The 232,153-nt window shown below is 45.0% G+C and overlaps 2 protein-coding genes across 6 annotated transcripts; one reads left to right on the forward strand and one right to left on the reverse strand.

The window, feature by feature from the left end:
* The first annotated feature begins 94,017 nt into the window (after positions 1–94,017).
* SHISA8 (shisa family member 8) lies at positions 94,018–138,220 on the forward strand. The gene is made up of 4 exons (XM_053251266.1): positions 94,018–95,470; positions 122,381–122,508; positions 129,789–129,938; positions 134,844–138,220. The coding sequence occupies exons 1-4, from the start codon at positions 94,908–94,910 to the stop codon at positions 135,215–135,217; spliced, it is 1,215 nt and encodes a 404-aa protein (XP_053107241.1). The 5' UTR covers positions 94,018–94,907; the 3' UTR covers positions 135,218–138,220.
* Positions 138,221–152,842: 14,622 nt separating this feature from the next.
* SREBF2 (sterol regulatory element binding transcription factor 2) lies at positions 152,843–221,775 on the reverse strand. 5 transcript variants are annotated; one of them, XM_053254309.1, is made up of 20 exons: positions 221,669–221,775; positions 204,540–204,929; positions 198,578–198,759; positions 191,217–191,357; positions 188,510–188,578; positions 185,529–185,753; positions 184,042–184,156; positions 183,105–183,286; positions 182,059–182,251; positions 179,157–179,338; positions 178,456–178,729; positions 177,341–177,510; positions 176,371–176,539; positions 175,702–175,822; positions 174,762–174,871; positions 173,429–173,561; positions 172,397–172,565; positions 158,641–158,826; positions 157,555–157,666; positions 152,843–156,403 (listed from the first exon to the last, which is right to left on the reverse strand). In XM_053254309.1, the coding sequence occupies exons 2-20, from the start codon at positions 204,925–204,927 to the stop codon at positions 156,183–156,185; spliced, it is 3,342 nt and encodes a 1,113-aa protein (XP_053110284.1). In that variant the 5' UTR covers positions 204,928–204,929; positions 221,669–221,775; the 3' UTR covers positions 152,843–156,182. The 5 variants fall into 5 exon arrangements, with proteins under 5 accessions (XP_053110284.1, XP_053110279.1, XP_053110282.1 ...); XM_053254304.1 differs by lacking the exon at positions 221,669–221,775 and adding an exon at positions 221,414–221,659; XM_053254307.1 differs by lacking the exon at positions 221,669–221,775 and adding an exon at positions 221,151–221,372.
* Positions 221,776–232,153: the final 10,378 nt, after the last annotated feature.

Consider the following 232,153-nt stretch of genomic DNA (forward strand, 5'->3'; position numbering starts at 1 on the left):
TTACAGCAGACAGGGCTCAAATGTTGTTATCCATCCATATGCAAACCAGGGCAGAGACTGCTTAGCAAAGGGGACAATTCATGCTTGCCACCACAAGACCAGCTCTCCTCCTCTGTCTGCGTCTGTATGCCTGCCTGCATGTGAGTTGCCTAGGACAGAGGTGGTGAGTGTGGCAACAGCTGCTCTCACCACTTTGTGTGAGTTTCCTCAAACATATTTTTCAGTTCCTCTTCTTGAGAAAGACAAAGATCTCACCATCCTCCCCTGGCAAGACAGAGTCCCTGTTGTATGCTGAACACACAATTCAAATCTCTGCTTGGGGACAGATGCAGGAGATCTTTACCTGGTTTTTGCAGGCAGCTGATTTGTAGTACAACTAGGAAAGCCTGAGAAAATTGCAGTGGCAGTTCAGTAATGGAGGAGAAAAAGACATTATGAATAAGCACTATCTATCAAGCTCAGAAATCAGCTTCCTCTATCCCTAGAACTTTGAGAATGAGTTTGCAAACAGAATGGCTGCATTTGCATGTAACACGGAACCTCGGGTCCAATGGACCCACAGTTTTGCAGTTCTGTGTCCCCCTTCCCCCACTCTTGCATCTGAATTCAGATGTTCAGGAGAGTAGTCTCACTGCAGTCACTGAGAATGCAGAAAGGTGGGGGAGCTGGCTATGTGGGCTTCCTTCTTTACAGAAGGACAGCCTGTACAGCCAATCATGCCAAAGTTGGGGAAGGAGCTTCCTCCCTCAACCACTCTTCCAGGGCCAGCAGCCTGCGTTTCCAAATTGGGATGTACCACAGGGTGCCTGGAACCTTGGGTTGCGGCGACGAAACACACTAAAACCGAAGGGCTCAGACTGGAGTTCAGTTTTGTTCCTGCACCCGACTCTGTTTCCCTGCATTCGGACATAATGTCCACAGAACCTCAGGCCTATTCAACTGTGGTTCCACATTACATGTGAATGTGAGCATTCTGTCTTTAGTGAGGAAAAAAACTATGGATTGCTTGAGTGGGTGAAGGTAGCACAGTGCTGTAAGATATTCCCCATAAGGGATGGGGCCATAACTCAGTGGTAGAGCATCTGCTTTGCTTTGCTTTGCTTTGCTTTGCTTTGCTTTATTTATTTATTTATTTATTTATTTAACAAATTTTTATACCTCCCAAAACTCACGTTTCTGGGTAGTTTACAACAGGGACTTCTTTTGCATGCAGGAAGTCCCAGGTTCAATCCCCGGCAGCGTCTCCAGGTAGGGCTGAGAAAGCCTCCTGCCTGAAGCCTTGGAGACTTCCAAGGTGCATACTATGTGCATATTATACTGAGCAAGATGGACCAACGGTTTTACTGAGTATAAGGCAGCTTTCTATGTTCCTCTGACCATTCCACCCTTTTAAAAAGTCACATATGAATCTGACAGTTTCAGAATGTTTAACAGGACAGATAGCTAGTCCATCCAAAAAAAACTTTCATGGTGCCCTCTCAGTACCTTACCAATAAGAATCTCAGATAAAGAAAACGATTCTTTTCTAATTTCCTAACCACAGATCATTGGGGAAAACTCATGATATCCACAACACCACAGCAGAATGGAAGACAATGCCACAACATTAGTCCATAACAGCTAAGAGATGGAATGCACCCTCCTGCCACCAGGTGGCAGTCCTCTACCACATGCATTGCCACAAAGGCTGCCTCAGGTAGACTTTCTGCTTTTTCAGTCCCTGGATTGTCCACCATCCCAAGCAATACAAAAGTTGGTTACCTGAATTAAGGACAGCATGGACCTGGTAGATTGAACCTGAGTGCCTACAAAAATGGTCAGTACTGTGAATAGTACTCCCACTGAGAATCTGTTCTAGGAAGAGAACAGAGATATAATTATATAGACTAATATAATTATTACAGTACTAAAGAAGGAGTAAAACCTCACTGCAGTTGTCAGGACCAGAGTTCCCTATAAGCCGTGCGCACATGCACACGTTCACAAGTTTTTTAAAAAATGTCTGCTCAGTTAATTTTAGATCCCGCTCAGGCTGAATCAGGAAGCCCCCCCCTCTGAATGTACATGCACACACACTACCTTGATACTGCTGGCCTGAATAAAACTCATTCTTGCACAGAGATGAAAAAAACACTGGTCAGGACTGATGAGAAAGGGGATGGTTCTTCCTTGGTCCCTCTTTCTCCACCACTCATGTAGATACATGGTAGCTCAGAAATCGAATATCAAAGTCTTGCTCAGTTGAACTGTGTTTCCTGCAGCATTTTTGCTGTTGCTGCTGTTGGTCTCTGCACATTTTTAAGGTAAGTTTTCCATAGGAATCCAGTACCTTTCCACCTCTCTCCGCACCTTCATTCCCACACTCTAGGGGTGCATACCCCAAAGCACTTAACACAGGTATATTAACCATAGGTTGTTGATCCCCATATTATCACAGTCAGGGTGGTTAAAGAATGCCAGTGAATAGATTTTTCTCACTCTGTCAGCACATACCCCTATGTGGAACTGAGATTTAATCTCAGTTGATGACTATAAGTATGGAACTAGGGAGCAGAGGTTCTTCTGGAGAGTTAAATAACTTGTAATGAAATATTGTGCTCTTGTGTTTTGGCGAGGAGAGGGGCATCTGGAGCTGGGGAGTAGATGGAGCTTCCACATGCCACCACAGATCCCACTCCCTAAAAGAGCTGGAAATATCATAGAGAAAATCACCCACATGGTGATCTGTTGACCACATGGTGATCTGGAGCAATGTTAAGTAATCATTCTATACATGGAGGCTATAATATGCACAATAGTCTTTGTTCTCCATCCCTGAAACACTCATCTCTGCCCAGATCCATTTCCCTCAGAGATGTCTAGATTGCCATAAAGTTGCAGATTTATCACTGCACACCAGTACACTCCTGATCTTGTGCCATCTGTACATTGGCACAAACATCCAAACTGCTGACTGCACAATCATTTCTCTGGCATATGCATCACTTGATGAGTGAAGCTGATGCCAAATCAACCCTTGCTAGAGCGTCCTTCATTTTAACAATACAATGTGTACCTCTGCCACTTGCCTTGCAACTGGTGACGTATTAAGAGAGACAGTGCTGAGATAGTAAGGAAGCTGAAGAGAAGGAGAGCTCAGAAGTAGTAATCTGCTGAGGAACAACATCCTCAGCAGGAGAGATATCAGGAGAGAGTAGTTCTACTATATGACTCACCTGAGCATCTAAAAACAATTTTTTAAAGTAGCTCTTCGATAACCAATGACAGGCTTGCCAACTGTTCTAGCAGCAGCAGTTTGCATTTCCTATCGTGTCAAGCAGAGCTACAGTGTTATCCAACTCCTCTCCAAATTTCAGAAATACAGATATCAGAAATACATCAGGGGGGAGAAAACAAATAGCAGCCACACACACACTAGTCTTGCTGCTTTACACTTATAGACTGGCTATCTGAGAAAGATTAGCAGGGATAAAAACTGCTATGGTTTTGAAAGTGTTCTCCCTTCTACTGTACAAAAAGGTCCTTAATTAATAGGGGTTAGATGCTGAGATAGCTCTAGTGCTATATATTTAGATTTATAGCCATCAGGACAATTACTACCAACGTTTGTCGATTCCTATCACTGTTCACTTACTGCTGCTGCTATTTAAGATATGTATTTTACATCTGATTGCACCAGTTTTGGGGAGATTTGCACACTTGCAGCTTGATCCAGTGGAGGGCAATGGGACCTACTACCAAATAAGGGAAGAGCTACAGGTTCCACACAAACTCCTTTTTAAAAAACACCCCACCCTGACATACTCCTTCTAGGGAAAAGCAGCTTGGAGAGGCAATTTGGAGCTGAGAAGCAGTACAGGCTGCTTGGCCCAGGGGCGTAGCAAGGTTGAAGTGGGCCCAGAGACAAGATTTTAAAATGGGCCCCTCACTGATATACACACACAAACACACTTCACAATACATAGTGCACTCACACTCACATTCCCATTATGAATACAGTGAATATCTGGTTCACATTGAATCTAGTTTTTTTTACTCTCTGTTCCTGCTGATCTCCAAGAGACTCAACATAATTCATAGGGGGTGCAACACGGGCGGGTGGGGAGTCATGTGACGTGCCTCTGGGGAGGCCCTCGAGGCAGTGGGGCCCCAAGACGACTGTCTCCCCTTGCCTAATGGTAGTTACGCCCCTGGCTTGGCCCTTTCTCACCTTCTGCTTCCTGCTGCAACTCCCTTCTCAGCGTGTCTCCCCATGCCATTCCATGCCAGTTGCAGACAGAGGTGCACCTAGGTACTTTTGGAGCCTGGACCTAAAGGCCTTTGGAGGCCACCCCACCTTTGCAAATTAAGCATCCATGATGCAAATTAAACAGCAGCATCCTCAGCTGGGCAACCACACCACCCGAGTCAGATTAAAGCAGAATGGAGCGGGGGGGGGGGGGGCTGTGGAGGCCCTAGACTTCAGCCCAGAAGTCCAGGTAATGGCAGATTAAGGCACAGGCAAAGGAGGCGTCTGCCTACGGCGGCAAAATTTGAGGAGTGGCAGTTGCCTCTCTGGGAGCTGTGGTAGCTGCAGGGAAGGGGGCACGCGAGGGGAAATCCCCCCCTTTTTGTCTCTAAAAATAACTGCTGCCATGGCAGGATGGGGGCAGTGTAGGTGGTTGGATGCAGGTAGGATGGAGGGGGTGAGGAGGGAAGAGTACCCCCCTCTTTTTTTACCTTTTCAAGAAAGTGCTGCTATCCATGATTTCCTGCTGCGGCAGTGGCAGTTTTTAGAGACAAAGGGGGGGGGGATTTCCCCTTGCGCACCCCTCCTCCCTATGACAGCAAAAATCCTATTTGCCTATGGGCGGCAAAGAGGTTGATCCGCTCCTGAGTCCAGGGATAAGAGAGCCTCTGCTTGCAGATGTGCATCTAAAATAACACAGAGAGAAAAGCAGTTGAGGAGAGTTGTGGGAGAAAGCAGTGGTGGGGAGAGGGTGATGTGCCCCTTCTCAGTTCCAAATCACCGCCTGAAAAAGCCGCGTTTCCTAGCAGGAGTGGCCACTGGGGGATTCTTACACACCTTTGCATGTAGCATTTAGTTCTGCACTATGAGCATGCAAAGGATTGCTGCCAAAGAATCATCTCCTGGAATGGGGCTTCATGAACAGCAAGCCAGTACAAGGCACAAGACAAAGGAATAGGTGGATGTTTTTTGGGTAACCTTTATTTTAAAAAAAAAATAAAAAAATCTTGCAAAGGCTGTTTATTCAGTGTCAGGTTTTTCAGAGCAGATGACTTCATTCCTAGAAATAATCCCCCCACTTTCCCTGATTGTAGATATATGTCTCTCTCAATTAATTCTAAGTTCCTTAGAACTTTCAGAGTGGCTCTTTATTCCCTGTTGTTCTCACCAGTGTAACTGTAAATTGGAAATCTAGTGTTTTTTCTGCTTTTGAATATTAATTTGTTCCTTCACTGATTTAATTGTCTGAACTGCCAACTTCCTTTGCCTAGCCTGTCCCCACCATGCCAACTATTAAAAATTCCCACCCCACCCCTCATCATCAAGAATTCATAATTTGTAAATTGCCATATCTTTATTATTATTTTTCTCCTTAAACGGCTGCAGGGAAAAGGCTGGCTGGTTCCGTGTGCCAAGTCTATAGGGGGACAGGGCCTTCCTGATATCTCTCATCAACATCCGTCCATAATCACTACCCACTGCGTAATGACAGTAATTAGGAAGAGCAAAAATGCCTAAGGACTGGAAGAGCTGACAGAGTTAGGGGAGCCAGATGGTGTTTGCACTTAAGGGAGAATTTAAAAAAAACTCTCTAGTTAAGTCAGCTTTCATTTCCTTTATTTAGTGTCACAATCAGTTTAGTCATACAGAGCCTACAAAAGGACAGGTAGTGCGGGTCAACATACAGCATGCCTGGTTGATGCAGAAGTGTGGATATATATCCAGCATCAACCAGACCCAGACCCTGGCTGATTAATTAGCATAATGTGGCCCATTCCCACTATTAGTAGTAGTAGTAGTAGTAGTAGTAGTAGTAGTAGTAGTATACATATTCATATGCCATTTGTCAACAAAATGAAAGTTCTCAGAGTGGCTGACATAGCAAAATAAAAATGAAAAGATGGTTCCCTGTCTCAAAGGAGCTTACACTCAAAAGCAGATACCACAACAATCACTGGAAGAGATGATGTGCCAAGATGAATAGGGACAGATGTTCTCTCCCTGATAAATGTAAGAGAGCCACCACGTTAAAATGTGTATCTCCACCCAGTTAGCAGTCTATTCCTGTGTGCTAATACTGAGGTGGCCAGCCTGACACTTTGCAGCTATCTTTAGACTACACATTCCTAAATTGCAGCTGGGGATTATGGGAGTTGTAGTCCAACAGCAGCTGCAGAGTGTGAGGTTGGCCAACTCTGGGCTAGTAGCTCCTAGTTTATGGGGGACAAAGTGTAGTGCAAATGTGGAAAAGACAGCACATTCTTTCACCTGAACACTGGCACTTAACGAAAACTGAATGTCTAGTGTGGCAAAGCCATTATGGCGCATTAGTGCTGTTCCTTAACATTGTTATGGCAAGGGAAAGGGTAAGGCTGGGAATGGTCACTTAAACTGTAACACATGAACTTTCTATACATAGCGCCTGTTCTCATGATCACAGATACCTGAGTAGGAGGGGGTTAATCCAAGAACCTGTGGTTGTCTGGGGCAGTGGGAATCCTCCCCACCTAGCAGCACCAAACCTGGGTAGCCCAGCTCCGCTAACCAGGTTGAAAGTGAGGTAGGACAAGAATAGAGCTGTTCTACTTTCCCCCTTTGATTAGTTCCCAGGGAGCTGAGCACAGAGTCCTGCAGCTTGCAGGGCCGGGCAGAATGGAGCTGCTACAGTACCGAGGGCTGCTTCTCTGCTGCTCACGCAGTGCATCGTGAGATAGCTGGAGGCCTCAGTTCCTGATTTCAGATCAGGAGAATGCTGCTGCCTCTTTCATGTGGGCACATGAACTGCAGAGCCAAAAGCAGCACTAGTCATCTGGGAGCAGGAAGGTAGGATCTCGCCTTCCCTCCAACCCACTCCCATTTGGCCGTGAGAACAGCCTCATGGTTTTATATTTCAATAGACAGGTTAAATACATACTTACTGCACTTAAATATAGTTAAATGTATTAACACATGCAAATGTGGAGAAGCAGAAGGGTTTCTTTTGCTCTTTCTCTGCAAAGTTAGGTTTAGGGTCTTTTGAAACAACAGTCATTCTATTCAGACATTATGCTGAGCATATGTCCAGATGTCTGCATACATATACATGTTGTGGTGTGAACGACTAAATATGTGTTCCTTTTAAAAATGAAGTGGGTTCCTCAAATGGAAGTGTACTGCTATACATGAGCTCAACATAATGTGTGAATAATAGTATGTGCATGCAGTTCTGTCCATGTGTACATTGTATGTATGTGTTGAATATAATATGAATAGGACTAGTATCTTGGCCATATTGCATCCTGGAATTGGCACTGCTGGACAGCTGTTGGAGGACCAGGGCCCACAGAAGTGCCCACTTCCCCGAAACCATCACTGTGCCCATATTCACAGGCGAGAGGGAGCCCATGTTTGCCCTCTCCCCATGTCCCCTCGGAGTGAGATAGATAATGAAGAAAATAGGGAGGGGTGGAGCTGGGGGCCCACAGGAAACGGGGAGCCCGAGTTCTTTGAACTCATCTGCTCAATTATAGCTACAACCTTGCCTTTGTGAGGTGGTAGCAGAGCAACCCTCTTGGGGCCCACCCTGGTGAGAGGGGGCCTATGAAGGGCCATTCACTGAGTTTGCTAAGGGTCACTAAAACCGAAGCAGACTCCCAAAAAAAATCAAGCACAGTCTATGTGGGCCCTCTAGGTAGACATAGAAGCATTTCCAGTACAGTACTGTTCCACCATTTCATTTCTTGTCACTCCGGAAGCTGACCATCATGGAGAACAAAATGACTGCTGTTGGAGCAACACTAAAGCTGTGGCACAAGATTCTACTTCACCTCCGTGTAAATGCATCCTGGACTCCCAAAGGAATAAAGAACTGACAATACATCTCTCTAAACCTCAGTGATATAAATATCTTGCCTGCTTCCCATGTCTGGAACTTGTGAGATATTTAAAAAGACCTGGAGAACAAAAGCAGAGATAGGCCAGGGTGAGATTGGCTGGCTGGCTGGTTCCCTGGTGTGGGTGGAGCTCGAGTGTCACCCCACACCCATAATTAACTGGCTGTGTCATTTGACACTTGTGTAAGAAAAGACTGCTTCTTTCTTAGTTATTACTCAGAAGATTGTTGTTGGGGATGATGACATATCATGCAACTGAGCCCACCACACACTGATGCAATTGGGTTGTGGAAAAGAGGAGGGAGAGAGGCTGCTGTTGGCTGCTTTATCATGTGCTGCTGACTCTGTGACAAAGAGGCTGTAGTTGGCAGAGAGGCTGCCATGGGCATTGTACTGCCAATGGGCTGCAAGGAGGCTTTCAAGTCTCCAGCTACAAACACACTTTGATCTGGTTTTCAAAATCCCGAGGCTTCCTTGTGATTGCTTCCAGCATTCGTTAGCTCCTCAGAATACTAGACATGCCAAGTCTATTGTTTGGGTAGGCGTAGATTAGTATTAGGGCTGATCTTCTTCCCTGTCATCTTTGAATCTTGGAGCATAGTCATCCACACAGCAGTTTTTTTAAGGGGAGGGATGAGTCCTATTTTGTATTGTGTTTGTAGGACTAAAGGAGGTTTGCCACGAACACTGCATGCATCAGCGTGGGAGGAGAGTGCCAGAGATTATGGGTGCTAGAGACAGGGACAGAGACTTGGTTATAGCCCAATCCTGGCTTGTTTACTAGAGTAAACAAGTAAAGTAAAGTAAAGTAAGTACTAGAGGTCTAGAGGTCTAGATACCCGAAATCCGGAATGCTCCAAAATCCAGACACCATGCCATAACAGCAACAACAACAAAAGCTTCAGCTCACTTTAAAAATCCAGTCAAACCGCCTTCCCCAGGGCCAGGGCTGTCCCGCCGCCGCCTCCTTCAGGACCAGGCCAGGCCATCCTGCCTCTGCCCACCCCCACCCCCCACCGCTGCCATTGTTGCTCACTGCTGCTGAGAGACCCAAAAGGACCAACAGAGTCACACTTTGAGGCTATTCATACGATGGGGCAAAATCGGGCTAGCGGAGGGTTTGTGCTTAGCCCGGGTTTGCGGAGCGAGTGCTCCGCAAAACTGGGCTCTCTGATCGTGAGTAGCCACAGCACGGCTCTGCGGTGCAGCTAATCATGAGTAGACACCCAGAGGGGAGGTGAAAAGCCACCTCCCAGCTCCGGGGGTCTCTCCAATATGCCTTGCGTGCTCGAGCAGGGCATACTGGGGCTTCTGGGGGCCGTGCGGCCCCCGAGCTCCCCAGCCCCCGTCGGCTCCATCACAGAGACGACAATCATCCCTCCCCACTCATGTGTGGGGAGAGCGGGCTTAGCCTGCTCTCCCCACTCACTGGAAGAAACCGGATCTCACTGATCGTGAGACCCGGTCCTTCCTCTGTCAATTCCCAATTGGAGATCATCCATCAGGCCGACCAAGGCAGTCTCCACCCCATAACCCACCCCAGGGCCAAAAAACCAGTCTGACTTTGAAATGGGTCTAGACTCTAGATAATCAGTTTCCGCCAAGACTGCCTGGAGCTGAGAGGCCACCACCCTCTCAATTACCTTGCCCAGCCATGGGAGGTTGGAAACAGGCCTATAATTGCTCAACTCCGAGGGATATAATGCAGGCTTCTTTAGAAGAGGTCTAATCATTGCCTCCTTAAGACAAGGAGGCATCCTGCCCTCCCTCAGAGAAGCATTTATGATTTCCACCAGGCTGTCTACAACAACCTCCCTGCTAGATCGAACAAGCCATGTTGGACAAGGGTCAAGAGAACAAGTGGTAGGCCTCACCGCTCCAAGCAGCTTGTCCACATCCTCAGGAGTCACAAACTGAAACCCATCCAGTCGAATCACATAAGAGGAGTTGTTGGGCACCTCCAGCTCAGACATCAAATTAATTGTGGAGTCTCCATCTAGGTCAGCCCAAATCAGAGAGATTTTATCTGCAAAAAACTCTTTAAACACATCACAGCGGGTAACTGATGACTCCAAATTCTGGTTCAAGGGAGGGGGAGCAGATACTAGTCCACTCACAACCCTGAACAACTCCGCTGGATGTGAACTCGCAGAAGCAATACAGGCAGAAAAGAACCGCCTCTTTGCCGCACGTATTGCCTGAGCATTTTCTTAAAGTGCCCTTATTAATTTCCCTCAAAGTGCTCGAACCACACTTAAAACTGTGCTTCGGGCACATCCCTAATCCAGATCACATGTAGTTTGGCCCTAATGTCCCTTGATCATATTAACTTAATTTTATATGTTTCAGAAGCACAGACTGAGCAGGCACAAGGGGCAAACCTTTGGATAATGCAAATGAATCTTCATCAGCAAATGTAGCTTAAATAAATCTTATAAGATGTTATCTACACACTGTTTATTGACGGGGAAATTAGTGAGGGATTTTTTTTACGGTGAAAGCAAATGTTATCTAATATTAATTATAAGTTTCAAGTAATTAGTTCTGTAATTGAACTAGGAATATTAATATAATAACAGATGAGAATGCTCTTTTGAAAGGTCATCATTTACAGGGAAAATCCAGCGTAGAGCTCTCGGCCCAGTGGCAGATCATGAGACTGCATTTGGGGATCAGCGCCCGAGTGCTCTAACATGCACACGCTCTGCTAACCATCATCAGCCTACTTGTGAGAAAGTCTGGGCTGGAACTATTGAAAAAGTTGTGCACCGCCCAGAGCCTTTTGGATGAGGTGGTATATACATGTAATAAATAAACAAATAATAAAGTCCGGAGCTTTCACTAAGCTTTAGCTGTTTCTTTGCACTAGATTCCAGTTCCTTAAAGATGAAATAGTATATCATGGATGCCTAGAGGATTAAATGCTACAAATAGAAAATCATATACAATGGCATCTTCTACAAAGTCTTTCCCCAAATGGCCATTGCATGCCATTTACTGCAAGGGCACCCTCAGGAGTAAATGGCCACTTTAGAGGTGATTTTTAGCAAGAAAATGAGGCAGGAGCAAAAGATTAAAGCCTCCACTCATCCACACCATGGTCCCAATCTGGATTGGGGCTGTCTTTCCCACAGTTGCTGATTTAAAGGGGGGAACCACATATTGGAGTTGGTGGTATGTTTAATACCTTGACCTTAGATAAAGAGAAGGTACACATCCTCTTAATGTAATCATTAATGTTAAACTGAACGTTTTATTAAACCTTTCCTGGAATATGATTGGTTAACAGAAGTTAAGCATATATCCCAAAGATTAGTAGCCCTTCTGATGAAGAATTTTGTATGTGCCTGATGCTTCAAAGATTTTACGAGAGTCAAGGAGACTGCTGAAGGGTTCCATATACCAGGTCAGCAAATAAGTCTTCCAGGACTCAACCTTTAGTACCATGCCATTGCAAACTATCTCAATAAATCGGCTTCATTATTTAACAATACAAACTATGTCCATAGTTAGAGATCACACCCAGCATTCCATTATGGCTCTGTTTCAGCCTTCACCTACAAGTCACATGTGTCAATGTAATTAGAGTGTTTGTTTGTTTGTTTTAATTTTTATACCACCCAAAACACAAGTTCTCTGGGTGAGACCCAGGTTCAAATCAAATCAGAACTGGGGAGACCCAGGTTCAACTCCCCATTCAGCCATGAAACATACTGGGTAACTCTGGGCCACTCACTGATCTCTTAGTCTAACTTACCGCACAGCTATGTGTAAGTAAGTAAATGTTCATGGAAGAGAGTGTGTGCACACATTCTACATCGGAGAAAACCTCTTTTTCAGTGACTACTTAGAAACAACAGGCAGGGATGCCTGGTCCAAACCATGGTCCAAACCATGAGGGAGTTCCTGGAACTTCATAAGTGGCAAAAAAGGGCAAATTTCACCAAGTGTGCCTTTTCTGCAGAAAGCAGAGGGAGAGGAGAAGCTGCATCTGGTATGTTAAGAACATACCTTCAGGACCGCCTCTCCCACCAACTTCGACCCGCCCTGTGAGGTTGTCTCAGGTGGGCCTTCTCCGGCTGGTGGGATGGCCTTCTTTGTTGTAGCCCCCTCCTTATGGAATACCCTGCCTCCTGAGATTCATAATGCGACCTTCTTTCTGTCCTTTAAGAAGCTTTTGAAAACTTATTTATTTTGCTAGGCTTTTAGTTTTCAATGTCCCCCCTTCTCCCCCCCCTTTCTCTTTTTTTTCATTGTTTTAATTTATGTAAACTGCCTCGAGTCTATGGAAGTCAGGCGGTCAATACATTTGCTAAATAAATAAACAAAACAAAACAAATAAGATCAGCCCTGCTGGATCCAGAATCCTGTTCCCCACAGTGGCCCACCAGATGCCTCTGGAAAGCCTACAGGCAAGAGCGGAGGGCATGTCCTCTCTCCTGCTGTTGCTCCCCTGCAACCGGTATTTAGAGGCATCTTGCCTCCAAGGCGGGTGGCCGTAGTAGCCTACAGCCATCAGACTAGATTAATGTTCCTCTTTATGCCATTCTTAAAGATGGACCTGGCACTCCTACAACCAAGTTATCAAATATGAAAGCTGCCTGTTTTAGACCATAGCTAGGTCTTCTGGCTTACAGTCCCATCTATTTCCTTGAAAGTGACAGGGAGAAGTGGGTCTTATTCTAAGTGACAGCAAAAGTCCAGGCTCCACAGAGTCCTGGCTGCCAAGGGGGAACAAAAGGTTTGAATTTAAGCAGACAGTGAACAAAGGAGTGAGGGCTAATTATAGGATCATTGAGGCTGGAAGAAAGAGCCCCTTAATTGGTTGTCTAGGGGTGAGTGGAGAGAAGAGATGAAAAAGCTAAATACTGAGTACAGCTCTGCCTTGGGTACATGAAGGGAAAGGGAGGAAAGAATCACTAAATAGGAAGGTCTGGGAGGAATACATGCTAAAAGGGGAAGGAAACTGTTCAGGGTCTCCAAAAAGGTACGATAAGAATAAGATGGAACCGCAGACTACACAAAAGCAAAGTGAAACTTTATGCAGATTTGGCTAGAAATATCTGATAAGAGGGAGAAATGAAAAAAGGTGATAGTCGGCATTACCAAGATCACAGAGAAGCATGCAGATGTACATATTACTACAACAAGCAGATCCAGAACAAGCAGATCTAAACCACTTCCTAAGTCTCAACCTCCCACAATGAGTACCTCTGTCTTGCTTGGATTCAGCTTCAGTTTGTTCTCCCTCATCCAGCCCGTTACTGCCTCCAGGCAAGCCTTAGGAAAGCTAGGCCATTTCCTGATGGAGTTGACATGGAGAAATAGATTTGGGTGTCATCAGCATACTGATAACACCCAGATCAAATCCCCTGATGATGTCTTCCAGCAGTTTCATACAGATATTAAAAAGCATTGGAAACAGTATGGAGCCTTGTGGGACTCCATACTGGAGCTCTTGTCTTGAAGAACAACAATCTCCAATGCTCTTTTATTTGAACAAGCGGCATTTCAAGATGTTTTATGATGCAGTCCATGCATTGGTGCTTTTGATGTTTTTGTTATTGAGGGTTTCATCTGCTTTATTAGTTGCTAGAACTTGATGCTATTGTTTGGTATTGTTTGTATTGTTTGTAAAAGGAGGAAAGGTACCACTAAGTCCAGGAGGATGCCAGCATGGATAACAGGTAACATCAAGGAAGCCATAAAAGGGAAGAAGACTTCTGAAAATGGAAGGCCTGTCCAAATGAAGAGAACAGAAAGGAACACAAACTATGGCAAAAGAAATGCAAGGTGACAATAAGGGAGCCAAAAAGAGAGTTTGAGGAACATTTAGCTAAAAGCATCAAGGGGAATAACAAAAACTTCTTTAAATACATCAGATGCAGGAAACCTGCCAGGGAGGCAGTTAGACAATGAGGGAGTGAAAGGGATTATTAAGGAGGGTATGGAGGTTGCAGAGAAGCTAAATGAGTTCTTTGCATCCATCTTCACGGCAGAGGATACTGAGCATATACCTGTTCCTGAACCAGGCTTTTCAGGGATGGAGGCTAAAGAACTGAGTCAGATAGCAGTGAAAAGAGGTGATGTTCAAAACTGTCTGTAAAAACTAAAAACTAGCAAATCACCAGGGCCGGATGGCATCCATCCAAGAGTTATCAAAGAACTTAAATGTGAAATTGCCAACCTCCTGCTAAAATATATAACTTATCCCTGCAATCAGGCTCTGTATCAGGAAATTAGCAAATGTAACACCGATTTTCAAAAAGGCATCCGGGGTGATCCAGGAAATTACAGGCCAGTTAGCTTAACGTCGATTCCAGGTAAATTGATGAAAAGCATCCTCAAGGATAAAATTGTAAAGCACATAGAAGAACAGGCCTTGCTGGGAGAGAACCAGCATGGCTTGTGCAAAGGTAAATCTTGCCTCACCAACCTTTTGGAGTTCTTTGAGAGTGTCAACAAGTGTGTGGCTAAAGGTGACCTAGTTGACATAGTATAGCTGGACTTCCAAAACGCTTTCAACAAAGTTCCTCATCAAAGACTCCTGAGAAAACCTAGCAGTCATGGGATGAGAGGACAAGTACATGTGTGGATTGCTAACTGGTTGAAGGACAGGAAACAGAGGGTAGGTATAAATGGAGAGTTTTCACAATGGATGGAAGAAAGAAGTGGGGTCCCCCAGGGAACTGTCCTGGGACTGGTGCTTTTTAATTTATTAATAAATGATCTAGAAGTAGGGGTAAGCAGTGAGGTGGCCAGATTTGCAGATGATACCAAACTCTTTCAGGTAGTGAAATCCAAAACAGATTGTGAGGAGCTCCAAAAGTATCTCTCCATATTGGGTAAGTGGGCAACAAAATGGCAAATACAGTTCAATATAAGCAAGTGTAAAGTGATGCACATTGGGACGAAAAACCCCAACATCAAGTATACGCTGATGGGATCTGAGCTGTCAGTGACTGACCAGGAGAAGGCTCTTGGGGTCGTGGTGGACAGCTCGTTGAAAGTGTCGAGTCAATGTGAGGCAGCTGTGAAAAAGGCCAGTTCCATGCTAGGGATCATTAGGAAGGGGACTGAAAATAAAACAGCTAATATTATGATGCCTTTATACAAAACTATGGTGCAGCCACACCTGGAGTACTGCATACAATTCTAGTCACCACATCTTAAAAAGGACATTGTAGAACTGGGGAAAGTGCAGAAGAGAGCAACCAAGATGATCAGGGGCCTGGAGCACCTTTCCTATGAGGCAAGGCTACAACACCTGGAGCTATTTAGTTTAGAACAAAGACGACTGTGGGGAGACATGATAGCGGTCTATGAAAACATGCATGTTGTAGAGAAAGTGGATAGAGATATTTTTTCTGCTTTTCATATAACACTAGAACCAGGGGTCATCCCATGAAATTGATTGCCAGGAAATTTAGGTCCAGCAAACAGAAGTACTTTTTCACACAATGCATAATCAACTTGTGGAATTCTCTGCCACAAGATGTGGTGACAGCCAACAACCTGGAGGGCTGAGGGGTGTGGATAACTTCATGGAGGAGAGGTCTATCAACAGCTAGTAGTCGGAGGGCTATAGGCCACCTACAGCCTCAAAGGCAGGACACCTCTGAGTACCAGTTGCAGTGGCGTAACAGCAAGAGAGAGGGCATGCCCTCAACTCCTGCCTGTAGGCTTCCAGCAGCATTTGGGGGGGGCACTGTGTGAAATAGGATGCTGGACTAGATGGGCCTTGGCCTGATCTAGCAGGGCTATTCTTTTGTTCTTATGTATTATATCTTGTAAGTAATCTTGAGCATAGAGAAAAAGTAGGGTACATTCCGGAGGAGAAGAACTGTTAATTCATTGGGTGGCCTGACATGACACACAGCAAGTCCAATTGCCACAAATCGATTCCCAGCAAGCACATACTCCTGGTGTGAGTCACAAGATCCAGTCCCAACGTGTCATGTGAACCCAGAAATATAAGGTGCCCCAGGCACATTTCCCTTCACCACCCAACTTCAAAATCTCAGTTATAGATGTTGGGTGGCGAAGGAAAGTGCTGCTCCCCACCACCACCCATCATTTCCAGGTTCACCTGATATGCCAGGACTGGAACTTGTACCTTGTGGTAGGAGGCACACTCGCTGGGAGAAACCAGACTTGTTCTGTGAGGCTGTGCATTGTAACAAACATGCCAGAGTATCTGTGGCATCTTAAGGCTGCAGTCCTAGCCACACTTACTTGAAATGAGTGGTACTTACTTCTGAATTAATATGCATAGGATTGGGCTACATGACTAACATACTGTATTTTAAATAGGATGGCCTTTTGCAGGCTGCAGCCTACTACAGATTCATGAAAAAGTGCAGGAAAAATAGGAGTATTAGAGAAATGGAGCACAAATTTCTAAAGAAAGTTTAACTTGCCCTTCAAGTATTAAAGGGTTTTTTAAAAGACAGTCCATCTGCCTCATCAGCTTATTTGTCAGTTCATTTTTGTGTCCCCTTTTTGTCCTATGAGAAGAAAGAATCTATCACCTTGTGGAACAATGTGAAAATCAGAAGGCATACAAGGGAGGGCATTTGATTTATCAGTGGTTAGGACAGTGTAATCTTCCAGGTGATATTAAACACCCTTTTCAGTAATCAAGCAATCAAGTAATGAACTCTCAGAGAAGAGGCTATAGATAGCACCAATTGTGTGTGTGTGTGTGTGTGTGTGTGTGTGTGTGCTCGTGTGTGCGCATGTGAGAAAACACATACACAGAAACAGAGGCAAGGTTATAGAGTAATAGAGCTGGAAGGAACCAGAATATCATAAAAACTGGAGAGGCAGTGAGGATTCTCAGTATCAGCGAAACATCAGTGATCAAGAAGTGGTCTTTATTTGGTTATGCAGAGGTGACTGGAATTTACCATGCATTGCAAATGTACCATGATCCAAGAGTAACCCAAGACAAGAGGAGGGACATATGGCGAAAACACTCTGGTATAAACAAAAAAGCAAAAAAGAACGATGAATGCAGAATAACAGCCCTGAAACAACTGCCTCTCTCTGCAATCATAAGAACAAAGCTGCCTTATGCTGAGTCAGACCATTGGTCCATCTAGCTGAATATTGTCTACATTGACTGGCTCTCCAAAGTCTCAGGCAGGAGTCTTTCCCAGCCCTACTTGGAGATGCCAGGGGTCTTCGGCGTGCAAAGTAGATGCTTTTTCAGTGAGCTACAGCCCCATCTCCGGTACAGGCATAAACTGTATGAGGAGATTTAATTCTGCCATTCCTTGTTACAGTATGGACCACTTCACACAGTACTCAGGATGCGCATTCATTTAATGACAAATGGAAAAATGAACAGAGTCAGGTCCATTCAATCCAATTTTCATTTGTCCCTCAATGCTTATGAGGCCCAAATGAGCCAGAAGCCATTCAGTCCGCATTCATTGTCATAACAAAGAGGGGGTGGGGACCTACCTTGTAGCAAGGTGGAGTGACAGGCCTTCTCATTTATGTAAACCATTTTTAAAGTGTAAAAGGAACGTTGGAGCTCCTCCTGGCGACTGCCTCCTGATATTTATTTTTTTATTAATACATTTTATTAACACATTTTTATACCGCCCAAAACTGACGTCTCTGGGCGGTTTACAACAAAATAAAAACAAAGTAAAACATTAGTTAAAACAAAAATGAAAAGTTAAAAACATTACAACAATTTTATTTTTTAAAAAAAAATTTAACCGTCATGCTTTCCCCAGATAATATACCCCATCCATCTGGGGCATTGGGTGGGACATGGTGGCTGTTGGGAGATAGCTGCCAGGAGGTACTTTGACATTCTTTTAACAGTTCATAAGAAAAGGGGGGAAAGGCCACCCCTCTGCCCGGCTGCAAGAGAAACCTCTACACTTTTGTCATGAAAACAAAAGGGGGAATAAATCAGGGAAGCGTGATGCAAACTTGAATTTAGTGAATGAATGGCAAAATGAATGTGAGCTTAAATCATCAGAATGAATGGTATACAGCAGGGTTTCTTAACCTTGGGCCCCAGATGTTGTTGGACTACAGCTCCCATAATCCCCAAGCAAAAACCATTGCAGCTGAGGATTCTGGGAGTTGTAGTCCAACAACATCTGGGGGGGCCAAGGTTAAGAAACTCTGGTATACAGAACCAAAAAAAAAATGCATGCATTGTTTTATAGCTGCTTTCCTCATAGACACAAGGAAACCTTAAGAAGGTTTAACTAAAGTTTTATTCAATAACAATTCCATTTTCTCCTTCTCCTTGCCCTCCCTTTTCCTCTTGACTCCTCCCCAAACTCTCTCTACAGGATACCCCTTGGAACAAATGTCCAAACAGACAAACTACAAAAGATGACTGAATAGAATACAACAAGCATCCCTACACATTTTGGAAGTTGATTGCAAAATTTATGCTATTCCTCACCTCCTGAATCTATTATTTGTGCCTTCTACCATGTCAACTCATATCTTCCAACTGTGGCATGGTTGCCACTTGAAATGCTGCCACATGACCAAGTAGCAACCAGTTTTCCCTGTAACTAGAGCTGCAATGCTATCAACCGCCTTGCTAAAATCACCACATCTGCTTAAGATGCTATTTCACCAAATTAAAACATCTTGCCACATGGAGCTGCTCCCTCGTCACGGTATTTTAAGCAGGAAACACACTGCCATTTGAAGAAGAAAAAATGAACCAGCTCTTAATCTCCATGAGGAAGTTGTTACATGTTAGGTTATTGGCTTTTCTGTGAACTCTCCTGTAACTCTGAGTGAATCACTCCAGCTGCACTCCTCAAGCAATTACCTCTGGCACTGAGAAAATGGGCTTTCCTCCGAGTGAATAAAGGGAGTGATGGGGAAAATAGACTTGCCTTGTGATTTTTAAAGGATTTTTCCTTTCTTGCTTCCATTTTTGCATCACAGAATCCGTCACCTTGTAGGAGGAGGTGGAAATCGAATGGGCTGTAGGAGCAGGGGAGGGACGCATCAGAGTGATACAAATGGTTCCTGACTACTGAACAGAGCAAAGGCGACAGGCAGATTGCAGCAAGAGTGTGTGTGGGCTGGTGTCAGTGCATTCTGTTGACAAGAGACTAACCCTTTTCCACCTGGGGCATCTTGGATTGTTGCCCGGGAGTAGGGAAATCAGCTCTATATGTCCATTGCAGTTGGTGATAATATGCTCCCCCTTTCTCTTCTCATTTTGTAGGATTGATCTGTTTGTTGATGGGTGACACATTCAGATTCTAAGGTCTGGAGGTCCACGCCGTGGGAGAAAGAATACTGAACTAGTTGGACTGGAAGGCATGTCATTTAGTAGTAGAGGCCATTGGTCTCTTTCAGCACGGCGGTTACTATGTTTATACATCACAACAGTGGGCCTAGGGATGTAGAAGAACTGTTGGGGTGCGTTAAATGATTGTTTCCTCTCCCTCACGAAGTAGAATTGCTTCTAAAAAAGAGGAACAATGGCTTAAGCATCCCTAAACAGCCTTTGCCACCCACCTCTTAAATTTTCCGTCCATCGTCCCAGAGGGATTTCGTCCATTGCATGAAACAATGCACTTTCCCTCTGCACTCCTAGACGGGAAATATACATTAGTTCCATACGCTTTGTGTCATTGCCCTTGTGGCTCAGAGGATATAGAGTCAGTTGTTCATGTTATTCTGTATTGTCAATTTTATGGGGATGCCTGTATTAAGTTTATTGCTCCTCTCTTAAAGAATCATCCTGGCCATACGGATCAATTTTACTTGGATTTTTTTGCTGTCAAATTTTAAATCTGTTACTTCTATAAATGTGGCCAAGTTTTATTTTGTTCCATCCAAACTTCGTAGTGCTTGTACTAGCAATTTGAATCTTTTGTAAATTATTAATGTATTATTTTAAATGTTAAGCTAGTTTAAGGACCGTAATAAATTTACTTACTTACTTACTTAGAAACAAAAAAGGAGCCCAGATAAGGAGAAAAATAACTGGTTCAGTTCATCTAGGGTTGCCATATTCTGGCTCTCAAAATCCCTAATGGGCATATTATGTAAATTGGCTTGCAAATAATTTGTATATTATGCAAATTAGCAGGTGCACTTTCCAGTGGACTTGTATTTGCTCTGGATATATACCAACAACAGTTGGGGAAGATACCTTTGCCTGACCATTTTCCTTGACATATTAACAGCAGCAATAGAACAAAAAAAACCAAAAAAAGCACAGCTTTTCAGTTAAGGCTGCAATTCTGTACACACTTACTTGAGAAAAGATCTGATTGAAACCAATGGTGCTTACTTCTAAGTAGGCATGCATAGAATGTAAAGCCAAAGTCCTTAAACATTACAATACACAGCCTGGTAGGCAGGCAGTGATTTACATCAAAAGCAAGCTATCCTCTCAGCTGCCTGATAGAGATCCCCTGCTGATTAAAAAAACAAAGGCAACTTTCCTCAGGGGATTACTGCACTTGCAAAACTATCCCAGCTAGCCTGCTTCCTTAAATCCAAGTCCAGCAGTTGAGCAGAATAGTGACTGCACATTCCACAAGGACTACAGCTTAGCTTCCCCCCCCCCATTTTTTGAAAGCTGAAATCTGAGTTGGCTAAGCAATCCGAGTGACATGCTTAAAATCTGGGTACTATCTGGAAAATCCAGGAAGATGGCAACGCTAAGTTCATCCGAACGAGTGCACAATTTGATTGGTTTTCCATCATCAATACCCCACACCCTGAAAAACCATGGTTCAGAGCAGAGGTGGACATTAGGTAGTTCGGAAGCTACTTATTTAAGAGAGGGATCTTTCTTCTTCATGAACCTCACCATCTATTAACATCATTGGGAGAGATCTGGTTGCGATTATCACCAGCTCATTTGGCAGCAACCCAAAACGAGGTCTTCTCCAGAATGGCCCCGGAGCTCTGGAACATGCTTCCAAATAAAATCAGAACCTTCCCATCTCTGGCTGTTTTTAAGCAACTCCAGAAAACACACCTATTTTATCAGGCTTTTTGTTTATAATGCTTTGAAGTTGCATTGAGAGTTTTAATTTGCTTTATATGATTTAAGGTTTTGATTATTGTGTTTTTTTTAGTTGTAAACCTCCCAGAGATTATATATGGGGTGGTATATAAATGCGATACCTACATACATGTAGCCAGTGTTCCCTCTAACAGAGATTCCCCGATGTTGTTGACTACAACTCCCAGAATCCCCAGCACTAACAGCTTTTGCTTGGGGATTTGGGAGTTGTAGTCAAGAACATCTGGGTATCCCTGTTAGAGGGAACACTGCATGTAGCTTCTGGGCTTATCTGAAGTACCTCTCGAGGAATTTGGGCTTGCTTTCCCCTCTCCTCCCTTCCAGCCAATTCTACAAATTTGGTTGGCTGACTGAGTTGAAGCATGGTCGCACATACCACATGTTAAAAACTATGCTCTAGAACAGGGTTTCTCAACGTGTGGGTCCTCAGATGTTATTGGACTTCAACTCCCATAATCCCCAGCCCCAGTGGCCTTTGGTTGAGAATTATGGGAGTTGAAGTCCAATTACATCTGGGGACCCACACGTTGAGAATCCCTGTTCTAGAACACTGTCTCAGACTCAGTGCATACTTCTATAGACAAATGCTGAATCTGGGGTGGGAGAACCAGGAGCATGGCCATAGTGTGTATCAGCTGGCCCCCTCTCATTCCCCACTACCCAGGTACACCATACCCCGTTTCTGGTGTGCAGACCTCCCTCTAAGCATTTGAGAACTCCTCCCAGAAAATTTAATAACCTATATCTTCAGTCTCTAAAAAACATATTTTCTCTCCCCCACCAAAAGTGTCTTTCCTCTGCCCCCGCAAAAGATTTGAGGAGTTGCTCTTCAGCCTTTCCCTCTGTCTGTACTCCTACCCCTTTTGACAATGATAACTGAGCAAAATCCTCTGCTAACTGAGCAAAGAGGCACCTTTTAAAAGTGGTGTTTCTCTTTATTTAGCAGGGGGAGAGCAACTGGCCCCATCCATCTCCAGGGAGTTATTCGCACATGGCTTCATGCTTCGGGGTAAATGTTGAGCGAAGCCACTTTCAACTACTCTTGAGGCATTGAGGGAAGCAGCCCATCCCCTCTGCTCTCGGTTTTTGTTTTGAAACAAGTTCTCATGGCATGCTCCATGTTTTCCTTCTAGCCAATGTGGGAGGGTGAGAACTTCCTTAAGAGTGATATCTGCATTTCTAAAGAGAATATCCTTCTTATCATGCGAATGATTCTACGTCAGTGCCTCTCCCTATTTGCTCCGGCATTTTCAGAAAAAGTAGCTTAAAACCAACATTTTAAAAATCCGGAAATACGTCAGAATAAGCTAGAATTTGCATCACAAAGCCCGATTGTGTGTGGAGTGGGTCCAAGAATCTCGAAGGAACTTTGGGGTAAGTTTGGCTGGTGTGTGAACACACACACTCTCCTCTGAAGTAGATTCGGGGTAGAAGCCCTATGTGTAAAGCCTCCAGCACAACATCCCTCCAGTGGTTGTTGCTGATGTCTATCTTATGTTTCTTTTTTAGACTGTGAGCCCTTTGGGGATAGAGAGCCATTATATATTTATTTTTTAAATTTATATCTATGTAAACCGCTTTGGGAACGTTTATTGAAAAGCGATATATAAATATTTGTTGTATTCATATTCGTATAATCCATGAATAGGATTTTGGATTCATACTATTCCCCCTGCACTGCAACAGAAGCCCTATCTTGAAGGAAGAGGTCTGTGTTCCAGGAGTATTGATGCTGCATGTTTATTGCATGGAAAACACAATTGTGTGAAAAGACTCCAAAAGAAGAGTTCACATTACGGAGTGGCAGGCAGCGTCCTTCATACTAGTAGGGGATACAGGGCTTGTCCCCGCCTGCTCCAGCATTTCCTAGCAATCATTCAGTGGCTGTTCTTGAATCCCTGAGGCTATTTTAAGCACCAATCAATGCCTAGGGCAGGGCCTTGTTTTCCATAATAAGACACAGAATAGGAAGGAAACAGCCAGGATTGGTGGGTGAACTTGGGAAAGGGAATGACAGCATCTCAAGTGATTGTGCATTGTTCTTATAAGAAGTACAAGGGAATAAAAACACAAGTGGAGCAAGCAAGCGCACAGGAGGGGAACAAGGAGGAGGGCTACCACAAATTCACAACATGTAGTGCTTGAACCGTGCTCAAAATGTGCAGTTGTGAAAAGAACAAGTAGCGGGGTGGGGGGAGAGATCTACGAACTGAGCATAAAACAGATTAACCTAAGTATAATAATAATAATTCTTATTATACATTTTATATCCCGCTCTTCCTTCAAGGAGCCCAGAGTGGTGTACTACATGCTTAAGTTTCTCCTCACAACAACCCTGTGAGGTAGGTTAGGCTGAGAGATACATGACTGGCCCAGAGTCACCCAGTGAGTTTCATGGCTGAATGGGGTATATGACCATCTTTTCTCATGTAGAGCAACAAGGGAAAGAAAATGGGGGAAGACACAAGTGAAGGCAAGCTATCGGTGCTGGCCCATGATATTTGGCTACCTGACACAGAGCACCAAATGATGCCCCTTTGCTTCCCTCTACATTCTCTTCTTTCCTATTAGAAATCACAGAGAAAAAGCAGTGTGGTGCCGCTTCTCCTTCCTTCCTTCCTTCCTCTGCAGGCCATCCATAGCTGAGGTGCTGGGTGGACTGCTATGTCACCCCAAAAACAAAACCACAGCCTGATGCCTGACATGACCTGCTTTATCCTGTTTCATGGTAGGGATGGTTCTGCAAGTGATGAACACTGCAGATTCTTGTGCAGGGTTAAATGCAATTGCTGCCGTTCAAAGGGGCCTTGCAGACACCATTGCTTCTCATTAGTCTCTGCTGATCTAGGGGAATCCAATTTGGATTAGGACCATGACAAGAGCAAAGAGTTATAGCCCTCAAAGAGTTATAGCCCCCACTTACACCACAGGCCCAATGTAGATATCACACACACACACACACACACACACACACACACACACACACACACACACAGAGCTCCTATTTAGAAAAATAAAATAAAGACATGGCACCATTATGGGCATGCTTAATGTAATGCAGAGTTCAGCCCAAAGGCATAAACTTAGCCCAGCTAATAGAAACTAGGGTTACTTCCTTGGTAACCCTATTTCGTATGTGGTCTCTCACACACACAATGAGGTCATTCACACAATCAAAATTGTGTTCTGCCCGGCTTTGAGAGCTGGATGTGCTCCCAATTTTCATTTGTGTGGAAGCGAGGTCAAAGAAAAACTTGGGTAGAACTGATTATGTGGAAAAGGGGGGCTATTCACACACACAAACATGCAAAACCAGCCTAAGGGAGTCCAGTCCAGTTTTGCACATGCATGTGAACCACCGGGATCAGGGCCGATCCCGGCGGCACCACCGCGGCAAACCTGCCTACAGAGCCACCCTTGAAAACAGGGTTAGGGGAGTGAGCGCTGTCCTAACCCCATTTCCTTGATTATGTGTCAGCCGTGTCTACAAGCAGCCTCAGCTGGCAGCCTCAGGGAGGGGGGATTCCCACAAGAGTGTGTGGTGCATCATTGGAGCTCTGGGGGTGTGGTGATAGCACATCTGGGCACCCCAACCCTCGGAGCTTCCAGCATCAGCTGTTGCTCATTTAGGTGGTTGATCTGCCCACCCAGGGACGGCGGAATGATTGTCTGCAGGGAGGTAAGCACTTTTGGGCTTCCTCCCAGCAAACTGGGTAGCCCTTTCTCGCTGCTCATGAGAAAGGGCTCAAAGTAGGAGGAAAAGCTACCCAGGTTTTCCTTCTACCTTGCTTCCACACAACTGAAAACTGGGAGAGCACACAAACCTGGGTAGGACACAGTTTTTGATTGTGTGAATGACCTCTATGGGTAGCCTTACCGAGGCCTCACACAGGGTATCAGACCTTTTTATTGGAAGCTGGAACCAGTATCAGACCTTTTTATTGGAAGCTGGAGTCAAGTTTTGTGAGAGAGAAAACAGCAGAAAGGGCCAACTTTAGGCTTCTGGGGGCCCACGGCAGTTTGCCCTTCATGAGCAGTTGGCCTTCATACCTCCTACCTGGATGGGCCTTGAGAACGGGGGCAGCATCACGAATTGGCATCGTTGGACAGCTCCAAGGGCCCCTCTGACTCAGTCAGAAGGGTTCACTGCCGATCCCCGAGACCACCTCTGTGCCCATTGCAGAATACCTCTGAGCTTGTCTCAAATGGCAATTATCATGTACATACTGGGGAAATTGAGTTCTCCTCCTCCCCTTCTTTTTCTTCTAGTTGTCAGTAGATTGGCAAGTAGTAACTAAGTACAATGACAGCAATGAAAGCACCACTGCGAGACCTTAAAGGCCAAGTTGAAGACAGATCATCCTAGAGAGAATCTATCTATGCGGTCACTAAGAGTCGACACCGACTTGACGGCACTTAATCAATCAATCAAGTAAAGTACACTGCACGGGGTTGCTCTTTCTGGCTGGCTAATTCCAACACCACGATGCTCCACATGCTTTTGCGTTGGAACTGGGTTGCATACATGCATGCACATGCAGCCTCTGTGTGTATCCCTCCTGCCAGAGGCGACACTGTAAATTGTCTCCAGTGACTTGGAAAGAAGTCACACGTCCTCTGGGAAGATTTCTGAGGGAGCCAGGCGGCAGCATTGCTTTTGCTCCTTCAGTCTCTCCTCCTTGTTCTCTCTGGCCTGCCCGCCCAAGTTCTTGTCCAAACAAGGAGCAGATTCAAGATCCAAAATGGCAAGCAGAAAAAAGCCCCCCTCTCAGAAACCGTGAGTCTCTCTGTGCCCCTAACCAGCTATGACAGCTCACTGAGAAGAGACATCCAGTTGCTTAGTAACAGCAGCCGGGTCACCGCAGCCAATGAGGAAGCAGGAGCCACTTCATCCCTCTCTTTTTAAGTGTCCCATCCAGAAAGTATTGGCATTATAAAGAAGATTGGCACAAAATGCACCTGTCCTGTGTGCCAGACCATATAATTTGGAGACACTTCAGAGCTATGGCATAGAAATGGCACAGATAGCTGAAATTAAGTCAATAAAAATAAAACCTAGATATTGAGCCTGTTCTCACAACCAAATGGGGGTGGGCTGGAGGGAAGGCAGGATCCTACCTTCCTGCTCCCAGACAGCTAGAGCCTCTGTTTGGCTCTGCAGCCTGCATGCCCACACGAATGCTGCAGTGGCATTCTCCATTGCTGAAATTGAGAGCTGGGGCCTCCAGCTATACCACAATGCATTGCATGAGCAGCAGAGATGCAGCCCTTAGTACAGAACAGCTGTCCTCTCCCTAGCCCACCTTCCACCTGACTCTGTGGTTAATATGGTCACCGGCAGCCCGGGAACAATTTAAATTGCACTGGCTGCACAGACAACCCAAACAGAAAAGTAGGATGGCTCTCTTTGTCTCCTACCTCACTTTTAACCTGGGGAGCCGATCTGGGCAACTCAGGTTTGGAGCTGCAGTGCTGGGTGGGGAGGCCTGCTGGTTCCCCAGATGACCATGGATTCCTGGGTGAACCCCGTCATACTCAGGAATCTGTGGTGGTGAGAACAGACTCATTGAGTAAAAAACCCCACCGCCACACACACACGTAAGTAGCCTGTCCCCTCTGTGGATCATACGTAGGTTACCTTTCTATGGGCTGGTTCTCACTATCAGTCTCATGTCAGTTTCCCAGGAATCTAGGAATTCCTGCAGCGTGCATGTTCCCACTTCGTGATCATATGAACCTGGAAAATGTTGGCAACTTCTGGTTGGCAATGCACCAAGTGGAGATGAAGCTGAGATCAGACTTCAAACATAAGATTTCCAATCTCAGCTCCATGTTGGGTTGGCATGTTACCAACCGGAGATCTCTGAGAATTTCCAGGTTCACACAATCACAAAACAGGAGCACATGCACCACAGGAATCCCTAGGTCCCCTGGAATGCCCTCCTGGATGAACTTCTATCTATGTAGAAAACCCGTGTTCCGCTGAACAAATTTGATGCTGTCCCAACTTTGCAGACATGCACACACACATACAAGAATCTATGGGTTTCTTGCAAATATTGTTAGCCCCAACTTTTCAGCTAGCATGAGTGTTGCACACCCCTGTTGGTACAATGGCAAGGAGGTATAAAAATAAACCAACGCACAAACCAACCAAAGCACTCTGTCTAAATATTTCTTCATTTCAAAAATAACAGGTGCTGGAACTTAAGACTGACTGGAACTCAAGGTTGTCTTTCTATGATCCATGACCCATCACAGCGATCTTCGCCATTTTTAGAGTGGGGGGTGGAGTTGCTGAGAAGGCTCATTCTGCAGAGGGCAGAGGGAGAGTGGCAGTGACCCTGGCTGCAGCGGTGGGGGGAGGAGAGCGAGCACGCGTGTTGACAAGAGGAGGGGGGAGCACAAGAGAAAGAGTGTGTGTGAGAGTGCAGTGGCTGTGGTAGCAGTGGCAGGGCAGGAGAGAGAAAGAGAGAGCACACACAGGGTGGCAAGATGAGGAGGAGGGGAGCAAGAAAGAGATAAAGTAAGCAGTGTGGCCATGGTGGCAACGGGGAGAGAGAGAGAGAGAGAGAGAGAGAGAGAGAGAGAGAGAGAGAGAGAGAGAGAGTAGCTGCAGCAGCAGGAGCAGGAGAGGAGAGATAGCATGGTGGCCAAAGGGACTAGAGGCATCAGGAGGAGAAGGGGAAGAGGCAAGCTGGGGGCCACCCCTGGGATCCATGTGGGCTGCCAGTGGTCCATAGGGTGTGCAATGAAAAGCAGTGACCTTTCATAATAAAGGTATCAAGAGGATATCAGACAGCTAGGACTGGCCCTTGGGTTTTAGGTGCCCTTTGGTGCCCTATGCAGAGTTTGGTTTTGGCACCTGGCCAGCCAAAATGTACACAGTCCCAGGCTCAACTTGAGCCACACAGGCTGCTCATTTGAATGACCAGCCTGTGTAGATGACCAGCAAATGACTAGCCCGCATTGGTTTGAGGATCCAGTGGGAGAGAGTTCCCCATCTATTATGGGGGCAAAACCCAAACACTTCAGAGATAAAAAGATGCTGCTGTGAATCTGGAAATCCAGCCTGAGACCATTTCTTTTTGGAAATGCATGCTGAGGCAGGCAACTGATATTCAAGAGAAGGAGTGCAGCTTTTGAGACTAGCTATTTTGGGGAGGCTAAGGTGCAATGAGCAAAGAAGACTTTGCTCTTTGGGGGTGCAGAGTGTGCAGGCCCTTTAGGGAGGAGGGTGAAGTATTGCCTATCACATTCTTAGACCACTGTGCAGTACTTCAGGTGTGCAACGCAAGAGGGAGTGAAAGAATAATTGGGAGTGCTATATTCTGGCTCTGTTTTTGCACCCTCCAAGAACTGGTGCCCTAAGCCGGGGGTTCCCAACCTGTGGTACTCCATATGTTGCCCAACTACAACTCCCATCATCCTCAGCTACAATTTATCATGGCTGGGGGTGATGTGAGTTACATTTCAGCAACCTATAGAGCCCCACAGGTTGGAAATCCCTGGCCTAGGAGACCACACTAGGTCTGCCTAGTGGATGGGCCAGCCCTGCAGGCAGCCTTCTCTGATGTACCTACTTCAGGGTTGGCATCTGAGACAGCTCAAGACTTGTAGGCACCTGAGGTCGGGCACCAAATGCTGCCCCTTTACCTGGCAGCGGGCCAGCAGACCTGAGGAGCCGCTCCTCCTGCTGCACTGGATTTGAAAAGGAGGAGCAAAAGAAGAAAGGGGAGGAGAAAAGGAGAGGGGCTGGGTAGAATGCCTTTCCACCACTCTCCTCTCCTCCACTGCCTCTCCCACTCCACCCCACTCTTTCTTTCCAAATTCTGTGAACCAGGGGCGTAGCAAGGTTGGAGGGGGCCCAGAGACAAGATTTTAAAATGATATACGCACACAAATACACTTCACAATATATCGTGCACTCACACTCACATCCCCATTATGAATATGGTGAATATCTAGTTTACATTGAATCTAGTTTTTTTACTCTCTGCTCCTGCCAATCTCCAAGAGACTCAACATAATTCATAGGGGGTGCAACATGGGCGGGTGGGGAGTCATGTGATGTGCCTCTGGGGGGCCCCTCGAGGCAGTGGGGCCCCAAGACGACTGCCTCCCCTTGCCTAATGGTAGCTACGCCCCTGCTGTGAGCACAGAATGAGCAGGGCAGGATGTGGACAATTTGCTACTTCGAGTGATTGCCTCAGTTTGGCCCTGCTCAATTTTCCCTACTCAGTTTGGTCCGGCTCTGGAGGTGTCAATGTCTATTGCACTAATAATTGGACTAGTTTCAAGGAATGCCTGGGAAATGGATTTAGGTAAAAATACAGAGGAGACACACTGGCAATTATTATGGAGGCCAGGAGGCTTTACACGCAGGGCTTCTACCCCAAATCTCATTAGGGAGAGAGAGTATGCATTCACACACCAACGAAACTTACCCCAAGGTCCCTTCAAGATCCTTGAACTCACTCCACACATAAGTCGGGCTTTGTCTTGCGAATTCTAGCTGATCTTAAGCAGGAGAGTAGCTATAATTGAGTGGATGGGTTCTAAGAACCCGGGGCCCCAGCTCCATGCCTCTCTATCTTCTTCATTATCTCCCTCACTCCAAGGGGCCGCCGGAGAGGGGGTAAACACAGGCTCCCCTCTCCCCTAGCTACACCCCTGATCTCAAGGTATTTCTGGGTTTTTTAAATGCTGGTTTTAAGCTACTTTTTCTGAAAACGCCGGAGTAAATAGAAAGAGGCATTGACGTAGAATCATTAGCATGATAAGAAGGATACTCTCTTTACAAATGCAGGTGTAGCTCTTCAGTACTCTCCCCCTCCCGCCCCGCACCATTGGCTAGAAGGAAAACACAAAGGAAAACATGTGAACTTGCATCAAAAGCAAACCCGAGAGCAGAGGGGAGGGGCTGCTTCCATCAGTGCCGCAAGTGTAGGTTGAAGTGGCTTTGCTCAACATTTGCCCCGCAGCATGAAGCCATGTGCAAATAACTCCCAGGGGGCTTAATATCAGCCTCTATTCAAGAACTTCACGGGAAAATACTTCCCGTTAATAAATAATAAATAATAAATAATAAATAATAAATAAATACCCATTGGTATTTAACACCTTTGGTAATAGCCTGATTTTCTCCACAAAATTCTATACAATGTTGGAGGGGTTGTAAACAGAAAGGGACATATTATCATATGTGGTGGACTTGTGAACAAATCAAATCTTTTGGGGAGAAAATATTTGTTGAAATGAGTAATTTGTTGAAATTACTCAAAGAACAGAATATTCTCCAGAGCTAGGTTTATTACATATTTTCACCAGAAACAATACTAAACCTGAAGATAAAGAACGAGTTGTCTTCTTAATCCTGGCTGCTAAAGCAGTTACGGCACAGCAATGGAAATTGTTGGATAATTTAAATCTGGAGAGATGGTAAAATAAGGTATGGTCACTGGCAATTTTAGAAAAAAATTCAGAAAAAATAAAGATAAAGAAAAATCAGAGAAAATAATCACCATTTTGTTGTATTTGGAAAATATATATTTATTATACAGAACATAATGAAGACCATTCTGATCCTATGTATGATGTTTGGAAATTATGATTATTCTGATAGTATTGCTTGCTTGTATTATAAATATGCTATATTAATGTGTATTGAAGTAAACTGAATAAATGTAAGATTGTTCCAATAATAATAGTTTTAAAAAATGGCTGCCCAAGAAGACTTGTACAGAGAAGAAATGAGGCTGCCACAGACTTTTGGAGTAGCTTCCTCTTCCTCAGGACCTTGCAGATGACATCCGTTACTTGAACGACAGCCGACAGCCATACTTGAAATGATTCATGCGGGCAGAAATCAAGGTAACTGCTCATTATGGGTGACAACAGCTAGAATAAAGGAATCAAAATAACAACAACAACAACAATTAAGCAGAAAAATTGAAAAATAAGCCACTGCATGGTCAATATTTGCACAATATAAGTGGAAAATCAGACATCACCAAGACCTGGCAATGGCTTAAGAATGGCAACTTGAAGAAAGAAACAGAGGGTTTAATACTGGCTGCACAAGAACAGGCACTAAGAACAAATGCAATAAGAGCAAAAGTAGAAAAATCCACAACAAACAGCAAGTGCCGCCTTTGTAAAGAAGCAGATGAAACAATGGACCACCTAATCAGCTGTTGTAAAAAGATCACACAGACTGACTACAAACAAAGACATGACAAGGTAGCAGGGATGATACACTGGAACATCTGCAAATTGAAATTGAAAGGCTGTGGCAGAAAAAGACCAAAATAATCCCAGTGGTAATTGGCACCCTAGGTGCAATTCCAAAAGACCTTATAGAGCACCTCAACACCATAGGGGCCACAGAAATCACCATCAGTCAATTACAAAAAACAACTTTACTGGGAACAGCCTCTATTCTGCGACGATATCTATAATAACAGCAACAACACCAAAAATAAAATTCAGCCATCCCAGGTCCTTGGGAAGGACTCGATGTCTGGATGAAGCAAACCAGTCAATAGCACCTGTCTGACTGTGTAAACAATAATTTATTTCTTGTTTGTACAGTCAAACCGGTGTTATTGACTGGTTTGCTTTATCCAGACATCGAGACCTTTCCAAGGACCTGGGATGCCAGAATGTTGTTATCAATATTGTAGTAGTTATAAGTATCGCCGCAAAATGTAGGCAGTTGCCAGTAAAGTTGTTTTTTGTAGTTGGCTGATGGTGATTTCTGTGGCCCCTGTGGTGCTGAGGTGCTCTTCAAGATGTTTTGGAATTGCACCTAGGGTGCCAATTACTACTGGGATTATTTTGGTCTTCTTCTGACACAGCCTTTCAATTTCAATTTGAAGATCTTTGTATTTATTATTATTGTTTCTTGTTTATACAGTCAGACAGGTGTTATTGACTGGTTTGTTTTATCCAGATATTGAGTCCTTCCCAAGGACCTGGGATGGCTGAATTTTATTATCAATATCACTGTTGTTATTATTATAGATATCATCACAGAATATAGTCTCTTCCTAGTAAAGTTGCTTTTTGTAATTGGCCGATGGTGATTTCTGTGGCCCCATGGTGTTGAGGTGCTCTTCAAGGTGTTTTGGAATTGCACCTAGAGCACCAATTGCTACTGGGATTATTAATTGGTTATTGTTGTTGTTGTTGTTGTTGTTGTTATTGGACTAGTTGGCTGTCACACTGCGGTGATCTCGATTCTTTTGGCAAATCACTCTCTGCTCTTTGGTGTGTTTGTTCCACTTTTAGATTTTCTGCTTGTTAAAGAGATAAAATATATTACTATGTTTGCTTCCTTACTTTATAAGCTCAGCCCCCTAGGGGGTGAGGGGGCTGCTCCTGAAGTAGTAAGTATGTTATTACACCCTTCAGGAAAGCACTGTCTTAGGTATAAATACCATAGGTATTTATAACACCCAAACACACTGTGGTAACTAATGAAACGTAAATTGGCCCAGAGGAACAACCAATTCATGAAATGTGCATGATAAAATTCTGCGGATGCATTAGTGCACTGCTGTGGATTGTTGCTATAGCCTAAGAGAGAGTCCCTTGATTATAAAGAAAAAGAAAATGCATTCAAAAAACAATGTTAAGTTCATCCAAACACAATCAAAGATAGAGAAAGAAAGACAGAGAAAGAACATGTTCCCTGGATATGGGGAATGACCAGATGAGAACAGCCTATTACTGTAGAATTCATGGGCATCAGCAGTGGTGTAGCAACATGGGCAATAGCCTGTGGCTCACTTTTTTGGCAGCTCCCTCCAGTTCCAGCCCCCACTGCAAGCCTCCCTCCCGTAACATCGCCAGCAAAGAGCTGACATGCATAGGGCCAGAGATGTGGAAGCTGCCCAGCCACCTCTCACTTGCCCTCCAGTTGCCCAACATCAGATCCTTAGACAAAGCCTCATTCAACCACCTCTCTGAGGCTCAGGTGGCCTTCACACATAATGCCAAACCAGAGGCTAACAAGCCAGAGGTTCCTTTTCGTGGTCATCCAAATGTGTGAAACAGCAGCTTCGTCACAAAAGCAACTTGAGGGTTTCAAGCCAAAACCATAATCTGAACTTTCAGTTTATAGGGAGTTTCGCTGCTCCAACCAGAGGTTTGAAGGCGGCATTGTGTTGTTCGAATTCTGCTGTCGCTGTAACCTGGGTTTTGTGCTGTGGCTGCTACCAAAACCATAGAGAGGGTGGCTCAGACCAGACCAGAAAAATGCCAGGTCTGTGCCTGCCACGCTTCTCGCTGGCCATCTCTCTGAGCACTCCCCCACAAACACACACTATCTCTGCATTCCTCCAGCCACTGCCCAGCAACAGGGACACCTCGTTGCCATGTCCCAAGCTTCAAAGCATGTCAAAGAGGAAAGCCACATTGGGGGATGCCCACTTCCCACTGTGTCTCAGGTTCCCCCCTTTGGCAATCTGCAGAAAAAGGGGATGGGTTGCCAAGACAGGCACTTTGTAGAGAGATCTCCACAAATCATCATGAAGAAGTATTTGCATAAGCACATGGTGTCATGGTGGCACCATAAACTGGACAACCTGGTTGTTTCCCAAAAAAGATACCACATGCTAGGGGAGTGATACCCATGGTCTGGGTTGAAAAGCAGCCTTTGGAATTCTTGAGTGGCTCTACTCTATTTTTTGTACAAATTAGTAGGGAAAGTGGGGCTCAGCCCCTTCCCCTTGGGTGCAAGCATACAGTCTCTGGCATTACTCATGAGAAGAACCATCTTGATGTGCACCAGGATAATGTTTCAGGAATTGGATTGCTAAAAATGTATGATGACACCCCTTCTCCCAAGGACCGCTCTCCATAAGAGTGGTAGACCATAGAGCCATCCATGCGAGCCGGAGGGTTGTTGCTGCCCAGCCCAGTGGCTAGATCCACACAAGCCTGGGGAAAGGTAACACACCAACACCTTTCCAGGCTGCGGTGACTGGCGGACAGCAGGAGTGAAAGTGCTCACTCTGGCAATCTGGTCGTCCCTTGATTTTTGCCCAGTACGACCACACTGTTTGCCAGAGATAACTGAAAATAAAGGATCCTCTCACCTGCAATTCCCCACAGTGGCTGATCTACATATTCTGCAACACCGGTATCAGCCCAGGAGTTTTGATTGTGTACTAGGAGTCATCTCTGATCTTGTTTTAATTGTAAACCGCCCTGAGCCATTTTGGAAGGGCGGTATATAAATCAAATCAATCAATCAATCAAACAAACAAACAAACAAATAATCTTGCCAGACTGAGCCCACAAGGAAACAGCTGGACACATGGAGTGGCCCAGAATCCTTGGGAGTCTGTAGGGGTTGAGTGTAGTGGGGAAGGCAAGGAGTATCAGTTCTATTTTTAAACAGATATACCAGGAGCCCCACATCAGCAGGGCCCCCTGTAGTTGGATGGCCTAATTCCTGAGGACACAGTCAGACAGATACCTGAAACTCATGGACCCTCTGGTCCTCCCCCGTGGACTGGCCCTCTCATGAGAGGGCTAATCTCCGGCTGGCAAGCCAACATGGGGGCAGGAATGTGTTGGGGGTTCCCAGACTGCTTTGACCAGGTTTGCCATCACAAGAGCATGCTCTGGCACAGTGGACCAGACCCCAGGATCCTTTGCCTGCCCTCATATACATATTCCCTCCTTGAAAGTCATCATGATTCCTTCTCAGAGAAACAGAAAAATAGTGCCCCACTCCACCCCTACATTACCAGTAATTGTATGTGTGCAGGACTGTTTGCCTGTGGGACTCTTGTGAGGGCGGCGGTGCAAGTGTTGTGATGGAAAGGATTTAAATGCCATTTTAAAAAGTTTAAATGCCCTTTCCCTCCCTGAAGATGATGAGAAAGCATGGTTGTGCTGGGTCCATGATGAGAAAGCTGGTCCATGATGAGAAAGCATGGTTGTGCTGGGCAATCATGCCCTTAAAGATCGTGGCTAATGGCTGCTGCCCTGCTGCAGGGGCATATCTAGGGTAGGGCAGGCGGGGCACATGCCCTGGGTGCCACATGAAGGGGGGTGCCATTTTTTAAAATGAAAAAAAAATTTAAATGGCCACCGAAAACAAAATGGCCACCACGCATGCTCAAATGGCCTCTGCGAGGCCCTAGGTCCTGCAAGGCTTTGCAGAGGCCATTTGAGCATGCATGGTGGCCATTTTGTTTATGGTGGCCATTTTTAAAAGAAAAAAAATTTAATGGCCACTGCACATGCTCAAATGGTCCCTGCGAGGCCCTAGGCCTTGCCAAGGCCATTTGAGCATGCGTGGCAGCCTCCAAAATGGCCACCACTTCGATCTTTGCAGGCCCAAACAGGCCTGAAATTCAGCCCGAAACGGGCTGCAGAGGTGAATTAAGAGGCCGGCAGCAGGAGGGGGAACCTTTGCAGACCGCCCCCCACCACAGCCTTTAGGAAGCCCCCCGAAGGGGCTACAGGTACTTTAAAAAAATAATATAATATGTCACTGTACACATATTCAGTTTGGCACTATGTACAGAGAGTCAGGGCTTGTGAATACTGAACTGAAGCTTATGAGCTAGGATTGTATTCATTTGCTCTTACTTTGCTTCTTGTGATAAGTGAGTTAAATGTGAGGTCTTAATAATATGGCTATTAATGGTGAGTTTGTCTTTGAATCAGTGTGAAATCCTTAGTATTAAGGCCCCCTGGGAGTTTCTTGCTCTCTTTCTCTCATTTTAACTGTCTTTCTGGAATACTTGAATATATTCCAAGCAGTGACACAGTTTACTCTGCATATCCTTTAATTATTTTCAGAGTATCTGGGAAAAGCCAAATTCTCCATTTATTTTTAAAACCTATGTAATAGTGATGCTACAATGCATAGTAGAGAATTAGACAGGCACTTCTGTTTAGTTTTCCAAATACACCTCAGCGTAGTATTTGGGTATTTCCTGAGCCCCAGCATACTGAAATTTGTAGTTTTCCAGCATTTTTTGGTCTGGCTACATCCACTGCTAAATAGTTTTTGAAATATTAAAAGATTAATGAGCTTAACTTGTATTTTTCAGCTGATATTATGGTAAAGTTATCTGGAATATGGGTGTCAGATGTTTGGACGTGGGGTGCAATTTCAGTGCATGCCCTAGGCGCTATTTTCCCTAGATACACCTCTGCCCTGCTGACATGCTGATGCCTCACCTGCAGTCTGGCAATCTGAGCGCTACAGAGCTTGCTGGGATACAGCCTCTGTGGACCAGAAAGAAGGAGGTGCTCCTCTTCTCTGAAACTGGAGGTTGCCCATCCAACTCTGGAAGATCATCTGCAGGACGATTCCTGGGTTCAAGAATTAACCTCCAATTCATCAACCTGCAGTTTCGCACTATGTCTGAAAGCAGCCTCAGAGTCTGAGCACCACTTACCAGATGTTTGACTTCCAGCTCCTTTTCTGCTTTGTCACAACTGCTTTGCTCTAGTATTGCTATGGCCCATACAGACTTTTTAAAAATCTCCTGCAGCTCAGTGGTGTCAGTGGCAATTAATTGATCATCAAAAGCATAGTCTATTGGCAGTCCATCAGTGTGCAGAGGTGTCAAGCTGCATAACATGACATGTTACAATAGCTGGGAAATAATTCAGTGATTGCCAGTGGAAGCAGGTAGAACCTAGTTAGTGATAAAAGTGGATTGTGTGTTTTGCCAGACATTCCATGATATTTTGCCAGTACTCTAAGCCAGGGGTGTATTTATTTATTTATTTATTTATTTATTTATTTATTTAACACATTTCTATACCGCCCTAACCCAAGGTCTCAGGGCGGTTCACAACAACAAATACTAAAAACAATTTAAAACAAATAATAAACAATCAAAAGTTTAAAAAGTTAAAAAGTTAAAAGGCTAAAAAGTTAAAAAGCTTGGGTAAAAAGATGAGTCTTTAAATCCCTTTTAAAAGCCACTAGAGATGGGGAGACTCTTATTCTCACGGGAAGTGCATTCCAAAGTCTCGGGGTGACAACAGAGAAGGCCCGTCCCTGGGTGGCCACCAAATGACATGAAGGTAGCCACAGACGAGCCTCCCCTGATGAACGTAGTGGACGATGGGGATCATGCAGAAGAAGACGCTCTCTTAAATACCGTGGGCCTAAGCTGTTTAGGGCTTTATAGGTTATAACCAGCACTTTGTATTTTGCCCGGAAACCTATCGGCAGCCAGTGCAACTCCTGTAATATAGGAGTAATATGGTCTCTTCGAGATGACCCAGAGACCAACCTGGCTGCCGCATTTTGTACTAATTGTAGTTTCTGGACTACATACAAAGGCAGCCCCACATAGAGCGCATTGCAGTAATCAAGTCTGGAGGTTACCAGCAAGTGTACTACTGTTTTGAGATCATGAACTTCAAGAAACGGACGCAGCTGGCATATCAACCGAAGCTGATAGAAAGCGCTTCTGGCCACTGCCTCAACCTGGGAAACCAGGGAGAGGTGTGGATCCAGAAGCACCCCTAGACTGCGTACCTGTTCCTTCTGAGGAAGTGTGACCCCATCTAGAACAGGTAGATAAATATCGCTTCCCGAGTGACGACCACGCACAATAAGTACCTCCGTCTTGTCTGGATTCAGTCTCAGTTTGTTATCCCTCATCCATCCCATTACTGCTTACAAGCAGGCATTCAGGGAGGATATGCCTTCTCCTGATGATGTTGACATGGAGAAATAGATTTGGGTGTCATCAGCATACTGATAACACCCAGCACCAAATCTCCGGATGATCTCTCCCAACGGTTTCATGTAGATATTCAAGAGCATTGGAGACAATATGGAGCCCTGAGGGACTCCATATAAAAGCTCAGATTTTGAAGAGCAACAGTCTCCAAGCGACACCATCTGGAATCTGCCAGAAAGGTAGGAGCGGAACCACTGCAAAGCTGTGCCTCCCACCCCCAACACTCTCAGACGTTCCAGAAGGATACTATGGTTGATAGTATCGAAAGCTGCCGAGAGATCCAAAAGGACCAACAGAGTCACACTTCCTCTGTCCATTCCCAATTGGAGATCATCCATCAGGCCGACCAAGGCAGTCTCCACCCCATAGCCCGCCCGAAAACCAGTTTGAAATTGGTCTAGATAATCAGTTTCCTCCAAGACCACCTGGAGCTGGGAGGCCACCACCCTCTCAATCACCTTGCCCAGCCATGGGAGGTTGGAGATAGGCCTGTAGCTATTAAACTCTGAGGGGTCCAAGGCAGGCTTCTTAAGAATAGGTCTAATAATTGCCTCCTTTAAACAAGGAGGCATCCTGCCCTCCCTCAGAGAGGCATTTATAATTGCCACCAGGCTCTCCACAACAACCCCCTTGCCAGATAGTATAAGCCACGTCGGGCAAGGATCAAGCAGACAGGTGGTAGAACGTACCGTTCCGAGCAGCTTGTCCACATCCTCAGGAGTCACAAACTGAAATTGATCCAGTCTAACCACACAAGAGGAGTTGCTGGATACCTCTGCATCTGACACTGAGATAACTGTGGAGTCTAAATCGACCCAAATACGAGAGACTTTGTCCACAAAAAACTCATTAAAAGCATCACAGCGGGCAACTGATGGTTCCAAAGATGGATTCAGCGGAGTAGGGGGCCCTACTAGACCCCTCATAACCCTGAATAGGTCCGCCGGACGAGAGCCTGCGGAAGCAATACAGGCAGAAAAGAAACACTTCTTTGCTGAACTTATAACCAGAGCATAGATCTTTAAATATGCTCCATGTCGTAATCTGTCGGATTTGAGTCGAGTCTTCCTCCACTTGCGCTCTAGTTGCCTACCTTGCCGCTTCAGCTCCCGTAGATCTTCCGTATACCAAGGAGCCATTTTTGAAGCGGGTCGGAGAGGACACTTAGGAGCGATCATGTCTACTGCCCTGGTGAGCTGATTATTCCAATTCTCCACCAGGGCATCAACCGGATCGCTGGCAGGGCCAACATTAAATCCTTCCAAGGCTCCTTGGAATCCTATTGGATCCGATAACCTTTTTGGACGGACCATTCTAATAGGTCCCTCACCCCTGCAGAGGTGGGACGCAACTGTGAGTCCGACCTTAACCAGATGGTGGTCCGTCCATGACAATGGGGAGATCACAGGAGTCCCCACCCACGGAACACCACCCTGATCAGAATGAAAGATCAAATCAAGAGTATGACCAGCAACATGTGTCGGTCCAGAGACTACTTGGGATAGGCCCATAGTTGTCATGGCCGCTATGAACTCCTGAGCTGCACCAGACAACCCAGTCCCAAAGTGGATATTGAAGTCCCCCAGCACCATAAGCCTGGGGGACTCCAACACCAAACCCGAGACCAAGTCCGCGAGCTCAGTTAGGGACTCTTTTGGGCAGCGGGGTGATCGGTACACCAACAGAAGTCCCAATCTATCCCTGGTCCCCAAACGTACATACACACATTCAATATGATCAGACACTCTGATAGGGATCCTGGTAAGGGAGATATTATCCTTAAAGACCACAGCTACTCCACCTCCCCGCCCACATTCCCTTACCTGCTCCTCTACAGAGTACCCTGGAGGGAGAAGCTGGGCCCAAACTGGGCCCCCAGCCTCCCCCAACCAAGTCTCTGTGATACACACCAGGTCAGCCCCTTCATCCCTGATCAAATCATAGATTACTACAGATTTATTTTGTACTGACCTGGCGTTACAAAGGAGCAAGGCAAGGTTCTGTGGGTTGTTGGCACTACGCCCCAAGGTCAAAGAGCTGGCAGGACAGCTCTTTGTAGCAAGGTTGGAATGGACCCTGGGACAAAAAGTGAAGATGGGCCTCTGCCTCTCCACCCAAGAGCAAGCAATCACCCTGCTGGCGGCCAGCTCTCCCTCAGGGGCCTGGAGAAACATATCCCATCTTGTTCAACTGTAGCTATACTCCTGCTAAACCCAGTGATGAATGCGAGTGAAATGATTTGCCAGGAATCCAATGTATCCAAGACTCTCCAAAATGAGAGCTGGTGTAGTGTAGTGATTAAGAGACGGATTTGCAAATGGCATGTTCTCAGAAAATATCTTGCTTCTTTGAAGTGTCTGAGAACAGTATCACTTCTGATCACAGAACAGCTCAATTAGTAATGGTCCACCACTCTCTCCTGGTGCCAAACTGAATGAACTGGCATCCCAGGTGGTAAAGATTATCTGCTAAAGACCACAATGTTGCATCATCGTCTTACAGGTTTCGGAGTATGCTGCATTCTCAGTCTTGAGTGATTTATTGGTTTTGGACTACAATTTACATTATCTCCAATCACAATGGCCAAAAGCCAGGGAGGATGGGAATTGTAGTCAAAAACAAGAAGTTACCAAGTCTGCCCATTCCATATAGAACACCAAAGGCATGGGATTAGGCGTGATCCCAAAGTGACTGGGTCATTACTTCAGCCTGTCATAGGACTAAGGCGGTGCTTGGTGGATCTGTCCTCAGACTGAGGGGTTTCTTTCTGGCTGTTCTGAACTGCTACCAGTTCATTAATAACTGCCCACTTCACCTAGTGAATGAATCACCCCCAATCTTACTGCCATCTCGACTCACTTGGACGATGAATGGGATTCTGAGAGTATCAACTACACCTTCTACCACCCTCTCAGTTTTGATGAGCCTTATAGAATGCCATGGATTCTGACAGTACTTTTCCAAGTAGATCCATTTAGCTATCCCGTATATCTCAAACTCCCCCCACCCCAATTTGCTTTGACCTGTTTCTATTTGAGGCCTGAAGAATCAGCCATCCTTCAGGCACAGACAGTGACATTATTTGTTAACCAGACTAGGACATATTTAGGGTACAATGGCTAAAAATAGCATCCCCCTTTCTGCCCCCATGAGGATCAGCCTTTGTCTAGTGCTCTTCAGCTGTGATCCATCTTGCAAATGACACCCAGTTTTGCAGAGAACAAAGCCAAACTGACCTTGAGAGATCGGAGGGGTAGAGGGAGGGCTGTTGAGATCAAGAGGACAATTTAGTCCATAATAAACATGACATTTCATACCCCAAGAGAAGAAATAAGCAGCAAAAGAGCAGAGGGACCAAACTGGGGTGGTTAGGAGGGGAAAGTGGGGCTTGGAGGCCTCCCCCTTCATATTAAAGAGAGTTCATTTTCATCTTGTCTCCATAAATCTGACCTAATGTTGCATTTTCATGTCAGCCAGCAGTACAGCTGCCCCAGGGAAGATGAGAAGTTGAGCCTGGATTGGCTGGTCAGGAGATGTCCACAAGAGGAGCGTTGCATTGGAGAAGCGACACAGAAACAGCATGAAAAGATTCGCCTGGGTTGCTGTGCACAGGCACACACATGTGCCCACATCTACATACTGTGGTTTAGGGTACAGACCCAGTGATCGGGCTCCCCGTGTGTCCCCATGCTCCTTTGAAATGGCACACTATAAAGCATTCCAGATCATAACCACAAACAGAGCTGCATCTCCCAACAGCACCACAGGGCAGAAGCTGAGCAGGCAAGAAGGGGCCCCGTCTCCATTGCCTGCCATTCAGACAGTGCAAGTTTATTGCAGCCTTTGCCATTTCCTCAGGGATGGATTATAAGATGCAGAGGTGAGGTTCCAAGCGATATCAAGCTTAAAAGGCCCCCCAAAGGGCAATGATAATAGAAATAATGAAGCTTTATTTTTACTTGGCAGAGATGCAATGAAAAACTAATAATCCAACAAAAACAGTTATCTTGCAATAAACCTATCTGCATTGGAAATACCTTTGAATGGAAATATATTATGTAAAACTTGAAATTTAGTCTCTTTTTGTATTCAGAGGCTCCTCATGATGTGAGGCCCTAAGCTATAGCTTCCTTAAAGGTTGTGCCTTCGAGTCGGTGTCAACTCCTGGCGACCAGAGAGCGACGTGGTTTTCTTGGTAGAATACAGGAGGGGTTTACCATTGCCTTCTCCCACGCAGTACGAGATTATGTCTTTCAGCACCTTCCCATATCACTGCTGCTCGATATAGGAGTTTCTCATATTCTGGGAAATACACCAGCGGGGAGCTACTGCCTAAATCTGGCACGAGACTCCCTTGACTCTCTTCCTTCTTTTCTCTCACAAGGTGCCAAAATTCAGATCCACGGGTCAGGAAACTGTCGTCTTTGCTTATGTGCTGTGTGAAATGACTTGTTAGTTGATGGCACTGCATAGTAATTACCGGTAGTGATCATATGAATGTCCATGCATTCAAATGTATTTTGCATATGTCTGAATATTGTCACCTCCCTCCCCCCCCCACCCCCCGCCCCATGTCGTCTTCTTTCACATTCAAATAAGTTTCTTTCCAAATGTTTGCATGGCATTCATATATTTTTTTCACAGAATTAGGGCCTGCTTTTCAATGACTGTTCACTGACAGCCTGAAAATGCTGGCAATCACACACTACCACTGGCTCTAGGCATGTGTGTGGCCTAGATGGAGACCTAATTCTGAACTCCTGATCACTTCCAAACACATACACACTCTAATTGATCTGTGACCCCTTACATCAGGTCTATGAGCAGTTCCAGCCCCATAGCCAAGCAAACCACTTCAGTTCCTCTCCTGGCTAACTAGGAGGTAGGTGAAAAACTGGGCATCACTTTTCTAGCATCTGTAACCCAACTTCCTCAGTTGCTCACTGTACCTTTAGGGCCAAGGGGATTGGGGCTAGTGATGTCATGAAGCCATTCCCAACTGAAGGCAAGATGGGGGCTGCTGGGAAGACATCTGGCCCATTGGAGGACTGGGCGGGAGTGACCACATGAAGATGTTGCTTAACCCAAGGAAACAATCATGTATGTAGAGTGGTGGAGAGCTCCAGCAGGGATGGTGATCATTTGCTCTGCCTCACATCTCATTTTGGTTGGAGCCCTGCTGCCCTCTTGATGATCATATGAACCAGCCCAATATGAAACCATGATTTGCGTCAGTCTTAGTTAAGAACCCATACAATTTTGAGCTGCCAAACCATGGTCTATAACTGACAGACAACAGACAAACCATGATCTATAACTGCTTGGACCGGGTCTCATGATCCGTGAGACCCGGTTTGGGGCGGTGTGCGGGGAGAGCGGGCTAAGCCCGCTCTCCTGCACACGAGCAGGGAGGGAGCCCTGGGCAGCCAGATCGGCTGCCCACATGATTGCCGGCTCTGTGACAGAGCCGGCGGGGGCTGGGGGGAGCCTCCCCTCCGGGGGTCTCCTCATGAGTAGGCATGGTGCGGAGCCGCGCCGTGGCTACTCATCATCCAATAGCCCGGATTTGCTCCGCAAACCCGGGCTAAGAGGCGGACTACTTGAGCGGTTTAGCCACTCAAGAACCACCGGGCTCGCAGCTGAGCCCGGTGGTTCTTACGATTAGCAAAAATCAGGCTAGGCTCTCCTAGCCCGATTTTTGCTAATCGTGAGAATAGCCCCCTTGTCTCCTCCTATTTCCCATCTGAGGACTGAGCTTCATGAATTCATTCATTCGCTCCTGTCTCCATGGTGCAGAAGCATCTTGAGACAGAATAAAGATCCTACCTGTGTTGAATACCTTGTCAGTTCAGACAAAGCATTAATCTGCAGTCAGCACAAACTGTGGTTTGCAAACCATCATCAAACTAGTTTCAGATCTTGGTTTGTTGAATCCAGACAAACCATAATTTGCAGGCAGGCTTGAATTCAGACATTAAAACAAACCATGGTTCAGCCAAACATACCATGAAGCTATTCTCGCAACCAGCCAAAACTGGGCTAAGGGAGCCCACCCCAGTTTCAGCTGGTTGTGTGCTGCAACGGGAGTTGTGTGGCTCCTGGCTGCAAGCCCGCTTAAATGCCTTCCCCCCCTAAAACGAGGTTAGCGGTGCATGCACTCTGCTAACTCTTTTTTTCTGATTGTGTGTCGCCACAGCACAGCTCCATACCACAGCAACTCATGAGTAGCCTCACAACTGGGGGGCTACAACAAGCCTTCTGCTATCAGGGGGCTTCCCAGAATGCCCCTCACACTCGCACAGGCCATTCTGGAACTTCTGGGGGCCAGGAAGCCCCCGAACCCTGCCATCCCATCCGGCTCTGATCCACCCAGGAGGGCTTCCTGCTCATGTGCATGGAGAGCCTTCATGAGTTCATCTGACATCTGAACCCAGTCAGTGAGTGCTTTGCCTCAGGCCATCTATCCAGTTAGTTCATTACTAAGGTGAGATGAGAACCACCAGAGACTCCCACCTGACTTCTATTCTCTACCAGTTGCAGATTGCCAGGTGAAGATTCTACTGCAGACTCTATCAGGTGCACATTCAGGTGAATGGGAAAATAGGGACATGTTGGCAGGTATGAAAGTGTGGCCTTTCTGTTGTGAGCATCTAAAGAAATATAAGGAAAGAAATGTGTGAACATCTTAATCTGTGTCCCTTGGCAATATCAGCTTTTTAAACCCAACATCTTACCATGTGGCAATGTCAGTTTTTTAATCTTTATTTCCTATACACAGGAATTAATCTTCTGCCTGGGAAGTTACAATTCACAGATCTCCTTCAGGTGTCAAACTAGATGAGAGCCATCTAACTATCCAAAATCTGAAGAAACTATAGGAGGCATAAGAATATTGTCATGCTTCTCCAGATATCTCTCTTGACCCCGCACACATTGGTGGAAGTGACTTCCATTTGACAGTGGAGATGTTAAAAATAAAACCATTGGAAAAGGCAGCAAAGGGGAGGCTGGCCGGCTGGCCTGGCATCTGCTATGGGGTAAATCATGTTCCCGGTGTATTTTCTCTTGTTCTTGTTCTTGGCAGATGATGTCACAACACATTCATCTCCTTAGCTGCAGGTAGAAGCTAACAAGGATTGAGAAAACATGTATTCTTCCAAAAATATCTCCAGGAAAGTACTATATCCTGACTCATGTTTCTGAGGGCCAAACTAGACGTGACGGTGGGTGATCTCTCTGTCTGGATTTCCGGTGGGTTTTTAAAAGGGGAAATGCAGCTGCAGGGGAGGGCTCAGACTGGGGCGTCAGGTCTGTGGGAAGGGAAATTAACTCTTTTCTCCTGCTATATATCTGATCTGAATTGTGCAGGCATGCACATGCACACACAACCCGAGCTGTTATTTACCCACAGGACAAAACATACAGGAAAGCAAAGATGAGTTTTCTTGGCTGTTACCAGAAATTGCATGCACATCCTTCCTTAGCCCTACTCAAATATTATGTTGTAAGTGCAAGTGTAATGCTGTAAAAATATATATGTGTGTACTACACACACATATGTTTTTGTGTGACTACGGTACATGGCATGCATTCATTTTAAAAGTGAGCCTGGGTACACAGGGCTCTTGAAATTTAAAATACAGATGAAAAGTTTACTGCTGTACATGTGTTCATGTAATGTATGAATAAGTGTATGTGCATACAGATCTATAGGTGCATATGCGCTACACAGATTGCACATGTATTGAACATAATGTGTGAATAGTTCTTTGCCTTATTCCATTCTCTCTAACTTCTGCGGCTCTTTTAATATATTCTGCTTATGGATCCTCCACGAAAAATCCAAATAGACGGCCAGTTCCAGTCCATTGTTTATTACATGTATCCCCCTGTGTTTAATTCACATCAGGGCTAAATGTCCTGTTCCCAGTGGCATTTCACATCCCCCAAACCCTTTACCTGATCTTATACATGTTCCAGGTTGCATCAGCAACCACTTCTGTCTGCACTGAATGGATTCTCCATCTCAGTTTCGACTCCAAGCTGCCATGCAATGATAACCTGGATTTGATATCTAATTGGTATGCTATATTTGATGTTTAGACTTTATCTCTGTTTTTATATTTGATAATATTTCATAGATGACATGCAAAGGTATATATTACTTGATAGCTGACAGTTTATAAGATTACACCACTTATGCTTTAAAATCAAAACTATTAAGGGATGTCGACCCACATCTAGCCCATTACTTGAATGCTGAAGTAAAAATTTACATTCCAAATTCAGACCCCAAATTCCACATTCAGCATTTGGATGGTCAGTCTGGCAAATTGTGAACACTTGCAAATATTCCTTTCAGATCTATAATGCAAGAGCAGGCACAAAAGGGCTGGCAGTATGCCCTAGTATCAGAATCTGGTTCTCGGTTAATGCCAGAGAGAAACAAAGACAGAGACAAAGTGAAAAACAGTTTATTTTTCACTAGGCTTTCTCACTTCCTTCTTTTTGTCTCTCTGTGTCATGTCTGTGTTTTGGGTGGGGAAATAGCTTTGGTGCTAAAAGTGAAAAATGAAACGTGTGACATGGTACGCTATGCAGCAAGCAACACATCTTCAGAATAATTTAGAGCAATAGGCTTTGTGAGTTAATTTGCAGGTTAATTATACTGCTCAAGCTGCTCCAAATCACTGTGGAAAGATTATTTCTTGAGAAGTGATTATGGGCATGTAAAGCCTTTGCTGCAGCTCCATCCTGCTGGGGCAGGCAAGAGAGGAAGGAAGCAAGCAACGATGGATGGAACGATGATTTCTCTCCCAGCTCTTCCTCTGCGCACACTAAATAACTGCAGGATCCTTCTAGATCTTTTTTTCCAAAATGAAACTGCTTGTTAGGTTAATCTCATGTTGAGAGGAGTCTAGTCTGCGGGAACTGTGAACTGCACCATCGCCAAAACCTGTACACCTGCATTATTTCTACTGAGAAGAGTTTGGGACCAAATTAAGCTGTATGTGCAGCATGTACACACAGCCAGGATCCTGAGGTTGGCATCCTGAGATAACAAGAGCATCTGTATAACCAATGAATTCCAGGGTGTTTCTGTGAGCAGCAAGTTTTTCACACCTGGCTTTTAGCTCGCATTTCCTGCAGAATGGAAGGGGTGCATTCACATATCAGCCAAATTTACCCCGAAGTCCCTGCGAGCTATTAAGGAGCACTTCATACATAATTCGGAGGTTTCATTGTGCATTAGAGTCTAGCCCAATTTATATCTGGGGTTAAAAAAATCCATTTTTTGCATTGGTTTGGGGGGGCAACTTCGACCTCGCAATGAAGCTTTGCAGAAAACCCACGGTAAAGCCTGCTGTCTAGGAAAAGTCCAGGGGTCAGTGCCAGCTAGACTTCTCTGCAACTGAGACAGAGTGCCCAATGCCCCCCCCTTGTGTACACACTTCTCCCCCTCTTTCTTTCTTTTTTTTAAAGTGGAATTTAGGAAGGCATCTTGCCACCTCACTGGGCCCAATAATCTGCTGCCTGAGAACTGCCTCACCTCACCTCATGGAAAGGCCACCCCTGGCAGGAGCAGAAGTGCTCCAACGCCCAGCTCTTAGGGACCTGGTCTGGTCCTCCAAGGTCCGGGGTGTGTGTGCTCCAAATGGCTGGGGCCGGGGGCCTCTGAAGAGGGCCTGTGATGTCATGGGCTTGCAATGATGTCTCAACTGAGTAGGTGCACCTTGCAGTTGGAAAAGTACGCTGGCCCGAACAGATGGGCCCAGCATTGCTGCAGTCCCTACCGCCCCTTCCAGGGGAGGGGATGAAAGGGGAGAAAGACTGCTCTGCTCCCCACCCCCACAGCCACCCCTTGGCCACAGTAATAATTTTTTTAAAGGAGGTTTGGCAACAGGCCCCCCGAAAGGAGCCCTCATGCGGGAGGCCCTCGCGGCTGGGTGGTCTGGGTGCCCAAATTATCTAGGTGTGCCCCTGGGCAGGGGCTGATAAAAACTCTGAAATTCAAACCTTGCTATTACTTTAACTGCTCGTTTAATGCCCAAAGAAGTTCCCAGGCATCTATTTTCCCCTCCTCTCACGGTGACATTCAGTTGGGGAAATGTGTGATGTGACATCACCCTATTGTGCTTTTCCCCACCCTGGGCTCACATTATTATTGGCTGCTCCAGGGGATGGAGATGCACTAAGTGATGACATCACACCTCACAGTACAGTGAGAGGAGAGGGAACTAGATGTGCAGTAATCCACATTTCATGCAACATCTAGTTTGAGCTGGAAACCATAATAATGTTGCCTGTGATCAAAGGCATGGGGCCTTTTTGCTTTGCAGAATGTTGACGACCCTAAGGAGAGATCATTGGATGCTTACAGTGTCTTTGTAATGCCTGGTTTACTTACAAATATACAAGTTGAGCATTAGATGGAGTTAAAACAGCAGAGCAGTCCTTCAAGTAGCAACAGGTTATATCATATCCCAGAGAGCTAATGCTATACCCTGAGGTGCTTCTGCTTTCCTGCTCATTTTTTGTTTTTGTTTTTATTTATCATATTGCTATACCTCCTGATATATACAGCTCTAGGTGATGTACATATTAGGAAATACAACAAATATAAGCACAGTATAAAACAGTTAAAATTCACAAAACAAATAAAACAAGGTCACAGATAAAACAAAACATTAAATGATTTAAATATTTTCAGCTAAAGGCCTGAGAGAACAGGTACGTCTTGAGAGTCCTCCTGAAAGCAAACAGAGAAGGAGATGCTCTTATTTCAACAGGGTGCATATTCCAAAGTCCTGGAGCAGCCACAGAGAAGGCCCAGTCCCTGAGTCACCACCAAATGAGCCGGTGGCAACCATAACTAGATGTCTCCAGATGATCTTAATAAGCAAGAGGGTTCATGACAAGGCACTCTATTACATACCCTGGACCCAAGCCACGGAGGGCTTTATACTTAATAACCAGCACTTTGTATTTCACCCAAAAACAATGGAACCACAGCAAAATAGTGCCACCAAGCAACCCAGAAAGATATCATGGTTGATGGCATTGAAAGCTGTTGAGAGATTCAAAAGGATTAACAGTGTCACACTCCCCCTGTCGATAGCCAACTGGAGATCATCCATCAGGCTGATCAAGGCAGTCTCAACCCCATAGCCCACCCAAAAGAAAGTTTGGGTCTAGATAATCCATATCATCCAAAACTGTCTGGAGTGGAGAGACCACAACCCACTCAATCACCTTGCCCAGCCATGGAAGATTAGACATGGGTCTGTAATTAGCCAACTCTGAAGGATCCAATGCAGGTTTCTTCAAACAAGATCTAATAATAGCCTCCTTAAGGCAAGGAGGCATCCTTCCCTCCCTCAGAGAAGCATTTATGATATTTACCAGACCTCCTCTGATAATACAATTACCAGATGAAATAAGCCAAATTGGGCAAGGATCAAGAGAACAGGTTGTGGGATGCACAGTCCGAAGCAGTTTGTCCACATCCTCTGGGGTCACAAACTGAAAATCATCCAATCTAATCCTATAAAAGGAGTTGCTGGACACCTCTGCAATAGACTCTGCAGTAACTGTGGAGTACAATTCAGCCCAAATAAGAGAGATTTTATCCGCAAAAAAGTCTTTGAAAATGCTGCAACAAGTTTATGCTTCTCCAAAATCCTGTCTGCCTCTCTCCCTCACACCTGGCTGTCTGCTATTTTTTCCTCACAGACACCTCTGGCTGGCAGGGAACATGTGATGGAAGGAGGTGGGGAGGGGGTAATCACCTCACACACTCTTCCATCAGCTCCTCCTGTCAGGTAGATTATTTGCCAGACTCTCAGTGACTTCCCCCTCAGGATAATGCATAGATAACCATGACTGTCACATTCTGGAGCATCTAGTGACCCCTGCCCCAGAACTATCCATTTGTTGGGGCCATTCACATGACTGGGTGGGCAGGCAAGTGGAAAGCTGAGCAAAACTTGCCTTCCCCCAAGACAAGCATTCTGTTGGGAGTGCACGGTGCGCTCCCACACGTTCCTCGCTGCGCCGTGCAGCACAGAGCAGGGCGGATCGCTCTGAGGCTGGGACTCGTTTTCCCAGCCTCCAGGTATCCCACAGTGATACCTGGAGTGCAGTGGTCTGGGGGATTCTCCCTAGGAGTTATTTGCACATGGCTTCATGCTGTGGGGTAAATGTCGAGCAAAGCCACTTCGAAGTACACTCACGACACTGAAGGAAGCGGCCCCTCCCCTCTGCTCTCAGGCTGGCTTTTGATGCAAATTCACATGTTTTCCTTCTAGCCAATGGTGGGGGGTGGGGAGAGGGAGTGAGTACTGAAGAGCAACGTCTGCATTTGTAAGGAGAGTATCCTTCTTATCATGCCAATGATTCTATGTCAGTGCCTCTGGCGTTTTCAGAAAAAGTAACTTAAAATCAGCATTTTAAAAACCTGGAAATACCTCAAGATAAGCTAGAATTCGCAAGACAAAGCCTGACGTGTGTGGAGTGGGTCCAGGGATCTTGAAGGTACTTCGGGGTAAGTTTGGCTGGTGTGTGAATGCACACACTCTCTCCCAAAGGAGATTTGGGGTAGCAGACCTGTGTGTAAAGCCTCCAGGGGACGGGTGCTCTAGCCACCTGTCTCTGTGTCACTGCAAGCTGTAAGCAGCTCATGCTGACATGCAATCCCAAGAGCTAGCTTAAGGGTGCATTTGCACCCTTAGCCTCAGCTAAGTGCCAGATTTCAGCTCTGGGTTTGGCACCGCAGCACCGCCGGAATCTGCACGGATGCCGGCGGTTCTCATGGGCAGCCAAGCCTAGACTTGGCTGACTAAACCCGGACTTGGCTGCTCATGAGAACAAGCTTGTTATCCAACAAAAGAGCCGACCAGCACAAACTGGGACCCACACATGTGTGTGTTCTGCCATTGAGCTGTGACACCAATCTGCAAAAGAAGGATTTACTGTATGACTATGCTACCCAACTGTGTGTGTTGGAGGGAAACTCAAAGTTGTTATGTGGCTTCTTCTTATATAAGAAGCAGCAAATGTATGCAGCTACAGAACTGGCATAATTCTGTGTGTTCAATGTGGAGTTTTTAGGTTCTTGGCACATGCAGCATTAAATAAAGTGTCCCAGAACCTTCAAGTCACTCCCATGTATTAAGTCTTCCATCCAATAGCTACAGAGTGTCTATTGCAGAAGGAGAGGAGGTGAGGGAAGGACAGAGCCGGAGCTGGATTAGAATGGGTTCACTGCAGCCCGTTGTGCCGAGATAAAAGAATTGGGAGAAAGATGGAACGAGAAAATGTCTCTTGTGATGATGTGGGAAATGGCAGAGGAGCAGGTCAGAGGTGTGTATGTGAAAATATGATAATATGATAGATAGATAGATAGATAGATAGATAGATAGATAGATAGATAGATAGATAGATAGAGACACACACAGAGATTTTTTGCCTGTACCGAAGAAGCTAAGAATTTAATTGTGCTCACCAACGGGTGAGATTTCCTCACCAACCACCAGCACCAACCAACCCCATCTCAGCTGTCTCCCTTTTGCACAGTTCCCTGCCTTTCCTCACCTCACCCCCAGCAAGAGACACCCAGAACCCATCCTCCCGACCCACCCATTCTCACCACCATCTGCATGCCAAAGCAGGCAATTGCAGCCCTGCATATAGCTCCTTCTGTAGCCCCCACTGCTGTCCCAGCCCTGACAAACATTTGAATTCCGTGTAATTGCCCCCTGCCCCAAACCATTTCAATCTTGAAATAGCCTTCCCCCCCCCTTTTTTTTAAAGTGAAACATTTTAGACAGGGGTGCAGGAAGGTTGGTGGTGGCCCCAGGACAGGGATGTGAGGGTGGGCACTGTGCCTCCTGCCCCTTGACCACTATGAACGCACTGCTGAACGCACTACCCTGCACTGGCTGATGTATGCTGATGCAGGGGGTCTGGCCAGTGCCGGGGATGGACGTGTAGTCCACAGAGGTGCACCTAGGTAATTTTGGAGCTTGGACCTCAAGGCCTCCCTCCCTTGCAAATTAAGCATCATCATGCTCCGCCGGGCAACCACACCACCCAGGACAGACTAAAGAGTTTTTCAGGCCCTCGGAGCCTGTGGAGGCCCTGGACTTCGGCCCCGAAGTCCAGGGGTAAGAGCACCTCTGGTAGCCCATTGTTCTCTCCCAGTTGCTAAGGGTTAGTGCCTTCTTCACTTGTGAGGGAGAGAAAGAAAGCACCTAGCTGCAAAGAAAGCACTGCTCACCCTCACTGGCTGAGAGAGTTTGATACATCAGTGCCCAGCCCTTGCGTGTGCACCTGGTAGTGCCCACAGTGGTAATGCGTGGCAGTGGCCTCGGCAGCATGAGCAGTGAGGGGGGCACTGGGGAGGTAAGGGCTGCCCTGGTGGCCCCCAGACCCTCCACCTGCACCCAGGGACCTTTCCCCTAGTCCAGTGGTGGCTATGCCACTGATTTCAGATGTTTCTGCATTCTGTCATAGGAAGCAGTATTAGGAAGCAGCAGGGAATCCAGTTCAGAGCTGTTCACGTGTGATTTTGTGCATGCATAATCTGGGGACGTGACCCCCTTGAAAATGTAGAGTAGAGACTGTGCATGCATCTTGCTGTATCTATGTTGAATATAACATGTAAATAACTCCATTCACAACTTTACCTTTACAGATCAACAATGTGCTTATAGTGTACACAGAGTGCGCATGTACATACAATGTAAGTGTGAATAGCCCTAAAGACTGGCAGCTCCCAGAAACAAAATAAGCTTTCCAAACTTAGAGTGTCTGACTCCATTGGGCTTTGACCAGATCCAGTTCATGGCCAGTTGATCTATATTGGCAGGAGAGATTTGGGCATTCATGGAGCCAGTTGGGAGCAAAATACAGTGATGGGCAGGAGCTTTGGGAAATACAGGACAACACCTGGGCCAGTCCTGTGGTACTCATGGGATCATCTCCAGAGAAATGAACAAAGTGCTGAAAAAGGTGAAAAGCGACACATTCTCAGAAATGCTTTCTTTTGTTTCTATGTAAATAATATCACACACTCACCATGCACACTGACACACATACTTCTGTGTCTACATTCCCCTGGCTCAGAAACATGTTTTGATATATTATGCCTACTACACACACACACACAGCCCAGTCAAAGTTTTCCACAGGTTACAGAGTCTCAAATTTCACTCCAGGATTTAGGAGTAACCTGAACTCAGTTGCTAAGGCATGTTGTGGGGGTGAGCAGATAAAAAGGAGTATTATCATTTTATCCTGTTCTTTTTAATGAACACAAGATTCCAAAAAATTGCCTAAACCAGAGTTTCTCAAACTGGGGATCAGGACCCACCAAGGGCTCCCAAAAAACTTAAAAGGGAGTTCCAAACTCAGTGGTGAAGTGGTGGATAGCTTCTGCCATTTAGGATCGACTGTCAACTGTAAAGGATCCAGCAGTCATGAAATACACCTCAGACTAGCACTTGGTAGGGTAGCAATGAAGGCCTTGGAAAGGATATTTAGATGCCATGACGTGTCTACACCTACAAAGATTAGAATCGTTCGGACCATGGTTTTTCCTGTGACACTCTATGGATGCGAAAGCTGGACTGTGAAGAAGCAACATAGAAAAAGCATTGACACTTTTGAACTTTGGTTCTGGAGAAGACTTTTGAGGATACCATGGACAGCCAGGAAAACAAACAAATGGATCATAGAACAAATCAATCAAGAATCTTCACTTGAGGCACAAATGACCAGGCTCAAACATCATACTTCGGACACATTATGCGAAGATCCAGCTCCCTTGAGAAGTCCTTAATGCTGGGGAAAGTTGAAGGAAAGAGAAGAAGAGGACGGCCAGCAGCAAGGTGGATGGACTCAATTACGACAGCAGTGAGTGCACCACTGCAAGACCTTAAAGGCCAAACTGAAGACAGATCATCCTGGAGAGAATCTATCTATGTGGTCGCTAAGAGTTGACACCGACTTGATGGCACTTAATCAATCAATCAATCAAACAAACTCAGAAGGGAGCTGTAGGAAGGGCAGGGGCCTTTCCCAACATCTCCAAGGTGTGGAGACAACCAGAGACAATAGGAGGCAGGCAAACAGAGGCAGAGGCCAACAGCTACTTAAGCCTAACCCTCTCACAAAGCCAAGGGAAGGCACTTCTTTGGCTGATGGGCCAGGGAATAGTTCCCTCTCAGGAGACACTTGCTAGGGCTCCTCTTGGGTGAGTGGCCAAAGAAGCATCATAGATTTACAACAGTTGTGCTGCCCTTGAGTTTGTGGGCAGTGGAGGATCCAGGTGGTTTTCAGATCCTGTCCCCTGGTCCACATCCCTTCTCCACGGCTCAGAGCAGTCAAAGCAGCTCTTCGCTTTACATTCTTGACAATGTCTCTTCTTAAATTTTGGATTAGTGTGCAAGCCGAGTACAAAAAGATTAAGGGAGACAGTCATGTAAATTAGGCTTGTGCCCGAAACGTTTTGGAGGCCATTGTAAAGGCCTCCGAAACGTTTCGGCGCTAGGGCGGGATTTGGTGCTTCGGCACCGGCGGGGGTAGTACTTTAAGGGCGGGGGAGGGTGTACACACACACCCGCCACGTTTCCCCCGCCGGCACTCTCCAAATTTCAAGCCCCTCGGGGCGGCAGCGTTCCTCCCTGCCACCCCGTTCACCCCGTCGGCCAGAAGTGACCGGATGTTGCGAGCGCCTGTGCGCCCGTTGTGCACGCACGCACAGCAGACAGGCGTGCGCGTGCGTGCACGATGGGCACACACGCGCTCACAACTTCCGGCCACTTCCGGCCGACGGGGGGAATGGGGCAGCAGGGAGGAACACTGCCGCCCCGAGGGGCTTGAAATTTGGAGAGCGCCGCGGGGGAAATGTGGCGGGGGGTGAGTACACCCTCCCCCGCCCTTAAAGTACTACCCCCGCCCGTGCCGAAGACTATTCGGGCACATCCCTAATGTAAATACTTGATTCCTACTCATGTGAATCAGAATTTTCAGCAGCTGCTGCTATCGTAAGCAAATACCATAAGTTGAGCCTGAAATTAGATTGGCAGTCTCCAACATAAAACCCAGGTTTCAAAAACTAAGTAGGAGCAAGCAAGCTCATCCTCATTTAAAAGGTAAATGTGCAAATGTGTAAATGTGCTTTATTTACAGAATCCCTACCTAATCAAATCAATGGCTGACATCCTAACACAGTGGGGCCATTCACACGACCTACCGGGCAGGTGGGCAAGCTTTGCAAACCTTGCCTCCCCCACAGGGTGCTTTCCAGGTTAGCCACTCAACAGTGGCAAAATGCTTCCGTTCAGGCAAATCGCATTCAAAATGTAAATAGGAAAGTGCCCGGCAGGGGAGCAGTCTCTCAAAAACTAACAACGCCTCAAACAGCAACTTTTAAACTCCAGATATACAACGTTATAGCACTATATCACAATGATTAAATTCGAAACATTGGAAATATGAACGGCACCCTGCTGTCAGCGTAGGGACTGCAGAGTCACAACGCAGGACGTGTGGAAGCACACTTCAGAGATTCACCATGACCAGGGTCTAATCTGGAAAGCGCCCAGATGATAATTCTTTGCTTGGTGGGAGCATGCTCCACGCTCCCACACGAAACCTGCTGCTCCATTCAGGCCTCCATGCTCTGAGGTCAGGACTCATTCTCCCAGCATCCAAGTATCCCACAGTGCACTGAGCTCCAAGTGCAGTGGACTAGGGGATTCATTCCCAGGAGACAGGGACTGAAGTTTGCACTGACACAATCCCAACAGCCAGATTAAGGGCGCTTGCACCCTAAATCTAATCTAAGAGCCAGACTTCGGCACAGGTTTGACACCAAGGCACCGCTGGGATGTGCATGGATCTTGGCAGTTTTCACAGGCAGCCAAGTCTAAGCCTGTGCCTAAACCTGTGCTCAAAAGCACAGCCTCAGTGTGTGTGTGCTTCTGTCATCAATGAAGCACTAGTCCCTTCACTCATCTGCCATGCTTCCATTCTTGTGTGTAAGAGAGCAAATAAATATATTTTATCAGAATTTGCCTGTTCTCTGAGAGCACTCCAAGAACGCTTTGCTAGATGGGAAACACATTGCTTGACCCTCAGCAACATGTTTCTGGTCTACACATCACTTGTCAGGATGTCGGCCAGTAGTTTTAAACATGGGGAGGACATGTAGCTTCATACATTATTTTAGGAGGTCACTGTATCAAAATGTTTGAGAGCCCTTGCCCTAAGCTCTTAATTAAAGATCTGTTCAGCTCATCTTAGCTTTGGGAGGGAAGGTGGGGGGAGCGACGGGCATCCTCCCCTCCCTCTTCCCCTCCTCATGACTGATCCCCTCCCCTTGTTCAATTAGAAGCAGCACTTGCTGGAGCAAAATGCATAGCTCAGAGGGTGATAGGTGCACAACTCCTTGGGGTAAACCACATAATCAGACAGGCCAACCCTACAGCATCTCAGATCTGCCCAGGAAGATGTGAGTGACCCTTAAAAGGTAAGGAAAGGCCATTTGGTCAATAACTTCCTCTAAAGAACCCTGGGAGTTGTAGTTTTGTGAAGGGACTGAGAATTGTATTAGTGATTCTTCTCCCTCTCAGAACTTCAGCTCCCAACAAGATGCTGAACTTGCCAGCAAAAGGGCATGTTTGTGCCAAAAGCAATGGAAGTTCATCATGCTCCAACATTTGCCTCCTGGTGATAATAATCTGCCTCTGTCTCCCTCAGCCACACACAGTTCCAGTTGGTATACTAATTAGTGCTTCCTCCAATCCTGTATAATACTTTTTGAAGTATGCAGAGTTGCGAGCATTTGTTTTGAAACTGGCTTTGGCGACTTGCATAGCAGCACAGCAGGGAGATGTTTAACTTTAATGTGTGTGCCTTCTACTGTCACAGGAGCACTGCCAGACTTCTCCCTGCTGATTAAAGGAACAGGAATTTCCTTTGGATGGCTGAATATGAAAAGGCAATGAGGGAGGTGGGGAAAGTTTATCCCAAGTTCCCACAGACTGCCTGCCCAAGCTTTTCTTCTCTCAGGTTGCTCTAGCAGCTGGAAAGATCCCTTAGGGGCCAGTTCAGAGGAAACAGAGTGGAGGGAAAAAAATCTCTTCTATTAGCCCAAGTGTGTTGCAACTGGTTGTTCTGTTAATAGTCAAGTTCCTTGAGCCAACTAAGTCCTCTCATTCTCTGCTTCTTCATAAGGTTTGTTCCTTATAATCTCATTTTATCATCTGTTTAACACTTTCCTTAAATATCCCCAAAAGCCATTTTTGATTGGCACTTTCTAGAATCCTTTACCTCAGAGAGTATCCCATATTGTGCTCTTAGCTGTGGGTGCACACTAGAACAAAGGGAGGAAATTGTTTAGGGGTGCTCCAGGGGAGGCAATTAGAAGTAATGGGGTGAAACTCAGGCTGAGAATAAGGAAGCATTTGCTAAGTGAGAGGTTTATTAGAGTGTGGAAGGCGATCTCCCAAAGGAATGAACCTGAGCATTAGGGATCAGTCATGGTTTAATCCACAGATGTTCAATCAAGCACTTTGGTTTCCCATTCCTTGCTTAATACCAGTATGTAACCAGCATTATATAAGAACACAGACAGTACGTTTAGCATTCACATCTGCATATATCAAATCAGTGCTGCGGTGCATAGCAACTCCCAGAACAAGGCATGTACATAAATGTTCCATGATGGCTCACGGGACCAGAAAACAAAGATGTGTCACATGCTGAAATCAAGGCAGGATTGTTCTGCCTGGAAAACATAATCATCATTACTAACTGAACCCATCAGTGTTTGTGGGAGTTTTGTAGGAGTTCAAGGTTCCCACAAACTCTGAAGCTGAATAACTGTTTCAAGTTGGGTTTGGAGGGTTGTTTCTAAGCTTGGACTAGCCTCCATCCTAAGCCTTGTGCGAGGGAATATTATTTCCCAGAGCCATTCACCCTATTCAGACATTGTGTTGTACAAGCATACAGGTCTCTGTACACCCATACATGTTTTTGTGTGAATGACTGTACCTACATTCATTTAAAAAGTGAACCTGCGTACAGGTCCTTCAAATGCATAGTATAGTAGGAAGTGTACTTGCTGTATCTGTGTCTTACATAATATGTGAATAACTGTACCTGTATACAGATCTGTACCCGTTTACGCTGTACACTTTTTCTACAAGTGTTGAATATAACGTGTGAACAGGGCTATAGTGAGCTAGTATGGACAATACCATCAATTGCCCACACCCACCATGCAATGAGGGGCATGAGCACACACATACCACCCTCCCTTTCCCAATGTGCTATTCCATTCTACATAATTGTGGGAGGGGTGGAGAACAGCAAACCATTCATCATTTCAAGATTTAAATACTACTTTAAAGTTTTATTTGAATTGCATGATTAGGGGAATTTGGCTGTTCCTCCTTCCGTGTAATTATACAGTAGTGGGAGAATAGAATGGCTGGGGGGGCGGGATGTTCATGTTCAGGTCCCTCATTGGATGATTCCGTGAAGCCAGGAGACAATACCATTCGAATCGGATCTTTATCTGTGGACCTAAGATGATCATTAAAAATATTCTGTTGCTTTTTCTTCTAGGCCTGTCAAGAGTTTCCAGGGGGAGGGTCAAAAGTGGTAATCCTGTATCCACTTACCGGGGAGCAAGCCCCATTGAATTCAATGGGACTGCTCAATCCAAGGAGGGCAACTGCCCCCCCTCCCCCAGACACCCATGAAGCCTGTGTGAACAATGGTCCTCATGTGTAAGAGCCTGGGATTGTCAGTCTGTTCACTTTCTTGGGAGAGAGATCTTGCTTATGATAACTCATTTCCCAATAAGCATGTTAAATCTTGGCTTTTTACCCAGGCTTTTATATGATTGTCTCTAGTGCTGCTTCTTTGTATATTGTATTTTGTATGGTTGTTTTATGCTTGTATTTTAAATTTTTAGTCAGACTCATGTTATTTCAGCTTAATATTTTAATTGTGTGTTTCTTGTGTGTTTCTATAGTCTTGTTTTAATTTTTCTGTGAACCGCCTTGGGGTTGTTTTAATGAAAGGTGATATATAAATTTAACAATAAAATAAAATAAAATAAATAAAATAAAATAAAATAAAATAAAATAAAATAAGCTAGTGGTGCAAGAGCCTCCTCTGATTTGCCTTGGGAGCCAGAAAGGCCTTTCAAGCATCCTGTCAAACCCTTGAGAAAATTTCAATTTTCTCCTAGCATCATTTTCAGCTAAGGGGATGCCTAGCAGATCTATGGCAGGAAGTGGGCCCTCTGCTGCCTGTTGCTCCAGCCCATTCCTCCAAGGAGGGATTTTCTCGCTTGAGGAGCAAGAGGGCAGGACTGTCAGGGCCACTATTATTATTATTATTTTATTATTTTATTATTTTACATTTATATCCCGCTCTTCCTCCAAGGAGCCCAAGTACTACATACTTGAGTTTCACCTCACAACAACCCTGTGAAGTAGGTTGAACAACCCTGTGAAGTAGGCTGAGAGAGAAGCGACTGGCCCAGATTCACCCAGCTAGTCTCATGGCTGAATGGGGATTTGAACTCGGGTCTCCCCGGTCCTAGTCCAGCCCTCTAACCACTACACCATGCTGGCACTACACAGCTTTAGAAGCAGCTGGAACTGTCCCGAAATGGGGCCAGACTTTTGGAGCAGGGAGATTTCCCATTTCACGCTACCAGCCTTTGAAGGTTCACCATCCCTGCAATAAGCCCATCTTTAAGGTGCCACATGAGCATTTTTGCACACAAGGACTTTGAAGCAGTTCTTGCTAATGTACAGGCTACGTTGGCTAGGATGCTCACATTACAAATGCCTCTCTTCAGCTTCCTGCTCTGTATTAGCAAGGATCAGACACCAAATAAATAGTGAGAGAAAGGCTCAAAGGTGATTCAGTCCTTACTTATGAAAACAGCCTGTTTTCTGCAACAAGACTACCACAGCCACACTTCTGGAGCCAAACTTCTGTTATGTTCCCAATATTTTCAATGTTCAGCTTGTGTCAATAAATTCTCACCTGGAGGGACTGGGTCTGTCTTCTTTGGCCAGAGCAAACCATGAAAGGGCACTGCTGGAGGGTGGTAGCACATGGGATAATCCTAGGTATATAGGGGAATGAACCCTTGACAGCATGGCTGACATTATTGGACTCTCCCAGGAATGGTGCAGATTTCATCTTCAAACTTGACCCTTTCTAAAACACCAGTTGAGAAATGTAACTTTGGGAACAGCTCTTAGAAAATGGCTAACAAATTACAGCTGTACAGATAGATTCCTTAAAAGGAAGGTCATCTGAAGGACAAGGGTGTAGCTTAATTTTATGTAGGCAGATGCTGTATGTGCATAGATAATTGCTGAAGATGATTACATTTTTCAAGTGTGCTTTGAGGACGAATAGATTTCTCAGACTTCTTGAATGATCTACAAGTTGTTCTGGTAAGAACTAATCAGCCTACTTTCATTATCCCTACAACAGGTCTAAATTTTAGACCTTGAATTGGGGTGGATGACATCATCACAAATTATGTGTTTGAAGTATCCCTATGTGTCCCTACACTGTACCAAATTTAGTCCAAATCAGTTCCCACTAGTATCTCAAACATTCACGTGTCTGCCATCTTGAATCAGGGTGGATGACATCATCACAAGCCACGCCATTGAGGTGTCCCTGTGTGTCACTCACTACAGCTGTACCAAATTTGGTTCAAATTGGTTAGGCAGTCCACAAGTTAGTTCACTTGTGCCTCAAATGTTTACACATCTGCCATCTTGAATGGCAATGGATGACATCATCACTAACTACACCATTCAGGTGTTCCTATGTGTCTCTACAACTGTACACAATTTGGTTTATATTGCTCCAGGCATTGCAAAATCGATGGAGACACACACACAAACACACCATACACAACGCTGGGTGATCTCATAAGCTTACTTTACTTAAGAAAAGTAGGCTAAAAATGATATTTGCCACTTCTAGAATTGTTTAAAAATTTGTGCTCATGAATGCAAATGAGCAACGTCTGTGCATGGGGCCAATGTGAAATGGCACAGTCTGCCCATAGAATCTGACTGTTGGATTGCCCCAGCAATTACTGCATTCTCTGTGGGTATTAATAATTCTGACCTCAAGCAAGCAAACTGCTTTGTTTTAATAGTCAGCAATGAAACAGCACTGCAGATTGATCAGCAGAGTTCTGTAGGAAAGAACGAGTGGGCAATAACTCACTAAGGAGCAATTCTTAAACATGCCTACTAGAGAGCAAGTCCCATTGAACACAGAAGGACTGACTTCTGAGAAAATATGCTTAGGATTGCGTTGTGTTGTATTTATTTATACGTACATACATTTATAAATTTATATTCCACTCTTCTTCCAAGGAACCCAGAGCAATATACATGGTTATGTTTATCCTCACAACAATCCAGTGAGGTAGGTTAGGTTGAGAGAAAAGTGACTGGCCCAAGGTCACCCAGTGAGTTTCATGACTGAAGGCTCTGAACTTAGGTCTCACCTGTTCTAGTCCAGCACTCTAACCCCTACACTACCTAGTTTCTGAGCTAAATTTCAGCCTTATTCAAAGGTCACATTCCATTTACACAACCTTTTCTATCTTTCTGACTTTTAAATGATTGATGAGCCGGATGGTTTCTTTGTTTTTATGGGTCTATTGGCCATAATAAACTTGATGATGATGATGACGACAACTACGGCAGCGACAATATTCCGTAACTACTACTTGTCTCTATCTTTCCCCTCAGACCCTGCAGAGGGAAAAATGTTTGTGTGCATTAAGCAATTCATTGCCAGTCCCATCTGCCTGTAGATGAGCTAATTTTTGCTTCAGACTTTTACTGCCCCACTATGGTTGCTAATGTTTTCACTCACCCAGCTTTTGTGCCTTTAACAGCAGACTGACAGACTGAAATTTAGCAGGTGAAGAGCCTCCCCGTTATTTTATTTCCATGCCAAGAAAGTCTTCATGTCCTTAACTTCTGCAGGTCAGGCTGTTATTAAAGGCATAGGAACAGGGCCAGCAAAAACATATTGGCAGTCTTCTATCCCATCAAACTGTGAAAGGTAGAGCATTTGCTTCACATGCAGAAGGTCCCAGGTTCCGTTCTGGGCTTCTCTAGGGCCTTTCCCAGATGGCAGGCTTAACCGCAGAATTAAGTGGAGTAAAGTAGAGTGAGTTATGAGGTAATATATTACCTGCATATAAGCACAAAGAGAATTCAAAGAAACCTGGAGGCCGTTCACATAAAGCTGCTTTGATAGGGTTTCTGTCAGTTCCTTCCAATTTTTCCCCATGCACTGTTCATACCGTGCACCATTCAAGTCCATATGCAGGCTTGCTCACCTTAGCCCCCCCAGCAGTTTTTGAACTACACTCCCATAATCCTCAGCCACAGTGGCCAATAGCCAGGGATTATGGGAATTGTAGGCCAACATCTGCAGGACGGCCAAAGTTGAGCACTCCCAGAGTGGTGCATTGGGAGTGTACCTCTTCCAGTGGTACTTTATGGTGAACATAAACAGGCTTTTCTTAAAGCCTCGCTTTTTGCTTTCTAAAAACCCGCAAAAAACATGTGCTTGGTGATCTTTCAGGCATTGTATGCACCCACTCCATGCGGATGTGGGTGCATACGATGTTTTGCAAGATCACCAAGCAAGTAATATTTAAAGCCTCACTCTTTGGTGTGTGTTTTTAATTGCTTGATAATCTTGTGGAACATCATATGCATGGGTGCATATGATGTTCTGCAAGATCACCAAGCAAACGTTTTTAAAATATATATATCAAAAAGGGAGGCTTTAAGAAAAGCCTACTTCGGTTCATCATAAAGTATCACTGGGAGTCAAAGAGAGTCAGGAGGCTTCAAAAGGGAAAAAGAGAGATAAAGTTTATTAAAAGAGGAAAACCAAATGCACCATGCAGGGGCATGGAATCATGTTCTGCAAGATCACCAAGCAACTGGTGTTTTTAAAAAATGGGGAAAGAGGCTTTAAGAAAAGGCGCTCTGTCACTATGGCCCTGCCACACATCTCAGAAGAAACTTCAGGGTATGTAGAAGGATCCCAAAAAGCTGCTGTAAAAAATGGAACTTCTTCGCATGGGCATAATTGGGGCTAAGCTCCAGGGTGCAGGGGGAAACCCAAATGATATAGGGAATGTACTTCCATAACCTCCAGGGACTTGGAGGGAAATCCCCGTGATGTGCAAATGGACACCCACCATTCCTGGGGTGAAGCAAAGTAAATGTGCCACCTGGTAGGTCTGGGAAAGACTCCTGCTGGAAACCTTGGACAGCTGCTGCCATTAAGTGAGACAAGACTGAGCTAGATGGACCAAAGACAGTGCTGAATAAGCTACAGCTTAAAGGCGAAGTGGGCCATCAAGTCGATTTCGACTCCTGGCGCCCACAGAGCCCCTGTGGTTTTCTTTTGGTACAACACAGGAGGGGTTTACCATTGCCTCCTCCCGCGCAGTATGAGTTGACATCTTTCAGCATGAGGAGCCCCTGGTGGCGCAGTGGTAAAACTGCCGCCCTGTAACCAGAAGGTTACAAGTTCGATCCTGACCAGGGGCTCAAGGTTGACTCAGCCTTCCATCCTTCCGAGGTCAGTAAAATGAGTACCCAGAATGTTGGGGGCAATATGCTAAATCATTGTAAACCGCTTAGAGAGCTTCCAGCTATAGAGCGGTATATAAATGTAAGTGAAGAATAATAATGAAGAAGCATCTTCCTATATCGCTGCTGCCCGGTATAGGTGTTTCCCATTGTCTGGGAAACATACCAGCAGGGATTTGAACTGGCAACCTTCTGCTTGTTAGTCAAGCATTTCCCCGCTGAGCCACTTAAGCTGCAGCTCAGGTCTCACATTATGAGGGGCCTCATAATATTATTATATGTATTTTCATTTAAAGGTGATTCCAATGCAAATAGGCTTATTGCAAGATAACTGTTTTTGTTAGATTATTAGCTTTTCATTGCATCTTTGCCAAGTAAAAATAAAGCTTTATTATTTCTGTTTATTGACCCTTTTTAGTAATGCTATGGGGCCTTTCAGATTTGATGTAGCCTCAGGATGACATAATCCGGCCTCCACCAACAGTCTGACTCAGTAGAAGGCAGCTCCCTATGTTCCTGTCCTATGACACATTTTCATACTATTTTGGGTCTGCTTTCAAACTAGTCTGCAGCCCAAATTCATCTCATTGTTGGGATATCTTTATGTCTTTTCCTCCTCTAATATCCTTTTGATAACTCCCAATTCCTCTTAATTATACCCACAAGTAGCACATTAAAGAGATGTGCTCCCTTTTTGAAGTTTGCCTCCTCCAGATATTTGCAGACTGTGATATCCCCTATTAGTTGCTATCACTTATCATCTACATCGTTTCACTGTTTTCATCTTTTTTTCATAAGCTTGTCTCTTCAACCTCTACAGGGGGGTTGCCTCTGGGAGGGACGCACAGAGAGATGTATGGTGTACCACGGGCTGCCAGTATCCCACCAAGTCCAAAAAGGATACAGATCTAATTTTCTCCATGAATTCATCAACAATATGTGCATGCAAGGTTTTCTGTCCAGTGCGCAGATGGAATAAACCATGACCAACCAACTGCTATAGTAGCAGTTCAGTATTGTGTTTTGAACTCTTTTTCATTTGTATTTATTTTCGGTATTGCAACAATCCCCAGAACTAGAACAATCATTCCAAACACACTTGAGGCATAATCCCCTTCTCCAATGCGCTGCTTTTCCACACTGGCCACAGTCCAGCACAGAGTTTTTAGTGTCTTAAGCCCATTGCTTTCAATGTGGTGTATAACTGCATTTACTTCTTTGCAGCTATATTGTTTTGGGAGAGACTGTTTAGATCAGGGATTCTTAACCTTTTTGCACCTCTGGACCCCCCAGGTCTTCAGGTACTACCCAGATACCCCCCACCCAATTTATATAATATATAATAATAATAAGATTCCAGTAAAAAAAAGAAGAGAGGGGAAATAAGTAATTAGTTCTTTTAAAGAACTTTAATCTGGCTCACTAGGAAGCAAATTAAATTCTGTGCAGCAAAGATTTTGCACAAAGATTTCCCCCTGGATGTACCCCATGGACCCCATGCTTAAGAACCTGGATTACCTTGTGAGTTTTGGCTCTGTGATCAGACACTGAGCACCACCTTGGTGCTATTTTAACAGCCCCACCTGCCATTCAGAAGAATTTATTTTCCCTTCTCTTTTCATGTCTATTTTGAAGCAGTCATGAAAAGAGATGGAAGGTAAGTGCTGATCAGCAGGCAGTGCTGTAAATATTGCACTAAGGAGGGGTTCAGCATCTGACCACAAAACCAACGCTCTCGAGCAGAGAGAACTGTGTTTTGGGCACAGTTCAGACTTGGCCTGGTTCGGTTTTGACAGTGGGTCTTGGTTTTCCAGTTATTTGGGCTATTCTAGGCTTGGGTGTGTTACAGTGGAGACCAAAGAGTGCCCTTGACTAATGAGCTACATACTAGAAGGCTGTTCAGACAGCCTCGATCATGGACTAGGACCAATCGCCACAGGTGGAGTCAGAGAGTGAGAGCTTAATTCATTCAATTTCAATTTCTTTGAGGATGAGCTTTGAGGATGAGGCTCTTGGCCCCCAGGAGTTATCTGCACAACCTAGCCCCAAGACTCCCTTCTGGGAACCTTCTGTATCCCCAGCCATATCTGGACCTAATGGTGAGGGCTCCAAGGATGAGGGAACCAAATAGGCACTGGGTCTGGAAGAGGCACCACATGCACCTCGCCCAGAGGACACACGATTGCCCTCATCGTCCGATTCAGAAGAGATTTCCCCTCCTTCAGAGACTGAAGAATCACCCCAACTCCATAGGAGTCTGCAGTCAAGAAATAGGGATTGGCCCTTTAATTACCCATGGTCTCTGGGAGTGTGGGCAGAGCCTAGTACTTGCAGACTCTATATCTGCATTTTTGTGTATTCATGGGTGTCTAATTGACACACTGTTTCATTATCTGTGGATACAAAAAGGTTAAAACCCACATATCGATGGTTCCTAGAGGGCCAGAGGTGACCATGGAGGTCACTTCTGGCTGCCATTTTATCCGGAGGCATTTTGTATTTCATTTCAGAAACCTTGTTTCTGTTGTTATTATTGCAGTTTGGGGGGCATTTTCTGGATTGGGGGCATTCCTGAGCACATGGGAGAATGATACAGTGAACAGTTGTAATTATTTTTCATGTTTCCCCCCACCTTTTGGGTTCATTCTGGCTACCTAACCCCCCTTTTCCCATAGGCATAATGCCTCGTTATTTACAGTAGTTGGTGAGGAATGGAACCCCTGCAAAGATTGAGGTTTGCTTGAATATAAAAAATAGTGGTAAATAAGTAGGTCCAAACACACTTCCACAGTGTGGCAGTGGACCTCTTGTTATAGTTACAGTTGACTCAAATCTCTTCTGGGTCTGTCTGATGACAGAGTGGTTAGGATCTGAATGTCTTCTGTTTGGACACCTCTGAAGTATTCTCCTTGCAAATATTAAGCTACAGCCAAGGATAGCAAAACCTGGGTTTTAATCTAACACATGTTCCGCTGAAACCCATTAAAATCATACTAATAAATGTCCAATAATATATCAGTTTTGGCAAATATATCCAGAGTTTATAATAAACATTATTTATTGTATTGAAAACACAATCTATGTTAACAAACTGTGTGTGAAGACTTACTTATTTATTATTTTGAAGCCCATCATGACAAATGGTAAGAAGTTCAGGTTATATAATATATGGGCTCCTCACATCCATGTTATTCAAAGTCAAATCCATATTATTTTAAAGACAAACCTAGTGTGAATTAAGCTTTCCAACAAATTTTGATCACACTAGACCTGCCTCTTTTCTTTCCTTTTCCATTTTTTGCTTGACTGGGTACAGGCTTTAAAATGCGCATCTGTTTACTCATTTTCTGCCATAGCCCTTTTTAGCATAAGGCTGGCTGCTCACTGCTTCAGAACCAGCAAAAGAACACTATACTAAGCAAATGTGGCAAAATTTCCCAAGTGAAATTCTTATCCTAATTACTAATTTTAGAAATGGCTTTCACTTCAAAGCACACTTTTTAAATCTCTTCCTTAGTTATAACAAGTATAGTATTGAATATTCCTGCCATCTAAGTGGCATTGAAGGATAAGGGGTATTTTTCCTAGAAATAGATAGCAACTAATTAACAAGTCAGATTAGTTTAAAACTCTATATTTTTAGGGAGAGGGGGAGAGAAAGAAAAAAATTCTTATGAAAATTTTGCAAAGGTTCAGGAAAGAACAAAGAGGCACCAAGATTGGAAACTGCCCTTCATGGGGTACAGGTCAGACCAATTTATATGATTTTACATTATATCCTGATCTGCGGGTGTCCGTCATTTGCTGATGGCTTGCTGGGCACCAGCTTCACAAGCTAAGCTCAAAACTTTTTCTTAGTTATTTCAAATAATTTATGCAGACCCAATATTCATGCACCTGCTTAGACATGGAAGATTTCAACAGTGGATGTTAAATATCTGATTTCTGCCAAGAAAAAAACAGTCATAAAATCAGGGGTGTAGCTATAATTAAGCAGATGGGTTCAAAGAACCCAGGCCCCCAGCTCCTGAGGGCCTCCCAGTTCCACCCCTCCCTATTTTCTTCACTATCTCCCTCACCCTGAGGGGCCACTGGGGAGAGGGTGAACATGGGCCTCCTCCCCACAACGACGCCCCAGCATAAAATGTTGAGTGTGTTCTTCCTTCCTGATAAATTATGTTCCTCTCACTTATTAAAAAGTCCCAAATGAGCAAGCTTTGCCCATTAAAAAAAAACTTTCCAACTTTGCTTTGAACCTCATTTTGATAGTTACATAGTACAATCCATTTAGTAGCCATATTTCCGCCTTTCCCCCCATATGCATTTAGCTATACTCACATCTATACAGGGGAAAATGGAGGACTGTACCGATGAGCAGAAGGAACATAACAGAAGACCTCAACATGAGCTTGAAAAGAGTTTGCTAAGGTGCATATATCTATACCCCAGTTTGTGTGGAGTAGAAAATTATAGAGGGATAAAATAAATTAGTCAGTTCTATCACAAGGCAATGTCACTCATTTCTCTTAGAGTGGGTTCTGATGATCGCCTGTAAGCACTTACCAAGTTGGAAGGAAAGGAACTAGCAAGCAGCACCACTTGTTGTGTGAAGCTGCCAAATCCAATTACCAAGATTCTCTGTCTGACATTTTACTGGGATACTCTGCCTGACTTCCAGATCTTGGGGGTTGAAGTCATTAAAATGTTAGGTGGAGAATCTTAGTATCCAGATTTGGGCAACTCCAGTGGAAGGCTTTGCTCCCCACACTCATCAATTCCTCTCCCTCCAACTTGTTAAGTACTTACCGACAATCATCTGTGCTTAGACTGACTGACAGCAGGGCATCATGGCATACTTAGTAGCATCCAGACTAGCATTGTCCTTGAGTTAGGACAATTCGAAAACACACAGCTATTTTTGCCAATCCCTTCTTCCCTCTGCTGGCCCGCAAAGTACGTCCCTCAGGATCCCCCAGCACTCAGGAGCATATTTTCAGGGGCATTGTGGGCAGCAGAGGGAAGGGAGGGTTAGGAAAAATTGTTGCATGCTTGAAACATTCTAACATGAGAGTTTAGCTCATATTAGCTATGCCATTCCCTTAGTGGCTTAGCCAATAGTAGATCTCAAATTCTGATTTGCTCATCCCTGCTCCTAATATTTTGTTACCAATGAATTCCACAAACTGGTTTATTGCAGTGAAAGATATTTCTGAAAGTGTGCATTTGAAGCCAGTTGATCTGTTTTAAAGCACTTTCCCCTAAAAGCATATTTGAGCACACAGATCATGGACTGTGGTTAACATACGGAGCAAGAATGCACCAGTGCAGTGAGAGAGTACTCACTGAGTTGGGAACAGAACTTGCCAACTGGTGCTGCAGGGAAGTGGCAATTTTTTACACCCTCCCCTTCCCTAGGAAGCCCTCTATGCAACCCAAAAATATGTCCCTGAAGTTTGTACAGCCCTTGGGGACATATTTTCAGTGGCACAAAGGGCTTCCTGGGCACTTTCCAGATTAGCCGCTCAACAGCTGCAAAATGCTTCCATTCAGGCAAATTACATTCAAAATGTAAATAGCAAAACGCCCAGCAGGGGGAGGAGACTCACCTAAACTAACAACCTGAAAAAACCAGCAACTTTTTAATACCGGATATACAATGTTATAGCACTATATCACAGCGATTAAATTCAAAACAAGGCATTGGAAATATGAATGGCCCCCTGCTGTCAGCGTAGGGACTGTGGTATCACAACACAGGAAGTGTGGAAGCACACTTCAGAGATACGTCGTGACCCCGTTGCAGGACGTAATCTGGAAAGCGCCCTGGAAAGGGGGAGAGAGTAAAAAATTGCCATTCCTTGCTGCACTGGTGTAGTTAGTTGGGAAATTTTGTTAGGCTGCTCTCCAGTTGCTCTATATGTCAGCCTATGTCCTATGTCTATATCCTTGCTCTATATGTCAGCCTATGAATCTGATGCATTTCAATGCAAGCTTCATAAGAGATCATGTTTTGAATAGCAACTATAAGTCCACCCAGATAATCGCTGGTTAACATGCTGCAAGCAAATACTGCACAACAGCTTGAGATGCTGGAATGGAAGAAGAGTACTGCATCCAATTACAGCCACACAGGGAGACTTTAAAGAGTCTTAATACAGTTTTCCCCAAACTGGAATTTGGCTGGCGCATCGTTGCTAATGATGCTCTACTTAAAATAGTGCCTTTGGGCCTTTACTGACACCAAGCAACTGGATTTTTAGGTAGAACCGTATCTCACACGGGTCAAATTAGAGCCAAGTCGAAAGGTTTCTTTGCCATGCTAGGCTGCTTAGGGTCAAGATGAGGCACAGACTGAAAGCAGACTCCACAACCCTCTGCAATGCCACAAAGGATTTGGAAACCTACTCTCTGTCTAATCTGATCTGGGAGCCAGCCATTGTGGAAGTAATACAAGAGTCTAGATTTGTGTGCTGCTGCTGGCATTAAAAGGTACCTCTTTGATTGTGCATCTGTGTTTGAGGTTTGTGTAGCTCCCCTGAAGTAAATGGTGAAGCCCTTATAAAAAATAATGGATCAGGACACATTAATTGAGGGTCACAATTAACCATAACTTGCTGGTAATCAGTGTGTTATTTAATGAGTTACATGTAAAGTGTTTTGTGAAAACTCCACTGCCTTTCTGGAGCATTAAAGCACCATTTCCCTAATTTCTGACACATATTTTTTTCTGAATTAAAATGGGCACTGAATTAAAGTTGGCACTTTAGCAATGCCAGCTTCGAGGGTCAAACTCCCTCTTTGTGGGAGATCTGTGAATGAATTTCCCATCTCTTTATATATTTTAAAAAGCAGATGTGAGGGAGGGGCAATTCAGATTAGGACCACAACTAGGGTTAACCCTTTCTCACACACAACCAGCACCATTTTCCTGTAGCTGTTGTTTGGGGAAACCTTCCCATAACAGCAGCTTGCGGGAGGGAATTTATATTAGGAAAACTATGCAGGGGGACAGGGACTTCCCCTGTGCTTGCATTTAAAAATTAAACATTTAAATAAATGGACATTCCAGTCTGTGATATAACACATATTTGAGTTGGTTTTTAGCTAATTAAAATGAGTTTTTAAACTGCTTTGTATTGTATTTTGCATTTTCTTTTCTCCCTTTTTGTCTGTTATGATTTAATGTGTTATGTGTTTTTATTGTATCTTATTGGTTTTTTTAATCGTGTTGTGAGCTGCCCAGAGAACAATTTGTTATGGGGCAGCTAACAAATAAAGTTGTCTGTCTATTTATTAATTATTTATTATTATTATTTCATTTATGTTTAAGAAGATTGGAATGCCATGAACCAGGTTGCCTCTTGCTATTCTGTGAGTGTAAGTTAGTTGTAATCTTGTGCGTGCTCCTATACTTGCAAGTAGCTGTGTGTAGTATCTTCGTGTTGGTGCTTAGTTTCAATAAAGAGAGGCTGTTTTAAGAGACCTTCTCTCTGGCTGATACTAACCAAGAATAACAGAACATGCAGGGGCTCTACAGACTGAGTGAGTACCACCCTCAGAACCTGCTAAACAAAATAATATTACATAGCCACAGGTCTTCTGTGTCTTCTCTAGTTTGTTCTTGTGATGTGGCAAACTTACCTGGCTTCAGAAAGGTCACTAGCTGCGTCTGTGAGGGATTACTCTGGATGTGCCTCCCAACTGAAGAAAGGGACACTCAGAACAATGGATCACACAGAGACACATTGGACTACCTCCTCTGAGGCAGGATCATTCTGCTGTTTCTCAGCTGAGCATGTTTAGAGGATTCAGTCACTCCCTGTTTAGAGACACAGCAGTTACTACCTTCCAACTACGTTCCAACCTCCAGTGAAAGCCTAATCTTCAAGGAGCCTTTAATTATTTGTCAGTTTCCATGGTGCTTACAAGTCACATCCATGTTGGGCCTACCATGCAGTCTGGGAATAACTGAAGAATTTTACGCTAAGGTAGGGTTGCGCGTTTTGTATTTTTTCTGTTTTGATTTGTACCAAATCCGAATCAACCCCATTTTGTATTTTGTCTGAAATTAAGCCTTCTGAATCACCCCAGTTTTGTTTTGTATCCGAATTAATCTGAATCCGAATTGATTCAGATTTTAAAAATGGGTCACATGATGAAAAGAGTGGGTGGGGGTTATAGTGCCCAATGAGTGGAAGCTACCACAAAAATTTCAAAGGAATTTGGCAAACGGCTGATTTTTGGTGAATTTTTGAAGTTTGCACATCTTTCAGATTTTCCCCCTAGGGTATGATGGAGATTTCAGGAAAAGTATAGCTTCACGCGGAGGGGAGGGGTGGCCCAGAGTGGAGTGTGGTTGGTAGTAGTGCCCAGTTGGTACAAGGAAGCTACCACAATTTTTTCAGAGGAATTTGGCAAAGGGCTAATTTTTAAAGAATTAATGAAATTACGCGTCTTTCAGATTTTCCTTGTAGGGTATAATGGAGGTTTCTGCAGTCCCATAACTCCACTTGAGGGGCACTGGGGTGGCCCAGAGCAAGTAGCGGTGTCGTGCACATAGGGTGCCAACCACCCACATGGGTTGCCAACCCATGAAATACAGGGTTTTGTTGTTCCAGAGGTGGTCTGAGAGTAGATTCTCTACTAGCATATGAGAGTGGATTCATGGTTTTTCATTAAAAATCTCATTTGCTACCAGAGAATCTAAACTCAACACCTCAGAAACAACAAAGCCCAGTACCCCAATGGGTTAGCAATCCAGGGGGGTGGTTGGCATCCTCTGTGCACTACACCACAACTCGCTTCGGGCCATCCCAGTGCCCCCCAGGTGGAGTTATGGGGCTGCTGAAACCTCCATTATTGCCTATGGGGAAAAATCTTAAAGACGCATAAACCTCAAAAATTCCTAAGAAATCAGCCCTTTGCCCTATTTGTAATCTGGGTGCACCACCCTTGTGGCACTGCCAACCAACCCACTATTTTGCCCCTGAAGCCCCACATAAACAAGTTGAAAGAGTGAAGAGAATGATGAACAACAACAACACTTAATTTTTTGGCACAGTTATCTGAGAATTTTGCAGCGGGTGTGAGCCTGTCCCTGTGGCACTAGCAGAGCAGCACAACCCACTTGTGGATTCAAGCAATCTTTCAATAAAAACACTCCCTCCCCATGGAACAGTGACCACAGGTCATTTGAGATAGCAAGATAGACCAATGAACTGCCTTGGAACTATGGAACAGCTTCAAATGTTCATTTAACTGAAGTGGAGTGAGCCGTAGCCCAAACAAATCAGCCTGCTATTCAGAATTGTTGAGATTTATCATCACTGCATTTAAGAAAGTGCAAAACTATGGATCATGGTTACAAGAAGAGAGAAGCAACTAAGATTCCTGGGGATGTCAAAAGAGTGACAGGGGTATTCCCCACCCCCCTCCTTTTGTCTCCTGTAGTCCCATGTGGATGACCTGTCCCTGCAATGGCAAATGTTGTGAACCACTGGCTTAGACATCATGTCCCACCAAATTACATTGTGGCCTAAATTACATTAGACTGCTCAACTTGGGCAACAAAACTTAGACACCACTATAACGCATAAAAATCAGAAGAAAAACAAAACAGCTCTTCAAAAGAGCCCTGAACAAGTCAAGAGATTCTTTCTAAACCTTTGGAGAAAAACCTGTGTAATTTCAGAACTTTCCTAACCAGCTTCTCAAAAAGCTTCTCCACACAATTTATACCATGGCTTTTAGCAAGAGCTTTGTAATCGCATTGAGCTCCCAAAGATATTTGGGTATTTCTGTCTCAAAATGCTGTCTTCCAAATCCCTTTGCAAGGTCAGTTTGCATTTCAATCACACTGAATACAACACATACTTAACTAAACCATTCAACAGCTTTTTGCATATCTTAACTTCTGCTAATCACTCAGTGCCTCAGCTGGAGTGGAGAGAGTCAAAGAAGACAATTTCAATTGCAATGCTTTTCTGAAGAACAAAGCATTCTGTCCTAAACACAGTCATTTCGATTTGGAAACAAAAATCTCTGTTTTTTAATTCTTGATTTTGTTTTGGTTACAAAACCTCCAAAATTGCCATTTTCCAGCAGAAAACGTTTTGTACCCAAATCAAAATGCACAAGCATCAAACCACACAACATACTAAAGGGGTCTTGGTGTTTTTGTCTTGTTTATTTGTTTGTTTGTTAAATTGCGGCTGCAATTGGTTTTGGTTTGTTACAATCACATATTACTTTGTTATACTACCAAATGCATAGCCTGACTGGCCCAAATGTTGTGCAGGCTTACGCCACTATTTCCAATTAGCCCATGCTGCTGCAGGTGTCAAAGGGAGCACAAGCAGGCTTGCACAAGAGAGCAAATGCACAAATACTTAAAGTGGTAGGCTACTGCCTGAACTATGGGAGCACAACTTACACTGGAAACTATTTATTTATTTATTCGATTTCTATATCGCCCTTCCAAAAATAGCTCAAGGAGGTTTACACAGAGAAATAACAAATAAATAAGATAGATCCCTTTCCCTAAGGGCTTATTATCTAAAAAGAAACATAAGATAGACACCAACAACAGTCACTGGAGGTACTGTGCTGAGGGTGGATAGGGCCGGTTACTCTCCCCCTGCTAAATAAAAGAGAATCACCACATTAAAAGGTGCCTCTTTGTCCACTTAGCAGGGGTGCTTACAACAATGTAAGTTGTATTCCTGAATTGCTGGTGTGCAATGTTAAGTATTTGCTCACGTGCTCTTGTGCAAGTGCACAAGCATTTACACTCTTGTGAAAGAGCGTGGTTACTTCCTTAGACACCTGCAACAATATGGGTCAGTTGGAAATATCCTCATAGGGCTGTGCAACATGAGGGTCATTGTATGTATCGTACCTGCATTTGAAATATTCTGTAAATAAAAATAGTAAGAAAAGAAAAGCAACTGCAGAGGGGTAGGGATGTGCACGGAACTGGAGGGGGTGGATCAAAGGTGGGGGATACCTTTAAGGGCAGAGGAGGGTGCTCTTACCCCTCCTGCTACGTTTCCCCTGCCAGCGCTGCAATTTAAAAGGGTCCAGCGGGGTAGCAACGTACCTCCCTGCTGCCCTGTTGCCTCATCAGACCAGAAGTGACTGGAAGTACCCGACGTGCACGCGAGTGAGTGCGACGTGCGCACACACCTGACGTGCACAATCGCTTCAGGTACTTCCAGTCACTTCCGGTCCAAGGAGGCGGCAGGGAGATATGCTGCCACCACACCAGACCCTTTTAAAGTGCAGCGCTGGTGGAGGTAATGCAGCAGAAGGGGTAAGATCACCCTCCACCGCCCTTAAAGATATCCCTCCCACTTTTGAACTGTCCGAACTGCCAATCATTTGAACCTGTTCGGAGGCCCGTAAAAGCGCCTCCAAACAGGTATGTGCACATCCCTACAGAGGGGGAGCTGTTCTAGATTGGAACCACAGCATGGGGTTGGGGAGTTCATTGTTTCCCTCTATTGGAATATTATCCACATTAGCTCTCAACAGCCAAAAAGCATGGTTGGTTTGCACAGCAGTTAGCTAACTATGATACACGCCTTATCAATGAAGCTTGCAGCTGTTGGTAGATAACCCCCATGCCTTAAGGATATTTTATGATGGCACTGTTTAAGGGTATGTCTCAACGGGGAGGGGTAACCAAGGCCGCAAGCCAGATGTCTTAAGAGTGTAAATGAGAAATATAACACTTGTGGGCAAGTCGGAACCTTTGGGGTTAAAGTAACACTTTAGTTTGTATGTGATGCACAGGTGCGAAAGTGGTTTACTCAAGGGTATAAAAAGGGGGGTGCCCTGCCAGACTGGGCAGGTGGCCATACCCCAAAGCTTTTGCTAGCACTGAAATAAAGCTTTGTTTGAAACTTGATACTGGCAACTGGTGAAATACCTAACCAAGAGACGAACGAGATACAGGGAGTAATCTCTCTTCTAACCCTCCTTCATGCTGTGGTCTCACCACCACCCCAAAGCTGCTGCTTGCTCTGGAAATAAAGTTGCTCTTGGATGAGAATTAGCTCTTTTTCTGTGATGCCTAATGAAGAGTTTTGTGCCTGTCAAACTCATCGACATTTTTGCACTCACAGAATGGGCCTAAGAAAAGGTACTCCCTGATCTGCCATAGTGCATATTTCTACTCTGGAAAAAAAAAAGACCTACCCTGCTCCATGCATGCATTACACATTTCAAGCAGGTCTTTTTACTATCACCTGAGTCCATGGAACTGTGGCTACATGAACATGCTGGAGTCAAATGAGTTTGGCATAGCTTCTTCTCCTGAAGAGATGCTCCACTCACTGCTGCAGGCCTGCCATAGGAAAGGCATGCCACATACTGTTTCAGGCCATATGGCTTGCTCTTAACAGCCCTATTCAGCCAAACAAAAAGCATGCAGAGACATTTCCCATAGGTATACACTAAGCTTTCCTTAAATGCAGCTATTTCAATTCGTAAAGCCTGGGAGATGTTGCCTTGTGGCACAGACATTTCCCAGAAACAAGGAAAGCACAGTATATCCATATTGTTAACTGCAAGTGAGTCTGATTCACAAGGACAAAGCTTCATCTTCTGCCAGATTTAGGATCAGAGGGCAAATTTATAACAAGGGACATACATTTCATGTGGAGAAAAATGATTTTTCTTCCTCTGACTTCCTCAAAGCATGTGAGGTTATTATTTTTAATTACTAGCAATAGCCTCTGGTTAAAATTGTTATCTGATCATCTACCTTTCATTTATTTAAAATATGTTTACCCCGCTAAATCTCCACCAAATGGATTCAAAGTGGCTTACAAAATTGAACACACACAAAAAACCATCAAAAACCAATTTAAAAATAATAATTTAAATTTAAATATATTTACATGTTATCAAAACCTCAGTATAGGAGCCTTTTAATGACAATTAAGTGTGAAATGACTTAACCGCACCCCCCACCCCTCAAAAAAACTTTCACACATTGTCAGATGAAAAGTTTGTTTTTAGCCTTTTTTCTGAAAGGAAGAAGGCTTATGAGATCACAATATCTGTGTGTGTGTGTGTGTGTGTGTGTGTCTATATCCATGTCAGTGTCCGTGTGTGTCTCCCTGACAATAACCTTTGTGTTTACAATCCAATACAAACCAAATTCACAATACATGGGAGCGGGTTCTAGGGGCCCTGATGGGGATATTTTTTCTGATCTACCATGTAGTTTCAAGTTGTTGGCCAATCAAAAGTATAGGCAGCACCATTTTGCATGTCTGGTGGCCTTACAAAACAAATTCACAGCACATAGGAAGGGGTCCAGGTAAGAGTTGCCATATTAAAAGAAGCAGAAAATACAGGGGTGTAACTACTATTAGGCAAGGGGAGGCAGCACGCCTCGAGGGGCCCCCCAGAGGCAAGTGTGTGTGTGTGTGTGTTTGTGTGTGTGTATCAGCGAGAGGCCCATTTTAAAATTTTGTCTCTGGGCCCACTCCAGCCTTGTTACGCCCCTGAGAAAATAGGCTCCATTAGTTCTACTTAGAACTCCTTTTTAATGTTGCCTGACATGATGAAGAGAGTTACTCAAGGTAATCCCCATTGAAATTAAAAGGACAAGTTAGGCATTGCCTAATTTCAATGAGACTATTTTGCGTAATTTTCCTCATCGTGTCAGCCATAGTATCCCCCGACCCCCACCCCATTCACTACTACAGTAACACACCAGGACCAAAACTGTCTCCCAAAAAATACAAAAGTGTGCCCTTAACTTTGAGCCTCACTTATTCAAATTTGCCCACACATCAAAATAGACCTCCACTGATTAATCATCTAAAGCTCCAGATGATTAAGCTACTAGTTAAACTAATTCAAGCTTGCAGCCTTATTAATTAGTTGTTTGGACAGCTGAGTGTTCATTTCATAGGAGCTGCCAAAATTTGGTCTTTAATTTCTCCTCCAAAACAGAGCAAAACATTAAAATACCAGATACACAAATTACTGAAGGAATGACACCAAAATGTTCTTTATTTGAGAATTTCAAAAACATGCTGACATAACTGACTGGGATAACAGTTTCTACGGTAGCAAATCAATCATACTGTTTTGTCTCCTTTAATAGAAAGAATTAACACAGCAAAGCTCTTTACAAAAAGCACAAATATCACTGTTAAGATTTTCTAACAAGAAAAATAGATTTTTGTTGCTGTTCAAATTGGCAGAAGTTTGATTTTAGCAAACTAGCCTGTAGGGAAAGAAAGCTTTCTGCTTATTAAAGTAAAAATAAGCCCATATGTTCATAGTGTTCTGACCCAAAGACAGAGAACCTTGACAAGACAATCTGACACTACCTAAACATCATCATCATCATCATCATTATTATTAATTTGATTTCTATACCAACCTTCCAAAAATGGCTCAGGGTGGTTTACACAGAGAAATAATAAATAAATAAGATGGATCTTATGACAAAACATGACGAAAATGCACTGGTCCTCTTTGCTAATATACTACAGAGGTAACTTCTGGACCAGGGGAGTCAAACAGATGGCATGCAGAGGTAGCTTGATAAATATTTGGTGAGCTGAAGCTAACTTATTGGTTATTGGAGGACAAGATTGGGGAAAACAAAGAAAAGATAACTAAACTTAGAAATCTGAGCTGATCTTGGTGCAAGACATAGATCAGTAGGAATATGCATCAGGCAGCCTTCTGCATTGCACCATCAATGCTACATAGCAGCTTTCCTAAGGAATAGAAGTGAAGAATGACATCTCCTACTTGAAATTGGCTAGGGAATGTTAGGTCAGCAGAATGTAATGAAACAAGAGCTATTAATCCCCATGCTTCGGGGTATAAACTGATTACCAGCTGGAATTAGAAAGAAATGTGCCCCTGAAGTATAGTATTGTACAGTCAAGTGCAGGATGAAAGGCCTGTTCCTGACTGTCATTGGAGCTTCAGGAACTAACCATAGAAAGCGATAACAAAACTGACAGGGCATTGATCCATGGAACCACTTCAGATGTGTCTTTTAATGGCCCAACTGGAATTTGGCAACTACACATGTGCTGACGGGTATATTTCTACCCTTGAAGGAGAAAACACCTTGATAACTTTGATAGCCACAATTAAGTTTTGGTTCTCATTTGAAAGGCAATTTTGTTATGTCTTCTACAGATAGAAAGAAGAAATGGCCATCTATAGGGAATAATCTGCATTTTACGTCGGAGGGAAAGGGTACAGAAGAACTCTTGCTCCCTTTCTAAATTGTACAGTGTGCCCAGGAAAAGTGATAGGCAACTAGGAAGGTTTAAGAGATTTTACTGAGGATTTAAAATAATGATACAAGATATAATTGTTTTTTTCTGTTGAATGTGCAATCAGTGTTTCAACTGAAAGCATGTAGAACTGTAGAAAGTAGCAGAATAAGCATTTTTCAAACCACTTTGGCAAAAATCCTTCAATGTGAAAGCCATGTCCCACTGTGTTGAGAGGGCCCTTTAAGCGAAAGCTCTGTGGGTTACACTTCCCAGCTCTCTGTGCATGCCTGCCAAGATGGTGCAGGGGCTCAAGAGAACTCTGTTTCCATTAAAGGAGCCCCCCCTGCCCCCAGTGCTGGGCAAAGCTCAGAGCTGCATGGTGGGCATTGTTCAGGGGCATAACGAGGGTGGGGCAGGCAGGGCACGTGCCCTGGGCGCCATTGCAGGGGGCGCAAAGTGCCCACCATGCCTCACCCCTGCCCCAAAATATGGTCCGGAGAGGCACCCCCCCTCAGCGAGCACTTGCTGCTTATTTCAGGCAGAGTTTACTGCCTGAAAGCATCTATTCCCCTTTCTCTCACTCTAGAGAGGGAGAGAAAGGAAGAATAGATGCTTTCAAGCAGGAAGCCCTGCCTGAAATGACGGCCGAAGAGCTTGCTCAGGCTCTTCGGAGCTTGAGGCCATGCCCCCTTTGCATGTCATGTCAAAGGGGCATGGCCTCAAGATCCGGAGCTCGAGGCCACGCCCTTTGCATGTGATGTCAGAGGGGCGTGGCCTCACGATCCAGAGCTCGAGGCCACACCCCCTATGCATGTGATGTCAAAGGGGCATGGCCTCAAGATCCGAAGAGCCTGAGCAAGCTCTTCGGAGTCATTTCAGGCAGGCTTGCTGCCTGAAAGCATCTTTAAGCTTGAATTGTAGCCATGCGAAACCTCTTGCATCTTTAAGCAGGTCATGCCTTTTCCCCTGCCAGAGAGAACTGTTGTTTACAATTGCTATTTGCCTTGCACAGTGAGTGAGTGTGTGTATGTGTAGGAAGGAAGGAAACGTTACTGTTTTGTTGTTTTGTTTTTTTAAATAAGGGGAGCCGTGCAAACATGTATCAAGTCTGCTACTCCACGATATTGTACTTAGAACATGGACCTGGAGCACTTTGTGTACTTCAGATGAGCAATATAATAAATGCTAGTATCCATAGCTAGTAATTGAGTAGAGACCTGGGGTAAGGCCATCATAATCAGTGAGTGCAAAACCACAACACACTTACTTGTCTTTATTGCCTCCCTGGCTGTGCACTGCTAATGCCATCCACCCCAATTCAAGATGACGGACACATGAACATTTGAGGTGCACTTGTGGACCTTAATTTGCACCATATTTAGTCCAGATGTAGAGACAGTGAAAGGAAAGCAAAATACGAGCTTGACTTGTATTTTTGAGCTGATATTATGGTAAAGTTATCTGTAAGATGGGTGTCAGATGTTCAGACAGGGGCGCAATTTCAGTGCTTGCCCTAGGTGCTATTTTCCCTAGATATGCCTCTGGCATGGTTGTCTCTGCATGGCTCCAGGGGACTGTGCAGCGTCTTCAGCAAGTGTCACACAGACCCAATAAACAATTAGTCAGGGAGAAGCACTTAAGGATGCTAAGGAATGCCTCTGGCCCCCAGGCCTCACCATGAGGAACAAGGTGTTAGAGAGATGAAGGTAGGAAGTTGCCTCGTTCCAAGTCAGACAGACCACTGGTCTACCTGGTTGCATCGATCTCCAGGGTTTGGGGCAGGGATCCCTCGCAGTCTTGCCAGAGATACCAGAGACTTTCTACATGCAAAGACTGTGTTCTCCCACTAAGCGATGACCCTCCCATTTCACATTTGCTACTTAAAGTACTCCTGAGTATCTCCTTTGCTCTGGTGCAGGAAAGGCAGAAATGCTATTTTCAATGTGCTTGCTCTAAGTTCTTGTTTTTAAGTTGTTCTATAGCCATGTTACAAGCACGTTGTCTTTCCTACATCTTGTGTGTCATCTGTGAACAAAAAAAATGTAGATGTATTCTACCTGAAGCACATTTTCCCCATATAGTTGCACATATTTAGAAATGGCCTCTTTTACATTTGGAACCTTTGTCAGCCTCATCAAAGCAGATTTCCTTCACAACCCCTTTTCTGCTCTCTGGTGAATCAGACATGGTTGTAGGAAGGCCTTGCAAACTCCCCAGATTTCCTTCAGTACCCCATCAGCTGCTGGTGAAAGTGACAAAGTTGGGGAAAAGGCTTGTCAGTTTCACCAGTGATGGGAAACTTATCCAAATAGAAGAGGCTGGGTTTCTGTTTTTCCTTTTCCTGCACACAGAGCATGTGTGCAGACTAGCAATGGCATTATGAACAGAAGAAAGGAAGAAAGGAAGAAAGGAGGGAGGGAGGGAGGGAAAATTGGTGAAATGCTTCCCTCCTGACCTTATCGGATGGTGTCACTGAAGGACAGCAGAGTGGTAGGAAGTGAAGGAAATGGTGGTAAGGTAAGCTAGAACGATAGCTGTGGGGCTGCTTCCACATCTAGTTGCAGAGCAGTATTAGCCAGTGGTCAGTATGCAGTTGAAGAAGAATCTTCTCTTGCAATAGCTTAGGTGATGGAGTGATGTTTACCATGGCGCTTTCCAAGCTAGCTGCTCAACAGCAGCAAAATGCCTCTGTTCAGGCAAGTTGCATTGAAAACATAAACAGCAGGGGGAGCAGTCTCACAGCAATTAACAACCCCCCAAAACAGCAACTTTATTACGCCAGATATACAACGTCCTAGCTCTATATCAAAGCAATTAAATTTGAGACAAGGCATTGGCAATGTGAATAGCACCCTGCTGTCCGCATAGGGACTGTGGTGTCACAACGCAGGAAGTGTGGAAGCACACTTCCGAGATCCGACATGACCCTGTTGCAGGGTCTAATCTGGAAAGCGCCCATGAGGAAAGCATACGTTGTCAACAGTAACAATACTGAAGTTCAGTAACTGAATTGTGTGTGATGGTGGGGAGATGCCTCAGTGATAATTAAAGCATTTTAAATTGCTTGCATTATTTTGACCTTAGGGCTGGGCCACCCACCTCTAGCCTTGCATCTTCCAAGAGAACCAAGGACTATAACCCTGAGCACAGACAGCATATGCACTCACTGAAGAGAAGGAATCCTAGGGGGCCCTGGCCAACATTGGCCATAACCACCCTGGTGCAGAAACGCCACTTCCCTTCCTTTGCTCTCCTGACTTCAAATGAGACGTTGTCTATTATCTTCTCTGCACTTTCTCGTTGTGAATTCTCATGCTCTGTGTTATTCAGTGTTCCTTATCGATGCTGGCTGCCGAAATTCACGCAAGTATTTTAGCACCTTCTGTAGACCTAGGCTGCATATTTGTGCTTATGAAAGAGGGCAATGCTTGCTTGTAGGTAGGAACAGGGGCAGCTCATTCATGGGGCCATGGGGCATGATCGTCTCAGGCAGCAAGTGCGTCACAGGGCAGAGAGTGTAGGCATCTCACCTTGCCCTCCCCACCATGGGTGTCACCCCCACCTACTCTTTCTGCTGCTGCCATCTGCCTTTAGGCCGCCTTCTCCCTCAGTGGCCCCGCCCCCTTGCTGGCCAAACCCCCCACCACACCAATGCACCAATGCTGTCCCTCTTTCCCCTCACTGGCCACAGCTTCCGAAGCATTCCGCTGCTTTCTGTTGTAGGCCAGCAAGGCATCATGAAGCATGCATCTACTGGTGACACCTTTGCCGGTTGGCCTTGCCTCATCACAACTGCTGCACCAGCACCAGCTCTCTCTCTCTCCCTCTCCCCTCCAGCACCAAACTTGTTTGCTTTATCTCCTCCATTTCAGGAGTTAATCCCCCTCCCCACAATATATTACCACTCCTGGCTATGAATGCAATAGCACTGTCGTGTGTAGAGTGAAGATCATTTGGGGACTGACTGCACGGCTGGTTGATGTGGAACTCCCAACCCGAACAGTACAGTGCAGGGAGGAGAGATTTACCCACACACTGTCTGGGACAATTTTCTGTCCCCCTCCCCCACTTCTTCTTGAAGACAGGGGAGGAAACTGACCACTCCAGGGCCTATCAACCCACTCTTGCTTTTGTCACCATAAGAGATTTTATCTGTTTCTAACATGGGAGAGCTTTTTGCGTGCCCAGGGCCTATAAGACTGTGGTTTGGTTTTGTGCCTCCAAGCTCTGTCTTGGCTAGGCAGCCAGAAGGATAGCATGGGTGATGGTATCAGAAGTCACTGAGAGACCCAGCAGAATGCATTCTCTCTGACCACTTCCTAGCAACAGTCATCTACCAAGAAAGTCAGACCCACCTCAGTCCCAAAATCAGGTTGGAAGCCAGATGGAAATGGATCCAGATAATCAGTATCATCTAGGAATACTTGAAGTTGAGCTGCCACCACACCTTCAGTCACTTTCCCCTCAAAAAGCTATATTAGAGTCTGGCTGTTAGTTATTCAATATCTAGTGAAGGCTTTTCAACATAGGTCTCAACATAGCCTCCTGCAGTGCAACTGGAAATATGCCTTCTCTAATAAGGCACTTATCCACCCATAAGACCAATTGCCCTCTAGCTGTTCTAACGAGTCAGATTGGTCACAGGTTGAGTATGCAAGTGGTGGGTCTCAATCTGTCCACATTCCCAGTGACACAAACCATGTCAACATATCATAACCATATCAACATGACAAGCAGAATCAAGAGGGTATCAAAACCAGTTATACAAGAGGCTAGAGTGCTGGACTAGGACCGGGGAGACCCGAGTTCAAATCCCATCCAGCTATGATACTAGCTGGGTGACTGGACCAGTCCCTTCTCTCTCAGCCTAACCTACTTCACAGGGTTGTTATGAGGAGAAACTCAAGTATGTAGTACACCGCTCTGGGCTCCTTGGAGGAAGAGCGGAATATAAAATGTAATAATCATTATTATTATTATTATTATTATTATTAATAATTTACATAGTCAGACAGGTGTTATTGACTGGTTTGTTTTATCCAAACATTGAGTCCTTCCCAAGGACCTGGGATGTCAGAATTTTGTTATCCATATTGTTGCTGTTATTATAGATATTGTCGCAGAATATAGGCTGTTCCCAGTATGTATGTATGTATGTATATCTATCTGTATATAGCAATAGCAATAGCAATAGCAATAGCAATAGCACTTACATTTATATACCGCTCTATAGCTGGAAGCTCTCTAAGCGGTTTACAATGATTTAGCATATTGCCCCCCAACATTCTGGGTACTCATTTTACCGACCTCGGAAGGATGGAAGGCTGAGTCAACCTTGAGCCCTTGGTCAGCATCGAACTTGCAACTTGCAACCTTCAGGTTACAGGGCGGCAGTTTTACCACTGCGCCACCAGGGGCTCTATATCTATCTATTTGGTTTGTATGCCGCCCTTCCAAAATGGCTCAGGGCGGTTTTATTATTTATTGATTTGATTTGATTTGATGTTGCTTTTTGTAACTATTATTATTTATTATTAATTATTAGTCTATTATTTCTGCAGTGTATCTGATGACAGGTATAGCCCAGGTGTTTATGGCTTGTATGGTGTTCCCGCCATTGAGTTTGGACTTGAGGATTTTTCTAACTCTCCTGATGTATTCACTTCCTATTTTTCTTTTAACTTCAGTGTGTGCAATGTTATCAGCCTGGAGAATGCCCAAGTATCTGTAATGTTTTTTCTCTTCCAGGTTCTTGATGTTGCTTCCATTAGGCAGTTCTATTCCTTCTGTTTTTGTTATTTTTCCTCTGTTCATTATTAATGCAGCACACTTGTCTAGTCCAAACTCCATTGCTATATCGCTACTGAATCTACGGACAGTGTTTAGCAGTGATTCAATTTTTGACTGGGACTTTCCATACAACTTCAGATCGTCTATGTACAGCAGCTGGTTTATTTTACTTGATGTTTTAGATGTTTGGTATCCGAGGCCTGTTTTGTATTATTATTATTTATTATTATCAGTATTATTATTAGTATTATTAGTAGTATCTGAGTTGTGTCTTGCAAAATGGCCACAGCAGCTCCTCCAGCACCGCAGATCCTCCACTACCAGGATCAGAACATAAAAGACCTCTTGCCACCCAGAACAGCAATGCTGGCCAGCACTGCAGGGATGCAATCTTTAATTAAAAATAGCTGATCCATATGATCCTACTCCTATCATTAGAAGGTTCTTAACAAGGTGCAATTTCAATGCACTGTTCTCCATCTTTACCAATCTCTCTCTTATTTAAAGCATACACAATTGTCAACTCCTCTGAAGGCAATCTTTTTCAACTGATTTTTTCCCCATGTTCCCAAAGTGATTTATTTTCTACAAAGTCTGAGCAAAATCTATATACCCATTTAGCTAGAAGTAACAAGAGAAGCCTTTTGTCACCTGTATGGTCCATAAAAAACCCAGTCTATCTAGGACTCTGATATATTTTTACTCATCCATGAGGAATAAGATAAAAGCACAGGCTCAGCTGAGGTCCTTATTCCCCATTGGTGATAATGTGGAGTGATTCTTTCAGTCTGAAGAGAGGGGGGGGGGGGAGGAACCCATGTCTCAATTTTCACAGCCCAACTGAGAGCATAGTTCAGCCACTCAGCCCCCTGCTAATCAGATTCTTGCGATTTTGTAGGACAGGCCAAACATGGAGATACACATGGATGTTTCCAGTACAACACCAGGACATTTATATTTGATGGTGTGTGTGTGTGTGTGTGTGTGTGTGTGTGTGTGTGTGTGTGTGTGTGAGAGAGAGAGAGAGAGAGAGAGAGAGAGAGAGAGAGAGAGAGAGAGAGAGAGAGAGAGAGAATGTTAATTGTGGCATTCTCTTGTGCCCCTTCCTGCTGTGTCCTCATGAGCAGAATGCAAAGGGACTGTGACTGGCATTTCTCTTCATTGTTTAATTGAAAGCACTGGTGGTTTCCTCAGCTTAAAAAGGGAGTTTTATATATGGAAGGCAAGGATGAATTAATTGTGGCCCCAGACCCAGAAACTCCCAGTCAGCAGGAGGCCCACTTTTTCTGTTGACTGACCCCATAGAAAACATGTTGTCTTCTGCATGATCATGGCTGGTCCCTGGAAAGCAATGTTGCCACTGGTGTGTGAGAATGTTCAGACCTGTGTGAGACCATCCGCATATAAGATGCAAGATTTTTTGACTCTCATATATGAGAATTCAGGGAAGCTCAGGGAAACACTAGCATGGTCAGTCAGTCTTAGGCAATAGTGTGGATAGAAAAATATGCTGAATGACTAAAGGGAGAGCATGTTTCAGGGGCGTGGGGACAATGGAGCAAGAGGGACAACCATCCCTTGGCCGCCAGGGTCTGGGGAGGGGGCACTAAGGCACCTCCTTGGCCAGGGCACCCCCTTGCCCCCACCTGCTCCCTGCCAGCGAACAAATCATTCGCCAGCAAGCAGTGTGAGGCATGCCCCTTTCCTCACTAGCCAGTGTCTCATTGACATGCTGGCAGTGAGGGAGGGGGGACCCAGACAGTCTGTGTTTCAATGTAAAGCTGACTGGGCAGGATGGGAGAAGGTCTGAATGGATGGACCCTCTCCTGGGCATTATCCACGCCCTCTGCGTCTGACATAAAAAGCTGGGGGCATGGCCAATACCAGGGATGGGGTCGGTCAGCTCCTGCAGAGTTTCTCCAGGAAGTAGTTCATGGAATCCCTGATGGGGATCTCCTTTCCCACCTCCGCACAGAGGCAGAGAAAGGAGCTCCCAGTCAGCGATTCAACGAACCACTGACTGGGGGAACTCTGCAGGGGCTGACCGGCCTCATCCCCAGTATTGGCCATGCCGCCTGTGCCTAATGTCAGGTGCAGGGGCATGGCTTGGGGCATGTGCGTGCAAAGTGTGAGTGGTTAGAAATAAAAAGGGGCGGAGGAGCTGCCTCCTCCAGCCGCAGGTAAGCTCCCTGCACCCCTGGCAGGTTTTCTCTGCTTTACTGCTATTGCCCTAACCAAGGGCATTTTGCTCTGTGTGAATGTGTGCATTCTAATCACACATTCCCTCCTCCATATGGATAGAGGAAGCTGCCTTGTTCTGAGTCAGATCCTTGATGCACCTAGCTCATTACTGTCTCTACTGACTGGCAGTGGCTCTCCAGGGCTCTAAGCCGGTGTTCTTCCCAGCCCTACCTGGAGATGAGACCAGGTGGGGACTGAACATGAGACCTTCTGCATGCACAGCATGTGCTTTGTCACAGAGCTTCAACCCCATATATTGTGCCTCCTGCCCCACAGCAGCATCTATAGCAGTAGATTGTGGGATGAAAAGCTTCCTTTGTTCTCTCATCTGTAGCTCAGTGGTTGGGTATTTACTTTGCGTGCAGAAGGTCTGAGGTTCACTCCCTGGTGTCATCTCCAGATAGGGCTGGGAAAGATTCCTGCCTGGAACCTTGGAGAGCTGCTTCCAGTCAGAGTAATCCAGACCTGCTCAACTTTGGCACTCCTGCAGATGTTGGCCTACAACTCCCATAATCCCTGGCTCTTGGCCACTATGGCTGGGGATTATATGAATACAACGGATATTTATATACCATTTTTCAACAAAAGTTCCCAAAGCAGTTTAGGAAGGAAGGAAGGAATACAATGGCTCCCTGTCCCCAAAGGGCTCACAATCTTTAAAAAGAAACATAAGATAGACACCAGCAATAGCCACTGGAGGGGATGGGTAGGGCCTCCCTCTACTAAATGGGTAGGCCCTATGGGTAGGGCCTCCCTCTACTAAATAAAGAGAATCACCACTTTTAAAAAGGTGCCTCTTTTGTTCAGTTAGCAGGGGAATTGTTCAGTTATGGGAGTTGTAGTCTGAAAACAGCTGGGGGGCAAAAGTTGAGCAGGCCTGCTGTAGACAATACAAAGCTAGAGGGACCCATGGTACAAGGCAGCTTCTTATCCACCTCGGTTTGTTCAGGTGGCTTAGTGGCTGCAGCTCCCCTTCTCTGACAGTACTGCTGGGGAGTGGAAAAGATTGAGTACTGGTTGGTTGGTTGGTTGGTGTTGTTTGGTTTGTGAGAGCTGATCATAGAGAAACCCTACACCTTTTGGACTAGGTTAGGTCTGAGGTACAGTGGATATGCCTGGAGTCACTGCTGTGTAACATAAATGACCGAGGAGTGAGGCAGCTGTGTTGCTGCCAGGCACGACTTTCTTAAAGTGAAGTGGTTTAGGGTGCTTGTGGACTCCTGCCTGCCAGATCAGACATGCTCCTCTGCAGAATCCTTACCCTTAAGATGTGATAAGGAGGGCTGGGCCCATGAATTACCAGGCCACAAGAAAGCACTGCAGATTGATTGTGTGAACATTTTGAAGGTGTGCAAATGGAAGCAGCATCCAGACTAAATCAGGCATGGACTAACTTTTCTCATTGGTTTCAATGGCGCTTTGTCATGGCTAACTATCTGAATGTTGCCCATTCATGATTTCAGTGCCAGACGGCAAGAAAGCCCTATAACCCAGCACAATGGAAGGCCCCGAATACCTACACATGAATCAAATGAATCAAGGTAGCCCACTGAGGCAAGTGAAAATTCTGGGGTGTAAGTACCAAAACGTTGGCACAACAGGAGCAAATGACTTCAAAGAGATGTCCCCAACAGAAGCAGAGAGGCCTGCCTCTCTTTCCAGTCCATGGAAACTATGGGAAGTAGTAGAACAGAAAGCAGAGAGTCTGTTAAACTTGGGTGTCACTGAAGTCAAACTTGGCAGTCACTTGCATCTATTCCACAGTGTGTTGGCATGGGGCAGGGTGGGGCTTTTGTAGGTGTGTAAGGCTGTACAGAATATACAGTTACATAATCCCTGCAGAGAGCTTAAGAGAGAGACAGACAGAGTTTTATTGAGGCTGGAAGCTGGGTAGAGGGAAGTACTCCGATTGAAGGTCACTCTCTGGGAACTGACATAAAGTGGCCAACTCCATCTAATGCTCAACATGTATATTTGTACATAAACCAAATATTACGATGATACCATAAGCCACTAGTCATCTCTTCATCAATGGAAGCCAGAATCCAAGCAGAAATTCCAGCACCTGGAATGTCTTACTGCTCAGGGAAGTGGATGTGCATAACATTAGGTTGATGTTCATTTATTAACGTATTTACTGCAATAGACAGAAGCTTTACAATTCTGTAATGCTGTGCCCCAGGACTGCTGCAAACTTTGAAGGCATCCCCGATGCTGTTCACAAGCAGCATTTCTGTGGGTTTCCCCCTTCGCAAGAATAGGGAAACCTCTGGAAACGCTGCTTCTGCAACCGTTGCTTCTGAACAATGTCATACAACAGCTGTGCTTCATAGTATCCAGAATCCGCAAGTACTAAGGTGTCTGGAAACTTCTGTTCTTCTTGCTTTTTAGCACTAGGATTCCATTCCAAACAGTGGGAGTGTTGTGGAAGGGATTTATTTCCACAGCTCAGGTGTTGATGTGTCACTGCAGCACAAACAGAAAGGTCAGCACCACCTATTTGCATTCATCTGGCTCTATTTTCAGACCACACCGTCTCTGATTCACCTGTAGGGACTTGAAAGGGTGACTGTGTCGTGTTGGTGATCACTGAATTGTAAGGTTGCCTTTCAGGTGCTCCCACCTTAAAGGACTTTCCACTTAACACCAGAATAACCCTGGTCCTCTCCTGTCATGCATGTGGCATCTTTGGAATATTTTAGATTCTAGATCGTGCCATTAAACATTACATCAGTGTGCAGCAAGTCAAATTCTGCCTTCTGGAATCAGCACAATAAATTCCAACTGTGGAGCTGCAGAGAGATGTATCTGCAGGCAAGATGTGGTCCTACATTTCCAGTGTTAGTTAAGGTGGCTACTGAAGCAAAATTCTGATCTGACACACAGCAATGTAAACCTAGAGTAAAATTTGAGATTCAGTGGAGTTGCTCTCAGGCAACATAAAAGTACCTCAGATCTGAATCTGGCCTCTCCAAAAGAAAAAGTAGTGCATTTCCTGACTTCAAAATCTTTCCGATCATAATCTTTGCAATAAATGAACATAGGGTTTTCCTGCTTAATTCAGAGTTTTCTATTTATACCACACATGTAGACTGTAAATTTAAGCTATACCCAACCTAATCATCATTTGCCCTGAACCTCCATCTCTGTGGCTGTTGAGTATTCCATCCCACTCCGGCACAGGACAAAGGGGCAAATATCAATGTGTTGTATAAGAGGAGCACAGTGAAAAATCAAATATTGAGATATATAATTCATGCAGCTAGGCATTTTGCAATCAAATGAAACACTTGCAGCTAAAAGAGAGATTAGTCAGGGATCCTTCTGTCACAGATGAGGTGACTGAGCTTCACCATCATCATAGAAATGAAAAGACGTGATATTTGGTGTGGGGTTAATTCCTAAATGTTTACATTTCCTCAACAATTTGGGTATGAAAATGTGAAGTATTAAGAGCTGAATTTGGGGATTAAAGCATGCAGAGGAGTCACCCTACCCATTCCGCCACAGAATCCTTTCAGAAATCAATGCATCAAAATCCTCAGAATTTGTCCCCTAGGGCCATTGTGGCTGAGAGTTGTAGTCCAAAATCTGGGGACCCACGTTTAAGAACCCCCAACCAAGGTTTATTTGTCATAAAAATAAATAACAGAGGAACGTGAGGGGTAAAGGAGCAGGGACGGGCTGAATATAAATCAGGGGGATTGTTCTTCCTTAGAAATCATTACCAAGTTTGCTATGCCCTTCTGTGACCTGTGCCCCCCTAATAATGATAGGTTCTATTTTAAGAATTAAAATGGTTTAGCACTAGGCAAAAGCCCTTCCTGGCTGGGGATGATGGGGGTTGTAGTCCAACATCAGCTGGGGAGTCAAGTTTGGGAGCCTCTGGCTATATGGAATATAGTGGATGGGAATTATCAGAGGATCCCTAGAGGCTTGGGAGATGGAGCAGTGCAAAAGGAAGCTTCACCAGCAGAAGTTGCAGGGACACGGTATCTGTTTGGCATTAAAACATCCCATTCGCTTCTTCTTCAGTGTGCCATGCACGTGACCAAACCCCTCTAACTTGTTCCTTGGATGTGTCCAAGTTGCTTTCTAGGGGGTTGTCTGCCTGCAGCAGGAGAGCCTGTTTGTCTCCACTTATGTTCTGCTTGCATATTTGTAAACAAGGCAACGATTACGGACACGATGCGTCTCCAGTGCTCTCTCATCTAAAAGGCACCATAGCCCTGTGGCACTGCCCTAGGCACTTCTCCCCACTCATGGAAGTGGGGAGCATGTAACGATATAATCTCTGTAGATATTTCTATGTCCTCCATCTCATGGAACAAATGGAGAAATTTCATTTTATGTTGGGGTGGGAAGGGCGGTGTCCTGAAGAACTTGCCAGGAAAAGGGGGAACTGACAGGCGTGCTCTTTTGTTTGCTGGCAGTGATCTGAGTTTCTCAGAGCAGCAAGGTCTTCTCTGCCACTGAACAGATGGATGGCACCAGGGTTTCCTGGAAGGTAGAGAATGGGGAGCTGGTCTAAATTAATGAAGTCTGAGACACATTCTAAAATACTGCTGCTTCTCTTCCTACAACATAGTGTTACTTGCACACACTGGCTGTTTGGATAGTTAAAGAGGCCATTTCGAATTATCTTGCAGGAAATCACTTTTTGCTGGGGCTCTGGGAGTTTCTGTCCACACATCTATCTAATCTGCGACTTGGAAAATAGAGCTGCTGCAAGTCATGGAGCCAGATCCTCCCAGTATTATTCCCCACGAAGCCACTCCAGGAGGAAGCAAGACGTCTTATATAATATCCTTTAGAAAGCAAGCCATGCTGCCTAACTGCCTATGAAAGGGGTGATCTCAAGGCAGGATTGATCCTATGGAGCTCTGTAGAGTCTGGAAGTAAAAAAAAAAAAAAGCTCAACACTAGGAAGCTCCCTGGCTGGGAAAACTGTTGAGACTTTAGATTTGTGGGACAGTTATGTAATTATGTTGTGATTTGTGGCCACTGGGCAAATAACAGTTTGTCAGCCTGTTGTATGCAATCAACTGTTGGCATGCATATAATGGGTAGGTTCCTCTGTACCCTTCCATGGGCCACTTGAGAGCAACTTGCTGAAATTTCCCTGCCAGATTTGCTCACTCAATCACTTCCGTTCGGAGCCCAAGTCCAGCCCTGTATTGACAGTCATTGATTTTCCATTATCCTACAGGGAGCAAGTTAGAGGGTGTCTGTTGCCATCAATTAAATGGGGTGTTTTGACAGGCAGAGAATTATCTCAAGCTTTGGATATTGCCAGCAAATTGGGCGTTCTAAAAGTGGTTGTTCAATCTATGGTTTTCTCTTCTCTGAGAAATTGGTTCTTTAGGGGGCATCTTCACAGCTCCTACTGAAGAAAAACAAGTGAAATTATTTTTAGCTGCATATTTAAGACTAGCTAAAGGCCTGTCAGTACAACAGGCCCGGAGTGTAACTGTAGCTCCTTCCGGGTGGTCCTGCACACTCCTTTCCTAGGGCCATCACAACATCTTGAGGCAATTTATTTGTAAGTTAGTTATTTGTTGGGCAAATAAATGCTTTCTTCTCATTTGCCCTGAGCCTTCATTCTGGAATCTAACTTGTCCTTCATTTTGTATTCAGGCAATGTCCGTTCCCGCACCCCCACCCCCAATTGTTTTTATAGGCAATCTCGCCAAAATAAATATGACATTATAAAGCCCTGGATGTTTCTCCTCAGACTCCGTTTATTTTTCTCTCAAGCCTCCTGGTAGTTTGCTTGCAGAAAGGAGTTAGGATTAACGCCTCTTGCTTGTGTCTCTTCTGAAATACTATGGAATTCCCTGTGTATGTTTTACAGTCACAGGGGCTATAGAATTGCCCCCCAATGCAGAGGACTGTACTAGCCTGAGGGGGACCTCCTGTAGCTTATTTTTCTGTAAACCGCTTTGAGGACTCTTTTGTTGAAAAGTGGTATATTATAAAAGTGGTATACACCCAACAACAAACAAAACAACAACAACAACAACTGGGTGTATGCTGCTTTGAACTTGGAAAAGCAGCCTATAAATATTTTATTATTATTATTATTATTATTAATTCGATTTCTATATCGCCCTTCCAAAAATGGCTCAGGGCAGTTTACAAAGAGAGATAACAAACAAATAAGATGGCTCCCTGTCCCCAAAGGGCTCACATTCTAAAAAGAAACATAAGACACACACCAGCAACAGTCACTGGAAGTACTATGCTGGGGGTGGATAGGGCCAGTTACTCTCCCCCTGCTAAATAAAGAGAATCACCACGGTAAAAGGTGCCTCTTTGCCCAGTTAGCAGTTTAAATACATTTTAAGGAAGAATTTAGAAGCTGCTGCTTCTGCTACCATTACAACACTCTCTGCTACACAGTTTCCCCCCTTTTAATCAATCGTAAAGCTATAAACAAGTGGGAAACTGTGTAAATTCACAAATGCAGATTGTGTCTCTGTGTGTACACACATGCAGGTAGGGGTGTGTGTGTGTGTGATACCTTCTGTGTCCATTCTTATTTCACCCGTTCATACGGGCTCTCATTCACTTCTAAATCCCCTCTTTGTGGAATCCCTGGACACAACAAGATTTTTCTCCTTTGGGGAAGTGAGTCTCTGAGAGAGAAGGCAGATTCAATGGTGAGCTGGGGTGGCATACACACCCACTTACAATACTCACTCAAACATACACATCATAACGAAGCAATATCCATACACATAGTCTAACATGGGTCCCAACACTTCAGTAGTGCTGCCTAGACTCTTCTCCACTGAACCCCTTCCCACCAGCAGCCCCATTTGTCCTTACATCTTGTGTGTTGACTTTTTTAAAAGTATGAGTCGTCGGAATGTTCATAAACATTCTGTCATACCTCCGCAGTAGTGATACTAGACAGCAGTAGTGATACTGCCAAACTGGCATTGTCGTGAGTGTGATTTTACTAAAGAACAGCTGTTCTTCTCCACAGGGCTCAGCACAGAAAGCACAGAGTGCTCTGGCCTCTAGAGGACCACCATGTGCATGTGAGACAATTACAAACAGGAGGAGGACTCCAGTGGGCATCCAATCTTCTCTCTGCCTTTTATTCCATCTCCTGAGCAGCATACTGTATATGCTTGTAGCTGCCTCCCTCATGCCACTTGTGCCGGTGGGGACAGTCAGTAAGGAGCTGTTGGTGTCCTCTTGCATCTCCCCTGGCCTGATGACAACCTTTGGCAGTTAGCCAGGACTTTGCACAGAGGACACACGGAGTGTACTACAGGAGTTGGCGAAGGTTCTTTTCATGTCTGCTTTGGAAACTGTCAAGCAATCGTGGAGCTGGCTTTAAGGCGGAATAAGGACTCTTTCACTCCTCCTATTCTCTCTCTCCCTCTCCCTCTCCCTCCCCCTTCTCCTCTTTTCTTTCTTTCCCTCTTGATGATCCCTCCCTTTCTCACTGGTGCAAAGGATTTTTTTTTTTCCTCCAGAAAGCACAGTGTCTCTGAGGAAGAGGGAGAGCAAGAGACAGAAAGAGACTGCCTGCCTCTCCAGGATTCTTCTCAAACCAAGATCGGAATGTAGTCCAGATTATTTTCAGGGCAGCTTTTCAAATGAAACTAGAAAGGGAGAATATTTGTTACTAAAAGACAAGGAAGAGAAGGAGGATTTTACATCTTCCACCTCCTGGAATCGCACAAGAAATTCTGAGATGGTCTTTTCATTTAGACGGTGCTACACATTATTTTGATTTTTTTTTCCCCTTACCCTTTATTTATTTGCTTCCAGCTCCCACGTCCACCCCTACCCATCCCACACCTTTTCCTTGGATAGAGGGCGTGCTTTAATTGTGAGGTTTTATCTGTTTCGTGAGGAGAGGCTGAACTCTCTCTTATCCACTCCAACTGGCAATTGATGAGAAGTGTGGTGTATTCCTGCTTTTAAATTGGGAGTTTCTGAATTCCCTCTTTGTTGCATTCCTGGACAAAACAAGATTTTTCTCCTTTGTGGAGGTTGGTCTCTGAGAGAGAAGGCAGTTTGAATGGTGAGCTGGGGTGGCATACGGATGGATCGGGGTTGTATTTTTGGATTCTGTTGCCTGGTACTGTTGGATCCAGGACAGGTTTGGACTGGAGCTCCCACTACCCAGACACCTGAGTTGGAAGTACAGATGGAGATCTATGGCAACACCAGCTTGAGTCCTACCATGGAGGATGCTGCTGTGACCCCCACTGAGGCCATACTTGGAGGCGACCAATGTCTTGGTTATTTTGATGTTATGGGTCAATGGGATCCTCCGTTTAACTGCAATTTAGGGACCTACAAGTTCTGTTGTGGGACCTGTGGCTACCGCTTCTGCTGCCAGTTCACGGGTAAGCGACTGGACCAAAGTGGCTGTTCCAATTATGACACACCAGGATGGGTCAACACGGGCCAACCACCACCACCAGTGGAAGTCCCCCCTGAAAATCCCACCAGGGACAAGACCAACATGATTGTATACATTATCTGTGGTGTGGTGGCCATCATGGTGCTGGTGGGCATCTTCACCAAGTTGGGACTGGAGAAGTCACAGAGCCCCCAGGCAGAGATGACCATGTCCAGGTAACACACCCCAAACCTATCTCCACCCCTCCTCCTTTACTCCTTCTGTCACTTCCCTACTCTTTTTCTCTGCAGTGGATAAATGATATATCCAAACTCCCTCCTATGGTTCTATTTTTCTTCTTCTTACAAAACACCAAGGTCTTCAAAGTGAGCCAGCATATCTCTCTCTCTCTCTCTCTCTCTCTCCCCCCCCCCCGCCAGCACTTTCCCCAGCCTGCTCTGTCTTCAGATCTAAACTCTCAGAAGGCAAGTCAAGAGAAGGGAATAACTTTATGGAGAATAAAGGAATTATGCAAGTAGATGGAAATGGGAGTCAAAGGAGGTGAAGCTTAGCAAAGGATGTTTCTTAATAGTGAGAACGCTTAGATTTCAGCCTCTAAGAAAAAGTAATGGGGTAATTTAAAATGAAATGCCCAGATACCTTTACATGATGCCCAGATTCCTGCATTAGTCGGTTTGGGAAATGAAGACCCAAGAGATCAAGTATACTCAGTGCCTAATGTCTATGGAACACGAGTAAAGTTGTTGACTTCATCATTCATACATAGCGTGAGGGATGCATAATAAATCTCAGTGAAGTTTTTGCATGGCTGTCTGTGTGTGTTGTCTATGTATGTGTGTGCATAAACACTTGTGTCTTTGTACCCCAGGATATCTAGCAAGCATGCTCACATGTTGAGCTCCCCACACACCCTTGCCAGAAAGTTGTGGAGGAATTGTGCAGCAGGCTGAAAACAAAATAAGCTTGATTTAGGTGAGTCAGCCCACAGGAGACGAAGTTCAGAAAGGGCAATGCCCACCCCTCTCCAACGTTGCCCCCACTCAAGAAGAGGGAACTCTGCGTGCGTAGGGGCAGGGGGTGACGGTAGTTAAAAAGCTGTGGGAGGTTTGTGAATGGGGATGGAAGTGGGAATAAATAGCAGGTGAAGGAACCTGGCATTGCCAGACTAGGGACTGCCCTAGACCAAATAACCTGCCAGGCAAGGAGCATCTTCAGCATCCTCCCCTTTCATTTATTCAACACTGGAATACTTCATTTATCTTTTTAAAATTGCATTTTCAGCTCCCTTCACAACTTTTATGCACTATCTGTATGTATGATTTGTCCCTTCATACTAGATGATGTACTTGCATGCATGGAACTGTAAGTCTGCACTCTGTAGTTATGCATTCATTTATGGCATATTCTCACAAATTAAAAACAACAACAACAATGTGCTTCCTCTAGCAAATAACAGAAATGACCTGTACTGCCCTTCAGACCCAGTATCCCAGGATGCTGGAGTCACTTGCCCCTAAACCCCACTCTGGCTGGGACCAAACCTTCACTATTTCTTGCTATGCATCTGCTTCTCTGAAGCAAAGCAACCTCCATGGACTTAACTTTCCAGCTAATTGTAGGTTGTCTGGGGGTTCACTCTGTGTATCTTATGCATACTGGCTGATTCTGTGTATGCCATTATGTGGCCCTCCTCCTCCTCCTCCTCCTCCCTTTGAGCTTTTCACTCCTGTTTTGCTCTGACCTCCTGTGTCACAAACAGTTGTCTACTCTTCCCCGCCCCCCGTTTTCCACCCCCTTCTCCACCAACTCCTGTGTCTTTCTCATGACTCTCCCTTTAGCCATGGGACTATCTCTCCCACACAGCAATGGGGAAGCATTAAGACTCTGTCAAAGGCAACGTGGTGCTGCCCAAGGCTATGTAGCACTTCTAGGTCACGAGCAACGGCTCCCATAGTACACATGCATAGCAACATGGTCAGTAGCTTAATCAGCTGCCGTGGGTGGGAAGGGAATGTGGGGGTCCAGGCAGGATTAAATGTAGCGTGGAAGAGCTGGGAGGAAAAGGAGGGGAGCTGAAGATGGAAAAAGCGGGCAGGGAGGCACTGCCGCTCTAGACGCCAGCTCTATGTCATGCTGACGCTTGATGCGCATCCATGCCAGGGTTAGGGCATATGAGATTTCACCTGATTTGTGGCAACAGCAGCGAAGAAAATGAGGCACAGCTGAGAGGGGTTTTTGCCCAGTTGGAGAGCCTCTGTTAGTGCTTTGGCGTCTAGGAAGGTGTTGAGGTGACTGTGTGTTGTTGTGTCACCCTCTGACGGGGTTTCATAAGACTGGCAGTCTTATCCGATGCAGATGGCCCTGGGGCAGCTCACTCAGCCTGACTCCTCTGGCCAGCTGCTCCACCAGCATCTATGGCGCAGAAAGCAAGCAGAGGGCGGCTGAAAACAAAGCTCAAGTGAAATCATAAAACCAGAGCCAAGGATCTGATGCAGGTCCAGGGGCATCATTCGGTGGCAGCCCACAGGGCTCAGGCTCACCATGAACTACTCAGAGCCCCAGGTCTCATCAGCCGCCTCCCCTCCTCCCGAAAGGAAGTGCTGCAGCAATGGAGGCACCTGCACAGAGCGTGGGGCGGCGGGGGGGGGGGGGAGCTCCGAGCCTCACCTTGCTCTCTGCTGCCTCCACCTTCATAAAGGTCAAGGTAAAGTTGTGCCGTCAAGTCAGTTTCGACTCCTGGCGCCCACAGAGCCCCGTGGTTGTCTTTGGGAGAATACAGGAGGGGTTGACCATTGCCATCTCCCGTGCAGTGGGGATTCGAACCGGTGGCAACCTCCTGCTTGTTAGTCAAGCATTTCCCCGCTGTGCCACTTAAGGTGACTCCACCTTCATAGGTGCTCTATTAGAATATTTTTAAAAACATACAGAATTACTGTATTGGGGGGGGGGCATTGTTGAGTTTAATTATAAAATGAGAGGTTGTTGGCCCAAGGCCCAAGTACCTAGCAACACCCATGTGCAGGTCCCAACCACTGTGTACCAGAGATTGCAGGGGCAATGTCCTATTCCATATGGGGCCATTGGAAAAGGTCTCCTTCGAGGGCACCAAACAAAATGCATGAGGTTGAGGCAGGAGGAAAAAACTGGTTTAATGGGCTGTTCTGGCTAGCTAGTCTGGAGCTGTGCTGTGAACCATTTCCAGCCAAAGAGGATGGAAGGGGCGACTTGGGCTGCAACATCTCCACACTGCAGCCCCCATTCAAACGGCCGGATTCTAGAATGGGATAATCTAGGATGTTGTGAAACTGAGCTGTGGGTTTCATATTAGATAGGGAGGCCATTTCTATCTTACCGAAACCCCAAGCACAATTTCATTTTCCTTCCCCAGCTTCTCTTTGCTAAGTCCTGACAATGCTGACAGTGCATACAAATGAAATGTTTCAGTCACTCGTGCGTTGCTAACATCCAGATTAGACTACTGTAATGCGCCGTACATGGGGCTGCCCTTTAAGACTGTTCAGAAGCTTCAGCTGGTCCAGAATGCTGCTGCAAGGATGCTCATGAGTACAAGTCACTTCATGAGTATCACACCCATCCTGCGGCAGCTTCATTGGTTACCAGTCCGCTTCTGGGCTAGATTCAAGGTGCTGGTCTTGACCTTTACGGCTCTGCACAGCTTGGGGCTGGGGTACCTGTCGGACCGCATTCGCCCATATGAACCTGCCAGGGCCCTCTGCTTATCAGCTCAGGCCCTGGTCATGGCCCCACCACTAACAGTGATCCGGCTGGCAGGGACTAGAGACAGGGCCTTTTCGGTTGTGGCCCCTCGGCCTTGCAACGCCCTCCCTGAAGAGCTTTGCTATGCTCCCTCCCTCAATGTTTTTTAAACAAGAAATAAAAACACATCTTTTTTAAAGAGGCTTTTTAATATTCCATCCTTGATTATATCTGGTAGGTTCTTTCATTTTTAATATTTATAACTCTGAATTTTTACTTTTTAAAATAACATTTAATTTGAAACAATAGTGATTGTGGTTCTTAGCCTGACTTTTAATTAGTTTACTTAATTTGGTTAATTTTATTACTTTTATTTTGCATTGTATCTATTTCATTGTTGTGAGCCACCCTGAGCAGTAGTGTACTGGAGGGGAGGCGCACAAATATTTTAAATAAATAAATAAAATGACACCACAAATATACAGCTCAAAGAAGAGACTGGATGGATTAGACCTTCTAGCCCAGGGTTTCCCACCCTTGGGTTCCCAGTTCCTTTTGAACTACAGTTCTCATTGTCCTTAATCACTGGCTGTTGTGAGTGGTGGTGATGGAAGTTGCAGTTCAACAGCATCTGAGGTCCCAAAATTGGGAGTCCCTGGGCCAGCCAAACATTCCCACCAGATGGTAGCGTTTTCCTTAGCAAACAGCCACAGGGAGACCTCATCAGGACAACAAGCAAGGTGAGGGTTAACACCTCCCTGCCTCCACCCTGGTAAAATAATGTGCCATTTTGGCCCCTGATCACTTGTAAGTCTAGAGACCAATTACCTAAATAACACCAATGTTGAGCTAGTAGAAATATTAGAAGTGTTTTTCTGCTGTGTTTTCTTTAGACGTTGCTTCTTCTCTTTGGTACTTTCCTCCCTACACCACTTTTTTTCTTTCTGTTATCGATCAAGGCATAGCTTCCTGTATTCCAAGCGTTCTAGGCTGATGTGACAGTGCATATCAAAACCCATCCCATGTCTAACTTTTCTCAAATCTTACTGACTTGAGAGGAGTCGGTATAAGAAGGGCCCAGTTGCACCAGAAACACAGGGAGCCGGGTCTCATGAATGATCTGGGCGGGAGCCCTGGGCGGCCGGATCGGCCGTGATGGAACCAGTGGGGGCTGGGGGGAGTGGGGGGCCAATCAGCCCCCAGAAGCACCAGCATTCCCTGCGTGAGCACACAGGGCATGCTGGCGAGACCCCCAGAGCCGGGAGGCGGCTTTTTGCCTCCCCTCCGGGGGTCTCTTTATGAGTAGCCATGGCGCGGAGCCGCACCACAGCTACTCACAATTTTTAAAACCAGATTTGCGGAGCCCTCACTCCTCAAACCTGGTTTTAGGGCAGGGGTACTTAGACGCGTTACCCGCCTAGGAACCACCGGCTCGCAGCCAAGCTCGGTGGTTCACACGATGGGGCGAAATTGGGCTAGTCTCACTAGCCCGATTTCGTCCCATCGTGTGAATAGCCTCAGGAAGTCCTAAGCTCTACTCTGCTTTCCATCCTCAAACACCTCTACAGATTTGTGTGCACATACAACTATTCACACTTTGTGTGTGAAAAAGTAAAAGTAAAAATACTTTTATGTATATTTTGTATCCAGGTTCACTTTTAAACTGAATGCCTGTACAGTCCATTCACACAAAAACGTGTACATGTGTACCAACATCTGTACGCATGTACAACATGATGTCTGAGTCTGCCTACTGACTAAAAAGGAACAGGTGAACCCTCTCAGATGAATAGCTCTAGGACAGATGCCAATGTATGCCTAAATGGATCTGGTGGGTATGATTCATGCAGGAATTTGATTTAATATCTAAAGCTAATCTTTGGGGTAGACTCGGATAGTGGCATTGCTAGCACTGGGCACAGGGGGCATGTGCCCCAAATGTTTGGCTTGGTGCCCCAAACGTCTTGTCTGCCCGCTCACCCTACCGACTTATTTAAGCAAAGCAGGAGGCAATGTCAAGGAGCCATGCGCTGACCTGGATTCAGTAGCGGCCAGTACAGGTGGAGTGGGGGGCAGGTGGTAAATGAGCCTCAGGTGCAGCTTGTTCCAACTCCCCGCTCCCTGCCCTGGCTGCCTTGCCATTCACCCATTTCCCCCAGTCCTGGTGAGTGAGCAGCCAGTGTGCCTGAAGTTAACAAAGCAGCAGGGGAGGCAAGGCAGAACAAGGCAGCCAGGGCAGGGAATGGAGAGTGGGAACAAGCCACACCTGAGGCTCATTTACCACCCCGCCCCCACACCCATACACGCTGCTACTGGTTGAATTAAAAATTCCAGGCCAACAGATTCTCCCCACCACGAACTCCTCCATTGTTGAGCAAGCCTCCCTCCTCCCTGCTCTGTGTGCTGGTAATTTAAGGGAGCAAGACAGAGCTGAGCACCTTCTCCTCATTTTCTCTTCCTGTTTCTTCCCTTTCCCTTTGTGTGCAAAGGGGAAGGGAAGACACTTGTGATGGGGGAAGGGTGGGGGCTGTCCTTTGGGCAGGGCAAGCAGGGCGGCCGTCTTGGGACCCACTTTTTAAACCACCATTAAAATTGACTGGAAGGGGGCCCCACACTGGCTGATTTGCCCCAGGTCCTGCACTCCGCCAAGGTTCTCAAAGGACAGTCCAGGGCTGCATCTTTCAGAAGGTGGGGGCATCAGGCTCCTGCCCAGCAGCAATCCAGCTGCCAGGCTCAGTGGAAGGGGTGGTGGGTGGTCCTCAGGCTTAGCAGCAACACAGTGGCTGGGATCAGCAGAAGAGGCAACAGCCCAGGAGAAGAAGATAAGTAAGGTCTGTTAATCCCCCCAAACTCTGTTTAAAATAATTGGGTGGTGGCAAAGCCACTGCCAAAAAAGAAAAGAAAGGAAGGTTGGTTGGTTGGTTGGTTAGTGGTGAGATACTAATGAATATTAAAGGCACCCCACCAATTTCACATGGTGGCAGAAGAAGTGATTGCAAAGGTGATTTGAAAGCAGGTACTATGAACTGGCTGGGGACCCAATCCTAATAGGACCGTAGCAACACTCCTGGCCCAAACATGTCAAATTTAACATGTCGGATATAGTCTCCCCCTATTTGATAACTACACCTTTTCATGTTATATAAAGGAATCCAGCACTCTCTTCCAGTTTTTGAAGCCATTAATGACCAAGGATGGACTGGTCATTAATGACTTCAAAAACTCGGAGAGAGTGCTGGATTCCTTTAGATAACATGAAAAGGCATAGTTATAAAATGGGGGGTGGGGAGGCTGTGAGCCTAGACCCCAAATCATTAAGTATCTTGCAATGTCCCTCGGCTTTGACAACAAATCCAAATGAGTAAGAAACAATATGAAGCCATCCCAATGTTGAAATGATTGGGTGACCTATTTAATAGATCTAAAAATAAGACATAAAAACTATGTGTTTAAAAAATCCCCACCCCATCCTAACTTGTTAAAATTCTAGCTAAACGTGTTTCTATATGTGCATGCAACTACCCTTACCTAATGCCCCCCTTTCAAGTATCCTATCATAGCGACAACCATACAGCGATTTAGCAGCAACATGCCAGATAGGGCATGGTTATAGTTATAATTTATATACTGCTTTTCAGTGAAGAAATGCTCAAAGCGATTTATGCAGAAGTAGAATAGTTAGAAGAAGATGGTTATTGGTCCCCCAAAGGGCTCACAATATAACAAGAAACACAAGGGAGACACTTGTAACAGGCGCTGGAGGCAGTGGCGTGGCCTTTAGGCAATAAGTAAGGAGGGATAAATGTCTAAAAGAAATCTCCCAGCGAGCAAATGAAGCCCTGGTTAGGAAGGAGCCGGAGAGGGGGCACACATCCTCCCTTCCAGGGATGGCTACCACTGCTGGCTCATGAGCCAGCTGGAGGGGTATACTTGTAGAGCGGAATCTGCTAGGATTACCCTTTCAAGTAAAGGGAATTCTCTAAAGAAAATGAGAGGGGCAGGCAAGAGAAAAGGTAGTATTTACCTTTAAGAATAAGGTGGCAGCAGAGGCAGGGGCTCCTCCAACCCCCTCTCGCTGGCCTCCCAAATGATAGACCAGGTGGCCCAGTTCAGACCTCTGAGCATGCACGGAACCCATTAGCGTGACTTCTGTACGTGCACAGAGGCATGATAATGCAAATGGCCTCTGTACATGCACAGAAGCCACACTGCTGCCTCATTTTTAAAGGTAAATACTACCTTTTGTCTCCTCCCTCACTTTAACTTTAGGTAAAGCCCTTTACTTGTAAAGGGGAATCCTCACCGGATTCCCCATTACAAGTATCCTCCTCGAGCCCGCTCGTGGGCCAGCTCTTCAAGCCAGGCCTAGCTCGATTTGAGTTTGGACCGGCTTTACTTTTAATGAGGCCAGTCCGGCTCGAGTACAAGCCTTCGAGCTGAGCTGGCTCGTACTCCAAGCCTGGCTCGATTCAAGTTGGCTTGCACACCCCGAGCAGGGACTTGCCAGCAGTAGCTACTTCCATGATGGCCAATATGCCTTTAGGATGGTGGCTGCATGGTCTTCCCAGGCCCCTCTGTTCTGCCACGGTCATGCTCCTCACCTCCTCTTTTTAACGGCGTGTGACAGCTTTGTACACCACCAATATGCCTCATCTGGTAATGTTGGGTATTACTATCACAATAGCATAAACACACCTGCGATGGAAGTGCTATGTTTTTGAGCAACATGCCAAACTAATGCCACATCACAAACTGTAACTTATGACAGCATGGCAGTCTCTCCCCTCCCACTCCTGTAGAGTTATTTACCAGCATTGAATATTAACCAGGAGCTCATTAGAGGCATATTTCAATTCTGGCTATAAAGCTGAGCAGATATATTGAGAGTATGTAGGCAGCGCGGGAGAGGATTTGATCCAACATGGCATTAAACTGTAAATGGCACTATGATAACCTATAGCATCATATCACAGAATATCTGTTATATACTAACTGGGTTTTTCATTTTCTTAAGCAAAAGCATACATTAGCTCCATGTGGTCACATGGGATTTTACAGGAGAAGACCAATATAAATCCTGCAAACAGACCTTGATTTCAATGGTTTTAACTAGTACATATAACTTATGTTGGAGTGTGGCCCAAGCATTCGTTTTTATTTGAATGAACATCATTCATATATATATATATATATATATATATATATATATATATATATATATATATTCTATGCTTGGCAGAATTACTGCCTATTGGTGCAATTTTTCTACTGTGCCCTTGATAGCAATAAAAAGCCTTGATTTTGGATACAGTTTCTCTATTGCAAATGCAGGTAAATATGGCTGAAACCTGGCATCTTTGCTGAGCAACCACAGCCATGCAATTTCTGCTCATTCAGCTGACAAGCAGAAATTTAGATCAAGATGGCTAGCCAACCTGTGTGCAGGAACAATTGCTCCATGCAAATCTCCCTTGTGCCTTTTCTCAGTACGGTTAAGGTAGCCAGATGCAAAGGAAGACAGTTGGGTAAAAGAAGGCATGTTGGTAGATATAGCTTGGCACACAGAGCTAGGGAAATCTGCAAATGTCAACACACTTTCTCCTGCAGCACTCTTAAAGCTACAGGAACCCGGTCGATTTTTGCATCTAGTTATTTTATGTGGTTAACTGATTGGCATATTCTAATATCAACTTTGCCCTATTAAAATGGGGTTTAGCCCACTTTAAACCTGTATTTACCAAAGCTCCATCCTAACATTTTTTCAAAATATTTTTATTTTCCAAAATAAATATATTTTGTCATTCCCAGTCTTTAAAAAGCTGACGGTTAGAATCCTCAGTCATTCACTCTACAGTAATCCAATTGACTACAGTGGAACTGTCCTAGGATCATTGATTTGGGAATAGCAGAAAGCTAAAATCCATTCCTTCTGGACAAATCCACATTTTCTATAGTATTTATCCCATTTCAGAAACAATTAATTACACTATTCCTGAGGACCTGATTACCACAGCCAACACTGCAATACTGTAAGATGACCATTCCTGACATGTTATGAACTCCTGAGCAGGTGAGGGGTTCTACTATTCACTTTGGTGTAGGAGAAAACCAAACAAAGGCCGAGTAAATGCCTCTGTCTGGAAGGCATCCACGGGTGCTGCCAAGTGGCTCCTGGAAACCATAACACTTGTGGGAGCTGTATAGCGCAGCAAAATGTGACAACCAGAGCTGGTAAAGCCATGAGTGGGAGAGAGCCAGTGTTTAGTTTCTACAAAGGCAGCGTCTGGAGATGGAGGAGCCAGGTGCGTTGGCAGAGCTGTTGATGCCAGACAGAAATAGCATCACCACAGTCGACACAGAAATCACTCTTTTTACAGGTGATCTTGCTTAAGTCACTTCTCTTCTTTTACTGTTGCATTAATTCAAATGTATTAAGGGTATGGGATGGGGAAGAGTGTAATGTTTCCCACACTGAAGTGCTAATAATTCCCACCGGAGAGAGAAAGTATGAAAACAAGGGCTATACAAGCTTCCAATGCACAGCTTTGTCACTGCACCCAGGGAAGTGGAGCTCAGCCCAGAGCATTGCCAAGCAGCCAAAGGCGAGTACAGGAAAGTGTGTGCCAACTTCTGCTGCCATGCCCTAAGGACAGCCCTGCAAGTGGCTGCACAGCTTGCACTTCCAGCACTGCCTGATGTCACTTCCTGCCCACCCACCCCACAATCCCAAATATCACTGTACTGCTTAGCTGCCCTTTCTCCAGTGCTGGGTGCACACTTAAAGGGCCACCAGCACCACCGGAGTACCCAGGGTCCTTGCCCCGCATTCAGCTGCTTCCTGGTGGTGGGTGTAGGGATTTCTGATGTAGGAAAACCCTTGTTTCCAACATGCACAGGTCCAGTTATTAACCTGGGTTGACAGAAAGTGAACGGCTCAGAATCACCCAGTGGGTGACCTGTTTAAGGTCATGTGAATGAGCCTTCTGGCTTGGCCAGGCCTGGTATCGATACTAGGAGCCTTGCCTTTTGCCTTTGCTTGGTTAATGGAGCAGTACCTTTTGCCTGCTGCAACCTGTAGCTCAAACCAGTGACCTCAGTCACTGCCTGTCATGGATCACACCGTGCTGCAACCACGGGTCATGGGGCCCAGTCTCAACCAACCTCATTGGGGCTGCCACTGAGCAGACTTTTAGGCTTTCTCTGGCTGAGTCTACTGAAAACAGCCTTCCAACTTCTGTTGTATTAAAAATTAAGTCGTGTGGTAAAGGCTTTAGGCATGAGATGGAGAAAACAGACAGAAGCTACAGATTTTTAAATACACACAATAAATCTTACTTTGAAAAGAGTTCAACTTAAAACAATAGTTCCTTTGGAAAATTTAGTACCAAAACTTCTACCAAATGAGCACGAGGAAGAAATAAAATGTGATCAAAACACATCCAAACTGACTTGTCTAACACTGGGCCCTGCCTTCAGAGTCCTTACCCAAAGTTTTCTGCAATCACCCCAGCTTCTCCAGCAAATTCGACTTGTCTCTTCTTTAGCCTTAGATCCTGCTCTCACGTCACAGTTCTGGGGTTTCAATCCCAGACTGCTGGTGAGTGATTCAGCTCTCCAGAGAGATTGACTCCCTCCTAGTGATTTTTCAGCCCTTATTTTCAGCAACTCTTTTCAGTTCTTCTTTTCCTATCTGGCTCTGCACCTCTTTCCAGCTCTGATGTCTGTGTGATCTTTACTCTGATTCCTTCTAACTCTTCAATTCTCCAGTTTGTACTGCACTAAACTCTGCTGAAGGCAGCCTCCTTATATTATCTAACTTCCTTCCCATTTTTCCCAGCCATCCAATCAACACAATTTAAGTTCCCTCCATTTTTAAAAACATACCCAGTCAAATCAAACCCTTTCTTCCCACCGAGATCAAACCAGTATAATTCATCTCCCTCCAAAACCAAACTGTAGAACAGGAGCTGTGAACATTGCAGAGCTTTTTAACATAGGGAGCAAGCAAAGCAACTGTAATACAGAAATCTTATATACAAAAAGAGGAGGCTCAGGCCTCTTTCCTTTACAGTGCCCATGAGCTAGACTTTATGATTTGGGTATGGACATCCAGGCCCTAGGACTGATTTTAGCACTGTGGGAACTCTCACAGAAGCTTCTGGAAAGGACAAGAGAAGTAGAAGCACTGCAAACCTGTTAATCTCTTGCTTCAGTGAGCTCCTGATCAGTGAGGTGCCTGCTCTAGTTTGCAGATGGTCAACTAAGGAAGCTGATTTGGCAATAAACTCACTTTATGGGACTTTTGGTTCTTTGGGGTTGGTGAACTGAGTGAAATAATAAAGCCTCGAGAAATAGTTTATTAGTGCAGAAAGAATGATCACAGAAGCTGTCCTGATTACATCTTAAAGAGTTCCTACCTTTTTGTGTGGGGCTTCTGGCTGTACCCACTGGGTGAAAATGGTCAAAGTATTTCCCCAGATCTCCATAATGCTTTTTGCCGATGTACCATAGCTGTCTGGCCTGCCCATTGGCTACAGATCTTCAGTTTTATTTCACATTCTAACACAAGAAAGGAAGGATACTATTGGGATAAAGAACACTTATGAACACCGGCAAAAACCTGTTAGACTAACACCCAATTATCTCCAAGGGCAAGCTGCTCAAGCATGCTGTTTAAGCAAGGTCACACACTGCTGGAATAACTAACTACCCAGTGAACTAGGGAGTTGTGATATCTGAAGTAGGTGATTATCTAAATAAAGTCCAAATCGTCAACAGCAGCTGGTCTGGATCTTTTTAGTGTTAGGACTGGTTTGGACTGGAGATGTGAAAATCTCTTTTTATATAATGATCATGCATTTGCATATATGTATATTTTCAGATCTTTGCAGATGTCTGTTTCCCAGGTGTTCCTGATTAAACCAGGGATACACCTGTGCAATCTCTCCACCATGAGTACGTTTTTGTGCTGGAATGGCTTCACATCATTTCAGTTTCACTGCAAATATATATATATATGCAGATTCAAAGCTGGTGCCAAGATATGCTAATATGGATGTGGTGGGATAATTTTATAAAGAACACTTATTCATGGTGTCTGAATATGCAAATGGGAGCTCAGATATGCAACATACCTTTTTCAAGGCCAGTAATGTCAAAAGAGTTGCACAGAATGCTGCTTTGGACCACTTGGCAAAAGAGTTCTGTGCAGTTCTGATCTTTGCCGCTCCCCAGTCCAGTTATCTCATTGAACAATAACATATTCCAAACTATTTGGGATCTTTCTTGAGGAGTGCTTGTATATTAAGCCCTGTGGAACAGTGGTCATAATCTGTACCTATGGTTATGTCCTAAAACTGGGAAATTGCTCTTCCTCCTGCTCTCAGGTCCCGTTCCAGGTCCTTCTCTGTTACTAATTATTCTTTTTGGAAAATCCTTTTCATTCAAGCACACACTTAGGGGAGTGGAAACTCTTCAAAATTGACCCCAAGAATCAGCATCAATCTCCAGGTGACTATTGAAAGCCATCCTGGAGATTTTAATGGCTTGATATTGTGAAAAATATTGGGGAAATTTGGAGGGGGGAAACTCCCTCAGTCAGAGTTAGGAATAGCTTCAATCAGAGTTGTCAGCCCTACAGATAGGTCAGTTACAGATCACCTGGTTTGCATGGGCACTTTCCAGATTAAGCCTTACAAGAGTGCCACTACGGATCTGCTAAGTGTGCTTCCGTACTTCCTGTGTTGTGACACTGCAAGCCCTGTGCTGACAGCAAGGTGCCGCTCACATTTCCATTGCCTTCTTTCAGATTTTATTTTTGTATTATAATGCTACAACCTTGCAAGTCTCTTGCAGAAAAATATAGCTGTATTTTCCCATTGTAGAGTTTGCGATGCTGGGGGTTGTTTTCAATATGATCCTGCCAAGTCGAAGCATTTTACCCCTGTCGCAATGTGTAATCTGGAAAGTACAAAAGTTCCCAGGTTCAGTCCCTGATATGGTAGGGCTAGGAAAATGGGTGTCCACAGAACTTTTTCTGGAGTGGGTCAGAGGTGTCATCCTACATCCATGTATCTGGGAGCAGCCCCATTGAATTCAATAGAACTGGCTCAATCCGGGGTGGCACTCACTCCCACGCATCTAGGTTCCAAGTTCCCTCCCTGGCATCTCCAAGATAGGGTGGAGAGAGATTCCTGCCTGCAATCTTGGAGAAGCTGCTGCCAGTCTGTGTAGACAATACTGAGCAAGATGGACCTATGGTCTGACTCAGCATATGGCAGCTTCCTACGTGCCTATGTTCCCCGGATGCTTATGGCTCAGATAAACCCTTCTCTGAATTCCTATCAAGCTGCTGACAGTCAGTTGTAGGCAATGCTAAGCTAGGTGGACATGTATGGCAGCAGCACATGTTCATATACTTACTTGTGGGATTGATAGAAGTGTGCACAGTAATTTCATCTCTGCCAGGCTGAGGATGGGAGAGCATTAATCTCCCTAAAGAATGCTTCATTTACTATGCCCATAGAGATGTCTGTTCAGTTATCGGAGTGCTGGGGGAGAGAAACCTAGTGCCTTACGGAAGCACTAGGTCAGGTTTTGAGGTGACAGAAAGGAACACAAAAAAATGAGAGGAAGAGAGAGGGGAGAAGTGTAAATAAAGAGATTTCACATCTTTAAAAAGAGGTATGTGAAGAATTGGCTCAGGGAAAGCATTTGAAACAGCAGGTTGATTGATTGCAAAAAGGGGCATATGCTGGGGAAACGGGTGAATTGGCCCCGATGGACATGTAACAATTCTGTGATGCTGCCCATGCATTTTCTGGTGTGAGACTAGAAGTGGCAGTTCATTAGGAAGATTATCAGTTAATTAAGACTTCAGTTTACACTTATGGCTCAGCTGTAGAAATGTTGGCTCATAAAATGCACATCCTGCCCAAGAGGTCTCCTGTAGAAATCCACTGCATCTTATGTAGGAAAAAGTTCCAAAGAGTCCTGGGCTTCTTAATCTCAAACATCCCAAATCATTAGCCTAGCCATCCAAATTAATGGATTTCAAATCATGAGATCATGATTTCAAATCATGAGATTTGAAATCATGGATTTCAAATAAGAGGATCTGTTGGCCAACCCATATTTCACACTAAAATACTGGAATGAAATCTGATATGTGTATTCAGTACTTCACTCTACATTTCAAATTCAAATGTCAGTTCAACCTTGTCCTATTTGCAAAGTGGAGAGGAAATGCAAAATATATTGTAATGCAATACCTGCTTTGTCAATGGAGAGGAAGTAGGTGTACTTGTTCAGGATATAGTTCTACATCTCAAGTTTAAACACTAGCATAACCACTACTGTTTTCAGTGGTGCCCGAAAAGATAACATAGTAATACTACTACGGCACTGAACATTCCTGCAGGAGCTGAACAGGCATTTATAAACTTTACAAACCAAGTTTCATTGTGAACTCTTAAAGCACTGAGAAATCACAATGAAACTTAGTTTGTAAGGTTTGTAAACGCCTGTTCAACACCTGCAGGAATTTTCAATGCCATTTATTGTTAAGCAAGAGCTTCTGAAAATTGTGATTTATTAGTTCAGTTCCTGAAGATGTTTATATACATAGCTATAATGTCAAGTTTAATGCAGCCATGAAGGCTGGTTAAAGTTGCATTTGTTTTGTGTTCCCTTAAAGAACAAAAACAAAATAAGATTATTGGTTCTGATCTTCATTATCTATCCTGATTAAATGAGGGTTAACCACAGCAATTTACCAGGATTACTCAGAAACTCCGGATTCTCACAATCAGCTCTGCAGGGCTCAACTATCCTAGTTAACTCTTTAACCAGGATCGCTGTGATTTCGTGAACACAGTCATGGTTAATCTAGGGCAAAGGATTTATTATTCCATCCTGTGAACCACACAAGAACAGTACACACACAAATTTGCAGGACCTAACTTGAACATGGACTTGCAAGCATGTAACTGGAACTAGCTTTCAGTGCTAGGGTTAAGATCAGAAAGATGTGAAGGATTAATAATAATGCATAGCTTTACCTCTGCACAGAGCCACTAACTTGCCATTTTCTAGATTTAAAAGCCAGAACTTCCAAACAAGCTTGGTCCTCTGTGCCTCTCACTTTTAAAATTAATTTCTGAACATCAGCCAGTGGGTTACTGCCCAGAGATTCCTTGCTCTGAAGTGAAGAAGGAAAGCAGCCCTTACAATATGCTGTTGTCAGGGAGCAGATGCTGCACCCTACTTGAAAATGCACAGGAACCTTGTGCTCAGGCAGGAGTGGGTAGCGGTTAGCAGCAGTGCCTTCCTAAGGACAGATGAGTGGTGATGCAGCTGTGATCTGCCAGATGGCCAAAGACTGGATGCCAAGAAGCCCAGCAGCAAGAGGTGGCTAGGATGGTAACCAGTCCCCAAACAGATGGCATGGCCACGAGATGGATTGTAATGTATTTGTAGAGTGGGCAAGTGCACATTGTGAACTGGGCTGTGTGAGGATCAGCAGCCTGCGAGTGTCAGTGGTGAGACCCATGTGGAATATAATATCCACCACAGCCTCTGCTCAACAGCAGTCTTCGGAATGAAATGTCGTCATGCCATGATGACCTAAAGCAACTGACATATGTTGAAGCTTTTCGGAAGAGCAGGTTCTCTTTCATTTCTTTATTTAGCACCATCCATGTAATGGCACTTTACAAGGAATGACAGAACAAGGCCCTGCCCTGAGGGGCTTACAATCTAGATATTGGCACAAGGGAGTCACCAGAGGAAAGGAAGGGGAATGGAGGTAGGGGTAGACAGGGAAGCATATGCTGCTGTTTTGAGTTCCACGTACGTACCTAACCGGCCTGAAGGAAGGGTTTTAGAGAAAGCCTGGAATGGGGCAGCAAAGACAGAGAGCTGTAGCATCTCCGAGTGCACTTTTGGCATCTTTTGGATCATTTTTGCACTTTTGGCAAGAATGATCTGTTATCTTCTCAACGTCATCAATGCACAATCAGTATCCTTTGTAAATAAACCAAATATGAAAAAGACACCACTTGTCTGCAGCGACTTTCCTTCCAAAAGAAACCAGAATCCAAATGCGCTGCAAACCCCTGGGACTTCTCGCCACTCAAGAAAATGGGACAATGGAGGTCCCATAACAGTATTGTCTACACCAGGGATTCTCAAACTTTGGTCCCCAGGTGTTATTGGACTTCAACTCCCATAATCCCCAGCCTCAGTGGCCTTTTGTTGGGGATTATGGGAGTTGAAGTCCAATAACACCTGAGGACCAAAGTTTGAGAATCACTGGTTTACACTATGATGACAAGTAAGACAAATATTTATATACCACTTTTCAACAAAAGTTCCCAAAGCGGTTTACATAGATATAAATAAACAAAATGGCTCCCTGTCCCCAAAGGGCTCACAATCTAAAAAGGAAACGTAAGACAGACACCAGCAACAGCCACTGAAGGGATGCTGTGCTGGGGATGGATATGGCCAGTTCCTCTCCCTCTGCTAAATAAAGAGAATCACTACTTTTAAAAGGTGCCTCTTTTTGCTCAGTTAGCCGGGTCAACCCTGACTAACATTCTGACATCCTAATGAAGCACTTGTGCAACCAACCAAGTTGTACTACCTCAGGATCACGTAGCAGCACGAAGAAATGGGGATTTGTAAAATTGTGCTATTGCAGTATTGCGTTTGTGCACAAAAGTTTCCTTTAAAATATTGGAGGCGCACCACAGGTTGAGTGCCTGTTGCACAAGCGCAATCATTGTTGCACTAGCGCAGCAGCACTAGTCTGGAACACAAGTCCTAGACTTAGCACAATGAGCTAGCACAGCAGCCTTGCACTAGTCTTTTCACAAGCACACCGTGAGGATGCCAGGCACTGACTGGCAGCAGCTCTCCAGGCTTTCAGTCAGGGATCTTTCAGAACTCTGCCTGGAGATGCCGGGAATTAAGCCTGGGGACCTTCTGCATGCAAAACAGACACAGAGCCAAAGCCTCTTCTCTTAGCACCATCACCATAATGAATATACTTCTCAGCCACAACGTCCTACTCAGCAAAGACAACAGTTCTACATCAGAGAAAGGAGCCTGCAATCCCCAAGCAGAGCTAGGTGACCTTCCCCCGCCACATGGTAGACCTCCCGGTCTACCACATGACCAGGGGGAGAGCTGGTCTTGTGGTAGCTACTAGCATGACAGAGTCTGCCTTGGTTGCATTTGAATGGGTGACTACATGTGTGAGCACTGTAAAAATGGGGATGGGGCCACTCTAGGAAGAGCATGCTTGCATGCAGAAGGTCCGAAGTGCCCTCCCTGGCATCTTCAAGACAGGGCTGAGAGAGATTCCTGCCTGCAACCTTGGAGAAGCCGCTGCCAGTCTGTGTAGACAATACTGAGCTAGATGAACCAGTGGTCTGACTCAGTAGAAGGCAGCTTCCTATGTCCCTATTAACAAGAGTTAATTTTCATCTTGTCTCCTTATATCTGTCCTAATGTTATGTTTGCATGTAAGTCGGTAGTACAGTTGCCCCAGGGAACAGGCCTGATTGGCTGCTGATGAGATGCCTATTAGAGAAGCTCCAGCTCTCCTAAGAACAGGTTCACAGCATGTTGGAGAAGCACCATATCAGGGACGCTTGTTAAATATTCAGAGCAGCAACATCAAACTGGGAAAGGAGGGGAGGGCCATTGCATGAGGTTCTCCACAGAAACAGAAAATAAGAAGACAGCCCCTACCCAAAATAAACTGAATTTGGAAAGAGACAAGCAGAAAAAGTGAAAAGGGAGGTGAGCTAATTCCGTGGGTTGAGGAGAAGCATCATTAATGTGAATTGATTTGTGAGCTGGGTTGGAAAACTAAGAAGGTTTAAGAATATGAAATTTTTATTCAACCCTGTGGAGGGCTGGAGCCTTAAAAAAGGATGATGGCTCTAAAAAATTATGACTGGCACCTAGGACTGTAATGTTGTGCTTTCTCCAGGACACCTCTCCACCTCCTGCATACACTACTACTAATGATGATGATGATGATGATTTTTATATAGTGCTTTTCAACAAAAGTTCTCAAAACAATTTACGTAGAAAAAATAAAGAGTACTGTAAATGAGCAAGATGGTTCCTGTCCCAAAAGAGCTCACAGTCTAAAAAGAAAAGAAGGTAGAAACCAGCAACAGCCTTCAGTGGGATGCTGTGCTGGGGATGAACTCGGCCAGTTGCTCTCCCCCTGCTAAATAGATGAGAATCGCCACTTTAAAAGATGCCTCTTTTGCTCAGCAGGGGTTATATTCCCAAAGCTAAAGAATCCAAACGTCACTGTGGACACTCCAGACTTGAAAGTTCTGGTCTGCTCCCACCCTGATGATGCCCTTCTTAGGACCCTTCCTTGCCAGCTGACCTCCACTCATGGCTAGCAGGCTGTAACCAGCTTTACCTCTCAGCATGGAGGCAAAGGATTCCTGCTAAGCACAGTGTCATCCCACAGTGACTGATCATCAGGGGCGTAACTACCATTAGGCAAGGGGAGGCAGTCGTCTTGGGGCCCCACTGCCTCGAGGGGCCCCCCAGAGGCACATCACATGACTCCCCACCTGCCCATGTTGCACCCCCTATGAATTATGTTGAGTCTCTTGGAGATCGGCAGGAGCAGAGAGTAAAAAAAACTAGATTCAATGTGAACTAGATATTCACCGTATTCATAATGGGGATGTGCGTGTGAGTGCACGATATATTGTGAAGTGTGTGTGTGTGTGTGTGTGTGTGTGTGTGTGTGTGTGTGTGTATCAGCGAGGGGCCCATTTTAAAATCTTGTCTCTGGGCCCCCTCCAACCTTGCTACGCCCCTGCTGATCATCCTTGTCCTTTGACAGCCACTCTGTTGCCTTCACCTCGCTTCCCTCTGTCCCAGTTTGTCCGATTCTTCTCAGATATGTCTGAGCTGTGTCCAACCATGTGGCCTTCATACACCAGTTCCGGCTAGGAGCCCAGGACACCTACTCCTTACCCATAAATCCAGCATTCAGGCCAAATTCATCTCCATAGCCAGTCTATGCATTCCACCAGGGATCCATTTTGCCCACTTTGGTTTTGCAAGTACACTGCCTCTAGAGACGACTGCTGCATGCAGGAATGGGTGGTTTGCCACACTGTTGTTGATCCTGCAATGAAGGAGAGGCTTCTCCAGTTGTTGCTGCCTCCTAGCCTCACTCTTCGCCTTCCATGTCCCTTCTTGCCCAATCTGTGCCTTATTTCAAGGGCAGGAACTGGGCTGCCACAAGGCTGCGTCTTCCTGCAGGCACACTGCCAACTCCTGCCAACTCCACTTCTGGGTGGGTCAGGCTAAGCAGATCAGTGCCATCTGATCCTAAATGGTAGCACTCCACACACCTATTTATTTATTTACTCATTCATTCATTCAAGTATTTAAGAAAACTACATATCCAAGTACCAAGTGTGAGCGAGCACTGTAAGATGTTCCCCTGAGGGGATGGAGCCACTCTGGGAAGAGCAGAAGGTTCCAAATTCCCTGCCTGGCTTCTTCAAGATAGGGCTGAGAGAGGTTCTTGCCTGCAACCTTGGAGAAGCTGCTGCCTGTCTGTGAAGACAATACTGAGCTAGATAGACCAATGGTCTGACTCAGTATATGGCAGCTTCCTATGTTCCTATGTCACCAGTGGATAGTGTACCACATGCATTACGTATGATGTAGTGACAGAATTCATCCGATAGAAACTGCTAAAGAAGCCCCCCCACAACTGTGTCCCACCAACTTCTGATGTGTGTTTGGTGCGCTGGTGAAAGAGGGCTCTCTCCATGGCTACACGCAGGCTATGGACTTCCTTCCCAAGGGCAGCATGTCTGACTCCCTCTCCAAAGGCCTTTTGCTGCCACACTAATGCTTTTTATATTCAGCAGGCATGTGATCTGTAGACAGCAGGGCTGTTTTATTCTGTTCAGGGGCGTAACAAGGTTGGCATGTACACTGGGACAAAAAGTGAAGGTGGGCCTCTCTACCTCCCCGCCTTCTTCTTCAGAGAGGTGGAAGGCAATGGTGGGTTAAGGCAGAGGCAGAGGAAGCATCTGCTTACGCCAGCAAAATTTGAGGAGTGGCAACTTTTGCCATGGCTCTCTAGGGCGGCGCTAGCTGTGGGGAGGGGGAGCATGAGGGGAAATCCCTCCCTTTGCCTCTAAATATTGCCACTGCTGTGGTGAAATGGAGCATGATGTCGGTGGCTGGCTGCAGGTGGGGTGAGGAGGGAAGAGTGCCCCCCTTTTAACCTTTTAAAGCAGCAGGAGCACTAGTGGCCTGTCTCCGGCCCCGCCAGCAGCCCCTCCAGTAATATCCCATGCACAGGAGCGTGGCCCAGGCTCCGGAGAGCCTAAACAAATTCTCCCCAGTCCATTTCAGGGAGTGCTTGCTGCCTGACAGCGTGCATTTCCCTTTCTCTCCCTCCAGCGAGGGAGAGAAAGGGAAATAAATGCTGTCAGGCAGCAAACGCTGCCTGAAAAAACAGAAGAGCTTGCTTGGCTTCGGAACCCAAGCGGTGAGCCACGCCCCCATGTGTGGGATGTTACTGGAGGGGTCGCCAACAGGGCCGGAGACAGGCCACTGCTGCTCCTGGTGCTTTAAAAGGTTAAGGGGGGGCACTCTTCCCTCCTTGCCCCCACACCCTCCCTGCAGCCAGCCTCTGAAACTGCTGACAGCAGCAATATTTAGAGGCAAAGGGGGGGGAATTTCCCCTTGTGCCCCCCTCCCCACAGCGGCAGAAGCTTGTTTGCCTATGGGTGGCAAAGAGGTTACTCCACCTCTGGCGGAAGGGCAGAACAATGAACAAACTGTCTCCCAGCCATTGGCTCCCCTCCTTCAGGGGCCCAGGAACATTTGTCCCCCTTGGTTCAATTGTAGCTACACTCCTGATTCAGTGGATGCTTCTAGTCCACTTATTTTCTGCTTGTATTTTATTTGATTAGTGGTATTTATGTTTTATATTATATTTATATTCATATCTACCTACCACTTTTCAACCAGAAAAATTTTCAAAGTGGTTTACATAGACTTGCAAAGGAAGAAGGTGGCTCCCTATTCCCAAAAGGCTCACCGTTCAACAAGGATAAGAAAAACACATTAGCCACCAGCACCAGCAGCCACTGGGGAGACTCTGTGCTGGAGCTGGGCAGGGACAGGGACAGTTTCTCTTCCCCTGCTAAATGTAAGACAACCACGTCTTTAAAGGTGCCTTCTCGGTGCCCAGTTGATAATAATGGGATAATAAATAAATAAATAAATAAATAAATGGAAATAAAACAGCACATGGGCACATGTGTTGTGCTATTCCCATTGTTTCCAATGTGAGCGTGCCCGTGCACTGCACATCCGCCTGCCTCTTCAACACCTCCAGGGCTGCCTTTCACATGCAGCAACTCCTCTGGGTCAGAAACACCAATGTTGCGGTGCACGTCATGTTGGCCAATTTTATTTGATACATTTGTAAACCACCCAAAACGCAAGTCTCTGACAATGAAAATCATAATATTTTGGTTGTGATTGGTTGGGTGCAATCTTAATTTAGTTGCCAGCCACATTGTGCGTTCAAAGAATGGAAATGTGGGGCATAAATAAATAATACCTTCTGAACTGTTCCGCTTCAAACCAGGAATATGCGTGGGAGGATGGGATCATATTTATGTATTCTGTAACATCTTTTTTATCCACGGACTCCGTATTTGCAATTTTGCATATGCACAATTGGGTCTTATAAACCCAGTTTCATTATCCTTAGGTAGAAAAATCAGCAAACTTTGCCTATCTGCAGTTTTACGTTGTTGGACATGACCTGGAAATGACTTCTGATGTCATTTCTGGCTGCCATTTTCCAGCAGAGAGCCATTTTCTGTCTCTTTTAATTATATATATATATATATGAATGATCAGCTGTTTTTGAGGTTTGGCAGGGTTGGAGAGCTGGAGAATAAGGTAGTGTCATTTTCCTGCTCTTATTTCTAGCCCCCTTGCCTGTTTGCCCCCCTTTTTGGTTAGGAACCTAACCCCCCAATTCCCATGGTTTCGTTATGTGTGGTTTTCATATTCGTGCCTATAGGCAAGAATGGAACCCCCGCATATAACGAGGGCCACCTATTCCTCAATTTGCTTATCTTCCTCTTCCCTCCCCTTATCTTTTTGCACCCTGTATCATAGATTGTAAGCCTTTCTGAATGCTTTGGCAGAAAGGCAGTTGATCAATGTACTGGCCCTCTTACCCCTGGACCCCGGGGCCAAGGTCCAGGGCCGCCACACCCCTTTGGGCTCCCAAATCCTCTTTAGTCTGTCCTGGGTGGTATGGTCCCCACTGGCCTGCACTGCCCAGGCAGCCAAGTGTGATTATGACCTGTGCCAGGTGCTTTAGAGACAGAGGGGGGAGTCAGGAAAGAAATATGTGGGACAGGAATATGTTAAGTTGTGTGCTGAAATGTTTCTGCTAATGCATATTTGCATAAATATACCTGTTTCATATTCTTACATTCTTGTGAGTTCAGTAGCTGTTTGTGCCTTCAAGAACCCACATGTTTGCCAGAGTGTGTGGGTGGGGGGGGATGATGCTTAACTTGCTTAACTTAAAGTTGCAGATGCAAGTTAATGCTTAACTTAACTTAACATTGTTGAACTGGAAAAGGTGCAGAAGAGGGCAACCAAGATGACCAGGGGCCTAGAGCACCTTTCTTATGAGGCAAGGCTACAACACCTGGGGCTATTTAGTTTAGAAAAAAGACAACTGCGGGGAGACATGATAGAGGTCTATCATGCATGGTGTAGAGAAAGTGGATAGAGAGAAATTCTTCTCCCTCTCACATAACACTAGAACCAGGGGTCATACCATGAAACGGACTGCCAGGAAATTTAGGACCAATGAACGGAAGTACTTTTTCACACAATGCATAATCAACTTGTGCTATTCTCTGCCACAAAATGTGGTGACAACCAACAACCTGGATGACTTTAAGAGAGGTTTGGATAACTTCATGGAGGAGAGATCTATCAACGGCTACTAGTCGGAGGGCTGTGGGCCACCTCCAGCCTCAAAGGCAGGATGCCTCTGAGTACCAGTTGCAGGGGAGTAACAGCAGGAGAGAGGGCATGCCCTCAACTCCTGCCTGTGGCTTCCAGCGGCATCTGGTGGGTTACTGTGTGAATCAGAATGCTGGACTGGATGGGCCTTGGGCCTGATCCAGCAGGGCTGTTCTTATCTTATGTTCTTATGCAGGGGCAGGGGGTGGGTTCCAGTGTGGGGATGGGCTCCAAAGGCCTTTAGATCCAAGCTCCAAAATTACCTAGGTGCAACTCTGGATCAATGTAGCAAGTATATTTTAACTAGTTATTGTATTTATTTAAAATATTTTTATTCCCTTTTTTCACATTAGAAAGCTTGCAAAGTGGCTCACAACTCTAATTAAAGCATCAGTTCATACAAAACCAATGTACTTATGGCATAACTAAACGCAACAATTAAAAAGAGGGAAAGGGAATAAAAGCAGAAATATCAATAAAACAAAAAGCAATGCAACAACCAGGGAACAAAACCATCTAATCCAAAATCCAAAAAAGATTCCCCCCCCCACCAAACCTGGTACCTATAATTTGGAAGAGCAGGCACTAGTCAAGTGTCCAGGGGCCTTCCCTATAGTGAGGTGGGCACATCGAAGAGAAGGATTTACTTTTGCCCTCTGTTTGAAATTGTTCATTTATTCCATTTAGGAAGTTTTCATGAAACATTCAAAAATATGTCCTTCCACCTGCAGTCTGAAAAAGTAGAGTCAGAAATCCCACCACTTCCTTCTGTGCAATATACAGATCAGCTCCCAAGTGAAGTTCAGGAGGTGAGTGAACATCACTGGAAGTGGTGTGGCTTCATGTTTGACGGGGTACAGAAAACGCAGCTGCCCTATCACGTGCCCTCACGTGTCCTCTACAAGCAGCCAAGTTGCTCCTGAATGCCCTCACTTTCCCCTTCCTCCTTACACACAAGATCCCCCCTCCTGGTTGGCTGGAAGAGGAAGATGAGAAATTCTGCCCCAGACACCCTAGAAAAGTAGCATGAGTCCCTGGGAGAAAAGCACAAAGTTTTATTTCAACAGCCAGTGTCCCTTTTGCTTGTATGTACATTTGAAAAATACACACGCACAGAAAGTCTCTCTCTATCTGGCCTTAAAATCAACTGAGAGGCAAAACGGGTGTGAAAAAATCAGATCCCCCTGAAACATAGCAGGGTTACAGGCGATGCAGCTTGGGTTTAGTTTGGCTAGTCAGGTTTCCTTCGTAATAATCCATCCTGACTGACATCATAGGTCCCTTTGCTTGCCTGCACCCAGCGGGGTTACAGGGCTGTGACAGGCTGCTCATGCCGCGTTTCGACCGCAGGGCCCTGTGTGAGCAGTGAGCCATGCATAGACTGGGCTGCTTTCTCAGGCTTGTTAAGTAGCACTCGGATGCTCACACCAGTTTTGCCTTGGCCCTCTGCCTGCACTCACTGGCTAGTTTTTCTAGGGTTCCTAACAAGCAGCGTCATCTGTGCACAATGGCTCATTCCCATAAGAGCCTCTGCTGATCCTCTCACAGTTGCTTCCCTACAATTGAGATTCAGAGGCCTCCTGCCTCTGAACTTGGAGGTAGAATATAGCCATCTAACTAGCAGCCATTGATAGACCTGTAATCTGTGAATTTGTCTCATCTTAAAGCCATCTAGGCTAGTGTGGCAGTGGATTGCTTACGCAGCCTGAGGTACCATATTTATCCAAATAGAAGATGACTCCGAAGTTAAGATGACGCCCTTTTAAAAATGCAGGTGATACCTGTAATGACCCCAAAGGAAGATGACTCTGAATTTGAAGTAAACCCAACCCCCTAGTTTCTAACATCAAAGAACTTGGGGGGAAACCTAGTCTTGGACTCAGGTAAATATGGTATTGCTGTCGCATGAAGAAGACTTTCTCTGTCATTTCCTCAAGGCCAGGAGACATGGGAGAAGAGGGACAGGAGTTCTTCATGGCTGCCCAATTCACCCACCAAAAGCCAAGAAGCCAAGAAGGTGGCTATGTGAGCAGACCTGTCTCTGCACAGCATTGGCTGTCCAGGCCTGAGCAGGGCCGTGGCTCTTCACTCATTGGCTCCAAGCCAGGGGTGGCTCACACAATAAAAGGTTAAGGAGGAAGAAGAAGGGATCTGTTACCTCATCCAAGCAAGCTAATGCACACTGGAGGGAGAGAGTCTGTGAACTGATAAATCCATCCCAGTGCCAATCCTTTTAAAATATAATACTAAATAAGAGTCCTTTTAAGCCCTGGGATGAATGACTCATAAGCCCAATTCAGACATTATGCTGTACGAAGGTACAGATATCTGACTGTACCTGTGAATGACTGTACCTGTATTCATTTTAAAAGTGAACCTGAATGCAGGCCCTTCAAATGCATGGCACAAATAGTAAGTGTACCTCTGTACATGCATTCAGCATAACATGTGAATGACGGTACAGGAAAACCTCGGTATTTGTGGGGTTCTGTTCAGTTCTGTTCTCAGCTACTGCCACAGATACCAAAACCATAAATATCGAGGCACTGGGGCAATGCAAAACTGGGACTTATGTTCCGAAGGGGGGGGGGGGGACAGCCAAAAGACATGAAATAAAGCCAGGGAAAGTGCCCTACTGTGCCCCACACAGGTCCAGCAATGCCCTCCAATGTCCAGAAATGCCCCCCAAGAGACTCAATTCTGCCTTTTTTGCTTTAAGTTTGTGGGGGAGTTTTCCCTTTTTCCTTAAGAAGCCACAAAATGGCTTCCAAGCACAAAATGGCAGCCGGAAATGACCTCAGAGGTCATTTCCGGCCACCCCAATCTGTGGATCCGTGGATTTAACCCTTTTAAAACCCATTTCTTCCTCACTTAAACTGAAGTCAGGTACCATTCACCTGAGCGCAGATATGCAAAACTGTGGGTGCCATATTCACAAGTAACAAGGTCCTCCTATAACTGTGTACAGATCCATACCTCATACGAGTGTTGAACATGACATGTCAATGGGCCTATTATATCTTCATGACAGAGTCTGGGGTGCAGTCTGTAACCTCATTCCAAAATCGCATTAACTCTACTAGGTGGAACAGAATCACATTTTCCTAGCAACAAAACATTGTGGTTTAGGCGCTGAGGAAATGTAGTATCCCTGAAAGAGAAGCAAAGTTGAGCAATAAATGAGCAGTATTTGGCAAGCAGATAACAAACAGTAAATAATGTGAACTAAACATACAAGAGAAGTGTTAAAATTATGCCCACAGCAACACAAGCCGAGTATCTCTTCACTAGTAATAGTGCTGTTTAACTTCCCTCCATGTCTTTTCCAGAACACTCACAGATCTGCTGAAGCAGCCAGGACATGGCCCATCCGAACTTTTGCCCGATGGCCACATCGGCAGTGTGCAGGTCCAGATTGGTGACGGGCTTTCTTGGGGATCTCCCAGGAACAGCACAGGTAAGATGAGGTCTTTTTCTTCTCCCACACTCTTCTCTGAGCTGCAGATAATTCACCCCATTGGCTGGGGCGACATCATATGGATGGTCATTGATGGCTCCAAAGCCCCTTCCCATGGGTAAATCACAGCATCTGGAAAACCACTGAAGGCAAGCAAATTCCTTTCATGAGATATCAATGGCAGAAGTGCCAATTCCTGGCCTAAAAGTGAACTCCTGCATGTTTTAATAGCTTTGTACGAGGAAAATCTTCAGCAGTGGAGGCTTCCTCCATTTCAGCATGGCAAGGATTTTAAAAGCTGCACCTGCAGACCATTTTCCTGCCACTTAAAGATTAGGAGAAACATTCAAGGTTAGGCAGTTGCAGCCTTCATGATCAGAGGTGCCATTTCAGATGTTGACTGAGAGGAGAGAATATTCAGCCACTGAGATAGTATAGAACCACCAGTGTGCAGACTAGAGAAACAGACACTCCTGAAGCAAGGCTACAGATGGACTGTATGGAATGGGGACAGCACAGCACCCCTCTACCCCATCTAAATTGCATCCCTGTCTAAGGGCATACAGTACAGCCACCTATTGAAGCCAAGCAGATTTTGGTGTGGTCAGTACCTGGAGGGAGACATGATGCCACCTTTGGAGATGGGCTGTAATTCAGAGATAGAGCACCTGCTTTGCATGCAGAAGGTTCCAGGTTCAATCCCCGGCATCTCCAGGTAGGGCTGGGAAAGACTCCTGCTTGAAACTTTAGAGAAGCGCTACCAGTCAGAGTAGACAGTTCTGAGCAGCAGAATGAACCAATGATCTCACCTGGGCACTTTCCAGATTCAACCCTGCAACGGGGTCACGACGAATCTCTGACGTGTGCTTCCACATTTCCTGCATTGTGACACCACAGTCCCTACACTGACAGCAGGGTGCCGTTCATATTTCCAATGCCTTGTTTCGAATTTAATCGCTGCAATATAGTGCTAGAACGTCGTATTTCCAGCATAAAAATATTGCTGTTTTTTTCAGGTTGTTAGTTTTCGCTAGACTGCTCCCCCTGCTGTTTATGTTTTGAATGCAATTTGCCTGAACAGAAGCATTTTGCAGCTGTTGAGCAGCTAATCTGGAAAGCACCTTGGTATAAGCCAGCTTACTATATTCCTATGTACCCCCTGCCCCTCCATGCAAAGCTGGCATAAGAAAATTTAGACTTAAGAACAGAAGAATCTTGCTGAATCAGACTAAATGCCTTTCTAGTCCAGCATCCCCTTTCTCAAAGTGGTCAACCAGATGTGTCTGGGAAGCCCACAAGCAGGAGATGAAGGAATAAGCCCATCTCTTGCCTTTTCTCTCCGCAACTGATATCCAGAGGCATCCTGCCCTGATCCCAGAGGTAGCCTACAGCCATCAAGATGAGTAACCATTGATAGACCTGTCCTTCATGAATTTGTCCAATTCCCTTTTAAAGTAGTTAGTCGCTGCCATCACATCTTGTGACAGAAAATTCCAAAGACTGATTATGTGTTGTGTGAAGGTGCTTCTTTTGGTCCATCCTAACTCTCCTGCCAATCAGCTCCTTGGATGATCCCCCTGCAACACACACTTCTAGTGTTGCAAGAAAGGGAGAAGCATTGCTCTCTAATTTGCTACATACCATGCATCATTTTATAAGCCACAATCATGTCCCTCCTTAAGCACCCGTTTCCCTAGATTAAAAAACAAACTTTGCAGCCTTTTCTGGTAAGGAAGATGCTCCAGCCCACTGATCATTTTGGTTTCTTCCACAGCTCCCACCTTCTTCCACACCTTTTCCAGCTCTGTAATATCCCTTTCAAGATATGGCAACCAGAAATGTGTACACAATATTCTAAATGTGGCCGCACCACAGTGTTGTATAATAGTGTTATAATATTCACAGTTTTATTCTTGATGCTTTTTCCCACACACTGGGTCAACATTTTCATCTCCTTTCCCAACCACCATCTAATGTTCCAACACGCATGCATATGTGTGCTAAAGAGACGTGTGAGTGCCTCTTCTTTAATTAAAAAGCAGCCACAGGGACCCGATCCTGATTGAGACTGTAGTGTGTTGTAGGGGAGGTGAAGCCTTTCCCCTGGCAGCATATATTCCCATCAAAAATCATCCCCTTGCAAAGGGGCTGTTTTTTCCACCAAATTGCAATTTCCTGAAGATTGCTGCTTTGGGGTCGGAGAGCCACCTGCCATTTTAGTACAAGAGTTCTTCAATGTCAACAAAGCAAGAATACAACTTCCCCTCTTGTTTTTAGTTCTGACCTATCTGTTGAAGAGAGTTTTGTTAGAGGAACAATTGGCAGTAGTCCTTTCCATCTCTGCTGCTCTCAAGCGGGGGGCTGTGGGATTTCCCTGTAGAGATGCAGCTAATCGTGGTGGTGATGGTGGGTGACCTCTGGCAAGGTCAGCAGCAATGTGACAATGATCATCACACTGTAGCAGCGACTAGGGGAGGCCAAGATTTTCACACACACACACACACACACACACTTTTACTTCCAAGCAGTTTATGTACAAAATCTCAGCCATGCCAGCAGTCTGGGGGGTGGGAGAAACGGGGCCATCTCTGCTTTGATTTATTTTGTACAGCGGGGGAGATTTGCTGCTGCTTCTCCTGTTTCCTTTGTGTGACTCAGTTCTGCCTTGGGCAGAGCGAGTGCAGTGTCTCCTCCCCTCTCGTTTGCCCATGACACTTGTCCCAGTTTAAATACAGATTTCCTCTCCCCTCATTCTCTCCCCCCTCCCCCACCCATCACCTTTGAACATTGTTTAACTGAAGTGAGAGCTGATGAGTGTGACTTGCTTGAGGCCTTGGAGAATGAAATCTGAGCTTTAACTACATGGCGGCCAGCGCAACAAATATTCTTATTTACTTCTATTACGGTGGTATCCAAAATCCCTAATTAGGGCAGGGATAACTTACCCTGCATGTTTGCAAAGACTCAATAAACTGGCAGGGGGCAGGGAAGAGAGACAGAACTACAGCATGCTAGCTAATATATGATGTACTTAACACATTCAAAAGGTTTTCTGTTCTCCTGCATCCGATTGGGCACGCACCCTTCCCCACCCCCACTCCTCAGCCCCAGATAATTCTGATCTAAGCAAACCAGCTCAGATTCTGAGTCAGAACATTCCAGAACAGGAATTCCTAGTTTTATATTCTAAACCCTGCCATTTTAGGCATATCTTACAACTGTTACTGTTTTAAAGATGCAGAGCTTAGCTTCTCTGTTCAGTGGGTTGCAGGGTTGCCATATTCAAGCTTCCCAAATCTGGGTGGCCTAATGTGCATATTATGCTAATTATGCTGCAACTATTTTGCATTTTATTTATTTGACAGATTTGTATACTTTCCCCTCCTCCTCTGCCTTCCCATGTGATTGGATCCAGATTAAAATCTGGGCAATCCAGGCAGTGCATTTGAAATCTGTGTAAATCCAGGTGGAATTTAGCAGCTGGGTGGAGGAGCCAAAATCCAGGGGCTACCCTAAATTCCAGGGGACATGGCAACTCTAGTTGCAGGGACATTTATTATATTATTGTTGTCCATTGTCTACGACATAGACCAACATGCCCTCAGCTTGACTTACAATGACAGCAAAAAACAAACAAGAGGATAACAAAATAGCAATACAGCTAAAACATGGTATTAAAATATTTTATATTGAAAACCAGATTAGGCCATTAAAGTCTAAATCGAAAACATTTTTGAAGCAGCAGAAATCTCTCCCCCACTAAAAGAAAACAAAACAAACACCCACCAATCAGCCTCCCCTATCCAAATACCTGCCGAACTAAAAACATTTCTGGAGAGACAGCATTCCTCACCATTAACATCTCTCTCTTATTCAGCCTCCTCTGGTCTACCACTGTCCCCAGATACCTATTTGTGGTACTTCTGCTGTCTCACCTGGTTCCACTGAAAGGGAAGACTTAACACATTGGGCTCATTCTCACAACCAAATCGGGGTGGGCTGGAGGGCTCACATGACCACTTGAACACCGCAGAGGCATTCTCCATTGCTGAAATTGGGAGCTGGAGCCTCCACATATCCCACAGCTATGTGGGAGATGCGTATACCCTTTGGTCAAAATGGTGTACACCTTTGGTCACCGTACCTTAAGAAGGATATTGTAGAACTGGAAAAGGTGCAGAAAGAGGCAACCAAAATGATCAGGGGCCTGGAGCAACTTCCTTATGAGGCTAGGCTACAGCATCTGGGGCTCTTTACCTTGGAAAAGAGGCGACTAAGGGGAGACATGATCGAAGTGTATCAAATTATGCATGGAGTGGAGAGGGTGAACAGAGAGAAATTGTTCTCTCTCTCTCACACACACACACAGACAGAGCACTACAACCAGGGGTCACCCCATGAAACTGAAGGTTGGGAAATTTAGGACCAACAAGAGGAAGTACTTTTTCACACAGCACATAATTAATCTATGGAGTTCTTTGCCATGGGATGCGGTGATGGCCACCAGCTTGGATGTTTTTCAAAGAGGCTTAGACAGATTCATGGAGGACATGTCTATCAATGGCTACTAGTCTGGTGGCTGTGAGCCATGATGCCTCTGAATACCAGTTGCAGGGGAGCAACTGCAGGAGAGAGGGCATGCACATACCTGGGTGAGTGGGTGACAAAATGGCAAATGCGGTTCAATGTTGGAAAGTGTAAAGCGATGCACATTGGGACAAAAAAAAACCCCAAATTCAAGTATACGCTGATGGGATCTGAGCTGTCGGTGACTGACCAGGAGGGGGATCTTGGGGTCGTGGTGGACAGCTTGTTGAAAGTGTCGACTCAATGTGCAGCAGCTGTGAAAAAGGCCAATTCCGTGCTAGAGATCATTAGGAAGGGGGTTGAAAATAAAACTGCTGATATTATAATGCCCTTATACAGAATTATGGTGCGGCCACACTTGGAGTACTGCGTACAATTCTGATCACCACATCTTAAAAAGGACATTGTAGAACTGGGGAAAGTGCAGAAGAGGGCAACCAAGATGATCAGGGGCCTAGAGCACCTTTCTTATGAGGCAAGGCTACAACATCTGGAGCTATTTAGTTCAGAAAAAAGACAACTGCGGGGAGACATGATCGAGGTCTACCATGCATGGTGTAGAGAAAGTGGATAGAGAGAAATTCTTCTCCCTCTCACATAACATTAGAACCAGGGGTCATCCCATGAAACGGACCGCCAGGAAATTTAGGACCAACAAACGGAAGTACTTTTTCACACAATGCATAATCAACTTGTGCTATTCTTTGCCACAAAATGTGGTGACAGCCAACAACCAGGATGGCGTTAAGAGAGGTTTGGATAACTTCATGGAGGAGAGATCTATCAACGGCTACTAGTCGGAGGGCTATAGGCCACCTCCAGCCTCAGAGGCAGAATGCCTCTGAATACCAGTTGCAGGGGAGTAACAGCAGGAGGGAGGGCTCACCTACTCAACTACTGCCTGTAGGCTTCCAGCAGCATCTGGTGGGCCACTGTGTGAAACAGGATGCTGGATTAGATGGGCCTTGGGCCTGATCGATTAGGGCTGTTCTCATGTTCTTAATGCATTGCGGGAGCAGCAGAGAGGCAGTCCTCAGTACTGCTGCCACTCTCCTCTCCCTGGTCCTGCTTTCCACAGAACTCTTTAGTAAAGCAGCCCAGGAAGAGGTTAAAATGAACCAGTGATGCAGACAACCCAAAGAAAGGGTAAGACGGCTCTTTTTGTGTCCTACTTCATTCGTAAGCTAGGTAGTGGATCTGGGTTACCCAGGTTCAGAACTGCTGGGTCAGGATGACTCCCAGTGCCCCAGACAACCACAGATTCCAGGGTTAACTCCCTCCTACCCAGGAATCTGTGGCCATGAGAACAACCCGGTTATGTTGAACACATGAACAATCTGTGTACAGTGTATGCTGGTGCTTGTGCTGTGCAGATCTATATGGCTAGAGAGCCAGCGTGGTGTAGTGGTTAGAGTGCTGGACTAGGTCTGGGGAGACCTGAGTTCAAATCCCCATTCAGCCATGATACTAGCTGGGTGACTCTGGGCCAGTCACTTCGCTCTCAGCCTAACCTACTTCACAGGGTTGTTGTGAGGAGAAACTCAAGTATGTAGTACACTGCTCTGGGCTCCTTGGAGGAAGAGTGGGATATAAATGTAATAATAATAATAATAATAATAATAATAATAAATGTTACAGTTATTTGCACATAGAGGTCATTCACACAAGTAAAAACTGCGTTCTCCTCAGGTTTGGGAGCTGTGTGTGTTCCCAATTTTCAGTTGTGTGTAAGCAAGGTAGGAGGAAAACCTGGGTACCTTTTCCTCCTACCTTGCTTCCACACAATCATTTCTGCCCAGGTTTTCCTCCTACCTTGTTTCCACACAACCGAAAACTGGGAGCACACACAGCTCCCAAACCCGGGTAGAACGCAGTTTTCTCTTGTTTCAGTGACTCATAATGTTCAGTGCTTGAGTGGTAGTACAATTCCTATCCACACCATGCATTTGAGGGTGCCTGTATCCAGGCCCACTTTTGAAATGAATGCATGTGCAGTCTCTTGCACAAATACATGTACATACAGTATGTACAAACACTTGCACACACATACAACCCCAAATAGGGCTTAGAACTGAGTGAAATTAGCACACTGATGATACTTCACCCCAAGCAGTTTCATGCAGCTCTTAAGGGACAAACTTAACATGATGTTGAGGCTCTGTCTTTGAAGCTCTTAAAAATAATATTTTTCTTCAGAAAGCAGCTGAGGGGATTTGTAACGGGGCCATGACATGGCGGGTGGGAAGGGTCTCTAACCCTTTCTGTCCATTCCAGATCCAGTCTAAATCCTGCCCACCCCCCACAGCTACTAGCCAGAGGAGAAAGCTTCCATTTCTGGAACCTATTTAGTTCTTTTCCTTCTAAGGAGATTAATTTGTACTGAAACAGATAAAATAGTTTTCACAATGAGTCCATTTGAAAGTGGGATGAGATGTTCCAGCTAGCTTTAAAAATAATACACATGACTTTAGTTCAAAAGCCATGTTTTCTAAGTTAAACCGACATGGATGTTCTAAAAACCTGCAAACTGTTAATTAGTAAGGGGAAAGGCATGCATTTGTGAAATAAATACATTTCTTTCAGAGGTCAGAAGAGAGTACCCCTGGACAGTTGGACCAATCACTTGTAATACCCACTTAGACGGCTGGACCAATCACATGGTGTCTTCTTTGACCATTTTTTAATACTTTCAGATAAAAACCATTTGAACAATGCTGTGGTCAACCCTCCCACCGCGTCACAGATCGGACTGCCACATTCCCACAACAACCGGCTGCAAATGGCAAGCACTCTGCCACATCAGGCACCAGACTATGCCAAGTATGCAACTCTCAAGGCTGTAGGTATGTGCCATTGTACTGCATGTGTTTGAGGTGAGGCTGGAATGCTGGTGAATTGCTGTGGAATCCTCTGTTGCCTCAACCTTCTGTGCTTTATTTCCCCGTACTCATCCTCACCCCCATTGCTCAGGGCTGGGTGACATCACCACCTTGTTGTTGACAATCCATTCTGGTGGGTAGTAGCTATTGTGATTTCACGAATACCAGAGCGGATTGGATGAAGTGGGAAGGAATAGGGCAACGCTGATTACAGGAGAAAGAAAACACCAGCTGGGCCTAAAAATGCAGCAGTCTTGAACAAGGCACGAACCTCTTCGCCTGTCTATAGTGGGGGTGTTGAATATAAGCAAGTGACTCAGGGCTGTTCACAAAAATAATTTAGCATGGATTATAGTTGCCCTTTAACACATATTAATCACCTCTTTAGAACCTGTAAGAAGTGGGTTGTTCCCCCACCCCCAGTCTTCCAAAACATGTCAAAATATTTATTTATTTATTTATTTATTTATTTATTTATTTTTACATTTTCATTAAGACAATCCCAAGGCGGTTTACAGCAAAATTTAAGAACAAGATTGTAAAAAATACACAATTAAAATATTTAGCTAAAAATACAAAACAAAGCTGATTAAAAATTTTAAAACAAAAGCATAAAAGCAATACAGAGTACAAAGAGCAGCAGCACAGACAATCAAATAAAAGCCTGTGCAAAAAGCCCAAATTTTCCTATAAGTGGTTATTATTGTCTTGTGGGCCTGGGCAATGCCAATCTGCCCCATCACAAGGATCCACTGGGGGACCTAGGGATAAATCAAGGTCAAGTCACAACCCAAGGTCAGAAGCTAGGAAGTCAGTTCTACCCAGAAGCAAAGTAAGGAAGGACCAGTAACAAGCCAAGAGGTCAAGTCTACATAGGAGCAAGGTAATCAAGGTCAAGTCAAAGCGGAGGTCAGGTCTACACAGGAGCAAATGCAAGGACTAGGCTAGGAGTGGTTAGAGTGCTGGTCTAGGACCGGGGAGACCCGAGTTCAAATCCCCATTCAGCCATAAAACTAGCTGGGTGACTCTGGGCCAGTCACTTCTCTCTCAGCCTAACCTACTTCACAGGGTTGTTGTGAAAGAGAAGCTCAAGTATGTAGTACACCGCTCTGGGCTCCTTGGAGGAAGAGCGGGAAATAAATGTGATGATGATGATGATGATGATGATGATGATGTTGCGTCTGTAAAGTCTTGCAGCAGACTGAGCCCTTTTTCAAGGGGAAGTGGAGCCTGGGCATTTTTCACACAGGGCTTTTAGCTCGCAACTCCTCCAGACTGGAGGGTGTGCATCCACATATTGGCCAGATTTACCCCGAAGTCCCTGCAAGCTATTGGGAAGCACTTCACACACGGGCAGAGCCACCATAGGGAGAACGGGTTCAAAGAACCCAGGCCACCACCAATCAGGGGCCATGCCTCGCAGCCCCATCACACACACCCGCGTCTGATGTCAGATGTGGAGGTGATGGTTTAGCTTCTGAGCGGGGGCCGTGTGTCCCCCATTTGGGAGTTAAATGGCCACTGTGTTTGCGGCGTGGCCAGGAGCGACTCTTCCCTGCCTTAAAGGCAGGGAAGAGCTGCTTCTGGCTGCACTGCGAATGCAGCGCCTACCCTTGTCTAGCTCCCAAAGGGGCCACGTGGCCCCTTCAGGAGTTAAATGTCCAGCGCTCCAAATGTAGCGCCGGCCGGACTCCAACTCCCAAACGGAACTGTGCGGCTCCATTTGGGATCCAGACCACGCCCCCCGCGTCTGACGTCAGACACAAGGGCGTGGATAGCCCCCATGTCTAACATCAGATGCAGGGGGCAGGGTGAACAGGGCCACTAAGGCCGGACACGGGCCACTGGCATTCAAGCTCTGCACCTGACTTCACACATGAGTCCAGTTTTTCATTGCACGTTAAGAGTGTAGCCCGATTTATATCCAGGGTGTAGCGAATTATAGCCTTTGTCTCAGAGCAAGCTCACAAGAGGGAGAGAAATGCTGACTCATCCCTGCAGGGCTTTCTGGCAAAGGCTATGCCATCCTAAAATGTTTCTGTGTTACCAGTAGTTTCAAAAATGGTTGCCACCACCACCCCCTCTTTATCACAGGGCTTGACCCTCCCTGGGCTTGGGGGTGGAAAACTCAGGGTTTACTTCCTTTATGTTGCTTTAAGCTAAATGCAAAAACCTTCCACATGCAAGCCTACACGTGGGGAGAAAACTAATAGTTGCTGAGCTCCTGAGGCATGTGTTGCACCAGAGAAAAAGCCCCCTTTCTCCTGAGTTAAAAATCCACTCAGATGAGGCTTGTAAAGAAAAAAAGAAAAAGAAAAAGAAGTTTATTCAAATGCTACAGACTGCTTCCATCTGTGGCTTTCTCCACTTTTAGTTACAGGTAAAAATACTCAGTAGGTTACAATAATACTTCAAAAAGCACCCCAGATGTTGGGGCTGCACGCTTTAAAAATCATGGTTACCCAGTTTCAAGGCACAGGTATGTAGGAAAATACAAAAGCACCTTTAAAAGCTTACGCAGAGTCTTTTGCAACGCCCTGGCTGGATGAGCGAAGGCTAGTGTTTCTTAGTTTAGTTATGTTACAGATAAACAATAACAGACCAGTATTAGGTATATGCAAAACACACACAAAAGAAACTGAAAATCTGACACAAAGTCTGACTAAACACAATTTCTCTAGACTAAACTTCCCAAAGCCAATGGGTCTCCGAACTGGTTTGAAGAACCAGCAGTTCCACCAGCTAGAAGGCGGTGAAGGTCTCCCTTTAAGAGCAGGGGAGGGTGCCCTTACCCCTCCCGCTGCTTTTTCCCCACCGGCGTCCGTGTTTATTAATGCCCATCGGGCCGTGTAATGCACATCACGCACACACGCCCATGCCGGCACGCGCAGGCACGTCGGCGACTTCCGGTCATATCCGGAAGATGAGGGCAACAGGGTGGCAGGGAGGTAAACTGCTGCCCAGATGGGCATTAATAAACACAGACGCCGGAGGGGGGAAGCGGCGGGATGGATAAGTGCACCCTCCCCTGCTCTTAAAGGGAGACCCCCGCCACCTTCGAACCACTCTGCCACGGTTCCATGCACATCCCTATTGCCTTGAACTTACCCAAACTCCAGGAGACGATTCAAGTTTCCTGCCCTCCTGGCTTCACAGGACTTGCAGAGAGAGTTTCCTACAGCCACACCTCATGGCCACATCTCCTCCTCTGCACTCCCAGCCAGCTTCTTCTAACAAAGGAACCTTCTCTTCCTCCTCATGGCTCTCTAGGTCCCACCAACCTGGTGTGCTGATTGGCTGAGCTCTGGAGTTCACCAGCCTGTCAGTCAGGACAGGGTTCACTTCCAGTTAACTCTTTAGTGGAGGGCTGGCTGGTCACTACACAGGTTTTAAAAAATCCACTTTTTGCATTGGTTTTTTGGGCAACTTCAAACTCACAGTATAACCTCTCAAACTTGCGTTAAAGCTTGCTCTTTGAAAAACGCCCTGGCAACACACCCTTGGTCTGGAGCAGTGTTCCCTCTAACAGGAATTACCAGATGTGGTGGACTAGATCTCCCATAATCCCCAGCCAAAGGCCACTGCAGCTGGGGATGCTGGGAGTTGTAGTGAACAACATCTGGCAATGGAGCTGGTATGGCTTCAGCCTCAACTTCTGAACTGGAGGGCAAAGGGGCATCCTTAGGTTGAATTGGGGGTTCAGGGGTATAGAATCCCCTAAGTCCCAATGGACCTCACATCCTGCTTAGAGTCCCCAGGTCAAAGTGAGGGTTTCAAGAGATATAGGACCCTCTGAGTCCTGGAGTGAGAGGACTCACATCCCATTTATTCCTCAGAGTCCATCTCGGGTGAGGAGAGGCTCAGGGTCAGATGAGGAGAGGTCAAGATCATGACCATTATCCTGTGGCACAGGTGGAAATGGGTTATAATGTGCTTTTTGGGGAACACAGAGTAGAGTTACCTTCCCCTCTTTACACTTCTTGTACCTGATGTGGTCTGTTGTATCTTGGCACTGTTGTGCTAACAACAGTCTGCATATGGAGTCATTGTACAGCTGTACTGCTTATGAAAATAAGTCATCTTTTTTCCTGTCAATAAATGTGACTATTTAAGAATAAGGAAAATGCAAGTGGACAATGAAGAGTTGACGATGTTGTACAAATCTCCCATAAAGAATGAGCAGAAGCTTTCCATCTGGAAGTGCTCACAGTCTCTTTATGAGAATCCCTTTGAATGGGCTTTGCTTTACTTGAATTTATTTAGATAACACATTTTTTAAACACACATTTGACACACATACTGAATGACAGTATTTAAATTCAGCTTTGAGCTAGATCTGCATTTCATTCTAGTTTGAGGGATAGTGAAATTCAGCTTGACTAGGCAGCAGTAAAGAGGTCTCATATTTTCGCATGGTGAACATATTTTTAAATTATACATGTTCAATAAATTTGTTTTGTCATACTCATTTTGGGAAATGTCTTTGAATCTGTGACAACAATAATCCTGGAGGGATTCCATTGGAAGACTGAACTCTGCAGGTATGTTTGCAGCAGGGATGAAATAGAAGACCTTCCTCAGTTTTTACTCTGCGACTGGCATGAGGAAGTTCATGAGTTAAGACTGATCATTTTTTGTCAAACTGGAACCCTCAACAACTGACAAAATTAAGCATCTGTTAGAGGACAGAATTCCTTTGTATATGCAGTCGGAGCAGCTAAAGATGGAAAATTGCTCAGAGCAACAGTTGCCAATTCTGCAGTGTTAGTAGTCCAATAAATTATTAGCATGCTTTATCTTCAATATTTATATGTGATGTAAGAATGCCTGTCCGTAATTGTCAGCTCTGTTTCGTATATTCCCCTCCAGAAAGTGCTCCTGAGGAATTTTACAAGCGCTTTCCCATGGTGGACATCCCCCCATCAGGCACCCTGTCCTTCCCTCCCTTGACGCTGCATCAAAAAGACTTTGCCCCTTTTCCAGATGGCTGCGCCCTGATTGGCTTGGCGACACCAGGGCAGAAGACTAAAGTGATGAAAACCAGTGCCCACACACTGGCAGGCAGCCCTGCTTTCAAAGGGAGCTGGGATCACAGCCATCCTGACCTTCGGCGACAAGCCTATACCACCAAGCGTCAGTTCAGTATTGAGAAGCTGCCTGAGGCCTTTAGCCAGACGCCCACCCATTATGCCCAGCCACAACGACCCTTCTCCACCAACAGCAAGACAGAGGTCACTGTCTAGAATGGACCTTCCTCTTATTCTTGTATACTTCCCTTACTTTCACATTATTCAGCAGCCTGTGAGGTGGGGAGAACCTTGCCAAACAAGACATATGATGTGTTGATATATCAGAATTACTCCCCGCCGGCAGCTGGTACTGCTAGGCTCTGTGAAGGAGCAGGGAACATATAAGGAAGAAAAAGTGGCCACTCGTACTGATGGACCATCCACAGCTCCTGACAGAACATGCTCACTCACTCAGACTGGGTGCAGCCCGAATGTTTCCTGACAAAACTTGGCTAGCAAGCATGGTGAAACTGGCATGCATGTTGCCCTGTGATTTGATGCACGACTGTTGTTTCTAGTTCACTTCTTCATCACATCATATTTCCCCCAGACTGGCTAACATCAGCAAGAATCCAGGTGGTGGGTGTGCTGGGGATTGTTCTGCATGGAGTGGCATCAAAGGGGGTAATAATATATATCTTCCCATCCTCAACAAGGAAGCTCATCAGTGGTAAGGCAAGGGACAAGACAAACTGTTGCAATAATTAATCAGTTCGTCGTGTTTGAACATTTGTCCTGTACTGCATTCCTTCTCTGCCTTTCTCTGTGGTTAAACAAACGTGGCTCTTTTTCTTTTTCTTTTTTAAGGAACGCAACAATGAAGTAGAAGCAAACTGTGCAAAAGGGAACTGTCAAGGGCTAGAAGAAAACTTCATACAGTTCCCTTCATTCTGGCTTGCTCCTTGTCCTGCTCCTGGTTTAAGGCCATTTGGTTAATCTCTCTTGTTGCATATAAATCCTCTGTGCCACTGATATGTTTTGCCTTCCACTAGGCAGAAAGCCACTGTTGTGGATCCTACCTAAAGGCAGGTTTCAAAAAGCAGGGGCATCGGTCCACAGGGATGTCTCCTACTCAGTTGTGAGTGAGACTAAATGCCAAGCACAAAGGCACTGAAACACAGCCTTTAATGGTGTGAGCATGTGTGTGTGTGTGCACGCGTGAGGGAGAGATAGAGAGAGAAAGTAAATGCATATGTGTAATCTGTGTACCTCATCTGCTACATTCTCCATGGAGGCTTCTTGTTTTAAAAACTTCAGTCACAAATCAGAAAGTCAACTTCCTCATTAAGGGCTTGGTTTAACATCAAAGTGAGAGAGGTTGGTGTTTGACCACTACAGAAAAATATCACTTTCCTGTCAAAATACTTAGCAGGCAATATGCACACAGACTCCCTAAGGGTTTCATTGTAGATCTGTCACAGAGACTACTTTGCGACACTTTATGGATGAAATACAACATCCTCCATCACTTGGCAGGTGAATGGGACTGTAGTCTTGCTCAGATTCATCTTTACCTCCCTATGGGAAGAAATCACCTCTGCACAGGAACATAGGAAGCTGCCTAATACTGAGTCAGACCCTTGGTCCATCTAACTCAGTATTGTCTACACTGACTGGCAGCAGCTCTCCAAGTTCCAGGCAGGAGTCTTTTCCAACCCTACATGGAGATGCTGACAGGGATTGAACTTGGGACCTTCTGCATGCAAAGCAGATGCTCTGCCACAGACCTACAGCCCCACCTCCCTTTCTCTAGCTGTAGTTTTTCACATATACAAATATTGATTTTACATACAATATAACAGAGAACAGTGGAACTTCCAGCTAAAGTGAGTTTATTTCATATCCCAACTGGCTGAAGCACCATCACTGGCAGTGGAGCTGGGCCACTCTTTGGTCTCTGTCCTGAATACCCTCATGTGTAGGATACCCTCACAGCAAACAAGCTCTGTGTTGCTCAGATTCTTAGTTCATCCCTCACCCTAGGAGGCAAACACAGAAATGCACCACTGTGATGGATCCCCATTCTGTTTGCAAACAAAACATTACCTTGCAGTTACATAGATGATGGCACAAGAATTAAGCAAAGCCTGGTTTCACAGACAACAGCATGTGGGTTTTGCTGGTGAATCAATGCATCACGAGCAAATGAGCTGTTTTGATTACTTGAGTCTATGGCAACAGATCACCAGGGATCCTTGTGCCAAATGATCTAACCTGTAGCAGTGGTGTTGATCCATGAGATTCAGAACAGGAGCTCTACCTAATGTGTTATCTCTGGGGCAAGGAAATATCTATCAATGGGCAAGAGAGGTGGGACTGGCAGCTTAGAGCAGGATCAAACTATTTTCCTTTTTTAAGAAGGAGATGTGTGATAGTGCCATATGGAAGGTAATTACTATAACAATGGCTCTTATCAATTTGCTAGGCTTTTCTACTGCAGTTTGGAGGCATTCTATAAACCTGTTCAGATATTATATTGTACTGGTGTTCAGAAGCATTTCCATACAGCAGGCTTTACCGCGGGTTTATTGCGAGACTTTACTGCGAGTTCAAATTTGCCCCCAAAACCCAATGCAAAAAGTGGGCTTGTTTATCCCAGACATAAATCGGGCTACGTTCAAATGCATAATGAAAAACCCAGATCATGTGTGGAGTGCTGCTCCCCAATAGCTCACAATGATTTCTGGGTAAATCTGGCCAATATGTGAACATACACCCTCCATTCCAGAGGAGAAGCAAGCTGAAAGCCCCGTCTGGAAGTGCTCCAGGTCTCTGTACACTCATACATGGCTTTGTGTGAATGACTGTACCTTCATTCATTTTAAAAGTGCACCTGGGTACAGGCCCCTCAAATGCATGGTACATGCAGGAAGTGTACTGCTGCACCTGTGTTCCACATAACATGTGAATGACTATACCTGTGTACAGATCTGTACCTGTGTACACTGTACACTCATTGTACGAGCGTTGAACATAGCATGTTAATAGGGCTTGTGTATTTATCCTTTCTTGACAGCAGCCCAGTCCTTGGTTTGTACTGAAGTTGGGTGTGCTAATAACCTGGGTGACACATATTTCTAGTCCTATGATGGTGCCTGTCTGTCTGGGTTCTGTGTGTACATATTTATAGGCATATTTGTTAACTGGGTAAAAAAGGAAAAAACAAGCCAGCCACAATTGGGCAATGGTGATTTTAAGTCTCATGAACACAATGGAACTGAAGTGAAGTGCCGGAATTCACATCAACTGCTAGCAAGATTTGACCAGGACCACTTGCTCCTTTGAAACACTGTTTCAACTATCTGAGATAAAAGACAGCAGACTCATAATTCTGCATAGACCGGATGTTACAGGATCCTGTAACACACACACATTTCAGTTTCCTCACTACTGTTTAGCATCACTGACTCTCAGCAGACGTTCAGGAAAGGAAGTTAATGCAGCATTTGAGAGAGTGGCATAGGGATATAGGATAGGAGGAAGCTGCCTTATATTAAGTCAGACCATCGATCCATCTAGCTTAGTGTTGTCTATACTGACTGTTAGCAGCTTTCCAGGGTTTCAGAAAGGAGCCTTTCCCAGCCATACCTGGAGGTGCCAAGGACTGAACCTGGGACCTTCTGCTTGATGCTTTCCCACTGAACTATAGCCCCATCCACAAGAGCAAAGACAGCATCATTTCCTCCAGGATCTGAAATTTTCAAATTAAACAATGATTAAATGTTTCAAGGCTTTGCAGAAGTTGAAATACCTACTGGAATGTCTTTTCTGACTGAAAAAGTGTGATGAGGAGGAAGCAAGATTATTATATGTATCTACTTTGCGCAGTACAGTACAGTGTCAATATCTCATCAGAGTTTCCTCTGGTGACACCTCCACTGAGGACTTTAAAGATACAGCACAGGTCAGAATAACCAGAGGTGAAGGACACAGAGATATATAGAATTCTATTAAAGCACCATGTACAAGAATGAGAAGCTGGGTCTGCTAGGGGGAGAAGCTAGGTCTGCTAGGGATGAGAATCTCCTAGGGCTGGATTTCTGGCTGGCTGGCAGTGTTTGTGTCTTTGCCAGAGGAGAAGCCTGAGTGGAAAATTCATTCCAGGTGAGAGCCCCAGCTTGTGGGAGGCCTCACATTCCTGAGCTGAGTCAGTTTGACTGCTGGTGTTGAATACAAGGCTCGGACCAGAGGAGCTTTGCTAACAGATAAAGAAGGAGTTTTGCAGGAGTTTAGCAGGAGATTGGTGGGGAAAGCTGTGGGAAGACACACAGTGCAAGAATAAGGTGAGTACTACCCAACCTTTGTAATTTTCTTGGAGGACAAAAGTAAAAACCATTAATTAGCTGACAACTGTACCCAGTACCTAGCTTCAAACCTCATATACTCTAAATAGCCAATAAAACTAGTTATGAAGGTAGAATGCCAGCAGGGGAGGGGCTGCTTCCCAGTGTACTGCACAGAATGTCACATGTATGACTATCTGCCTGAGGGGCAGAAGTCATGGATGTGCGCTCGGTGCAAAGAGCTCTTGGCTCTTGGGGAACAAGTTCGTTCCCTTGAAGCCAAGGTGGCTGACCTGGAGAAGCTCCTGGAGGCAGAGAGGTGTGTGGATGAGACCCTCAGGGATGTGGCAGAGGCATCCCACTCCCATGCTGATGGCGCTTCTGCTGTCATGGAGAATGAGGGTCTCAGAGAAGGAGGACATCGATCTGAGGAAGAAGGAAACACTCCCTGAGCAGGGACCCCTTCATTGGGTGGTGTGCCCGTATCCTCTTGCACAGAGGATACTCCTCCAGAGGGTGGGGGCCTCTTAGTAGTGGGTGATTCGATCATTAGGTGCATAGAGAGATGGGTCTTTGACCCGCGTGTAGACCGCACAGTTACTTGCCTGCCTGGTGCGAAGGTTGCAGTCATCACGATGCCTCTAGGTAGGCTGTTAGGCAGTGCTGAGGAGGAGTCAGCTATTGTGGTGCACGTTGGCACCAACAATGTTGGGAAATGCAGTGAGGAGGTCCTGGAAGCCAAATTTAGGCTTGTAGGTAGCATACTGAAGTCCAGGGCCCTCAGAGTAGCATTCTCTGAAGTGCTACCTGTTCCACAGCGAGACAGGTGGAGCTGAGGTGTCTCAATGAGTGGGTGAGATGGTGGTTCCGGGAGGAGGGTTTGGATTTGTTAGGCACTGGGATACATTTTGGGGGAAGCTAAGCCTGTACAAAAGGCATGGGCTCCACTTGAACCAAAATAGAACAAGACTGCTGGCGCTAAAAATCAAGAAGGTCGCAGAGCAGCTTTTAAAATGACACCTAGGGGATTGCCAGCGGGAACAGGGTGGTATCTGCTTCGGCCGGCAAAATCCCCTAAGGTGTGAGGGTGAACATGTTTCAGATAAACCAGAAGGGGACAGAGTAGAGCCAGGAGTTGAGCAGAAGGGAACACAAGACAGCTTGCCAAATAGATCAAATGATGGTAAGGGGGATAGTACACGCCAACACCAGGTGAGGGACCCGGCGTATAGGTGTCTGTATAGCAATGCCAGAAGCCTCCAAGCCAAGATGGGTGAGCTGGAGTACTTGGTTACTAATGAAAACATAGATATAGTGGGTGTATCAGAAACCTGGTAGAATGGTGAGAACCAATGGGACACAATTATTCCTGGATATGAACTCTATAGAAGGGACGGGGAGGGTTGGGTTGGGGAAGGAGTGGTGCTGTATAGCAAAGAAGGGACAGATTCCAATAAGCTAGAAAACCTAGGTGGACAAGAGTCCTCCACAGAATCATTATGGGTAACATTATAAGGACTGAAAGGAAATGTGTTGCTAGAGACATGCTATCGCCCTCTGGATCAAAGCACTAAGAGTGACCTGGAGTTGGGGAAACAAATAAGAGAGGCATCAAAGAGAGACAGGGCAGTAATAATGGGTGACTTCAACTACCCACACATAGACTGAGTAAATTCACATTCAGGTAATGCAGAGAGTCCAAATTTCTAGACGTGCTAAATGACTGTGCTTTAGAACAGTTAGTCGTGGAACCAACCAAAGGGATGGCGACTTTGGATTTAATCCTGAGTGGTGCCCAGGACCTAATGTGAGATGTCAGAGTTGCAGAACGATTGGGTAGCAGTGACCATAGTGTGATCTAATTCAGCATATATGTGAGTGGAGAATTGTCAAGGAAGTACAACACAGATGTGTTGGACTTCAGAAGAGAAAACTTCTCAAAAATGAGGGGACTGGTAAGGAAGTTGAAAGGGAAATTCAGGAGGGTCAAATCACTCCAGAAAGCATGGAACTTATTTAAAACCACAGTAATAGAAGCACAGTTGGAATGTGTACCAAGAAGGAGGAAAGATTCCACCAAGTTCAGGACGATGCCAGTGTGGCTAACAAGTAGAGTCAGGGAAGCTATAAAAGGGAAGAAGACTTCCTTCAGAAAATGGAAGTCCTCCTGCCCAAATGAAGAGAACAGAAAGGAACATAAACTCGGGCAAAAGAAATGCAAGGACACAATAAGGGATGCAAAGAGAGACTCTGAGGAGCATATAGCTAGAAGTGTCAAGGGGAAGAACAAAAACTTCTTTAAATATATCAGAAGTAGAAAACCTGCCAGGGAGGCGGTTGGACCCTTAGATGATGAGAGTTTGAAAGGGATTATTAAGGAGGATAAGGAGATTGCAGAGAAGCTGAATGAATTCTTTGCATCTGTCTTCACGGCGGAGGATACTGACCACATACCCGCTCAAGAATTGAGTTTTTCAAGTTTAGCGGCTGAGGAACTGGGTGAATTTGAGGTGACAAGGGAAGATGTTCTAAACTGTCTTGAAAAACTAAAAATTAACAAATTGCCAGGGCCAGATGGCACCCACCCAAGAGTTCTGAAGGAACTCAAATGTGAAATTGCCAATCTCCTAGCAAAATATATAACTTGTCCCTACAATCAGGCTCTATACCAGAGGACCGGAAAGTAGTCAATGTGACCCCAGTTTTCAAGAAGGGATCCAGTGGGGGATCTGGGAAATTGCAGGCCGCTCAGCTTAACTTCGGTGCCACTGGTAAATTGATGGAAAGCATACTTAAGGACAAAATTGTTAAGCAAATAGAAGAACAGGCCTTGTTGAAGGAGAACTAGCACGGCTTCTGCAAGGGAACGTCTTGCCTCACTATCCTTTTGGAGTTCTTTGAGAGTGTCAACAGGCATGTGAATAAAGGTGATCTGGTTGACATAGTATACTTGGACTTCCAAAAAGCTTTTGATAAAGTTCTCCACCAAAGGCTCTTGAGTAAACTTAGCAGTCATGGAATAAGGGGAGAGGTTCATGTGTGGATCAGAAACTGGTTGAAGGACAGGAAATAGAGTGCAGGAATGAATGGACAGTTTTCACAATGGAGGTAGATAGGAAGTGGACAAGGGATCGGTACTGGGACCGATCCCTAGGTACCCTAGGGATCGGTACTGGGACCAGTGCTCTTTAGCTTGTTCATATACGATCTAGAAGGGGTGACCAATGAAGTGGCCAAATTTGCAAATGACACTAAACTATTTAGGGTAGTGAAATCCACAACAGATTATGAGGAACTCCAAAAAGATCTCTCCAAACTGAGGGACTGAGCGACAAACTGGCAAATGTGGTTCAATGTAAGCAAGTGTAAAGTGATGCACATTGGGGCAAAAAACACCAGCTTCACATATACGCTGATGGGATATGAGCTATCAGTGACTGACCAGGAGAGAGATCTTGGGATCGTGGTGGACAGCTCACTGAAAGTGTCATCTCAGGGCACAGCAGCTGTGAAAAAAGCTAATTCCATGCTAGGAATCATTAGGAAGGGCATTGAAAATAAAAATGCTAATATTATAATGCCCTTATATAAATCTATGGTGCGGCCACATCTGGAGTACTGCATACAGCTTTGGTCACCGTATCTTAAGAAGAATATTGTAGAACTGGAAAAGGTGCAGAAGAGGGCAATCAAGATGATCAGGAGTCTGGAGCACCTTCCTTAAGAGGCTAGACTACAGCATCTGGGGCTCTTTACCTTGGAAAAGAGGCGACTAAGGGTATAAAACTATGGATGGAGTGGACAGGGTAGACAGAGAGGGACTTTTCTCCCGCTCATACAACACTACAACCAGGGGTCATCCCATGAAACTGAAGGTTGGGAAATTTAGGACCAACAACAAGAAGTACTTTTCCACACAGCGCATAATTAATCTATGGAATTCTTTGCCATGGAATGTAGTGATGGCCACCAGCTTGGATGGTTTTAAAAGGGGCTTAGACAGATTCACGGAGGACAGGTCTATCAATGGCTACTAGTCTGATGGCTGTGGGCCATCTCCAGCCTCAGAGGCACGATGCCTCTCAATACCAGTTGCAGGGGAGCAACAGCAGGAGAGAGGGTATGCACATTCCTCTTGCCTGTGGGCTCCCCAGAGGCATCTGGTGGGCCACTGTGTGAAACAGGATGCTGGACTAGATGGGCCTTGTGCCTGATCCAGCAGGGCTGATCTTACAGTATGTTCTTATATAAAGAAAAATAACAATAGTAATGTATATAACAGCATCAAGTGTTCTATCTTCTGCCCCCGCCCCCTTTATAGGGCACTCTAAAACTTTATATAAAATTTATTATTATTTTTTTAAATGTTATTTTCTTTAAGTACATTATTTGCAAGCATAGTGCTTTGCTTCTCTTTCTCCTCCTCCTCCTCCTCCTCCACCGGAGCTGCCAGATTGCTCACCCCACATGGATAAGGGCCACAGCAGGAAGATAGGATGCTTTAACCCTATTCCACCACAATCATTATCCAACTCATCCCACATGGCTATTTACTAAGTGGTGGTTGTGGGGGGACTCCCATTGACCTCAATTAGAGTTTTTTCCCCTAGGCAAATTTCTGCCCTCCTCCATGACTAGATAGTTGAGGTCAATTAATCCCCTAATCCCCCCATGATCTCCATCTGTGGGGCACCCCCAATCTGGTTATATTTAACCCATAAAAAACAAACATGCAGTGTGTGCTTAAAGTAATGCCTAGTTTAACCATAAGCCTACGTCCTCCACACACACCCATGCCAGCCACTATTTTACAGCCGATTCCAAATAGTGGACCGAGTGGGAGTGGTTCTCGTGAAAAACAAAGTTGATCCCACATGCCTGAAGTCCACCCACCCCTGCTTGAAAGCACTTCACATAATCTCAGTAATCCTCACAACCCCTCTGTGAGGACAGCCCATATTATCTCAATTTTGCAATTAGCAGGGACTGAATGCAGAGGCGTAACTAGGGAAAAGGGCGCCCGGGGCAAGCACTGAAATGGCGCCCCCACCGCGCCCCCCCATACTACATTATACTTAGGTTTTTCCTCACAAGCGCCTGCCGCCGCTGCCAAGCCAGGCCACTGACTGGCCGCCAGGCACCAGCAAAGCAATGGGGGGGGCGGCGCGGAAGGGACCGCTCATGGGGGTGGGGGCGCCGACATGCTCCCTTGACTGCTGCAGCACTGCTGCACTGAGCAGGAAACATTTGTATTAACAATTTTTAAAAAAAAATTAAAAATTTTTTTTTGTCATGTCAGTGCCCCCCACGTGACCAGAAAAGATGGCGCCTGGGGCACGTGCCCCCCCTGCCCCCCCTATAGTTACGCCTCTGACTGAATGACTGAGGGCACCTTTTGAGTTTGCTACTCCAGTGAAATTTGAGTCAGAGGACTTCTTGGCTCAGAGGTCTCACGCTTAGTCATCATGTCACATGGAATCTTACATGTCCAGTTTCATATAGATCAACATACAAACTAACATAGGAAGCTGCCTTATGAAGAGTAAGGACGTTGGTCCATCTCTCTCAGTACTATCTGCACTGACTGATAGCAGCTCTCCCAGGTTTCAGGGAGGACTCTCTCCCAGCCACACCTGGAGGTGCCAGGAATTAAACCCAGGACCTTCTGAGTGCAAAGGAGATGCTCTACCAGTGCACTATGGCCCCACCTCAACACTTAAGGCAGAGCCCTGCAAGGGATGCATTTTTTTTAACCCACTCCAATGCACCTATATATCCCCTGCCTTTGTTCTCTGCAGTATATTTATGATGTGTGTCGCTTTGCACAGGACTCTTCAGACACAGAAAAGGGGAGAGGGTCTCAAAAGGGGTTCCTTAGGGCATGGCAAGCAGAGCAACCGCACCAGGCCCCACTCTTTTAACCCCCATTATAATTAACTGGAAGGGGGCCTCACACTGGCTGATTTGCCCCAGGCCCCACCCTTCGCCAAGGCTCTCTAAGGACGGTCGTGCCTTCACACACCTCCGCTTCCAGTCCTCAGGAGCAAAGCAGCATCAGTAAACCAAAATGTTTTCAGCATGGCCTGCCACATCAAGAATGCTCCCAGCTGAGAGGTCTCACTTTCTGCTCCCTCCTTGGTAGACTGAAAGATTAATCAGCTTCGGTGAGAGGTAGGTCTGGTGATAAATGGAGCACACACAGGTAGAAGACATCCTGATTAATTTTACACACTCCTGCCAAAAGCCTCTTAACAGATCGCTGGACAAATAGCTCAGAGTGTGTTGGGGAGGGCAGGGGAAGAGAGCAAAAAAAGCCACTCCCACCCCCTGCAGGTTAGAAGATTCCTCAACTTAGGGAAATAAACGGATGTAGCCCGTTTAATATTAACATGAGTTGTCCTTTACCTTGTTAGATGTTCTTGTTCAAGACTAAAGCAAGAAGCTGTAGCAACCTGGGGGACACTGGATGACTTGCTATAGCCTGCTTAAAAGGGAACCTTGTTTTAAGCCCATATAAGAAACTAGCCTCCGGGGGCAGAGTCCCTTATAAGCCTCCAAGCTAGGAGTGGACGCTGGGACAAGAACTGAAAACAGGCTTCTGCCTGACCCCCCCCCACGCCCACGCCTCATGTGTTTGCTGCAGAAGAACTGTAGGACATAGTGAAAAACAAAACATTACTGGACTGACCTTTCTCACTCCTATGCAAATAATATCACACACCCCACACTCATGCACACACACACGCACCTGACTCAAAAACCTTTTAAACAGATATACCTGCTACAGCCACATATATTCATACAACACCAACACTGAAGAGCGAAGAGCATGCTGTCACTCGGCTGGCGAAGGGGCCCTCCCCCAGGGGCATCCCCCCCCCCCCGGCCCCACTCCTTTCTTAGGCCAAGAGGCAGCCAAGTTTTGCTCTGATTACCTCAGGTGCCACGTCTGTTCAAACTGTCTTGTACTTCTTTGATTAGGACTTCCAGATCTTGAAGATCTTTTCAGCTCTGTCTCAATTTTGGGAGGGAAAGGGGGAGGGGAGGAGTGTCAGGCAGCAATTCTCCCTCCTCTTCTCATCATGACTGGCTGGCTGATAGTCAGCAAAATTTCCCTCACTCTTGATATTGTCAGTCATGCGGACGAGTGGGCTGAACCCAGGCACTAGCCAGCCGGTCAGGAGAAGAGGAAGAGAGAGGGATGTTGCCTGATATTCTATCCCCTCCCCTCCTGGAGAGGACTTGGCTATGCTTGAAGCCAAGATGAGTCCTCTGATCAAGAGCCAACAGCATGTCAGTGAGCTGGGGAGGTGGGAGGGGGAGAGTGAGCTGACCTCCAGCCAGCAGTCGTCCCCCCCCCCCGGGGTCTAGGGACATTTGTCTCCCCTTATTCAATTAAAGCTACACCCAAGTAAGCCTACAAGATTTCAAAATGTTAATTTTTATCCTGTGTTTGTGTGGGAAAGAGAAAGGCACAGAACCTTGTCTAAACAAATGGATCCTTGAACTCTCCAAGACTACATTAAGAAGCGCTGTTCCTCCTCTGTGCCAAGTGTGATTTTGCTCAGCTTCCACATACTTCAGGAAGCTTGCGCTCTCCTTTCCAGCCTGAATTCAAGCTCTGTCCATATACATAGCAGGGTTATTGCACAAGTTTAGCAGCAGCACCTACTGGCCAGCTATTGCTTTCCATGAAGACTCCTTTTCTGGAAGATGCTGGTTCTTCACAGAAGCTGAGTAAAAGCGTGCTTGGAACAGCACTTCTTAATGTCAGCCGGAAGAGCCCCTTAAGCACCCACACCTCAGGACACACACAGGCTTCTTCCTGCCTATTAGTGGTTTCTATAAGCTGCTGACAGGGCAGATGCTGGAAAGGCCTCATAGTACCAGATTTGGGGGAAAGCAAGCAGCTTCTTGGGCTCAACTGATGGAAACAGTGTGGGGATGGGTGGGGTGGGATCATGTGAAAATATATAATTGGTCTTTTAAAATTGCCTTGTAACAAACTTTGTCAGGGTCCCAAACACCTCTTGCCACACAAGGCTCTCATCTCTCTTAATCTAGTTCTGCCAGGGACTGCCTGGATAAGTCTAATGCACTGGCACCAGTCCACTGGCACAGCTCCAAAGCTTCATTCCCTATCCCTGTCCTTTCCTGTCCCAGAAACGGAGGTTGCCTTCAAGGCAATATAAGCTCCTCATTCCATTTTAGAACTGCTGCCATCATTTTGGTTTTCTGAGATTGGGAAGGAACAAAAGGATTTTGTCTTTGTGCAAAACGCTGCTGGCATCCTTATAAAAGGAAGGACTTGCAGATACTCAGAGCAGGATGGTCTCAGTTCTACCATCCTAGCCAAGGATCCCCAAAGCAATATTAATCTTTAATAGCAGAACAAGAACAGCCCTCCAAACACAGTCTCTTCCTAGCTGATTGCTCTTCTGGAAGGGGGAATGTGGGAAGCGGAGAGAAGAGAGGAGTGGGACAACCGGGCAATTCTAAGCATTTCCCATCCCTGAGCAGTTTGTAGAGAATGCAAGAGAGGAAGTGGGTTCAGACACTGCTTGGAACCATGGTTTGTTTAGTCAAACTGTGATTTTTTTTGGTATGTGTGAACCCATACTAGTTAACAAAATATGGTTTATTTTGGGCAGTCAAAGCACATTCTGAACCCAAGTTGATTTGTTTGTTCTGATCTTGCCTGATTCTGAATCCACAATTGTAGTTTAATCTTTTTTTGCTTCTGTAACTTGGCCCTTGCAGGGCTCTCGCATAGCGAGAGGCAAGACTAGATCATGGTGGGTAAGGAGAAGGGGCGGGACTCAACAAACCACAATAAGGTGAAAGGAAGGTTGCCTGTGGAAGGTTGCCCGCTGAGCCATTAGGTAGCTTGTAGCTTTTCTACTTGTAGCCAGTTTCCCACCTATAACACAAAACTGAAATCTGAGTTTAAACTCTGTGCCGGATTGGTCCCACCTGGGGAGTATACAGCTATAGTCCTATTCACACATTATGCTCAATGCATGTACATTGTGTACAGTGTTTATGCATATAGATCTGGATGTATACACAGATATTCACACATTGTGTTCAACACACATACAACAGTACACTTCCTATCTGTGCCCTGTATTTGAGGGGGCCTGTTCCCAGGTTCAGTTTTAAAATGAATGCATGTGTGCATCTCTACAGACACCTGTATGCATGTAAAGTGTAATGTCTGGATAGGGCTCATTTCTGCACCAGCTGCTTTTCATGTGATATGTACTTATACTTTCCAGTAACTGATACAAATTGGTAACTCATCTAAATCCTAACTGATTAGAGGCTCTACTCTTCTGGTTGCTTCTGGACGTATCTTATCCTCATAAAATCTTCCCATAAGGTCCTTTATTTTAGTTCACACCCCCTCCCAAAAAACCCAAATGTCCCTCTTCCTGCCTCCCCATCGCCTTCATTGTAATTGCTTTTTGACCTTTTTAGAAATGCAGTGTCGGAGTTGCATGTATCCATATGTGCCACAGTCTTTACCCAAGACTTGACTGTTACAAAATTAAAAAAAATGGAGGGGAGGTGCATTATTGACTTTGCCAGCCTCAGCTACACTATCCCACTGAGATTTTTTAGCTCTCCCTGTACCCCCATTGTGGCTTTTTGCCCAATAAGGTGTGCATATTCTTTGTATGTTTTAATTTAAACTACTGAAAGCACAGCAGCCCAAAATCTGGCAGGCAGCAAGCAAATATATATGGGGAAGGGGAGGAGCAGAGCACCAGCATATGGAAGGATAACATGGGGGTCTAGTGGGAATGAAAAATAAGAATTGCTGCAAAGGAATAGAGATACCTGCATACTGCAGAATGAGGATTCCCATCTCCCATTTAGGCCAAACAAGAGGGGGCCTTTGAGCTGCATATTGGTGGCTAATGGTGGCCACCATATTGGCCACCATAAAATCCTAACCTGCCTCCTCCATGAACCCCAACTTGAGAACTTTAAAATGGAGCTCAAGTTGACAGAAATATAACTTTGCTAAGTTATTTCTGCCCTCTGCTGGTCAATTAAAAAATCAACAAATAAGCACAATTTGTCCTTACAGTTGTGTGCTTAAACAGTAACGTTTGATCTTACCTAGGATTCCTTATCCTCACTAATGTTGGGAAGGAGCAGTCTTTACTAAAGGGAATCACCACTTCTAGGTCATCAGGCAGGGTCATGTTGTAGACTGAGACCAAAGAGAGGAGGGGACTACCTCTCAACTCCGAGGTTGGACCTGGAAAAGGCCCTGAATTCCACCATCCAATGCAAAAAAGCAAAAAACAAGCAAACCTGGGAATCTAAAAACACACATTGCCCCCAGAAATGTGAACTAACAAAGAAAAGTCTAAAGAAGAGATCATTCCACTAGACTAACTCCCTCTTAAATGAGTAGCCTCCCCAACAGGTCCTTTTATGTCTAAACTAGTAGATGAGGCCCGTCGTTGACCAGACAAAGCCATTTTGTGTAGATTACACTTCTAGGAAAGTTCAAGAAATTAAATACATGTAATAGGATTTTTATTAATGTGCTTGCAAATGGGCAAGAAAAGAACAGTTTGAAATTTGCAGGATTTTCAACTTCATTCATTTTATTGACTAATTACCATATATGATAAGTTTGAATCATAGTAAATTTGAGGCTGAGAAGATCTTCTGCTTCTCTTGCGCATGAAGTTTTGTGAATTATTGGTCTGCCTGAGCATTAAAAGTCTGTTGAGAACAACAGTTAAAATATGATTATTTCCTTCAGCATTTCTGCAAAAAAATACACAAAAATTATTTTAACTTCCACCAACCATATTCTGGTGTGTATTGCATTCAGCTAATTTAAGTGGCAGGATTGTGTATACAAAATTTGGTATCTGTAGGTATTGGGAAGTTATTTCCTACTACCAAATTCTTCAAAAAATATAACAGAGTAGTAGGTGATCCTGTCATTGACTGGGCAAATTTATTTTGCGTTGATTACAGTTCTAGGAAAGTTCAATACATTAAATATAATGTATGTAATATAATTCTGTATTAATGTGCTTGCAAAAAGGAAGTAAAAGTACAGTTAGAAATTAGATTTGACTCAACTTTCCCTTTTGCTACCACATTTGCTCAGGGATGTGGGCATCATGCCCCATGACTATGCTTTGGGATCTGTGTGTGGGAATTAGTTCAAATTGGTGCAAATATACATACAGCAATGATCTTATATACAATAGTTGGAAAGCTGATTGCAGGTAAAGCAGGGTCAGAGTTAGAATAGGGAGCAACAGACAGAAGACAATTTCTTAGAAAACAAAGATTAAGTTTATTAAAGAACAGAAGCACACCAGATTAAAGCGATGGCTGGCGATCTCTCAGGGAGCCAGTTAGAAGCAACTAACTATAAGAAGCTGATCCTTAAGCAGAGCATTCGGTTTTATCAAATGCAAGCTTGAGAGGAGCCTAACGGAGGGGAGGGGGGAGTGATTTAAAAAAAAAGTAAAGATAGAGTTACCATCCATATACCTGTCCCAAGTTCTACATAGCTGGAGTGCATTGATTTCAACAGTTGTTGGTCTTCCTTCTCAGGTTGGATGGAGCTTGATGGGCTCTAATGGGAGTTATGGAAGTGCCTGAGGGTCCTGGGCAGTTCAGAATGCAGATTCTAAAGACTCATAGTGACCCACTTCAAGTTGCAAGGAAGGGAAGGTGCTAAGTGAGCAAGCACTCTGGCACAGAGGAAAGGTAGCCTGAAGCCACCAGTCCCTCAACAGTTTGACCAGAGTCTTGGGCTAGACTTGGGGCACACTGCAGTGTTCAAAGGGAGGGGGGAAGAGGTACATCACACAAGTTGACTTATAAAGGATTCACACTACATGAATGGTGGGGTGGGTAGGGAGGGGCATATCTTAGAGACTTTCTGCCTTAAGGGCAGGGTTAAACAAGTGTCCATTCTGGAAACAACCCTTAACCCCTTGTCTGATTACAAGTAAGGCTCAAAAGGTTCAGAGTTTCTATTCAGGTGCTCAAAAACACAATAGACCGCTAGCTCTTGTCGTCCTTGTTTTTGTCTCAAGCAATCACTCAAAGGTTATGCTTTAGCTTCTGTAAAAGGGGAGGGGTCAGATTGACCTTGAATATTCTCCAACTTCTCTCATTGTACCAAACTTGGATACTCCCTAAAGCAGGGATGCTTATTTAATGTCAGTACTCTTATCAGACTAGGGTGGTGCAATCTGGGTTATGCAGATTAATCTTAACTTCAGGCTGCGGTCAAACTTATATGGCCCTTCTCGGACCCATGTAATTTTTACTCTCATTCTGGGGCAGCGGGAGGATCAAATGAATGATACTGGTAGAATTCCCATGCTTTGGAGCCGTCATGGACACAATGGGGGTTGAGAGGAGAGAAATGAGGGGTTCCGGTGGTCTGTCTTTAACATTTTCATCTTCCTTACCAGTCCCCTCATTGAGAACGTTCCACATTAGAAGTGCAATGTGTTTAAGTTGAACTTCCTTGCCAATTTTCCAGTTGCAAATAAATTGACTTTGATAGCACTCTGGTCACTATAGGTTGACTGATGACATCTTGCACCAGGTCTTGCACACCATTAAGGATTAAAGTCCAGGAATGCCTCCACTTTGATTGGTCCCCTGACCAATTGTTCTAAGGCACAGTCATTTAGAACCTATTTGCCCAAGTCTATGTTAGGATAACTGAAATCACCCATTATTACATCTTTCTCGCTTTGATGCCCCTCTGACATTTTTCCAGTTCACCCTCAAAATTAGATCAGGTTTACACTGAATGCCAAACACAGGAGTTCCTATCTTTGCTGCTACTTTTGTTTGGGGTTGAGGAAGGGGAAGACACACTGCTGACCAGTCACCAACTAAAACTTGGATTTCTCCATAGTTTTCTATGGGAAGATCTAAATTACATCCCAGGATGGAAAGAAAGGGGATCTTGAGGGAAGCAAAGGGACATACCATGTGAATGTAGAAACTAAGTATATGGTTGGGCCATGGAAAGTTGAATAAAATTGGGCGGAGGGGCGCTGACAGGAAGAAATTGGCCTGCTCGAACCCCTAGCAGCTTCTAGTATCCTGGAGGAGGAGCATTAGTTGTGGGAGGGGAACGCATACTCTAAAATTAAAATATTCTCCTCCCAATGTTCTAGTCATCCCCACTCCAGCTACACAGCAATAAAGCACTCAGACATCTGGGTGGTCAGCTCTGAACCTCACTGATTCCAACCTCCTTTTCGCCACTTCCTTAAAATAACTTAGTAAATTCTGGCACAGCTTACAGAAACACATGTTCCCAGGAACTCATGTGCTCACCAATAATTAGATTTTGTTCTGAGGTTAATTTATCTCACTGAGCAGCAGAGCTGATGTTCCTTTAGCACCACAGCAACTGCAAGCATGTTTTATAGGACGAATGTCAGAGCCACATTGCCCCAGAGATACAAACATTTGAAGAAAGCTTAACAAGAACAGCAGACCTTTTGTACTATTTGTGTTTATTAGATAAACAGTCACACAAATGATCCCCAGGTGAGAATTACATTTGGGACATACACCAGAAAAGAAATCTCCCCCCACTGTCATCAGATACCTCTTCTTACAGCAAAGCATCACTATGCCTAATTCCACTGGATAAATAGATATTTTTCACATTATATATAAAAAAACAAAAAAGGTACACTATATACACAAAGACAACATAGGGATAGACTGGGAGACAATGACCCATAAATAAAATAATGGTGTATAAAAAGAAGTGTCAGAAGCGTGTGGAATGTTAGCCTTGAGGTGGTTACCTGGTAGGGATGTGCACGGAACCGGCGGAGGGTGGCTCGAAGGTTGCGGGGGGGCAAACCTTTAAGGGTGGGGGAGGGTGCCCTTACCCCTCCCGCTGCATCCCCCCCCCGCACTCCATTTTAAAATTATCTGTCGGGGAGACAGCACACCTCCCTGCTGCCCCATGCCCTCTTCGGCCAGAAGTAACAGGAAGTACCCAGTAGGCATGTGCACTTCAGGCGCAGGCGTGCGAGCGAGTGAGCGCGGCCTGCGCACACGCACTGAGTACTTCCTTTTACTTCTGGCTGAAGAGGGCACGGGGTGGCAGGGAGGTACGCTACCGCCCCGATGAATACTTTTTAAATGGAGTGCCGGTGGGGGAAATGCAGTGGGAGGGGTAAGAGCTCCCTCTCTCACCCTTAAAGGTAGCCCCCCCCGCCTTTGAACCAGCCGAACTGCCGGTCATTCAAACTGGTTCGGAGGTCCTTAAAAAGGTCCTCCAAACAGGTTCGTGCACATCCCTATTACCTGGTGGGGGTCCCATATACATTGAAGGCAGTCTGTGTCATTCCGCAAGTGTCCCACCCTCAGTGTCATTCTGCAAGTGTCCCACCCTCAGTGCCTCTTACTGCTTCACAATGCAAGGCTTTATTCTGGGCTGAAATGTTCATCCCTAGATATAGCATTCAATCCTGCTTGACAGTATAAATGTTTTTCATGGCTTCAGATCCATGGAACTGTGAGATGCCCACACTGTTCCACAAGTCAATAGGATATTTATTATGATGTACATTAGCTTTCTATGTTTCCAGGTTAGTTCAGTCCCACAGGGGAAATTATTTACTATGAGAGATTCCAGATGGAGGGGTTTGCAAGAGTCAAGCAAGCTGAATCAGCATACATGACAGCCACAATCCACACAGGGCCTGCGGTAATCCCAGATTGATTGCTGCTACCCCAAACAGGGAAAGATCTGCATGGATGGTATGGCAACTTTGGGGGCTAAGCTAGCAACGATAGCATCAAATCCCCATACTAGCAGCTACCTTTCACTGAGGTAGTTTGTTACCCTTCCTGTTTTGGTACTACCATCACTGGGAAAGCTGCCGTGGGGAAGATTCCCTCAAGAACAGACTGGTGTTCTGATTTCAGCCTGTCCATTTAAATAAGCACCTATGGATTTGCAGTATTGAATTGCATTGGAGGCACAGGTTTCGCCAGATAACAGGAAGCGCAGCCAAGATGTTCCATATTATCATGGGATAAGATTGACATAAAAACAGAAAGATCCACCCATGAACTAACAAAGCAACTTCCAATTATCCCACAGAAGGGGCTAATTTCATTGTAAGCGTCTGAGAGACAAATGAGGCAAGAGATACAAATAGAACCTTGGAACACATCCAATCAGTTAAAGAATGGGAACTTCCATTCAAAAAAATTATACCACCCTTATTAGTTAAAAAAAAAAATAAGGAAGATTGCTTTTTTACCACAGCCTTCAGAATACAGTGCTAGCCAACATTTTACTGTGGTGTTAGTTTCAGGTTCACTCTGTGAATAGTGTTTTAGAATTTGACATCAGTATTCCATGCATTTCTTATGGGTGCGATGTTGGACAATATCCTTCTATTTCTCTAATATGATTATTCTCCCCGTTTCAGACATACCGACCTTTGACTTTGCTCAAGGTTAGGGGGCAGGGTGCCGGAATTAATTGAGAATCCTACTTTTGCACCAGAATGCTCAACTTTAAAAATCAAGAGTTGGCAATGGCAGACAGAACTGTACAAAGGACCAATGCAACATACAGCTGTGTGAGCCCCCCTGGGGCATGGGAAGGAGACAGTGTATCCGAATTTGAACTTTTACTGGTCAGATGAAACTGCAGCAACAACAGATAAGGTGTACTGACAAAACAGGAAGGGGGAAATGGTTTGTGGGACTCTAGACTTGATGCAATATAAAATCTATTTTCTCAGAATTAGGTCTGCCAACAAGGAGGCTCTACAATCATTTTACTTTCTCCAATATAAAAGTAAATAAAGGCGTAGCATAGCTACACCTATGCTATACATGTAAACCATTTAAAAATCATTTTAAAACCTGCTTAACTGTCATAGCACCCCACAAAGAATCCTGGGAAAGGGCAGAAGGCAGCCAAGACAACTTCAGATCACACAGATATGTCCTAAGACTGACTTTCTCCTATGGCTGCTATCCTTCAACATACATACCTGGAAGCAGCTACCACTGAAGTAAATACATAAGGGGATTTCCCAAAAGACTTTTTATTTAGAGCATCCCTTGTTCCCTCCTCTCTGTTACCCATGGCAGGGCACATAAGAGCTCAGTCCCTAGCCCAATGACAATATAGCTCAGGATGCTGACAAGAGGGGAGTCAATGATGTGAGAAGGGTAGAAGACAGAACAGGGAAGAGGAACCTAATTGTTGTGTCCACAGCTTGTAAAGCCACAGAACACTGCTATAAAACCCCCAAATTACCAAAAAACTGTGATGCACTTCCTCTGGAGAGCTGGCCTAACCCTTCAGAACTCTCGGGAAATGCCAAATCTATAGAAAGACCTCATTTAAAAAATTAAAAAGAAGAAGATGCCATTGAAGACCAAAGAGTTAGCATAGGCAGATCCTCCCTATATCTTCCCTCAGTGGGTGATGGCTGACTAGGAGATCGATATGGAAGGATTCAGGAAATTTCTTCTAAACTCCCAAAGATGTTCGTATCACAGATTGTTCTGTCAATGAGAAGACCTGAGCCCCTCTTCAAAAGGGCTTCTCTTTTTCCATGGTGTCACAGGTTCTTGGGGGGTGGGCACAACTCTCTAGCTCCAGTATGGGTATCCCTTTTGTGCCTGGTGGTGATCACCAGACTTAAAAGCTCAAAACCCCTATGCTGTCTAGCATTATGCAACTTCCAAGGTCCTAACCTGGAATATGTTCAAGAAGGGAGGAAAGAATAATCAAGGGGCAACAATCAGTCCACTGGGTGATGAGGCGGCCGCCTCCTCCTTCTCCAGGGTTAGGAGGCAGCAATGGCTGTGCCTCCACTCAGCTTCACAATCATCTGCTGACAGTCATTGCAGGAACGCTTGTCTCCAACCTTCTCCAGTGTGCGGGCTGCTTCTGCCAGTAGGACTGCTCGCTGGCCCGGGGATGACAGAAAGGAGAGGGGGAGGTGGCGACAGGCCAAGAGAATTGCTGTAGCTCTCTCTCTCTGTCCAGGAAGCGAATCCAGCTCACCTAGGCACGAAGAAAAGGAGACGTCATCACAAAAGCCCACCAATGAAAGGGACCTATGAACGCCCAATGGCAATGCATGAATCATGGGAATCAAGTGCAGACTCTGCCAGGGTAACCAAACAACAGCTTTACAACACAATTCAGCGGTGTGCAAGAGACAACCAAACTCCTCCCACTGAAGCTCTAAGCAGTAATTTATTATAGAGGCTGGGATGCCCCAAGCTGAGACCTGGCCATCATCCCAGACTTAGTGATGATGATTACACAGGCCAGTGAGGCCCACCCTCCATTTCAAGCCTTTGTTTTTTCTCAAATTAGCAGCCTCAAGTGTCAGCTAGTCAACTTTTCTATGCTGCTGCTTTATAAAGAATTTAACACACATTAAATTTTTGCTTGACTCCCAACACTAGTTCTTTTTGAAGCCCTAATCATTCCTAGTTTCATCCATCCAAGATACTGACCACGGTACTATTCATACAGTCATAGCCACAATAGAGGCAAGGAAAGGGCCGTCTTGTCAGCACATTATAACCCCATATCAATCCTTGACTGCTTAAACAAATGGGAGTTGAAAAACACTTTGAGAGTTTATTTTTGAGATAACTGGTCATTTAAGCAAGTTTTCAGCTCAAAGGGTTGAAAGGTAGCATTTTAATTTTTTTTGAGACAGCTATGATGTGCAGGTTCTAATGTAGTGCAATATAGCAGCACAAGGTTCATAAGCTCTGCAAATCACAGCAACCCTGCTAAGACAGACTGAGGGGGCCAGCCACCATCTCTTCATTGTACAACCAAGCTACATCCTGCAACACTTCTGGAGCCCTATGGAGCCCTAAGGGATCTGAATTGTCAGTGCAGGTCCTCTAGGAATGTAGGAACAATCCTGATAGATCAGGCCCAAGGCCCATCTAGTCCAGCATCCCGTTTCACACAGTGGCCCACCAGATGCCTCTGGGAAACCCACAGATAAGAGCTTGAGGGCATGCCCTCTCTCTTGCTGTTACTCCTCCCAAAAAGCATCAAAGAGCTGTGAAAACCAGTTCCTGAAAAAGAGCTGAATACACAAATGGATGCAGCTGAGTCCAGTCTCTAAAAGAAAGTCTATTATCATGGCTGGGTTAGGAGGAAAAAAGTAACAAGAGCTTACTGACCTTGCTTGCTGCACTGGGGTGTACGGCGCCTGAGACTGTGCTCCAGCAGCTGATGAGTACGTGTGGGGCTGGCCCCTGCCATTAGGCGCACAGTGGCCTCGTGTAGGAACACCTGGTAGGAGGGAAAAAGCAGAAAATATGAACAACTGGGATGCTCTGCATCTGAAGATCCTTTCAACAGTGCCTTGTGCTGCTGTGGATTTGAGCACATGCCTTTAAAATATAAGCTTGCAGAACTACTGCTGTTCCTCTTAACAGCTTAGTCTCAATGCTAAGGGAAGGAAATCTATTTCCTTATGCTGAGCAAAAGCGTATGGAGGATGTACGCTTCAAAAAGAGCACGATACCTATTTCTGAAGAGGAAAACAGAAATAGTCACATTCTACCACAGAACCATCATCTACACTATCTTATTTCATCAACCAGTGTAGTTCTCAGTTCAAATCTCTCTGTCTCTGTCTCTGTCTCTCTCTCTCTCTCTCACACACACACACACACACACACACACACACACAGAGTTAACTGCTACAATTAGGTAAACTACAATACTTTGCATCTTCTTATTCAGTCCTCCCATTAGCAACATGTGGATAATGTTACTCACATATATTACAGGGTTGTTATAAGGAATACAGAGATAAATACATGAAGCATATTGAACATGTAAGCAGCACCACATACATGTTAAGTACTATTTATTCAACCCAAGGGAAACAGCAACACAAACCTAACTATTAATAGCTACATACAAAGCCTACAAGGACATATCCAGTAGTAAACCATCACTGCAAGCCCACTGGTAGAAATGCTAGGGGTGGGCCATAGTTCCATGGCAGAGTCCATGTTCTGTCCCAGATTCAATCTCTGGCATCTCCAAGAATGACTAGAAAATACCTGTATGAAACCCTGGAGAAACCTGCAGCCAGCATAGGCAATACTAACCCAGATGGACTAATGGTCTAACTCAGTATATAGTCTGACTCAGAATGAAAGAACTCAAGGGACAGGTGCAGTTCCCAGTCTCTTGAGGGGTGGAACCATCATTTCCCTGTTTAGAGCCTCTCTGCAGAAGTGGCAGGGCTTCACCTTTCGATAAGCAGGCCTGAAGCTATGGGCCAGTTTTCGCAGGCTGCCAAGGTCACGCTGGAATCCCGTCAGCTCAGAAGCAGAAGCATGGTAGGTCTCTCCCAGAGCTTGGCTGGAGTTCATCTGTTTCTGCCATAGAGTAGTGCGGAGAGACAGCAAGAGATCACAGGCCAGCAGCTGGATCATCTGCAAAGAGACAACTTCCTTCAGTGACAAGAAGATCAAAATATTCTATCACCACTAGGCGGTTAACTGCTTCTCTGAGGTCCCTGAAAGTACAAGAAAAGTAGGTTTATCATCTATAACTGAAGTCATTGATTCCAGCAGTTATCTGTGCAGTCGCACTTATGGGTTCTGCACATGTGCAGTGCTCCATTTGGAACCTTCTAGAGAGCTCTGCTTCATTGCATTTTGGTAGAAACCCTTCCACCACATTAACATAGGCATCACCCCCACTCTTATTCACACCCAGGCCTTTTAAATTCTGATTTTCAGATCTGATCTTTAAACTAATTTTAAAATGAGTTTTTAAGCTGGTTTGTATTGTATTTTTATATCTTCTTTTCATCTTTTTTGTCTGTTATGATTTAATGTGTTGTGTGTTTTTGTTGTATGTTTTAGTCCTCTGTTGTGAGCCACCAAGAGAACAATTTGTTATGGGGCAGTTAACAAACAAAGTTTATTATTATTATTCCCTCAGGTCCCAGAGACCATCACCTGAAAAATTCTATAGTTGTTGCAGTGGGGTGTCAGGAAGGTTGTAAGAAGTAAGGAAGCAAACATAAGGCCATATAGGAGTGCCTTGTACCTGCACACACAAGTTCCTACTGAGAAAATATGAACATGGGCATCAGTAAGGTAAATCAAGGTGAACCAGGCATCAGGTAAGGGAGGGGAGAACAGTAGTGATAAACACAACATGAAACTGGTCTAAAAGACTTTGAATAAGATTGAGGAATGCCCATGGAGAAGGCAGTGGACCACAGCATTTGTCCTTTCTCCATAGTATCAATTATTTTAAGGCAAACAGGGCCTTGACTTTGATTGGTAAATTCTGTATACAAATCCTGGCTTTGGGAGAAAGACCAAATGAACAGAATCAGGCATGTCTGTCTATTTATACCCCGCCCCTCCAGTGCACTACTGCTTGCGGCGGCTCACAACAATAAGATAGACACAACGTACAATAAAAGTAATACAACTAACTAATTTAAATTTTAAAAAGTTGTCAGATTAAAACCCATAACCATTATTAGGTTCAAATTAAAGGTTAATTATATATAGCATATGTCTATAGAGAGCAAGGAATCCCTGCTTGAAGCCACAATTTGCCACAAGGCATGAAATGTGGATTCCAGATGGCCCTCCAAAGTATCAAGCGAGGGTCCCCTCTGCTCTTCTAAGCCCTATAGGGGCCCTAGAGAGAATTGCCATGTTGTCTGCATAAAGCAGGATGGAGATGTGTTTGTCTTCCGGTTTGGGAGGGATGAGTCCAGGTTGTTTAAGTGGCTCGTGGCGTTTATGTAGAAGTTGAATAGAAGCGGGGCAAGTATGCAACCTTGTCTGTTGCTGGCGCTTGACAAATTAGCTTGGGGTTTGCATCTGACTTTCAGAAACATGATGTCATGAAAAGTACAGATACGAGAGAGCAGCCAGGCACCCGTCGATCGAAGAGACTTCCACTTTCCCCACAATTTGGCTCATAAGATGGAGTCAAATGTAGGCTTGAGGTCTATGAAGACAGCATAGAGGGAGACTGTGTTGTGGGGAGGAATATTTATCACTTAGAGGTTGGAGTACTCAGCACTGGTCAGTAGTGGATCATCCCTCTCTGAATCTAGCTAGGTGGTTTTCTTGTTTCAGCCAGTCTTAGTTTCCAGTACAGGTGTCTGGTGTAGAGCTTGCTGTTTGTGATAGACAGACTAAAAGGTCAATAATTTGCTGGGTCATCCTTTCTACCTTTGTTGATAATGGGAATAACTAGTAGTCCCCAGTCTCTAGGGGCCTCTAGATGCAACTGTGCTTATCAATAAATGTAAACAGCGAGGTCAGAATGGGAGCCCAACATGCTGAATTATTTTTGATTAGCTCAGGTGGGATTAGATCACCACCAGGAGCCTTCCCAGGTCTTAGTTGAGAGATCAGATCCTTGACCTCAAGAGGCACCACCAGCAGTCAGGCAGGCAAGTCCTCTGTGTCGTGATGATGGCATCCGTGATCCCATACTTCATCTCTGTACAGTTTGGTAAAGTATCTTCCCCAGATCTCTGGTGAGATGCACTGTCCAGATATGTCAGGCCGTTGCTGGGGTGATCTGCCAGGGGATCTTGAGGGCATTCCTCAATCTTATTCAAAGTCTTTTAGACCAGTTTCATGCTGTGCTTATCACTACTGTTCTCCCCCTCCCTTACCTGATGCCTGGTTCACCTTGATTTACCTTACTGATGCCCATGATTAAGTGCCACCCCCGGCACTTAAGCTAGGGAATCCCCTTTACTTGTATACCTGCCCCCAGCTGGATTCCCCTTTACAAGTACATCCCCCCGAGCTGGCCTGCAAGACAGTTCTTAGCTCGGGGAATGGTCTGGTTCAAACCCGGATCACGTGAACCAGGCTGGTTCAATGCAAGCCAGCTCGCACATCTCTAGTTAGTCTGCTATGACTGCTGAAGTTCTGCAGGGCAGTATAAGATTTGTTTACTGATGACTGAGCTTGTTTCCTTGGAGATGTTATCTACAAGGTCATTTTCAGAGAAACAGTTTTGCTCCTAACTTTCCCTGCTAATAATAGCCATAGCGCACAATTCTTAAACACTCTGATGGTTCTTATATTGTAGTTGTAAAATAGATCCCACTCCACCATCCGAATGAGCTTAGGTGGAAGCGTGGCTTGATTAAAAGGTGAGCAAAATTCCCTTTGTCTCTGGGCGGCTAGGCAGAAACTGGAAGGAGTCCAGGTCTATAAATCTGGGATGGCAGTTTAAAAGTAGACTTGGCAAGTTTCTTATTGCCTTGCAGAATGACCATCTGCATAAACTAATGTAAGTCATTACCATTTGGAGCAGTACCTGGGAGGTTTGAAGTATACACAATAAATTAGCTGGGTGCATTGCTTTTGACAGCCCTATATGCGTCTTGTGTGGAGATTTGGCAGAGGTCCCAGATGGAGCTGAGGAAGAGGCTACCTGGATGTTGCTGAGAGCCGTTTCCTGGGTTTTAGTTGTGCTTTTCTCCCCTCATTTACCTCGTGTTACGAACACATGCATGCCTGAGCTTATCTACCTTTGCTGCTGTTATATTTAAATGCTCCAAAATTTGAATCATGGTTTCTACGGTTAGAAGGCATGCATTGCCTAATTACTCTGTAGGAGTTCATGGGGGTGGACGGGGAGGCACATCTGGTTCTCTGATCTCCTGTCTCTGTCCCAGGGTGTTTATCAGGCCAGAATTCTTAGATAGCGAAGGAGATGCCTGGTGTAATGCAGTCTCCCTTGTAGCAGACTTCTTATGGGGTGTGGGAGAGTTCTCTATGCCTAGAATCGCAAATCTGTTCTCAGTAGGGATTGTAAAGGATGTACTCCCAGTGCCACTTGATTCATTGGTGAGAAGGAAGGAGACAACCCTAATTTGCTTTCCCACAGCTAGTTGGTGGTCATTTGGGCTGTTCCTATTTCTTTTCTTGCTTTTGTTTGCCATGGCTGAGAATTGTGTTGAGATTTGTGTAAATTCTGCTTGGGAATTTCACTCCCCAAAATGAGAAGTTCGATATTAAGTCAGGAGTTCATGAATAATGCTGCTAGCCTGTCACCATCTTGGCCCCTCTGCCCCTTGGACTGCATTCGGTACATATATTCAAGTCACCTCATCCCAAGAATTCCTTGCTACCTCTAAGAGGGCTGACATCATGAAAAGAGCTACAGCTACATGGGCATCAGTTCTGATATATTCAGACATCAGATCCATGAGAAATGTGCACCTCCAGACCCAAGAGGCAGCCATTCTGGACAGCTGTTCTATATATAAAACAGTTCCTCAGTTGGTGAAACCAGTTTAGGAACACACATCATCTCAGAAGGCAAGAAACTCAGGCTACCTGAGTTCAGTGAATGAGATAGGATTGACTCAGAATCTGAGTTTGAAAGGGCCTCTAATTCCCCAACATTTGGAGAGGGAGAATGGGATCTAGAAGGAAAGGCAGACACAGTCTGGATGAAGCAGGAGATGGAACAGGATGGGATAGGCAAAGTGGTAGTTGGTGAGATGGTACAGGTGGGACAGAGGAAGCTGTAACTAGGGCACCAATGTTTCAGCTGTTAAACTGGTCAGTTTGACCCAATTCAGTATGCATTGAACCATAGCCCAGTTTGGCTCAAATCATATCTAATTCCCATTAAAATATGGGAGGGGGAAAGATACATCTCCACTTTTGCTTTACTCAATGCAGTATTTAGCTACTTTGATAAAAAGCAAAAAGCCTCATCCACGTTACTGGGAGCAGGGGGAAGAATTATGCAGGAGAATAGTGGTCTTGAGAATGCACCCTTAGAACAAAAAGCAATAGAATATGTAAACATCCATGAAATGTGATACTTGTGTGCTCTCTGGCAGCAGAAAGGTGTTGCTTTATTATTGGATCAGACCACAGAAAAACATATTTTGATCAACACACTTGGTTCTCTGTGAAGGCTCGCTCCATGAATACCTAGTGGGACACTCTACAGGCTAGTCACTGCTACTAATCTAAGTACCCCTCATATAGTTCATCACCCTGATGAATGTTCTCCCTTCACCAAAGCACCACCAAAAATGAGTACATACACATGATACTACAGGAAGAGTTGATACTGCTGAAGTAACAATAACATACAGTTTATTAGAAGAAGGAATGTTCGCAGGTTAGCAGGCCGTTACAGGGGAAGGGGATTTGAAAATCTAATATCTGTTTGCCCTTCCGGCTGTCCTGTCAACTCTTTGACCTTGGGGAGCAGTGCCAACCACCCTTTGAACCTCACCTTGCTCCTCTGTAATGCCAGGTCGGTCCAGAACAAATTAGAAACCATCCATGATCTGATTCTGGATGAAGGTTCCGACCTGGTATATATTACAGAGACCTGGATGGGGGAGACTGGGGGCCCAGTGTAGTCCTAGCTTCTTCCTCCAGGGTACTCTGTTGAGGAGCGGGTGAGGGACCATGGAGGGCGGGGAGGTGGAGTGGCTGTGGTCTATAACAATAACCTTTCCCTTACCAAGATCCCTGTTAAAAGTGTCAGACCATATCAAATGTGTGTACTTAAGTCTGGGGACCCGGGACAGACTGGGACTTCTGTTGGTGTACCGATCGCCCCACTGCTCAACAGAGTCCCTAACTGAGCTGATGGACTTAGTCTCGGACTTGGTGTTGGAGACCCCCAGGCTTGTGGTGATGGGGGACTTCAGTGTTCACTTTCGGACCAATTTGTCTGGGGCGGCTCAGGAATTCATAGCGGCCATGACAACTATGGGCCTAGCTCAAGTGGTCTCAAGGCCGACACACATTGCTGGCCACACACTTGATTTGGTCTTTCACTCTGATCAGGGTGGTGTTCCGTGGGTGGGAAATCCTGTGATTTCCCCACTGTCATGGATGGACCACCATCTGGTTAAGGTTGGACTCACAGTCACACCCCACTTTCGCAGGGGCGAGGGACCTATTAAGATGGTCTGCCCGAGAAGGTTATTGGATCCAATAGGATCTCAAGAAGCCTTGGAGGGATTTAGTGTTGGCTCTGCAGGTGATCCTGTTGATGCCCTGGTGGAGAATTGGAACAGCAAACTCACCGGGGCAGTAGACATGATTGCTAATAAGTGTCCTCTCTGACCCACTTCAAAACTGGCCCCTTTGTATTCAGAAGAACTACGGGGCTGAAGCGGCGAGGTAGACGATGGGAACGCAGGTGGAGAAAGACTCGGCTTGAATCCGACAATGCTGATTGCAACATAGAGCTCATTTGAAGACCTATGCTCAGGCGATACGTGCAACAAAGAACCGATTCTTTTCTGCCCGTATTGCATCTGCAAGTTCATGTCCAGAGGACTTGTCCAGGGTTGTGAGAGAGCTAGTATGTGTCCCTCCTCCCTTGAATCAGAATGTGGAACCATTGATTACCCGTTGTGATGTGTTTAATGATTCTTTGTGGAAAAAATCTCTCATACTCAGGCCGACTTAGACGCCGTCTCCACAATTACTTCAGTGTCTGATGTGGAGGTGTCCAGCGACTCCTCTTGTGTGATTAGGTTGGATCAGTTCCAGTTTGTGACTCCTGAGGATGTGGATAAGCTGATTGGAATGGTGCAGCCTACCACCTGTTCTCTTGACCCTTGCCCGACATGGCATATATTATCTGGCAGCGGGGCTGGTGTAGAGGGCCTGGCAGAGATCATACATGCTTGTCTGAGGGAAGGTAGGATGCCTCCTTATCTTGAGGCAATTAATAGACTGCTTCTGAAGAAGCCTACCTTGGATCCCTCGGAGCTGAGCAACTACAGGCCTGTCTCCAACCTTCTGTGATTGGGCAAGGTAATTAAGAGGGTGGTCACCTCCCAGCTCCAAACAGCCTTGGAGGAAACCGATTATCTTGACCCATTTCAAACTGGCTTTTGGGCTGGCTATGGGGTGGAGACTGCCTTGGTTGGCTTGATGCATGATCTCCAATTGGAAATGGACAAAGGAAGTGTGACTCTGTTGGTCCTTTTGGACCTCTCAGCAACTTTTGATACTATCGACCACAGTATCCTTCTGGAGCATCTGAGGGGATTGGGAGTTGGTTCCGCTCCTACCTCTCGTGCAAGTTCCAGATGGTGTCCCTTGGAAACTGCTGTTCTTCAAAATCAGAACTTTTTAATGGTGTGCCTCAGGGATGCATATTGTCTCCGATATTGTTTAACATCTACATGAAACTGCTGGGAGAGATCATCAGGAGATTTGGTGCAGGGTGTTATCAGTATGCTGATGACACCAAAATCTATTTCTCCATGTCAGCATCATCGGGAGAGAGCATAACCTCCCTAAATGCCTGCCTGGAGTCAGTGATGGGCTGGATGAGGGGTAACAAACTGAGACTGAATCCAGATAAGACAGAGGTACTCATTGTGCATGGTCAGAACTCGAGAGACTATTTTGATCTGCCTGTTCTGGATGTGGTCACACTTCCCCAGAAGGAACAGGTAAGCAGTCTAGGGGTGCTTCTGGATCCGAGCCTCCCCCTGGTCTCCCAGGTTGAGGCAGAGGCCAGAAGTGCCTTCTATCAGCTTCGGCTGATACACCAGCTGCGCCCGTTTCTTGAGATGAACGACCTCAAAACAGTGGTACATCTGCTGGTAACCTCCAGACTGGATTACTGCAATGCACTTTATGTGGGGCTGCCCTTGTATGTAGACCGGAAACTACAGTTGGTCCAGAATGCGGCAGCCAGGTTGGTCTCTGGGTTATCTCAGAGAGACCATATAACTCCTGTGTTGCAGTAGCTACACTGGCTGCCGATAGGTTTCCGGGCAAAATACAATGTGTTGGTTATAACCTATAAAGCTCTAAACAGCTTGGGCCCTGGGTATTTAAGAGAACGTCTTCTTCATCATGAACCCCACCGCCCACTGAGATCATCGGGAGAAGTCTGTCTTCATTTGCCACTGGCTCGTCTGGTGGCCACTCAGGGGCAGGCCTTCTCTGTTGCTGCCCCAAGGCTTTGGAATGCACTCCCTAATGAAAAAAGAGCCTCCCCATCTCTGAAAGCTTTTTAAAAGTCTTTAAAGATGCATCTGTTCACCCAGGCTTTTAATTACCGTATATACTTGTGTATAAGCCGAATTTTTCAGCACCCAAAATGTGCTGAAAAAATCAGCCTCGGCTTATACTCGAGTCATCTATCTGCCCGTGCTAAAATGTCCCCCTGTAATAAAGTACATACTGGTCACAATGGGCTCCATCCGTCCCGCTGCTCTGGTTCTGTGTCCCCTGCTTTCCCGCAGCCGAAAGAAGCCGCACACATGGTTTCTACCCTGCACTGTGCAGTGCTTGCTCTGTCCTGCTCGGCCACAGAAGCATCTGTTCACTCACAGATGCTGGTTCCTGCCGCTACCCCCAAACAGATGTCGGTTCCCGGGGCAGACTTTGTAATAGAGAATTACAGGGAGGCAGCAGTGGCTCTCTTAGATGGCGGCAACACACTGCCCTAATAGACTACAACCGCGGGGCAGACTTGGTGATACATCAGTACTATTGTGTACTAATCTGTGTAACTGCGGCACTAGTAGTGACGTCGTGCCGCAGTTACAGTTACAGCTTAGTACCCTGACCTGCAGCCTTGTACCCTGACCTGCAGCCTTGTATCCTGACCTGTGGCAACAGCTCAGTGTAGGCAGAGACAAAAGCATCGGCTCTTTAAGATGCGTGGGGGGGGGGCATTACCGTAAAGTTCTTTTACAAAGTCGTCTTCTTTTTTAAACCTGTTAGAAATGGATAATCTTGGACGAAAACGAAAATGCAGGTCATACGAAGCTAGTTTCTAACTCAAGGTTGTGTCAAGAGCAGAAGAGAGCAATAACAGTATTGCAAGTAGGGAATTTTGTGTTGACGAAAAACAAGTAAGGGAGTGGCGCAAAATGAAGGCTGACTTGGAACAGATTCCAAAAGCTAAAAAAAGCTCGACGTGGTTTAACAACTTCTTATGGGGCTCTAGAGACTGAATTGCATAAATGGGTTATGGAGTGTCGGTCCCTTCAAATGGCTAAGGATGACAAATAAAAAGCATGAGGCATTGAAAAATTTGCTGCGTCAGCAGGATGGTGTACCCGCTTCATGAATAGATTTGGCCTATGTTTGCGACAAAGAACAAAGATTTTGCAGAAGTTGCCACAAGACCTTGAAGAAAAAATTATGTCATTCCATTCATTCATTATAAAACAAAGAAGGATTCATAATTATGACCTTGGAGATATTGGGAATATGGATGAAACAGCCATGACTTTTGATCTTCCAAGCAATAGAACTGTGGCAAGTTTGGGAGAAAAAACTATTTTCCTAAGAACCACAGGAAATGAAAAAAACCATTTCACAGTCATTCTGTCATGTTTGGCTAATGGAACCAAGCTGCGGCCTGTCATTATTTTTAAAAGAAAGACCTTGCCTAAAAAGGTCAAATTCCCACCACGAATTACTGTGCACACACATGTTAAAGGCTGGATGGATGAAGAAGGAACAAAAAAAAATGGCTGGAAGAAATTTGGAACGGACGACCAGGAGCAGCCTTAAAGAAAAAACCATCATTGCTAGTTTGGGATATGTTCAGAGCCCACATATCTGATGACATCAACAAATTGGCAAAGTCTTGCCAAGTTATTTTGGCTGTTATTCCAGGTGGGCTTACATCTGTATTGCAGCCCCTGGATGTGTCTTTAAATAAACCTTTCAAAGACTGTGTGCGAAAGATGTGGCATGAATGGATGTCATCTGGTCGAGCCTGACAAAGGGTGGAAATCTAATGAAGCCCAACATAGAATTAATAACAAAGTGGGTTCGAGATGCAGGGGAAGACATTCCAGAAGACATGGTGCAACATGCCTTCCAGAAATGTGGCATTAGTAATGCCATGGATGGCAGTGAAGACAACGCTTTGTATGAGAATGACAGCAGTGATGGTGACGACGGCGATCTCAGTGATGACAACGTCTATGCTGATGACCTCACACCAGCTGAAGCTCTGTTTGGACATACAGATGAGGAGGAGGAATCCAGTTTTGAAGGACTTTAACTCTTTGTGTTTTAGCATGGTTGCTGATTGAGCTAAGAGGGTAGTACTCTTAAGGTATCATTGTTGATACCATATTTTTTGTTGTTGAGCCTATTCTCCACTTACAGAGCTAGTTTACTAAAGTTAGGTTTGTTTAGTCCTTTTATAGTTACTGTAACTTGGACAGCTTCACTGCTGAGTCTTGACAGTGTTTCTTTAAAGATGATTCTGTCATAGCCTACCGTATAATGAGCCTATACCAGTATGCAGTGCAGTCTAGACTCATGGTTTTTTCTTTGAAATAAATATTTAAAACATATACCCCACTGATGTCTCAATTAATGTAATTTTATTGGCATTTATTTTGATTATTGAAACTCACCAGTAGCTACTGCATTTCCCACCCTAGGCTTATTCTCGAGTCAATCATTTTTTTTTGTTTCTTAGGTAAAATTAGGTACCTCGGCTTATATTCGGATTGGCTTATACTCGAGTATATACGGTAATATTGTTTTAATGCTGTTTTAAGGTGTTTAAAAACTTTTAAATTGTTGTAATGTTTTAAACTTTTTATTTTTGTTTTAACTAATGTTTTACTTTCTGTGTTTATTTTGTAAACCGCCCAGAGACATAAGTTTTGGACCATATAAAATATGTAAAATAAATGAAATAAATAAATAAATATTAAGTCAATAATGTAAAGAGTATTAGAGATGAGTCATTCAAGACTAATTTGCTTATTTTTAAGCAATCTTAATGGTCAAAGGATTTGTCTATTTATTTATTTATCAAACAAACATATTTGTATACCGCCCACTACTGAAATCTCTAGCAGTTTACAGCAATAAAACAAACCAAGAAATTTAAACCATTAAAACACATAACAATATCAAATTAAAATACCCATAAACACTACCAAATAGCTAAAAAGCTTGGCTGAAGAGATGTGTCTTCAGTTGTTTCCTAAAAGTCAACAGGGATAGAGCAGATCTCAGCAGGAAGTCTGTTCCACAGCTCTAGGGCGGGGAACTGCAGAGAAGACTCAACTTTGAGTCGTTATCAGACGAACTTCCCCTGACCATCTTAATAGGTGGCAGGATTCATAATGAAGAAGGTGTTTTCTTAAATACTCAGGGCCCAATCTGTGAAGGGCTTTATAGGTAACTAGTATTTTTAAGCCCGTTATAATAACGGGCGCTAGGTCCCCCCCCCCTTTATTCCTTCTTCCTTTTCTCTTGCCCCCCTTTTTTTTGTTTCTTTTTTATTTATTTCTCTTCCTTTCTTTCCTTTCCTCTGCAGTTACCTCTTTGAAACTATGGTTTACTTTACATTGGCTGTGTAGGAAGTTGTATATCAAGTCAGAGACCCTTGATCCGTTCATCAACCTCACTATTGCCTACTACACTGACTGGCAGCATCTCCCCAAAGTTCCAGGCAGGAGTCTTTCCCAGCCCTCCCTGGAGATGCTGCCAGGGCTTGAACCTGGGGTCTTCTGCATGCAATAACTTACTATGGAGTAAGCCTTGTTGAAATCGGTAGGGCTTACTTCCGAGTAAATGTGCACACTGCAGACTCAGGCTGGAAGTATTCTACACACACCACCACCCATCTCCTTTGCAAGCTGCGGTGCGGGCGGCGACGTGACACAGACACACACTAAGCAAGCCAGCCTTGCCTGGTATATGCTTGCTGTAGTGTAGTAGAGAGAGGCTTGGGTTCGCGGGGAGAAAAAGTGCTGGTGTTTCTCTCCGGTGGGGGAAACAGCGCAGAGAGCCTGACTGAGCTTCGCCCTTGCTGGAGTGAGAGAAGTGCAAAGAGGAAAGAGTTACCTCCTTGTTCTCTCACCTGCTGGCAAACAAATTGAGGAGGCTGGGAGCAGAAAAGCCTTTTTAGAGGAACCCCCCACCCGGAAAAGGGGGCATAGGAAGAAGCCGGGCAGAGGCGCCGCTGTGGCCGCCGGCGCCGGACCGGGTGAGGAGGCGGTGGCAAGAGGACCGCCTCCCGCGCCTTCCTCCCCGCTGAATTGCCTCCCTGCGGGCGGGTAGGGTGCGCCGTCGCTGCCTCTGTGCTCTGGTCGGATGGTGAGTGCCGGCCCCGCCGCCATCAGTGCCGCCCGCAACCGCCGTCTTCCCCTTGGCCCTGCCTCCCAGAGTGCCGTCCCGATTGCTGCCCACCCCCGCCGTCTTTCCCTTCCCGGTGTCCTTTCCTCCGGGCGGACAGATGCGGCAGCAATAGAACCGGCCAGCATGGCCGCCTAGTGTCGGTGGTCCTGTCTCCCTTGGGCTGTTCTGGGCCTGCGCTTCGCGCAGGCCCAGAACAGCCCAGGGAGGCAGGGATGCAGATCCCCAACGTTCCAAGGCCACGGCCACTCACTTAGCCTTTTATTATATAGGATAACCAGTACTTTGTATTTTGCCCAGCAACCTATTGGTAGCCAGTGTAGTTCTTTTAAAACCCAAGTGATATGGTCTCTTCGAGATGCCCTGGAGACAGCATTCTACATCAATTGCAGTTTCCAGACTATGTACAATGGCAGCCCCATGTAAACTACATTGCAGTAGTCAAGCCTGGAGATTACCAGCATGTGCACCACTGTCTTAAGGTCACTTACTTCCAGGAAAGGGCGCAGCTGGCAAATCAGCTGAAGCTGACAGAAAGCACTCCTGGCCACTGCCTGCAAATGAGGTTTCAGAGAGAGGGTTGGGTCCAGTACTCAGAAACTGCAAACCTGTCCCTTCTGGGGGAATGTATCCCCATCCAGAATGAGCAGATCTACCCCATTTCCCGAACTGCGGCTTCCTACAATGAACACCTCCACCTTGTTTGGATCCAGTCTTAGTTTGTTATCCCTCATCCACTCCATTACTGCCTCGAGGCAGATATTTAGGGAAGTTATGCCATTGCTTGATGAAGCTGACATAGATAAATAGATTTGGGTGTCATCAGCATACTAATAACACTGATAATTAGGACAGGCTTAGTCCTAAATCCCTATCCAAACCCTATCCAGATTCCCCTTTCCTACCCCAACTACACACACACACACACACACACACACACACTCATTCAGTGAGGCATCTTGGTGATACAAGCCTCTATCACCAAAAAAAATTCATTCACTGGTCTCTGATGGCTGTAGAGGGAGGTAGCTTTGGAATGCTGGGCCCTGAGAATGCCACTGCAGATGTCTAACTGCTTTCCTGGGCCTTTGCCTTGTCTTCTGTCTCAGGCAATAAGTCTTCAGTCTAGTCCTTCCAGTTAACCATTTAACTGCCAGGCTCCCTGAAGATGATGCATCATTGCTAGCCAGCTACTCCCTCAGCTACAAGGCTTCCTGAAGGTGCAGACACAAAGCTCTTCCACACAATCCAAGTCTCTGGATCCCAAAGGATAGTGTTTAATCCAGGAAAGCTGAAAGAAGATTCCAGCTGTAGTGAAGAGGTGTGGCGTGCCTCTATACTGCACTGCGGAAACATTGCACAAATACTGCCAGAACATGCAATGCAACTACAATGCACTACAGTGGCTACCCAGAAATGATGAACAGGTCCTGACACAGGTTCACATAGCATTGAAAAGCAACACAAATGGGAAGCAAAACTGTCTCATGCAAGGATTTGGCATTGTTCTCACCCACAGGAGACTGCACGAGGTACCTTCTGTCAGTCAGGAGACATTTAGAGAACAAGGAGGCATCAAACAAATGCTCATCCTGCTTATTCTGCCAAGGCCAATGCACTGGAAACAGATGCATTTCTCAGGCATGGGAAAGGGAATGCTGCAGCTCTAGCCATAAACACAGAAAGACAAGAGGAGGTAGCAGCTTCTTTATCCCCATTCTTCGGCACAGAAAATAAGGTCAAGTGCTTCTTCTTCCCAAGAGGAAGTTTGACAGACTTTAGAACCACTAAAAAAGATAACCAAGCAATTGCCCAACAACTTTGGTTCAAGAAGGAATGGAAAAGGCATTAACAGGCAGCAAGTTGTACTTACATTGTTGAGACCTGTGTTGGAGACTCCACTGCTCATGTTGAGGCTGTTCCAAAGGTGAGTGCTGGCTCTTTCACAGTGGCCAAAGGAGCTCTGCTGTCCATCTGCCTTGCTCAACAGTGAGGTATTCATGGCTTTACACACATGGAAGATGGCTTTCACAAGAGCATTCCTACGGGGGGAGAGAGCGGGACAGCCAGGAACAAGATCAGGGTATTTAAAGCACAAAGACCATATGCTTTAGAAAGAAAGAAAGCAACTCTAGATGCTTTGTAAGACTTTCACTTACAAAGACTTAAAAATAACCTAAAAGGATCAATCATTTACTTCTCCTCCAGCCCCCTCACCAAAGACTCTAGAATGCACCAAAACAGCATAAAGCTTGTGGTTAATACAAGTCTACAAATATAAAAGAAAACTCTACACAAACAACACAGTGGCTGACATCCACACTAACACTTCCCTAGCTCTACAAGGGCGAGGAGATTTTTACCCATCCACCCTTCCCCCAACACACCTGATGTGGCAATTAACACATTATGGGGAACTGCAACCAGTTCACATTGCTAGATATGTGTTTGCTATGAGCAGACATTAAAAATGGAACATGTGAAGAAGCTATTTCTGGTGACTTAGTTCTTTCTGTTCTGCTGTGTACATAATTAAACTGTTACCACATGGCAGCTACTGTTGATGCTAACACTATCACAGAACAATTCAGTGAAAAATGACACAGATAAAAGCAAACTCTCTCAAGGACTAATGCTTTGAACTTTAAAAAGCATTTAATGTGCAAAAGGGCTCTCTACCTCCACCACCCAAAGTGCTTTTTGGCCAGAATACATCAAAAAGCTTCAACTTAATTTGGAAGCTAATTGCAAGACAAGTTGTTCCATGGCAAACATATTTTTACCATATGCTTATGACACTGTGTGAATAAGCACTAGGCTCAAGAAACTTTCTATTTTTTCTTGTCTTGTATAGTTCAGAACCATGGAAACAAAGTTGCAAGGATAAAATAAAGAGGCCACATACTCCATCATCTCCAAGCATTTAGGAATTCGCTCTACACTGGTGAACTGTGATCTCACAGCTGCATCATCACCCTGGAGCCAGCTGATTGTCATTGTGATCGCTGATGACCACCACCTGCAGACCACATCAGGACCTAGGAAGACAGACAAAAAAGAAAGCTTTAGGGGCTAAACTATATGTTTTTGTTAAAAGTGAATCCCAATACTTTTAAAAAGAGCAGAACTTTCAGGAGAGGGGAATTTAGGAAGTGATTATGGGAAGAAGATGTGCTTAACCCTTTCCCCTGCTTGTTTTGCCACTCCAAATTACCCCTAGAGTGATGAATCTCTCCCCTACATTCTAAATTACTTGAACTCTGCCACCAGAGGGGAAGAAATATTTGAAGGAGGCAATTTGAAGTGGGGAAGCAGTGAGCAGGAAAAGGTTATAGTACAAACCTTACCACTTCATTTCTATTTTAAAAAACAGCACCAGGATTTGTGCTGACACACACATTTCTACACCCCTCAGTTACAAGACAATAACCCACCCCAACCCAATACTTTTAAAGTAGTGGCTCTCTTATATTTAGCATGTGGAGAGCAACTGTCCCTATTCATCCCAGCATTCTGGTGTGAACATTCTGATAATTCAATACAAAAACAGCCGCAACACACTCCGTGCACTGAGGGAATTCCTGTTGAGGTTTACTACTTGTCATTTTTTATTATTATTATTATTGATGGAATTTCCATACTGCCTAATATAGGAATCTCTAGGCGGTGTACAGATTAACACATAATATATATAAAATATAAAACACTTAAAATTAATAAAACAAATAAAAATCACAATAGAGAAAAAAAATTAAATTTTAAAATTAGATTTCATTAAAAGCCTGGGAAAATAGATATGTCTTCAGGGTCCTCCGAAAAACAAACAGAAGGAGATGCTCTTATTTCAGCAGGGAGTACATTCGAAAGCCCTGGGGCAACCACAAAGAAAGTCTGGTCCTGAACTGCCACCAAACGAGTTGGCGGCAGCTGTAACCCGAACTCTCCAGATGATTTGCTGTTAAGAAAATTTTGCTTTATAATCCATATAGAAGGATGGAGTTTTACATGATATTAAGATAAGCTTTTGATAGATAGTGTATGCTTGAATTGCATTTCTTAATGATATGACAACTTTGTTTAAATAAACATGTAGTGAGAGAGATTATACATTTCAATTTTAAAAAATGCACACACAAGCAGCAACACAACTCGGCAGTTACACACAAATCTCCAGGATGACAAAAAGGAGCAGAAATATGAGGAAACATTGAAACAACCTGAGCATTACCAACACTTACCCAATGCAGACCTCAACACAGAATTTCCAGTGAAAGGTGGTGTCCCACTTCCCAAAGAGTCCACAAAAGAACTGAGTAACTTCAGGTATTCTAAAGCATTAGAGAATTCACTACAAGCATAAGCAAAACAGACATTTACTAGTTGAAAAGTACAATATACACTCGAGTGAACCAGTTTAATGTAAGCAGCTCAACATGCGTAAACAAGGGTTATCTAGTTCAGACTTCATTGGCATGATCAAAATAGTTTACTATGAGTCCTCCATTTACTTTAAGAAGAATGAGACTTCACACTCAAGATCTAATAGATGAACTGTGCTTTACCATGGTATTCACACCAGTCCAGGATGATGCCAAGTACTTCCTCTGCATCCCTCTTTCTTCAAACAGGTGTTTTCTGAGGAACGTTGTTAATAGCAATAGCAATAGCAATAGCAATAGCACTTACATTTATATACCGCTCTATAGCCGGAGCTCTCTAAGCGGTTTACAATGATTTTAGCATATTGCCCCCAACATTCTGGGTACTCATTTTACCGACCTCGGAAGGATGGAAGGCTGAGTCAACCTTGAGCCCCTGGTCAGGATCGAACTTGTAACCTTCTGGTTACAGGGCGGCAGTTTTACCACTGCGCCACCAGGGGCTGTCTTAAGCACTAGATGCCCATGGAAGTCTCAATGATGCTTTGGGCTACACAAATCCATTATCTACAATTCAGTTATAAATTCCATAGAAAAGCTGTGCTTTGGCACGCACACTCTCAGTGAGTGATGTTCCAAAAGGCTTGTCCCACACCACAATGGTCCTAACTGAAGAGATGAGATCAGTAATACAAACCTTTCCACGCATACTGAGCTACAGGAACTGACGGAACAAACAAGACAGAAACTCCTGTTCACCTCTGAACAAAAATGCCAATAGGAGAGGATTGCAGCTTACCAGGACTCTTCTTCATCTTGGCCCACAGTCCCTTTGGGGACCTGAGGTTTCACAAGGGATTCAACAGCTCTCTCCAGAAGGTTCTCACAGAATGCTTGATGCACTTGTGCAATGGGATCAGCTGCAGACAACAGAACAGTCAGAATCAGGTTGTTTTCCTTCATCACTAGCCCAACAGTAAAACAGAAGTAGAGAGAATGCTATACAGTTACAAACCTGAACACAAGTATGCCTGAACCAAGTTCTTAAGACACACATCAGGATGCTAACGGTTTCAAGAAAGATTCACAACTGCCTTCAAAATTTAATATGTGGGTTCCCTCTAGAACAATTATATATACTCTGTCTTGAAAAGGCAGGCATTTATTTATATTTACATTTATGAACTACCTTTCCTCATAGACCTCAAAGTGATCTACAAAAACTGAGTATATAAATCCTTGCCATGTTGCATTTTTAAACAGAAAAGTTAGCTTGCAGGAAGAATCCTGCAACTTAAGAGTACAGGATGGAAAGTAGCCCTCTGACTGCTTATTACAAAAATTCTTACAGTAGTAAACAGTTCTAAGAACTGGTATAAAGCTAGCTGGAGAGTGCATGCACATGTGTAGCTCTGTCCCATGGTAGGGATGGGAGGCTTAAGGCATTCACAAGTCTACTGATTCTCACCTGGATTCCTCTGAGTGCAATATAGACCCTCCTTGGCAGCAGCTTTCACTGTCCAGCTCCGCTCCACAAAAAACTTTTGTCCCAATGGATGACACAGCCAGCGTAGAGAGTCAGGGATGGCACTGCGCTCAGAACTACACAAGCTTTGGGCTTGACTGAGGAAATAACTCTGGAAAGAAAGCAAAGGTGAAAATGGACATGTACTTGGTTCAAGGACAGCAGCCCTGGGTCAAGTGAATTAAATAGCAACTTAAAACACTTCCAGGTGCTAGGGAGCTTGCCAGCAGCTGTGTGACAAGGTCCCACTGGCAGCTCCCTTCTGCACTGACAACTGCACATGCATTAGCGTGCGTGCCCAAGCCATGCCCCCTGCATCCACGTCAGACGCAGGCTTGGTCTGTGCCAGGATGGGGCTACTCAGCCCAGTTACAAAGTTTCCCCTCCTCAGTCAGTGCTTTCATTGAATCGCTAACTGGGAGCTCCTTTCTTTGCCTTGCAGAGACAGGAGATCCAATCAGCGATTCAACGAACTGCTGACTGGGATGGGAAACTTTGCAATGAGGCGGAATATCCCCGTCCAGGCACTTACCACGCCTCCTGCATCTGACATGGATGCAGGGGAGTGGCCACTAGGGATCCTTCCCAGCCAGCGTTCCCATTCCCCCACCCCTCTGTCTCACTAAGAGCAAGGCAACAGAAAAACCCCTCAGCCAGCCAGCCAGCGTTTCAATGAAACGCTGGCTGGGAAGGAGGGGAACATGCCTCATGGGTGGGAGCAGGAGTGTGCTATGGGCAAGGGGTGTGCTATGAGTATGGCTCCCACAGATCCTGGCAGCTGGAGGAAGCTTGTCCCCGCTGCACCACTGTCCCTATGCCCTGATCACTTAAAATTATATTCATATGCAAAACCAAGACTGCCACAAAATTTCCTTATCTAATTCTTCTAGAAAGCTCAAAGAGATTCACTCACCGCCAGGAAACCCAGTTTGCCACCACATCGGGTCTTCAGGCCAACCGCAGCAGTCAGGTGAATTTCTGCCAGGGTGCTTGGTGGAATCTTCTCCTCAGCACATTCAGCTAGATTCACAGCACACAACGCCATGTGCAACCCTGAGTAGGCTGAGCTTGATGGAAGCTTGCCTACAGCAGAAATCAAACAAGTCTTCCCCTTTATAATGTCACTCATGCCATGCCCACTTGTTCTGTACAGTTAATGCTTCTCATGGGTTTTATCTGTGAAGGCCCTTTCAGGTGCTATAACCCTAAATCTAAATCTTTGTATACAAATCTTATCCTAAGACATTATATGTCCTGCCATGAAGAACCTGTGCTTTATTATCTACAGTTGTGTCTGAAGTTCTAGATTCAGCCAAACAGATTCAATGATCTGTATATCATGCTCTCTCTCTCACCCAACAGTGATTGAAAACCAAGCTCCATTCCATTACTTGCATTATAAAACTACAAGCAAACCTCTTTACTTGCGATTCGTTATCCGTGGTTTCTCATGTCCGGAGTCAGGAAAATGACACCCAGACTCAGCATATGTGGAGGCATGTGGAGAGGCAACAGATGCTGATCTCGCGTATCTGCAGATCGGGGGCGGCCGGAAATGATCGCGGAGGTCATTTCCGGCTGCTATTTTAGGGATCGGAGCTACAAAAAGGCTCTCATCAAAAACAAGAAAACAATGGGGCAGGGGAGACGGGATATGATTTTCCGTCATCTTGGGGGCACATCGCGACTCGGGGGGAGCAGCAGAGCAAGATAAGAAGATCTCCCCCCCCCCGTGAAAACTGACTGGTTTTCGGCTGTTTGGGGGCCATTTTTGGCCACTTTGGAACCTAACACCCTCAGTCCCATAGGGACTAATGATCCAATATTTGTAGTTTCTGTATCTGCGGTACAGCCAAGGAACAGAACCCCCACAAACTTCGGGGTCCACCTGTAGAATGAAGAGCTCCCTACAGGTTATGTGATTTTATTCTTGAACATGGCCAAAGAAGGTCACTATATCTTGAGCCCACAAGCAACAGTCACCCATTTCCGACCTTGATTAGATTAAATCCTACCTTCACCCCTTACCTGTGATATGGAGTTGATGGAGCTTATGATATGCTAGAGCTGCATCACGGGCACTAGTTTTGGCTTCATCCTCAAAACCAACAGGGGCCTCTGTTGCTCGCCTCTGCCGTGACGTCCTCTTCAGCAACCAACGCACCAGTCCCAACTTCTGAAGACTGTAGCGGATAACATTCCAGGACAGGCTGCATGCCAAATCCAAACGAGAGGCAGGCAGTGCTCGGCCCAGAGCAGACAGGCAGGTCTGCAAGTTTGATGCGGCAGCAGCAAGATCTCCCTACAAACAACACAGGGAAACAAAATCTGAAGCTGCAAGAGACTTTTGAGAGTCCAAAAACTTAAAAGACCACTGAGGAGAGATTCAGTAAGCTTCCTCCCTCACAGAATCACTGACACTTCAACACAATCTTGGAAACAAAAGTTTTGTTCTCTCCTTTAGTTTATATTTAAATGTTTTACACAGCCTTTTAAAGCAAGAATTTTCCACAAACTGCACCAGAGGGATAGAAAGAAAAATGACAGTTAAATGTCAGGGCAGTTTTGATATAAACTGCCCTGAGCCATTTTTGGAAGGGCAGTACAGAAATCAAATAACTCAACCAATGAATGTCTCTAACTTGATAGCTAATGCAATTAATCTGACTCCAGGGTCCTTTACCATGCAAATATCCTAAGACGGCCTACTGCCACCGCAATTGTCTTACCTTGGCCAAGTCCAGGTCTGCCTGTTTCCGATGTCGCCAGAAAGTAACAGATGAGCGGGAATGCAGTCGAGTCACTGGCTCTCCATGCACTAGCAGTTTTATGAATACACTCAGGACAATAACACCATTCACAAGCCATAGGATCAAAGTGGGCATCATCCAACCAAACCATCCACCAGAGCCTAATGGAAAGGCCAAGGGACACACAAATCAGACAAAGCAAGACCAATAACAGTTAGCATCTTAGGGTAATAAACCTGAGATAAATAACAACTGTGTAAAGAAGCTGGCTGCATTCATATGTTACGTTCCCAATCTCCTAAACCATGATTATGGAGAATCAGGAATGGGCTCTGTGTTAGCATGCTACCTCCTCCCACTGCATGCTCAGCTTAATAAACACTTCTTAGTTTGAAGACGTTGGTTCACTGCTACATCCAGATGGGCAAACTGTGAATTGAGCAAGACTTCCAGATCAGGATTGCAAGCCAGTTTTATCTCGGTTTGGAAGACTTACTCAAACCTCAGTTTGCTGGTTTGAATGTAGGCAAACTGACTTGATCATAGCAGGAAGTGTTCTATTAAGCCGAATTTGTGAGGGGAGGAGGAAGCATGCAAGCCCAGAGCCCATTCCTCATTATCCAAACCATGTGCTAAACAGGCACCCTTGAGAAGATGATGGACTGTTGTAATGCTCCACACTAGGCCCAGAGCCTAAAAGGAACTATTCTCAGCTGCTGGGGTCAAGGATATCTTTATGGGTTATCCTCCTCACATGCTCCTAGGCAGGACTACAAGAGCCTGAGGACGATAGCCCCGCCCCAGTTTTCTGTCCTGTGTCGCTCCAGGCAGCTCCAAAATCTTTTATCTTCTTCATTACTAATCCTTCTTATTGCTATTTTTCTTTTGCTATCTTACTCAGATTTCTTCCAGATTCCTACTATTCCATGTCCATTTTCTCCTTCTAAAAAAATCTTTAAAAATACAAAAACCACCCTCCTTCATTTTCATGTTTCTTCCCCCAGCTTGTCTATTGTATCCCTCCTCCCCCCCTGCTATGGAGCACGCAGGAGGGTACAGAATGATCCTGGTGCCAAAGGGAAAAGCGGCTTCCCTAAGGCAACCAGGGCGCCAGATCACCACCTCCTCATGAGTCAGTATCAACCACTTCAAAGCTGCCTGGGCCAAATGCTGACAAAGACACAGAGAGTTTCCCGCCCTCAGGCCATGAAGCTTGCAGGAAAGTGGCCCAGCGTGCCTCCGGGAGCAGTGAGTCCACGGAACAAGGAGAATCTTTGCAAGCCAAATTGCTCTTTTCGGCAAGGCTGATGCGAGCAGGTGTGTTCCCCCTGGCACATCTCCAGAGTGGAGATGAGGGCCTGGGGAACAGCGGGGGCTTCTGAGATGGCAGCAGGGAGCTCCGTAATGGTGCCAGCAAGCGAAAACGGCACTAAAAAAGGAGAGGCCTCCCAACAGCCAGTGAAGGCATGAACAATGTCAGCAGCAGCAACGGGAGTGACTGAGACCAAACCCAGAACCTGGAACAATCTGAGAAGCTGATGAGACCTCTCCTTGTGGAAAGTAGCCCCAACATGAGTCCGCCAGAACCAGGTCCCAGTCTTCCTAAAACAGTCCCCCCCGAAAGGCAGGCCTGGTTAAAACATGCTATAATGGACACTATCCACCAGATCAGGCTCCGAAAGAAAACTAGAAGGTCAAAGCAATGTAGAAAGGTCTCCTTTTCATCTGGGAACTCAGCTTCCTCTGATTCAGATAGGCCACTGACCAAAAAGGCAAAGAAAAAGAGGAAATATGCCACAGGTTTGCATTCAAACAAGAATAAGAGTTCCTTATCCTCTAAGCACAAAAATATTGATCAGCATTCCTCTGATCTATCAGGTCTGGACTCTGGGGACCCTGACCTACTGAACCCTATGCCTTCAGTCCCTGATAAGCATAAGCGTAAGGTCATAGCAACTCCAGTGATTGATTTAGAGGTGGACCCTGAAGGAGATGACAGGGTCCCAGACAAGGAGGAGGGTGAATGGTTGGTGGGGAGGGGGGGGTCCAGACCCTAAAAATGTATCACAACATCTGTTTGTCTTAGAGGACTTTAACCCAATTATGACCAGGGTTATAACCACTATTGGGTTACAAATGAAGGTAACGCCAGAATCAGCACAATTGGCTAAGGTTGACCTGGTCTTTCCCAAGGCAAAACCTAGAGACATGCTATTACCAATGCCCAATCTTTTTATGGAGCTATCCTCCTCAGGCTCTTGTAGGCATCTGTTATTTTAGCTCATTAACATAGTCCTGCCTAGGAGCACATGAGGATGATAACCCATAGAGATGTCTTTGACTCCAGCAGTCAGAAGAAGCCTTCATGGTAAGTGAACTAATACTCCATTTTGTTAAAATTCAGATTACTGATTTCCCTCTTAATTCAGTCAGTTTTACAAGTTTGAGTTAAACATTTAGAAAACATTGTTTTCCTCTTATCTGAGGAACTATACAAATGTGAACTACTCGAGCAAAACCATCCTCAGGTGGCACTTGGAAGGCAATAAACACATACGGCTTCGAAACATTAAAGTTGCACACAATTATATTCAACATGTGCAGTACAGTTTACATTCAGCTCTCAAGAGGAAGATAATTTTGCTCAGACTGATGAACACGTACTAAAAATTACCTTACTATATAGTCCAGCTAAGTGATTCTTGCGTTCAGTTTTCTAGCTCTTCTGGCTTGCAGTAGTATGAAGTTAGGATCCAGCACTTTTACCACCCCTGATGTTGGTTATTACTCATAATTAATTTTCACATATTTGACTCTTTAACACTTCAAAACATCATCACTGAAATGCATCAGATACATAGGCTTTGGTTTCCAATAGTACCTGAATCTATGGTCAGCATGCTCCTCCCGGAGCCGTGATGCACAGGGCCATCAGTCTCAGATGTTCTTTGGCCCTCCAGGAGAGATGTTAGAGGATTAAAGGAAAGGCAGAGGAATGTGAGAGCACAAAGCAGTATCCGTGAGCGGTCAACCATTCCAAGGGCAACAGGTGGAGAGTCAGGTTCATCTTTAACCTATACAGAAGTGGTGAGGGATGGAGAGGGAGAGGAGTTTGAGGGAAGGGGGAGAAGTTTTGAGAAACACAGTATAAAAACGGAAGATAGATTATTGCTTCCAGATTCACTAATCTTTTTCTCTCTCTCTTTTTTTTTTTTTTACAGTGAATTCACTACAGGGTGAAAAGCACTACAAGTCTCTGGTGGTGGTTTACTTTTATATATACATCCCCATATGGCAAAACTAAAGCAGAACCCCAGAAAAAGGACACCATTAATATTCCAACAAAAGGAAACTTTTAGTTGTATTTCTGTTTCACCACTGAGTGAAAATAAATTCATAGGGCAAGTTTATAAATTGTAAGTTTAACCACATATACATTCACAATTTACCAAACATCACTTCCATTTCAAATGTTGTAATGCTCACAATTTTCTTGACTAATGATGGGTCAGGTGAGCTAGTGTTGCTGGTGATGGTGACAAGCCTATAAACTACACACAGTTATTTGTGTGTGTAATTCTTTTGTGTTCTCATGGCTGTTAAAGAGAAGACTGGTGGGTGGTGGCAAAGAAAGACCACCAAGTCAAAAAATTCAGAAGGATGCATTGATTAAAAGGATCTATGGATCCAAGTCTGTTAGATTTTGGAATAAGGATTTTACACAGAAACTTAACCTGACAGGTGGTGATAATGTCATGGAACTGATTAATCTTTGGCTTCTGACTCTTACTCTAGACTTTTAGAATCTTACTCTACTACAGCATTATGAATCTCCATCTGAGCCAGCACACACAGCACTATTGCTAAGCTTTATCCTCAAGCACCATGCAATTGTCCATTGCTACCTGGATTAAGAACGTTAACTACCTTTGCATCGTCAAGCAATGGGCTTCCTGGCTCTGAATCAATTGAATAAGGGGAAAAGCCTGCTTGTGACCCTGAATCAGAGGCTGGAGGAGACATCAGCAGAGCGTTTTGGCTGAAGTCATCTATCTTCATGTCCATATCATTGTCCACCAGACTGCTTAGGTCAAAACCCTTTGACAGCTCTGTAAAGACCAGAAATTGCAATGATTAACAAGTCACATTCATAATGCTGCCTGTTATTCAATTTGCTTCCAACTTGACATTCTCACTTGCCCTTCATTTTCTTCACCTGCCACACAAGATTGGGCAATCAATCATATACTGTATTTTCCGGCAGAAATGCCACATTGGTGTAAACGTGAGGGGGAAAGACTGGGATTTCCCCCCAAAAAGCATCAGAAATGCCACATTGGCATAAACACCGCAGCTAAACCAAGTCAAATACCAATAAATCAAATAAATATGGTTATTTGCACTGGGGCACAGCTTCTAAAAGTGCTATGCCATGGGCCCAACCTGGCCATCCCCACCTGAGGAAACCACCTACAGAGGAGAGAGCAAGGGGCCGAGATGCCTCCAAACACAGCCCAAACGGCCATGGAAACTGAAAGGGTGGGGAGGAGCAAGCATACATGGGGCCAGCAAAGCCCAGCTGGGCTGTCACCGCCGCTCCTCCAACTCCAATGCTTTGAAGCCCTCTCAGCTGATTTGAGCCTCTTGTCTCAGCCGTGTGGAGCCTCTCACCCTGCTGTGTTGGCACCACGCCTCCTTCCACTCCTTTTTTCCATGTAAGCACCATATTGGTGTAAATGCCACTAACGTATGTGTGATGGTATGTGTAACGTATTTACACCGGAAAATACAGTACATCTTCAGTCAGGACAGAGTCAAAAGGTGCCTAATGAACATGTTGTCATCACCTGCTTCAAACACTTACTGTTCTTTTGGTTAGCCAGCTTCAGCACCATGTTCTCCTGTCGCAGCTTATGGTTAACCTGCTGTAGGTATTTAATGTAGTCAATGGCCTTCCTCAGTACCCCAGATTTGTGCATCTGCAAAAAATGTGCATATATTAGAGAGAGAGAGAGAGAATTATATAATAAAATAATGCCACCACCAAATGCTCTCCAAGAATATGCTAGTATCTCAAACTGGCCAAAAAAAAAAAAAAACCCTACAGCTGTGCAAAGCAAAGCTCAAGTGATTATTTATTTATTGTTAAATCTCTATGCCACCTTTCATTAAAAATCACAAGACATTTCACAGCATATTAAGAACAATAAATCTAGAAAAAACAAACAATGAAATAAAAAATGCAGCACACAGAGGCAGAACCAACAAAGAAGAAAAAACCCCACATTTTAAAATATAAATGCCCAAGTAAAAAGGAAGGTTTTTATCTGCCTCTTAAAAGCAGAGGAAAACTGAGGAACAGATGCCCATTAGGAGAGCACTCCAAAACCTGGGGGCAATGACCGAGAAGACCCTATTGAATAAGAACAATCAAGCCTGTCTCAGTATCAGTAGATGGAGCAGAGCTGCCTCTGATGATCTTTTTAAGTGGACAGAAATCTTTGGGAGCAGGTTGTCCTTCAGCTATCCAGGGCCCAAACAATAAAAGGCTTTAAACATCAAAATCAGCATCTTGAATTGGACCCAGAAACAAGCGGAAGCCTGAACAGCTCTTTCAAAATGGGTGTAATATGATCCCAATTGGCAGCTCCAGACAAAATTCTAGCTGCCACATTATGCACCAGCTGTAGCTTCCAAATACTCTTCAAGGGCAGTCCCACATAAACTGCATTGCAGTAATCCAGTTTTTACATAACTAAGGCATGGATGACCATGGCCAGATCTACCTTCTCAAGAAGAGGATGCAGCTGGCATACTAGCTAAAGCTGTGCAAAGGCACCCCTGGCCATCACCTTCAACTGAGTATCGAAAAACAGATTTAGATCCAGAAGTACCCCCACATTGTGCATCTGCTTTTTCAAGGAGAGTGCAACCCTTTCCAGAGAATGTTGAACCCCTTCATCCCAACTGGCTCTCCTACTGATCAATAGCAACTCCATTTTGTCTGGATTCAATCTCAGTTTGCTAGCCCACATCAAGCCCATCATTGCCCCAACCCCCGGTTCAGGACTTTTAACATCTCCCTGGGATAAGATGACAAAAAGAGCAAAGTGTCATCCACATATTGATAACACTTCAGTCCAGATCTCCAGGCTACCTTTCCCAGTGGTTTTAAGTAGATGTTAAATGCACATGTGTTGGGCATCTGAAGCCAAAAATTCTGTATTGCCCTGGTAGTAGCCAGAAATCTTACTAACAGGCAGAGGTTTACAGCTTGTCAACTGCAAGTGTTTTGTCATGCGAGTTTGTGCTTACAGCCATCTTACTGTATCACCACTACGCAATTCTCACCTTGGCATCTGTTCCCATGACTAGATCCTTCAGTTCTATGATCTTATCATTTATAGATGATCGATAACGCTTTTCAATGATATTATGGGTTGTCCGCCTCTCTCCCTCCTTTGGTGGTTCTGGTTGCTTGGCACCACCAGGCACTTGTTTGATGGGCATCTTCTCCTGCCCTCCCATCATCATGGGCATTGTGGTCAAGATAGTCCCATTGCCACCAACTAAAGTCTACAAAGAAAACACAAATTATCAAATTCAAGATTAATTTTACTGTTATTTATGTGTCATATGTATAAACCACCCTTTATTTTATATATACATATACAGTGTACATAGTTTTAAAATTACAGCAAAAATAAAAACAAGACAGTTTAAAATACCCTAAAATACTCCTGTTTTCTCAGGCTTTTGGTTAAAAACATTTTTAAATAAAGCCAGAGAAGCTCTTATTTTAAGCGCGAGAAAACATTCCAAAGTACTGAGGCAACTTTATAAATCAAAAGTGATCTCATGAAAGGATTATTTAATTATTTATATACTGCCTGATCTGTGTATCTCTGAATTGTGCACAATTTAAAACATATAAAACAGAGCAAAAACAACAATTTCACAGAATAAAAAGTTAAAACAGTTTCATAGGATAAAAACCGAACAATTTAAAATTAATTTCTATTAAAAGCCTGAGAGAACAGGTGTCTCTTGAGGGTCTTTCTGAAAGCAATCAGATATGGAGATGCTCTTATTTTGGCAGGGAGCATATTCCAAAGGCCCTGTATGGAGTAACCAAACAAGCCGGAAGCAAGTGTAACTGGTCCTCCCCAGTTGATCTTAATAGGTGGCTGGGTTCATGACACAGAAGGCACTCTCTTAAATATCCCGGACCCAAGCTGGTAAGGGCTTTATAGGTAATAACCTGCACTTTGTATTTCACTTGGAAACATATCGGCAGCCAGTGCAGTTCTTTCAGAATCAGTATTATATTATCCCTTCGAGTTGTCCAGAGACCAGTCTGGCTGCTGCATTCTGTATCAATTGTGCTTTCCGGACTACGTGTAAAGGCAGCCACACATAGAGTGCATTACAGTAGTTGAGCCCGGAGGTTACCAGAATATGCAACACTTTTAAAAAGTTCATTTACTTCCAGAAATGGCCGCAGCTGATGTAACAACGAAAGCTGATAAAAAGCACTCCTGGCCGCTGCCTCAACCTGAGAAACTAGAGAGAGTTTGGGATCCAAGAGCACTCCCAAGCTACATACTTGAACTTTCAGGGGGAATGTAACCCCATCCAGAACAGGCATATCTAAACAATCTCTCAGTTCCAACTCCCGACACAGTCAGTATCTCCATCTTATTTGGATTCAACTTCAGTTTGTTGTCCCTCATCCAGCCCATTACTGCCTCCAAGCAAGCATTTAGGGAAGTTATGCCATTTCCTGATGAGGCTGATATGGAGAAATAGATCTGGGTGTCATCAGCATATTGACAACACTCTGCACCAAATCTCCTAATGATCTTTCCCAGTGGTTTCATGAAGATGTTAAAGAGCAGTGGAGACAGTATGGAGCCTTGTGGAACTCCATACTTTAGTTCTTGCTTTGCACAGCAGCAGTCTCCAAGCGACACCATCTGGAGTCTACCTGAGAGGTAGTAACGGAACCACTGTAATCTATCAGGCCGACCAAGACAGTCTCAACACACTCGAAAGCCAGTTTGAAATGGGTCTACTCTACATCTTCCAGAACTGGAGCTGAGAGGCCACAACCTGCTCAATCACCTTGCCCAACCACGGAAGATTGGAAACGGATCTGTAATTAGCTAGTGGGGTATGCACAGAACTGTCTTTGGCAGCTTGGTTCAAATTCAAACCAAACTGCTGGTCCATGAACCGGTTCAGTCGAACCAGCTGGCGGTCCATTCCCTTCGAACCAGTTCGAGGGGCTATTCTTGTAAAGGGATTCCCCATCATGCCTTTAAAAGGGTTCTAAGGGCAGCCAGGAAGGCAGTTAGAGGGCACCTTACCAGCGGTGGGTTTTTAAGTAAATGAGCCACAAATGGCTTAGTTTCACAAAATGGCAACCAGAAATGATCTCTGCAGTCATTTTCGGCTGCCTTTGACCCGCAGATTCATGGAACTAACCCTTTGTGGGCTGGTTTTTTAACATGTATGCTGAGGTTGAGTGTCAATCACCCGACCATGGATATGCGAAACCGCAGGTGGTGGATCTATGTATAACGAGGTCCATCTGTATTATCAGATTTGTATTATTGGATAATACAATTATCAGATGAAATAAGCCAAGAGAATAGGTTGTAGGATGCACCGTCTGAAGCAGTTTGTCCACATCCTCACAAGTCACAAATTGAAAGTGATCCAATCTAATCCTTTAAGAGGAGTTGCTGGACACCTCCACAGTAGACTCTGCAGTAACCATGGAATCCAGTTCAGCCAGAGTGAGGAATTTTATCCACACAAAAATCATTGAACAAATCACAGTGAGTGGCTGATAGTTCCAGATTCAAATTCAAGGGAGAGGGGGCACATACTAGCCCCATTATAATCCTAGACAACTCTGATGGACATGAATTTGCAGAAGCAATGCAGGCAGAAAAGAACTGCTTCTTTGCCACTGCACTGCCAGAGCACAGATCTTCAAATGTGCGCAGTGTTGTGATCTGTCAGACTCACGCCAAATCTTCTATCACTTGTGCTCTAGCAGTCTACCTCGCTGATTCAGCTTCTGTAGTTCTTCTGAATACCACAGGACTGATTTTGAAGCAGCTCAGAGAGGACACAGAGCTGCTGTGTGTACTGCTCTAGAGAGTTCATTATTCCATGTTTGCACCAGAGCATCAACAGAATCACTAGAAGAGCCAACCTTCCAAGGTTTCTTAGAATCCTATTGGATCCAATAACTTTCTCGGGTGGACCAACCTAATAGGTCCTTCACCCCTGCAGAGGTGAGTTGTGGTTGCAAGTCCTACCTTAATCAGATGGTGGTCCGTCCATGACAATGGGGAGATGACAGGTGTCCCCATCCACGGAACCCCACCCTGATTATATAAGGAGAATGTATAGTTTAATGGCAGAGCACATGCACTGCATACATAAGGTCCCAGGTTCAATTACTGGAACTTCCAATTGAAGGATCTCAGGTGGGAAGAACATATGTAACTGGTGCTCTTCAAGTGATTATCTGCACAATTACATCCATGGAAGCTGTGTCTGCCCAGAACCACTTTCAGAACTTTCTAGAGCTCAGCCTAAAGAATAATTCTGGTGCAAGCCACACCTCTATGGAGCAAGAGCACATGCCTAAATGGACACGGTCAGTGCCACCTCCATTGGTTTCACTAGACTGCCACATTAAAAAGTCAAGATGATAAATAATGGGGGTGGGGGAAGAGAATGCTGCAGTGGGGAAAAGGGAGAGCCATGTGCCTGCGCAGATAACCACTCAAAGATCAGTTACAGGAAAGCAACTTCCTCTTAGTGGTTTCTTTCCAGTCACACCAATGGAAGATTAGCAGACTCCATGGAGAGACTAAGGGAAGATACGGTAGTCATATTCAAATATCTCCAACAGCTGTCATAAAGAAGAAACAGACTTGTTCACTCCTGTTCCTGAGGGTAGGACTAGAGCCAGTAGGTTTAAATTACAAGGAAGTTAAACATCTCCTGTTAGGCTCCTAAGTCTCATTCTTGGCTTGTTCCTTGTTGGCACAGCAATCACACTTAATGCTGAGGGAACTGAGGGAGGAGAGACACCTATCTGCGTGTGCACTCTGGTTCCATAGAGGGATGGCTCATGCCAAAATTACTTAGGCCAAGTTCTAGAAAACTGCACAGAGACTATGAAGAAATACCCCTTATCTGAGATCTTGGAAAGTCACTGCCTGTCAGAGTAGAGAGATTGACTAGATTGACCAGTGATCTGATTCAATATGCATTAAGCTTTTCCATTTCCAAGAAAATTATCTCTCCATTCTGGACACTTCCTTGCCGGGGGGGGGGGGGGGAAATGCTGCAAGATAAGAATGGTGGGTCCCTATGCGCCTACCCCACACCACAACAGGCAATATGGGGATCAACAAGGGCTTCTACTTCCAGGACTCCACCCATGATACTATTCAAGATTATCAAGTTTGTTTTTTCAGGTGAACAAGTCTTTTCCCAATTCAAATCTTTGTACTAGAGTTTAAGCTTTCCTGTCATCTCTTGCACACTAGGTTATTAAAATACTAGGTTATTAAAATACTTCCAGCACCTAAAAGCAAGAACAAAAAAATGAGACAGCAACACAGAAATATCATCAATGCACAGAAGCTCTGAACAGAATGAAAGAACCATTGAGTTTAAGCACTTTGTTGGGATGGGGGGAGTATTTCCATATGAATTTTCTTTCCAACACATATCACACTGAGTATTACCATATTAGTTGCAGAAAGCAAAATATATATATTATTTTGATGTAGGAATCCACCTTTACCATGAAACATGCTTGATTTCTCCAGATGTTTCCATATTTAATAGACTATCACCTGTAGAAACTATTTATTATTTATTTAATTTATATACTGCCTGATCCAAAGGCTCTAGACACAAACACACACACACACACACACACACACACACACACACACACACAGAATAAAACAAACTGTTAAAACAATTTAAAGTATTCAGAGATTATAAAAAGCCTGGCTAAAAAAATGAGGGCTCTTTTAAAGGCTGGGAAAGATACTAAACCACGAATGTCTATAGGGAATGCATTCCATAGCTCAGGAGTGACTACAGAAAAAGCCCATTCCAAGTCACCGTCAGATGAGCTGGTGGCGTCCAGAGACAAACCTATCTCGATGACCTTGATGTGCAGAGGGGAACATGCAGAAGGCAGCACACTCTCAGGAGACCCGGTCATCCTTGGTTTTGTAACTTACCAAACTATTGACCCGAATGCCTACAGGCATCAAGCTGTGCAGAATACAGTTTAGAAATGTCTTAAAATGTGACATGTTTTAAGACTACATAATCCCTTGACCCACAGAAGTAAAAGTACAGAACATTATGAGGTCATGTTCCTATGTTGCAAATATCTAAGAAAGATAAACAGTAAGGTGCCCTTGATCTTTGCTCTCCAGTTAGTACAGACTGCCAAGTATGCACAAGTTGCATGGATAGCCTTGATGAAGACAAGCTGCTATTCAGCTTAAGCAAAGTCTTTGGACTTTTTCCTAAGAAATTGTGCTAACTTACTCAGCTTCTAAAGGTCTCTTCTCATTCTAATCTTTAAAGATATAGGTTCGTTTGGATAAACCACATAGAAAAAACCTAAAGATACACATAATATATACATCTGTATAAAGTATGCCATCAAGTCGATTTCGACTCCTGGTGCCCACAGAGCCCTGTGATTTTATTTGGTAGAATACATGAGGGGTTGACCATAGCCTCCTCCCTTTCAGCATCTTCCTATACTGCTGCTACCCGATATAGGTGTTTCCCATAGTGGCTGTATAGACAGAGCTATTCCTGTCTCCAAGGCAAGTTCCATGAACTCATATGGCATAGAACTCTAAGACAGACAGAGTTTTTTCATATTTAATTTTAGAGACCCCTTGGGAAAACAACCTTAAAGTTAGAGGGAGAAAGAGCAACTTAGATAAAGTCAAGCAAAGAATCCCATGGTACCTGCAGGGCTGTTGTCTGAATAGGAGTAGTCAGAGCTGTGAGGGCTGGATTCTGAACAGTAGCCATAACAGGATTGCCATCAGTTTTCAATGTTGTTAAGACAAGAGAGTCTGTCTTGATAATCTGTGGCTGGACAAGGACCTGGAAGGAGAATAAAACTTTAGTGCTGCAAGGAAAGTAATACAAATACTGCAGCAAGTGGAGTCTTTTTAAACAGACGTCTGTATGTCAACATCGAGTTCCACTGCTATTTCAGTAGGTCTCCATCTCATGCTCCTTTTTGCACAAGCCAGAGACCAATATGAGCTCACCAATAAGCCAACCTGTTTTGGTTGTGCAGCCAGACCTTAAGTACACTAGCTACTGTCTGACTACAATTGTGGGGCGAATAATGGAGTCTGGCTTCCACTGTGGCATTCAGTGCAATCAATCACGTTCCTTTCCCCTTCTGGAAACAAACAACTTTTTAAAGCTTCTGGGCACAGTTTTAAAAACATGCCATTTCGATCTGCTAAAAGCTTGCAGAAGTGAAATGCCCTGTGGCATCTCATGCCTTTCCCCTCTGTATATCACAATTGTTGTAACATTACAAAATATAACAACCTAGTATGCCTCAGGTCTCTACAATTGTTAAGCTAGAAGTTTAGAAAAGCTGACCATTTTCTTCAAAATTCCTTCACTGTCCTCCTTCTGGTATCAATAACTGCTGATCATTTTTCTATGGCTACACTACCCTACAGAGTTTATCCTATTGATGACCAACTTCCTATGCCCAGAGAGATGGAGAGCTTCACAGCTTAGAGGTCAGAGCATGTTCACCAGTGACATTATTTTAAAATATGGTTCAGAAGGAACGTTGCTACAGAGAAGATCAGAGAAAAACAAATTGCTTAACTGTAACTTACGATCTCTGTGGGGATTCATGGTCACTCAAAACCAGGTCTTCTGCACCTACGCAGTACGCCACAGAAGAATCTTTAGCTCTGTTAGGCACTCACTGTCCCTTTAAGGGACAGTGATATCAGAGCCTTGAAAGGGAGCCTATAGTACCAGCAGTAGATCGCCTCCCTCTTCGGTTCCTGAAACGGCCACTGCAAAGAGACTGACAACATCCAGAGGTAGGAGAAAACAGCCAAAAATCAGAGCAGCACAGGTATGTAAACAGTATTTGTGAAAAATAAGCTAGCAGAGGGGACAGCCAGGTGGGTGTTGTGAATGACCATGGATCCCCACAGAGATCATCAGTTACAGGTAAGCAACCTGTTTATCTCTGTAGGGATCTATGGGTCACTCACAACTGGGTGAGTGACTAGCTCCCATGAAGAGGAGGTGGGTGCTAGCAGTTACAGTATTTTAAGACCACCTGACCAAAATTGGCCTCTGAAGCAAATCGCAAGTCCACAGCATAGTGTCAGACAAAGGGCAGGCAAGAGGACCAGGCAGCAGTCCTGCAAATGTCCTTCATGCTGATACCTGACATGTGGGCAGCTGAGGTAGCCATGGACCTAGTGGAATGCGCCCTGATCTTGGGAGGGTGGCTGAACACCTTGCTTCTTGTAACAAGAGGTGGTCTGCTGAACTAGCCAGTTGGACAATCTTTGTCTTGAAATGGCGAGATCTACACTAGTGCCCGTATAGGAGATGAATAGTTTGTTCGACCACTTGAATTGCTTTTTGCAGTCCAAAAAGTAAAGGAGACACCTTCTGACATCCAGGGTGTGCACAGAATGTTCGCCGGGGCGGGGGGGGGGGGTAGAAGAGTTACAGAAGAACGTAGGCAACACAATGTCCTGGCTGATATGAAAGTCTGATCCAATTTTAGGACAGAAGTTAGGATCCAGGTGAAGCATAACCTTGTATGGATAGAATTTGGTATAAGGGGAATCTGCTCTTAGTGCAGTGAGTTCACTGACTTGACTCGCCAAGGAAGGCAGTTTTCAGACATAATAGTCTCATGGAAGAAGATAGCAATGGTTCAAAGGGGGCCTCTGTAGAGTGGACAGCACAAGTGAGAGGCTCCAAGGCTCAATGGGTGCCCGCAATGGACAGTATAGGTTGTTAACCCCCTTTAGAAAGCGTTTAGATCAGGATTGACCTGGTGGTGTGCTGAAATGGTGGTGAGATGAACCTTAACAGAGGTATTAGAAAGTTCCAGTCCCTTGAGACAGCTGAGATAGAGGAGTATCTGCCATATCAAGGCCTTGAGAGAGTGAAAGCCTTTCACGGAAGAGCAGGATGCGAAACGCTTCCATTTGCACTTGTAGGACCTTCTTGTAGAGGCCTCTTTAATTTAGCAGGATGTTGTCTAGAAGTTCAGCCTCCACGCCGTCAACAAGAGGGACCTCAGAGCGTGGTGGAAAACCTGACCACCTCCTCTCATGAGATGTCAACAAGGTGGAAGGTGACGATAAGAGCCTTTGCATAGCCATAGAAGAGCTAGGAACCATTGTTACCGGGGCCACCAGGGGCACACCAGTATGCATTGTGTGTACTCTTGGAGGATCGTTCCAATTACCCTGGATAACAACGAGAAAAGGGGGGTGGAAAATAATAAAGCCTGCCCTGCCCACGCAGTTGAAAAGCATCTCCTAGTGATCCCTTGCCAAGGCCCACCCTAGAACAGAACGTAGAGCCCTTAGTATCGGTCACTGTGGCAAATAAGTCCATAGTGGGTGTACCCCATGAGTCAAAAAGGTCTGACAAAACTGTGTAAATAAGCTCCTACTCATGGAGGGCAGAGAAGGAAACGTCCCAACTAAGGGAGTCAGCCAGAATATTATCGTCTCCCTTGATATGGATGGCCATAGGTGTAATATCATAATGCAAGACCAGTCCCACAGTTGTATGGCAAGGTTGTTCAGGGACATAGACACAGAACCCCCTTGATGGTTCAGGTATGCAATAGCCGTAGTGTACTTGAACCACTTGGCTCTGGATGATGGGTAAAAATGCCTTGAAGGCTAGGAAAACAGGCAGGAACTCTAAAAAATAAATTTGGAGTCGCTGTTGCTGTGGGTTCCACAGTGGGCACCACAACCCTGCATCGATGCATCGGTAGTGACCAACATCTGAAAGGGAATTCCTTGCGTCAGGGAGTCTGGCTGAGACCACCACAGTATGTTTTGTAGGATATTATCTGGGACAACTAACCACTTGTTTTGGTTGTCCAGAGTCAGCCAGAAGACAAACAGCAGCCAGAGCTGGAACCTCCTCATCCTGAGGCATGCGTTTTCCACTGCTGTTGTACAAGATGCCATTGGGCCCAATAAGCGCTGGATGGAATGAATTCGTTGTCTGGGGACAGACTGGAAGGTGACCACCAAGGAGGAAATGGCCTGTATACGTTCTGCAGGTAAGTACACACATTTCTCAGCTGCATCTAGAACCACCCTGATGTACCTGGTGCTGGGGGGTCAGAACTGATTTTTTCATATTGTCAGTGAGCCCCAGATCTGCCAGGAGAGAGAGAGAGAAAGTTGCAAGTTGAACAGTAAAGCCTATTTCTCTTTTGCTGTAAACCAGTCATCAAGATAGGAGAAGACTGACACACCTTGGACATGAAGGTAGGCAATAACAGCCGCCATGGACATTGTGAAAATCCTTGGGGTGGTACAGAGTCCAAATGCGAGTACCTTGTATTGGTAGGCTTGGGCGCCCAAGCAGCAGAAACACAAGAACTGGAGGTGCCATAAACATATAGATATGTGAAAATAAGTGTCCTTCAGGTCTAAAGACGCAAGCCATTCCTCCTCCCCACAGCAGTGGCAAGACTGACTGTAGAGAAATCATATGAAATTTTGAGGTCTGTATAAATTTCTTTAGTTCTCTCTCAAGTCCAAGATGGGGCAGAGCCCACCATCAGACTTAGGGATCTGGAAGTATCTAGAATAGAACCCAGTGTGCATGGAGGAAGTTGGAACTGGTTCTATGGCATCCTTTTGTAGTGGTTACCTCTTCTTCAAGGATAAGAGTTGCATGGGTGTATTTTATGTCCGCGTGGGCGGGTAGAGTCAAATTCAATAGCATAGCTGTCGTACACTATGCATAACACCCAGGTGTCTGTTATTATGTGGCACCAAGAAGGTAGGCAAGGGGCGAGATGGATGTCAGCTGGGGGCAGGGGCACAGACACTTCCAGGTCTGAAGCATTGAAAAGACTGCTTTGGTTGCTCTTGAGATTTAGCTTTTTGTTGGCCCTTTTGACACTGGTGGAAGGGGTGTCTAGAACACTGCCTATATCCACCACAGTAAGCACCTCTCCCTTGGGAGGGCCAAGGTTGGTACTTAAAAGGAAGGTCGATACCTTTGATAGTAAGAGGAAGACAACTGAGATGGAGTGAAGGTCTTGGCAGTAAAGTGCGATTTTAAAAAAAATTTCCATGGTATCATCTGTGTCTTTTAAGAACAATCCTTCCCCATCAAAAGGAAGATTCTCCATTTTTTATTTCATTCCTGGCTCCAGAGGTGTAGAACAGAACCAAGTATGACAGCAAAGTGCAACAGACCCAGCCAATACTTTTGATTCAGTCTCTGTAACATGTTTGGTGGTGCTCAGCTGTTGTCTTGTGAGGTCTGCCGGCTTTGAGAGGGTCAAAAGGATCCTGTAGAGAGGCTGCCTCTTCCCTCATGTTGTCCCGTAAGGATTGCAGGTATTTGGCCATGCAGGCCAGGTAGTTTTCTATCTTGAGTGAAAAGTAAAACCTCCAAGCTAGAGAGCCAATCTTATGACCTTCTTTATCCACTGCGGCCCAGTATTTTTGCATGGAGTTCAAATGTAGCGCACAATAAACCACTAGTGAGTTTGGCGCTGGGTGTTTAAACAAAGGGACACGAGGCCTCCTGGACCCGATATAGGTTCTCTAATTCCTTGCATGGCAAACGTAGCAGTCTCTGGAGCTGACCAAGTGGTCTTAGCAGCTGCGAGCTGTGGGGTATATCACAAAGGAGGTGGACTACTATACACTGAATCCATGACTAACTTCCAGTGGAGGAATTTCAAGGCCTAAGACCTTAGCCATCTCTTGGACTTGGGCCCCATAGGATTTGGTTTCTTCCAACAGGAAGTCTGAAGGCCTATTGCCCATGTTTTCATCAGGTGAAGTTCCCAGGTGTATTCCCGACACATCCAAGTCAGGATCTGAGGCGTACGAAGATTCCCCATCCAAGTCAGGATCCAGGGGGACAGGATCTGTAGGAGCCGGAAGTAAGGGAAGAGACTGTGACGCCGGTACAGATGGAGAAAATACTGGCTCAGGAAGTACTGGTGGAGCAGGAGTTAGTTACTGGACAAGCAAGGATGTGTGGAGGCTCAGGAGTCGGCAAGACCAGCAATAGCGGAATGGGTGGGGCGCCCTTGGCATTGGAGTGGGAGGTCTCAAAGACACCAGTGGAACAGCAGGTTTCTTGAAAGAATCCATAGAAGGAACATTCAGCGGATCCGGCAAAATTCCCCTAAGACACATAATCTTCCAAAGTTTAAATCCTTTGAAATCATAAGGAAGGGCTGGAGAGCTATAAAGGGAGTGAGAACAAAAGCTTTCCCTAAGCCTAAGGGAAGCCTAAGGTGAATCAAAAGCCCCTGGAGACCTATAATAATCCAGAGGATCACAGCGAGCACACGGAGCTGAAAAATGAAAATGCTCTCTATAAGGTAATGCCAAAGGGCATTGTGGTTTAAGTGTGGACAAACAACCTGTTGGTGTTCTTGGAACTAGCATAGGAGATTCAGGTTCTTCAACATCAAGACCTGGCGATTGAGTGAACCCCTTAAAAGGTAGCACCTGAAGGGGTTGAGTTCACAGAACCCAAGAGACACTCCAGTTCCTGGTACAGCAAAATTTGGAGAGCCAGTGAATCTAAGGAGGACGTCACTGGATATTCGGATGAACAATGTGATGGTGATTGGACTGCCTTTGTATGGGAGATCACTATTGGTGACAATAGAGTAGAATGAACTGGAGAAAGGTGATGAAAGTCTGTAGACATAATATGTATCGGAGCCTGTATAGACGTCGACGGCACCAATGACAAAGTAAGAGTCGGCGTCGGCAAAGTGTATTTCTGACTCTGAGCATCTCGGAGTCGAGGGTGTCTCATTTGATGCCAGTGTAGTTGACATCGAACACAGTGGCACCAGGGGTCGAGGTCCAATTGACATTGAGGGAGCTGCACTTGGGGGTTTCAGTGTCAACGAAGCTGGTGCAACAGGTTGAGGAGAAAAAGACGTTGCAGGCTGTGCCAATGCGGGAGAAGGCATTCTTGCCAGTGTCAAAACCTTCGGCGCCAATCCTGACACTGAGGAAGACTCAGTTGGAGCTGGTTTTGCCACGGACGACAACCCCAAAGAGACATGCATCTCCTTCTTGTGGAGTTCAGTAGACACTGAGCAGTCATGATCATGTTTACCTTTATGCCTTTCGCACCCTCGTTCCATGGACTTCTTAAAAGGTGCCGATCAATGCCAAAGGCATGGACGTTGATGGTGCAGGCACCAAGATCAATGCCAAAGGCGCCGACCTACTAGATGCCAATGTTTCTGGCTGTGAAGGCAGGCTCAGTCTCAGCATCCCTGGGCAAAGAATATTCTCATACAGGGACACCTTTAATCGAAGTTCACAGTTCAGTCATGTCTTTGTCTTTTTTTTAAAAAAGAGACACCGACTTTACATGCACTAGTGTTGTGGGAGTCCCCCAAACAAATTAGGCAATCAGTATGTCCATCTGAGGAAAGCATAGTGCCTTTATAAGCTGAAAAACACTTGAAACTCTTAGGGGCAGACATAGCTTAATCCAATACAGTCTGGGTCAGCCAAAGATCGGAGAGAAAATGCCAAAACAGAAGGGAGTAGCAAACCGAGTCCAGTAACAATCTGAGGTAGAATACTGAATTTAGAAACAGTCCAGAATGATAAGAGAAGAGTATTCAGAAAACAGTCCAAGTCAAACCATGTTTCAAGTGGAAAAAGTCTCTACATCTCTCATAGGAACGAGGGGAAACTGGAGCAGATCTTTCCCGAAGCAGCACGAGCAGCAGAGAAGAAACTGAAGAGAGAGGCACTCTACTACTGGTACTATAGCATAGGCTCCCTTTCAAGGCTCCAATATCGCTACAGCTTAAAGGGACAGTAAGCGCCTAAACGGAGCTAAAGATTCTTCCATGGCTTACTGCGCAGGCGCAGAAGACCCAGTTGTGAGTGACCATGGATCCCTACAGATATCTAATTTATCCACCCCACCCACCACGGCAACTATTTATATACTGCTCTTCAACCAAAGTTATCAAAGCAGTTTACATAGAAAAAATACATAAATAAGAAGGTGGTATTTATAACCCACCCATGTTACAACATAAAACTACTCACTGGAACCTGCTGGACTTGAGGAGCAGCTACTGCCTGGACTGTGGCTGGCGTCAGCGCCTGGATTGTGCCATTGGCAGTCTGTGTCAATACTCTCTGAGCTTGCACAGTCTGCACCTGCTGCTGGATGGCAACTGGCTGAACTTGGGAGGAAGTCACCAGGCTCTGAACCTGGGGCTGCAACACTAAAAGAAAAACAAGGAAAATTTGAGGAACTGTCTTAACAAAGAGAAGCTATGGCTTATCATTGTGACAGTAAGCTGCAATCCCTGATCACTCACTCATGGTCAGTGTTCTACCAAACATCTATTCATAAGTCGCTGTAGGTCTTTCTCCAATACTTCCTCTTTACAGCATTAGATCTGGCAAAGCATTAGAAATGGAAAAGTAATCTGAAGAACTACAAACCAGCTGCAATTAAGAGAACTGAAGGGTAAAAAAAGTCAAACAACTTTTTCTCTAGGCCAGGAGTTCCCAACTTCAGATGTTGCTGAACTACAACTCCCATCATACCTAGCCACAATAAACTGTGAATGAGGATGATAGGAGAAGTTCAACAACTTCTGGAGGACCATAGGTTGGGAACCCCTGGTCGAGGCTATTACTAACGCCTAGACAAAAAATGCTTCTTGACCTTTTTTTGGCGGGGGTGGGGTGGGGCAAGTTCTTCCTTTACAATGCTGTCATTAAGCCTCATTTGTGGTTTATAGCACAACTATAAACCACAAATATTTATAGTGGTTTATATGTTTCACCTGTTCCTTATATCTGGTAGGTTCTTTAGTCTTTAGTTTTATAATTCTTAGTTTTTAGCGTTTTAAAGAATTTAATTTGAAATTTTAAAAGCTAATTCTGATTGAGGTTTTAGCTTGGATTTTTAACTTGTTTAATTTGGTTAATTTTATTAGTCTGATTTCTATATTGTAACTATTTTATAAATGTTGTGAGCTGCCTCGAGCACTAATGTACTGGAGGGGCAGGGTATAATTTTTTTCAAACAAACTAACAAATAAATCTGAACAAACATACTTCCTTAGAACTATCCTACTGACTTCAAGGAAATCTACTTCCAAGTACACATACTAAAAATCTTAAGCTTTATTTTCTGTTGCATGATCAAAAAATAATGCAATAAAGCTTCACAAACAATTCATATTAATCCTTTTCATAGTACAATTCCTTCAGTTCCTCCAATTAGCAATTGATAGAGGGAGTATAACTCTGTTGGTCCTTTTGAATATCTCAGGGGCTTTCAATACCATCAACCATAATATCCTGCTGAAGCATCTGACAGGGTTGGGGGTGAGAGGCACTGCATTGCAGTGGTTCCACTCCTACCTCTTGGGTATATTCCCAATGGTGTACTTTGGAGACTGTTGCTCTTCAAAATCTAAACTTTCATATGTTGTCTCTCAGAGCTCCATATTGTCTGCAATGTTGTTTAACATCTACATGAAACTGCTAGGAGAGATCATCAGGAGATTTGGTGCAGGATGCTATCAGTATGCTTGATGACACCCAAATCTATTTCTCCATGTCAACATCATCAGAAGGAGGCATAACCTCCCGAAACGCCTGCCTGTGGACAGTGATGGGCTAGATGAGAGATAAACAGACTGAATCCAGATAAAACAGAGGTACTTGTTGTGTGGGGTCAGAACTCGGGAGACTATTCTGATCTGCCGGTTCTGGATGGGGTCACACTTCCCCAGAAGGAACAAGTACGCAGTCTGCTTCTGGATCCAAACCTCTCTCTGGTGTCCTAGATTGAGGTGGTGGCCAGAGGTGCTTTTCTATTATCTTTGATTGATGCACCAGCTGCGTCCATTTCTTGAGATTAACGACCTCAGAACAGTAGTACATATGCTGGCAACCTCCAGACTTGACTACTGCAATGCGCTCTATGTGGGACTGCCTTTGTACGTAGGCCAGAAACTGCAGCAGCCAGGTTGGTCTCTGGGTCGTCTTGGAGAGATCATATTACTCCTGTATTGAAAGAGCTACCTTGGCTGCCAATATCTTTCTGGCCAAAATACAAGGTGCTGGTTATAACCTATAAAGCCCTAAACTGCTTAGACCCTGGGTATTAAGAGAACATGTTATTCACCATGAGCCCCACTGCCCATTGTAATCATCTGGAGACGTCCATCTATAGTTGCCACTGGCTCATCTTGTGGCTACTCAGGAATGGGCCTTCTTTATTGTTGCCCAAAGGCTTTGGCATGCACTCCCTACTGAAATAAGAGCTTCCCCTCTCTGGCAACTTTTAAAAAGGAAGTTAAAGACATATTTGTTCACCCAGACTTTTAATTAGACTTACAGTTTTTAACAAATGTCCAGAAGATTCAGCACTGTCTGGCCCAGGCTGTTAAAACAGTCCCCACTAGAGGAAGCAAATCCTATAGCTGGTTTGATCAGGATTGCATCCAAGCCAAAAAAGAGCTGGTTACAAAATTTAATCTCTAAAAGGCCAATGTCGATTCGGTGACAGCCCAAAAATTTTTAGATCAGAAGAAAAAATATAAAGCACTGATAAGGGCTAAAAAGAGAACTGCCATTAGGGAAGCTTCAGAACGGCTATATCTGCCTCCAGACTGGGAACGACTATATCTGCCTCCAGACTGGGAATGACTAAATCTGCCTCCAGACTGAAAGATTCCAGAACCTTTTGGAGGATTGTGTCGCCAGCTCAAAGGGGAGTTCCCTTAAACTCAGATGTTGCATCCCGGCAGATGTTTGGGTGACCCACTTCAAGTCCCTATACTCATCCAATCATATAAGGGGTTCTTCCCTATTATACCGTTTGGATGCACTCCCCTCCTGGCCTCCAGTTACTCCCAAGAAATTGTCAGTTTAGTAGCGCAATTAAAATTAGGCAAGGCACCTGGAGTGGATATGATTCCTGAGGAGCTATTAAAAGCAGATCTTGACTGGTGAGCACCATTTCTGGCAAATCTTTTTTCTTATATTGATCAGGTAGGCTGTATACCCAAAGAATGGAGCACAGCTGTCATTGTCCGCACTTTTAAGAATGGCCAACATTCTAATCCTTCTAATTACCCAAAAATAAGCTTGCTGAGCATAGTAAGCAAAGTATACGCCAGACACTTCTACAACAAGAGGAAGATAATATTCTCAGAGATGAATAAGCTGGTTTTCATGCTGGTCGGTCCACATTGGAACAGGCCTTGTTTCTGAGCCATCTAGCGGAAAAGTACACTAACAACAACTCCTCCTCTCTATACATGGCATTTATTGATTTTAAAGCTGCATTTGACTCAATCCCCAGATCCCGCCTCTGGAACAAGTTGGCCAATACTTCCATAGACCCTCGCTTACTCTTTCTTATCCGTATGTTATATAAGAACACCTTTCTGATAGTTAAGTGTAATAACAAAGGCCATTTGTCTGATCCTGTTGCTACTGAGAAGGGGGTTAAGTAAGGCTGCATATTAGCTCCCTTTTTATTTAATTTTTATATTAATTTCTTAATCCCCCTCTTAGATAACCCTGACATCCATCAGCCAAAACTAGCGGGTAGACCCATCTCGATTTTACTGTATGCCGACGATGCGGCTATATTATCAAGATTGCTTGTTGGCATGAGGAGGGCGCTACAAATACTCACACAGTTTTGTGATGAAGAGTCTCTTGTCATAAACACACAAAAGACCAAGGTTATGGTATCTGACAAGAGGCCAAAAGAACACAAATGGCAAATCAACGGTTGCAGGGTTCTGCAGGTCAAGACTTATAAATACCTGGGTCTAGTCTTCCACGCAAAAGGATCAAGACCGCAATGCAAGTACGCAGCAGCAAGTGCGCAGAGGAGTGCCGATGCTGTATTAAAATGTTTCCACACCAATGGGGGACATTACATTCCGGCGGCACTTAGGGTGTATCAGGCCAAAATATTGGCACAAATGTTATATGGGGTTCAGATCTGTCACACCTGTGATTTTAAGCCTCTAGAAGTGGTGCAGGCCGGATTCCTTCATGCCACTTTTCAAGTGCTCAGATGCGTATCAAATGCCATTCTGCATCTGGAAACAGGATTAATTAAGAGTTGCGGCATAGGTGCAGCTCCATACATTTAACTATTGGCTTAAATTACATGCCTTCTCCCAGGGCCTTGCCCCCTTGGTATTGAAAGATGAGTTTCACTCATCTTGGAGCAAGAGCCTCCATGACAATCAGGGGAGATATGGCTTCTCAACGCAATATTTATTGTCACGATGCTGCCAAAGAGATTATTAAACAACGTGTGGCAGATATGGAGAAGCAAATGGATCTAAGCCTAGTTACCATCAACAGCACCCCAGGCGGTTTCTCAAATTACTCCCAATTTGCTGCATACCTGGTCCACTTGACCACTTTAAATCAGAGAAGAGCCTTCTCACTAGCGGGGTTTAATGCCTTGCCCTCTGCCATTTTAGATGGTAGATTTAAGGGGATCTCACTAAGGAACCAGCTATGTCCATGTGGTGCGGGTGATACTGAGTCAGTTGCACATGTCCTTTTACACTGTGTTTACTACAGGGACATTCGTACTACCTGGATTGAACCACTTCTAAAAAATAGACTGAGTCGATCAGAAGAGTATTATATTCCCTATTTCCTGGTGGATCGACATGCAGATAGCAAGATTTTGGGCAGCAGCGTGTAAATTGAGAAGGGAACAACTTAGCTGTAACTGAGATTTTATATAATTTGATACAGTGTCATTAAGTTATTGTTTTGATTTTGTTCTGTTAGTTGACTTATGCTTTGTGTGTATTTTGACTAGTCATGGACCGCAATAAATTACTAACTTGCTACAGTTTTTAACATTGTGTTAATTTTAAATTGTTTTAACGTTTTAAAATTTTAATTTGTACTGCTTTTTTGTAAACCACCCAGACACATAAGTTTTGGGCGGTATATAAGATAGATAGATCGATCGATCGATAGAAAGGACATTGTGCACAAAACAACTTCTATACTCCTATTTCTGTCAATACAGCCCTACATTGCTTTTTAATGTTTTATTGTCTTGGATATACATTCCCAGGTAGAAGAAGGACTCTCATTCAGATGATTCTTTTTCTGCAGGATCAGCAATACTGCTTCAACACTTCCAATTCCCATGTCTTGTCAAGCAAGGTGATTCAGCCCACACTGGTCCCTGCCAGCCCAATTGATGAGATTGGCTTCCCTCAACCTGAGAAAGAGTTTCCTAGGAGAGTAGCCTTCCCAATGATAGGTTCAGAGAATGTGTCCTTCCTCATAAGTCTCCCGAGACACTGGGAAGATCAGATGGAGTCCACTCAAAGTGCAGCCATCACTTGAAATTAGGTTGGCTGGACTGGCACAAGAGGCTGGGCTGCTTTAATAATGAGCCCTTGCTAGAGAGTGCTAGCTCACTCATTGATAGCCTTCAGAAGATTAGTGAAGTCTAATCTGTTCCAGCAAACATTTGGAAATGTCTTGAAATGCTGTCCAGATCTTCTGGAAAATGTTAGTGGCTGACATTCAGACTAATGAAGTGTGCATGCAGCAATGCTGCATGCACTATGGGGGAAAGGTGATTTTCAATCTCCCTTTCCCTCTGTAGCTGACTGCTGAAGGGCGGCACAACCCTCAGGGACATATTTTCAAGAGTCACCATATGCTACAAAAGAGAGAGAAGATGGATGAAATTTGCCACTTCCCCATAGCATGTACGGTGTGTTCACTGTGCACACACTCTAATAGTCTGGATGTCTGCCACTGGTGATTTCTGCAGGCGCTATGGGCTTGAAAAAAATTACTATTCTAGATTTTAATTTTTTATTGATTTTGTATGTTGTAAATAAATATACAAAACAACAAGAATGATGGTTCCAAACTCTGCTGTTTGTCAATAATTCTTAGCTTTCCTAGATGGCAAGGGCATGCAATTTCAACAGCTAAGTACAATGATCTTTTCGAGGGCCTTGAGAGTTACCTTGAAAACTTGTGGCTGCGTTTTGGTATATTACAGGCTGCTGAATGAACCGGGTCTGGGGAGCAGAGCTGAAAGTTGGAGTAATCATCACAGTCTGTTGTTGGAGCTGAGGCTGAACCTGGGGACGAGGCTGAAGAGGGGGTGCAGCCCGCTGTGGGGCAGGAGTTGCAGTGGCTGTCTGAGATACTTTCACTTGCACAGCTTGAAGCTGGGGAGGAGCTGCATTAGGCAGGAAAGACTGTAGCTGCCCCTGGCTGTAGGGTCTCTGTGACGAAGGATCAACTGTTCCACTACCATTACAAGTGCTGTTGCTCTGAAAGGTGCCACACAACTGTTCAGAAAACAGATCTGGAAACTCTCCAACTTGGTTGCTGACAAACTGTAGCATCTCTACAATTTAAAAGAAGACAAATTTCAATTAGTATAAACTATCCATAAAAGTCACAAACATGTAGACAGGTGAAATAATGGTTTAAAGTAATCCAAGGAATGGAACACAAAGATATATATGCATAGCTGTACTGTACATATTTGGTACATGCCAGCAGGTACATAATCTAGATCACATTAAGATGACATACCATAAAGCAAAATACAGGTACTTATTTTCTAACCTCCACAAACGAACAGCAGCCTGGATGAGGGGGAGATTTTGACTGGAAATGATTCAACACCCCTCTCCAATCTGATTTCATTTTTAAAGAACTGGTGATACTGGGAGAGCCCATCATCTCTCTCTTATGTAGCATGTAGTCTGGCCCTAAGAAAGACTTTTGAGTAAACATACACAGAATTAGGCTGCAAGAGCTTCACAGGAAGAACCTGCCACAGCATCTTCTTGCACTGCTACTGGCTATAAATTCTACAACTTACATGCAAGAGTATGGATTAGTTAAAAGTGGGGGGCAGAGAATCAGACATTTTAGACATCTGGGCAAAGGCTGTGAAACTATGTTATGAGCAGTGCTTATCACAAGACAGGTTCACACATCACATAATGTCAAGATTAAACCTTGGCTTCACGCACCATCTCTCAACTTCAGAAGCACAAGTTCCACCCTCCCCTGCCTGCACGTGATTTGGAAGAATTCTACTCCCAGTTGTGGTTAAAAACAAGCCAGGATTGGTTGAGACATCCAAATTAACCGATTCTGGCTCATTCCAACCAAGTACTTGAAATAAACCATGATTAAACTCTAATTTCAAACCTTGGGTTCAGATCATGGATCAACTTTGGTTGGAATGAGCTGGGAACAGTCAGTTCAGCTGTCACACTCACAAGCAATCTTGGCTTGTTTCTAACCACAGTCAGAAGCAAAATTCCTCCAACTCACGCGCAGGGAGGGAGCACAAGCATGTGTGACTGAAAAACAGTGTGTTAAAACAAGGATTCATCTTTGCTCTATGTTATATCAGAACTGGCTCACAGTATTTGCACTAGGTACAAATTAAAGTAGTAATAGCAGCATTAATGAAATAGCTGCTTTCTGACATATGCAGATATCTCATGGTAACCAACAGTTATAAAACACAGTTAAGCAAAACACTTTCAACATGTGCCCCAAGGGCAAGAAATCTCTGTGCAAGCATTCAACAGAACAAACCTAACAAGAAGAGCAGGCTTATAGGTACCCAGCAACCCCTCTTGTGGGATTGAATTGGATCACTTTCAGTCTGTTGCTTCTGAGAATGTGGACAAACTGCTTCGGACTGTTCGCCCCACCATCTGCTCTCTTGACCCTTGCCCAACCTGGCTTGTTTCATCTGGCAATCATATTATCAGAGAGGGTCTGTTAAATATCTTAAATGCTTATCTGAGGGAGGATAGGATGATGGCCTCCTTGTCTTAAGGAGGATATTATTTGAATATTACCTTATTTGAAGAAACCTGCATTGGATCCCTCAGAGTTAGCTAATTACAGACCTGCCTCTAATCTCCCTTGGTTGGGTTCCGGGTGGGATATGGGGTTGAGACTGCCTTGGTCGGCCTGATGGATGATCTCCAATTGGCAATCGACAGAGGGAGGGTGACTCTGCTGAGCCTTTTGGATCTCTTGGCGGCTTTCTGTACCATTGACCATGGTATCCTGCTGGGTCGCTTGAAGGAGGTGGGATTGGGTGGCACTGTTTTACAGTGGTTCTGCTCCTACCTCTCTGACAGATTCCAGATGGTGTTACTTGGAAACTGTTGTTCTGAAAAACAAGAGCTAAAGTGTGGTGTTCCACAAAGCTCCATACTGTCTCCAATGCTTGTTAACACCTAAATGAAACCGCTGGGAAAGATCATCAGGAAGTATGGTCTGGAATGCTATCAATATTCTGATGACACCCAGATCTATTTCTCCATACCAACTTCATCAGGAAATGGCATGACCCCCCTAAGTGCCTGCCTGGAGGCGATATTGGGCTGGATGAGAGATAACAAGCTGAAGTTGAATCCAAGCAAGATGGAGGCACTGTCTGTAAGGGGTCAGGATTCGAGAGATGGTTTAGATATGCCTGTTTTGGATGGGGATACACTCCCCCTCTTTCTAAGACAACTTGCCTCACACTCAAGACATGCATATGTATCTTTTTCACAACTTCAGATCATGCATGTTAAGGGGAAAAAACTTCTGCTATGTTCACCTGTGCAAGTCTACCATGTTTCTCTGACAATGTTGTCAAATGAAGCCAAAAGGTTTTGTTTCAACCCACTTTCCCTGCTAATCCAAAATGTTTTTCTCTTTTTTCTATTTATAACCAAGATGTGTTTACACTAGTAGCTAGGTAATTTTACTGTTGTTAGTAGTAGTCATGCACAATATTTAGTGTCAAGGTCAGATGTTCTATGTACAGCTCAATTATGTCCTTTTTCCAAGGTGGGGTTGCGGGAGGGACCAGACAAAAAAACACTGAAAGCTGTTCATCATCGTGCTGGAGTAGGAATACCCATGTCCAGATACCTGTTCAGACATGAAGTACAATAGCAAACTTTTGAGCTAGGCCCGGTTTGCTCACATAGCTCTTGTGAGAATTAAGTGAGACAGGACACTTGAAGGGTTCAGACCAAGACGTTGGAAAGAGAAGTTCTTCAGAATAAGTTGGTTAGGTATGTACTTCCAACAACAAAAGTGTGTTTTCTTCTTCAAATCATCCAACACACATTAACCAGGTCATCATACGGGTACCGTGCAGACTAAGAAAACCTTACTCCCAACCACTCTCTCACTTTGTCCAAGAGCCATTTTAGACTGCCATATTTGCTGTAAGATACAATCTATTCACCAGAGCAATGACTAAATTTGTTTTGTAGTAAAGAGGTGACTTGCAAGGTTGGGAAGGGCACAGACCACAATTTATGGGCTCATGGTCAACTAGAATATGCATAGTCTGTAAAACATTTATTCAAGTTCACCAGATGACATTTACTACCAAACTCTTAATACCTGCAGTTTCTTCTCGTGATTTTCAAATTCCAACCACAGTCCTTAACCAGACAGCTGAATTTATTTTGTTTCTAGAGTGCTTTGGAAAGACACTTTTGTATTTATTATTTATTTAAAATATTCATAGCCTGCCCCTCCAGGACACTACTGCTTGGGGGAGCTAACAAAGTCAATCAAAACAATACGCTATAAAACAATATAAAACCAATAAAATAGAAACAAGCTAAAAACAAATCTCAATTAAAACCAAAATTTAAGATTACAGGTTAAAGCATTACAAGTTAAGAGATTAAAAGGTGTAAAAAAGATATCGTTACAGCTAAAATTCTCTAAAAAGATGGGTTTTTAATAATTTATTTGTTGAAGAAAGGGAGCTCCTTTCTCGCTTCACATTCAAATTTTATTTTACATTTATTGTTTTACTGTTGTGAGTCGCCCCAAGCAGTATTGCACTGGAGGAGTGGGATATAAATATTTTTTAAATTATAAAGACCCTAAGGAACGGAGCATGGCAGAGCTCTTCAGGGAGGGCTTTCCAAATTCGAGGGACCACAACCAAAAAGGCCCTGTCTCTAGTCCCTGCCAATTGGATCCCTTCATACCCCTCTAATCACACACCTAGCAATACATCATCTATCCTGTGTAACCAAATTTCAGTGGCAACACTGGGCAGATGAAGATATTTATTAAAATGTACCGTTAAACTAAAGCAGGGGCTGCTCGTCCATAAGGCAACAGCCTCAGGCAGCACCACTGAGATGGAGCAGCAAGTGCAGGCATCCTGCCCTGCTCCCCCACCATCCAAGTATCACCTCAACTGCCTGTTGCTCTTAGCCAGCCCACCACCTACATGGGTTGATTTAAAGCTGCAGGTTCGGCAGTGATAATGGTGAGAAAGGAGCTGTGTCCTTCCTCATTGCCAATCTGCAGTTTAAAATCCATCCCCATAGTGATGGGCAGGAGCAGGTATGCAAGGGAGGCAGTGCTGCTCCCGCCCGTAATGCCTGCATCAGGGGGCAGGGCCAGTGCTACCTCCCATATGTGCCCCCTTCACCCAAGACAAGAAAGGAGTTATTTTCTTGCTTCACTCACTGCCAAACCTGCAATTTAAAACCCACCCCCACAGTGATGAGGAAGGGTGCATGTGAGGAAGGTAGAGCTGGCCCCATCCAAATGCTCTGCCAATGTCAGGGAGCATGACCAGTTATGCATGGGCCTTGCCTTAGGGGACACCGGTAAGTATGAGGAGGCCTGGAGTGCCCCATATTGAGGACATTCTCAGAGACAGGCCCTTCCTTAAGAATTCCTTTAAGGTAAACCGTCTGGGACAAGAGGAGCTCCTTCAAAAAAAAGGCAAACATATACAAAACTATGGTGAAGCCACACTTGGAGTACTGCGTACAATTCTGGTCACCACATCTAAGAAAGGACATTGTAGAACTGGAAAAGGTGCAGAAGAGGGCAACCAAGATGATCAGGGGCCTAGAGCACCTTCCCTATGAGGCAAGGCTACAACACCTGGGGCTTTTTAGTTCAGAAAAAAAGACTACTACAGGGAGACATGATAGAGGTCTATAAAATCATGCATGGAGTGGAGAAAGTGGACAGAGAGAAATTCTTCTCCCTCTCACATAATACTAGAACCAGGGGTCATCCCATGAAATTGATTGCCGGGAAATCTAGGACCAACAAACGGAAGTACTTTTTCACACAACGCATAATCAACTTGTGGAATTCTCTGCCACAAGATGTGGTGACAGCCAACAACCTGGATGGCAAGGGAGTAACAGCAGGCTTCCAGCAGCATCTGGTAGGCCACTGTGCGAAACAGGATGCTGGACTAGATGGGCCTCGGGCCTGATTCAGCAGGGCTGTTCTTATGTTCTTAAATGTTCCTTGAGCCACTGAGCTCTCTTACTGAATGAACTAACTAATCCAGCTAGGGAAGCTGTATACCTCTGGAGGCAAGTACCCAAGAGAGCCTGCACGACAAGCGACACTTGGGAACATAGGAAGCTGCCAGATACTGAGTCTGACCATTGGTCCATCTAGCTCAGTATTGTCTTCACAGACTGGCACCGGCTTCTCCAAGGTTGCAGGCAGGAATCACTCTCAGCCCTATCTTGGAGATGCACCAGGGAGGGAACTTCCTGCTAACCCTGCTAACTTGGCAAAGAGGCACCTTTTAACGTGGTGATTCTCTTTATTTAGCAGGGGGAGAGTAACTGGCCCTATCCACCCCCAGCACAGAACCTCCAGTGACTGTTGCTGGTGTCTGTCTTATGTTTCTTTTTAGATTGTGAGCCCTTTGGGGACAGGGATCCATCTCATTTAATTATTATTTCTCTGTGTAAACCGCCCTGAGCCATTTTTGGAAGGGCAGTATAGAAATCAAACAAACAAACAAACAAACAAACAAACAAACAAACAAACAAACCTGGAACCTAGATGCTCTTCCCAGATCAGCTCCATCCCCTAAGGGGAATATCTTGCAGTGCTCACACATCAAGTCTCCCATTCATAGGCAGCCTGGGCAGACCCTGCTTAGCTAAGGGGACAAGTCATGCTTTGCTACCACAAGATCAGCTCTCCTCTGACTTCCATCACAATTACATTTAAATTGTAATTTAAATGTAAACACCTGAGCAATTTTCCTTCAGTTACACACTGCTGGGATACATCAATATCAGCCTAATGATCTTCTCACTTGATAGAGCAGTCCTACAATAAACAAATAACATTGTGTGGGAATTCCTCAATTCACTTTTTAAAACATTCAGTAGTCACCTAAAGTGGCACAGTGGGGAAATGCTCAATTAAAAAGCAGAAGATTGCCAGTTCGAATCCCTGCTGGTAATAATATATCGGGCCACAGAAATATAGGAAGATGCTGAAAGGCATCACCTCATACTGCGCGGGAGGCGGCAATGGTAATCCTCTCCTGTATTCTACCAAAGAAAACCACAGGGCTCTGTGGCTTAGATTGTGCTGCTTCAACCACTACGGAGTTCAGGATAGGGTGCTTCTGTAGAAAGGTGCAGTCCTCCACTTTGACCCTATACAGATTCTCCACCCTTCGGGAAGTAGATACTACCGAGGATGGTTTTTCCCAAAAGCTGCAAGCAATGTCCAGTAAGGCCTGATTCATCGGAAGCGATAAGTGTTTTAGTGAGTCCCCTTCAATTATATCAAAAACAGGGTTGGAGGAGGATTTAACTTCCTCTAACTGTATCCCAAGTGAGGTGGCCATTTTGACTATCCATGCAGAGAAGGATTTCAAGTCTTCTGATGATGGAGAAAGATGAAACTTGTCTGAATTCCAGCCACGCTGTGCAGTTCTCGAAGCGTCCCCATCTGAGGAGGAAGCATCAGAGTCTGGTTCTGAATCAGATGTAGAATCAGAGGATTCTAGTAGTTTCTCAGGTGGCACCGGGGGTACAAGATCCAGAGTGAGGACAGATTTGGAACTTTTGGCCTGAACCAATGCCAGGTCAGGCCGGGCATTGTGTTCCCAATGCACAGAAGTAGCAGCCGATACACCTTTGGAAGCTTCAGGAACCAGAGTTGCTGGAGCCCTGGCTTCTAGGGGATAGCCATGTCCAGTATCATGAGGCACAGAGGACTCCTTACTATGGACTGTAGTCGGGGCGACATGCTCATGAGGGCAACAGTGGCGATGTCTGGGAGGCAGAGATCCCCTCCTGGGTAGACTGGATGTAACAGAGGGCGGGCAGCTGGGAGAACGTGATCGTGACCTGCATCTCCCATAACACGCCCAGCATCCATCCCTGTAATCATAGTCTCTAGCCATGCAATCATTCGCTATAATCAAAGTCCCCTTGGTCCAAATATTATTCTTCCTGCTCACTAAAATCATGAGTGGAATAATACTTTATATAGATGGGTAACCTGGTGAGTCATCCCCTCTAGCAATGTCCTCGGGGGAGTAATCCCATTCCCTGGAGTCAACTGATCACCAGAGTTGTTCTTCAGAGTCATATTGCAGCCCCTTACGGTCCCGAAAGGTAGACCTGCTCCTCAAAGGCACACAGTCCCGCAGCACAGATTGGGGGCTGAGTTGCGACTGGAGCAAAGGGCTGGTCTGTCCTCCAACAGAGCGTCTTGCTGGGGAGTTCAGGGGCTCTGGGCTAGGTCCCGACAGAGCTCCCCGTGACACTTGTACAGCCCGTGATCCATATACCCCGTGTTTCATCTTTACTGCTGCCTTGGTTGACTCTGTGAGCGGCTCTGAAGCGACGAGCTGCACTTGCACAGGAGCAGGAAGAGCCGATACCATTGGCGTCTGGCTATCAGCCGTCAAAAGTTTGCCCAATTCCTTTGGGGGTTGGGTGGCAATTGGCACCCATGGGGCCTTGCCACCCAACCCACTTTGGTGCCCCCTAGCCCTTAAAAATTAGGCTGAAATTGATTCAAATCGAATCAACCCTGTTTCAAGGGCAGTAGATTCAAGCTCAAATCGAATCAAGCTGATTTGCAAACTCGAACAGCAAAAATCGATTCTTGCACATCCCTATTCATAATTTGAATAATCAATGAGTAATGCCCAATTTCAAAATAATTTTTACCTCTTTTTTTAAATGCCCAAACACACAATACTTAAAAGCAATGTATTTGGTAAAGGGTCATGGATTCAGTTGTAAATATTACAACTGTAGACTTTAATACTAGTTTGTATTACAATTACATTTTAAATCTGGTTATTTTAAGGGACAGTTAACTGGTTTTAAAAGTCATGAAATCTGATGCTTTAAAAAAAAATTTAATCCATCCTAGTTCTCCTTTCTCCAGTCTTCAAAGTTACTTCACATTTTATGAAAGAATGGGGGAGGATTAAATTCAAAATTTAGAGATCTATAAAGAATCTCCAGACACCCTATCTAAAGCTACTGAACATTTGGAGAACCACACCCTAACTTCTGGTCTTCCATTTGGACTGCCAAGCTATCAATCGGCTTCTTTTCACAGATTTAACAGCTGTGTTCTCTGGCGACTGTATCAGCCATCCACAATCTTTTTGCACATCTCAGTTGATGTGGTGGATAGGAAGGGGGTTAAAAAAAAAGTGAATGCTATATCATAAGCAAAGCTACATGTAACTCACTGCCAGACTGCAGAGCTCCATAAGAAGAACAGATTTTATCCAATAGGCTGTCCTATGCCATAATTCATTAAACTAAAAATGTTCACTGAAACTCAGTGAGGAGAAAATCCCATAACTTCTCCATTCAACCTATGATTAACTGTGAGGAAGCTTATGTAACCCAAATCAGTCACCCTGAAATTTAAATTTGCTTCCTCCAGCCCTTCCCTGAGCAGCAATGGACAAATTTTATGCCCTCCCTCTTTTCTCTTAACCAGGTATACCTCTGAATTCCAAATGCTATTATCAGGGCTGCGAACATCTCAGGCACTTGAACTTACACAAATCTGGTATCCGTGCCTACGAATTTAAGTATTTTCTCGACCCAGAGCCTAAGCTGTAGCAAATGATATCACACCACACAATTTGGACATCCCTGTGTGTCCCTACAGCTGTAGCAAATTTGGTTCAGATTGGTTAGGCGGTTCACAAGTTAGCCCACTTGGGTCTCTAAAGTTTACACATTAGCCATCTTGGATCGGAGCGGATTAAATCATCACAAACTACGCTGTCGAGCTGTCCCTACAACTGTACCAGATTTGGTTCATATTGGTCCAGTTGTTGCGAAGTTGATGGGGGATACACACTGACACACACAAACAATGCCGGGTGATCTCATAAACCTACTGGAAAGCAGGCTAAAATATATTTGGAAATGGACAAAATGGAACGTCTGAGGGGATTGGGGGTGGGAGGCACTGCTCTGTAGTGGTTCTGCTCCTACCTCACTGCCAGATTCCAGATGGTGCCCCTTGGATACTGTTGTTCTTCAAAATCTGAACTTTCCTATGGTGTCCCTCAAGGCTCTGTATTGTCTCCAATGTTGTTTAACATCTACATAAAACCGCTGGGAGAGCTCATCAGGGGATTTGGTACAGGGTGTTATCAATATGCTGATGACACCCAAATTTATTTCTCCATGTCAACATCATCAGGAGAAGGCATAACCTCCCTAAATGCCTGCCTGGAGGCAGTAATGGGCTGAATGAGGGATAACAAACTGAGGCTGAAACTAGATAATATGGAGGTAGGAACACAGGAAGCTGCCATATACTGAGTCAGACCATGGGTCCATCTCGCTCAGTATTGTCTACACAGACTGGCAGCATCTTCTCCAAAGTTGCCCGCAGGAATCTCTCTCAGCCCTATCTTGGAGATGTCAGGGAGGGAACTTGGAACCTAGATGCTCTCCCCAGAGAAGCTCCATCCCCTAAGAGGAATATCTTACAGTGCAAACACTTCTAGTCTCCCTTTCATATGAAACCAGGGCAGACCCTGCTTAGCTTAAGAGGACAAGTCATGCTTGCTACCACAAGACCAGCTCTCCTCTCCTGCTCTCCACAAGACCAGCTCTCCCACCACTTGCTAAGATCATCTGGAGAGGTTCACCTGTGGCTGCTGCCAACTCATACTTATTGTGCGGGGTTGAAACTTGGGAGACGATTTTGATCTGCTGGTTCTGGATGGGGTCACACTCCCCCAGAAGGAACAGGTGCGCAGTCTGGGGGGGCTTCTGGGTTCAAACCTCTCCCTGGTGTCCCAGGTTGAGGCGGTGACCAGAGGTGCTTTCTATCAGTTTTGGCTGATACGCCAGCTGTGTCCGTTTCTTGACATGAATGACCTCAAAACAGTGGTACATCTGCTGGTAACCTGTAGGCTGGATTACTGCAATGCGCTCCATGTGGGTCTGTCTTTGTACGTAGTCTGGAAATTGCAGTTGGTTCAGAACACAGCAGCCAGGTTGGTCTCTGGGTCATCTAGGAGAGACCACAATACTCCTGTCTTGTGGGAATTGTACTTGCTACCTATATGTTTCCAGGCAAAATACAAGGTGCTGGTCATTACCTATTAAAGCCCTAAAGAGCTTAGGCCCTGGGTATTTAAGAGAACATCTTCTTTGCCATGAGCCCCACCACCTGCTAAGATCATCTGGAGAGGTTCACCTGCGGCTGCTGCCAACTCATCTGGCAGCTACTTGGGAACGGACCTTCTCCGTTGCAGCCCATGGACTTTGGAATGCGCTCCTTGTTGAAACAAGAGCCTCCCCATCTCTGGCACCTTTTAAAAAGGCATTGAAGACACATTTATTCACCCAGGCTTTTAATTAGACTTATAGTTTTAAATGATTTTAATACTGGGTTTTAAATGTTTTTAATGTTTTAAATGATTTTAATAATTGTAAACTGCCCTGAGATGCAAGTTTGGGGTGGTATAGAAATATTTTAAAATAAAATATAAATAAATAAATTCACTCCAATTCAAAATAGCAGCCATGTGAATATCTGAGGCACAAGTGAGCTAATTTGTGGACTGTCTAACCCACTTGAACCCGACTGGGTACAGTTGCAGTGAGTGACACACAGTGACACCTCAATGGCAGAGTTTGTGATGATGTCATCCATCCCAATTCAAGATGACAGACATGTAAACTTTTGAGGGGCAAGAGATCTAACTTGTGGACCTCGATTTAAACCAAATTTAGTCAAGCTGTAGAGACAGTGAAAGGAAAGTAGGCTGATTAGTTCTTACTAGAACAACTTGTTTTTCATGCACTTGGTTTAGTTAGCCATGTTCCTCCTCTGAATCCTCTCCAGTTCATCCATTTAATTCCTCAAGTGGGAATATCCTAAATTTGGCCACAACATAACAGCTGGACCTATCCCGAGTCAGGCAGCACTCCCTTCCCCATAATAATAAGTCCAATAATTTTACTAATACACTCTATGATAGCTTCCCATTTCTTGTAGATGAATACAGCTAAGGTATATTCTGTGGAACAAAATTATTGCCTAGGCAGCTTGAAATAAGATGTTATCCAATGAAAGCCGAATTGATGGTGAGTCCATGAGATACACTCCAGTCAGAATGGAATACAAACAAGTCATGAAAAACTGGGGCTCCAGAAGCTGACCCACAAATGAGAGGTAACTGCTCAACACTGGGAGTTTAGGAACCTTGTACAGGCGGTCACTAGGTTTCTGATCTTTATTGTTTGGGACAACACTGCACAAGCAACACTGAGTAGGGTGAGGCAAATGTGACTGTTGTAGTACACCAGTGTTAATCATGATTAATAATAGTTACTCATGATTAATAAGTCCCACTGAAATTAATGGGTCTTAAAATTAGTTAAAACTAACTTGTCTCAATGGTGACTAGCTGTGACTAACCAGTCCAGATGCTGCCCATGGTGTGGAAGATGCACATCCATGTGCATGCATGTTTAAACAGTCTTGGACCAAGTTAACTAAGGCCCATCCTCCACTGCCCTGGCTTTAAGACTGATCATGGACGCCTTCCTCTCACACACCATTATAACAGGAATTCGCTTGGCAAGTACCAGCAAATAGGGGCCTCACAGTGGTAGTACCACAATAGCAGAATTCCCTTCCCAAGGAGATTAGGCTACTTCCTTTTTTGCCAATCCAGACAGTTGACACATACACTGGTTTTTCAGAAAGCTTTTTAGCCTGCTGTGTAACTCGTGTTTTTTATTGCTGTTTTATTAATCATTTTGTACACCACTTTCTTAATGTTTAAAAGCGGGACATAAATAAAATAAAGTAAAATCAAGACAAAATCATTCATGTACACCCAGGAGCCCGGGCCCCAATCCAGGTTCCCTCATGTCAATACATGGATGTTTAAAGCTGTATGCATATGAGCCTTTCACACTTTTATGTGCAACACTAATACATCTACAACAGTCATGTCTGCCACATAAAATGTGGAACCACTGAATAGCAATAGCACTTACATTTATATACCGCTCTATAGCCGGAGCTCTCTAAGCGGTTTACAATGATTTTTAGCATATTGCCCCCAACATTCTGGGTACTCATTGTACTCATAAGACAAAAGTTAAACTGGTTCCCTAATGGAAGTGTTTGCAAAGCTGCAAGCAGAGTTGGCAGTATCAGTTAAGATGACATCTAATGCTACCACACCACAAAATCTTCTGCTTCTTCATTCAATCAAGTTCTATTGTGCGGCCAAAATTGTCCCAATAGTACAAACAAAAAAAATTAGATCAACAAAACAGTAATACAAATATTTTGGCCTGCACAAAATCAAATGAATTGCTACTTAACATACTGGAAAGGGTTCTGTAGATGTCATTCTCAGCAGCTTGAACAGCAAATTATGCGATCTTAACAGTAACATGTCTGCCACATTTGCTGCTGCTTAGAAAAAGTTTGAGATTTTCTACTTTTCAGATTTCAGGAAGTTATTTCAAGAAGGTTGATTTTAAGAGGCATTTCTCAAGCAGGGAGAGGCCATAGCTCATCGATAAAACACAAGTTGTGTACATGGAAAGTTACTAGTACGATTCCTGGCATCTCCAGGTAGAGCTTGGAAAGACACTCCCACTCCCCAGATCTAAACAAGGAGAAAAGTTGGTTTTGTAGTATCAAGCATGAATTGTTCCCTTTGCTAAGCAGGATCTGCTCTGGGCTGCATTTGGTTGGGAGTCTACATGTGTAAGCACTGCAAGATATTCCCCTTAGGGGATGGGGCCGCTCCGGGATGAGCATCTGCATGCAGAAGGCTCCAAGTTTGCTCCCTGGCATCTCCAAGATAGGGCTGAGAGAGACTCCTGCCTGCAACTTTGGAGAGGCTGCTGCCAGTCTGTGCAGACAACACTGAGCTAGATGGACCAATGGTCTGACTCGGTATAATTTAATTAATTAATTAATTAATTAAAAACATTTATATACTGCCCAAAAACACAAGTCTCTGGGTGGTTCAGAACAAGGCAGCTTCCTATGTCCTAAGTTCCTAAAACCTTGAGAGATACTGCCAGTTGGTGTCAACAGTACTGACCTAGATAGACCAACAGACTAACTCAGTATGGCAGCTTTCCATGTTCTAAGCAAAGCATTTCCCCCCGCCCCTCTGACAGACATTTTCCACATCTCGATACATAAAATGAAGACTGTATAAATATTAAGAAAGTGTCAGAAGTGTCCAAAGGTGATCCAAGTGGGTGCAACCACACACACACACGTTTGAGAAACGGAAATTTAAAATCTTGGGTAATGTTTCCTCACAATGAGGTACTATGTAAATACACAATAAGGTACTATGTACTATTTCCAGGGATTTGCTGAAAGACTCGTTATTTTGAATCATCTAAAAATGGACAGGGAAAAGGAACTGCCCTTGTTTTTTAAAAGGTGGCGCAGGAATAGCTTTCCACACCAAACGGAAGACAGCTATTCTTAGTACACATTAATCAAAAATGTTGCTGGAAAACCTTAGACCTAAAAAGCAGGAAGAGAGCATAGAAGTTCCATTTGTCCATCTAGTACCTCTCAGTTAGCCCAAATGGCAGCAGCTCTCCAAGAACTCAGGCAGAAATCTTTCCCAGGTTGGCTACACGTGATCCTTTTAACTGGAGCTGCTGAGGACTGATCATAGGACCTTCTGATGTCAGGCATGTACGTGAAACTATGGGCCCTTCATGTGTTCCCACACTTGTGCACTAGAGCACCAAAACAGCAGAACAGGAACATGGTACCTGGACAAGAAGATATGCTCATTTGCATAGCGTAAACACCACAAGTAATGGATACTTACTGACATGCCACTCACAGCTATAGAACTAATACATTATTTTTCTAAATAAAAAAACTAAAATTGTTTTAAAACAGAACAGTTAGTAGAATTATTATTATTCAGATACAGGCATGTTACAACTCTAATCCAACAGCTTTTAACACCACCTTTTTACATTCTAAGCAAGCAGAATTTTAGAGTTGGGACCTTGGCGATCTTCTAGTCCAACCCCTTGTTCAGCATTTCTGACAGATGGCCATCCAGCCTCTGCTTGAAAACCTTCAGTGCATGAGAGATCACCACTGCAGGAAGCAGACTGTTCCAACGTCAAGCTGCCCTTACAATTAGAAAATTCTTCCTGATGACCAGGGTAAGTCTGCTTCCTTGTACTTTCAATACATTGGTTCTTGTCCTACCTCCAGAAGCAATGAACAACAACTTTGGAACAGAGAACACGTGTCTGCGACTGATCAGTTCTGGCCACAGAACACTAGCTTCTCACTTTATGTGAGAAGACTATAAACTACTATTCTTACCCATATCCTGCCAGAAGCATATCACAGGAACAGGATGGACAGACACACAGTTATAGCTTTAGAAATATCTAGGATGTAACAGGGAAAGAACCCTATGACCATAAATATCCTTCATAAAATACTTTGTTGGCTGCAGCGTACAAGATTTCTCTCAGAGGGGCCCTGTTCTTGATGAACAGATACTTCAAACAAGTTGTTCTGGTAAGAACTAATCTGCCTACTTTCCTTTCACTATAATCTTAATTGATAATTACCCATCCTCACAAGTTAGTCCACTTCAGCCTTAAATATTCAAACCTCCGCCATCTTGAACTGGGGTGGATTACATCATCACAAAGGACACCATTGGGTATCCCTACAACTGTACCAAATTTGGTCCAAATTGGTTCCCACTTGCACCTCAAACTTTCACACGTCCGCCATCTCGAATCAGGGTGGATGACATCATTAGTAACTACGCCATTGAGTGCCCCTGTGTGCCCCTACAACTGTACCACATTTGGTTCATATTGGTCCAGGCACTGAGAAGTCGATAGGGACCACACAAATACTTGATTTCATGAGCTTACTTTCCTAAAGGAAAGTAGGCTAAAAAAACATGAACTCCTCACCCAGCTTCCTTGGGCAGGAAGTGGAGCATATGCTTGCTTTTTCATTTCAGGCAAACCTGGCTGCTAAAAGCTTTTTGGGTCCAGTAGCTGTGTTTTTTAATCTAGACTGAGAACCAAGAGCCCTTCTGACAAGGGAAACTGTACTATCAAACCTTTTTGACACTGCCGAACATGAGGCACTAGTGATAATGGGTACAAACTAGGTTTTAGTTTCTGCATTTACTGCAGTGTTTTATAATAAAACTTAGAGTTTAATTATGTACTTCACATTTTGTTCCCTGTTATGTGACCAATATGGTTCAGGTTACAAATCCAAATCATTAACTTAGGCTGCAGTACTAAACACACGTGCTCCAGTGGGGCTTGTTTCCACTGTGGATCATCCACAGTGCAAGGTGCCATCACCCGACACGGAGGCATATATGCAAAAGACGTATGAAGTGGAGCCAGCAACTGCATCCAACCAAAAGACAAAACACGGTCTCCCATATATCACACATGTACCATACCGAAAAGCAAGACAAGCCTCAACTCTGGCGCTACTACAGCTCAAAGAGGATGCTTCACACAATGCACAAATTTGCCTCAAGCCTTCCAGAACAAGCGACAGCTCAGAACGACTCCCTTCTCTGTACCTTCCCCTCCAGCACCGAGGCACCCGCTCCGTTGCCACACCTCAGCTGGGTACACCTTAATCGAGAACCCCTTGCGGCTTTAAGTGTGCGTCAAAACCACCAGCAATGTAATGCAACCGCGTGGACCATATCAACACCGGCCTGCCGGGCTTCGTAGATACTGGGAGGAGGAAGGAAACCGGCGTTGCTGGAATGCCTCACCCGGCCACCTCCTCCCTCGCGTCTCAGGAGATGCACTCCAACATCCAGGTAACCTAGACACCCACTATGGGACATCAAAGACCGGCACGGCTCTCCCCAAGTGCAGCAGTCCACGGAAGGAACAGCGGGCACATACACATTCCTCCCCTTTCAGTTCTGTCGGGGGGGCCGCGATGGGAGATCAGCTACTGATTGATTGACTGACTGATATACCGCCCTTCCAAAATGGCTCAGGGCGGTTTACAACGCGGTAAAAACAATCAGAACAAGTTAACAGTTAAAATCAAACTATAAAAACAGAACAAAACCAATTCAACAATTCAAACAGCTAAAAAAAACCAACGCTGGAAACTCAGGGCAGCAATTTAAAACAATTTTTAAAAAAGAGTTTTTCAATCATTTTTTTAAAAAACAAACCCGGAAGGCCAGGCCAAACAGATAGGTTTTAAGGAGCCCCTTGCGCGGCACCTGCCACTTTACCCAGCTGCAAAGGTCCGAGGCTGGTCTGATGGTCGAGACGCTCCACAGCCGAAGCGAAGGCGCACCACCTCCCCGCGCGGCGCGCTTCTCTTCGGGGGCAGACGCCACGCCGTTGCTTGCCTCCCCCCGACACACACACACACACACACACCCCGCAACGGGGGGCCAAACGCGTCCGCGCGCCGCAGCAGCGCCTCTCCCTCCCGTTTCGCGGCTGCTGTATCCAAGGGGGGCGCAGCCGAGCGCCCGCCTCACGCACTCACCGTCGATGTCGCCCAGGGTCAGCTCGTCACCCAGTTCTGTCAGGGTCTCCATCGTCTCCATGCTGTTCAGCTCGCCGCTTTCCATGGCCACCGAGGCGCGCCTGGCTCCAACTTAGAGCCAGTCAGAGGGAGCGGCGGCACCCTAAATGTTAACCCTTCCCCACCCAGGAGGCACCGCCTCACAGGAGGCTCCTCGAGCCCCCGGCCCCAGGCTCCGCCATTTTGGGTTCGCCTTCTTACACTCCGCCCACCCACCTGTAAGGAACCACGACCAGGGCTTGTTGTCAATGTGACCAGGTCCCCGCCAACCAATCGGCGGGCAGAGCCGCTCGTGGTGTGATGGTACGTCAGCGATCAGCAGCTGTCATTAGCATGCGGGGCAATCCCCCACCCTGCCCGTCCGCCTTTTCTGGCTGAATATGCATAAGAAGGCGGGGAGACTGAATTATTCAGTGGTCACGCCGGAATGTAAAAGTGACAGTGTACCCTTCCCTATTCTGTATATGAATTATAGCAAGGCATCCGTAAAAGCTATAATTTGTAATATGCTGATCTTTTTACCTCCTTTGGACAAGGAGAAGTCCCAAAGCTCCATCGTTTTTCGGACAATTAAAAATGCAACATCGTTTTCCATCCCATTTGTTTTACTGTCTCCTTTTCAAACAGAAATTGCTCCGCACCTCACTGCAACAGTAAACACTCAGATTAAACATCCGCCAAGATTCCAAATGTCTCCGGCCAGGGGTGCCACTCTAAGCGCATCAGCACATTATAAATACCGATAAAAGCAACCCCCACACCTTAGTCTAGGTATATTGAATTGAAAGGGGCCTTGTACAGGCCAGTCTAATCCAGCGCTCTGCTTATGCAACGCACACACCCTCTACCTAGAAATGCGCCCAAGAGATGTCTGTCCCACCTCTACTGTCTCCTCCAGCAGGGACAGCACATCAGCCCCCAGGTTACTGTTTCCATTGTTGAACCACACTTACTGTTCAGAAGTTTCTCCTCATGTTCATCCAAAACCCTGCAGCTTCAGCCCATTCAGTCTACTCTGCTGGCCAGGGGCGTAACAAGGTTGGAGTGGTCCCAGAGACAAGATTTAAAATGGGGGGGGGGTCACTCACTGAAGCTCTGCTCATGAAGTAAAGAAATCTTAAATAAGACTGAATAGTGGTAACAAAAAGCATAGTAATATATGCCTTTTATATATATAACCTATGTGCCACAATAGAACATCATCCTAAATTATTTTTTTAAAGGTTTTGTAAATTGTGGATGATGCAAGTCATTTAATGGTACTAGAGAAAGACATGCTGTTCTGGTAGCTCCAGGTCTTAACACTCACATCAATTTCGGAGGATGAAAACAACTGAAGGAAGCACGTGTGGGCAGGGCCGGTGCTACGGTTTTTTGCGCCCTAGGCGAGATCACCTTCTGGCGCCCCCCCCCCAGCCACAGACATAGACAGATAAATAGACGACAAGTGAGGGAGTAAGGGAGAGCGAGTGAGAGAGAGAGGGAAGGAAGGAAAGAGGGAAGGAAGGAAAGAGATAGATAGATAGATAGATAGATAGATAGATAGATAGATAGATAGATGATAGGAAGTGAGGGAGAGAGTCATCAATCAATGACTATCAAACACTAAATAAAGGTCATGAATTATATCCAAGTGGACTGATTTTAGTACCATATTATTAATTTTTCTTTAAAGCTTTTCTAGTGCAACACAGCTCTCATATCAGAAGTGCTTGGTTATTATCTGCTTTAAAAATAATTAAAAATTATTATTATCTGCGCAGGGCTGCCTGCCTGCAGTGGAGCCGAGCCGAGCCGAGCCGGGGAAGGCCCTCTGCACACGCTCGGAAGTCGGAAAGACTCCCCGACGCCCAGAAGTTTAGAGCGCGCGGCGGCGGATCCGCCTCCTGGACTGGGAGCGGACCACGGTGGGTCGGCGCGGCCGGGGGCTCCGCGATGGGGCTCCCCCGGCGCGCCCTCTTCTCGCCGAACAGCCTCCTCCCAGCCCGCTCACCTCGGCTTGCCGCTCACTGCGCAGCGGGGTGCTCTTGGCAGGGCTGTCCCAGGCGCCTCCTGCCGCCGCCGCCTCTGCGCGCCCCCCTGCTCCTTCGGCCCGGCTTCATCGCACGGCAGCTGCTCTGGCGGCGGCGGGGCCAGGGAGGGGCTTTTCAAGGCAGAGAGGTGGCGCCCTCCCCATCCCGCCCGACGGGACACACCCCCGCCCAGCGCTGGGCTGACGGGACGGGAGGCCCAGCCAGCCTCTTCTTGTCCCCGGATCCAGATCCCGAGGTCAAGGCTCCTTCGGGGTGAAGGGGCGCCTCTGAGCACGTGCAGAGGGCCCAGGGGTATGGCAGAGGGCGCGCGCCGCTGAAGGGGCAACGAGCATTTCAGAGCGCGGGAAGGAGGCTTTGTCCCAGCGGGGGGACTTTTTGGCGCCAGTGCCCCCTCCATTTTGGCGCCCTAGGCAACTGCCTAGTTCGCCTTAATGGACGCGCCGGCCCTGCGTGTGGGTGCGTGGCTGGGGGAGCCAGTCATGTGACTTGCCTCAGCAGGGTGGTGGCAGACAACTGTCTCCCCTTGCCCTATTAGAGTTATGCCCCTGCTGCTGGCTCAGAGGGCAGGAGGAGCCTTTACTCTCTTCAGGTATTTGAAGCGTGTGATCATGTCCTCCCTCCCTCCACTCCAGGGATGGCTCAAGGTATTTGGACCCTTGAGATAAGGCACTAGATGCTATCTCACACTGCCTCCTTAGATCAGCCCCACAGAGTTTGAGAGAGATGGAGAATGAATTGTCGCCTTTGCTAAGGAGGGTCTACCCTGGTTTGCATTTGAATGCAAGACTACTTGCATGAGCACTGTAAGATATTCCCCTTAGGGAATGGAGCCTTTCTGGGAAGAGCATCTGCATGCTTGCATGCAGAAGGTTCCAAGTTCCCTCCCTGGCATCTCCAAAATAGGGCTGAGAGATATTCCTGCCTGCTGTGATCTTGGAGAAGCCGCTTCCAGTCTGTGCAGAGTAGACAATACTGAGCTAAGCATGACATCCCTTAGCTGAGCAGAGTCCACCCTGGTTGCATAAGAATGGGAGACTAGAAGGGTGAGCACTGTAGGATATTTCCCTTAGGGAATGGAGCTGCTCCGGGAAGAGCAAAAGGTTCCAAGTTCCCTCCCTGGCGCATCTCCAAGATAAAGTTTCCTGCCTACAACCTTGGAGAAGCCGCTGCCAGTCTGTGGAGACCATACTGAGCTAGATAGACCAATGGTCTGACTCAATATATGGCAGCTTCCTATGTTCCTAAATGGACCAGTGGTCTGACTACTATAAGGCAAGAGGATTTGAGGTAAGGTGATGAGACAAGGATCATATCATCCCATGCCCCTTTGAGTCAAAGCCTGCATCAGATAGGGTGGAACTGGTAGCTCCCCATCTGATCATCTCCCCACACCTACATGCATGACTCAAAAGCCCTCCACCCACATTTTCTTACTTGGTGGCCACCCTCACTCCTGCCCATCCATTCTCCCTGCTTTTTGAAAAGGCAGCAGGGTGAGGGGAAAGAGCAACCGCAAGTGTGGAGGAATTCATACATCCTGCTGCTCTGTTGCCTGCCCCTTGCCTTTTCAAAAGGCAGCCACTCTCCCAGCGGAAGAGCGGGAACAGTGCTGAGTAGTATGGACAGGTAGGGTCAGGGTAGCCCAGAGAGGTGGCTATTGGGCACCCCCAGGGACCACCAATCTTCTACCAGATGCTACTACCCCCAAGGCCTCATTGGTGGGCTGGCCCGGTTTTCTTCAGGCTAAACATGCCCATTTCCTTCAACCTTTCCACATAGGACTTATTTTTGAGATCCCTGGCCATTTTTATTGCCCTCCACTGAACTCATTCTAATTTGCCTACATTCTTTTTAAAGTGAGATGCCCAGAACTAGACATAATGTCAGATGAGGTCTGACTAGTGTGTGGAATAAAATGGAGCTATTTTTTTCATGTATGGAACTATGGTTCTATTAATGTAGCCTAATATTACATTAGCCACCTACTGGTGCAGTGGAGCAGTAACTTGCCTAGTGAGCCAGAGGTTGCTGGTTCAAATCCCTGCTGCTATGCTTCCTAGACTATGGGAAACACCTTTGTCGGGCAGCAGCAATATCGGAATATGCTGAAAGGCATCATCTCATACTGCGTGGGATGGGAGGAGTCAATGGTAAACCCCTCCTTTATATTACCAAAGACAACCACAGGGCTCTGTGGTCGCCAGGAGTCAACATCAACTCGACGGCACACTTTACTTTTAATATTGCATTATTAACTTTTCTTTTTTTGCAGCTCATCACATTGGTGATATTCACCTTGTGACTGAGAGCAATCCCAATATACTTTTCACAGGTGCTACTATATCCTTCATCCCATACCTTAGTGTTTGACATTTCTTGCCTGTGTGCCTAGCTTTCCCTTTGTTCCGTTGCATTCAATCTCAGTCCCCTCTCTCTCTCTCTCTCTCTCTCTCTCTCTCTCTCTCACACACACACACCCCCACACACACACACCCCTTATCCTGGAAGCCTCAAGACTGTTCGGAATTTTATAAGTGTCTAGTTTAGAATGTTTTAAAGGTTTTATTTATGGTAATTGTAATCTATTTTATATGATTTTTAGGTTTTAGTTGCTGTTTGTTTAAATTGTAAATTGCTCTGAGATTTTAAAAATTCCTGTCTTCCGAGGCATTGGGTATCCCTCACAGTTTTGTGTCATCATCTCACACTGTGTGAGATGATGTGAAGAGAATTCAAGATTGGTTCATATCAGCTGAATTGCAATTCTGACCTCTTATCATGTGTACTTCTAATGTGAGGTTACACACAGAAGCAAATTGGTGTTGGGCGGTATCATCTTTTCTTTGTTGCCCACTGACATTTCCCCATCCTTACTGAGCAGCAAGCCTACTATTGCTATTCGTTCATTGAGGCATATTTTTAAAAGCCTTTTTTGTTGCCTTGCCAGCCTTGGTGCATTCCGAGTTTTAGCTTCCAACAGTGTCCCTACAAGTCTGGACTGCACTAGTTTGTATTAGTCCTTCATGATCTGTTTTCTTCCTTCCCATTTACAGGCCCTTTTTTATTTTCAGCTCATCCCTAAACTGTTTGTGCAAGTACATTGGTTTCATGAGAAGGCTCCTATTTTCTTCTCTCACTGGAATGGTATCTGACTGCACCTATCGTTCCTCCTTCAAGAACTCTCACTTACCTTGGGCTCCTTTCCTCAGTTTATCTAGCTGTGGAATCCTACCTAGAACTTCTCTGAGCTTATTAAAATCAGCTTTCCTGAAATCCAACGTGAATGTTTGAGAGAAAGTGACCATGTAAAACTAGAGTTCTTGATCTTATGGAAAGCTAAAAGGTGAACAAAATCAAAGTTCCCACTGCTTCAGCCTCATCGACCCACTCTTCCCTGCTGATTAGGATCAAGTCAAGTATAGATGACCCCTTCATTCTTTCCCCTAAATTCTAAAAGAGGGAATTGTCTACAGAATGTCAGAAGTTTGTTAGAGTTTATACTTAGTGGAGTTTGTCTCCCAAAAGATATATCAGGGTAGTTGAAGTCCCCAATTACGACAAATTCTTGCTTCCTAGAAACATCTGTAATTTGTTTCAGGAAAATCTCAACCCACACACCCTCTCCTTGCTATAGCAGCCTATAGTAGAATCCCAACTACAATATATTGTTTTTATTTCTTTTCCATCTATTCTTAACCAGTTGCTTTCCACTGGGCTATCATATTTACTCTCGAATTTCTGTGCAGGTGTTCACATTTTTGAAATATAATGCTACTCCCTTTCTGAAACTGTTGCATCTATTCTTTTTGAATAAGTTATAGCCTCCAATTGCTACATTCTAATTCTGGGAGTCATCCCACCAAGTCTAATTTATACTTATCAATTTGTATTTGCTTTCCTGTGCCAGTTCAAGCTCACCTTATTTACTTCCTATAATGTGTAGACATCAGGTCATGATATTTGTTTTTTTGTTTGTTTATTCGATTTCTATACCGCCCTTCCAAAAATGGCTCAGGGTGGTTTACACAGAACAATAATAAATAAAAATGATATGACATTTGATTGTCCCTGCTGCTATTTTATTGAGGGCTTTACTAACACCCCATCTCCCCTAGTTTATCCTGTAGCATTCAAATGTATATTTTTACAACTCATATTTGTTCTTACTTTCAGACTTCTGTCTTAATCCTTTGTAAGATTTAGTTTAAAGCCCTCTTGAACTGGTTCATCAGGCTTTTTCCAAATGCATCTTTCCCAGTCTTGGTGAAGTACAACTCATGTCCTGCCAGTAGTTCTTCATTAAGCAAACTTAGACCATCGTCTCAGAAACTGAATCTCTCTCATTGACACCAACTGTATAACCATTCATCTGAAACAATCGTTCTCTACCTTTTACAGGAAGAATGGACAAAACCATCCCCTAAGCCTCATAGACCTTCACCTTCCTTCCCGGAGGATCCTAGTCAGTTGTAAAGTGTTCATAGTTGTGCTTGGCAGTGCCATTCATTTCCATGTGAGTAACAAGAAATGGAGACGTATCAGTGGACTAGATAAATCTTTTCAACTTGTCCATCCCATCTTGGATTCACACACTAGGGAGATGACACACTTAATGAGCTAACAGGCCTGGCCAACACACAGCTGCCTCCACATGTTTCAGAGGAGAATAACCAACCACCATTGTCCTCTTCTTCCTGCAGCTGGTGGTCAACCCATCTCTGTTCTTAGAAATAAATAAATATAACACGAACATCAAGAACAACTTCTTGCAAAATTCCATACACTGGATGCCTCTTTTTGGGGTTTACAGTTAAAAAAGAAACCTGAAATATATGCTGTATGGATGGATAAGCAAGAAACATCAGCAGGCAAGGTGCCTTCCACACATTTTGCAGGTGTGTATCTGGAATCACTATCTCAAATCATAATACTATAACCCTACTGGATTGGCTGCATTTTTCAGTGTGATGGGGAATGCATATCTGCGTCCAGGCAGGGTAGAGGTTTTTCTTGCCTCCTTTAAAATCCTCACACATCAGACACATAATAGGAGATGAATTATTCCATCTTTGTGCATCTTCCACCCACCTCCACATCTGTTATACAAGCACTGACTCACTAGGCACTTTCCAGCCCCCTTTAAAAAGAAGGATCTTGAGCAAGATGCAGTTTGGACACAGTATAAGCTTTTCCTTAAGATTCTGAGGATATATATATATTTCTCTAAGACATATTCATTGCTAATCCCATGCGTGGCAGCTCTTGCAAGAGTTTGTGAGCGAGCTGCTGGGGAAAAGCGAACGGGCAAGAGAAAGAGGCGCCGGGGGCCGAGGACGGATGGGCGAGAGAAAGAGGTGGTGGGGAAAGCAACGCTGGGTAAAGTGCTGAGGACAGACCGGTGGGGGCGGGGGGAGCGGTGGCAGGCAGGCCAAAATGGGCCGAGAATGATGGAGTTGGGCGGAGAACGAAGGGCAAGCTATGAGGCACAGCTGCTCTGTGCCTGGGTCAGTTAGTTTTATTTAAGCTCTTAATAGAAGCTTCACATGTTCTATTTAAATGATGCAGAGTATCTAGACTAGGGTTTGTTTGGTTGCTCGTTCATTTATATTAATTCAATTCATATACATTAAAATTAAAATCAAAACCAGATATCATTAAAAGCCAGACTAAAAAAAATGAGCCTTTAAAGATCTCCTGAAACCTCCAAGGAATATAATCTTTTTAAGAATATAATCTTCCACAGGGAGCACGTTCCACAACATAGGGGTGGTAACTGAGAAAGCCCGATCCCAGGTCACCACCGGATGAACTGGTGGCACCTGAAGCCACACTCCTCCTGATGATCCTAATGAGCAGTGGGGACCTTGTTGAGAAGATCCCCATGGCCTTTGTGGCTGGGGATGATGGGAGTTGTAGTCCAATAACATCTGGGGACCGAAGGTTAAGAAACCCTGGTCTAGACCCATTTCAAACCAACTTTTGAGCAGTCTATGGGGTTGAGACTGCCTTGGTCAGCCTGATGGATGATCTTCAATTGGATAGTGACAGAGCGAGTGTGACTCTGCTGATCCTTTTGGATCTCTCGGTGACATTTGATACCATCGACCATGGTATCCTTCTGGGTTGCCTAAGGGAGGTGGGATTGGGTAGCATTGTTTTAAGGTGGTTCTTCCTATCTCTCTAGTAGATTCCAGATGGTGTCGCTTGGAGACTGCTGCCATGCAAAGCGAGAACTAAAGTATGGAGTTGCACAAGGCTCCATACTATCTCCAATGCTATTTAACATCTACATGAAACCGCTAGGAGAGATCATGAGGAGGTTTGTTGCAGGGTGTTGTCAATATGCAGATGACACCCAAGTCTATTTCTCCACATCAGCCTCATCAGGAAATGGCATAACTTCCCTAAATGCCTGTCTGGAGGTGGTAATGGGCTGATTGAGGAACAACAAACTGAAGTTGAATCCAAATAAGACAGAGAAACTGACTGTGGGGGGTCAGGATCTGAGAGATGGTCTATATCTGCCTGTTCTGGATGGGGTTACGGTACCCCTGAAATATCAGGTACATAGCTTGGGATTGCTCCTGGATCCCAAACTCTCTTTGGTTTCTCAGGTTGAGGCAGTGGTCAGGAGTGCTTTTTATTAGCTTCTGTTGATGCATCAGCTACGTCCATTTCTGGAGATAAGTGACCTTAAAACAGTGGTACATATGCTGGTAACCTCCAGGCCTGACTACTGTAATGCACTCTACGTGGGGCTGCCTTTGTACATAGCCCAGAAACTACAACTGGTACAGAATGCAGCAGCCAGAGTGATCTCTAGGACAACTCAAAGGGACCACAACACCAATTCTGAAAGAACTGCACTGGCTGCTGCCATGTTTCCAAGCAAAATACAAAGTGAAGGTTATTACCTATAAAGCCCTTAACAGCTTGGGTCCAGGATACTTAAGAGATCGCCTTCTTTGTCATGATCCCAGACACCTATTAAGATCAGCTGGGGAGGTCCAGTTATAGTTGCCTCCTGCTTGTTTGGTGGTGACTTGGGAGCAGGCCTTCTCTGTGGCTGCCCCGGGGCTTTGGAATATGTTCCCTCCCAAAGTAAGAGCATCTCCATCTCTGATTGCTTTTAGAAAGACCCTCAAGACACACCTGTTCTCTCAGTCTTTTAATGGAAATTTTTGATTGTTTAATTGTTTTTATCCTATGAAATTGTTTTAACTTTTTATTCTGTGAATTTTTTTTGTTTTTACTCTGTCTTATATTTGTTTTAAATTGTGTGTACACTGCCTAGAGATATACATCAGGTGGCATATAAATATAACAAATTATATGGAATACTGTTTAGGAGTGATGGATTACTAATTATAAAAATATCTTAGATTTATTCTTATTTGAATGATATGTATATCATATTAATAATAGTTTGATTCATTTATATGTTATGTTTTCAGGTTATGGCAACATCCTTTTGGCAACACACTGAGTGAAAACACACAGAGTTTTGCAAGAGGTTGTGTGTCAAATGCTGATGGACTGGATATGGAGAACACCAAAGTCACAAACCAGATTGGATTTTTTGCTGATACAAACTGTCAGTGCAAGAAAAATACAATCTGCCATAAGCCTTTATATAGACTAATATTTCATGTCAGCAAAACTTAAATATCAGAGTTTTGCAGTAAAATCCATAGCAAGCAAAGCACATCTGCCAGAGCCCTGGTATGGAATATACTGCAATACTTGAACAACAGCGATAATAAGTTGGGGGGGGGGCATGTGGAACAGATAATTTTTAGTAGTTCTACTCAGTTGGGAGTACTCAGCAAAGGAGATTTGTGCTTTGCTCTACAAATATGTTCTCTTTTTCATCTCGAAACTAGCCCACTCCTGGGCATGACCTGCTGCAAAAAGTAAAGGTGCTTGTGGCCAAAGCAACAAAGCATGGATAACAGGAAGCAACATTTGGATGCTTCTTTGCATTCTAAATATGAGTCAATAAAGACACTTTAAAAACTATTAGAAGAAACTCTGTTAGAAAAGTCCACAGTGCTCGAGTTTCAACCCCCCTTTCTCCTCTGTATTCAGATATCAACCTTTTCCGTGCATGTGTGCGCATGAGAGATTCATAGTCTGATTATCCTAAATACACAGCTGTACCACTTGAGGGAGCAGGATAAGATCTGAAAATCTGCTGTGTGTTTTTTTTCACCATAGACCTATGGTAAAACCAGCCCCCATGTCCCGTCCCATCCCCAAGATAAATGCCCAGGGACAAATTAAAAAAACACAACACATTTTTAGACAATTCCATTATTCTTCCAGGGACTTGTAATTAGAAAGCTACCTCCCCCTATATTTTCCTTCCTCAAAAAAATCTTCATCAGCATCTGAAAATAACTAGCTTCCAGATCTAAAGCACTGACATTTGGGCTGCATCCACATTAATCATCAAAAATATTAGATACAAGAACAGTATATTGGATGAAATATGTCCATGTGCCAGAGGACCTTTCCTGAGACAGGAGAAACAGTTAAGGATTTCAACAGCATCGTGGATATTAACCTAAGTAACATTTGCATCTATGTTTACATTTTCCATGTCTTAAGTTAGAAAATGCTACATTGACAAGAATTTAGATTTGATTATAAAATATATTTATAGGTG

Source organism: Hemicordylus capensis, chromosome 5, assembly GCF_027244095.1.
Source record: "Hemicordylus capensis ecotype Gifberg chromosome 5, rHemCap1.1.pri, whole genome shotgun sequence".
In the NCBI taxonomy this organism is placed as follows: Eukaryota; Metazoa; Chordata; class Lepidosauria; order Squamata; family Cordylidae; genus Hemicordylus; species Hemicordylus capensis.

Excerpts from the sequence above, each read along its gene's own strand:
- SHISA8 (XM_053251266.1), top strand. The coding sequence starts at position 94,908 with ATGGTGAGCTGGGGTGGCATACGGATGGATCGGGGTTGTATTTTTGGA. Across the intron at positions 95,471-122,380 it reads GCAGAGATGACCATGTCCAG|AACACTCACAGATCTGCTGA; the intron begins GTAACACACCCC and ends TGTCTTTTCCAG. Across the intron at positions 129,939-134,843 it reads TGCAACTCTCAAGGCTGTAG|AAAGTGCTCCTGAGGAATTT; the intron begins GTATGTGCCATT and ends ATTCCCCTCCAG.
- SREBF2 (XM_053254304.1), bottom strand. The coding sequence starts at position 221,498 with ATGGAAAGCGGCGAGCTGAACAGCATGGAGACGATGGAGACCCTGACA. Across the intron at positions 198,760-204,539 it reads CGCAGCCACAAGTTTTCAAG|TGTTGCAGCCCCAGGTTCAG; the intron begins GTAACTCTCAAG and ends TTTTTCTTTTAG. Across the intron at positions 177,511-178,455 it reads CCATCAACTCCATATCACAG|GCAAGCTTCCATCAAGCTCA; the intron begins GTAAGGGGTGAA and ends TTTCTGCTGTAG.